Raw genomic sequence first — 275868 nt, forward strand, 5'->3', positions numbered from 1 at the left:
CTCTCCATGGCACACAGCAAAGTTCTTACCTGAGCCACTGTGGGTGAGGACTCATCTTCAAGGGCAACAAAGCAAATGGTTTCTGCTCACACACGCCTCATTCTTCAGGAGAGCGTGTAGCCGTGCCCTTGAAAAGATTGTGACAGTCAGATAGGATTAAAGCACGAGCCCAGATAGATTATAGCCAGTCTAAGACCTGTTTGGGCAGGTGGGTGCAGACACCAGAGGTCTGCTGGCCACGCTCTGGGCTGCGGTGGCAGGAGCCTGCTCTGAGCTGGAGGCAGCCTAGCAGTGCATTTTATGCAGCCCAGCATCATGTTCTGCCTGGCACTGGGTAAAGCAGGGCAGCTCCTGAGGGAAGAAGTGAGTGTTTTCAGGGTGGGCAGCGCTGACTAAATGTGCTCTCATGGGTGCTGGGCAGGGCAGCTCAGGTCTGTCTGTACTTGCTCCCAACAAATGCAGGAAAAGAGCTGGAGAGACTCATCCTTCACAGCTCCTGGTCTCCAGTCCTTTCCTCCCAAGCTCACAGTAGCTGTTGTGAGCAGCAGAGCTCAGCAGGGTGGCTGTGTGGTCCATGAAAGCACAGGGTGCTGCAGTCCTCTTGACTCCAGCAGCACGGGAGTTCCCACTTTCTGGCTGGCCAGGAGGGACTGGTTTGGCACCACTTGACACAAGCCAGAGATGCCATCAAACAACACCCTGTGCCAAATAGGCACTTTGTGCTGGAGTACCCCAGCACCCATCAGAAGTAAAACCTGTCCCGGCTTCATTAGAGTTGGAATTTGTCTACTTCCAGCATCTGCATCTCATTTATGTCTCTTGCAGCAGCATAAGGCTGTGAATTGGCAAAGCAAACACACATCTTCAAGCACAGGTTTAAACAAACTGAACCAAAACGCTTGGAACATGGCCTTACACTCACAGCAGACTAGGCAGGCATTTAGTGATACAGCCCTAAACTATGTCCTAGGTGAGAACATGCTTTGAGCCCATCTGGTTTGTCTTTCAGGTGGCCCTGAGAACTCCAGACTCCCCTGGAAATTTGGACAGGCAAAATAGGAGTGAAAGTCAAGAGAGTGATAAGATTTTTTTAGGAAATAATCCTTTTTCGGAGGGGAAGAAGTTGGAAAGGTTGGGGCCCATGCCAGTGCACTAAGCTCGTTTCCCAGAGGCACTCAGAGTGGCAGAGGAGCAGCTCTCAGCTGTACAGCTCTGTCCTTGCCAGTGTCAGAGCAGGGCAGAGGGTCTCAGCAAATTGACACTGCCATTACAGATCAATTAAGGGAACATCTATCAGACACATTTTTTAGAAATAGATACCTTTTAATAGCTTTAAAACTGACCTTGCCACTGTTTTGTAGGGGAGTTTTTTGGTGGGGATTTTTTTGGTGTTTTGTTTGTTGGTTTGGTTTGGGTTTTTTTGGTGGAATTTTCTGGGGGTTTTGTTTGGTTGGTTGGGTTGGGGGTTTTTTTGGTGTTTTTTGGAGGTTTGTTTTGTTTGGTTTTTTTTTGTTTTTTGTTTTCTTGGGTTTGTTTTTTCCCTGATTGTTAATGAAATCCTCGCCAGACAGAAGTAGTTTTCAGCCCATGACTTGAAAGAGGCATTGAACCTCCCTTCAGAAGTCCCTGGAAAGAAGTCCTTACAAAGGAAGTGCAGTTTATATTCCCAGGCCGGATTACTTTGCCTCCACTTTCATCTTGACATGAAATACATTAATCACTCTTTTTGCACCCGTAACAATTTAAGCAAGAATCTAATAAACAGAGTCTTCATCCTCTGATGCTCAGCAATGACCCACATGGCACATACATAAGGGAACATCAGTGATTAGACAGGAGTTGAATTGTCTAAAACATGATCACAGTATAAAAATAGACTGCAACAGCAGCTCCCTGTATGCTCGTCTTGCACTAGCAAGGATATGGGGATTTTCAGAATTTTGCTTCTGTGGCTGCCATTTCACACTGCTTATAAAGGGATTTTGGTTGAACAGCAGAGCTCAGACAAGCTGTTATTTAAGAACAGATAATAAATTTGGGTTACCTAGGAATACTCCAAAGGACACTGCAGAAGGCAATTGTGTGTTTCTGATGAAAATTGTGGTCTAGGATTAAAAGAGTATTCTTTGTTTTTCACAAGTATGAGCTGCGTAAGTTTTAAATCAACCTGGCTTGGCAGGAATAAAGTGATGCTGGGAGGTGTTTGCTCAGTGCAGGAGCGTCCTGTTACTGTGGGTGTGCGTCTAGCAGGACCCAGCTTCACCACCACCAGTTGCTGCACCTGAGTACCTTGCATTAGCACCTTGCCAGCTGCTGTGTTTTAGTTGTGCAGACATTAGTCCTTGAGACCTTTCCTCAAAGTGTGCGGATCTATAAAAAAAGCAGATGTATTAGACAGAACCCACCACCTCACTCCCTCTCTTCCAGCACCATCCACCAAAGGCACCAGCCCCGGATGTCTCAGTGCTGCATTCATCCCAGTGGGGACACAAACTGGGACAAAAGGGTGGGAAGGAAGACTCAGTGCAACTCAAATAATAAAGATAGAGATCTCCAAACACACCAGAACAGCAAACACCAACTGATAAAGAAGTATCTCATAAACTTGATGTATTTATAGCACATTGCAGCTACAATTGAAGAAGAACATTTCAATTGAGAACAAGAATATTGGATTACTGAATGCAATTTTTTTTTGGTTGCTTTAAATATTAAATACATTTGCTTCAATATCATATCATTGAAGGTAAAAAATAATTTCTATTTCCCAAAGACTCCAGTCCTTATGAAAAGTATTATGAATCTGATCTATTTGAAATGAAACTCTCTTTCAAAGACATTTTAATCTAAATAACTTCTATGACATTTTTTTTTCATGCTAGAGTTGATCAATAAATAAGTGGGTTTGGGTTTTTGTTCGTGTTATCTTAGAAATGCTGTGTCAGACAGCTTGTCTTTGTATGTTTGATGACAAGAGAAGAAAACTAATGTACTATTGCACAATTACTTTAGTTCCAAGACAGGTTTCATTATTCTCTTTTTCTAACATCTGGCTCCTCCCATGGGCTCTCCTGAACTGTTTTATCCCAGAGTTTCTCCCAGTCTGGTCTCTCAGCCTGGTGTCTCACTGGGAGCCCAGCCCCAGGACCCAGCTGGCTCCTCAGCCCTGCATCAACCACCATCACAATCTCTTTCCCCTTTTTTAATTACCTGTTTAAAACCAGATTGTTCAGACACATCAGACTTGCATTGAGTCAGTACAGCATTTTTGAAAAGTCAGTTACCCTCTCAGAGATGGTATCACATTAGGTTAAAGACACTAATTTAAAAAATACAAAGCAAGTGCAGCAGAATGAGCTATAATCAGAAATAAGCCATACAGAGACAGTGTTAAGATGTTCTTCATATTCCTCACCTAATAGGGAATAACTTCCACTGTGGGAAGTTTTTGAACACCTTTGCTCTGAGTATTTCCTGAGTCCTTTCAGCTCCCATGATGCAAGTCCTGCTGTCCCCTCTCTTCTGGGAATACCTAATCCTTGGGCAGAGGCTCAGGACTTTGGCACTTCACATCCAACACATAGCACCAGTCCTCCTGATCAGAAAGCAGGAATGATCTCCAAGGAGTGGACACCAAAGCATTTCTTGTAAAAAACCGTGAAATTGAAGTGCAACCTTTCAGCTCACTTTCTCCACTACCTTGACACCTGGTTTGATGTGTGAGCCCCAGCCTGGTCCTACAGCCCACCCAGAGACCCCCAGAAATTAATTTCTCATTGCTCTTGTCCTGGACTTCACTCTATGCCAGTGCTCTCCCACTGAGTGGCTGCAGTGGCTGCAAGGGAGGCACAGGGGACCAGACTCATCATCCATAAGAATCTAGTTCTCAAGTGACCACCATCTCCACTGGCTCTCCAACTGAATAACCCAGGTCCTGTACCACACAGTACCTCACCATCCCCTGCCACACAGCTGGAAAGGGGCTGGACACAAGCCAGCTCTGTGTCAAGGTTGCCAAGGAGCCAACCACTGCCCTCACACTCCCTAAGAAAAAGCTCTCTCCTCTGCTTGGCCATCATGAGCTCTGGCTTGTTGATTATTTGTGACCCTGATGCTCTGTGCATAACCGTATCTTACAAAAACCCTAACAAGAACCTTTGGGAGTGATGCTGCTGAGGCATCCCATGTGGTACTGCTGACACAGGCCTCTGGCTCACTGCTTGGTGTAACTCCCTGGCAGAAAGCCCCAGCAAAGGGTGGCAGCTTTTGTCACCTTCCTGTCATCAATCAGGCAGACACTGAAGTGGATGGCACGGAAGATGAGAAACCTCAGAGCAGCCTTTGACCTAGGAATGAAATACTTGTTTTGACTTGAAAAAACACAGCATCCATCCCGAGCTTTCCTGCTCCATCACAGAAACAAGGGTTGGGAAAGGACTCCCAGGGCACAAGCAGGCAGGTCCTGACTGCTTTGTGAATGACTCATAAGGAATACTGAAGGTAAATGCGACATGTTTTATTTACGGTTGGAATAAATTACAACTGTAAAGCATATTTTATTGCTTTATAAATTGTCTGCTCTTAAAAGGCATTAATATCAAACATAAACAAAACAAAGACACATTTGATTAACAGTTCAGTTCTCCCAAGCTTCATGAACAGCTCAGTAGGGGGATTTCTTTATGTGATTGGCTCAGAAATTTGACGTTGACATGCATTATCACCATCTATAAATTTGAGTGGACTGCAGATGTGTTCATTTGCATTAAGATATAATTTTCTCTAAAATATCCCACTTAATACCCAATCCTTCTTTCCCTACTCAGATACAAACCTCACTGCTTTTGAAAAATTCCTTTGAAACATACGTGAGGTTTTCTGTCCCTGCAGAAGGAGGACTTCCAAGTCCAAACGAGGAATGAGTCTGACCCCAAAACTAAGAGAAAAACAAACTCCTCCCAGGTTAAAATAGTGAATAAAACAGTGAAATCAGATGCACAAAAACCGTGTCCTTTCATTCTGAAGATTCCTGCGAAAACACTTTGCATTATCTGAACGCACTGATGTGGAGAATTCATATTTCTGTTATACAGATACCACCAGCCTGAGGCAGGTATGAATTTTGCTCATCACCTGTATTACTCGAGGTGCAAACAGACCCAGGCAATCCAGTTTGCCCTGAGCCCGGGGGCGAGAGGGTGCTCACAGGGCTGGGTGTGCTCAGCACTGGGCAGTACCCAGCCCTGAATGCACAGACACTGTGTCGGGGTCTGGGTAGCTCCAGACAGGTATGACAGGCAGAAAGGAGGCCAAAAAGTCACTTCCTCAGCCTCCTGGGGAGTCACAGCTCCTGAACACCAAAAAGTGAATGAACATTCTTAAGCAGCTCTCATTGCACCACAAAAAAGCTTCTGCCAAGGTAATCCTGTCCCACTTTGACCCTCTTGCACTGCCAGGGCCATGTGCTCCCCATGCCCTGGCTCCAGAACAGTGTCTCCCTGAGCTATTCCTGAGCAGGAGCATGCACCTCTGCTAGGCTGGGCACAAAGCAACACAAAATCAGCTGGACTATGCCCTGTAAAACTCTCCAGAAACAGAAACAGAGACTCCAGTCTCAACTAGTCCTTGGAGCAACACAGAAAGTTTGCAGAAAATACCTCTGGGGCACCCTCCCTTCCTGCCACAAAACTAACTTGAAAAATGACGAGCCACTAGTACAGAAACTCCTTCTAAAATCAGCTCACTATCACTCAGAAAGTTCCTGTTTAGAGAAGTGTTCCTTCTCATAGCAGCCTCTGAGGTTCTTGCCACGCCTACAGGAGCACAAATAGCTGTGAGATGCTGGAGTATTTTACACTATACAGCTGAATGGGAATGGTTGTCTATTACTGGATGAAAGAAATGTATGTCAAACTTCAAAGAAAATACTATTAGATTGATCCCAGTATGATTTCAGTTTTCATCAAAATTTCATCAGTAACATATATAAACTTTGTATTTTTTATGCATAATCTCATTAAAAAGAAACAGCAAACAAACTTCCTTCTACTAAACACGGTTTCCTCAGAAGAGATTTGTTTCGTGCCATGAGGGAATAGCCAGCTTTGATCTCTGTAAGGCATCCAGCAGATTTCAGGTGCTGCACTTGCCCATAATGGCTCCCAGCAAGTCAAAGGACAGGTGCAGAGCTTCGGTGGGATAACTGGAGCTGTGCCAAACTGGGCCAATTCTTCAGCACTTTTCAGTATCCCACTCATTCAGGGAGTGGATAACCCTGGTTTAGTTCCCAGCCACATGTTAAAGTGCTTAATGGAGAGGTGGGGAACAGCAATAGCCCTTCCTCCACCTCAGGTCCTGGCTCAGGAAAGGCTTGTGGAAAGGAGGCTTTGTGGCTTCCTTGTGCTAGCAGGATGCACTGCAGCTGGGACAGGGGTATGTGCCTGGTGTGCCCTGATTCATCTCATCTCAGAGAAACATCAATCAGGAACCTGCAAGCTTTTACACTCATCAGTCATCTCAGTTATGCTCACCGAGAACAGATTCTTGGCTGACTTCTTTTTTTCCTTCGCAGTTATGAATTTTGCTTTGAAGATGAGAAAGGGGAAAGCTCACCTTCAGGGAGAGGGACAAGCACAGACATTTGCAAATTAAAATGCATACACATCAGCCACCCCAGCAGTGACCTCCATCTGTGCTTTACAACACAACATCTTATTATCTTGAACCTTAATTTTTCAGCCCGTTCTAAGGTTCTTAGGAGCATTCCTTTCTATATCAGTGAGATGTCTCAAGGGGCTCTACAAAAAAAAAAAACCTAATGAAAGGAACCAACTGTTGTCACCGGGGTAAGTTACAGGGTTACATTCAAGCCACAGACTCTGAAGGGAGCAGACTTGCTCCATTTTCTGGTGCAAATGCCATACCAAGCAGCAAGCTGAGCACACTGACAAGGAATAATGGTTAGTGCACTGGACTGGGATTTGGTGGATGGAGTTAATTCACCTTCCTCTTGTTCTTGAAGCAATGAGAAAAAAGGAAGAGCTTATATTAACTTCAGGGTGCTCAAACATTTCCAGCTCAGCAAATGCCCCTAAAATATTTCTCCTCTCCAAACAGCTCTTAGCAGTTTATGCACTGCCTCTCAAAGACTAAGAACAACAGAAAGAAATCTTCTAAGGAATCACACTTCTGGGGGAAAAAAAAGAACAAACTTCAGGATTGCTACATCTGGCTAAGGCTCATTTACCTATCTGCAAAGCCTCTTACTCCCTCCTGATCCTCACTCCTGAGCTGCCCATGTGCAGTGCACTTGCAGTCAGAGAGAACAGGAGCTCTTAAATACATTCACATCTTTATTTCTAATTCTCCAGCTTTTGCATTCAGCAAGGCACTCAGGCCAGCACTGTCTCAGGCAGTTCTGTTAAAGCACCTTCTGACTGATTGGAGACCTGAACTGAAAAGCTGATGAGACAATGAGTGAGTGCATCAGAAAGCAAGGCTGTTAACCAGTGCATTTGCTCACAGGGAGGACAATATTTAGCCATGCCACCAAAATATGGCAGGTTTATTCATTAGTGGTTACCAAATGCTCTAACTTTTCACAGACCTTTATAAGTGCTGAGCATTTCATCTGGCAGAAGAGCCATGCCTGAGAATTCAGTGTATTGATAGAAACTGCCATTCCCTTCTCCTACAGTCCTTCCCATCACAAAGTGTCTCATGGAACAAACAAGTGTCTATATTGTAATTATGCCAATGGAGGAACTAGGTCAGATAGGGATGCCAGCTGGATCAGACTCATAGAGCAGACGAATGATTTAGTCAAACGAAAACTGAGTCACTTGATGCCAGGCCCAGTGCTCCATCCACACCACCAGAGGTTACAGACTAAGGGACATAAATAATCCCCTGAGGGAACTGATGTATCATGAAGGGCAAAGAGCCTCTGAAGCTATGTGAAATGGCATAAAGCACAAGTATATTACATGTTTACCTCTGTCCCTGCTTCTCTGTCATGAGGGCAGTGGGTTGCTCAGACAATTGTCTTCTGGTCAGCCTATTACATTATTCTCTATGGAAATGCAGGTAAAGGCATGTATAGCATTCAGTAGCAGAGGAGAAGTCTTGTTTTACACGGGCTGAGAGAATGTCTCTTATACCCAAGTGAGATTTTTGCATGCATCTGCATACTCACCCAGATTCTGGCCCTGCTGTGCTCCATGCCTGAGTGTCATGCCCGGCCGCTCGGCGTAGCAGGCATGTCATACGCACACAGTGACCCGGGACAAGAGCACATTCTGCAGGCCAAGCCTCAGGCAAAAATTCACCTAGAAAACCTAAGACTGTTGGTCGTTTCTTGCAGTGAATTGGGCTTTCACTAGGAATTAACATAAGCTGTAATGACTAATCTTATACTCTGTGTACTTGCTTATTTTCTTTTCACAGTTCAACCACTTTCCTCCTTAATACTAAAACACTAAAGTCTTACATAGCGTTCAGAGCATTCTTTTCTGCTGGCTGTGTTTTGCTATGCTCTAAGCCTCTGTCCCAATGCATGCAAAGGATAATGGCTGATTTTGTAATGCTTTTAACTAAAAAAATACTTTTAAAAACATAAACCATAAATTATTTATTCCTCTTCGTCCATTGTTTTAAGCACTGAATCTTCTCCCAGGATTTTACACAGTTCATTCAGTCTCTGCTGCATTTTAGGAATTCCTGCGAGCTGGGATTCCAGTCTCTGTTTTTCCTCACTCAATGATAAACGGATAGCGGTGTCCAACTGCTCGAAACGCCAGCCACCTTGTCCATCAAACTGCAGCAAGTGAGTGTGGTACTTCCTGCAGCAGAAATTGAAACATTAGTAATGGCTCAGGGAACAGATGGCTCGTTTTTGCATGCAAATGTGGATGTATGTGTTCCTTTTCAAAGGTGCCTCTCAGGAATTTGAGCTGTCCAGTCCTGGATCACTGGTAAGACTTTTTTTTTTTTTCAATGACTCATTGTCATCCCAAAACACTCTTTCAGAAGGGATTTGGGTATTTCAAAGCCTGTCACCAGGACTGCCCCAGGCCAATAGTGAAATTCGGTGAGTGCTAGCTGGAAGCAACAGCCCTGGTGTGGGCTCCCAGCCGGGGCAGTCTTGGCCCCTGCAGCCCAAGTGGCCAGGCTCTGAGCCTCTCACCTGCAGGGATGCTGCCAGGAGTGGGCAGCAGGGCCACTCATCACCCTCTGTCCCTGGCCAAGGTGGTGGCCCCTCTTACTGCCTCCTTCTTAGAAACATTGTGGCTCCTGATGGCTTCACTACAACTCCATCAGATGCCTTTTTCCCCAGGAGCTAGAACAGCAGCATCAGACAAGGTTCATTTATCCCTCAGGAATTCTACTCCCAGTTTATTTTATTTACTTCCCTTTCTGATAGATGTCTTACCTCCTTGGCAGCAAGTACAGTGAGGCAGGCATGATGCACCTGATCCTACTGATAAAACTCAAGTTTGTTCAAATTATACCTCAGTTTGTTCTCCTGTGTCTTACAAGGTTGGCTAAAGGTTCCTAAAACATGGTTCAGTTTGCAAGGGGCCAAAATAAAAAAGTCTGTGTAGGTGTCACAGATCTTTCAGTGAGTATCAGGGTGTGTGCATCGAAAATATTCAAAGGTGTACATGCAGAGTTTGTCAAGACCTGACAAAACACTTTTCAGGAGGTGCCAGAGGAAGAGGAGAGTCCTCTCAGAGCTGCTGGTATGACTGCATAATTTATCACTATAAATTATAGAAGGTGAAATGCATCATAAAACACTGATTATAAATCCCAGCCAGGGAATGTGACAGTTTTAATAAACTCAATTACATAGGACTTAAAATAGATTCATCTCCAGACTTATATTCACTGCTTCTTGCATATTATCCTTTGTGATAGCAAATGCTTAACCCATCCTTCTATTTTTCCCCCACCAAACTCCCAAAAAATCAAGAAGCTAAATGCTGCAGATAAAGGACACAACTGTTAAAAATCCAGACATGGTATTCCTATGGAGGAACAAAGCACAGTTGAACCACTTGCCATCTTCTCCCTGCACTAGTAAACTTCCCCAGGGCACCTCACATGTCACCTTTACAAAGTAACCTGGTGACACCTGTTGTGGCATGGCATAGACTAATTAATTACCTCTTAGGCATCTGAATATTAATAACTGAAACACATAAAAAAAAAAGAGGGAGGAATAAATGAAAAATGAAATTAAATGGAATGAAAAAAATCCATGCTGAATTAGTTTACATCAGCACTGTTGACAAGCAGACCCTGTACACAACTTATCTTAGAAACCACAGTGGATACTGATTAAACAACTGCCCCAGCACAAAGAATAAAGGCTTGTCAGAGCACAAGCTTGTCAGACAAAACCCTGAATATACTTACCAAAGAGAAGGTCTGTGTGTTATGGAAAGCAGGGATATCCCAGCAGCTTTTGCAGCCTGGAATATCTTTCCTTCAACATCAATGCTTACAGCACTCGTACATTCATCCAGCAATGCATATTTTGGCCTTTTAAAAGCAGATAAAGAACATTACTCTTCTAGGTTTTGGCCAGCATTCCCATGTGCAAGATTTAATTGAAAGAACAACAGGAAGCAGAGAGCTATTTTTGCCAGACAGCTGTCTCTTATTTACAGCTGGAAGTTGGCTGGAAACAACATGAAGTTTCCATGCATTATTCAGGTGAAAAAGCAACTTCGAGGAAAAATGGGATTTATTTCCTGGCCCCTTTGAGTACACAGTGATCTAACTTGTATGTCCTAGTCTGACCTAGTATTATTTTGTACTCTCATCAAGTTACGCAGTAGCTAAAGCCAACTCAAAGCTTCCTATCCACTGCTATGTAAGGACTGGGCTGTCTTTGTGTGCTTGCAGTCTCCAAAATCAAAAGGTTAAGGAGCTTGGCTTTCAAATCCAAGAGTTTCTTGTAACAGTCCATCACACTTTGGCAACATAGGAGGGAAGATGTTTGTGCCTGAGATGTTACAGGAAGAAATATCTGAAAAAGATAATTCTATGTTGCCAAAAGCAAAGCTTAAGAATCATTATTTAAACCAAAGGCAGAGCTTGTATGAATAAAAAACAAGATTTATGCAGGTCCTATGCTAGACAGTGTGGCATTTGGCATGCAGATTACAGTCTACTACTGCTCAAACTGTAACAGGAAATCTGCAAAGCTCTTTCTCATTTTCAAATGCTTCCTAAGAAAAGACCCATAACACTTACTTGTGGTAAAACATCCTGGCCATGCCCATCCTTTGTTTTTCTCCTCCTGATAAGACATCTTTCCAATCCATGATGGCATCCCAGCCTTTTTAAAAAAATGCAAACAAAAAGGGTCAGGACAATAGAACTTTATGAAGGAAATGCAGCTTCACTTGCAACACCTCTGCAATCTGTAACCAAAATCATAAAGAACATTTCAACAACTCAATAAAGAGCAGAAGAGACAGCTCAGGTTACTGCATCACATCTTCTGGAATACCTCAATGCCTATCCACTGTCAATCAACTGGAAAAATATCCCTTATATCCTGGCAATTTTGAAAGTGAAAATTGGACTTTTTGGTCATACAGATATTGTCAAAAAACTTTACTTACCATCTCTTTGAAAAAAAAATTCTTTGGCCTGTAAATAACTAGTAATTTTATTCTGTCATATTTGTTTTATGGAACAATTCTCTATTTTTTCTTGAAAGGTATGAGTGGAAATTTAAAAGCAAAGTAAAATAAATAAACCATAAGAAATAATGAGCAGTGTCAGAATGTACTCACTACTGTAGGCAAAGAAAACTGTCAGCAAACCCAACAGAAACACAAGAGCAGACACAGGGATGTGTCCATGTGCACACACAGGCAGCAAAACTGGAATCAGACAGGAGAATCTTCTCTAAAAATTTCCTACTACTTTGTATTTAAAAATAATTCACAATTGCTCTAACATGGAGTATCCTTATTCAATATTCTGCATGGTCTCTAACTGATTTTTTTCTTTTATCACTTTCAGGTACATGCAACAGGAATGTGAGGCATTTTATCTGTGATCTTACAGCTGATTGGTGTTCTGTAAGTACTTGGGCATCAATAATTCCTCCTACAGAAAAAAATAAAGTAACAAATTACCTTACTGAAAGTAAGTTTTCAGCCAAACAATCCAGATGGATAGAGTAGCAAAATAGACAAGTTTTTAAAAAGAAAAGTGTGGACGTAGCAAAAAATCTGATAAGACATTTTTCTCGACAGATCATCTACTCATGAGACAAGCAGCTGAAGCAGGGCTGAGAGGAAGAGAGTATTTTTTCAGATCAGCCCCAGAAATACTGAAACTAAAAAGTCAATAACACAGCCAAAACCCCTCTTCTGCCACTGCCAAACTTAAAATAAGTATTTGCCAGAAAAGACTATAAATAAGATAAAGCAAAGAGGGTGGGCTGTGTTATTTCTGATACCTGAACTAATGTGAGACAATGGGGCTTGTGAAGGTGCAGGAAGAGCCTGTGCTTTTGTGCTATACCAGGCCTTGGCGGGATTAAACAAAACATCACTGAAACATCTGAGGGGCTGTGTGACCAAAAACAGTAATTAATAATATCAGAGACTAAATTTCAAGATTTTGCTGTACAAAAAAATCAGAAAATATAATGTAATGATTTTTTAATAAATATTTATGGAGTTAGATTTAAAAACCAGGCATATGCAAGAAAGACATCACCTTTAGTTATCCTATAGCTTTTCCCTGTTTTCCTTCCATTCTTGTTTAAGGATGCCAGAGGGTGCCCTCCCAGGAGCACATACTGTGCTGTCCATCAGCAGGCTCCCAAAAAAGATGGAGTTGTGTAGTGATTAACTGGATGCCCATTTGGATATACTCTGGTAAAGGGAACAGATACACACAGGCTGCTACTGCTGAGCAGTTCCAGTGCTGGGACCTCACAAAAAGCTGGATGCTGCTCTGCCAACACCTTGAGCTTCCCAAAAGCACTGTAAAACACCTGGAGTACTCCCTTTTGGCAAAGGGTTCAAGCAAGGGATGAGAACAGTTCTTCACTAAAGCCATAGAAACAACTATGTTTCTGAAGACAACATTCAAGGTGCTGCTTAAGTTCTGTTATTTTTAAGCTGAGAATACAGACAAGCTTCAGGACCTGGATCTGGGCTAGGGTGTGGGTGGGTGTGCATGTGTGCACATGTGCCTGGGGAAGCAGTGCTTGTCTTTCATACAGTTTCTTCTTGATCAGCTGGTTTATAAAGGCTTATTAAAAGACAAAAAGGGAATGAAGTTCAAAAAGCAGCATTCTCTTGTCAGAGAAATAATTCTACTGTTTTCTCTAAAGCTGTAAGACTTAACCTCCATTTACCAGGATACAATGGTCATCTCTGTGGTTACTTTAACTTACATTCTAACAGAATATGACGTGTGCATCTTGTCTCTTCCTGCCTAGCACCCTCCCTGAACTCTCCCGTTTTCCACTTGGAACGCCTCAAACAACAGATAAGAAGTGTGCAGTTTTGTACTATTCCTTTAAAAAACTCTTTTCTAATGTCTAAATAATTTCATCTGAACACTTAGGCATTGTAGCTCACCCTAAACTGACCTCCCTGTCTGTGAACAATAGTGCACCCACTTGTCTGCTGTCTCTTCCTGCTGAGATGGCACAGGTCAGTGAAGGAACTTAAGTGTTCTGGAAGTATCAGCCAAGTCAGTGGCTTAGGTCACCCATAACTACATCCACTTCAGAAATTAAGACATTAAATGGCTCGCCCATGAATGCAGCATAAATCTCTTAGTAAGTATAAGCACAATTCTGGCTTTCAGAGTCTAAATTCCTTGCCCACCTTCTTGTTATGGCTCTTGCAGCCAGCAAGAGGAAGAGCATGTTTAATGTGCACAGTAACAGCAGCAGAAATACATACAGCTGTGAGCAGAAACTAGTGACAGCCTCAGGATAGGAGCATTTCTTTTTCTTGCACGGCTTGTTTTATAGTTCCTTTAATCTCAATTTTCTGAAAGAAAATGCAAACTGTATTAGGCAAACCCCAAATGGGTTACTCCTGGGATCTGTAGCCCTCTGTATCCTTCATCCTTGTGAATCCTTGCATTTTCATGCAAGACTGAGCATCCAGCTGCCATGAAAAGATAAGCTTAAAAGTTCCTTTTTCAGATCTACATTCCAATGTACCTTATCAGACATGGACTTAAGGACAGAAGAAAGGCTAACACAGCAGACCAGGCTAACACAGAGAGTCCTGGCTGCCGAGTTTTTGGGCGTGGAAGCCACTTTCACAGCGTGTGTAAAGAGAGCCCAGTGCTGTGCAGAATGAATATGCAAGGACAACCCGGTGCTGAGCAAAGAACAAAGAGACCATCGATCTATGAGCCCCAGCTCAGCATGACACTGCAGGGATTTGTGCCTCTGGATTTCAGAGCCACTGGAAAAGCTGGCAGAGCTCTCCAGAGTTCCTGCTGGTACCAATAACAAAAGCAAATCCAGGGCTAAAGCGATCAGATGAAATAATCTCAGAGAGAGGAAATGGGCTTGTCCGTCTGTTTATACGGGCCTAGCACAAAGGCTCCCTGGACAACACCCAAAGACATGACAAATGTGCGAAATAATGAGGAATAATTACAATCTGGGGTGCTGAGAAACCATAAACAGGTTGAACTTGCTCAGTAATGTCATCAGCCCCAACCGGACAGGCCCAGTCACGCGTGCACCTCTCGGCTGCTCTCGTGTGACAGGCTGCTGCATCCCCACTGACACTCACTGAACAGACACAGATGTGCAGAGCAGCTCAGAAGGAACCACTTTATGTGTATGTACTGCACACCTCCATGCTTTCAGCCCCCATTTCTGGGCACTCTTTCCACCACACATGCTGAATACAACCTTCCTTTTGGATGAAATTATGGCTCTGGCAGAGCTAACAACTTTGCAGATCTTGATGGGGGCACTTTACAGATAATAAAAAGTTAAGCAAGAAAACAGCATTTGTCTAATATCCTGGTGGTGAGAAAAACATTAGTGTGGGCCTCAATGGAAAGGGAGCTCTGTCCCCAGCAGCAAGGGGGGCTACTGCCAGCAGCCACTGGGCTCTTCAAGGGCTTGTGCTCAGGAACACCCAGAACAGCAGTGCTGGGGACAGAGACTGTTGTTTTGGTGGATTTGATGTGTTCTGTTAATACTGACTGAAAAATGTATTGTGAGGGGTAACACGGAAGCTAAATGCCAAATTGGGCTATTTATTTTACTTCTAACTGGGTCAAACCTTAATGCTAGAAAGAGGGGAATTTCTGTCATTGGCAACAGAAACAACATAATACTTGGAATGCAGTGATCTTGTACTGTTGCAATGTGGAAGCAATTCAGCTAAAAACAATAACGTCATGCTGGAACAAGTAATTTGAATCAAAGTTGTGCACCTCTGGTTTCATCAGGCTTTTTCATAACTGCCCACAAGGAGCAGAACACAAAACTGCAAAGCATCAGATTATACACACACGACATTTGTGATCAATTAAAGCACAAGAGGTTTATATGAGATTTTTCATTCTTTCAGAAAGAAAAATATTCCATTTTTAATGAAAATATTTTTAGTTTAAAAATATTATTTTAAGCAAAAGAATAAAATAAAAATTGGAATTAAAAATATTAGTCTATGTATAAACAAAAAATTTCAACTGTTCACTTTCAGCAAGTATTTCTCTATCTTGCTGGTTCAAAGAACCCCTGAACACGAGCCTTTGTCCCAGACCAGGGCAGCTTTAAAAAATACCTAAGCACATGAAATCCATGTAACGTGTCAAATCATATGTCACAGATTTCCTCTCTGCTCCTACCCTGGCACCTGTCTCCTGTAAATGCCCAAGAAGAAAAGAGAACAAGTAAGTATATTATGATGTTAAAAACTTCCTGGTATGTGGTAATCTCTCTCCCTGTTTTCCGGCTTTGGCCACTTCTGTCGCTTTAGATCACAAAGAACCTAAGACACATTTCCCCTCAATATCTGTTTGTGCAAATTTTTGCACAGTTTGTCCTTATCCTGAGCTTCCATACAGCACCAATGAACATTAACAGTGTCCTCTAGACTTCGTAATAGATTGTGTGTGTTGTGCATGTGTAGTAACACAAGCAGAGGAGCAAGAACAGCAATAAATACTTTCTTCGGCATGGAAAGCAGCATGAGACTGATCCAAACCTGGGGTTTCAGTGACTGTAGCCAAGGCATCTGGAACATGGGAAACACTGACTGCCTCCTCACCAGTTACAGGCTCCAGCTGCAGGGTCAGAAACCACAACCATGTGCACTCAGAGACTGCTGGGGGCTGGCTTTGGCCACCAAGGGTCACATGTCGTGCAGTCCAACCACAAGTATCAGCATACAGCGAATGCACACACTCCACAGTGACTTCTTGCTGCTGACAATTTAACTGCTTTTCCTTTTCCAGCTGCCCATTCCAACATTCCTGCTTTTTCTGCTGCAATCTGGGCACCTCAGTGAAGTAAGTGTCTCAGGAATACTAACAGGAATAGTTGTAGTGTCAGTGAAGGAAGGAGAGGCCTTCTTTGCAATTGTTCCAGTCACTGTGCTTAGCTTTGCCTACTTTTTCTTGTGTTATAGGATCAGATTGGAATAATAACATCTATCAGAATGACGGCAGATTCTTATTTTCTATTGCAACAGTCATTATTACATTCTTAACAAAGAAACATTAGCCCATGGTGGAATAGTATGTTTAGGTATACAATTGCTGTTTTAAATGAGTACTACTTCCCACCCTAAAATGTGCAGAAAAGACTCTGAAGTATGCATACATACTTTTTAAAAAAAGACAGCTTCTGCCTCTTTAACAGAACAGGCTGCCATCCAGGAATGGGAATTTAGACATTGTCTTGGGATTCCCAGTGGCTGAAGCACTACTCTGTGTTGTCAGAACAATCCAGAGACTCACCCAGCAGACACAAGGCAAAGCACCTGACCAAAACCAGCATTGACAGCTGGCAGAGAAAGGCAGGGTACATTCAGCACATGCCTTAAAGGGGTCAGAAGATCCTTTTTCTTCTTTCTAAATGTAACCAACTTAGTCTTATGTCTGTTTTAAAAGCATAATAATGGGGAGGAAATTGAAACTAGAGATTAGTGTCTGATAGGAACAAAAGGATAAGAATTATTGCTGTGCTTGGGAAAAAAAAAAAACCCATGAAATTCTCCAGTCCCTTAGGTACAAAAGAAGCCTTTAGCATCTTGACATTTATAGTGCTAGTGTATATATACACACACACTGTCCTGAACTCTGAGAACAAACAACACTGAGAACACATGGCAACTTGAACAGCAAGCAGTAGATGGCAACATTCTACTGCCAGCCAGTGTTGCTTGGTTATTTTTAACTTGCTCACTCTGGTGGGGTGGTCTCAGACACTCCTTCTCACAGCACAATAGTCCTGCTGATCCCACAAGCTAGGGAGGTGAAGGCAGATCTGACTCTCTCTGCATTCACATACTTTCAAGTTGATGCAGTCAGTGACACTACAATGTTTTATAGCACGTTACAGTTTTTATGAAAATCAAGGAAGGTAAGTGATCCTGCAATTTCAAAAAAAGACTGGCCATCACAAGATAGTCAGGATATTCAGACTGGGCATGGATTTACTGGGGAGGGGAGGAGCACTCATCTCCTCTCCCTCTGTTAACATCAGGAGCAACAACCATGTGTCTGTGCAGCTCCCACAGCCACAAAGGTCTGAATCCAGTTTTGCCAGTTCAGTTCGTAAAGGTCAGTCACACAAAGACATATATCCAAGGAATGGATTTTGTCAAGTTTTTAACAAAATATGCCATTTACCTCCTTCTCTTTGAACTATGTGGAACAGGTGAACCACATGCAGAATAGACTCCAGATCTTGATCTTGGTAGCCTTTCTCATGCATATCTTCCACTGAATCTGGATAGATGACTTGATCTCGTAGCGTTCCAATGGACATGTAGGGCCTGAGGAACAATGCAGGGAAACTGGTAATCTGAGCATGGCTTCAAGAGACCACATCTTGCTGATGCTCTATGAACAGAGTATGTGGCTTTGAACACTACATTGCTAAACCTGGATTTATTCAGCGGGTGCATTGTGGGTGAACATTTTTCTAAACTTATCTTAGGGACAAATGTATTGTTCCCATAACAGTTGATTACACAGTAACAACAAGGGTAGTGTTAGCATGGAAACACAATGACAGATCAGGCAGAATAAATATCCACTTCATAGCCCATTTTGAATGCTTTCACTTGGAATCAGCAGAGCTATCCTGTATTCAAGGTTTGGTACTCAGAAGAGATTTAGAAACTGATTCAAACACACACATATTAAAATCAAGTTTTAACAAAAACATTGCAGCTCAAACTGGTAAAGAATTCCATGGTGCAGCAGAACACACACAAGTCTGACAGGAAAGCACTGAAAACTTTCTTTGCACTGAAAACCTTCTTTCTCTGCTATTCTGGAGTGCGGAATTCAGACTGGCATAACTTAACTGGCTCTGGAAGCCAGTGTACCACCTCTGAATTGCAAAGTAGCACACATTAAAGGGGCTGGTCACCTTAAACCTCTGAGCACCAGCCTCCCTTTGCCAAGTACAAGGTTGTGCTGTATGTGAAGCAGCTTCTTAGTCACCGTATTTCCAGACCAGGTGATACCATCTGTCCTACACCAGGTTACACTCTCTGCCAGAGTCCCCAGTCATGGCTGGGGAATGGCTGTGGCCAGTTGCCACAATGTCATGAGCTGTGCCCAGCCTTTGGTACAGCCCAGGACCCAAAAATCCTCCTAGTCTCAAAACAAAGAAAACTGAAAGAATAGTTTCACAGCTCTCTAAAAGATCTCAGGCCATTCAGGTTAAGATTCAGGTTAAGATAGCAAAGGCAACATAAGACACATTTGCTTGACCATTTCCTTTGCTGGTCAAAGGATTTCTTGTGAAGGACAAATATCCATCCTGTCTCACAGACACTGCTGATAGCTCTTGGAACCTGGAAACACCACAGGAACAGTCTGTGGGATTTTGAGTTTGGAAGGGAAAGTCAGAGCCAAAGAACAGTCAGGCTCCAGAGTCTGTCCTGCTTTCTGTGCCAAGTGTTCCTCAACTCCCTCTGGGTTCATCTGCTAAAACAATACTAGTCCTATTAAAGCTGCAGTGACAGGGGATGATGAGAGAGAGGAGCAGACAAAACTGGGCTAGCAATGAGGAGGCTTCCAGGCAGCTTGTCTTGCCACCAAGGACTGCTTCCAACAACTTCATAGTGTGTTAAAAAGCAGTCACTTTTCTTCCCTAAAAAGCTCTGGACCTGCATAGTGGGAAGGTCTCAGCCATGCAGAGGCACCTGGAAGAGGTGTGTAATACCTCAGCAGATTTCTTCCCTTGCCTTGGAGGTGTCTGCAGAAGGGTGGATCTATCCATCTTTATTCTCAGAGTTCCTAAAATACACCATAGAGGAACGTGAAGGAACTCACAGTGCAACAAATGAAGAATTACAGAACCAAAGCTGCCATATAAACTAAAATTCACATGCAAGCTGGCATCAGCTGCATTGGTTTTAGTGCTGCAAACATCCATGGTGAACTGTCTGCACCCACCTGTGGTTTAACTACTTTCTCCACCTGGGTGAAGATGGGAAGGGCAGGGGATTTGAACTATTTGCTAATATTTGGTCATCTTTGTGTTGTGGCAAGCACCCAGATGGAGCAAAACCAGAACCACAAGTCAAACACAAGCATTGCTTGCTCCTCTTTGCTCATTGTTCTGCTCTCTGCTTATTGTAACAATAGCACTGCTCTGGGCTGCTGCATGAACACTAGCAGCAAGTGCAGTAAACCACTTACATTAATTGTGATATTGCAAAATCTCAACCCTAAACATTAAGTAACTTCATGAAGTAATGAGCTATTACATATCCACAATGCTCTCCATCTAAAATCCCAAAGGGCTTGACTTCTTGCATGTGTAGAAATCACTTCACTTGCTCCAGACTGCTGCCACCTCTGGGACAGAAGAGCAACTCCACCTGGGCTCAGAAAGATTTAAATCAGTGGCTAAGACTGTGTAATTTAAGGGAAGCTGCAGGTAAGGGCAAGGAGGACAGAGTTACCTATCATTTAATTTGTCTGGGGTTTAATACCTTACTCTTGTGAAGTATGATCCTGTAATGACTAGGAGCTCTGAGATTTAACCTATGGCAAAACAGGGAAAGCAGTGCTCAAACTCACCGTGCCAGGACACTTGGTGCCATGTTTACTGAGTCACCAGCACTGCTTCCTGGCACAGCTGGATTTTTCTTCTGGCCTCCCAGCTAAACACACTGGTATTACCAAGTGTGCCTCGCCCCACCCACTTTGTAAAAATTACAGAAAATCCCAGCTTGCAGTGGAGTAACAAACCCCATCAATTACTAACTTGCAGAAAATAAGAATGGCTTACAAGGAAACTACTGTTAAGAGGCAGGAGCCATGTGTCCAAAGAGAGAGTTACTGGAAAGAGCCTAATTATATACTATACCAGTCAAACTGGAAGGAAGGAGACTTTAGTACTAGTCTTTTTTCTCCCAATGCTCTCTCAGATAAAATCCAGTAACTATCCTCACCCTTCAGTAGCATTGTAAAAACACTTAAAGGAGGTTCTAATCTTATTTAGGTGCCTGCTCTCAGGAGAGATAAATGGGTTTAACATTTAGCTCTCAGTTTGGCACCTAAGCTGCAGTAAGTGGCAGAAGATCAGACATACATTATGTAGAGAGATTTCTATAGGTTAACTCTAGGTGGCTCCCTTTACCTACTACATAGGTATTTTGGACCATTTTCCACAAGCCCAAAATCTCTGCCTGACCATCTAGGAGATCCCCTCATATTTGAATTTTCTATCACCTTGCTTGCCAAGATCATAATTTTACAAGCTGCTATACTTTGTCTGGAATCACCTCAGCAAAACTCCAGCTATTGCAATGCTCCTGGTTTAGATGATTAGTAAAATTTCCAGTTTTTACCAATAACAAATCTTGATCAAGAGTGATCAACAAGAAGCAACAGCCTCCACTAATTAAAGTAACTGAATTCTTAATAATTCTTTGATGACATTAATAAAATAAATAGGAAAAAAAAAAAAAAGGTGCCACCACTACAAATTTGAGAAAATAAAGTGTCTTGAACAAATGTGAATTTAAGTTCTTCTTACGTGGTGTTGTATCCACTGCTCTCAAACAGAAGGTGCTATCACCAAAGAGTTAAAAAATAATAAATAATATTTATCAAAATTTATAAAAGCCCAACAGGCTGTTTGTTAATCACACTGTGTCTAGTTCAAGGGATTTTAGAGCCAGCTAAAGTTTCAGTAACTGTTCTAAATACATAAATAATTGATCTGTCTTTAAACTGCCCTACACTGAACTTTGCTCTCCACACATACAGAACTGGCCACAAACATCCTCTAAATATTTCAGATAGATCAGTTACTGAGTGGAAAATCCTACCAGAGTGCTAAAGACCATAATGCCAAGGAATATAGTTAACAGGAAATTAAATGCACAGTATGAAAGGCTGAATTCTCAATGCATATAATTAGAATCTGTTATCAAAGGCTGAAAAAAGCCCACCTCATCTCATGATTTTTCACTATTACCAAGATCATAGACTAGAATATTACTAGAACTGGTCAGATGGCAAAAATGTTTAAGGTGAGCAATTCACATAATTACTCAGTTCAGTCTGTTGTATCTTATAATAGGCAGAGAACACACAAAAAGACACATATAATTAAAATCAAACCCCAAACAATTTCTACAAAATTTTAGCAGCTAATGCATTCTGAAATAATTATACCACCTACAACGAATTGATCAAATGAAGAGAAAATACTCTGCTTTTCTTAAGCTACCTCTGGCAGTACTGATAATAAAAGGATTATGTGGATGGATGATCATGAAGATCAGTGAACTGAAGAAAGAGCAGTGAGTTGTTCTGGACAAGGTTCCAGCCTTTCAGTCCCACCAGGCATACTCCAGCCTAAGAGGTGTTCCTGAGTTTTATCACAGCAGTGTAATACAATGAGCAAGGCAGTTTCCCTCTTCTAGAATGATCTCAAATTATTTACAGTTTTGTAGATGAGAAGTGACACCTTATTTCACAGGGAACAGAAAATGTAGACAGCAAAGCCTCAAGAGCAAGGGCTGGTTTTGCTCTGGGTTTCTACAGTGCTTAGCTGTCCATGGCGTAACTTTTTCCATGCTCTGTGATATGAATACACAAGTGTTCATAGAGCAATAGTGTATCTGCAGTGAAACACCTGCCAACAAGTGAGAAGGCACACACTGCACTGACTTCCTTCTCTGACCTGTGGTAAAATACTGCATTACACAGGACAGAACATGACAGACAGAACAGAGACACACCATGTCTATGGATGCATGGAACATCATTATAGACATTTTACAAGCATTATTGGCATGTGATGTGGCTCTTCAAGGGTGCTGTAGTAATAAGCAGAAACTAAGATTGATAAGGCATAATTAATGGAAGATGTTAGGCAAATAAACCAAGCCTGGAAAAGTCTTCCCTCTTGGGAAAGCCACATTCCCATCTAAGCTAGGTAGGTGCACACATGATGAGCTGAAGAAAAAATCCCACCTGCTACATTCTCCCACAAGACCATGACATAATTAATGGCTAAAGAACAATGAAGTAAAATCCCAGTGTTGTGGGGACTACTCTGCATTGTCAGCAGAAGAGACTCATCTCACCTAGAAGTTACTCAGGTTAAGTCTGAGTTAGTTACCCCTGGCTCTCTTTGTATTCAGTGGTGTCCTCCAGTGACTGGTCCTAGGACATAGGCCAAGCAGCTGCAGTGACCCCAGCTGGAAGACTTGTGCATGATGGAAAATTGGTGATCTGTGGAACAGTTGCCTTGAGTGGCCATGGGCCTGTGCTGTACTTTGCTGCACTGTGTTGGGTTGTGCTGCACTGCACTTTTCTCCTGAGTGCAGGATAAACTTTGTCAGCTAATTCTCTGCAAGCAGCTCCCACTTGGCACCAGCAATTACACCACCAGCTTGTCCTTGTCTTTATCTTCAAGTGAAGCAGCATGTTCTCATGGTAACATCCTTTGGTCTGACAGCAGAAGTGACAAATGCCATTGTTTACTCCTAAGAAAATCCTACCAGAGTGCTCAAGACCATAGTGCCAAGGAACCTCAGCACAGCATATGCTGTGCTATGACTAGAGGTCTGTCTGATGCTGCACAATGCTGGGCTCCTGGGATCTGATGGGATTCGAGTACCACAGAACTGGGGAAGGGACTGGAGCATCTCTCCTATGAGGAAAGAGACATGGGGGTGTTTAGCCTGGAAAAGTCTCAAGGAGATCTTATCAACTTATATAAATACCTGAAGGGAGGGTGCAAGGAAGGAGGACAAGGCTGGGCTCTTCTCGCTGGTGTCAAGTGACAGGATCAGAGCTAATGGGCACAAACTGTAACAGGAGATGCCATATGAGCATCTGGAAGCAATTTTTCACTGTGAGGGTGATCAAGCACTGAAGGAAGTTTAGTTTCCCAGAGAAGCTGGGGAGTCTCCACCCTTGGTGATATTCAAAAGCCATCTGGACATGGTCTTGGGCAAACAGGTTTAGCCTGCAGGTAGCCAAACACCAAACTAGAACCTAAGAACTGTGTCAGAGTGAGAAGACCATGGAGAAGCTGGGAGAAGGCTGAATGCCCTTGGAGTTGGACACAGTTCTGGAGTTCCAGAGCCCAGGACACAGGGGCAGGTAAATGGCAAAGCCTAAAGGGCATGGGAAGAACTACTATCTTCTCTTCAAGAAGGAGATGTTGGCTATGTCTACAACCTGGATTTTTAAAAACATAGGGCACCATAGTGGAGTTTCTGACTGAAAACTGTAGTAGGAAGGAGGAGAAAGGATTTATTCCCAGGAAAGTTGATACCAGTTGTTACTGGAGCTTTCAGCTGTCCTTCCCTGACAAAAGCCAGGATCCCTCTTTCATATCAAGCTTTTTATGTCAGGCAGATTTCCTAGTTTATGTTTCCCAGTGCTTCCCGTTGTTATGTAACCAAATTTTTTCTCATTACTTGATATGCATAAGGCATTTGAAGCGTGCTTTATGATGCTCCTAGGTAAAATATTATTGAAATAGTAAACAGTTGCCATTCTGTTCATCTGTCAAAGATCCTTTGTTGCACAATTGCAGGGCAGGTGCATTAAGCTGGATGTAACTGCTGAAGCTGGACGGAGTAATGGGAGCTTAGTGCAGAAACTAGGTCATGTAAATGCAACCACAAGATTACTCCCTGACATGCAACTTTGTCTGTACCACTGCTAAGTTCTAAGTTCTCAGTTAACCTCTAGGTGAATTTGTTCCCCTGGCACTGCTGTCAAAACTAAATTTTAAAGGCAAAGGAAGTTGTGGATATCCCATTCCTCTAAATGTTCAAGGCCAGGATGGACAGGTCTGGTCTAGTGGAAAGCATCCCTCCCATGGCAGGGGGTTGGAAATTGGATGGTCTTAAAGGCCTCTTTTAACCCAAGGCATGCTATGCTTCTGTGAGCTGCTTGTGTCAGCAAAATCAACCTAACACAGATCAAATAGACTGTCATTGTTTTGCAGGATAAGCCCTATAAACACCAGCCACGTCTTCAGTTCTTACAATCTATTAATGGCTTTGTAATCATAAAATGTGTGTCAAACTTAACCTGACTATGTACCTTAAAAAAGTTCAAAGCTTATTTTTCCTAGCTTTTAAATGGAGTTTCATAAACAGTCTGGCACATACATAGATAACTGAAGTAGAAGTTGAGTACTCATCAACATATCTCAATTCCTCACCCACATTTGGTCCTCTTGGTACCTCTCATAGCCACAGTTTGCTCCAGACATGCCCCAGTCTGAAGGCACTGAGGGACCAAAACCCCAGAGAACACTGAAGTCTTTCACAAGTATCAGTTTATCAGTAGCCCTTAAATGTTGGTTTTATGTAAATACATTTCAAACCTAAGGTAAACCCCAATGCAAGAAGTTGACTACATACTTTGATTCTGGAATTCATGCAACACGTTTCTTAAATATCCAGAAAATACCTGTAAACTGTGCTTTAATCACCTGAGTCTTGTGTCTGGGCAGTAGAGAAGAGTCCTAGCATGGCCTGAGGGGGAGTAGCATTAATTAATTAATCTGTAAAACCATTTTCCAACTCTGACTATCAGTGTTGGTGACTTTTGTACAGTGTCCTACCAAGAGGTACTGCCATTACTTGTGAGCAGTCAGCACACAGACCTAATAATAACTATTCAAACTTTACATCTCTGAGTGAGCCTTCAGTGCAAATGGAGAGGTTTCACAGAGATCTTGGTAGGCAAAGCTTCAGCCAACATACAGGGCAGCAAGGCAAGAACTTTTCTCTTCTGGATGAGGCAAGATGGAACTTCCATCAATCAGGAAGGATAAGTGCAAGCATTTCCACAGGAAGGCCAAAAAGTTGAAATGGAAGAATCTGTGCCCTGGCCAAAGGGAGAGCCTGACAGCCCTCTCAGATGCCAGGCCACAGTTTCTAACAAACAGCAGAACTGAGGTAAGCTATCTGAAACTGATTAATCTCAAAAGAGGAAAAATAAGATAAAAAGTAGCAGGCAATCTTTAAGCCATATCTATATCAGAACAGTATGTAAACTATTGCATACAGTATGAAGTGTGCTGTGTTATGTTTTTTGTTAATGCTTGTCTACTAAAGACCTTTTTCTCATCTGTCAGATAAGTGGTGAACTTTGGAAAAAAACACATTGAAAAGGAGCATCGTGAACTTGATAACAGCAAGTTCAAAAGACAGATCCAGTGTGCCAGGGAGCAGGTATCTGCACAGCATGACATGAACTGATGGCAAAGCACTGAAGGAAGAAGTCAATGTGGTGATGCACTATCAGCAAAATGCTGAAGGGCAATGACAATCTCTGGTGCAGGGTTAGCATGTGCAGAGTACAGCTTAACTTCACCTGACTCAACTAAAAAGATCATAGTTAAAAACAGAGCAGTGTGAGCTGACAACAAATTAGGATGTGCAAAATACAACATAGGACAGAGACATCTGGGCTAATCTAAATGAGATGAGGCAACAGAAATCATATGGGCATATTTGCACAGTGCTTCAGTCAGGCTACTTCTCCAGCAGACCACACCCTAACAAGAAAGTAGTCTGATACAGATGAACGATACAGATACATACTCCATTTGCACAAACTTCCATGTGTCATATAGGGTATCTGAAAGGGAAACACAGCAATTTTGCAAGATTAAATTGTTTACATAATAAAGAACTATTTCAGTTTTCAGGAGAGTGGGCACTACTAACTGCTTTGTGCTTACAACATTTGAATTGCACTGTAATCTTCAAATTTTCATGTGTTTATAATGTAAAATTTACTTCTATTTTATCACTTTATTATTTGTATCACTTAGAACTGAAACATGCTTGCTTCATTCATCCCCATGATGAGCATCCTTGGACTACCTGAGGCAAATCACATCAAACATTTGGATTAGCCAATAGACCTAAGGAGAGGAAAAATATCTCTGTGGCTGATGTAATTTTGTTTTGTATCCAAGGATATTTTTAGAATACAGAAGGGAAAATGCCAGACAGGAAACGACTTGTAAATGAACCCCAAATAAAATACCAGTAATAGAGCAGATATATGCAAAACCAAGCAACTTAGGAGGGTCAGATAAACCTTTAAACTAACTTCTATTCCATAATGTCCTAGCATTATTAAGAAGGCAGTAAGATATAGGTATATAAATTTTAAATGACAAAGAACAAACAACACTTGATGCTAATTTATCTTCAGTTGCCTCCCTTTTAGCATTTGATAACCCTGGTGTTGAAAGAAAGGTTAGAGATCTATTTGAACAAACAACAGCAAGAGAGAGAAGGTGGATAGGTCTTCTACTAGAACGGCACACAGAGTGAAATTATGCATGCTATTGGAGAAACACACCTCTCACAAAAATGCCCAAATTACAGTAAAAGCAAGCTGGAGAGAAAGAACAGTGATAAGGGATGAGGAGAAAGAAGTACAGTGTATTACTCCAGACTCTATGGGAATCAGTCCTAAAGAAAGACAGAAAAAATGCTGATGGGCATTTTAGATATATGCTGTGCTAGGAAGACTCGAGAGCCATGATCAAAGGTTATGGAACTAACAGAGACTGCACGAGACATTCCTCCAGGCAAATAAGACAATATGACACAGCAGGCAGAAAATGATTAACAATTTATATCAATAACCCAGTGGTAATTAGAGCTTTACTGCAACTTATGGAGCAGAGATATTGAGGAATACTCCTGTGCTGTTGTCAAGGTAACCTGCAAGGATGTAGGTGTGCAATTTTGCTGGAGTTTATATCAGACTGAGGAAATGAGAGCCAACATGTGCAGAATCTGTTTCCTTAAAACTGAAAAAGCTAAGACTTTTAGTTGGAGAGCAAGAAAAGCTGGAGTAAATGCTAGGAGGAATTGTGTGCTAGAGCTCTCTAATTCCATGGAGTCTCCTCCCATGTATAAGATCAACAGAGTAGAAGCAGGGCACAGTCTGGAGAAATAGGCTACTTTCAGACAGGTTGTGAAAGGCTAACTCCTGAAGTGCTTCAGACACATCTTGTGTCATTCTCTATAATCTCTTGAGAGGTGGTTGTAGTCAGGTGGGGATTGGTCTCTTTCTCCAGGCAGCAAGTGACAGAACGAGAGGACACAGTCTTGAGCTGCACCAAGGGAAATACAGGTTGGATATTAGAAAAAAGTTTTTTACAGAAAGAGTGATTAAATACTGGAATGGTCTGTCTGGGGAGTGGTGGAGTCACCACCCCTGGATGTTTAAAAAAAAGACTGCATGTGGCACTTGGGCCATGGATTAGTTGATGTCTTATGTCATGGGTTGGACTTGATCATCTTAAAGGTCTCTTCCAACCCAGAGATTCTGTGTGATTCTCTGTATGGTGTATCTTCAGCATCAGTACTCGTGTTACTCACCACATACCTTTTAAAATTATTTATTATTTAAAATTATGTTTCTGGATTCGGATTTGAACCATGATTCCTTACCAACCGGAGTGCCACACGTGTTTTTCATTCATGGTCACTTGATTCAAAGAATGCAAAGATGTGGTTAACACAAATGAGTTTTACTTTGCAAAAGAGGGACAGAGGGAAGTAGAAGAAAAGGTAAGAATATCCATTGTGCTAGTTACTGAGTCTCCAGTGAGATGTGACAACTTGTTGAGGTGTGACCAGTTCCTAGCACGAAAACAAGTTGTTTCAGGCCCCAAATGATGCTGGACTGCTTAAAGGCTCTACAAGCCTTTGTCTCTCCTGTCCACCCTCTCTTCTGCCCACTCTCCTCTTGGGCAGGTCTGTCAGGGACAGTGGCAGAGCCCCTGAAATTCCTGGGCTTTTCTCACTCTGCTCCCAAAAGGGCAGTTTGTCCCATCAGCATCCACCAGAACTGTGACTGATTAGAGATAAATTCTGCAAGGCCTAGTCCTTTATAAGGGGAGAAAAAAAGCCCTCACAATGATTCACAGCAAAATATAAAAAAAGCAGTATAATTACGCTAAGTAATCTAAAAACTAAAAAAGACAGGGATTCTTAAGGCTGTTTCAAAGCCCACGAACCACTAAATAATGCTAACTACAAAGTGCCTGCAGTGTGGATGAAATCTGGAGTATACAATGAGCTAATTCACTGTTTAATAAATCATAGTTTTGTATGTAGATTTTGAACTTGAAAAGGACACATGACTTCCCACACATTTCTGGAATACTATGCTGGAACATTAAAAAACATAAATGAAAAAATAATCTTTTCAGTGAGCTCCTATTCACTGATGAGTATTCTGGTACTCAGTAGTCACTATATTCTCCACCATTCATGTCTGCAGACAAGATTTCCCACACTTGACTCAAAATGGGCTGGTGCAGAATTAAACTCAGCCACAGGAATGCAGATACTTCAATGGTAACTGTGTCCACTAATGGAAAGCCATCTGCTGTCTTAGACCAGAGATGTAATGTATATACACAAACACAAGGAAGTCATCCTAAACTTGCTGCTCTGATGGACATCCACCAATGCAAGAGCTTTCTGCTGTACCACAGAAACAAAACAAACAAAAAACCCCCCCCCAAAAAAAAAAAAAAACCAAAAAAAACCACCCACCAACTCCCCCAGACACCAAACAAAATAGTGAGGAAGGTTGATCCCATCCTGCCACCTCCCAGATCCTGTCAGTCTGAAATATTTTCAGGAACAATTTCCAAACTGACAGGAACAATTTTCCCTGAAGTTGTGATGAAATACAAACATGATGAAATGTAGACAGGGCATTCTACTCTTCAGTCTAGAATTCACGGAACTATGCCTAACAAAACTAAACAAACAGAAGGTAATCCTGATAAAGCAGAAATTTGCACAGGGTTAATAAGCAAAATGGTTGCACCAACAGGACCTTATAAAACAAACCTCTTTAATTTGAGGATTTCAGGACAGTTTACAAACCAATACAAAAATTCTAAATGTATACTAGAGCCAGGGACAAACAAAAAAACCGAAGTGTAATTTAGGCCACAAGTAAAAGAACTATTAAAACACTCACAGGTAGATTACAGGCAAGAAAAAAAACAAAGCCTGGACCATGTAAGGCAATCCACACAAAAGCCCTGAAATTCCAGCAGATCTGTTGCAAATCTTGTCCTAAAATGTACAGACTTCAATGTAAAACTGGATACCCTTCAAGTAATCCTTACTATCTCAGATATTCAATGAAGACTCTGTATGCCCAAAGAACAAATACATCGGGCAAAAATGCATTTTGAGGTTCAAGGACAGCCAAACAAACTGTTGTCTTTTATCAACCCCTTCAGCCATATTCACCCAGAAATCTCTACAAGACTCAGTCCCTGTCCAAATACAAGACACTTATGAGCAACAGGCCACATTTCTGAGTGTACAAAACACACTCTGACACAACTGAATTGTCCTCCAGAGTAGACCTCAGAATCTTCAGCCACACTCAACGGGCAGCACTTTTGCAGAAGAGCCCTGTCACTCACTGTTGCATTTACCCAGGCACAGCTCTGTCCTTTGGGAAGAGGAGCACAGAGCTCACCAAAAGCCACAGAGCTGAGCTGAGGCAGTGTCCCTTGGATGCTGCAAGGACACTGAAGCAGGATCCTTCCTGTTGGGGATCCTACTAGGATGGACTGCATATACCAATCTCTACGTGGCTTTGGTCACAGAGGGCTGCAGAGGTTGGGTGAACTCTGAATAAAACTTTCTGAAATGTTTCGTAGAAGAGGTCTGCTGGACAAACTCTTCCAGCACTGCAAAGTTAGGGGAAGCAGCTAACAAAGAACCACGTTTATGGAAATGAAAACCCAGCAGATGTGATGCAACTCTCTCAACCAGCACCTTGGCAAATCCACCTGAATGCAAGGTCAGTCTGTTTGCTTTCACAGAATAAAGGGAATGTAAGTAAAGGGAAAGGGCTGTAAGCAAGCCAGCCATAGATGTTCATATGAGATGGGGCTGGGATCACACAGAGGAAGGAAGTGTCTGAAACTCAAGATTTTCTTCAAGAAAAAAAATTCAGATTAGCTTTTGTTCTGAGTAAAGCAGTTCTGCACAATGGGCATTCTGAAATAATGTTTTGAAAAACATTTAATAAAGCATTTTGCTCCAAACTCCTGAATAAAAGTCTTGAGTGAATCAGAAAATGACAATGGCTAGCAATAAATTATAGATATTTGAAAAAATTATAGAGCAGTATTCTTTGCTACCATCACCTGCAGCAAGGAAAATCTACTGATCAGTCCAGTAGATTCCATTCATCTTAATATCCTGTACTTTTTAAACAAGGCTAAAAACTGTTATGAATACTCCTTTTGCCCATGGGAAGAAATGAACTACAAGAAGCAAAGATTCAGTGTTTGACTTTGCTTTTGCAAAACAACATAGTTAGAGGTCTCTAAGGAGATATTCTAGAACCAATTGCATAAGAGTACATAGTGAGAGTCCAACAGCATGTCAGAGTACAAAGGAAGCAAAACAAAGCCAAGCTTCCATTAGTGAAATGAGCACACATTATTAAAAAGGCAATCAGCAGTTACTGTTGGATTAGATTGTGGCCTTGCATTGTGAAAGTTAAGTTTTGGTTACTTTGACACTTAAAAACCGAACCACTCTCACTTGTTTTGATCTTTGGTTTTAAAAAAAATCAGATTTGCGATATACTAGGTCTATTTCAAATTTCTTTGGTCCCATGGACCCAATTATCCAGGACTTTAGCCATCTGAGGAACAGAGGCTCCAACACAAGTGTATGTGAGCCCTTTCCAATGACTAAGGATGTTGCATCACCAATGAGAAAAGATTTCTTTTCATTAACACACTTCACGCACCTCAGGTTGTGCTTACCACCTTTTAACGCGGGTGTACACATCACAGATTAGAAATATGAAAAAGGAGGGTCAAAATTCATGTAATCAGATGAGAGCCATCACATTCAGCAAGACACATACCTTTGTGGTATATAAAACATGTGTTGTGGAGGAGGCTTGTAGAGAACTCCTTCATACACAGGCCACAGACCACTTAAAATTCTGAAGAGTGAACTCTTTCCACAGCCATTGGGTCCAGTGATTAAAAGATTCATCCCCTCCTCGACCTGCAAAGGGGATGAAAATGCCGAGATGTTACTACACAGTGTATGTGGCACAAGAGAGTCTAAGACCCCTAAGAGGGGTTACATAAGCATTTATACAAAATTATCAACCAATTTAATTGATTATTTGCATGTATTCATGCAACTATAATGCAACAGTGGCATTAGATAAAATATGCGGGCTGCGATAATGAAAATAATTTCTATTATATCTGAGAATCTCCATATACTAATGTTTACAGTAGTATATAGTAGTAATATCCATTGTAATACATTATATTATCATATACACATATTGTAATATGTTATATTATTATATTACAGCAATCAATATATCACAGTCAGAATCAATTGTTCTAATGCAGATTAGGTCCAAAGGTGTTAACAGTGTTTCAAGCAGTATTGTGCCTATCTGTGATATTAATTGCAGGTATGGGAGGCCAATCAAGTGATTTGGAAAATTAATTTCACATTGCCATTTCCCACTTAATTAGCTATGCTAACTTGGCTGTTATGCCAAGTGATATTTTTTCTCATTTGACTATTACCCTCAGCACATATGAGTGTATATTTATGCATAATCACAATGTCATTATCTATGTTTTAAAAAAATATACTGACTTCTGTATCTTCTTTGTTTCTGTCTCTTGAGACACATGAATAAATAGAAATGTCTGCTTGATCATAAGGTTGTAATTTTACAATTCTGAAATCCCTACATTGAAGTTGTTGCAAATTTTGCCATAGCTAGGACCCTTTCCTCCTAGTTCCGAGTTCAGAGGAAAAGAAAAATCCTACTTTAGCTAAACTTAAAGATCTACTGGAATTGTTAAATTTATTTCTGATAACTTCAACTCTTTTTAAAAAGAACAACATCAGCACTGGAACATCAGATCAGAATATATACGGGAGTAATTCAGTAAAGGCCACTCATGAAAATTGTGAGCAGGTGTCTGGAATAGGTTTTTTTTAAAAAATACAAGTTTCTACTGAGTAAATGCTGCCCAGCTGGACTTGTGAACTCTGCTGTCAACTATCAGTCAGCACTGTTCTTTGTGGTGACCAAGAAAAACTACAGATTTAATTTTTTCACTGTTGCTGTGACCTCAGGAGTTTAAAGGAGCCTTTGTGAGTAAAGCATCCCAATATGATTGAAATTAACTTAGGATGGATGCATACTCCCATATACATCTTTGAAAATCTCAGGTCAGTTTTCCACCTGGCAACAGCAACAGAAATCCTCCCTTTTCTTTCTCTGAGCAGGATAAACTACATAGGTCTGCCTCTATTGAGCTACTATGCCTACCTTTCTGGACTTCCCCTTTTATCCATATGCTCCTCCAAGTACTTAACATAAGGTATATGAATTCTGTGCTGTTTATGTTAATGTGATGGCAACAATCAGAAGATTCTTGCATATCATCTTACTTTGAAGTTTAGTCTGGAAACCACCACATCGCCATTCGGAGTAATTATAGGAACATTTTCACAAATAATTCCTTGATCAACATCAATTACTTTCCCTAGAAAGAAAAAAAAAAAAAAAACAACAAAAATTAAAGTCTGTGATACCCTCCACTAGGCAATCACTTGTGACAGCCTCTGTGCACAACTGAGCATATTTTCAAGTAAGGACTGGTGTTTGAAAAGGCTCTTTTATGTGCTTCAGGTTCCCCTAGTGGAAAATTTGGATAATAAATCTTAATCCAAAAGACACTGCCAACAGTAGCCAAGAATGTGCAACAAAACCTAAATTTAAGCCTAAACACAATGCACAGTATGCATCATAAATGTGTGATGCACTATAAAGATGTGTTCATTCAAATTCTACTTGCATTTTCTATATTATGTTTTAAGTAGCTGTTTAATACCAAAGCAGTAAAAAGTTCAAGAACACCCTTAGCCACAGGCAAACCAGTTAGCCTTCTTTTGAGGATTTAATTAGGAATCACTACCAGCTCTGAAAGTCAGAGCACCTTTCAGTCTCCTCCAGCAACGAGAGCAAAGGAGAAAACATTTAATGGCTTGCTTCCATCTCTTTTTGATGCCAGAGACTGTAAACATGTCTTGTAAGTATTTGCAGAAACTCATGTAACATTTCAGTCAGGTAGATACACTTGGCATTTGGATTTCTGGCAAATTAAATATACAATCTCTACTGGACATCTGCATTCTCTGTAATACAAGGACTTTGACATGAACTGTTCTGGAAACAGTAGAAGAATGAAACTAACTTCTCAGTCACCTGTTAATGGTCTTGTCTAACAGAACTCAACCAGATGGATTGCTAGAAAAATACTAGAAATTACCTTTTTAGACAAGATGCAAAAGAAAGACATTTCTCTTTGTATTAGAAAGCTGTTCATTTATAACTCAAACTAATCTGAATGAAGAAAAACGTAACAAAGTCAGTTGGTTAATTATAGAAGGCTCCCTTCACTTAAGTTTAGTCTTACATTTTTTATTTAGAGGCTCTTTGTTCAACTGCATTAAACTCTGCCAAACTATAAAAATCTGGGCAGAAATTCTTATGCAATTATCAGTCCAAGCATGCTTTTTTCATAAAATAAATTTTACTTAAAAAAGCAAGAGATTATGGGGAAGTGAGTGTTTTTCTGTTAAAAAGAAATTGCTTTGACACAGTGGAGACATTGTAGTTAAAATAAAACAATGATAACACATAGTCAGCTAGTAAGAATTAAGTGAACTTAATTCTCATTTCTTAATCCTAACATCACAGCATTTGATTGTAACTTTAGCACGCTTTTTAAAGTATATTTATGTGTAATCAGAAATACAATTTGACAGTATTTGTAGGAGATGTACAACATTCTATTCGATTTTTAAAATTCTGAATGATTCAATATGTTATAAGGCAATATTATTATCTGTAAAATATTATTATCATTTTCATATTTTCACACTCCTCCTGCCAACAGCAAATGCAAGGCACAAAACAGACAGCACTTATTAAAAAGACTTATACTGGATGATTCAAAAGGAAATAAGTATTATGTGTTTAAAGAGCCATTCAGGAAGTTGAATACTAAGATTTTTCTTCTCTAACAATGCAGACACATACAGGTATATGAGCATGTGTATTTTATCCACACACAATCCACTCTTCAGGGATTTCTGAAGTATTGCAACCAAAAGAAAGGAGGAAAACCAGTATTACAATAGCACTTGTCATAAAAAATGTGGAGCCTGTGGCCTAGATTCATCTGGCCTAAATTCTCCTTAAATCTTTGTGCACAATGCTTGGTCTTGGCTAGCTGCCTCTGAGAACTACAACTACACAAGAGCAAGTGCTAGTCACAATGGCTTAGGAGGAATTCAGACTGGATGAAAAGTGACTGCAGTGGAATGAAATCTTGGGAAAAGGCTGCAGAGAAAAGGGCAGTGGAGTTTGGATATAAAGGGAACATGAAGAACACACTTGCATATCTGAACTGTATTTGGGTTTGGTTTTAAACACAATTATCTAAAAAGAGCCCCCAAATTTCTTCATTGCTTCGGGAACTACAAACCTTTTCTCATGTACATAACAAAGTGCAACAGTTAAAAATGTCATTTCCTTTAACATCAGCCAAGTATTACCAAGATCTACAAGAATAAGACATCAGCTATTTCCATACCTATCCACCACGCTGCATCACACTTTGTTATGATGAACCTTGCCAGAGTACCTTTGAGAAATACGAGCTGAAGGGCAGCACTGTTGAAATTGCTGCAAGGAGTTATTTCACAAAGAGCCCTTTGGGGCCTATAAATCTACTGAGGCTTAACTTTTCAAAAGCTAAAGGAAGAGAATGAGGCTTTTCAACACCACAGAGGGCAGCAGCAGAAATGGAATGCTGGGAAAATGAGGAAAAACCCATTGCAAAAGCTGCCTTTGAATACCTCAGAGAGAAGCTGGATGCAAGAGGCAGAAGAGTTGGCACATAATGGAGCACAATAAGGAATAGAGATACACAGAAAATGCTCCAGGGAAGGTGGAGACAGAAGGACAGTGGCACCAGAAAGACACAGGATGGGGTCAGGAGGAAAAAAGTATATATTGATCAGATCATTTGGGAGGTCGGGAGAAGGGTAAAATTGTCATTTTCAGTTAAAGATTCCCACTATATTTGAAAAAATGAGCACAGGCTGATCTTTAATCATGGAAAACATAGTATTTTTGAGAAAAACTACTGAACTAATCAGGTTTTTTCCTCCTACCTCAAACAAAATAATGTGATGGTTGAAGATGAAAATGTTACAGTCTCAGCTTTCTGAAAAAAATGAACAGACTGAAGAAAACAGGCACTGTTGGTGTAAGAATACTAATACTGCCATCATATTTAACAGTAGAGTTTAAATGCCTTTTCACTGGAAGTTTTTACAGCAAATATTTGAGCCATTTTGTGTATTAGAAAAGCACACCATAAGGACAGTCAGAAGGTAGTAGGGAGTTAAAATGAAAGACAACATGGTCTCTGGGGCATTAAGGCTGAGAGGCTGATTAGTTACAGAAAAAAATCCTCTGTTCACCTCCTGTCCCACTGCTCCATGCCTCCCCAACCACTCCTGGGAAATTCATACAAATATGAATTAATTACCTTTGATTTCTAAGGGCCCATCAATGTGTAACTCTGCTTTATCTTCAATCCTGCTGTTGTTGACAGACCCTTGAATAACAGTAGTTCTTTTGTAGATGCCTCTCTTCACCTCATCAAAGACTGAAAACATGTTGTAGACACGGGCAGTGTAGCCTGCTAGCTCAGTCACCTGAGAAACAACAAACACCTCATTTCAGTTATACTTCACAAACTCTACAAATTAAATGTTTGGCCAAATATCAACATGAGCAACAATGTTGATCAACACCTATGGATTTTCATTCCTTGAAATTCTGTGCTAACCCATATGTCACTTGTAGCTCCTACCAATCAGCAGAAAGGACACTGAGTTAAGTCCACATAAGCTATGATAACTCCAATAAATGAAGAAGTTGGAGAGACTGCTCATTTCTGTAGTCTTTAATGAAAAGAGAACAGCTACTAATGTATCTGAAAAGGAAGAGGCTGATACACAAGAAAAAAACAAAATCTCTGCATTTTCCAGCAAAAACAAAAGTCCACAGAAGTGAGAAAAAAATGGCATCTATAATTACTTATGTTTACTTCCTTGTATTCCTGAAACCTCCTGTGGGAGAAGTGTGCTTTTCTGTGTAAAAGGGGCAGCACTAGGACATCCTAACCTAAAATACAGTACAAACCAGAAATGAGTCTTCTATCAACTACATGCTAAATCTGACACCTTGGAATAGAACTGTGCAATTGTAAGATGGTAAAGTTTCTTAAAAAGCTTTCTGCTTTTTGGTTTTGTTTTGTGGGTGTTTGTTTTGGTTTGGTTTGGTTTTTTGTCTATTTGTCACAATTTTCACCTGGTGAAGGCAGAAACAACAGATTTCTGGACCTTGTAATTTCATTTTCATGGGCTGTTTAAGAGTTTCCAAAGAACTGCCTCCATCTGCTGGTAGTAAAGAATTAAGCCAAGGCCTTTTATTTTAAATGTATTATTAGATGGTTATAAAAGGTTATATTTTATAAAACAATGCAGAGAACAAGAAAAGCAACAAAACTAGATCAGGATTATAAAATCCTTGGCTTGCTGTGGTTAAATACGCACACCTCATGACTGAGCTCACCCACTGTGTATGCTATGGCATACATAATTCCAAGATTATATGAAATAATTGGAAAAAAAATCCATAATTCTTCTGTAGTTTCACTATTTGTGCCAGACTCAGAAGTGAGGGCTAGTTGTGGCGCATGGCCACCATTTCACTGGAGGATGATGGAGAGAATCCTGCATGTGATAAATGAAACTCATACCAGCTGTGCCCCAGGAGAACCATAACATGCAGTAAGCTTCTATTATCTGTAGAAACTCACTTTGTTCAAACACTAAATACTACCACCTAAACTACTGACTGCAAAGAAAAGTTGAGCCCATCTCATCTACACAGTGAATTACACTGACTTGAAGGAGGCTGCCTTGTTGGAAAAGGTGGACAAGAACTGGAACTACACTACCACTTGAGATAAGCTGAAGTAAACTGTCCTTTGGAAACTGCCTGAATAACAAAATCAGAGTGACAATGTGGTTGAAGTTCTGCAGTGTCTCTTGAAGAGAAGCATAAACGTAAAATTAAGATGGAAATTCATAGAACTGCTCCTTGGTCTCACGTTGTCTGGGTAAGTATGTTATAGACATGTTATAGACAAACTAAGTTTGTCCAGTTCTTCCTCTACTGTTTTGTGGCTACTTTTTTTGCCAAAAAATAAAACCATTGTCTTTCTAAGTACTCATGTAGATTATATAAATTACCTAAATGCTGAAAACAAAACAGATACTACATCAGTGTATAACAGGTTATCTGGCAGTATCTCAAGAGCAGAGATAAGCAGGGGAACAGCTAAAAGAGAATAGGTCAAAAATCACAGCCCATTAAAAGGACTTCTGAAAGCAGCACAGACTCTGGCTTTATCAAAGTCTGCATCTGAAGGTACCAAACTACCCCTTCTCTGACAATTTACAGAGCTGTAGCTGTTATGGCTGCATTCCAAACAACAGAATCCATAGTCTTGGATTAGCTGCCTAGCTGATGTGTCCTTCCTCACACTGCACTGCAAAAAGGGGCTCCCACCAAAGGGATGAGCAAACCAATTAAAATATGAAGAACAAACATTCAGAAGGAAATGCTGATATTAACAGCACTGCCTCACTTTTCTCTGGCTTAACAGCTGGCATTTAAAGAAATCCACAAGAGAGACAACAGATCAGTACTCAGCTCTACTGGAATTTGGGTAAGGACCTGAAACATCCTCGACCTTCTAGATGAACATTTTGCACTTGTAGACTACTTCCACTGCCAAGGTGAACTTTTTCCTGCTAAAATGTCTCTATTTTGAAAAATTACTTAAAATTTAACAGATTCACAAGATACTGAAAACAGCCTTACAGTTTAAGTGGCCCAGAAATAAGTACTCAATTCTCCTTGTTTTTCACAGAGAAAAGGATTGCCCCGTGAGGTGGAGATACCCCATCTCTGGAAACATTCAAGTTGAGGTTGGATGGGACTCTGAGCAATCCTATAATAGTTGAAGATGTTCCTGCTCATGGTGAAGGGGTTGGACTAGAAGACCTTCAAAGACTCTTACAATTAAACTATTATGTGCTTTTATGACATTTCCAACAGAAGAGTCATAGTACGCTGAAGACAGACAGCCCAAATTCAGCTCTGTGCTCCAAACACAGAAGAGGAAATGGAACCTTTATCACTGACATTCCAGAACTTCTATAGCTCCCTGATGACACCTGGACACCAGTATTAAAAATGACATCTACACTCTGCACCATACAGGCAACTGTGCACTTCTAAACTCTTTGTCAACTTAACCCTAGAGATCAAACTACCATTTCAAACATCTCCATGGATTTAGCTGCAATAGAATTTGCCTTTAAAAGTTGCACTACTCTTTTTTATATTTTATATTACATATAAATTGTTTTTCCTTTATTCCTCTTCTGTTTCATGCATGCAGGATATACAGTACCTCTTTGTATGAAGACATGATTCTTTCAATAGCATCTGCTCCAGAGATCAGCAAGTTTCGTGATGTAGTAAAAGCTTCTGTTCTTTCACTAACCATTGCCTGTTTCTGGCCATCTTCCATCTCTGAATGTAAAAAAAAAAAAAAAGTTTTGTTAAAATATTCTCCTGAAAATTATCTCTGTAGACTTAAATTATTATTGCAATGTGAACTATTACAGAGCAGTTTTTTTCTTAAGAAAAAGTTAACTCTGTAAAGACAACTGTTCAAAAAGAACTTCTGAATGCAATATAGTTTGATTAAAAAGAGTAAGTGGGAGCATATGGAATTCACCTGGTTAGGCAAAACATCCTATTACTTTATCTATTTATTTACATGAATCATTTTCCTTTTAATATATCATCATACAACATAAATTCTTCAAAATATGAAAAAAGTAAAACCTAAGCAATGATCTGAAACAGATTTTTAACTTATTTTTTAAACATTTTTACAACTATTAATTTTCAGCCCTACTTATTTATTGACTTCATGTAGAAGGAACCATTCACATTTGTGCCAATCTGGCAACAGGATTATATTTCTGTAAGAAAGCAATAAACTCTTTTGGTAGCAAAGGCATGGTTTCAGTGGGATAACTCTCCCTCACAATAAAGTTTCTCTGGTCATCTGACTTCAGAACAAAGTTGTGAGGCTTTATTTACAACACTACATCCTTGTTAACAAGAATACTCTTGCTCCAAAGCAAGGACTTGTCTCATAAGAATGTCAGCAGCATCAGGCAAGGAGAAAACAGCAGCAGAGCTTCTAGAAGATATGTGAGAAGTAAGTACATGTAATATGTCTACATATACCATCTTGCGACCATGGATCCCACAGATTCAACTTGCAAGGTCTGTTTCCTGAAGGAAACAAGATTTAAAAAGAAGTGGCTGACTATTTTGAGGCTAAAGTTGTTTCAGTGTTTATAACTGCAACTACAAAACACTGGCGTAGTAAAGCAGTGGTGTAGCAAACCACTCTTAAAGATTTTCTTTATAAAAGATTTACAATGAATGATCTAAAGGGTTTTCTGCATCACATAATTTTTATGTATCTCCATATACTGCTTAAAACTTTTGCAGAATGGGATCTGGTTATTTTTTTTTCCCAAAATCTTGTAAAGATTTTTTAAAGTTTCTTTTTTTAAACTATGCTAATGCTAGGAATCATGCTAGGCAGGGTAAAAGGTGGATCCACTGTGGCAACTCCTGTACTAGCAATGGTTAATTACATCCATGCTTCCCTAGTGCTCATGGTCAAGAAAATCTAGGAGGAATTCCTTGCAGGTGTAATGCGACCATAAATTTCATGGGCTAAGTCAAGTGATGCAAGAGCAGAGCAAACAGCATTTCCTTACTCTCACCTCCCTGACAGACCAGATTATGGAAATCTGTGTCTGAGAATCTACAGGCAGTACCAAAGCCAGATGTATCTTTCTCTCTTTATTAATTAAATGTTATTCTGGTTTTATTTACACATCCATAAAGTTCCTACATAACTAAATCACTGAAATACAGTGTATTACGGTGAAATGCACTGGAATAATTATTTATTATAAAATTGTTTAATTATATAGTAATATAATAATTAGTTATATACTAATTATTTAGTTATAGTTTAATTATTATTACAGTGGAATACACTGGAATAATTATTTAGCATAATAATAATTACACTGAATTAATGATTTCATTGAAATACAGTCAAATAATTAATGAAAAACTTCTAGAAAACGCTACATCATAATTCTTCATGTCTGTGTATATACACACAGAACATCTATCTTACTTTTCCTGCTTTTAATTATGTTTTTCCACTTCAGTTCTACAACAGCACACTGTCAACTAGCTGTATGCAATCTTGCTGAGACACAAGGAGAGACATGCTTTTAAAAAAACTACAGAAAAGCTCTTGCAAAGGAGAGATTACAAAATTCTTACTGATGTGGCTCTCACTTAAAAAAGTTATTTCCACTCCAAGAAGAATACATTTAGTGAAGAATACATGTAGTGTTTACTTCTGACATAACTAATTTTTGCTGATCTTCTTGGGATTATAGCACATGCAGCCTATGCTACGTAGGAATCAGGTATGGTTTACCTACATTGATGCAGCATTCCTCCTTAATGTAAATGTAATGTAATGTAAATGCAGTATTTTACTGATGGCTGCTTCCAGCACCCAGGCCAGCTCATCTAGCAAGAGTCTGAGGATCTCTACAAGCCACTGCATCAGTCAATTTAGGAGTATTTACAAAGCTGAAATTATATAGACTTTAAGAGCATTTCACAGCCCCAAAAGAAAAGCTCTTCTATTATATAACCCACCAATACAATTTTTCTTGAACTTTTTGTCCAAAACATTTTTCATATGGCTGGACTCCTGTGTTTGAAAATGTCCCATTTTAACAGAAAGACAGTCACTGCTCCATACAGAAACTAACATTTCCATTTTCCTCTTCATTTATTTAATTGATAGTCAAACTTATTTTATAAACAAAATAAATGTTCACTGTGTCTAGAGAAATCAAAGTCTTGCTTCAAAAAATTCTTACTCTCTATTACTAATAATAGTTACTAATATTATTATTATTTTCTAATAGTTACTCTACAGACTGAGACACAACATTTGGAATGTGAATGGTTTAATACCAAAAGAATGAGAAATGTCATCAAATAGAAATCTTGTCTTTGCCACCTAAATTCTTCTTTGAAATAGATATCAAAATCTTGAAATTTCAGTCAGAAATATCACTGTCAAAGAAGGGGTTTTCCTTATTACTGAAGAATTTTTTTTTTACTTTTTCTTACTCCTCCCTGAAGACATGTACAAAATTCATAGCTTTACACCTGCAGTCTCAAGTCTGGCCATGGTACCAGTCTTGTACATATCCCTGACTCTTTTGATCCATCCTAAAGCAATAAATTGACCTCTTCCTTCCGATGTGAACAAACTTGTGTCTGATCTGCTGTGGCAAAATGCACTGTTTTCTCAAGGAGGTCAATGCTAATTTCAGGTGTGCTTGATTCTTTGAATATCTGTAATACCTCAAACTGATCTTGATAGTGCTGCCAGTATTATGTTTGTGAACCACCATTATGGTAAGCCTCAGGACTCAATAATAAACCCCATGTTTTCATAGTTTATGTTGCTGGTAGCAAATATATTTCTGCTTTACAACATGAGCCACCGCTGCATCTTTGTTTTATCCCACATTTGAAATGTATTTAACAAAGAACAAATATGAGTAATAGGAATGTTATTTTGTTTAGCATAAATATGAGTCCTTTTTTATTCATGCTCTAATACCAAGCAGATATTTACAACATGTGGTTAAATGCTCCTTTTCTTGATTGTACCCATTCCCATCTTAGCAGAAAGACTCTTATCACTTGTTCTTGCAGTGCTGATAACCTTCGCTGTGAGGTGAAATGCCTTTGTACAGCCTCTTCAGCTTGGAACAAGACATCCTGATATTTCAGGATGCCAGCCAGGGTGCTGGTGTAGTGCCCTCCTACGGCACGTGATGGGCAGCAGCTCAGGGAGCTGAACACTCAGCTATCCACCAGCACAACTTTCCAGCGAGACAGCTAAACCACGTGGGCACTGCATGAAGCCATCCTACAGCTCACACCAAGCTTGTCCACTTGGACAGTCCTGATTTGGAATGTAACTTCCAAGAAACAGAACTACTGCATAGAAAAGAATTCATTCATTCCTAATTCAAAGTACACAATTTAGAACTGATCCTTCTAAAGACTTTGTAGGATTCATGTTATAGGAATCCTAAGAAATTTGTAATATATTAAGTTCTAATTGTGCATAAGGAAGCCTGTTAAACCAAATTAATCAACTGTTCTCCTTAATACCTTTCTTTTTGCTCTCTCTTTTTCATTTTTTTTTAAATAGCATCTAGAGTAACAACACTATTTGAGTCTCGTATCACTTCCAAGAAAGCTGTGATAAGGTGTCAAAAATGATACCATCCTAGCCTGGAATCTGAATTTTACCTTCTCTTCTCTCATGCCGCTGGGAGTTAGAGAAAACCAGCGGTTTCCAACAGGTCAATAATAAGAGAAAAATTACCTATAATTACCTGCAATCACACTATGGTTTATGGAAGGAGAAGATAAGCACTCTAGGAAAGTTCATAGTATCATTTTGCAAAGGGAGATACTGTAAAAATCAGCCTGCCATTCCAACAGTGAAAAAGAAGACTAATAATCATTACAATCTCGTGCGACACAAGGATCCTCTGACTTCATACTATCTATCACACACTCCAAGTTGGATCGTTTGCTCAGCTGACTTGCTATGACTGCAAGTTATACACAAGACACAGATCTTGTAAGAAAGTCTGTGCAAAATAAACCAGTGTGAAGAGCACTCAAGGCAACTACAGTCTTTTGAGGACATAACTTTAAAGAAACACTTGGAAATTAGGTAAAAGATGGTATTACCGCCATCTGCAAATCCCGTTGCAGTGATGATGGGCACAGCAACCATGATCATACCACAGCTACTCCAGACATACTTCATCAGGAACTGCTCTATCATGATGTACCACAAACGTTTGGACAAAATGAGATTCATCTGATCTGTCAAATCCTTGTAGCTTTTTTGCAGTTGTTTCAATTCTACCTACGGTGAAAATAATAAATCAATTTATACAATGAAACAAAGATGCACATGTAGTACAAGATACGTTCACATGTGTAGATGAAATAATTGGGTAGCCAGAGTTGTTGGCACTTCTCAAAGATCACATATGCTCACTGTGCTGCAGTCTCACAGCAAAAGTGCACAGCTTTATGGAAGTCAGTGGACCTGGTTCTTATTTACACCACTGTCCCTCGACAGAACATTGGCAGGTTTTCAACTCTTTTAAGATCTCTAATACATACAAGAGCAACATAGCAGTCACAACAGTTGATTCTAACAATCAAAATAAGTTTGATTTCACATCCCTTTAATAAAGCTGCAGCTGTAGAGTTTCACAGCAACTGAAAACTGTATTGGAAAGCATCTGGGGATCAATTATCTTCAGTGGCCTAAAGTTGCAGAGCTGATTCCTGAAATGTTGCTTGTTTTTGCAAGCAGTCTGGGGAAAGAGAGAATTATCCCAGGGGGTTTAACAAGTCAAAGACAGTTGCAAGTCAATACAGTATGTACTCCGTACAAGCCCATGTATGTGGGAATAGAGAAAATGTTTAATTTAGCTGCACTTAAAACATTATTACAGACAGCTTCTGAGAATGACTGTGTCTACAAAAATAAACCATTAATGTTATATAATCATTGCTTGAACTGAAAGAGTAATACTTCAGGCTGGTTTCCAGCTTTCATTTTCACCTTGCATGAAAAAACTTTTTTTCTCAATTGTGCTTGAAAGGTACTTCAGCCAAAATTCACTTCTAATAAAAACATGAGGAGTCCCTTAATAAGGTGCCTTTAAAACAAGCTACTAGTTTATGTAACTGTGATTGCAGAAGTACTGTACTTAAATGCTATTTTAAGACTGGTGACTACATCTTTGCTTGGCTATGTGAAAGAGTGTCAAAGGTTGTAGCGTGCTCTGAGCCATCACAGTTTCCCCCTAAACTTTCTGGTGTGCCGTGGTTGCTATTTCTGCTGAATTAAATATGAGATGGTTCATACACATGGTTGGAAAAAAACTCTAGAAAAGTTAATAAAAACAGACTGGGTGGGGGGGAAATAGTAATGTACATCAGGTTTTTAGATAAGCATAAGATCCATCTGCAAAACCAGAACATTTCCAGAGTTCAAGGGAACTCTGATCTGCTCCCCCCAGACACTCCGTCCAGAGACTGCATTTCCTAAGAAATGGGAAGTGCCAAGCTGTAGACAAGTTTAAATGTCAGAGGGACCCAAAGTCCCTCAAGAAAGGCGTAAGGGGAAGTATGGGTCCCCTCTGGCACTGCAGGAGCGACCCCAGTGCTTCTGATTTCCTTCCTCCTTACCTTGTGCCCTCGGTAAAAGGCAATCTCTTCCACATTGGCAATGATGCGTGAATGTATGAAGCGCAGATAGCCCTTCTTGTGAGCCTCCTCGGCCACCAGTTTGCCAAACTTGGGCGAGCAGGCTTTGAGCACACGGGCCGTGGCATAGACGACAAGCCCAGCCAGGACTGTGGGCCCGATGGGGTTGGCCCCCCGGGACCGCGCTGTGCGGATGAGGGTGTAGGAGGTGAGCACCACATCCAGGATGGGCTTGGTGAGGTTGGAGTAGAGATGCGCCACGGACTGCGAGAACATCATGATGTCCTCGGTGAGCGACTGGTCAGGGTTGGCCAGCCGCCCGTCCATGCTGATCACTTTGTAGTAAGTTTGGTTGGCAAAGTAGGTCTCGTAGGCGTGATCCACCAGGCGAGTGCGGAAGGCGAGGGCCAGCTTGCACTCCAGGTACCGTATGGTGCTGTTCACGAAAGTGGCTGGGATGGCAATCATCAGCCACTTGATTAACTTGAAGACAAAGCTCCTGGGCTTTTTCTCCACTATGCTCTTCACAATTTTTCCATCGAGGGCGGCCACATAGATTGAGAGGAAGGTCCTGGATACCAGAGCAAACGAGTGGAGGCAGAGCAAGCCCAGCTCGGCACTCACCAGCTTCGGGAAGAACAGTTTGCGGAGTTCCAGCAGCTGCTTGAAGAATTCCGCGTCCACGGCGGGGGAGGCTCTGCCCCGGCCGCCGGCGCGGTGCGGGACCGCCCGGCCCCTGTCATCCTGCGCGCCGCCTCTGCCGCTCGCCCGCTTCACACGCCCGCGGATGATGGGGTAGAGGATTTTGAGCCCGTACGCCGCGGCCAGCAGGCACGCAGCCCTCTTCGCGGCGCCCGCCCTGCTCCACTGCACCCGCCGGGCCGCCGCATGCAGCATGTGGGCCATCCTGCCCGCCGGGGCACCGCTACCCGCCGCTCCTAGCGCCAGTGGCTCATGCCCGCGGGGAAGGCCGGTCCCGCCGGGTCTCCATCGGGGCGCCGGGCCCGACCGGCCGCGCCGCCGTGACAGATGCCGAGTGAGCGCTGCCTCCCGGGGGTGACGGTGCCTTCAAAGCGCGGCGCGTTGCACAACGCGGCCCCGCGCGGCGCAGCCCGCCCCGCCGACCACCATTGGCTGCGCCGCGCGGGGCGGCACCGGCAGCGGCACCGGCAGCGGCCCGGCTCAGCGCCGCCGCCCCGGCCACGACCGCTATAGCTCGGGGCGCGGCCGCGGCGGCAACACTGCGTCCCCGGCGCTCGGCTCCGGGTTCACGGCGAGTCCCCCGGCGGTCGGCTGCGGCCGCGCCGTTGATCCCCCGGCGCTCGGCGGGTCCGCGGAGCTCGGCCCTGCAGCTCGCCCCGGGCTGCGGCCGGCCCTTTCCTTCCGCCTGCCCTGCGGAGCAGGCTCCGCCTCCGGCCCCGGCCCCGCCGGCGGCGCGGGGGGAGCGGGGCGAGGGGCGGCGGTGCCGGAGGGAGCTCGGGCGCTGCGGCAGCCCCGGCAGGATGGGCAGCGCGTCACCCCGGCGCTCCCCGGGCCGGGGGCTGTAAGGCCGGCGCGGGGGTCGCCCGGGGCGGGAGCGGCGCGGCGGAGGGGGGCCTTGGGCAGCCCGGGGTCGGAAATCCCGGCGGCCGCGGGAGGGAGCCGGGCGGCTCGGCGTCTCCGGGGCAGCGCCTGCACACTGCGCCTAATTTATTTCCTGTCCTCTCGCCGAAAGGAAACCGGTATTGTGCGCTGGCAGGGTTATTAGCCCAAAATAACCCCGACACCGAGTCGCACGGCCCCGGCAGTAAAATCCGGCTAATTTCACACAAAGGAATCTACAGTAAAGGCAGTTGTCTTGCTGCTTTATTTTTTTGTTTTCTTGGTTACTTATTTTTACTGCTTCACTTGTTTGGAAAAGGAACTGAAATTGCAGGGGAAGGATCAGAGTGTACTTACATACTCTGGTCCTTTTACACTTTGAAAATATAGTACTACGGTAACTGCGTAAGATAGTGTGTGACAAAGCGTTCGTTTAGAATGTGCGTATAAAAGTATGTTTTTAAAATGTGATACTGGGCGTTTATGACAGTGGTGAAGAGCCCGGTTTTTCCCTGAAAATGGAGAGTGAGGCCACCTGCCTCACAGTAATTCAGCAAATACTGTGTTGAATACGTCACATAAAAAAACAACCCCCATTGAACGTAGTGCAGTGATGATGTTTAGATACCAGCACAAGCGTCAGGATGAATGAATGATGTAACTGATTTGAGAGTAAGTGAGGTTTGCTTTTAAAACTCAGACACCATTTACCAAAATATCCAGGTGCCTTTAAAAATGTCCAGTAAGCCAAGACCAGCAGGACAAGAAAGAAGCAAGGGACATCTATTTCTCATTTCTTGCTAGCAGGCTGCAAAAATTCAGCGCACAGTGGTCTGCACAGTTGGGTGGAGAGGATATGGGGTAATCTTTAAGTGTATTATGTTTTTGCCAGAGATCTGGACAGAGGCCCTTCTAGCTATTTTTTTTTTTTCCTAAATGCACAACTCAAGATAAAGCTAGGGAAATGTAAAAATCTGACCTAGTGCAGTGCAGAAGACATTCAGTTAGTAGATAAGCCTGATTTCACTGCAAATTATTTTGTCAGTAAAATAGATTTTCCAGTGCACAAAGATACAAGATACACTGGCTAAGACAGTGCTTTGGTTATGGCTTGGTATTTTTTTAATCATGCTCTCCACTGGATACTTCCCTTACTGGCTTGTGTGTAGCACAGCATACTCTTAGATTTTGCCAAACCACAGCTATTTGCAGTATTCCATTACTCTAGCATTTTCTTACCAAGGGGAAAGTTCACAGATCTCTTTTGGTTCTGCGTGTCTGCTGACCTTTCACTTCACAGGATCCTGGATGACTGAAACTTCTGGTGATTTGGTGGTTAGTGCAGACATACACCCCACAGTCAGATCTGGTGGGAACATTTAAGGGAGGCAAATCTAACCACACAGTGTTTCAGTCAATGAAAGGAATGTATTTCCTTTTTTTGAAAGGATGAAGAAAAGACTGGACTGTTGTTTTAAATACCCCCTTTCTTCTGTTCTTGCTGTCTCTAGAGTTTTGCTCTGCCCCAGTCCTGCTCAGTAATCCATGCACAAACTCCTCTTTGTGGAGCATGGCCTTAGGTGTTAGATTTTTTTTTTTTTTTAACTGCTGAAGGCAGCAACTTTACTACATTTAGTCATAATAACATTTCTCAATATTACTGGAAAAAGAACTGCCAAAACTGCAGTAATATTGGTGCAGTGTTCAGTGTTCTGTTGTCTCCACATTTTCTACTGACTTTATAATAAACTTCTGAAGATGTGTGTAAGTTTGAGTAACTGAAGCTGTGGAATTAGAAGGATGTTGATACTAGATCCAGACTATTTGTGGGTTTATCCTTTCTTAAGGAGAAACTCGATTTTTAGTGTCAAGTGATTGATTTTTAGTCACACAGAGTTTTTTTATCAAATGCATTAAAAGAACTTGTGTGCACTTTTTAAATACAGGAACCAATTACTGAGGAGGAAGAATATATGGCAGCAGTGAGTATCAGGGTGGCTAAAGTCCATGAATGTTTGTATATGCAGGAACTAGAGTGTAATCATGACAACTGATGCCTCTTTTTTGTCCTCTGTATTGTGCCCACTGTCTCCCATACTTGCACTTCATCCTTGCACAACTTTGTGGTTGTGATGAAGGTAGTGGAACGGGAACATGCAGGCTGTTACCCAAGAGATATCAGTCAGGCTTAATCAATGATCATTTTTTCTACCATTTATTTAGTGTTTGAAAAAATAATGTTCAAATTTTTAAGCAAAAGATCATTTATCTTACGTCTTCTATGATCGTAACAGAGGGTCCAATAGCTGTAACATCAGTCTGCAGTAAACTGAAATTTCCTTGCAGCTTATGGAGTTATCCACTGTGCCATAAGGACATAAAAAATAAAATCACTGAAAAATAGTTATAAATTCTGTGTTTTGAATCATTGCTATTTAAGACCTTTAAGATTTAGATGTGTGTAGATCATGCATGCAGTACATAGCAGTTTCTGTGTGGATGAGTGTATGTGAAACACGTAACATGAGTGCATGCAGTTTTCAATTACTAATACCGAACTGTAAACAATGTCCAAAATATGATGTACTGTAATATGGTAAGCTAGGAACATCTGCTTTTTCCTTTAATTTTGAGCTGTATGTTTGCACAATGGTGTGGGAATAGTAGGATTTAATTTGGGTCACATTCAACAGAGTGTGAACATAGAAGCCATTATTCAAGTAAATACCTTTCTCTGAAGTACTTCCAAACTTTCTATTTACTTTAATGTCATCACGTACATAAGTACAGAAATACACCCACAGAATTAGTTTGCAACATCAAGGCACACCAATGGCAAAATCGATGATTTATCAGAAAAGGGTGATAAGATACCCTGACCTTTGATTTCAAATTTGTGTCAGCAGAAATTATCTGTTTATTTAGTCTGGTTTAGGGAAGCTATTGGCTATATTCATATACCTCAGCAGAATATTCAGATGCTATAATTTCCTTAGGACCTGGAGATTTAAGACAAGCAGGAGCTTCAGTTTTAATGGCACAGATGTGGAAGCTTGTTGAAGAAGTGTCAGTGTAGTGAGACTGGCCTGATCCTATAGAGCAGTTGATTCCAACTCCTTTGGTTCTAATGAGACTGTAGGGGTGCCCATACTAGACAGAGCTATGTTATCTCAAGAGAAAAGAGAAGAAACAGGAACATCCTATTCTATTGCTTGGCTCCTGAGTGTAAGCATCACAGAGATGGTGTAAATGAGGTGCATTCCTGCACCAAAAGTCCTATTTCCCTTATTCTGTCTTTAGGGAGACACACCCTTGCTGCTCTAAATTCGAAGCCTGCAGGAAGTAGGTTCTAATGATTTATCCACAACAGCAGACTGATCACTAACAGTTCTGACTTCTGAGAACAGTGATATTCTAGAGAGAATACAGCTCTAGAAATATAAACAAGTTGTTTTCCCTCTACAAAGTGAGAGCGAGAGTGAAATAGGCAAGGGTAGAGGTCAATGTCAGCTGTTCCAGCCATTGTAAACTGTCGAGTGATGTTCTCAGACAAGGAATTTCACTATTAATATTTAGGCTTTAATACCTAAACCTTTAATATCTAGATTTCTCTTTCTTGTTAAACTTATTCCATACAGATAATTCAGCTGAACCAGGACGTGTCTCTTTTATGCCTTCAGAAGTCTCAAATATATTTTGTATGTTTTTCAGGTTTTGCTTTAAATCTGCAAAGGTTTCTATTTTCAGATCATCTGAAGAAAATTCTAATGCTATTATTAAATTTATTAAACCTTTTCTCAAGTGCATTGTAAACTCTTTAAACAAGCTACATGCCAAGAGCAAGAGTGCAGGTGTAAGTGGTAAAATCATGTAATTGGTGTCAGTTAAGAAAGGTGATACTTGTTGCACTGCCCACAGCAGGGTCAGTGTTCTACTCTGTAAAAGTGAAAGCAGGAATAAATCCAGAAAAAACATCTCTCTTACTCCTGCACCCCAAACACGGGATCTGCTGACATCCTTTTGTCATGCCTCAAGAATTTATTTGACGGTTTGCAGCTGGCAAGTATGACAACAAAAAGGTCATCTATTGCAACTTACTTATTAACTCTCACTTGGGAGACTTCTAAATATTGAAAATAAGCAAACAGGCCAGTGCTTTACCAGGCACAGTATTCTGTCTCTTACAATACCCCTAAGCAAATACCCAAGAAAGAAAAAAATTGCAATTTAATGTGATGCTGCAGCTTCATACTTTCCCAACCTCTAGCCATTTTAAGCTGTGAGAATTTTGTGAGACTAGGAGGTTTTTCTATTAAACATTCCTTACAATTACTCTTACAATTACTTGTTCAGTCTCTCTTTAAACCCTATAAACTGTTATATAAATAGAAACAACTTTTTTGTTTTTTGCCATTCCTCAGATTTACCATTTCATATGTGAAGAAACACTCCTTTCTGCTTAATTTCACCCTGGCTCCCCCAAGCTCCACTTTATGTCCACCTATGCTCTTCTGGAAGAGGCATTCAGCAACAAAGCTCACTCTCTTCTCTCCCCTCTCTCTCCAACTTTCCCATACCACTCAGGGTTTGTCAGTCTCTATTCCATATCAGTCTCCAGTGCCTGAGTTCATGAAAATGAATAGTCTCTTCCCTCCCTTTTGCATTTTATTCAATGGCAGGACTTTCCTTATTATTTAACAACTTCTTTTTTTTTTTTTTTTTCTTAAAACCTTCAGTAACAGACATTGTCAACAGCCTTAATTAAATCCATCGAGACAGCAGCAATCATTCTTTTTTACATGTGTTCTACAGCAATTTCCATCTGTAGAAGCTCCACTGGCTTTTCACATGCTGGCCTATGTTATAATTCCTGCTAAATTTTTTTTTTTTTTTTTTTTTTTTTTTTTTTTTTTTTTTTTTTTTTTTTTTTGTGCAGAAGTGAGCTTTCTGTATTGCCACAAAATTCTTATTTTTTAAATTGTGTCACATTTGCTACCCTCTATTCTCCAAGATTACTCAAAATTCAAGTGGTCCTTTCCACAGTGCTGCATTATAGAATTCTTCATTGAGTACCATTTAGTCCTGCTGCTTTTCTAGTCTTCATTCTGCCTAGGTTAAGACCATTTTCACCTCATCTGCTGTTATTTTCCTATTGACAGATCCTCACTGAGTTCCCCAGGAAGGATTCCTGCATAAAGTTCTCCCCAGTTTCCTCATCAATTAATAGTGATGCAAAAAGCCTAACTTTTCTGTAGCATTCGTGTCTCTTCTGAGTGCTCATGTTGTTCCTTAGCTATCAGTTGTCCCTTGAGACTTTCTAGCAAGCTTTTGCTCCTAGTTGATGTGAAGAAAAATTATTTAGTAGTTTGGTTACTTTGCCTAGTTGTTTCCCAATATTTTTTCTGACCTGTTGTAATTGTATTTGTATTTCTGTCTGAGTTCATGTTCCCCTCTGTTATCTTCTTTTTTTCTGTGGTTCAGACTGTAGTTCCCCACTTCAAGTCTGGTATCCTTCAGCTTTTTCCTAACCTTGTAAGGATTTAATTCTCTTATCTCCCTCTCCTGATTTGCTTTTGACACTGTTCCCTAACTGGAGTTTGGCACATCTACAGAGGATTCTTTGGTCTTTGTTAATCTTTATAGAAACACTGCTTTTATAAACTGTTTTATAAAGTGAGGTATTCAGCGTGAGACTCTATCAGATCTTGTGCACTGTTCTCCACCAAGCCAAGGATGGCACTTTGTCTTGTGAGTTCATTCTGTAAAAAATTATTCCATCTAAATAATACCACCTAAAAATGGCATCTGCTTCATCTAGCAATGTGTCAGCCTACTGCCATCAGTGGTTCTGTCCTGGCTGGTACTTGGCTGGTGGATCCAATTCCATGCTCTTCCCAGCTGGGCTCTGAATTTTGACCCAGGCAGATGAGGTGCTTCTCTCTGAGCTGGCCAGTTTGCTCTGGTTGGAAACTATTTAGCCTCTCTACAGTCTTCTATCTCTCCACCCTTTAAAGGTTAATAGGGGAAGGTCTTTTCATTAAATTAATTGAAAGAGAGATCTGTCTTTCAAGAGGAACTACTTTTAAAGGGGGAAATTTTGTTTTTAAATCAAGCTTTGCCTTCTGATTTGAACTTCCTCAGACTCTGTCATGATTTTGCAATATCACAGCCACCTTTCAAAGAGTACTCTTCATGGCAAAGCCGTCAACCAGGTTACTATAAACCACCACTAGGTCAGTTTTGCTTTATTTCTCCATAAGCTGATCTCTCAAGGACGGGAATGGCATAGAGTATTGACTGGAAGAAGGCCATGCAACTCTGTAAACAAAGTTTAAACACTGCATTTGCCAAAGAAAAGCTTCCACTTGGAACAGAGTCAGGGTTTTTTTAGTCATGCATTCCTAGCATTCGATAATTAGGTCAACATTTAGGGATCTAAATAAATGTATCCTGGTATTTAAAAGTGCTAGAAATTCTCACCCTGGATAGAGACGGGAAAGCATTTTAGTTTCTCTGAATCTTTTATGCAGTTTTCTACAGATGGATTTAGTTACTTCATGCTAGATATCAAGATCAAACAAAAAATCAAAGTTAATGTTAAATTAACATTTTAAGAATCAGTAATGTTGTAAAATATTTAAACCTAACTGTGAGATTCAGCACTTTGGGTTTGTTTTGGGTTTTTTACTTAACATTCATCTCTTTGGTAATTCCTTCCTTTATAATGAGCACTAGAGTAGGACACTTGCTGGAAAGGGGAAGATTCATTAAGAAACATGAGAACTATTTGCAGTTAGTTCTAAGAAACTGCTTGGAAACGCTGCTTCTCTCTGTTTCTCTCTCACTGTCTCTGGTGGGTATGATTTTACATAAGCAGTGTCTGTTCACTCAAGGGAACATGTTTAGAGAAAGAAGCATCTTCAAACCTTCAGGGGACAATAATGCTGCAGAGTTGGCACACACTTTGAATTCACAATTTCATTGCCTAAATTAGCTGCTTCCTCTCTGGGTGTGTTGAGACATAGACTAGGAGCCTAATTTAAGTGCTCGAGTCACCCGTCAGAAGACCTCCCTCTCTTTTATTTGATTATACAGGAGTTCTGTCAGGACCCACTCAGAGCTGGGTTGCACAGTTCACAGCCAACATTTCAACACCAGCCTCTCTGGAGAAATGCTTTCTTAGACTGCTTTGGGCTGCTTTCATATGTCCCTTCTATCTAGAACTGATCTGATAATGAAGAAGCATGTCAGAGAGGAAAATTCAGGTGCTGAAGGCTGTTCTGAAGAAGATCCTGTATAATACTTTCTTAACAAAGGAGCATTAAATACAGTTATTCTGAAAAGTGGCTATAAAAGTTAGAAAAAAGAGAAATCTTTATACTTCAGTCTCTGACAAATAGAGGAAGCCTCTTTGTTCTGTACTTACTTCATTTCCCAAAGAATCAGCTAAGCTCCGTGAAACTCATTCTCATGACATTTTAAAAATTAATAATTATGTCATACAACTCTTTGAAATTATGCCATCATTCAGAAAGCCACACCAATTATTTCAAACTTTTAAAATGTTGACAATCAAGGCAAAATATGCAAACATTGGAAATAGAATCATATTCATCTCAGGTCTTATTTAATTTTTTACTTTGCCCTCCTCAAAAAAAGAATTGATTTTTTTATTTTATGACTGTTTGAAAGTCATAAAAAAGTCCCATTAGTTTTATTTTTAAGAAATAATTTGAGGAGAAGATTTATTATGTTGAAAAATAATTAATTGAAGCTCCCATGTAACTTTTCCTGGATTCTACAAATAACTGTTAACTACCAGATAAATAAGTCAAACATAAAGAAAATCCCACTTTTTTTCCTTTAAATCTAGACAAAACTGTGAAAAGGTAGGATAAGGGTGATATGGAAAATATCATATCCTAAAAAAAAAAAGTAAAAGGGATTTGATTATATCATACATGAAACTACATCTTAGACATAGTATTAGTAAGTTCAACATTTACACGAGATGGAATTGAAAATAAAAGTTAATATTTGAAGTGATGAAGTTAAATTTTGAGTCTGTCATCTGTCTTATTAGCTGTAGAGACACATAGACTTCAAATATAGATATAATTTATCACGAAGATTTTTAATCGTGTTATTACAAGAAACAATTTTCCATCCTTATCAGATTCTATAAACACCCTAGCCAAATTAGAAGCATTAGAAAGAAAAACATCTTGGCTAATTTATCATTTTAGACTCCTAATATCTACTCTGAACATTCTTCACGTTGTTGTACTAATGCTAATCGAACTTGAAAAATGTTAGGCTAAAGAAAACTGAGGAAACACCACAGGAAAAGATTCATATCGAATTTTGATGACTGTTTTGTAAATAAATGGGAGCCCTCACTTGCAGAGACAATGGCCGTGAGTTATAGGGAAGGGAGCGAGTGGAGCTGTGCTGCTGCCAGGATTCTCCGAGCAGATCTGCATCCCTCCTCGAGGGTTATTCCCATTTACACACAGCAGCTCAGCCGGCAGGACAAGGGCAACAACCAGCAGAAAATGGTCATTACTTCATTACTTCCCCTGCTGCCCCTAAAATACCTGAGGAAGAAGAGCGGGATGGAGAGGAAAGTGCTCTCTCGTCCTAAAAATCACAGTGGTTGTAGCAGAGACAAGCTGGACCTGAAAGACAAATCAATTCACTTGGGACAGCAAGACGCTCATGAATCCCTTAGGAAAGAGCGATGGCTTTGGCCATGTAAGTATTTGGCCGTGTATGTATTTGGCCATGTACAGCAGCCTGTATGGGAACACCAGGGGTTAGAAGAAGGGCAGCAGCATCCAGAGCATTGCCTCTAGCCCATCAGCTGCCTCAGTCGGCTTTCTGCATCTTTCCGCTTTGTCCATCCCTGTAGCAGAATTCCCCGCCGGGCTGGGGCTGTCCTGCGGCTGCCCCGGTGCCCTCAGGGAGGAGGAGGCCCTGCAGAAGCCCTGGGGCAGCCATTGTCCCTACCCGCGCTGCCGGCAGCGCCCGGGGCAGCCCTGCCGCCCTCCTGCTCCTCAGCAGCCGAAAATGAACTGGGTCGGCGGCAGTCGGTGAGTGAAGCTCTCCAAAGCTGACAGAAGCAGCTCCATGCTGTGGCAGTGTCCCTCCCGGGCTGCGCACCGCCGTGGTGTGTTTAACAACCCTGATGCCCCCTCACAAAGCGGGCACTGCTGCGCTGTGTGTGTGGCAGCCATGGTGTCCCCTCACAGGCTGAGCACGGCCGTGGTGTGTGTTTCAGGCCTCGTTTCCCCTCACAAACTGGGCATAGCCATGTTTCAGGCTTTGTTTCCCCTCACAAACTGAGTACAGCCATCTTTCAGGCTTCGTTTCCCCTCACAAACTGAGCACAAGCCGTGGTGTGTGTTTGAGGCCTTGTTTCCCCTCACAAACTGAGCACAAGCCGTGGTGTGTGTTTGAGGCCTTGTTTCCCCTCACAAACTGAGCACAAGCCGTGGTGTGTGTTTGAGGCCTTGTTTCCCCTCACAAACTGAGCACAGCCATCTTTCAGGGCTCGTTTCCCCTCACAAACTGAGCACAGCCGTGGTGTTTGTGACCAAAGCCGTGTCTCTCCACGGAACAGCAGTGCCACCGTGTGTGTGTCCCAGCCTGGTGTCCCCTCCCGGGCCAGCAGGGAACATGTGTGTGACAGCCCCGAGTCCTCCCTGAGCCGGGCTCTGTGAGAAGGTGCAGGCAGGGGTCACGTTTGGGCTCAGTGTCTCTCCACACACAGGAGCTGGCTGGGGCCTTTCTCATGGCCTCACAAAAAGCAGAGTTACTATTTGGAGAAAAGGATGTACAGGTATTGAGATTCACTGAAATAGTAAAACATCACAAACTGAGTTGTAATGATAAAGAAAAAAAAAAAGATAATGTTGTGTTTCTTTGGGTGCTGTGCCCTCTGCCAATCTACTAAAAATCTAAACCCCACAGATGTTGTCAGACATTGGGAAGCGGCATTGCTGAACACAGCTTTGTAATCGTCCAGACTCTATGCAGAATCAAACTAAAAGAACACCCTACCATCTATCTGCCAGTCTTCCCAGCAAATTGGGTTTTCTAAATGTTGCCTCTGTGAAGCAGGAGGAAGGGAAAGTTTTAGTTGAAAAAAAAATCCAAAACAGCAACCCAAACTTTGTCCTAAAAGCCTATCTGCCATACCCTCTGTAAGTAAACCCAGTGTGTAGGAGTATTACACATGTATAGCAAATACAAACCAACCTGCTTCTTGCTGCTGCTGGTAGAATCTGTCAGGGCTCCTGGGTGAATCAGGGATTTACATTTTAGGTGTCAGAAATACAAGGGTGAGTGTTATACCCATATGTTTGAAAAGTTTGCTCTAACTTTAAGGAAAACGTAATTCGAAGGGGATACTCCGTATTTCTAACCCTCACAAAAAGTTTTATCTTACCTAAGGACTGCAGCCATGCTCACTCTGCTCATGGAACAGTGACCCCAACTTCCAACTTTCTGCACCAAGTCCTATCTCACATAAGACTATGTTTGACAGGTGACACAAGTACTTAGAGGCATAACTGTCTCCTATAGTCACAAACAACAGCAACTTGTGGTGTCAATCTATTTTGCTTTCCTGTTTTACAAAAGGTCCCCAGTATTCTGGAAAGTCCCAAACGGTAAAAGCTCATACAGTGCTCCTTTGCTGTTTGCTAATACAGTTTTGTAGCTATGTTGCAGCATGACTGAGAAAATTAGGAGAAAACAATATATTGACAAAGATTTTTTTAAGTTTTAAGAAATTACAGATTGATTAAACGTGTATTACAAATCACATGACTAAAAGCTTTTTCTGTTTTCTTTTTTCATGTTAAATGTGTTTGGTAGCCTGATATCGAATGTGATGCTATTCTTACTGGAGTAAACTGGGATCAGTCAAAATTACTTCAACAGGGTTATGTTGACTTTACTACCTGAAGGTTTGATCCATTATAACATATAACATAACATAACATATGACATGTATTTGTGTCCTAAAACCTCAGAACTATTGATGAGAAATTCAAGCCATGACTCAAGATTATGCTTTTGCACTTACAATAATAATTACTTGCATTTTTCAGAAGCAGAATCATATTAAAGCAAGAAAGAAGAAAGCAAAAGGTAAATAGTTTCAGCCATATTGGATTTTATATTGTTATATAAAAGCTTTAATAGGTTCATTTAGATAAAACTTTCAAAGCGTTTGGAGTGAGATGCAAAACAGTAGCTAAACAGTTACAATGTGTTTTCCTGACTTTCAGGGGAAGAGTCTTGTTCTAGATTTACTAAACCGAATTACAACAAGAAGAGGAGGGAGACAGAGAAGGGGTGAATGAGTGAATGAATGAATGAATGAATGAATGAATGAATGAATGAATGAATGCCCGTGCCCAATTTTGGTTTTCCTGCATTTTTCTGTTACCATGTTGTGTTGGTCTGTGGAGACACAAGGGATTGCTTGAGGCCTCAGGTGGTCAGCTAACACACACACTCAGCCATTCTGTTAGGATGTTAGGCTCAATAAAGTCCTTTTTCTGGCATCTGCAAAAGGAGGACGGCTTATTTGCGTTTTGAATCTGAAAGTGAAATAAGGGAATCAAACTTACCTGTGGCATAGCAGATGACATTTCAAAAGAAAAAGAAAACAGCAAGAGAAAATGGCTATGAGCACAGAAAGTGGAGTCAGCTTCCTCCTCAGCAGCAGGAAAGCAAGAGGCAGTGTTGGGAAGCTCCACCACTGAAGCTGATACCCCCCAAACCCAGAGCAGGTGCACAGGCATAGAGAGGTAGAGGAATAACACTGTATAGAGGCAATGACTCAAATTAAAACATTTACATATGGGAATGTGGGACCAATCAGCAGCTTGTCCTCATCGCCTTCCCAGTTTCCTGGAGCTCTTTGTTTTCTCAGGAATTACTAGTCTAAGCCACATAATTTATATTGCAACTATGTAATTTGCTTCAGTGGAGAGGGAAAACAAGAAAAGACAGGATTGTTTTTAGTAATGTAGTGCTGAATTACTAAACACACTGGTAATTTTCTAATTGCTATTATACAATTATTAGTAATTCAGTAATTTAGACATGATGGGGAAAACAATATCTGGGGCACTGAAGGGAAGTGGTTACATTTTGGGCATGTGGACCCTAAAGTAACATGAATTTTGAAGGGTTGATTTGTACACAGGATGATTTTACCTTACTGAAGAAATTAACTAGAACTGAAGAACTGATATTTTCCATAGATAATGTCATCCTGGAAAGCTAAAGATAATAATAAATTATACTAAAAAATTAGTTACCAACACACATATTAGATATATTAGTTACATGTCACCTGCAATCATGAGAGGAATTACATTTCAGAAGAAAAGCCAATGCTGTTTTTTGTTTTGGCATAACCTTCAGTTTTAAATATCCTTCTTCTGTTTAGGAAAAAAAAATTGTTTGTTTGTTCAATATGTTATTGTCTTGATATATTTAGGGTATTAGTCATATCTCTTTTCATTTGTTGTAACAAAAATTCTCTCTGAATTCCTCATCGTAGAGACTTTTTTTACTTTTTCCTCTGTCTTTTTTTTTTTTTTTTCATCAGAAGACTATTTTCTTCATTGAGAGAGACAAATTTGGAGAACAATAAACTCTATGTGTCATTATAGATGGCACATCTGGTGTATGGAACCTTGTTGACTTATTTGCTTCTCTTATATGCTTCCTTAATTTTTTTTTTTTTAAGGAAGCCGAAAAGCCCCTTTAAATTTTTCTAGGACCTTGTCCTTGCCACATTTGGTATCTTTTATTTTAAGAAATATTTTTAGTGGTTGTACACAAAGTTTGAGAAATGAGCATTTAAGGACTAAATTTTTGGCATCAAGATAACAATGATTTATTTTGAATGTGACCGAATTATATTTGCATTCTTTTTCAAGGCAGTAAAAATAAAGTAAGAGCAAACAGGGCATGAGAATTCCAAGATACTTAACCGTGTACTTTTATATTAGGAATAGTTTGCTAAGGGCTGCTTACTAATTTCAAAAGAATTACCTATACTGGTAATGTGTTGTTGAAGCTTCTGTCAAAATCTTATTCTCTCCTTTAAAAAACAAGGAATACTTTGAAAAAAAGAAACTTAAGTCAAAAATGAAGCTCCTGGAAGTATCATCTCCTAAAAGTTCAGCAGTCAGTTTGGACCTTGTTAATCTATATGTGGTTAATCAGATATCAACGAAAAAAGACAACACTGGTGAGTTTTGGGTGTTCTGACTTCTCAGAATTAGTTATTCTTAACTATTACTGCTGTTATTTTAGTTATTTTTCTTCCATTTACAACTTAACTCTCAAGTAAATGTTGTTTTATTTTAAAAATAAAAAAAACTGTACATAAATACAAAAACTATGACTGAATAAAAAGTCAGGGCATAAGAGGAATCAAATAACTTTGGCTCCTGCCTGCTTCACCTTTAAAGCCTTGTGCAGCGTCCCGGTTCCAGGCCAGGGATGATGTTTGCAGTAGCCAGGACAGGCATGGCCAGGACCCTGGGGTGGTTCTACACCTCCTCACATGGTGCACGGGGCGCTGCAGGGGAAGGACTCCCAGCAGGAGGGGTAGCAGCACTGGGAGGGGAGTGCCCAGGAAAAGTTTTGCTCCCTGTGGTGAGCACCTGTCTGGGAATCAGAACTCTGTTATTAATATAATTGCTTATTTCATTGCTGATTTCAGTAAATTGTTCTTATCTCAAGCCATGATTTTTACCTTTTGTGCCTCCAATTCTCTTTTTCATCCTTCTGCAGAGTGACAGGGAGAGGGAGAAGGAAAGGGAGAGGGAGATGGAAAGGAGGGAGAAGGGAGAGGGAGCAAGCAGCACATGGTTTCAGTGGGAACACTGAATTGGAGAATACCATTTATAAACCACTACACACACTTACTACCTTCCCCATTCTATTCATTCATTTTACTCCACATCCATTTCTTTTCCTCTTTGCTGTTGAATGGGTCTGTTTCCCATCCACTTCCTTCTTCATTACTTTGGGGGCATTTGGAATAGTCTTGTCAGTTCTACCCAGATCATCTTTCTTAAAATCCATTGTTAAACTTCTTGAAAAACATCACTAAAACTTGAGTCCTAGCTCTTTAAATGTAGATGTGGTACTTAAGGATATGGTTTAATGGTGGACTTGGCAGTGCTGGTTTAAAAGGAATTCAATGATCCTAAAGGTCTTCTTCAACCTAATATGACTTTAAATGAATCAAGAAATCTAAACCAACAGCTTTTGTTCTCTAATGAAAATTCAGGAACCTCAAAACTTTCTCCAAGCGCAGCACTGACATACCAAATACATTCATTGCAGAGGACATGAGGAAGCCAGTCCACGTTGATATCACTGAAGATGCAAAAAATCCTATCAGGAGACATAACTTAGAGCTTCCCACGTCACCCCTACGTACACAACAGAAGGAAAACTTACATGATCTCCAGAGCAGGTACTTGTATAAAATAGGCAATAGTCATGCAATAGTGAAGTTCTGGGAGAGGTAGTTCATGACAGTCTTAACACTTGGGGTATTAAGAAAATATAGACATACCATTGTAAACAGGGAAATTTCACAACCACTACTGTCCTTTCAGTGATGCTCTTACTGTGAGAGAGTAATCTCTCACAGAATTCTGAATTCTGAATAAAAATCTGCACATGAAGCTGAGAGATCCTTTTAAAAAAGGTTATGTGTCTGTACTCATGTCAGGTACCTACGCTAAGTTTATCTCAAGGAGCAGGTTATTCAAACAGCGTTACCCACTTACACTGTTTTTCCATCTAGTTTTGGACACCCTAAAGTGACAAACTCAGACAGAGTTCTCATAACTGCCTAAGAATCAGGCTGTTTTAAGATGTGTGGAAAAATATTCCTAAGTTATTTTGAAATTAATACTCATAATATTTTAATCTTTTGGATCTTGTATTTCATAGGCTGTTTTTATTCATTTTACAAGGTTACAAAAACAAGTTTTGGACACCAGAAGACAGCATCTATTAGAAAAAGCAAAATACCAGCATAATGTAAGGTTTTTATTTTTATGATGTAAGACTAAAAATGTGCAGTAATTACTGTGGTTTTAAGTGATTTTTCAAAGAGTGGGCAAATCTCATGGATACTGAAACACATTCTTTCTCTTTAAGAGTATACCGATAAATTATTTCCATGCTGCTGCTTACATATTTCTTGAAAAAAAGCTAAAAAGATAAAAATGTATTTATATCCATCTCTCCTCAGGATAGCATTTGTGCGCATGCTTCAGCTTAAGTAGGTACTTATATGTTTCCCTGAAATAAGCCCTTATTGCCTCTAAGTTTTTCATAAGAAGTCATATCAGAATGTAGAAGTTTTTCTCTTCTATGTGCTTTATATGGCAGAGATGTAAAAGATATGGAATGGCTTGATTTCTTTGAACTTTATGCTTAAATCAGAACATTTTTAGGTAAATAAATACCTCTGTTATGTTTTGTCTAGCTGTCACAAGTAACAGCATTAGACAATGTTGATTCTAGTCTGGAAAATGAAGGCAACATGGCAAGAGTTTTTAGTGCTTGTCCATTGTCCTATTCTGGTTTTCACTTCTCTAACCATACACAGCTTTCAGAAGAAAATTTAAACACAAATCTCCTGGGCAACAATTGGGAACAGACCTATGAAAAGAAGCTGCAAAACCAGGTTTGGTTAATATTTTATTTCCATGGAATTATTTTAAACTAACTTTCATTTATTTGATGTGTAAAACTAGTGTAATGGTGATGGTAATTATGATTGATCAACATTTTTAGTAGGCTGGTGGCAATGAATATTCTGTGTATACAGATATATTTATTTTACTGTTCTGAAATAAGCTCAACTTGAGCTTTTGAGCTCTCAGCATTGCTGATATCTGCAGAGAGACTTAGTCACATACTGGTGGCTTTCTTTTGTTTCTGGCTTGTAAATTCGGTTAAAGAAAACTGAAATCTATTATAGTTTATAAATACAGCTTTCTTAAACATACAGTTAGTGTAACTGGGTATTGCATGATCCCAGGCGATCCCATGACTTAATTTTTTATCTTTTAATGTTTCAGTGAGTAACACAGTTCTTCGAGTATTCTCAGTGCTCTGCTGTTTAACTCTTTATTTTTAAAAGACAATTGAAAGTTATTTGTTCTGATGCATGTTACTACTTTTTTTTTCTTTTTGTTAACTTTGTGATTCTTAAAAGAATCATCCTTAGAAAGATGATAGCAAGTATAATATGCTTTATGTTTAACAAATATATTATTCATTGGAAATAATAAAACAAATTCTATGTGTTCCACCAATGATATTCTGAAATCTTGAGGTAAGGGAAGAAGAAATGCTCCAGGAGTTTCAGAAGGGGAGATGATGGGTTGTTCAGGGAACAAGTAGGCCAAAACCTACAGTAAGCTGACCTGAAGAACAAAGAAGCAAAAAAAAAAAAAAAATTTTCAAAACACAAGGACACCTCTTGGTGTCCTTGGAAGAGAATGGTGGAAGAGAATGATTAGATTCTGGAGGCCAGTTTGGCTGAATCAGGGAACTCCTGACTGGGGTCAAATGCAATGAGGAAGTGTGCAAGGAGGAATGGGCAATCCAGGAAGCAGACAGCAGCATCCACTCAGTTTGGAGGGGTGGCATTAAGGTGCTGAGAGGATGATTAGAGCTGAAAGTCACAATGAAGAAGAACAGCAAAGAGGACTTCTGTAGGTGTGTCATCAAAGGAAGGAAACCTAGGAAAATGCTGTCCACTGCTAAATGGGCGTTGACACCTAGTGACAAAGGACATAGAAAAGGCTGAGGTACTCAAAAACTACTTTGCTTCAAGTTTTTTCAGACAAGATCTGCTCTCTGGCTCATCTTAAAATGCAGTGAGGAGTTGTGGGGAGTTGTATGAAACATTAGGGAAGGAACAAGGTAGAGAATCCACTGTAACCTGGACATAGAGAAATATATGAGACTGGACAGAGTCCAACCAAGTATATTCCAAGGGTGTTGGGTGACACCACAGATATTTATCACCCTTGTAAGGCTGTGGTGATCAGAGAAGCTTCCTAGTGAGAAGAAATCTCATCTCTGTCCCTGGAAGGTTTAAGGAGCTAAGCTCTCAGAGGCAATTCCAAGGTACATGAGGAACAAGAATATGTCTGCAAACAGCCATCAGATTTTCAAGGTCATGCTGCCTGGTGGACCTAATTGCTTTCTGTGATGGAATTAACTCTGAATTAGAGACAGCAGCAGGCCTTACTTACCTTGACTTTAGGAAGGCTTTGACAAAGCTTCCCATGGGATTCTAGTGCCCAAAAGGGGCAGCTATGAAGCAGATGAATGGGCAATAGGATGAGAAAAAACTGTCTGTCATTGTCATGCTCAAAGTAGCTATCAGTTGGCTTAAGTTTGTTTGGCAACAAGGATGTTTGGGCTGTAAGGAGCTTTGGGGTTCTGCTGTAAAGATATAAAGAAATAAAAATAATGGGAAAATATGTATATTGTTTGGAAACCCAAACTGAAAGTTTTAAAGACTGTAACAATTATGCGTATTCACAGTCTGACAGCTTCTGTTTTCTCAGCCAGAAAACAGCTTTGATCAAGACCCTTGGAATACAAAACCTCCAAGCCAGTTTATTTTCAGAAAGTCTGATACAGTGCCTCAGGAACTGTTCAAGCCATTTGATAGGTAGGCAATGATTTTATATTAATGAGGGAAATAACAGTCATGTTTAATTAAGAAAAATACTAAAATACTATGAACCTTATTGCTACTTGGTTTTTTTCACTGACTGTTATTCAAATAGAAGTTGAAATCAAATGGAAATACTAAACATACAAAGTTCCTTAAATTTGCTGAAAGGCAGGAAAATCTCAATTTTGGGTAGGCACTTGGACCCATGGTCTATTTTTTGCAGTATCACAGACATAATGTTGCTTGAATGTATCACCTTGAATGAGAGCACGGATTTACTAAGAGGCCAGGAGGAGGGGGAAGCTGCCCCAGAGGGAAGCTGCCCTAGGTGTTAATAGTGTTGGGCACTGTTGCAAGTGCTTTTCTGATGATCATGCAATAGCAATTGAGCATCTGCACCTACATTATTTTTACTAGGGATAAAGCATTTTCTTCCCTTTCCTTTCAAATGTGATCCTACCATAGCTTTCTTTTTTCTCTATTATTGATTCAATAATACTTCTATGAGAATATACACTTTGTTTTTAAAAGAATGGATGGAAATCAAGAATATATTTCTTTTTGTATGTGCTGATAAAAAAAATCTTAAATCACTGATGGCTTAGGGCCAGACTCATTTGTACTGAATATTTTATTTCATTTTCTTTCCAGAGGCTCTCCCTTGGACCTAGAGGTCTTACATAGCTAATCTTATTTTACTCCTTCTATTCCATAAGTCTGCTGTTTGGTTGAAAGTTCCTGTCCATCTCTAGCTTAGGCTAGATAGAGACATAAAAAGACCATACAGTATTTTGCTGTTCCTGAAGTGCCTGCAGCCTGTTTGCTCAGGGAGTCAAATGACCCATAAACTCACTGGCCAAATAATAACTGAACACATCAGCCACCCTAACTTCCCCTCTTCTTGTAGCTTCTCCTGGCTTTCTCCAGCAAAACCTAAAATGAAAATAGCATTCACCTTGCTGTATATTTGAATGAATTCCCAACTGATGTATTTACACTGTGCCTTATATGACCTTATCTCACATCTCTCAGTTCTCCACTAGTGATCAGGCCTGCACCCATCTGTTTATGTCACATCCTCTCATCTTCTACCTATTCATGGGTCACTAGCAACACCTCCTTTCCAAGTGCTCTTCAAGTCCATTTCTTTGTATTGTCCTTGTTTTGTTTTCATCCACTGTAGCCATAAATTCTTATACCTCAAGAGATCGCAATTCTTCTGTGAGGGGAGTTTCTTTCACTGTATGTGAAAAGTAGAGTGTAAACTTATACAATTGTTTAATGTCACATACTGATGATGTAATCAATGTGCATAGTTCTGGGAGCTGTGGCACCTCAAGGTTTTTAAATATGAATTAACAGTTTTCCTGTCATATTTCCTCATCTACTCTTAAATGTTACTTCTCATTACAAAATATTCAGCTGGTGCTGAGAAAGACTCTCTGAATTGCTTCACAAAATGGTTTTACTTTCCTCATGTAGATACATCCAAGTACCTTCAGGAATAGACTCTAGTGTGTTTAGCCTTCTAAAACTGTCCTGCTGAGGTTTCTGTAACTAGAGGAAACTAGTTTCTCATTTAAGTTCCATAGAATCTTTATTCAGTTCCAAGTACCTGCTGATCAAAACACCACAGGCATTTTCTCCAGTAGGAGTTTTCTGTACTACAGTTCTGTTTTCAAGTTTTATTGATAGCCTTGCTCAGGACGTTTTAAAGAGGGCTTTTTTTGAATGGCCTTTTTTTGCCAGATCTCTGTCCTTCAGAAGAATCTCAACTTTTTGCTCAGGGTTTCTGAAAGGTCAGTCAGCAGATCTAGCCTGGAAACAAAACAGTGAAAATGTTAGATTAAGAGGCAAGTAAGTGAGAGCATGATAGCTTTCATGTCCCTGATGCTCACACGATAAAAACTTCAAAACCACTACTCTCAGAAGTGGGGCATAACAAAATGTCTGACAGGCCTACTGACACTGGAACAGAAAAATTCTGTGCTGAGTCAGGATTACTGATTTTAAGTACAAATGAAAATCACTTGTTATGGGCTTTCAGTATGGAGGAGAAATAGAGTCTTAAGCAAACTACTTTTATGAATGGAAGAAATTATCTTGCTCTTTATTTATTTTCCCTCCTTTTTTTTTTTTCTCCCCGAAGTGGCTGCCTTTGGTCAGCTGGTGGAGCAGCAGTGACATACTGTGGCTGGTTTTATAAATCACAGTTCCCTGTCCAGGAGGATGGGCTCCGTGTCTTTGTATATTTGGACATATTAAGAAATAGAACTTCTTTTAAATCAATCTTACTATAAAGTAGATATAGAACATAATAAAGTACACACTTTTTTCAGTTGAAATACTGTATATTTAGGACAAAATCAAATGTAATGAGAAGTGAAGTTTTGGGGGTTTTTATGATCACATTATCATAAATTGTTGTGTTGACAGTCAGTATTTTGCTTATTTGTGTACTCAACAAAACGTGTTGTTTTTTTTTTCTTTTCTACCCATTACACCTCATTGCCTACCCTCAGGCCTGACCACATGAATTCTGCCAGGAAAAATCCAGTGATAATAGCCAGTAATGAATCAGAAAACTGTGAAGGAATAAAAGAACCAATATTTGATGTGAAAGAAACTGCAGAACTGAGAAGTCCCCAAGATGGAAGTGGTTGTTCCTTTCTGGCACCGTTTGACGATGAGCGTCAACCCATCCACAATAATCCTTCCACAAAGCATTTTAATCCTTATAACCAAAGCAATACTGACACTTTTTTCACTGTTCGTGATATTAGCAATCAAACTACCAACAGCAGTTATTCTTGTGACACTAGAAGGGTTTATCCTGCAACCAATGCAAAAGAAAATTCTGTAGACAGACGTCTTGAAGGCATTTTCACAGCTCCAGAACATGTTTTCCTTAAAAGTAACAATGTATCGAGTACAAGCTACAAGGAAACCGGTGGACTTCATAAAATCCACCTGCAGAGCGGCCATGAGGGACAGCACTACTTCATATCCTGTGAAAAGAGAGAAAAAACAGCAAACCTTGAAAAAATTGGTGCGTGTCTTATTTTAAGGACATATATTCTGTGTTTTATTCTCCTTTCTAAGACATATGTTCTTATTACCAGAGATGTATCTGCCCTGAGTGAAAACTTCATGAATCTTCAGAATGCAGTCACATAATTTTAAATCCAACAATTTAAATTATTTAAAAGACTTGGCAGAAACTTTTATATTCAAATTGCATTTATTCCATTGCATTTCAAAATCAAGTTTTACTTTCTTTTAAATTTTAGAGACATTTGCTTATCACCATGATCAGCAGAATAGCTTAAAGAAGAATGTACAGAGTTATTCAAGAAAAAAAAGGTGAGTGTCATGGAAATTACCAATCTATTAACCAGCCATAACTGCAGAGACCTTGCTGAATTGGAGAAATCCTGCTAAGAGCACAAGAAGACAAAATTCTAAAGAGTATTACGGAGGACTCAAGTTTTCTCAGTGAATTCACATACAATGTGAATGAATTTATGCACAGGTAAGCCCATTATGCCTCTGTGTATCTCCCCATAATAAGTGCACAAAAATACTGTTCCATGGGACTATTTGGAGTTCCTGAAGTTAAGCTGTTGATCTGGCTTGTCCTCTAAAATACTGTCTCATTCCAGTGGCTCCAGAGCAAGTAATTGTCTTCCCTGGGCTATGTGAATACTCTGTGTTTTACCAAAGACTTGTTTTCCAAAGACTGATACATAGCACCCCCCATTTTCCAGCACAGCACTATCTGCTGTCGTTGCTTCAATTCCATTTTGCATTTCAACACAAATGAAGCTTATGAAAAACATTCTTGGTGTTATATCTCAGGCTCAGAGATAAGTCCAGTGATCTCAGTAGTGGGAAGCATTTAATAAATTTAATGAAAATTTAGAAGTCACCAATAAGGACTTAAACTCAAAAAGAAAATAAAAATACTGGAGGAAAATCACTTACCAGAGAACTTTGTGTTTGCATTCCTCAGTGATGAAAAGTCTGTGAAAGGAACAGCCTGGAATCAGAACCATCTCTTTGTATTTAAAGAGGTAACTTATAAAAAGATATATTTTTTGTCAAACCCACTGTTTGCATGATTCATTTGATTCATGAGTTGGAGAAGGATTGTCCACAAGAGTTAGAAACTGAATATAGCTTCACTGAATTAACTACCATGGAAGCTTCTTTTCCATCATGGTTTGTTTATACCAGGAATTCAGAAAGAACTGCTGCTAGTGACATGGTTCAGATAGACAGCCCTTTCAGGTCCACAGTTCACATGGTTTCATTCCCACCTCTGCTGATGCCTGAAAGACATTGTGTAAGTTACCCATCAACACTTAGGATCAGGTTCTGCAGGCAATGACCAGACATTATATGCAGGATACTTCAGTATTATAAAGGAGCTTTGTGCCTGTATACATATTAGAAGTATTTCAGATGTCTTGCCTGTAGAAGCCACATATGGTCCTACTCAGGGATAAAAATACCTCTTAAAATAATTTGTGGTACAGTGCAGTGACTCCTTTATGTAATACAGAAACTGAATGTTCCTCTCTTAACCTGAGATGCTGATCCAGCTGAACCCTCACTATTAATATCTTATTATTTTTAACAGTTCACAACAACACAGGAGAAAGGGTATAAGTTTGGACTGAGTTCATATCTTCATGAGATGGAGATGGGTTAGTACTGTTTATACATTTTCACTTAAATTTTTTTTCTCTACATGTGAAACTGAAACTGTTACTTTTAAAGCTAGAGAGAATGATCTTCTTAGGATGTTAACTTTGATGAGGGCTTGTATTTCTGATTCACACAGCACTGTAAAAAGACAATTAGCATTACCAGGTAACTAAGAACTAGCTGTGTTTGCTTGTCCTTGAACAGATATTCTCTTCAAGTGGAGTATATGCTGTCATGCCACATGTGGAGAGAGGGAGGGGAGTAAACTAGGCAATCCTACATCCTTCCTACTCCCTCAGTAGCTATAGGGTCAGCTGTGCTTGGCTGCATTTCAGAGCAGAAGATCTCTCAGGGGCCTCCAAGAGAGAAATATGTAACTTGTATGGCAGCCAGCATGCACATGGAGTCTGCTGTGTTCTCTGGCAGGCTGTGCTCTGCAGTCCCTCCTCCTTTTGGGTAGCACAGTTGTGCTGCTGATTAACAGCACAGCTGAAGCTTTTGGGGTCCCATCTCTGTTAAGATGTGTTGACCTGAGAAGAGAAGAACTGGCTAATGCTAAGAACTAGATTAACTAACATTTTGTTCTTTAAACAGTTAAAACCACATCAGAAATAGTAATGTTTAATTCTACTTGCTGTACTTGAGAGTTGGATCTTTGGGGAGTGTTTGGTGAGTAAGCTTTCTTTCTTTTTCATCCAATTTTTCAAGATGTGGAGTCACCACTCAGCATCCAGTCTCACAGTTACTCTCCAAGGCAGACTGAGAGCTTCTTGAGCTCTAGTCCTTACACAGTGAGTAAACCCTTATGGGCTGGCAGGGCTTTAATTGAATTATATCCCTATGCCTGAGTGCACCTGAGGGTGGATGTAGCTGGACCCTCGTTTTGTATGAGATAACTTCATGTGTGATGAGGATAAGGAAGAGCTGTAAATTTTCCTAAGCAGTTTGACAGACATGTGGTCTGTTCTCTTGATAGTGACTGGCCTTGTGGAGTTATAGTAGCATGACTCTGGGAAATTCCTAAGCAACATTCTCTGCTCTTCCTGTATGTATAGCTGCCTTACATTACATGTCTGTAAAGCAGAATGATTTGACACACTGTGTTTCCAGTCATTCTTGAACACAAAAATGCCATGCTGTAAGAGTATAGATTGCATGTGAGAGTGAAGTTCTGCCTTGGCCACCTTTCTCTTCACCAAGGGCCAGAAGTGCATTCTTGGAGAAGGAAGGAAAAAACCTGCAAACAACCAAAAGCAGACAGTTCTGGCCTTTCTGTTTATTTCACTTAGTTATTAGCAAGTCATTTCTTTAGTCCTTAGTTATTGAACTATTGGAATGGTTACAACTAAAAAAAAAAAAAAAAAAAAAAAAGCCAACAAAATTTTGCTTTTTTTTCCAAAAAACAAAATTGAAATTCTGTTCAAACAGTCTGAAGAAGAATACACAGCCAAAAAGAAGGAATATCTGCATGAACAGTCCTTGAAGGCATATGATGCCAATCTATTCTCAGCCTCAGCAAGGAGAGACGCCCCTAGGAGCTCTCACACTTGGTGTGCGTGTATGCAGCCCAGCAGTACTTTGGCTAGAGAAGAAGCAAACAGTATTCGGGAGAAAGACTGTAATTTTTATGCCACAGAGCAGGACAATAAAACCCACCCAGTCCTGTCTCAGGGCCCGTCACACCGCACCCTTCAGAGGGAGCATGTCACCAGGTGCGATGTTTGGTCGCAGACCGAGGGCTCGGTGACAGGAGTGGAGAAGGTGGACGTGGGCACCCAGTGTGGCACCTTGCGGGTGTGCAGCTGTGGGGGATCCCTCCCCGCTGCCCGCAGCCCAGGCGGGCTCTCTCCTCGCAGCGCTGCCGGCGGCGCAGGAGAGCACGAACGGCCCGCAGAGGTGCCGCAGCCCGCGGGCGCCGGCAGCGCGGCCGGGACAGACGCCTTCTCTCCTGAGGCAGAGTACCTGAGTTTGGCCGGCAGCAGGACCCTAGAGGTGCTGAACTACATTGATAAAATGAAGGAGAGAGCTAAGCAGTGATCGACTATGGAATGTAACAAACACAATAGTTTTGTCCTGTTCTCAGCGTATTTCATTCAGTTGGCATATTCTGATTCTTCTAGCGTGGTTAGGCAAAAGATAATGTTACTGTTTGTTTGCTTTAACTATCAATAATTACGAATTTCTGTCTACCCAGTGCTATCTCAAAGTATGGGTTTCTACAGATATCCAACTATTAACAAAGGATTTTACAATAGCCTAGTAAATACAAATGTTAGGAATTGTATTAGTTTCTTCACCAATCCATACAATTCTGTAGTTTGGAACTGATGACTATGTTTTTTTAAGAAGAAACTATGACTGATTGACTATGTTTCTCTTAAGAAGATGTTGTTCTGCTTCAAAACATATTTAGTGTGGCTCTAAGTTCAGAGCCATTGTCTGATTCTCACCCATTTTAACAGAAAAACTTGCCTTTGTCACGTGTTCAAACTAAACACAAAAAGGGGAAACAACAGAAAATGTACATCTGCACACATAGAATAGAATGTAATTTTAAAAGAGCTATTTTTTTAAATGCTCAATTTTTCTTCCACAGCAGATCCATTCATTAATTTTCTAGCTGTTAAACTAGAAAATCTTTCATGTGTTTCTGTATTCTGTCTGCAAATTGAAAATTTGAACTACTTGCCTCTTCATTTCGGTATTTGTGTGAAGTTACAAGTCACAACAAATAAAAGTTTCTGATAATATTGTTTCTAGGTTATATTCTTGCCTTCTAAAAAGTTCTTGGGGAAGGTGTCAAATAACTCACTGTTGCTGACATCTACTTACAGATCCATACACCCTCACTTCCATATAGGTGTATCTCTATGTTAACTATGTGTGAATATGTCCAGGTATATATATAAATGCCTGTGCTGGCATTAGCCAGCTGGCTGCATGCAGAGTTCCTCTTCTTCACAATCTGGGCTTGGGCAAAACCTATGCTGGAGACTTCCTTAAACAGAACAGAAGATTTGCCTCTATAAAATTAATATGTTGTGCTTTTCCCTTGGAGTCTGCTGTTAAAGATTCACTGCCCTTATTCCCACCAGGTCACAGTTTTTTCATTTTGTGGAATGGGTGAGTGTCACCCAGCCTGGATGAGACTCGTCACCATTCTTTGTCTCTGTTCTCATCATCAAACTAGTGGCTATTTTTGCTGCTGCACTTTACTTTTGAAGCTAAAAGCCATTTTTAAAATAAGGTCTACATTGCTCAACAGTTTGCAGGTTTATGGCTGTGCTATTTTTAAAAATAGCAGCTCAGAAATTTCAGTGGACTTTACTGCACCTGGAAGAAAATAGCATTGTCTTTTATATGTATAAATTGCATACATAGGAAGTGGTTCACACAGCCAGACTTCTGAACTGTGTAACTGTCACGTGGCCAATTCACTACCCACTTGCTAAGGCTTGACATGAGCGGATTTTCTTTTTTAGGTTGCCTGAATTTATTGTCAAAGCAAACTCTCTAGTATTTTTCATTAAGCTGCAATATTCATCTTCTTCACAGGAGATATAATTTATTGGAATAACAGCTATGATCTTCTGAAAGCTCAGCTGTTGCCAGTGGTTTCCAAAGCATAGTTTTTCACTCAGTATGACAAAGTCAATTCAGATTGTGCCACAGCAGCAGTGGCCCATGCAGGCTTGAATGTTGCTTTTCCAATAGTCCCTCACACCTGGTACATACCTGCCAGTCCTTCCAATGGTGTGTGTCCAGCTTCCCAGCCTCCTCCACAGCTGATTGTCCCCAAGGACTTGGCCTGCCAGCCCACAACACACTGTGGCAGAGGCCAGAGAGTGGCATATTATAGCTAAAAGCTCAGCACTGTATGCTTTAGACTGGAGGGGTTTTATTACCCCAGCAGATGTAAAATTGCCTCATGGCCAAAGAGTTCTTTGGTGTCTGGGTTAGAGAGATGCTGGTGACCGAAAGAGATGAACTGGCATTAACTTGCAGTGGAAGTTCTGCTCCTGATTTCTCTGATGGTGGTATTCTTGCTGGGGCTTTTAAACCGTGGCTAGTTTTACACTGAAGTGAGCTACCCACTTTCAGACAGATATTCCAGATCTGCAGAGCTGGCCTCTGAGCAGGCATATTCCCAGTCTGTGCCTATGAACCTATGGGACAAAGAACGCAGGTTGGAATGCAGGTGGGCAAAGAGGGACAGTTGCACCATATGTATGTGTGTGGGGGTGTTCAAATGCTCTTTATTAGGTTATTGCCCATATTTATCATCATTTTTAAGCCTCTCAGTGAGTATCACTTATTTCATTCAGCCATTGATATAGAAGCTCTCACAATCTGTCCAGTTCCAGCCAGGTTTCAGCCTGGAGTGCACTGAAATCCCACTGCTCAGTGCCAGACACTCACCCTCTGACTGGCTGTACATAAGAGCTGCATACATATCTCTAATGCAATAATTCACCACTTGGGATATCAAGCACTGTAGATAATCATGTTTCAAAGCCTTTAGATGAGAGTATATAAATTCAAATTACATTCCCATTTTTACCTGTAATTGCGAAGCAATCAGAAGAAAGAAAGCTATCTTTGTAGTGGTTTGTGTGCTGGCAATGATGACAAATAAGGCTGCTCTTTTTAGCCACTAGGGAAGAATTTAAAAGTATTTACATTACTATTATTACATTAAAAGAGACTCATGCTTTCTCCACGGTGCAGCACCAGTCTGCCCCTCTGCTCAGATGCTTTGTTTCCCCTGATTTTTTTGTGACTTCAGGGAAGAGCTGTGTTTGGTTTAATAGGAGGTAGTAACCTCAAACTGTGCTTTCTTCAGATGATAATTCATCAGGCGATGCCATGAATCCATCAATATTTGTAGGCTGCAGTAATGATGGTCATCTCACTAAATGCATTCAGGCAGCACCAGCTTTCTCTGAGGCAACAGCTTAGGCAGATGCACCCCTTTTTCATCCGTGTTATTCTTCCTAGCAGCATGCCAAGCCTCCAGGGAGGCCATGGAAATACAGATTTTTAACTGTTTGGTAAGCATCAATTATAAGTAGAGTTTGGCTGGGGAAAGGGTCAGAAGGGTACCTGTAATTAACCAAAAAACAGGAGCATTTGTTTATCAGTGGCAGTCAAAAGCTTCTAAACACAGATTGAAAGACTCTCATTGAAAATATTATGGTACGCTTCAGTCAGAATCAGTTTTAATATGCAGCTGGTAACTTTATTTTCCTCTAAAATCAGCTCTAATTACAGTAACCTGCAAGGTAAGGTTTTCTGGGAAGGCAACAAAAGAATTTCTGTCATTAATAGGTAGTTTGTTGCTGGATGTTCTGCCAAGAGCCTCCACAAACTTCGTAGAAATTCTTATTTCATTTTCATGAAGGATTATCATTATAGGAAATGAGAGGCTTAAGCCTTCATACAAGTAATTATTTCTCTGGTAGAAACTGTGAATTGGCTTTTTAAAGGTTTTAGCAGATAGAGGGAGGATGAGGTTTCCTGGAAAAAATATTTAACTCTGCACCCAGTGCCTAATCTGTCCTCATGAAAATCAATGACCTTTCTGCAACACTGCTTCAACCTCTTCTCCCTAACAGCGTCTGTTAGAGGCGACAATCCCAGTCACCCAAGTCAGAGCTTGCTTCCCCAGGGCTGCTGATGTGGAACTCCAGCCAGGTCTCCTGACCCTGAGCTGAATGCTGAACCTTTGGCCCCTCTCGCACCATACTGCAGTGACCCTGATGGTGCCACAGCCCCCAGGATGTGCAAGCCAGCAGGACCAGCTCACGGTGAGCTCTCACACAGCACACGGCTGCAGAGGGTGCTGGTACACCAGCTCTGTGTGAGGTGATGGGGAATCTTGGGGCCAAACACGGAGGGGTGGAGAGTGAGCCAAGATAAGGCAGAGCCTATTAAATTTAATATTTAATAGAGCTGAGAGAAAATATGTCCAAATCAACTATTAGTGCCTGTTTGCAGAGAGAGTGCTGTGATTTACTGCCATTGTGTCACACTCAGCACATGGTGCTGGCCTCGCCCAGGGACCCAGAGCTGTGGCTGATCATAGGACAAACCAATACATCTTACTGCAGAAGATTTATTTCGTTTCCTGGGCTGGAGTCATTATTGGCAAACAGGAGGTCTGCAAGGAGCTTTGCTCTCCAGAGAAGCTGCACTCCATGCAAGCAAATGAATTTTTGGAGAACCCCAAACCAGCTGAAGCTGGCAGGGATCTCCAAGCTTGCCCAGTGCAAGCCCCACTCTTAGCAAAGCCAGCTGGAGCAGGGTGCTTTGGGCCAGGGCATCTGCATTCACCAGACAGCCAGCCTGGGGCTGGGGGAATAAGCCGTGCCAGGTAGGAGACTCCAGGGAAGCTGTGCCTGCTCACAGCAGCTGCTGCAGACAGAGGCAGCCACTGCTGAGCCATTTCCTCCCTGTGCTGAGAGCAGGGCAGGGGCCTGGGGCTGCAGGAAGGGGAGCTGTAGGTGTATGGGGAGGGAGGCCGGGTGCTGCTGCTGCCCCGCCCTGCTCCACTCTTCAGAGCACAGCTCCTGCCTCTCTTGCCTCCCCTCACCCACGCTTCTGTGCAGCAATGAAGAGCAGCCACGTTTCACCCCAGCGCAGCTCGTCCCTGAGTGCACAGCCACAGAGCCTCCTCCAGCAGCCCTGCACTAATCACGGGCACTCATCACACTCCCACCAGGGACTGTGGGGGTCCCAATGCCCCCAGTGTATCCCTGTGAATCCCACCAGCCACAAGGAAACTTGACATACAGAGAGAATGCAAAAACTACCTCATCTGGTACCAGGCTGGGGGTGGAAGTTAGCCTTCACCCAGCTTACAAAAACTTTGCTTGCTCTTGACTTTTCCCCCATCATTTTTAGCAGCCCATGAGAGTAGAGCAGTGGGGACAGCAGCCCCAGCTTAGTTCCAAAGCTGCATGGGGCATCTGCCTCTCCCTCAGCCGACCAGCAGGTTATGGGTACCTCAAACACCAGGGAGAGCACAGAGAAGCCACACGAGACTGACTGACTGAGTCACATCTTGTGACAATCCAGTCACAGGGCACACTGACCAGACATCCTGCACAATGAAGGAGCCAACTGGGAGCAGTCAGACAGTTTTGATGCCATCCCATGAATATATTAAAACAAGTACCAATTTCATGGCAATGCTTATTCCAAGGCACCGCTTCCCAGTGGGGACGTGGCCACCTGTTGCAGGCCACAAGTGCCACTTTAGGGATGGAGAAGTCATCTGGCACTTGTAGGACAGCTCCTTATGTGACTGCCAACAGCCTCCCCTTTGCAACTACAGCTATGCTGAGGGACCCTGAGTGAAGGCTTCAGGCAGAAAATCTGTATGAGGGATTTGGTGACAGCTGGATGGGGACACAGGGTCTCACCAGCCTCAGCTGTGGAAATGGTTTGAAGAAGGAAAAGCTGAAGGGCTGGGAAGGCTGAAAATGCCACATGTTAAGGAGAAGGGCAGGATGTACCAGCAGAGCAGGGCTTGGCTCACCCTGTTCCTGTGCCTTGTCACCATGCATGAACTGGTGGATGCAGCTGGGAACAGAGAGCTGGCCATGAAAATCAGGACTAATTCTCTCTATATACGTGGTTTTGATAGATTGCCCAATTAACAAGGTGCACTGCAGCACTCAAGAAGTGTAAAAAAAATTAAAAATTAAAACCTATGAATCTAAGTCCTGGAAAAAACTCCCTATTTTTTAGAGAGAGATTTAGATCTTGAATCAGCTGCATCCTCAGCCCAGTGCTTTGCTCATCCCCTCAGCAAAATGCATCCTTCTGACCATCCCCCTCTACCCAGGACAGCTGGACACTGTCCCCTGACACCATGCAGTGGTGTGGCAGAGACACTCTGCCCCTACACTCACACTTCACTAACCATCCCCCATACCTTATGCCCTACTTCTTTCCCCCAGCCTCTGCTCACGATTTGTGTTTTTTCTGCTCATGTTGCCAAGGCAACCTGATCCAGCCTCAGTTCCACACATCACCTTGATTATGAAGTTTAGCTAATCCAGCCCCCTCTGCCCTCAAACTACTCACATATCTCAATCTGCCTCCCTGACAGGCCCCCAAACTCTCCCTGTTCCTTGAGGCATGGACCTTCCCCACCTCTCCAGCCCCCTTTCTCCACCTTTAATGATATAGAAGTTACAGTGAGGATGGACACATGATTCACTGCTTTTGTGAAAGTGGGGGGCCTTTGTTTTCCCTTCTCCCACCTGAGACCCCTCAAGGGATGTGCTCCCTTGGCACTGCAGCTTCTACACTTCTTGCACTGTGCATAACTCCTGCATCTCTGTAAGGATCTGTGTATTCTGAGCTTCTGCAGAATGATCCACAGAACAGGGCTGGTTTGGAAGCCTTTCATTTCCCTGCCCCTTTCTGCCTGCAGTAAAGGGCACCTAAGTCCCCCATGTGGTGCCAGCGTTAATGTGTTAAAAGACTGTAGGCAGGTCAATTTGGATGTGTTCTCCTCTTTTTTCCTTCATACAATATATCTTACTGCTCCATGTATGAGCCCCTGCTTTTCTGTTTGGCATTATGATTTTATCTAAGCTTTTATGGGATATCACAGCACCCAAAATCAGAGTGTGCTAGCTAAGGCAAAGGTTTCACATATCAGAAAAACAGATGGATTTTTGTATCCTCTGGAAACCCAGATCGCAGCATCTATAAAAGTATCCAACCAAATTAAACTCCAACAGCCCTCCAGATCTTCCTGTCAAAATCAAGATGCAGAAAATATTCCTGGTAGCTCTGCAGTTAACTCTCAAAAGGCAAAAGCTTCCCAAACTTTAGGTCTATGCAGAGCTTCTTGATCACCCACACATGCAGGTACTGGGTAGGTAACATGTTAAACAAGAGAGTGAAAACCTGCCCTGGAGACCAGCTAACAAACAGCCCCAGGATGAGAGTGTGGAACTGCTGATGGCAAGGGTGTGTGACTGGCTCCCACAAAGTTCAGCTGGCTGCTTGATGTGCTGTTAGACTGTCCATCAGGAGGAGCTGAGATGCCATTCATTTTGGGTCAAGTGGAAATGAAACTGCAGCAGCTGAAGCACCTGAGTATGTTTGTGCAGGGAACTCAGTGGAGGTGAGGGGTGACTGGAGGGACACCAGCTGAGGGGACAGTTGGCAACAGGTCTGTTTAACCAGCCCAGAGCAACTCAGCAGATGACCACTGAGATTAGAGAAAAAGGACTTTTTATTTCAGCTTACCTTTAAGTTTCCCATTTACTTTGCACAGACTGTAGGAGCCTTGAAAGAAGCACTTTGTGCCCTGCACAAAGCAAAGGCCACACAGCACTGTACGAGTGACTTTAGTTCAGATGGAGCATCACCCAGCCCTGATCCTGAAAACTGTCACTAAGATTTGCAGCAACTACTGCAAATGTAACTGCCTGCAGTTAAATCCTACAGAAGGGAGAATGCATTTGGCAAAAATCAATCCATCAGTAGTTGCTCTGTAATAGTAGCTGGAGCAGAGAGAAATGGCAGAAGGCAAAAAAATTGAGTGTTTAACAGCCGAGCCACCAGATTTTCATTATCCCACAAAGGTGCCAAGTAGTTTTGGTGACAAGTAATATGAAGTGCAGTCACTCATCACCTTTATAAGCACTATCAGGCAGAAACCCAGAAACAGAAGCTGTCAGTGCACAACGATGAGCTGCCTCGTTCCCCTCTTGGAGATACAGAATTGCCAAGCAGTCTCCCACTGCCAGCTTCTCCCCATGGGCTGTGATCTCTCTGCATCCTGGACCAGAAGGCTACAGCTCTGGATCTCACCAGGATTCAGTTGTGGTACCTTTGGTGAGTGGACGTAACAGAACCATTTTCCATTTGTTCTCGTGGTGCGATTCCTCTGTCACACTGGGGAGTACAGCCAGGACAGCCCCAGCACAGCACAGTCATGTTCATGCTGCTTTTTTTAGCCATCAAACTGATTCCAGCAATTTTCTTAATAAAACAGACAAAATTAGGACAGTTCCTCATTAGAAAACAGCAACTCTTGCTCTTCTCCCAGTCTATAATCAAGTCTGACTGTGTAAATTGCTGTAAGGAAACCAGTCTGTTTGGGCAGAGGACATTGCAAACCCATGGTGGGACACTGGGAAAGTTGGCAGCTCTGCACAGCTGCATTCAGGTCTTCAAACAAATCCTCCAGAAAGGAAGGGACACTTACCTGGTGTCACAGAACCATTCTCTGATTTGAAAAACATCATATTAAGATCATATTCAAAGCTATTCTCACCCTTCAGGCAAGCCCACAGCCTATCTGAGCTCAGTGCAAAGCTGCCACTCAAAAAGATGACCCAAATGCTCACAGAAATGAAGCCTTGAGAAAAATTCTGTAATTAAGTATCTCACCTTTTATTTTGTTCATTTACACTTCTGGCACTGACAATTCTTTGAAGATATTTATTTTTATGTAAAGACCAAACTTCATTAAAGCAATCATAAGTCAATTATATAATTTTACATCACTTAAGTTTCAGAAAATATACAACACTTTCATACATTATAGGCTTGACCGGTTGGAAATGGAAATGGCACATATTTGACATGGTTAAGAAATGACTTGGACAATCCAGCAAATTGTTTTGCCAAAACCTGTTTTGTACTGAATACAATAACCAGTGCCCAGGGATTACAGTGTGCCTGATGGCACCATGTGCCCATTATTCAGCATGGAATTATTTCTATCAACTTGGTCCCTGATGACATCTCAAATATTCTACATGGCATTTGTCACACAAAGGTCCAGTTAACCATTTCGTAGAGGAGTGAGACTCACAATGGAAAGCAGAGACATGACTCGTGCCACTTCCCAGTGACGTCCTGGACCAGCAGGACACTGAGCACATGGAGAATATCAAGCACATGAATAATCCTCTCAGTTTCAGGGGGACTGGTGGAACACCTGAAATCAAACAGCTGGCAGGCGTGCGCGAGGCAGGGCCTGCAGTGTAACACCCCAGCACCATGAAACCACCTCGTTTCACACCTGCTGAGCATCCATGAAGTTTCTCCTGCAGAAGTCACGATGATGGTCATACATTCAGTCCTCTACAAAGTCTGTGTAATGTTTAAGGCAGCAAGAGAAATTTGCCTTTATTTTAACACTTCAGAAACAGATGATTCCTTTAGAAATAGGTGGACAATAGTCATAATTCATCAATATACTCCTTATTTATATAAATATGATGAAAGCAATTTCTGACAGAATTTTTCTCAACAAAATCAAGGAATGTATCTGAACTGGAGTTGAAGCTTTAAAATTACATGTGCCAGATCATTCACATGTAACATACTGTCTAGGGACAATGTGAAAAAGCAGGGATTTAGATGAAGTCTGTACTCTTGAGGCCTGACTCTTGTCAAACTTCCCCTGGCATGAGTGAGCTCTACTGAAGCCAACGAGTGAGCACCTCTGATGAGAGGTGTGAGTAAGGTTAAAAACATGCCGCTGGTTCACACTAACAGGTCATTGTGGCTAAAGTATATTCTCATATACAGAACTCTGCAACACTATTAACACCCATTTACAAAACACTACAGTGATGGTTATTGGCACATAAAAAACTCCTTCTCTATATGAAAACATACACAAAATAGATAAGAACTGCCTTTTTTTTTTCAGACTTTTAAAATCTATATATAGTCGCCTTTGAGGAATTTTAACTCCCAGTATCACAAACAACAATATTTCTTTAACAATGTTCACCTAGAATTTTACTGTGCTGACATTTGTAACACTGCCACAATCTAGACCACTTGTGGATTATGCTTAACTGTACTGTACACAAGGTGATGAAGATTGATAGAAAACCACTAAGATTTCTGCACAAAAGTATGACTTGTTAAAATCCAGAGAACAATTGAGTCACTTTATAGGCAGCAGCTACATGTAAGCTGTAAATGTTACCCGCAATAAAAACACATTTTGCCATAAAGCACATATTGTGGCATTATCTGCTTCTGGCCTGGTACACAAAGCTTGATTTTCTTCCCAATGCAGAGGAATGGGTTTGGTTAGCTCGATTCTTTCAGAAAAAAAGTGCACACATATCTTACTCTTTAAAGTGCTTTGCAAAACTGTCTCTTCTGCCTTGATTTCTACCCCAAGATCATTCTCTGCCTCTTTTGCAGCAGTGATGTTCAGCCAACAAAGGCCCTTATGCAAGTAAAATTTCACAACAACCATGTCAGAAGAGCATCAACGAGAAGAAGAAAGCTGGGTAAAAGTGGAGAAGTACAGTGTCTGTCTTTCCCTTGCCCACTGAAAGCCTGTGGGACTGCACTCAAAACTCCCATGACCTAAGGCAAGATCCCTGCTCAGGGCCTGCAGCAGTCCCTGAAGGTCAAAACTTCTCCCCAGTGCTCAGCCCAAGTGACTACGAACGGCAAAAGAGATTTCACCAAGGAAAAGTGTACTAGCTTTGCCAAGTCCACTCCACTTTCTCACCTCCACACAGGCAAGGGAGAGGTGAAGTGCTTCTTCCCCTGACAGCCCCTCCATTCCTATCCACAGGACCAAACACAGTCCCTTGCCCCACCATGCTCACCCCACAAGGGAGACAAGTCAGAGACTGCTCCTGCTGGCTACAACACCCATCTCTACTGAAATTTGACTCTGTGGGGCTTTCTATGCATCATTTCCTTCTTCTCCCCTCTCAACCCTAACTCCTACACGAGTGAAATGCAGCATTTTCAACCCATGCAAAAGTAAGTCAGTGCTGGAACAATGGTCTTTGTGATTTCCCCTTTCTTGCTCCAAATTTCTGCCAGCGTTGTCACTGCACCTCCCAAGGACACGTCTCCAAGAGTGACCGATCCAAAGTGTCCACACAGCAATGCAACTCCAGCCCCCCAAATGACTCCTGCGCCTTGCTTTGACTCTATCTCTTTTCAAAACAGGTTTGGTTCTCTTGTTAAAAGATTTTGACCAACAAAGCAACAAGGGGAAGAAAAAAGTGCCAAATTATCTCAAATTATTCAGCACGGTGAACAAACTACTATAAGCAAATTAACATGAATTAAATTTTAAAAATATTAAAAATGCATCAGGACTTGTTTCTTTTATAGTTGGTGTTACCTCACAAGATGTAGAGCTGGAAGTTAATTCAGAATTAAAATATCTCAAATTGTTGCGTATAATCAATATGCCCAACTCAGCCAGCAATATTACTCTAGCACTCCTGATGCACAGAATACCTGAATTAAGTGTGCAGTCCTTGTGAAGAAACAATTTCACCTCTTCTGCAAAAAGCTTTCAATAAAAGAATATTGTGCTTAGACATTATTTACGCTACTTCATAAATTAAAACCTTGCAATAAGAAATTACTCAGTTACACTGTATTTTTGTTCTTTTACCTGGAATGTTATTAAGTCTACCTTTAGCAAAATTCGCTTAAAACTTAAAATACTCATAAATATAAAAAATATTTGCAAAATAGAAACATATTTCTAATTTTCTTCATAAACTCTAAATATTCACAGATTCTAAAAATAAAACCCTAACAGGATAAGGTTAATTTGAAATATCTGATCTCATTTTTAATACATATGATGCTTGGGACTAATGCTCAGTAAGGTATGGAACGCTGTCTCGGTGTGAAGAAACCTAAAAGGAAGACTTAAATCCTGCTCTCCACGGGCACAGAACAGGGAGGGACAATACAGAAGCCAATGTATTTTGTACCCTCATGGCCAGTAGCAGTGAGGAATAAAATCCATGTTTCAATCGCTGTGTCTTGTGAGAAAGGACAGGGGATACCAACCTTCTGAAAACCGTTTTCAGTAAGACTGAACGTGTGTGAGAAAACGAGCCCAGTGCTGCACGCGACTGAGCGCCCCTTTGGGCAGGTCCATGAGACAAGGCTGGCAGAGAGATGGTCTTCTGCTGCTAAAAAGCCCCAGCACTGCCTGCAAAACAGAAGAGGCTGCTGACCCCGTGACAGTGACCTTTCCAGCGACTTGGCTTCAGCTGTGCCCAGCACCTGCAGCGTTCCCTCTCCCTGGGGACACAAGTGTGAGGTCAGCGCTGACACGGGGCCGGCGCTGGGACACCAGGTGCCACTGCAGCAAAACACACCAAGCAAGGGAGTGTTCACAGGTGTGAGCTCGTGCTCTTGGGGCCATCAGAACCCTAAGTCCCCACCCCCAGAAGGCAGCAAATACCCACTTAAACCTATCAACTGCGTAAGCACAAGCTGGCTGTTACACACCTACTCACACACTGCTCTAGGTAACAAAACTGCTTCCAATACAGGTCTTCAAACACTATTTTTTTGGTTTCACAAAGAAGTTAATTTCTCCTTGAAACGATTTTGTTCTTCTCTGTGCCAAGTATCTCTTTTTCTCATTTCAGGTACCGCGCCTTCAGTGAAGGCTTCGGCCAAATGGAGACATCCTGCAGCAGGGGCATTTGCAGAGAGGTCTGAGGACCTCAGCATTTTCAACAGATAGGTCTGGAGATCTCAGCATTTTCTACAGCTGGTGTTTTCAAGCATAAAAATATTGTGCGCTTAAAAGGGAGGCAAGATGGAAGGCATGAGAATCCAGCCCTCTCACCACAGAGGAGATGTTAAAGGTTGAGCTGCTCTTTGCAAAGATTCATTTGAAATTCCCTCTGTCTACGATATTTTTCCCTACTAACCCCGTCAAGTCACAGAGGGATTCCTTACAACGTTTTCTTTCCAAAATTATTTCTCTGATTAACATAAAAAAACCCAAACCAAAACAAACAAAACAAAACAAAACCAAACCAAAAAACCCCACCCAAATCCCTGAAGTTCAATAAATGGAGAATAAGAACTCCCCTCATAGAAGATTAGATAACATAATGTCAGACTTCTTTACAACAACAAAACCCCATGTTATCCAATAAAAATAATTTAGTAACAAATATCCAGGCTTGGTTTTGATAGCAATCCAACATTAAAAATATTTTTTAACCCAAGAAAAACCCACAAAACAAATCTACAAAAGCTAATGGACCTAATGAAGCTAATGAACCTAATGACTTCTTTAATCTTTACATAATGAAAAATAAATGTATTTTTTACCAAATAAATGGGCATCAGCCCACAGGCAGAGGAATTTTTCCACATTCTTTCATGAAGCAAATGTTTCAAAGATAAGAATTTGAATTGTTGATGCTTTCAAACTCATATCTTTGAAGACTTAAAGCAGTGAGGACAGGAGAAAGAAAAAAAAAACATAAGATTTTTATGTAGCTGCATAAAATTCAATTTGCCAAGGCAAGCAATCATGGCAGGCAAATAAAATACCATTCATATTTTCATTATCATGCTAAAGGTGCCAAGTTAGTTTTGTGCCTGACATTTTCTTGACAGGTTTGCAATGCTTCAGTAAGGCAATTAATATGAGATGCAGGCTTCTGCCCATGGCTAATATTTCTCTTTAGATCCAGCAAGACACCAACTGACTAAGGAAATTTGAAGAAAAATGTGCTGGGAGTCATTTACTCTGCACATATGGAGATAAACTGAAGGCAATAATTATTCACAAGCAAAAGGGGCAGGAGGGATGACCACTGTGCATTTAGCAGCACAAACCCTCTCCCCTCCTTCTCTTTTGGCTAATGGTATTTTTGTGTCCAGAACTAAGCACAAACAAATACGTTCAAATGCTGAAAAATAAAACAAATATATATATATTTTTTTTTAACTGAAGCCTCTGTGTTGTACCTAGCAATACACACCAAGTACGTTTGTACGTGAGGCCACGTGCTGAGCTCTGTTTTACTGCTGTCAGTAATTAATTTTGCCAGTTTTTCTCACAAACATAAACTCCCAACTGCAGCGTGTACTCAGGAGCAGCAGTGGATGGATAACAGACACACACCACCCGAGTGAACCCCCATCCAGGTGAGTATGGCTCTCTATTTGCTGTCTCAAATAAATAATGAAAATTCTCTCTGGGTAAATTTGGGAAACATCCCTCTGATGGATACAGTAGATATTTGTATTTTCCCAATCACTTAAACCTTTTAAATAGTTACTTTTACAGCAGCTTATGCATTCATCCTTTGTTATGCTGCACAGCAGAGCTTCTTCCTTGGCTCCTGTGGGATGGGGATTCGACAGCTGTCAGCTGCTTTCTCATCAGCCACTTGATTATTTTAGATTTTGCCAGTATTGGAGATAAGGACAGCCCCTGACCATCTAGGATAGCCTTCTGTGTTCATCTGGTACAGTGCACCCTACTAAACATCTGGGGATGGAGCAGTGTCACACACACTTGGTCAAGTCACTTAATTGTGGAATTCAATATCTTTTGGAAGCCATTGCTTTTAGTTATCAAGAAAATGCTAGCATACTGAATTTCCTCCCAAATGGAGCATTTCTGAACATGAAGGCATTTTTAAATACACAGTAGAAAGGAGAACCAGACCAGAAGCAGGGCAGTGAGGTCATCAGAGAGCTGCTTTTCCCCCAGAAGGCTTTTAAATGATTAAATACATCAGCAGCTGAAAATTATTCCACATCAGAAGCATCATTGTCAGAAAGATGGTAATTACTTCCCTTCACCCGAATATACTCGATATACCTCCCTTCATCAGAATCTGACATACCACATGTACATAGCCTGTTTTCAAACAAAGATTCAATTTCCTCCAGTTTTTTCCCTTTAGTCTCAGGAAGGCAGCCATAGATGAAAACCAGTCCCAAGGCAGCAAACCCTGCGTAGAGGAAGAAGGCTCCTGCAATGTAAAACCATTGTCACAGTCAGTTATAGAGGTTCCCATCCCTCCTCTGTGCCAGAGCAGAGGGAGTGACAGAAGCAGCAGGCTGTGGCTTCAAAAGGGACTGCAAAAGCAAAGGCTGGAGTGGCAGGGTTACAACAATGAGCTGTGGGGCTCTGGGTTTAAGAAAAGGACTCTTTATTGCCCCATTCCTCAGCAAAGTAAATTAACAAAGGCAATTCCAATTTACATGGGAGATAATACACATCCTTTCTGGGCAAGTTGCCCTGCTCTTAAAATAAACAGCAATTAGACAATCACATGCCCAAAAAAAAAAAAAAAAAAAAAAAAAAAAAAAGCAGATGTGAAAGGGAAGAGCTTTCTTGGTTTGTCTTGACAGTGAAGGACACATTAAGACAAGTCCTCAAAATTAAAAGTTCCAGCAAAAGAAATGAGTCAAGATTAAAATAATGTTTGTGACTTTTACATCTAATTATTATTTAAAAGTGCTTTGTGGTGACAATTAATACTGAGAAAGCGTGTTCCTGCCCACAGTCCACCATACCTAGAGGGGCAGAGCAGGTACCAAAGGACCAAGAAACATTTACCTATTGTTGTTACACTGATGGCTCAAAGGAATAACAAGTAGAGCTGAAAGGTTCTGCACTAGTAAGGATGTGAAGGCCACATCAACTCCCTGGCAGATTAATGTGATTTAAATGACTTGTGCTGGAGTGGCTGAGCAGTAACCTGACAAACACTCCACAGGGTTCCCACAGACAGCACCTTATCAACAGCTGTATTTCTGCAAGTACCATCCAGAAAACTGGCCTCGGATGTCACCATAAACTGGAAAACTGCAGATGCTGTCACCTTAAGTGGGAGTCAGCATTATTTCATTAAATCAAAAGCAGGTCGTTTTTTTTCCAGCTTCCCTGTTTTAATCAACTGTCTAGGTTCTCAGTTAAGGACAAAAATAAATGTTTCTTATGAAATCCAGACCAAACTCTATGATCCAAGCAGGTAATATCAGATCTCTACTCTTATGAAACCACAGTGGGTTTAGAACACTGCTTTGACACTTCATAGCAAAACCAGTGGAGGGACCCAGAATCCAGAGAAAATCTCTGTGCCAATGGGAGCACTGCACATTTGGACACATACTGTTACTTACCATAGTATGTCAGATATTCAGCTGTATGCAGAAATGTCAGTGACACGAGCACATTGAAAACCCAGTTGACTCCAGAAGAACAAGCGTTTCCTGTACTTCTAGCCCAAAGTGGATAAATTTCAGAATTGACAGTCCAGGGCATAGGACCCATCCCTAAGAATCAGGAATAAAAGGATCAATCTGACTTTAATGGCTGGACTCAGAAATATAATTAACATGTAGTTTCACTATTTGACATTTTAAACTTATATGTGAAAACAAGTATTTTCTTACCAGGTGCAAAGAAAACCAAATACAAAATAAGGCCCAGAAGTGCTGTCCAAGAGTAGGGAGTGGGGCAGAAATTGTATGCCCAAAATAAATCTTCCTTTTTGAATACAGTTTCATTTGAACACCTGAAAATCAACAAAACTCCTTTTTATTAAAGAATTTTCAAGGCAATAGTTGACATTGCAATAGAAACATGGCAAGTAATGTCTCAGTAAAAGCTGGCTAATGTACATGTAAGATAAAAAAACTTAATCCCTGTAAATTTATCAACATCTTTGAGCAAAGTTCTGCACTCAGAAATGTGGTTTGTTTTTTTTTTCCTCAAGCCTGGTCTTCAGGGGAGTAATCAGCAGAACATTCCTGAATTTAAACACCTGCCTTGTATTTACAGATCTCCTTCAAACAACCAGTTGTTACTACAAAAATGGTGATACCAAAGCCATTAAGACCAATTCACAGGAATATCACACAGTATACAAAACCAGCTGCAGCAGCAGGGCTTTGAGCTAAAGATGCTGCACACAAGGATTTAAGGTGAGATGGAAGTTAGTCCTTATGTCACTGCAGAACCAAACACATGTGCCACACTTCAGGTGTAATCAGCAACGTCTATGGAGTGTGCCAAGGTCACGTGAAGTTACAGAGAAAAGAGGTGTGCATTTCCCTTCCTACACAATGAAATAGTTTAGGAGAAGGTAGTGCTTGTAATTAGCTACTGAAAGAAAACGTGTCTATTACAAGGACCATGTGGGAATTCCTTATTTCAAGGAATAGGTATAAGATCAGGTATTTCCCTCTGACTGCCAGTGATATGACATTTTTAAAGACATACTGGCAACTTTATTTTTTGTTATAGTTTTTTTTTTAATTAACATTTGTTTAAAGGAACAAGTTATAAATGTAACTAATGAAACTCTTCAGCTGCCACCACATCAATTGCTAGAGATGAAAAACCCTATACTTTTGGGAGAGAAGACTTAAGCAGACACGACTCTTTCATATGCAAACAACGTTATTTACTTGCAAAGAAGAAATCACAGAGAGCTGAACATCTGCCCGGGTTATGATTTCCAGATCAGTTCAGCACTTCTGTGAAGGATATGACCCTCCTGACAGTAGGGAAACCAGAATGAAGATGCCTGCAATGGGCAGTAGGTGGGCAACAAGCTGTGGATGGTGGAGTAACATCCACCCCTCAGTGCTTCAGAGCTGAACAGCAATGTGCTGATGGCCAACCCACCAGCACTCCTGGGGCAGACATCTTCCCTATGTTATCACTGATGAAAGGACAACATTTAAAGCAGGATATCATGGTGAAGTCCCAGACTCAAGTTCAGGACAGCTGGAAATCCAAAGCTCAAAAATATTTAAAAGAGAGACTTTACCCTACAAATACTGGAAAAATGCATGTCTGAACCTTGGTAAAGCCTTAATGCTTCCTTAATGGCAGTAACCTGTAAGATTTGCAGTTCACTTTGCACTTGAGGAGCACCTGATGAAATGGAGAAATGTTAACCCTTAATTTGGGGTCAGCAATGCAGACAGTGCCAGTGTGCACCTTTGCACCCTGCCTTGCTGATTTCCCCTAGAAAGGCCATCTCATCCAAGGCATTGATTAATTTTCACTCTTGAAGTGGAAAACACATAGAAAACAGATCAGCTGAACATCCCTCTCAAAGACACATCCTTTGTGCCTGGATACAGACTGGCCCACTGCAAGAACACAGGAGTGCCACTGCTTTAACATCATCACTTTTGCTTCTTTTGCTGTTATGCGAGTTTCATTTGCAGGTGTTTGTAATGAATACAAGCTGATGAGCACTTTTAAACGTCTTGCTGCTGAGATGAGTTTCTCCATTCTGCCCAGCCAGATTGGCAGCTCTGCAGAGAGGGCCTCACGCTTTCTCTCAAACAAAAGCATAAACAAAGACATACTTGGTTTATTATCCTGCAGCCATCTCCATGGGCACAAACCAACATGCTGATTCATGCAGACACAATTGCAGGCAGGTCAGCGTGTTTCCTTCCCCTGCCATCTTTCCCCAGTTGTGTCCTACTTTTGACAGAGTGGAATACAAAATGATACAAGGGAGAATCAGACATCTCCAAAACCTCCTGTGACTGAGGCCATTCATCTATTCTCCACTGTCTTCCCCTTACAGAGAGAAAATTTTGTTGCAAAAAAAGAAGATTTAGTGCAATGAAAAGGAAAAAAACAGTACTTGAGACTAGATTAAATAGAAACCTGGCAGTAATAAACTGTGCTTTGCTTATCCTTCAGTTGTCAACCTGCATGGTACACATAGTAAAAGTGAAGACATCTGCATTTGCTGGCATCTTGCAGTGCTGGGAATTTTAAAAAAATAACACTCTGTGGATATTTGTTCAAGCTCTATTACTGTGCTGAATCTACTTCTCTACCACTGTTCCTATAAGACCTATTATTTTGCTGAAGAACGTATTTATAATTAGCATATTGTTTATTACCAGAAAAAATTCTGAATTTTGTCCTGCATGAAAGGGAGCATATATGATGGAAGCAGAGGAGCAGCTACCCATAGCTTCATAAGCTGAAACACAGAACAAAATCAAAGAATCATAGAATAGTGTGATCTGAAAGAGACCTTAAAGATCATCAAGTTCCAGTCCCTGCCTTCCATGGGCAGGGACACCTTTCACTAGACCAGGTTACTCAGAGCCCTATCTAAACTGTCCCCGAACACTTCCAGGGATGGGGCATCCACAGTTTCTTTGGGCAGCCTGTTCCCCAGCCTGTTAACATCCCTGTGGATGATCTGGATGTGGGAATTGTGTGCAGCCTCAGGAAATTTGCAGACAACACCAAGCTGGTGGGAGTGTTGATCTGCTTGAGGGTAGGAAAGCTCTGCAGAGAGACCTGGACAGACTTGATCAATGGGATGAGGACAAAACTGCAGGAGGTTCAGTAAGGCCAAATGCTGGGTCCTGCACTTATTCCCAGCAACCCCGTGCAGTGCTCCAAGCTGGGGCAGGAGTGGCTCAAGAGCTGTTTGGCAGGAAGAGACTTGGGTGTGCTGGTTGACAGCAGGCTCAATGTGAGCCAGAGTGTGCCCAGGTGGCCACGAAGGCAAATGGCATCTTGGCCTGTAATCAAGAGTGTGGTGGCCAGCAGGAGCAGGGCAGTGATCATCCCACTGTACTGCACCTCAAATCCTGTGTACAGTTCTGAGATCATCAATTCAAAGAGGACATTGAGATGCTGGAGCATGTCCAGCAATAAGGCTCATGAATGGTTTAGCAAACAGATCTTAGGAGAAATGGCTGAGGGAGATGGGTTTTTTAGTCTTGAGGAGACTTAGGGGGCATCTCATCACTGTCTGCAACTACCCAAAAGGAGATTGCAGTTAGACGAGGGCTGGTCTCTTCTACAGTGACTGAAGTAAGAGGACAACAAGAAATGGCCTTAAGCTGAGACAGGGGGCATTCAGGTTAGATACTAGAAGTTTTTTGCCCTGTTAGGGTGGTCAGGCATTGCAATAGGTTGCCCAGAGAGTGTTGGAGTCAGCATCCCTGGAGGTGTTTAAGAGGCTGCTGCTGGGCGACATGCTTTAGTGTTTACAGTGGCAGTACTGGGCTGATGTCAGACTTGATTTTAAAGGGCTCTTGCAACCTGCTGATTCTATGGTTCCACGAGGTTCACATGGGCCCAGCTCTCAAGCTTGTCCAGGCCCCTCTGGATAGTTTCCCTTCAACATGTTAAATGTTAACAGCACCACAGAGCTCGGTGCTGTCTGCAAACCTGCTGAGGGCACACTCGATCCCACTGTCCATGTCATCAACAAAGATCTCAAACAGCACCAGCTCCAGTACTGACCCCTGAGGAATGCCACTTGTCACTGCTGTTCACTTGGTCATTAAGTTGTTGACTGCAACACTTTGAGTGACCATCCAGGCAATCCCCTGTAAATGGTACAAGGGAAATGGTGCAATCAGGTACTGGTGCAAAGAGCTGGTATCTACCAATACACTGAGCAATAGTCATATTGGTACAACCAGTGAAGACACACCACATCACAGCCTCTGACATTACTGCCAAACCAAAACCATGAAAATGCTACTCTAGAAACCTTTCCTACTCTGGAAACCTTTACTGCGAGTTTCTTTGGCTATGTATTTTCTACAGGCTACTGAAGACACACATCAGTTCTAATTAGTGAAAGTCTGGCCTACCAACAATTGAGGCAAAAAATTCAACTGACTAGAAATAAATGAGAAGATGATTGGTAGATTTTCAAATTAAAAGCACTATATGGTCAGTTTCAAAATCACAGAATCCATCCTCTATCAGATATGGCCTCAAGCTCAAAAGAACTAAAGCTCTGCTCCTCATCTCCTAAAGTTAACTTCATATGGCACATAAAAGAAGTAAGAAAAGAGCCAGTGTAGGGAGTCTAAAATATTATTGTGAATAATAGGAGGATGAAACAGGATAAAACTATTTCCTTGATAATCAATGTAAATTTTCCTAATATTTGAGGCATTTTGGCTGTACAAGAATTCTGAATCACAACACTGAAAAACCCAGTGTGAGAAATGGTTGGGCAAGACATAGCACAGACACAAGACAGAGACCAATTTGATCTTCTTCTCAAATATCTATTAATTTTCACTTTGCTGTACTGTGAGGACTGCCTAGCCCTAAAGATACAGCTTTTGCACGAATTGTTTCATTGTGAACAGTTAATATATTTTTAATATGAAAGCTGCTGACTTATCGTTGTCTTTTAATCCCTTCAGAAGTATCTTAAATGGATTTAGATCAAAAATCTTAAAAGGTCAAAATTCAAATCAAGTCAGGCAAAGGAAATTACTTCTGAAGAAAAACACTAACGTGATGGTCCATCTCTGTAAAATGCTTGTTAGAACAAGCACATTTCAAAATTACACGTTCTGCTCTGAGATAAACTTTGACATCAAGTGCTGATGGCACAGAAAGATTTTATAGTTAATTCACAGTTTCACTAATCCCCCATTTCTTTGTTCTAACACAAGTAAAACTACTTAAGGGCTGCTCTTAAGCCAGCCTTTTGTCCCTGGGTTATCAGGATCATGATAATCTACGATTTGCCAACTTAAGTCTCGAGTGTAACACAAATATATTTGATTTACTAAAAATCTTGTTCAAGGGGATTTTTTAAGTCTCCTGTGTAGAGTGCTGACTTTTTTAACATGGCAACCCACTCAAAAACAGAAATTTATGCCGAGTTTATTGACTCATGTTTTCGTCTGAAGTCTGTCATGGAAATGACACAGGACAAAAGAGACATAATTTGGAGTAGTTGCTGTTTGGATGGAGGAAGGTTTTTGTGGGTGATGCTTGGGAACAACTAAGATTATTTATCCACAAGCAATTACTCATGCTGCAGAAGAATCTGAATCTCAACATTTGGATTAATTCTCATAAGTTCAAGCCCTTCTTCTTCTGCTAAACTTATTTAGTCGTCTGAACAACTCCCCAGCTACCTCAGAGGGCAGAATTTAGCAAGGTGCCAGATGAACTGTATAACAACTTAGAGGTAGTCAGACAGTAACTAAGGAAAACTTTCTGTAAACTGCCTCTACCCTGTCCATCAAATGGCCTCTCAAATCCACCCATGTACATCCAAAATTACATTAGCACAACCCACAGAAACCAGTTAAACCATGAGGCATAGTTTCACTATAAAACAGCATATTCTGTTTTAAAGAAAAATCCTTGCTCCTTTTTTATACATGCAGCAAGATGCTGTCTAAAGCATCAAGTGAACTGCAACTCCACCTGAAGGCAACAGATTACTTTAAACCTGACTAATGTCTGAATCAATAATTTCTAAGCTTTCTCACAGTTCCTCAGCTACTGTCATCCACGCCTCAGAAGCTCCACACCTCTCTGGAGAAGTTTGCATTTATCACTTTGACTTTATAGTTTACACAGAGAAAGAATTCTTGCATTAAACCAGATGTTACCTAAAAACATGCAGATAAAGCTTCTTGCACCAGATGACAGCAACTGAAAAACAAAAAACATCCCCAAAACCCCCAAACCAAAACAAACCACCCCAAAACCCTAGACAACCAGAAAAGAACAAACAGATGCAGCCTTGAAAAACTATTGCCACAAAACTTAATGGGATTTCTTACACATTGCTTAACCTTCATTGCATAAAAAACAAACAGAGTTTTGAGACACTTATTGAAGCCTTTTGCTGTAACTGGCAAGGAGTTTAAAAAATACTAGCATATGTTTCAAAAACCTGGAAAAACAGTTTAGTTCACATCAAAGAAAGCAAATTGCACCTCAGCAGACGACAGGTGCATCTGCACGTGATGGAAAATGCCTTTATTACACTGACCCCCCTGCTACAGGATCTATCCATTATAACTACACAGCTGATGATTTAAGAACCATTCCCAGTCTAAATGATTCCATGATTCTCAGTCATGTCAGAACACACACCTGCAAGAGACTTGGGACACTGTTCTGATTTACCTCTTCCTGGCTACAGGATCACATAATTTTTAAATATGAACATAATTTTTAAATATTGATGAACATAATTTTTAAATATTATTATTTATTTACCTAAGAAGCTTTAGGTTTGAATTCAAACACTTTCACAAGCTGAGAAATTTCAGCTTTGCAACTGCATTTGAATTTGCCTGACAAACAGATTGCTGGAGCTGTTATTCAGTCTGAATAGACTGAGCAAGAGCCTGGAAACAGGAGCAATTTTTCCCCATGACAAATAGTTACCCAAAGTTAATCACATCAAAGGGGTTCTTAACTGTTTGCTGATCTGGACATTTCAGTACTTTTGCAACCACCTATTAGTGGATTCTGAAGTGTGGAGAACACAGTTGTGTCTGTTGCCAAAGGAAGGAACTCAACTGTCTGACACTGCCAGATGGACACTCCTGAGCTGTGGGGCTAGGCAAGCACCTTTGGTGGGATTAGGTAACTCTAATCTCCCATGAAAAATGGTCAGTTTGGGATTTGCCTCAGACTTCTTTTATCCTACACAAGCACCTTGCAAGTCCTCGTGGCTACCTCCAAGCTGTCAGCTACAATCCCCCATTCTGCTGTCATACCCCAAGGGTTTCAAGCTTCATTCCTCATCATATCTACCCAGAGGGGAGAGACAGAGTTCTCTGCTACTGCCAGAACTCTGCCCAACAGGCTTCTCCATCATCTTTGGTGCACTCCTTACCTGGAGAAATGGACTCAAACCAGAAAAATGCAGAATAGTGTTTCCACAGTGTTAAAACTCAATCATTTCAGACCTCACAGCAGCTGACAGTACACTCAAAAACCGGGAGCAGAAATAAGTATATACCAGGTTTTTGTTACAGGACACACAATTACCTTGATCACACTACACAGAGATTGACTTATTTTTCTTTCCAAGCTTTCTCCTACCCAAAGTATTAGATGATCACAAAAAGTGTCAGGAAACATCTGGTGCCTCTGTGCTCTGCAGTGTCCTATCCTAGTCCTAATTCTGATTCTGACTGGACACACTTGGTTTATCTCAGTACAAATTTGAATTAACTAGTAATAATTAAATTTTATTATTTCATAATCATAAATAATTCAGATATTATATTAATAGCACAAGAACTTGTGAGAGGTCATACAACTATGAAACATAATCAACTTTTCACTTAACAAACACATAGTAGTCCTAAGTACAGAATTTTAATGCACAGAATTCAAATTAAAAGCTGATCAAAATGCAAAAACTTAATTAGTTTTGAGCATAAGCATGACATTAGCTGAATGTCACTGTCCTTCATGCATTTCTGCTTGTGATCATTTCAACTCCTTCAAGCACTAGGTAATAGGTCACAGTTTCAAAATATAGTATTTTGTGTTTCTTTTCAATGTTGGACATTTTCAGGTACAAAATTAGCTGTCCAACTGAGAGAAAATAAAAAAAGGAATGTGGCTTCTTTCTTTCATTTTTTGGTGAAATGCTTAAAAATTGCTCCAATTTTCAAAGGAGACATGAAGCAAACAACAACAAAAAAGGAACAGAAAGATCATAAATATTGTGTCTTGATTTTGCAAAAAAGATATTTTTGCACTCTTTTCTGGAAAAGAATTTTAAAATATTTATATTTTATATCTCTATATTTTTATATAGAATATTTATACATAAAATACATTTATTTAAAATTAGCATTTAATAAAATATTTTAAATAAAATCCTCAACTATTTAAATATATTAATGCACAAACTGAGTGCACAGAGGTGCCATATACATCCACTTATATCCAAGTGTAAGAGTACACCAAACAAACAGCTAGCAGAAAACAACTTGGTTAACACCTGCTAATGCCTGGCAGGTTGAAATTGTAGCTGCAAATAAAAGGTATTCTCCAGTTAATAAGGCATGAAAAAAATGGGTTTATTATGTATAGCCAGAAGACTACTTTATGGCTTTTAACTGACAAATTCAGTGATACCAACAGCAGTAAATGAGAATTACAAGATGGAGAAAAAAATAACTGTGTATACAACAAGTAAACAAGAGTGCAATCTGATAATTATTTCTGGAGACATTCTTCATAAAGCTGAGTAAATAGTTTGAAGATATAATTTTAATTTTTTTTGTAAATAAAATGATTAAAAAATATTATTCTGAGGATTTTTTCTCAAATTGAAGTATGACTCAGTAGCTTGATATGCTGATATTTAGTGGCAGAAAATATTACTCAAAAACATCAGAGCAAGTTTCACTGGAATTTGACATCATACAAGGGTAAAGTTACAGCAAGGCAAGGGTAAAGGAGAAGCGAAGCCCACAGCTGCGAAGTGCTTTCATAACAAGACACAAAAATATATTTTTGCAATTTGAAACATAATTCTGTATGTTTACAAGCTAAAAAAGCCTACGAAAAAGCAACATTAAAAGAGTGAACCATTTCACATAAGGCTCTGAAGGCAACAGCAGGCAACTGTTGTGTTTGAAACTGTGACCTATTACCTAGTGCTTGAAGGAGTCGAAATGATCACAAGCAGATTTCTGCCCTTTTTCCACCGTCAAGGACACACTCCAATGGCTTACAGAAAATTTATATCTGTGTGCTTTAAAGATTGAGACCTTCAATAACTTTTCCTGCTTTTTCATATGTAGAATACACTTATTCAAAAAAATTAAAAATAGCCACAGAGTGTTTCGCAACCACTAAACTCTCTGACAGTTCATACTGAAATATTCTTAGCATGCATATAAACCTTAGGTTTATCCCTTCAGCATATCCTGTTCCTAAGGTTTGTGGCTCAATAAGCAATTGTGCCCAGTGGTCCACCTCTCATCACAACACTTTTATTTGTTCATGCCCTTGGACAACTCTACTAACCCTGAATTTTTTATTCTCTTTCAAGACAAGTTCTACTGTTTCTTGTAGCTTCCAAACTAAGGACGTTTTGAGAACCCCAAAATCTTTATAAATGCTTTATAAAAGGTGAGCTCCAGCAGAGTGTCCTCAGTAAGTCATGAAGCCTCCCAGATTAATGTGCTGTTCTTAAAACGTCTCTCAGCCAATCCTCAAAAGAAGAAAGATCCAGTAAGAAATAAAGGAACAGTTTAGTTCAGTTCTAATTCTCATACTGAGAGACTTCAGTTAACTGCTGCAGTTCTCACTATTTCTTTCTTTGAGGTATTATCAACTCTTGAAGAACTTCCTGGAGATGCAGAACAGCAAAGAATGTTTAGAAATTTGAGTAAATATGATGGAAGTGATACTACCCAACATTTTTGAAGCCTTTGCCATGATTGATACGTATTCTAGTATGACAGCAATATAAAAAAATATCATCAACCCACTGCATTCTACCAGATGGAGTGGAAAAGACTTCATTATGTGGTAGAGGGAAAGACTCACAATTTGGGTGCTACACTTTAATATTCATGTATTCATGTACAAGTCTGGATGGAGATGTGATGTGTGTGATGGGGCCGTGGCTCAGTGATGTGATTTGCACACAGAGTGACCAGTGGGACATAAGAATTCCTGCTCCCACCACCTTGGTGGCTTCCACAAAACATCCATTTAATTGTGTTCACTGCAATCAAGTACAAACTGAAAAGAAACATCTCATGGCACAGTAAGGGCACAGCCACGTGGCAAACCCTTGCAAGAAATGACATCTGGGAAAATGTAACTGCTCGTGAAGTAGATGCCATTTCACAAATCTAAACTATAAGCACAAAGCTGTCTCTGCATGACAACCAGCAAAAAGGTATCACAGAGACATTCTGGAAACAGAATGAGCTATTATTTCCCTCCTGGTAGCCATCATGGTTGAGAAAGGCTTGTGGACTCCCTGTGACCCCAGAATGTGCTTTAAAGGCTGTTTAGTGGCTTTCCTGTGGTTATACCGAAATAGTTCACTTTTGGAACAATCAGTTTCAGCAGTGAGCACGCACATCAGTCTGGCTTCATCCAGTCATTGCCAGCTTCCCCATCTTCTCTGAAAGGAGGGAGTGTTCATTAATGATTTGGCCATTTCTTCTGAAAGACAAACCTTTTGGGAATTTCAGAGGAGAACAGTAACTGGGAAGTGTCTGTCAGCCACCTTGGGGGCTGCCAGAGCTAACTTGTGCTGCCTGAGGCTTTCTAGCAAAAACCAGACAGATTTAGCCACTGTATTCCTGCCTACAGGCAGGCAGGCTGCATTCTGTTGGGGCACTTTCAGGACAAAAATGCTTATAAATGTTGGAGATTCCAGTATTTTTTGTTCAAGACAGACTGGCATTGAACATAGATAGGCTAGCTCAGTAAGAATTCTGTGCACAGACCCCTCGCTGTACCTCAGTGCTCCTGGTCTTTCCTGAACTGCAGCTGTTCTGCTGCTCCTGGTGGTTTGGTGGAAGTTCTGGGTCATCCCTGCTCTGCCATGCTTGAGAGCTTATGGATGGAGCACCAGACTGCAATCAAACTGCTGACAGAACTGGGGCAATAGGATAGGAGAACTTCTAGCTTTTCTTTCCAGATCTAAATCATTTAGTCTCCCCGACTGCAGCATTGACACTCAATAGTAAAGTTACTGAAACAAACTGTTCTGAAGATCATGATGTCAAATGCAGCACTTCGGAATTTCATGCAGGTTTCCATAAAATAAATATCCATATCCAAATGTTCAATCTCATTTATTTTTTCACCTGAATTTACATTTCATTTTCTTAATAATTGTAATATCCAAAGTTCTTTTGGTTATAACAGAAATATCAACCAGCTGCCTAATCACTGCAGAAATATCAGTTCTCCCAGCCTCTTTTGTATGCTATATAAAGACAGATGACTCCAATGAATGCTGGTGGGAAGGGCTGAGCATAGGGCTCAATAAAAGTAAGTATCACTATTTTAATATTAACTGAAGAATTTTAATTTTAATATTAACAGAACAGCATGCAAGAACTGCTGGCATGGCATAAGAAAGTCTGTTCTCTAAAACACAGGCAAAGACCAGCTCCAAAGGAACAAGAAGGAACCTTTTCTACTCCATTAGTCAAGGAACTACACGACAGCTCAAGGTAACAATTTTAGGCATCTGAAGTTGGTTTAAACAAATTCCATCCAGACTTGCTATTTTTACTTAAACTTACAAGTAACTTTTATTGATGCTTGTGCTGTCCACCATGTGCCCAGTGGTAGTGTCAAAGGAATGTCATCATGACAAAAGCATCCCTTGAGTTACAATTGTCAAAAGCATTTCCAAGACTGGAAATTAAAGACCAAAGAAATCAAGGTTGTTGCTGTGACTTAATATCAAGGTAACTCAGCACAAATATTCACTGGAAGTTTACCCTCCAAATGAAATAAGTTCTATATTACAATCCTTTTTTTTTTTTCCTCTGAATGCTTCCAAATGCTTTAAAAAATGATAAGGAGAAAAAAAAATGTATTGCTTTTAACTACCCCGAAGTTTTAGACCTACAGAGGTATGGTAAAAACTGCACTTTCATGTTGAAACCTGGTATGTGAAATTAGCAAGGAATGGCAAGATTTGATAGTTCAATTGAGAAAAGCAAAGCAAATCCCACCCAAACCCCAAACTCAAACCACAGATGGGATGTGGTGACACAATTCCAACACAACCTGGGTCTGCTCTGTGGCTGCAGACACACTGCTGAGGCTTTACAGACAGTTTATTGTTTATTCCAGGCAGCAGACCCTGTGCCTCCCAGCCAAACCAGGACTGATCAGGAACGATTTTCCATAGAGCTAATGGAATAGTTAATAGTTAATACCTTAAAAGTAATAGTTATATATATATTAGTAATAGTTAATACCTTAAAACCTCAGTTAACGACCAATTTCAGGGAATTGAAGAGGGAATAAAGTATCAATCCTTTGGAAATTTTTACTGAAACAAAAAGAAAACAGAGGGGAACTTTCTAGATTTCCCTTTCTTGTTGAATCTGAGACCAAAAACCACAAGGACAAGGAGTTTAAAATAGAAATCAATTTTATATGCATTAGCATGCCTTTTTAGCACTTCCCTGCTCTATTTAATTTCTAGCTACTGGCATACATATAAAGTTTACATTTCAATAGTTCTAACAATAACATTTTGACCACCATAACCTCCCATCTAAGTACTGAACTGTGACATTCGTTTCCTGTAACAGCAATTTAGACACAAATATTACATTTTAACTACTGCCAGCAACTGTTTGCTATCACAACTGAAATCTAATCAGACAATACTTGAGATCTTGCATTCGTTGTTTCAAATAGATGATGGAAGAATATTTTTAAAACAGAGCTTTTCCCTGATTCCAGTAGGTGGCAATAGATCTGCCCTAAAAAGCTCAGGGAAACCTGTTTCAGAAGGGGAATGAGGCACTGCATCCCCACCCATGCCTGCTGTACCGGGGAGGATCTGAATTAAATCACCCAACAGAGCTCTCCAAAGAAGATTCCTCTGCTGCCATCCCTAAAACTCACTGCAAATCATTAATGTTGTAACTGAAAATGGAGCCCTAAGGCTCTAAGAACACTCAAAACACGATAATTATTTCATGCCTGATTTGTGAGAGCGAGCACTTAACAGAGAGTGTTGCTCTGCTTTGGTTTGTGCAGGCAGGTGCAATACCCATGCCTACTCTAACGAATTTTATAAATGGTAAGTGGTTACATTATCTCTAGTTTATGAAATTTATGAACTTTGGGTACCAAAGTCTTCATTGTTATATGCAACTCAATAGTCTGGGATGTGACAGTCGAAGAACTCAGCAGAAATCAAAGTAATCATCTTTCATGGCCTCTGACATCTAAAAAGAGTTTTACATAAATAAGTGCTTTTGAACAATAGTTACTTTTCCAAGAAAATATGCTAAACAGGAACATAAGCCATCTGAATCACAGGTCTGAAGAACTAAATCATTGTGCAGAACCTCAAACTCATCCCTTATATTACCCATGCAAAGCTTAATGTGACAGCTGTGGAAAGCTACAGGACAAAAGGAAGACTCCTGCAAGGAGGAAGAAATGCCCAAAGTGCTGCTGATGAGAAGAATGACCTGTCACCTCACAGACTGCCCCCTTCCTAGCCTACACTAAGCAATGAGCTGAGTTAAAGTAAGGGCATGACTTCAAATCAAAGGAATCAATAATTCCAGTTCATCTTGTGCCAGTGAGGGATTGATGTTACTGCCTCCATTCTCAAGGAAATGAACCACACATGCAAACAGCACATACAGTTATTTCTATGACTTAAACTTATCAAACATATTGAGTTATTCAACAGTCCTACTGCAGAAATGTACTGATTAATTTTCCCTCAGTAGTAAAAAATATACTCTAAAATTTTCAGTTTTTTAATAAGGGAAGATACAAAAATTTTACTGTATCCAAAGTTGTGATTATTGAAGAATTACTTATGGAATAAAGGTATGTAAGATGTGGATTAGGGATGCTGTTAAAGGTACAAGCTGCTGTATGGAGGTCTGAGTTCAGCCCTGTTGAACGGTCATTTTCAGTAAAAATCCTCTACCCCATGGGTCTTTCCAAAATATTTTCTACCCTCCAAACAGAAAAAACTTAATTTTAGTAAATTCATTTCACAGTAAAAGCCTAAATGAATCTGCTGAGACAGCCTTCACTAATTATTTTTTATTTAAATTCAAACTTCAGAGCCAATAACCAAATAAATATGAAGAAACAACTATTGGAAATTCTCCCATCAGAAAAAAAAAAAAATCCACATGGGCCCAAATACGAGTCAGTCCTCCTTGGTTCCAAAGCAGAAGGGGAAATCCCCATGTCCCTCCCAGCAGCAGCTCCCTGCAGACTCCCACTCTGCCCCTCTCAGCCCCCTGGATGAGCAGAGCAGGGCACAGACCTCTCACAATCTGTCCCCCAGAAGATGAGCAGCTGGAGCAGCTAATTAGCAGCAGGCTCCTACGGGCAATAAAAGACTCTCTAAGGTACATTTCATAAGGGAGAGAGAGAAAAGCTGCAGGAATAATCCTCATACTCCAAGCACACTGATGAGAGACTGACAATTCTCTCGTGCACATTGGCATTTTTTTTCTCCTTCGCTTTCCTATCTTCTTTGTCAGCTAGGAGCAAACAAGCTTTTTAAACACGGAACAAGAGTATTTTCCTTTTAGCTCCCCTTCAGAGAATGATCAAATAAACCTGAAAGCTTGCTTCTTCAGCAGATGCGTATTTAAATTTTGAACGCCATACCATCTTCTTCTTTGGAGCACTTTTAAAACGAAAAGCATTGACTCAAACATTTTTCCATTTAAGTAACACAATTTTTCCAGACAGCACCATTTGATAGATAATGTTTTAGCTCAAAGGCCACTTTGGTTTTTATATTCCAATTACCATAATGCTACGAGCATCTGAAGTAGTTGTACCAAGTAACCTGAAGGGCAGTTGGCATTTCCCACCAGAATGCCTTTTCACTAGTAACCTGGAGTAAGATCCAGAAGCATGTTTAGCAGCAGAGTGCAATCAAAAGGAATGGGTAGAGAACAAATGTACAGATGATGTTTCAAACTAACCAGTAGTGCCTTAAAACCCTATTTTGCGCTGGCTGCCTCCAACAAATAAATTCTGTCTTCAGAACTAAAACTAAACATTTCCCAGTCAGAACACACTCACTTCATAACAAGGCTTTTCAAATATCCAGAATTTGCCACAGGTTGAGTAGAAATATTATGTTAGAGCTATTAATAGTAATTCCTAAGTACTTCTCTGAAAGGAATGCAAATAGTTTCAGTTTAGATTATCATGTTGCTCTGCTCACTATTTTAGACCTAAAATGCAGCTATAATATACAAAGTACCTTATTTCTACAGGCATTAAATTAAAATATAATTACGTTATAACAATAACTAAAAAAAGTCTTCCTTCTTTAGCAAGTTAAACAGTAAAAAAAAAAGACAAGACCATCTTCTCTTAAAGTTATAATAAAATTCCACCCTCAATTACTTAATTACACCCTTACGATATTTCAGTACATATATAGATTTCACCATCTTTATATATGCTTAAAAGGAGCTTATTATGGTTCTCACCTCCACCATGAAATAATTTCCTTCTAAAATAATTTTAAAATGTCATGTCTTAAAGATTTGAGCAGGAGGAGTGGCTGAAAGGATCTGAACATTAAAATTCCACTTATTTTACTACCTACTCCTGCACCACCAATAAGACAGGCTCATTAAGGATTAAGGACACAGTATTCTATATTACTTTATCCTTCCATTCTTCCTCTTTGCTCTTACCAGTTAGCAGAAATGGCTTTAAAATATGCACATGAGATTTCTTAAGTTCCTTTTCTACATCCCTTTTACAAATCACACTGGTATATGCAACCTTTGGACTGTGATTCCATGTCTGATAACCTCCTCCCAGGAAAGACCTCGTGCCTCAGAGTTCTGGCTGACAAAGGCTGTAATCAGTTTCAGATCTTCTTTTCATTTCTGTTTTGACACACCTCATTTATACATATTAGATATTACTGTGCAGAAGTACATACCCCTAATCAAACAGGACAAGTAAGATTGCACCTTGCCACCCAGCTGCTCCAGGTTTTCATACTTACTAGCACTGGGGAAGATACTCAGAATATAATTCTGCATACATCTTGATTTTGTTTTCTAAACAATATCTTTTCTTTTCTCGAGGCAGAGAGGAGGCATTTTATGTTCTGGTTCCTACTGAAGTTATGCATATTTCAATGTAGCCAACATTTACCATATTGTTCATCAAGAGATTTCTGTTTATAACTACTGGTTATAATCACAACTCTTCTGAGTGCTGCCAGCATACATGCAGATGTGAATATTCTCTTGATTCTGCTACTTCCTTGAATCATTTACTCCCTCTACTATTGTTTTTTACATGGTAAATATGAGAACCATAATCCTATGTATAACCTTCATCTATTGATCTGACAACTTGGTAAAGAGAAATACTAGTTTCTCTTCTAATTACTGCTGAGTTAACCATGAATTTTCAATGCAGACCCTTGTAGAAAGGTTTCAAATAATCATTTCAGCAATAAAATCTTCTACCAATACTTTCTGCATGACAAAACGAGCCACGTCTACCCATGGACAGCAGAGTGTTCAATTCCTGAAAGACTGCTCTGGGGCTAATCTTTCCATGGTAACAGCAAAGGTCTGTAATACTGCTTTCCATGATGTACTGAAAACAGATTCTAAGTCTTCAAATATGTAAATAAACACATACATTCTTTTTCCATTAGTGAAGCAGTCACAGGAACTTTTACAAATGTATCTGTCACAATGCAAAACAAGTGTAATGAACTTACACGCCTGTCTTTATCTACAAGGGGGAAGAGTAACATGGTATTGTTAGAAAAATCTAATGTTCTTACAAAGAAAAAATATTCTAATAATTTTAAGAGTCTCATCTGCTATGCATTAGACAACAGGCAGCGCTGCATGAATGTAAAGCTCCCCAGAATGCTCTCGAGGCTGTGACAGACACTGGCATGTCCCCTGTTGGACATAAACCAATCTGTTGTCTGAGAATCCAGCTAATGAACTCCCATGAATTCATTGTTTTCTAACCAGTGGAATTTTTTTCTAACCACGCTAACTAGCTAGCGCCCAGGCTGGAATGCCAAGGTCATTAGGCACACTCCCAAAGCTGGGAAGGAGGGTTTGACTGCCTGCCTGACTCACTTCACCTCACTGCACAGGTGATTTAAACCCACTTCTCCCCCAAACATGTTTCCAAGACACATTTAAACCCCTCAGCAAACTAGCAGATGTGAGCAACAGGCACACAGTGAAACACAACAGCATTGCTGAGCATCTGTAAACATGCCATTAATTTTACATGGAAGGAAGATATGCAGGAGATCCCTGGCTTGAGGAAAACAGAGCTTCCCAAAGACAGAGCTCTTCTGCACTCTCGCCTTTGCACTGAGTGCCCGTAGAGAGGGGAGTGCTTTTTTAGACTGAGAAAGGCAGGATTCTCCATGAAACATTCAACTCCCTCGGCAGGGAGATGTTCCTTTAACAAAGTTAATAAAAATGGCTGAAAAAAGCAAATCACTCAGCTCTTCTCTCTTTATAGATTTCTGTTCCCAATCGTTCTCCTTCGGGGACTGTGGAGACCTGCCAGCTAATTTTGTGGACAGGATGGCTTCTAGGCTTGTCTCTGATCTGATGATGATGTTATTATTTCTTCATAATTGTTTACTGTATAAAATCAACATCATTCTCTCCAGAGGAAGATTGCTCAGAGTTGCTCATGAGAGCGTTTTAGCTCAGTTGTGGGCCTGCTGTCGTCTTGACAACATACTCATGTCAAGGTTAATGTCACATCAAGGCACTGTAAGTACCTCCTTCCCTTGCAGTTATTCTTTCAACTGTAAGGGTAGTAATGCAATTTAAAGTTGCTTAATTCTTGGCTGACCTTTAGGAGTATTCCAATTACATAGAGAAATTTAAAGAGGGAAATTTCTCTCAGTATTGTGGGAGTAATTGTAATTTTAGGGGAAAACCCTAAGTTTTGCTTTGTGTTCAGAAAGCACAGCACTGAAAGCAATCACCTCTACATTTTGTCCTAGCTGAGAGAAGGACTCTGCCCATGACCTCTGCTGTGCCACCTGAGCTTCATATTGGAACCTTCCCATTGTATCCCCATTTGTACATGTGAGATAATGCTTTTTATTAAGTCCACGGGGATTTCATAATTCAATGTTCATGAAGAACAGAACTGCAAGGCTTTCTGTGCTACTGCTAAGTGCAAAACTTCCCTAAATCTTGGAAAACAGAGTCTCAATGCAGAACCATGAGACCACACTGAAAGAAAAGATACAGCTCTTCTTCTTTTACTATGAAGTAAATAATTGAAGAATATTCTTGCTCACTGTCTTTTGAACCATCCTTTCCGTATCCCTGGGTAGAGCTGGAGGCAGCAAGATTTTCATGTCAACAGCTATTTTGTAAACTGGTTCAGAAATACCAAGGGGAGCAAAGCACCTGCCTGTGCTGGTGCCCTGGGCAAGACACTCCTCTCTGTTATTCTAATACCAGTTGCGCTTATGTAACTGATTAAATAATGAAAAATACATCTCTCCTGCTTGTGGTACATGCATGATGTTACAGGCACACCCACTGCACAGTACCCATGCTGCTTAAGCTCAGACTTGGATTCAGTCAGATTTGTTCTTGCACAGTCCCTCTCTCCCCCAGGGCCACTGCCAGTCATCAAATTCCCAACATTCAACAGAACCCAAACGCCATATTCTTCTTGAAAAATATGTGGATGCTTTAATTGTCTCCCTGGGTTTCTATGACAACCACAGCAACACAAACAGCCTTGCTGGCAGCCACAGGAGACTGAAATCTCTGCTCTCTTCCCTCCCCTCCCCAGAAGTTCTCAATGTAGAACATACTGTAACCAAATAAATGGAATTAACAACAGAGGTGGTATCTAGTACACCTGGCTGGCACTGGGGAAATGTCCTGGAAATAAAATGCATTACAGTATTTTATGGTAACAGTCGAAGCATTGCCATCTACATCAGTGTTATCAAAGTACCTTGGGACCAACGGTGAAAAGCAGTGCAAAGCTATAAATACATAAACAGGACTTTTCTATATCAGCCTGCACGGCTGCAGAGAGCTTTAAAAAATATATAATAAGGCCTTCTCTGTTAGTGCTTCTGAGCACCTCTCACCTTGGTGGTAGTTACACATCAGGAACATATAAGCCCCTGAGTAAATGTCAAAGACAGTTTGGGTTCTGATGGCTGCAGCTCCCAACTTTGCAGCAGGAAAATCATAAACAAGATGTGATCACAGCAGCAGTAAAATGCTCTGCAGGGCACTGTCAGCCTGAGCCCAGGAGAAGCTGTTCCTCTAACTCCTGCATCAGCATCGTAAGAGCTGCTGCTTCTGCTAATGCTCAGGCATCTGAGGTCCAACAAGTCCCAAACACATAGATCAGGTATTTCTTCTCTCCTGAGCAAAATTAATGACAAAATAGGTTTTCCATGAGCCAAGTGTAACCCTGGAGGTTTTAAGCCATTCAAACTCATTCATCTAATACTGGGTGGCATGAAGCCACCAGAACACACAAGAGTTACAAAAGAGGCCACGGATAATTAGGGCTATCAGCTGTCCAGAGCTCACAAAACCATCTTTCAAATTAATACACTACTTTCTGATCACCATAATGCTGTGTATTTTTAAAGTAATTTCCCTTGTATGTCTAGTTTGTGACAAAGTAACTTTGTGAAAGGATGGGCTGCAATTTCCCTCACCAGTGCTGTTAGTTTTTCTCAGGCACTTGTTCTCCCAGTGCTGCCAGGGAGATACAGATGCCTCTGGCTGCTCTGAGACACAACCAGGGATGTAAGCACACTGTTTTCCCTGCAGCAATCCTCCCCTGGCAGGGAAATCCTATGGCTTTGTGGGACTGAATTTGGCTGTAAAGCCAACTCAGGATTCAAGCAAACGGAGCTGGGGAGTGGCATGTGAATGTGAACCCTTGGAAACAAAAATCTATTGGAATTCCCCTAGGTCAGCAGGCAGAAATACACGGATCTGTGAGGAGGATGAGCAGAAGGAAAAGGAGAAGGCAAAATGCTTCCCTCTTGCACAGGGCTTAGAAGGCACAGAAGACGCCGCTTGACATTTCACAGCTTGAAGGATCAGCTTTTTGAAAACTGCCTAATTACACAGAGCAGGTGGAGGCAAGAGAGAAATTAACGAAATAAACACTAGAAATGGTGATGAATATTTAGAAAAAGAAATGTGGGTATTTTATTGGCTTTCCTTCTTAGGGCAGGTGACTACCGATATAACATATGTAAAATACTTTCATTTCCTCGTGAAGGTTTTTAAGCAGGTCCTCATGCTGTGGAATTCGTGCACATGGAAAGACTGCATTTTGCAACACGAAAAGGAAATATTTCTTCTACCCTATCTAATTTGCTCCAATAGTTTGTACAGCAAAGAGTCTATGTGAGACTGAATCATGAATATGAAAAAATTGCTTATGCCCACATTTACTGTGCTAAACAATCGCACTGGCTAATGAAATAAAGTTTAATTTTATCTATCAACTATTTATAACAAGTTTTTGTTTGCATGTATGCCTTTGTTTATTCTAGTGTGATTCTGCTAATTACAAACAAGTTACTTGAAACCACAGCATATAGGAAATGAATGTTGACTTGGAATATAAAAAGGCATCTGTTAACCTTACAAATCTGAGCCCACATGATGCAGATCACATCAGGGTAACAGGCAATATGCAAAGTATGTTCCAAAATGTAACATTGAAGTTATTCAGAGAACAAGCAGGTCAGATGAGATTTTGTAGTTTTCACAGTTATTTATTAACTGTAATAGCCCCAAAATTATCACATTACTTTTAAATTAGGATTACAAAAAAATATAAGCTTCTCTCTTCTGTACCTGGAATTAATTACTAGGCCTAATGGTACTGAAATCAAAATGAGGGCAATTTTAGAGTAATTTTAAATTAATGATGCTACAATTAGGAGATATTTTCATACTTTTCAACCTCTGTCCAATATGACTCAGTGCCACTAAGACAGTTTGGTTTAATTCTAAGAAATATGCATGAAAGAAAAAAAAAACAACACAAAAAGAGGCCCAAACCACCACACAAACCTTTGCCTATTCCCTAAGAATGTTCATGGTGTGTGGGTGGCTGAGATGAATTATGTTGAGGTGGTTTTATCAGAAGTAATTACATAATTCCCCTGTGCCTCTGAACCATTCTAAACCCTAATCCAAGCCCTAATCATTACTAAAGTATTCATAAAGCCTCTACAAGACAATGTTCCAACTCACAAAGCTATTCCTTAGGAATAGTCAGTACTTCAGAAAACTTCAAAGTTGCTGTGACTTCACAGGAAATTTTTGTGTTGCTTTAGAAAGAGGTGTGATATATTTTGCAGTGACACCTATGAATGCACACGTTTTTACACTCAAGTGCAACATATGGCATGATATCCCTTTCAGGCACAGAACCACAGAAATCTGTGGCCAAACCCCATGCTTTTGACAATTTGAACTTTTCAGATTTTGCTGATTTTAGTTTATTCAGCTGAGCTAATTGTTTCCTTGGTAGGCCAACATTAAAAGTGTGGTTTAATTAACACATTTTAAAAGAAAATTAATTTAGAGGGTTTTAAGTACGTAACTGGGGAATATGCCACTTCGAATGAATGAAAAACATTAAGGAAAGGTAATTTTCCTCATTTCTAGTGTGCTTTTGCCATGCTTCCTAAGTGACAGTCTACACCAAAAGGGCTGCACACATCAGGGTCAAGGTTTTAATTTATTTTTAGGAAGTAATCACCCATTTTTGACAATGCCAAGTTATTTTCTTCTTCCTGAACATATTAAGAATTGAACACTTTTCATAAAAGAAAAATTGTTCTCAATAGCACAAAATTCACTCTCTGTAGAGCACAAGGCTATAAAAATCTTGACAAGTGACATACCTGCCCCAAGCTGCTTTCATTGTAGAATCTTTATCAACAGGAATGCATGAAGACTCAACCACACTTGATTTATTCAATTTGTAGCAGAGACCACAGTCTGGATCTAACATACATCCATTGCAATAACTGAAAGAGAAAAAAAAATAAATACTTAAGCAACACTTCAGTCATTTGTGGATGTCAAAACCAACAGCATCTTCTGATAAGTCTTGGAATGCACATAGTTAAGTTGTCAAGTGTTGGAAACAAGACAAATAGATTCTCCAAAAAGTATCACATATTGCTTTCACCCTTTCCTGTAACATATTTTGGTAGCCCATCTGCATCCACCCTGTGACACCTGATCAGGTTATAGGAGAATTCATTCGTAGAATAAATTTTAATTGAAAAAAGACAGACTGCAGTTGGAGAAAAAGAATCATCATAGAATCACAGAATGGTTAGAGGTGAAAGAAACCTTAAAGACCATCTAGTTCCAACACCCCCTGCCATGGGCTGGGGCACCTTCCACTAGATCAGGTTGCTCAGAGCCTGATCCAACCTGGCCTGAGTTCCAGAGATGGGTCATCCAAAAGTTCCTTGGGCAACTGCAGCAGTACCTTACCACCTTCACCATTAAAGGCTTTCTTCCTAAGATCTAAATGCTCTATTTCAGTTTGAAGTCATTGCCCCATGTCCTATCATACATCATCCCTAATAACCTAGAGTTGGGCATCTATAGCTGGGAGTCAGCCAGAGATCATAATACCACACAAGCAAACTCAGCACCTAAATTTCCAGTACATTTGATGGAAGGAGCCATTATGTCAATGGAGGCAATTCACATACAGGCATCTAGTGCCCAAAAATATCCCATCTGCCCCTTACCTGTCACTGCAGAGTGAGCAGTACTCTTGGAGATTATCCCCATGCATCACACTTGCCAGCTCCTGGGGGTCTCAGTAAGCATGAAATGCTAACATTCAGGCAAAGTTTCCTCAATGCCATTCTGTTAGTTGCTCAAGTGACTAGACAGCAAAACTGTTCTCTAGATATCCCTGGCTGCACTGACCACATCTCCATTGTCTCCACTGGCAGCCTAGACACCAAGGGCCCCAGAGGCACTTCCTTCACTGAGGAGTCAGTCTAAAATGTGTCTCTAAAATCTGACAGATGGGGATACAGGTATGTGAGCTACAGTGGCATTCCAAAGCTGCCCACACAGTGTAACCCACCTGAAAGCTGCTGGCACAAAGCCTTGCAAACACTCACTAATTGCTCCTGTGATTAAATGATACAGGTATTTATCTTCCCGGGAAGCCATTTCAGATTCAGACACACATTTTCACCTGGAAAGCCCATGATATATCTAAGGGATAACTTTAGGCAGTAAAAATAGAAAAATTAGGAACTGGAAAACATCAAGTCTGGAAATTTGAAAATAAAATTCAACTTTGAAATGCAACATCTGGAAACATACAAATAGGGTGACCAAAGTAGGTTTAACATCCACTCCTGTAACAACAAAATCAAGGTGGTAATTTTTCCTGAGTGTGTATCTGTATCACAACAAGGACTTCGTAAATTAAGGAATATACTGCTTAAACTACTTTATCATTATGAGAAAAAGTAAAAGTAACTGTAAAACAAAGCCTCAAGAAACTAAAACAGTAAAGCAGATTATATGGATATAAAAAGTCTGAAAGTTTATGCTTAAAATCCAGTTATTCAAACTCTTGTATTATAATGTTTCTAAAAGAATTGTAAGGTCAACTCACATAGCAGACAGCAAAAAAAGGGCCTTGCACTGTGTTAAGACAATGTACCTATTTGGATTTTCCTACTTCTCCAAAGTTTCAGAAAAGTGTGCTCTTTGCCATTGTGTTTTTCCTAAATTATTAAATTACTACAGAATTTCTATGTTGTCTACATTTAGAATATAAATCTATTTGAAACACACATTCCTCTGCTTAACTGATTGGTCAAATTCCAGTCTAAACAGTGTGGGGTTTTTTAATTAGGAAAGCTGCATTAAATCTGATCTTGATTGAGATATAAATTGCAGAAAATATTTTTACATTGGAGATGAATCAAAACTTTCAGATAAAATTCAATCATTTTATCTAACTATAGTAAACATTTCTTCTCTTGCCAAGATAAATGAGAAAATTGAAATTCTGCAATTAGCAATTTTCAAAGGAAAGGACAACAGCACTATTACAGTAGTGAGACTTTGTTGCATTTTGTTACATTGATATTAGTACGTCAATGGGTGGTAACCAAAAGAGTCAGAAGACTGTAACTGAATAAAAACATTTTTATAAATCAGAAATGTATTCAAGTATGCAAAAATAATTCAAAAATATATATATACAAGAGCTTCTTTACATTGAAAAAAATCTCATTATATCAAATAGGATTTCTGATATATGATTTTCAAACTCTAGAACATTTTCCACTGAAATGATGTTATCAAACATGAATTTCTAAAAAGACACAGCGATTAGTGTCATCTTTATGGTGTTGCCAGCAGAGGACAGGACAGGGACTGATGTCTTGGGAAGGCTGACCTGGAACAGAGACTAGACAGTGCTAAGAGAATAAAGCAGGTACTTATCAAAAGACCCTAAAGGAAACACCTTGGTCAGTACAAGAGCCTGGCCAGGGCTACGTCCAAGACAGACCCAAAATGGTCACAAAAGTGGACAACAGCTCACAGGGTCTTACACTTTTGTAAGTTTTGGTCCATTTGCATATTGGGGTTTAATTGTTCAATTACAGCTTCAGATTATGAAGTCCCAACCTTCTTGTTTCTCTCTTCAGTCCACCGTTGTTTGTGCTTTTGGGCCTGAAAACTTGTAACAGTTGTTCTTGGTCTTCATCGGGAAAAGGATTTGTTTTGTCTGCCTATTCTGTGAAGAGAGCTTACTAACCCTCAATATGAGGCTCAGAACTGCACCCCTAGGCAGCACAGAATCTAAAAAACATGAAAGCTGAAACTTAAGGCATCAGGACACCTCCTGGTTTCCCTCAGTGTCCTCACAAGAATCAATGCAGAGATGAACAGCGGAGCTGAATGTGCACTGTCTGTTCCACCCTGCTGGGTAACTCCATGTAACCTCATGGAGTGCTGGGTATCAGTAACCAGCCAAGTGGGAAGCACAAGATATCTTATTTATTCCTCCCTCCCATCCAGAAAAAAAATTGAGAGATTTGCAGTGTCTGTCTGCTTGGCTGCTAGTTCAGCTGATCCTCTGGCTTTCTTGGATATTGTAGAATAATTTAGTTTGGGAAGGACCTTAAACACCATCAAATCCAACTGGTCTTCCTGTTGACATTCAGCATAATAAAGGCTGCTGGATTTCATGTCTTGCCAAATGTCAGAGGTTATACAGAGTTACCCATAACAATTTAAATAACTTAAAATTATTATTTTCCATGTCTTTTCTGAAGTTTGTCTTTCAGATTGAACAGTTAAATAACAGCTCTTTATAAATCCTTTAGGTCTGGGCTAGGATTTCCTGTCATTACCTTACAGTGAGTTCATACAATCAGACTCTGACTTCAGATTTTAGAGATAAGACTGATTTATGCCAGAGGAAACACAGAAATCCAACACACAAGACCCAAAGCCATTTCAAATCTAACTCCCAGCAGACTAAGAGTAGGCAGTTGCTATTCAGAACATTTAACATTCTTCTGTGCCCTGTTTTATCACTGATATAAAATTTTATGTTGCCTTTGATGAGGTACATGGTCACTGCTTTTTCCAAAATGAAGACCAGTGTCTTTTTCTCCAAAATCCAGCATATACATATTACAATTGCTTCATAACACAATAAAGAAATCTCTACTAGTTACTAAGTCTAATGATAACAGAAGATGAAGCATAAAATAAGCGAGGAAGATTTTTTTTCAAAGAAGCAGTTAAAAAACCAAAGATACCATGTGCTGAGGCTGCTTACTCTAGAAATAAAATATATAGTAGTTTCAGGTTTATGCTCTTCTTCCTCTAGCCACATTATTATTTGCTAAAATATTTAAGCAGTTCGAAATTGAGCACAGATTCTGACATACATGCTCATAGCAATATAAATAATCCAGGATATAGAATATACTAGGAAAAGAAATGCACAATTTAATACTTACTGACATGAAACTATCTCCTACAGAGCTTATTCCTGTCCTCAGAAGTACCTTGTCAGTCTTATCAATATATATGTATTGAAATATATGTCAGAAGATGAATCTTTAAAAATATTGGCAAATTTTCAAATCCACATCAGTTATGGCCTTGAGAGTTCTATATAAGAATACTTACTCCCAGATGTCTTGGTATGAAAGGAAATTTGCTTCCAATTATAAACAGGAGATATGCTTCCTCTAGTTATCATGAAACATTTGTATTTGTGCTAAGTTTATGAGCTTGTGTCTTGAAAACAAGTTCATCTGTGAAAAGCCAGTTCAAAACTCCCAGGCAGGGTGGTTGTCTGTAAGACTGACAATTGAAGATTGAAATACCTGAGAGAGATTATTTGATTTTGATGAAACCAGGCAGCAGAAAGGTTTTAGAATGAGCCTGTTTCACTCCCTGCCTGCCAGCTGGGCTCCTAGGCAACCCAAGGAGAAGGCAAGTGTCTAGACTTCAGATGCTTCAGCCTATGAGGCAGAATAACAACAACCAGGACTCTCAGGCTCCAGAAGTCCAAAAATGCCCAGCTTCTCTGCAGATCAGTGGCATGAAGTCAACAGAACAAAGCAGCCTGGCCTCTCAGTTTATGGGGAACTGCCATGGAATGGGATTTCTGGGTTCCTGCTTAAACAACCCAGCATATTTACTGAGGAGATGACAGACTGTTAGCAGAGTAGATATCCCCAGACCTGTGATTCCTCACTGATTCTGGCAACACACGTCCTCTTCATCCAACCACACAGGAGTAACTGATATCTAGAAAGACTGACAGCACCAATTTTGAGAGCCTTTCACAGCAATTTCTTGCCAGCCTGAGCAGCAGCAACTTTCAGAACGCTCTGCTCTGGATCAGCCTGCCTGATTAACTGTTCCTGAGGTTAGAGGTTGATCACAAAGCCACGATGCCATCGGGTCTCACAGAGATCTTACAGTACATGCCTGAATTACTAATTGACTAGCTGTGTACATTTTCCTTGATACCAAAATTACTGGTATTTTTCTTTCTAACAGTGCAGTTTACTAGGCTCTAATGCAGTCTCTAAAAATATTGAATAAAATCTCTGACCTGCCAAAGCGACTCTCCAGCTGCTGCTGAAAGGTTCATAAATGCTTTTCCCTCCTACTTAGAATACTCCATAGTTATGTTTGTTTCATCATTTCATTTTGTAGTTTAAATTTGCAAAATGACCTTGTAAGTAATGTCTCTCCTACAATACTCAGCAGTCTTGTAACTTGAGCTGCAAGCTTTATCTTGACCCTTTTTGTTGTGATTTAGCACTAAAAGATCTTTGCCCAGTGCCTTTGCTCTGCAAGTACCATTTCTCTTTTTCTCACGCTACTTGGATCTTTTCAAGCTGAACCTCAATTCAAAACATTTCATCAATTTTCATTTTTGCCACACTTCAAAGAACTTTCACCTTTGCTTTCCATATTCTGTTATCCAATTACAAAATGTATCAGTATGTTCTATTGTCCAGCTACAGGAATGCAAACTGAACCTGATAAAGTATTCTGGACTGTGTAACTGTACAGAATGTAGCACCTGTTTTCGTAATAGTCTACTGCATGAGTAGCAGAACAGCCACTCACTATCAAAACATCCTCAAATACAGATGTTTTTTGTGGACAGACTCTTTCCACTTCTTTCAGATTCATCATTCACACTGAGTACATGCTGCAGAATCAGCCTGAGTATGTGAAGAAGGCTTTTTATGGGAAAATCTGACAGATCTGCCACATGCAAGTTGGACCTGATGATCCTTATGGGTCCCTTCCAACCTGAGATATATACAAGACATTTTGCTCATGTCCTGTCTTGTCTACAGAGTAAATTTGACTGTTGTGAGTTTTTTTAACCCACTGCTCCTGCTCTTAAACCAGCACAATGATGCAAATACTCATATTCCTGAAGTCGGTTTTCCTCACAGAACTGCAGGAACAATAAAAACTGTGTCAGGCAGGAAAGGCTCAATGTAGGTACAGGAGGGTCTTGCAGTACCTACTGTGGATTAGCACATTCCACTCAGAGAGAATATAAGCTACAAATCATTGCAGGCTGGAAGGAATGTCACTTTGTGCTGCTTTCTCCTATTTCCAGCTTGCTGTTTGTGACACTGGAAGCATGATCCTAAACCAAGTGGATCTTTTATCCAACCCTCAGGTTACTCTTTGCCCTCAAGGTTGGCTGTGTACACAGTCTCTGCCTGGTTTAGCATGCAGTGTAGTTCCTTTCCATCTCCTTACAGAACAGGCTGGGATCAAGCTTTCCTTGCTTGTACTCTCTCTACAAGAGAGTTCTTGTACTCTCTCTACAAGACAATGTCTCTTCTCCAGCCTCGACCAAAAGGAAATGGCCAAGTCAGCTGAGCCGAGTATCACTGGTCAGGCTGAGCCAGACTCACCAAGGACATGGGCAACTGAAGAATCCAAACAGCAAAGGTGTTGGGTTCAACAACAACAAAAAATCACACCAAGAACTTATGGACAAATACTGCAGTAGACTTATTAGCTCTGTTGACATGTTAGGATATTGATACTTTCAGCCAGATACATAACTAAGAATCTTAGGGGGTTTTTGACAAATGGTTTACTTCATTTTTATACACAAACTCATCTCAGTTAGGTACTGTTGGAGTCCAGGGCATTCCTTTGGACATCCTGGAAGGTCACAGACCTCAGCAAGAGAGGGTTGGGACCCGAGCAAGAGGGTTTGAGATCTGTACAAGAGGGTTTGAATCCTTTGAATCCAGGGGGTTGCCTGGGACAAAGCCCAGGAGGACACAGTCTTTGACTTCAGCCCATGGATAAAAACTTCCAGCACTGAGAGAAGAATTACAAGTCACTAAGGTGTGACAGACAGTAGCGTAGTGTGTCACAGGGTGGAAAATTTTGGAGTTTTGGGGTTCTTAATATGGAGGTGAATGAGGAACAAGATGAGGGATTAGGGTGGTGTCCCGGGTTCTTCTCCTCTGGCCTCCATCTTCTGCTGTGACAGTGGCACAAACTAGTTTAAGGGGATTGGGTCAGAGTAGAGATGACCCTGTTAGTACAGGTGACAGGCATTGGCACATCACTGTAAATAAGACACACATAAATTATCTGTATAAAGAGGCAGCAACCTCCCATAGTGGGAGTCGTCCTGCGTCCAAGCAGCAGAACACCTCGGCCAGGCACAGAGAACATTGTAAGATAAGACAATAACAATAAACAACGTGAAAAACCAAGAAAAACAAGACCTTGAAGACTCCGTTTCATTCTCACCTTTGGTTCAGGGCCTTCAGAGGGCAAAAGACTCTAAACCACCTGAATCTCGGGTGAGAAAAGAAAACCAAACCTGAGAAGGCACCAGGACCATGTTTAAAACTGCCTGATGCTGGTGTCTGAGGGCTTGTGCTGTTTGCACAGGCTTCACTGCACCTCGGGCATGAAATCAAGCCTTTCTTTATACTTCTGATGGTACCTGTTGCTTCCAGAAGTGAAGCACTACATTCTGATTACATATAAATGGACAAGAATACAAGGGATGCTTTAAGCAGGTAAAATGTGTGCTAACTGCAGATACCATTTCCAGCTATTGTATCTGGGACACAGGAAATACAGTAATTAACAAAGAATGAAAAAAATCCACCTGAACTTCAAGAGCACTTTCCTGCTATCATAAGAGACCAAGTGCCAGAAGCATACTTACTAAGTTCTACCAACACTCTGTTAGGTAACAAATGTATCTATTTAGTGGTGTCCAAAAGGAAAAACTATCATTTATATTCACAGTCCTTGGATGCTAATTGCAGGTCTAAATTGCAATTTACCACACAGATGCTCAAACAGATCTAAATCACAGATATGTTTAAGTATGATCAACCCTTTGTTATCTTTGAATCAGGCTCCTGCTCCATCTATTCCACTGAGATGATTCTTTGGTGTTCTCTCTAAAGTTCCAGACCAGCCCTGAATCTTGACCCTTCCTGATATGCCAGCTACATATATACAGATTAGGTTTCTTCAAACATTCCTTAAAAATTCTTCACAAATTCCTCCCCTATGCAACATAATTTATACAACCTAACAGAGATTGTTTTCAGCCTTTTGGTGTTTGCTACTTCTGCTTTAGATGTGGTGAGGATGTGAAGGTTCAACTATTCTTCTCACCTATCATATGAGGATGACTCTACAAACCCCATCCAGTCCTTAGATCATCAGAGCTATCCCACTACTGCCACAAGTACCTTGGCAGCAGACTGTGCTGAAATGCTGACAGCACATGAGAAGCGTCCTGATCTACTTGCTTAGAGGTATCAATTGCTTCTTGTCTTTGATGATTCTTTTTTTTTTTTTTTTTCTGAATTTATAGAGCCTCCAAATACAGAGCTTCTTGATTTATTCCTGGAACTGATCAACAAAGACAATAAGGAACAGAAACAATTGACTTACACATACCTTTATTTTGGACAGAATGACTGTCTCTGTAGCATAACTTGTTTTCAAAACTAATTTTCCAAAGAGACCCTCCATGTAGATACTATATTCCCAGCTTCCAGACAGATCAGATAGAAACCCTGTTGAAACCTGATTAAAATCATTCTTTGGTGACTAAAACCTGCAGACCATGTAAAGTATAACATCATCACTTTGGAAGATTTAAAAAATATAATTCCCTAAGCATTGTTTTAGGTTTTGTTAAACAGCAAAGTCTTCAAAGTACTAGCAGAGATGTGAAGTGTTAATAGGTCACTGTATGAATAACCTTGTTTCCTCACTAATGCAGAGTTTGAGTCCAAAGTATGTGGAAAACAGCAATGGTTAGAGGAAATCCATTGCACTTGACCTTATAGTTCTGGTAAGTTACTTTTCAGATCTTTGTGTTTACTGATGAGAAGAGTTTTTTCTCATTCACTTTCAAGATGCTTACTACATGGAGTGACATATTCCTTCTTATCCTTTATAATTTCAAATTAAATTACAAGTTTTGATCGATAGGACAAACATGCCAGCACAGGGAAAATCATTACCAAGCAATATATCACTATAATATTTACTTAATAAATTTCATGACTACGTTGAGGTAATTTCACAATTCTGCTATATAAACTATTAGAATTTTAAATATACTTCATAAGAGCTGGCAAAAGCATCCCCAGACATGTTTATCTTTTTTATATATTCATAATTTTCTGACCTCAGTGGACCAAACACATTACTCTATTTATTATTGCAATTCTCAGTTATCAGAAAGACCAGTAGCTCAGGCACTTTGACATTAGACAGAGAAAATGAGAATCATATTTTAACAAATACTGGTTCCATGACACAGCGACATTATAAAAAATAGCAATGCTTAGTTTACTGATAAATCAGATTGTCAATGAGTTCTTAATAAAATGAAGTACAATACCTAATACATCTACTTGTATTTAATACACCTTCTCATATTCAATAGCCTTAGCATCCTAAGGCTATTAAATACAATAAAACCAGCTTCAGTTACTAGGTTAGCTAAGTTTTTCAGGACTGATCACAACTACACACTTCTGCTACATTCATAAAGAAAATACATATTTCTGTCCATTATCTATCTTACTGAATGGCTACGTGGGAGTGCTAAATATTGTTGCCTTCATCTTGGTGGTGTGTATGTGTACAATGAGCTAAGGATCATGAACCACGTGAGGGTGACTAATTCTAAAATGAACAACAGAGTCCTTGTGTGCCCAGCACAGCTGGCACTGCCTGTACTGTTTTAATCAGTCTGAAGACAATCTGTTCAGGAAGGATTCTGAGAAACTTTGTGTGCACAGGTATCATTTCCCTAAGATATGAGGGTTCACCTAAGCTTAACACAATATTTACCGTTTTCCTATTGTAACTCACTTGAAAAATACAGGCACAACAGGTTTGCATTATGTCTTCTAAAGCAGACCAAGTTTCAAAGAGTGCAGAGACAGACACGAAGACAAAATGAGCAAGAATACAGGGCAGCAGGACCACAGTCATTTTACAGAAATGGCTCAATGTCCCAAACAGTCTCATCATTGAGTCTTTAAAGATTGGGAAAAGGTGGGAGGGTAGCAAATACACATGCCCCAACCTAAACATTCTTCCAGAATCAGGCAAGTTCCCAGTAAAACGGGAACGTTTATAGAGTTTTGGTAGTTGGAATAATAATAAGGACGGATAGTTCATCTTTTCACTGCTAAAGTCACCAATTTTGGAATGGTGTTGCTTTGTATTCTTAAATTTACCTTTGATATTTCTGTGGCCTTGATGATAAGTACAATCACAGCTGCTGAGGAGATTAAGATCAAATAAAGCAGGTGGTCACACTGCAAATATCAACACAACCTTATACAGCTGAGTGTGAAAATGAAATCTGATTAATGGATGGTACAGAGAGGAGCATTCACTCTGCCTTTGCTCAGTGAGATACACACCCACTTTCAGCTGTAAGGAGGCAAAAAAAAGGTGTTTGGAGTGCCCTGCTGAATCTGCAGCATTTCCATGAATAATTTTTTTTTCACAGATTAATGAATTATTTGTTGGCTACTCAACTATAACATTGTACATCTCTACACCAAATAAAAATAATTTATTTGATTTATTTTATGCACAGTGTATCTTACTGGTTTGTTTTCTGCAACCATGTACAGGTACCTTGTAACTCCATTTGCATGGCACAGCTCTTTGAGAACAGAGTACTCAAGCCCTATGTGCTTTTTTAAACTGGGATAATGACTGTGCTCTTTATTTATAAGATAGTGCTAGTCTTTTTATCTTCACTGTTATTCTAGCAGCAGGAATTAGTCTGTGCAGAGGAATATGGATCTGAAGGAACAACAAGCAATCAGACTGTTTGTAGTAGCTCTAAGGGTTCCTTGATGGACACCCACACTTACTTTAACCCAACGGATTTACTAACATAAATAGCATTTTTTTACTCTACAAAGTATCCGTGAAACTTCTGTCAGCAAAATAAATTCTACTGACATTTTCATAACTTATAAACACATTTTGACACAGACAAACACAAATTACATTTAGGAAACACCCCCACACTCTGAAATGCCCAAGCTGCAAACAGGTTTAGACTTTAAGTTTACCCCACCTCAGAGAAGCACTGTGTCCCCATAAGAGGAAGAGAACCACGAGCTGCATTTGTGCAGGCACATATTTAAAAGGAGAGAGATGGCATTATGTGTTCATTTTCTGAAGTCCTGCTGCCTTTTGCCTTTCCCAAACGTTGTGAGACCTCTTGAAGACTTGCAAGATATAATGCTAGGCAATCTGAGACACCAGCAGTTTTACTAGAACAAGCTAAATAAAGAGCAAAGGACCACTGCCATTAATTTACTTCCTTTTACTTTGATTGATATTCTGTTTGTAAGTGTCTCTACAGCACCACTTGCTGCCCTACACAGTGGCTATCTGTACAGTAAAGCCATTTTTCTTAGAGTGGCAAAGAAAATATACAAGACTAATGTTACACAGAGTAGACTTTTACTTCCAAACCCTAAGGTTTGGGAATCTTTTTGATTCAACTTTATTACTGCCATAGGGAATACCTCCAAGGCCAAAAAGGAGAGAGAGGTGAGTCACAATGCAAAGCTCAGCCTTCAGCTTTTCTCTGGTTTGCAATTCCCATCTCCTCTTCCTTCCAAGACCATGCATTTTATGTTGAAGTTCTTTTAACCCAAATGGAATGCCAAAAACCATCTACTTTCTTGTGACAAAACCGATATTTTATATTTCATTCAGCTTATTGACAATGTACATAGAAAGTAGGCACACTCGGATATTAAACAGCCACTTTTCCAAGTCAAACATAATATGTACTTGTATGTCATACCCTTCAGAAATAATTAATACTGATATTCATGATGCTGAAGGAATTCTTCCTTTGGCTCCATCTGGATCACAGTTTGGTGATGTTCTGAGGCATGAAAATTTATACAGTTTTAGGCATACAAGTATGAAAGTTATTATGAGGCCCATCAATCCCTACTTTTTTGTACGCATCTTTTAAATACCGGGTGCTGTAGCCTAATTCTGTGCTTTGTGGGCAAATGCATCCATTTATTATTTTCAGCTCTCCTTGCTTTTGTGTGTCTCTCTACTAAAGTATAGCATAAGATTAAAATAGAAGCACCTAAAGCTTTCTCATACGTTGCTCATTATTTCCCCCTCCACTCACTTCCATTTTAAACAAAGAGAGCTCCTTCTATTTCGAAATACTCTCAAATGAAAATATTTAAATTATATTATTGCTCTATTTCCAGAACCTTTGAATTTTTATCTTACCTGCTTTTGAACACCTCATATCAGAAACAGGAATCACAACAGATTACAAGTATCCCAACAATTCATGAAACAACACGCGTTTATGAGAACTGCCTGCTGTAATTTTTCATGCTTTTGTCCAGAACTGCACACCACGAAAGCCATGAAAATTTCCTTCCTGACTGGCTGAGGTTAACTTGAACATGAAACTTCTGTTGAGTATTTTTCATTGGTTTTTAAGTTGGACTAGCCATATTTCTTGTACGTGAATTTTATACAGTTTCAGGTTACATCAACCATCTAGCTTTATTAACTAACAAATTATGAGTTCTGCAAAAGGTGCATCTCCTCTCTCCAGTCATCCTTTCCAAACACTTAACTGAAGTACTAGGCAAATCTTTCTCACATTTTTCTTTTAATGTAATCTGATCTCAAAAGGAGAGCATCTTCCTCCTTTACCTCTTTTAACCAGACTACTTGCCATTGTGTAGACAGGCCCATCTCAAAAATTGCAAATTATAGCTGACGCAGCAGTAGAACACAAACAAACACACACATTTTCAATACAGAAATTATTGTATCTGACAGTATCCTGTGTTGTGGTTATTTGTAACTATTTACACTCAGTGAAGACTTTCATCCCCTCCCCAGTTTTCTATAAATCTTCAGATCCTCAGAATCTTTCACCTGAAACATTGCTCTGACATAAGAAAAGCCATGAACCATATTTCTAGCCAATATCACTAGAAAACTAGAAGTCTACCTCTAGTCTCTTGGAATTTATTTCTACTACAAAAAGACAGATTTTTAACATCACTAAGAATTTCTTCAACCATTGAACTAGTCTTCTCTAGTCCTCTGAATAAGGAATTTTCTAGTCTGTCAGCTAAACTGACATAAGAGCACTCACAGGTGAATAAACCCCACCAAATATAGAAAACTACACATTCTTAAACCCCCAGAAGTAATGGTATTTGAAACAATGACTGCATATGGAAAATAGGTCAAAACCTGCACATTTATTATAACTGTTTATTGGTATGCAATTATCTGAACATTACTTCTTCCCACTCAGGAAAACAAGAGGCAATGAACACATCTTCTTGAACGGTTTACAGCTGCTATACATGACAAGCAGATGAATAACAGCAAGCATTTTTATAAATTCCTTATAAAATATTCCTGATTTTGTGTACCTTGTAACTTGTAGCAGGTGCAATATATTAGAAGAGGTATATGTGAAATTTGCCACTTAACCACTTATTTAGTCCACAAACTTCCAAAGGAATACTCAGATAATTTAATCAAAAACTCTAATTTTCTCTACAGAGGGAAGTTAGGATTTTAAATTTAGATTTCTAGTTTAGTTCCTTGTACTAGGCTTAGTGAATAATTGTCTATTACTCATACTAAGTTGTAAAACTCAAATTAATTGGAAACAATCTTTAAGAAAATTGGATGAATGACCATGAAATCTCACCTGTATTTTGTGCAGGTAGAGTTTTGATGTGAAGGATCTGGTGGATTAAGTGTGATTCTTGGAGAGACCTGAGCTGATAGCAAAAATCCCGAGGCTAGGATAATGAGTGCTACAGCAGTACCTAAAAATACAGATAAAGAACAATGTGACACTTTTCTCCAGAGCACATGAAATAGTTCTCTATTGAACTGAACTCTGTTTGGGAAAGCAAAGCATCCCATCACTATGCATAAGCATTCCCTAAGGAGTTGTGATGAGAACCTATGCAAAACACTCATCGCCACATCCACATTCTAAATTGTGTTAGATATTAAAGTCAAGGGCACACTAAATTAGTAGGTTGAGACTCTCTTAATCTGTGCAATTGATGACCGCTTGAACGAACAGGTATTATTTTTTTGATGTTGAAAATAATGTTGTAAAGGGAAAATTTATGAGTGGCTTTGAAATCACCACACTTCTCTCCACTCCCACACTCAGGCTTGCAGGCTTTTCTGTAAAACAGAAAGCAGCATCAGCTTTTTCATTGACTCGACTTCCCTTTGTGAAACTAGAGAAATTCAACTTTTCATAAGAGCACCATCAAAAAGTGCAACATATCTTATTTCAAAGAGCACATATAACATCTTGCTGGGAAAAAGTCCCCTTCTATCTTTCTGCTTCCGTTTCCCCCAGTAAATTCCTTGTGCAAAAGTTAGACAAAATTATGAGAGGAACATAACAAAAAAAGGTTCACACTTTGTGCAACAAGCCATTACTGCAACATAACTCAGTTTTCCCACTTTATTTGCCACACGCACAATATATTGTATTATTTTAATGAAAATTTATAAACCTCACTACTCATGATACTACTGCAACTGCCTCAAACTCAGACTTACAAAACTTAACCTCTTCCTACTTGATGACACATTGAGATCTGTGTTGTATAAATGTTTCCAAGCTGGCAAACACCAAGTATGTGAAAACCTTTCTCAGAGACAAAAAAAAAATAATTGAAGTACCAAGATTTTTGTAATGCTATCCATGTATAAACCTGTGCAGCAGCCACGGCCAACAGGTGGGAACAGTCAGACCACACATTGACCTGAACTAGATGCCCTGTGCATTCAAAATGCCATAAACCAGACAGTAAATATATTTAGACAGAGTCTATAACCTTACTTATATTCATTCTAAATATGCTCTTTTAAGTTAACCAAATACACTAACGCTCAGTTCCAGTATCTCCATTAATATCTTGTTTCTTTGGAAAAGTGCCAAATATGTAAACTTGGCAAATGAAGTTTAATATGTTTTCATTCTGTGGATGTTTTGCTATGATGAACAAAACTAAAAATTCCAGTACATCATTAGCTCAAGTGGGAAAAAGGAAATATCCTGAAGATATTTTAGATCCTCTCTGTTCCAAAAAGAGATACAAATTGTACAATGCCCAAGTACCTTTTAAGCTGACAATTTCTGAAGGGAAAGAAAAAAACACAGATAAAATAAATAATATACTTGTCATAATTCCTGCATGTTTTCCAACAAACAGCTTTGAAGAGAGAAATTACCTGAAGAAAATAGCAGAAGAAAGATAAAGAAATGACACAGAGAAGATAAAGGAAGATATAAAATGGACAGGAAACTAAGACAAATCCCTAATTGTAGTAAAGAGAACTAAAATAGTGGGATTTTTTTTTCAGGAATTTACTACAATTTTTCATAATGCTATCTGGAGGGTTCAATTTTTCAAAAGTTTCTAATATTTTGAGAATTATAAAGATATAATTAATGAAATCTAAAGCATCTCTGCCAAATGTTTTCAGAAAGCAAGAAAAGTTGCACAAGATTACAAAACTACAATATATTGGCTTTTAATCAAAATATTCACATTACTCTCTACTTGTATTCTTGTTCCTCTGTTCTTGTATTCTCTATTCTTGTTGGTTTTTATCTAATAAGCATCTAATCAATTAGCTTTATTAAAAAAATAAAGCCCCACATCCTTGCAGCAGCAGGCAAAAGCAGTAGTTTTGTCTTCATTTTATGCACTGGGAGACTGGGGCATACCTGGCTTCCCCAAAGACTAGAGATGCTGCCAGTAATAACTCAGTGTAAATTGTAATGTCTTAGAAATGCAAACCAAAACTGAGCAGTAACATATGTTTACCCCGTGAAAAAACTCAACATGGAAAACAAATCCACCAGTAGATTTAGTAATTATCATTCTAGTACACAGCCCTCTTGCTAAGGAAAACACATCGTGTCCACCACTGCCTAAATCAAATGTGGCACAAAAAAGTTCTAACTAACACAGAGGGATGAGTATGATTTCATGGCTATCATTATTTGTATTATCCTTAAGGAGGGACAATAGGATAAAACCACAGCAAGCATTAGAGCTTGGCTCACGTGACACTGCAGACAGACGGCCAGCAACAAGCCACAGAAAAAGACCATTTTTACTAAACAATCACTTTGTATCCAAACATCATTAACAAATAACCCTTTAATGCATTACGCTCCATTGTTAATTCTGTGTCTTTGTGCTATATCCTCCTCTGATCCATGACTAACATGCTTTGTAAGATACATTTATATCTACATTTCAGATGTACAACCTTCATATATGTTAAGCAGAGGCAAAAAGCAAACAGGTCTGATAACACGAGAAGTCTATGTTGGTTTTCACAGCTACACAGATAAGCAATAAACTCTTCAAGGGGGCTGACCAGACATATGAGATTACTGGGGCTAAATAAGAAACAAACAAATAAATAAATCCTCTGTTTCAACAGGCATTAAAAGAGAGGCAACACCCAAGATCCAGAAGTGTCAGTGCAAGGCCTGGAGAGACCCACAGCACAGAAAAACAAGACAAGACTGTCTGGAGGCACAGAGGGACATATAGGGGAGATGTATTATAACTAATGTGGAACAGATGAAAAGTAGAAATCTGAGACTTTTTTCGTATCTTTAAAATTTGAGAAACGTGCCTTGAGTAATTGTGTGCCAAACAACTCATGTCACTGTGCTGTTGCTGCTCTGCCTATATAAACACATTCAAATACTCGAGCACAGATTAACTCAGCTGTGAGAGCTGGGAATTGCACATCCAGTGACATGGCAGCTGGTGTCCCTCTCTGCCGTGTTGCACTAACTAGAAATTTGGATCCTTGACAGCAACAGCAGAACAAAATACAAAGACATTAAACCTTCACAGCTAAACATTTGTGAGAACTAGTTCAAGAGGAGCAGGAACAGTTTCTCTTCAAAACCCTGTTCTTGGAAACATCTGAACCCTCCAGACATTCAGCCAGAGGCAAGTTTTGTTCACAGATCACTTCAACAAAAATGAGCACGTAAGGAAGGAACAAGCAGGGAATTACCATCCTAATAACAGGACACACTGAACACAGGAAGGCTGCGTGCTCTGCTTTTCCCTGCTTTCAAGAAAAGACTATGTGATGAGTTATGGTGTTTGAGTATTTGCACAAAATGCACAAAACTAGAATTCTATCTTTGCATATCTCATACAGGAGGTGAATTAAAATCACATTAATGTATGTAAGGTATTTACTGTACTGTATCTGAGGTAACTATGCAGAGAACTGCATTACTTTTTACAATGTACTGCAATGGCTACACAATATGCTTTTCTCTGCTTTCATCAGATAGTTCTGAATTCCAGTTAATAAGCTCAAAATTACATATGAGATTTAAAAACTAACCACCTGTGAAGTTCCAGGCATTTGATTCCTTAAACTGAATAAAAAGGCTAAATGAAAACATTGTCAAACATGGCCTCAAGGAGAAAGTCACCTGATAAAAACCCAGGCTTTCACTTTTAAATTAGCCTCTAGCTGTGGTAATTTACCAATAGTCTTGAAAATCTGTATGATTTCAGAAAGAAAATAGCATCAACACTAATTTTAAAGAGGAATTTTTTACTTTGAAAAAAAACTGCACTTGAAATTTTATTTTCCTTTCATTAACAATGATGAGGAAACTATAATACACTAATGAAACACTCACCTGTTAAGCTACCAAGTGTAAGTTTCCGGCGACCCATTCTCTCAACAAGCCAGACTCCCACAAGAGTAAAAATAAAGTTTATAAATGCTGTCAGTGCAGCCAGCCAGATTGCAAGCCTGTCGTCTTCCACTCCTGACATCTGCAAAATGGTGGCACTGTAGTACCTGTGAGGAGAGGGAGAGACAAATAAGAATATCATTTATTTCAATTTGGCTCATATTAGAGTTTCTAATTTAATTTGAAAAAGATCATAACAAATATCAGGTGTGACCTCCTGCATAATGCAGTTGAAGACTGACACATAATCACCCTGGGAAATCAGGCATAACCAAGGCATAACTTGCATCTGACTGAAGTCCTGACTGGAGGACATCAAGAGACGAACTGCCATTCTCTTGGCTGTTTATATTTTCAACAATCAATTATATTCTGCTAGAAATAGGGTTTGCAGTTTTAATTTAAATTAATCTGCTTTTCATATCCATCCATTGCTTTATGCTCTTTTTGGGATTTTAACAGTCTGTATATTGTCTAGGGAAAGATGGCTCAAAATCAAATAGATTTTCAGTCCTCTTAAAGGTCATACAGAACTAATCTATGGTATCCAACATGTTGCAAGTGACACTTGCATCCTCTTGGTTTTATTTTGCAGTCTTATTTCAGTGCCACTGAAGTGCACAAACCCCTCTTTTATGGCATTACTTTTGTCTTAACCAGAAAATGATGGTTTTGAAATGCCTTAGCACCACAGGGATGTGAATCTGCACCCAACCAGGAGCATTTGACAGAATGTTCTACTTCCTTCTAAATGGAATCCATTGTTCCACACAAACAATAACTCATAAAAAACTGAACTGACCAAAATGAAAAGGCAGGAGAAAGGAAGCCTTCCACCATTTTTCACAGCAATCAAAGACTTTGTGCCCATGTCCTCAGGGAGAGCTAAATAAATGCCCAAGGAAACACAAGTACTTTTGCTGATGCTGTGGAAGCACTTCTTGCTTCTATTAATTTATGCTGACTGAAATACTGAATATTCAAGCCCTCAAACACCTTGCAGTCAATAGGCTATCACACAGGAATAGCCATCAAGAATGTCAAAGCTTGGGGTTTTGTCCCTGGTTAATATGTAGCTTACTTTAATGTCCCCTTGTTGTCTTAATGCCCAGATGTGCTAGCCTCAGGAGTGTTAGTGGTTCCCATTCCTCTATTCCAAGCACATTCCACTTTTTACTTCAAATCAATAACCCATGATGGGCAAATGCTGAGATGCCATTTAAGACATTACCACCCATAACTGACCACGACAATGCTGGATGCTACCCCCTCACCCACAAGGTATTTAGATTCTCCCAGCCCTCTTCCTCAGCACCTCTTCCCCTGGGCAGCCACTTGAGGAAACAGATACACATCCAACTGGTGATGCAGCAGGAGAAAGCCTCCAGAGTGAACCTGCTGGGACTGAGCACCCAGTACTTACACACTACCTACAGTGGTTTTGAGCCAGGCTCTGTCTCTGCCCACCCCCTGGCAACTGCAGTGACCCATCCAGGCTCAGCTCCTGGCAAAGAGCTGCACACTCTGAGATCCCAGCGAGGCTGTGATTCATAGGGAGGGGAGATTCATGAAGGATAGACATCAAAATGCCAACATGTCCTTACTTCTAAAGGCACTCTAAATTAAACTGCTAACTGCCTGTCAAAACTTACATAGTACTGCACTGTCTCAGCCACCAAAATGATCCAGTCTCTGATTTCCCAATACACGTTTCTTCTTCTGCATAAGGATAGGAAAATAACAAATGTCAAGTGTTGGCCTGCTGACACTTGCTATGAAACCCCTATTTACTTCCATCAGACAGGAAGCCACATTTAACTCCACACATCTAAATCTTCTTAAAATCCAATTCTACTGGGAAGTCAGAAATTGCCAGCTGTCAGCAGCAATTTTTAACATACTGTCTATACAGTCAAAAAAGGCAAAGAATAAGGAATCACAAAATCATGTAGATGTCTACTGCCTAATCCATACAAATACGCAATTTTTGCCCCCATCATTCTTTTTGCTTGCTTATTGTATTCACAGCTTATATATTTTCAAATATCCATATTATTTATCCATAAATAAACAACATATTTCAGTTCTGTGGAAAGCAAACTGGGGAACTTTAGAATCTGCAAATCCAAATGCTAAGCTACCAGAGCCTGGGTGTTGAGCAGTGATGTTGACTTATTATGGCATAGCAACCTAAATTCAAAAATTTAAAAGGGCACCTACATAGATTATGATAACTAGTAAATATATTTGCTAATGTTCACCTGTTTTAGTATGCCCATTTTTTATACTAGTCTGTGCAGCCCTGCCTTTATACTAATGCAACAAAACATCAGTCTTTTCAAGTTCTTCCAGACAAGGGAAAAAAACCAATGTGGTGGGAAAAGGTTAAACTGTGATATTTTACGAAAACATCTAATACTGCAAGTCCTGAAAGGGAATACAGCTTCAGAGACAAAGTTGTGCAATCCTAGCTTATTTTCTAAAATGTAAAGAAAATTTAAAACACATATATCCTTGGATTTTTAAGTTAATACTCTATCTTAGAAAGCAAATAAATACATGCAATTACAAAGCCACACAAAGTAACAGAAAGATTTTTAATATTGTTGATTTCTGCAGATGTCAAAATTATCAAGAGATTCAACATTATGAATTGTTCTATCAAAAGTTGCTGCACATTGAAGAAACATAAACCCAGAAACACTTCCACATTCAAGCCTCCTGAGACTAATCCTTTGATGGTATACTAAAAATGCACAGTTTTGAGGGAAATGAAACATCTGAAAACACTATTCCCCCCTGTTTTCTCATCTAATGAGTCTGGGTTTTTTAAAAGCAACGGTGTTGAATGTTTAAAGAAAAGGATAATTTCCTCCCTTCAAGCAGGTCTTACAGACAGCTCTGGATGCATCAGGGTTCCCAGCTCAGCATCTTCAGCAGCAGAGAAGATGCCTACCATGGTAGGCTTTGTACTCCCAGAGAAAATAAATGTTTGTCAACAATAAATGGTGTCAAAAGGTGTCATCACTGCTCTGAGTGGCCCCATCTTTGAACAGATGCTGCTCCAGCCCACCTGTCATACTAAGTCCACTCCAACAAAGTTTCTGCCTAAGGATTTCAGCCTTCTCGGACAGAATTTGTAATTCTTGTAGAAGTAATGAATAAACCCAGTGCTCTCTTTATAGAAACCTGGAGAGTCCTTCAAAGAAAAGGCTGCCATATCATCTCAATGTCTATAATGGATTTCTCAAAATCAGTATCTGGGAGGCAACCTGGAGAGCTGCCACTATACACTTTAACGAAATTAAACCTTCAAATTCCCTGTTTGGCAGTAACTGTGTATTGTGTTATAAATGCTTTCAGTGCTTATTGAAATGACATAGTGAATGGCACTTATTACAATCAATATATTATGGTAATAAAAACACTCAGAATTTAGTGCACCTTGACAGATAATTATATACATCCAATAGGTTATCTGATTCAGCATGTGCTATCCATGTACAAGGTACATGAAAAGGACTTAAAAATTACCATATAATTATGGTAATTAAGAAAATACAGGATTTTTTCTAGTGTCCAAACAGACTAAACTCTACAGCTATTAAACCAAGTAAGTGTACCAGTGCTTGACAGAGATTAAAAATACCTTTAGAGGATTAGGATCACCAAGATACACAAAGAAATTCACTTCCTTAAGTTACCACAGTACTGTCACATACCTATTGGGTCATGTGAAAACACTGTTGCAGTATTTGCTGTAAGACTGAAAAAACATTCATTCTTTTCTTCTTTTTTAACTTATTTGCTCTGCACCAGATGCCTCTTTGCCAACAGTCAGTGTGCTTTCCACATTCAGTTATTTCACCTATTATGTGGGTCATTCACAGGTCTCACCTGAAACTGTGGGGGACAGAAATTGTTTTGTCCTTCATATCAGAAAATGGTAATATATAAAGAAAAGTTGGATCTATTTATGAAAAGAAAAAAATATTAGGCAAGAAAATAGTACTAAACTATATATCAGTCTGCAAAAACGTGTCCTGTGATTTTTCTGTAGTTAAAATCCATTGAAGAGGTAGGCTGAATTTACTGAAGAGGTGAAGTGAAAAGTAATAGGCAGAGCTGAAAATTAAATGAAAGCACTGGAAGGAACAAATTCTTTATCATCCTCCTTGTCCTCCCAAAACAGAGATCAGTTCCCAGCACAGCAAAAATAAGTTGGAGACCATAGCACCTCTATGTTTTGCACTGCAACAAAAAGCAAAGTAATGTCAGCTTCTTCACCTCGTCTTTAGTGCCTCTACTCAATATATGACTGCCTAACTCTTCATCAGAACCTTTATGAAAGAAAATCACCACTGCCATCCCTATTTTATACATGGAGACCACTGGGGCTTTTGGGAAAGAGGAGAAGAAGAATGACTATTCACAGTTATCCACCAGTACTACCTGCAGCAGAATAATGACACTGCAGAGTCTCGATGCAGATTAGTGCTGTCTGCAAATTAGTGTCATAAAAGCAGGGAAAGAAAATCCCCCAGGTGTTTCACAAAATATACCTTGTTCAATTATTCATTTATTCTGACAATTTTGGTTAAATTTAAATTAGGTTTAATAACCCAGGGTATTCTAATGCCTGCTGTAAGTTCTCTGGCATTCCAAAAAATGAAATCAGTCCTCATTAAAATCAATAGACCTGCAGAATGTACACAGCACTAAAAAAAAACCAAATTAAAAATCAATCTAGCCCCCATGTTTAAAGCCAGGGCCAGCAGCAAACAATGGGACTGTAGACACAGTAATCTCATAAGAGCCAGGAACAACATGCTTAGAGTAATGGGATCTTGAAAGGTAGGTTTAGGTTAGAGATTAGGATCAAATTCCTTCCTGTGAGGATGGTGTGGCACTGGAACAGTTGCCCAGAGAAGCTGTGGACATTCCATCCCTGGAAGTGTTCAAGGCCAGGTTGGGTGGGGCTTTGAGCAACCTGGTCTAGTGGAAGGTGTCACTGCCCATGGCAGAGGGCTGGAACTGGATGGTCTTTACAGTCCCTTCCAACCCAAACCATTCTGTGCTTTTCTATTTTAATTAGAAGACATTGCATTAAAAATGTTGTTCTTGCACGGCTTAACAGGACAGAGAATGGGGCTGCTTTTCTGGAAAGGCAGGAAGATGCAAAACAGACAAAATTATTTTAACCACAAGTAAAGCCACCGGGACGACAAACAGGTTTGGACAAAGGGCAGGAGAGATGAGAAAGCCAACAGTTAAAGACTCAGGGAGAAAAAACTCTTCTGGAAGGTGAACCTGGGAAAGGCCCTGGCACACAGGGTAGGGTGGAAGTGCCCAAACAGCAAAGTAGCCACAGCAACCTTGAGCACTGCTCCACTGTTAGGGAGGAGCATTAAAGCCCCTGTGATGACCCCAACACAGACACTCAATATTAGAATAAATGGTGGAAGCCTTCTTTAACAACAACACATTAACTACACACTTTCTTCTCATTCTTAACTAGCCTGTTACTGCACCAGAAACACACACACACAAAAAAAACCCCTTAAAAACCTATTGGCACTAATCCCACATTCATTCAGGGAAAACTCCAGGATGAGCAATGAGGAAAAGCAGCATGCATATGTGCACATGAGTACACTGTAGCTGCAGTCACTACTGGGCACAATGCCCTTACTAGTAACAATTTTAAGCATATGTCCTGTGGGGGGAAAAGAAAAAGTTTCTGAGAAAAAACTGGCACAAAAATCTTCCCTGGACTTAAATGCACAGATGTACTCATATAACGAAAAGTCATTTCAGGACTGTTTACAAAGCAAACCCAAAAGGGTAGTTCTGGAGTGACTCCATCTGAGCTTGCATTTGTGGTGGCAGATGAGAGCTTTTTCAGGAATACAGGTTTTGGCATGAAATATCCTAATTTGACAACCTCAACTGACCTCACTGTAAATCTGCATTCAGGAATTCGTATTTTTCGATTTTTCTGGAACCAAATTCTAAGAAATGGCAGGAGTTCAGTGTCTTTCAAATCCATGCCACTCACTTGTGGTGCTTTAATTGAAATTTCTAAATCCAATCTCTGGTTTCAATATTCATATAATCAAATATTACCCGTGTGATACATTTCAGACATACACTGCACATAGTCTAGATCTCAACAGACTTGTATATTCTCCTTGCTTAGAAAACAAAAGTAATTTCATAGCAAACTTAAACATATGCAGCATGGATATTAATTCAGCAGTATTACACTTTTTTTTTTTTTTTTTTTTTTTTTTTTTTTTTTTTTTTTTTCCCTTTGTCCCATCTATTCTAGCAGAGAAAGGAAAAATCACAGCAGACCCAAAATATTTCCTATGGTGGAATCACTAATGTCACTAATGTAGGCAGACTTTTCATTCCATGTTCAGGATGGGTAGAACCATAGGATTTATGTTAACATAGCATATAAATGACAATCAAAAAACCCAAAGGATTTAATTTCTGATGTCTAATGATTAATCTCCCTGAATGCAGCACTTGGATGATGCTTTTGAAATTCCCTCTTCAGTTTCAAGAGTAGAAGTTGTCAGAATAGCCTCATTCTTTCCTGTTCACTTACTAAAAATGAATCTGCAAGCATCCCAACTATGCATTTCTGCTTTTCTGACAATAAACAAAGCATCAGTCCCAATTGTTGATGCTCTAACCTGAGAATTCCATTAGACCTCTTCATGCTGCTTCACTCTGTGCCCTGACTGTGCTTTGTAGAGATGCTCTGCTTACAGCAGAGGTGAGAACTGGAATATAATTCCCAGTCCAAAAAGTTTAATAGAAAAATATATCAGCTGTGAAGACCCAGAACAAGCTTTTAGTGCCAAATCTAGAGAACCACTTGCAGAAGCTGAGCTTCTTGCAGCAATTTTACCTGAGGAAACTGAATTTACTCACTCCTCCAAGGATTTAGCTTTTAGCTTGTACTTTCTTATTTGTTATGTGAGTGCAAAAACATTTCACCAGTGCTGTGAAGTTGGGGACTTCTGCACCAGTTACTGTTCATAAATGGTGAGAACAATTATCATTAAAGCAGCTATGAAACAAACTTCAGGCAGAGGGCTACAAGACATTTCTCATGTACTGTGAGCAATATATGTTTCAACACAGCCTGCACAATGGAAGTAAAGCAGTGTGCTGTCAATGTGCTACCTGGTGAAAGGGACAAACAGATTGCTCTTCTCTTTAATACAAAATGTAGCAATTGAGCACCCCATCAAAATTGTTACAGCTATATAAAGCACTGGGACGACTAATGTAATACAGAGCTAAAGGTAATGTAATAGAGTTAGATTCTCTACAGTGCAGAATAGTAACCTTTTAATCTATGAACCATATGCTGGACAACAGATTTGTTTGATAATCCCTGGAGTGTATTACACTCTGCATACTTCCATTCAGCAGGGAAATTCCATTCTAAATTTACACAGACCATCTTACAGTATTCTTTAAAAGTTATAGGACTTAACCACATAGGAGAGAAGTTGCTGTCAACAGTTACTGCTATGTCTTATGTATAGTATTTACAAATACAAATTACTTTGCATTTAAAATTCAGTGGGGCTGCTAGAAAATACATATAGAACAAAATCTAAGATAAAGTTGAATGAAAATTTCAACACAAAGTCAATAAACAGCTGAAAAGATTCTGTGCTAGATATTTTAAGAGTTCTTTTTGAAAATGTATTTTACCTTCTCTCTGAAATAAATCATTGTTACTTGGAAACACCTAACAAAGGATGAATACAGAACAGTCTTTGTGTTTAACTGCTTTGAGCAAATACTTTCCACATCCACAATCTTGCTTTGTTACCGCCAGGTAAAGATCGCTTTCATGTTTATCATTTCCTTATTGCAACTAATTAAGCTGCCAAGTTTTAAATCCCTGGCAGCTTATCCAATTCAGACCAATTAATCTATGTGCAAGGACAGCCTGACTACTTGACTACATTAAATTTATATTCTCTGTCCTTCAGAACTCATCATGAGAGCTCAATGCCAAAAATCTAAATGTTAATCTCAGTTCTTTGAATTTGTGACCTTGGAGACGTAATTTAATTTCTTCATATTTGTTTCTTCTCTGCAAAGTTTTTAATACCTTTCCACACTTCTCATGAAAAGATTCATATGTGGATAACACCTGAAAACAACCAGAAAATAAAAAGCAGACAAAGCAGGTGTTGAACAAGTCTCCTTATGCCCACCACAAGGACACTGCAGAGGTCTGTGTTACAGTTCTGAAATATGCTGGGCGGGGGAAACGTCCAAAAGGGGGAGATGAAGAGCCAGGTTATTCTTCATGGCAATGAAAATGAAATCCAGATCTTTCTTTTCAAGTGCTGAGAAGCTAAGATTGTCTTTTGTTACCTTTCAGACTCTGAATTAAGAAAGTGCTATCAAGGTCATCTTCCTTTCCAAAGGAGGAGCCTCTTCTTGACTGGATGGACTGGCTCTGCTTTGAACATAACATGCAACAATTCTCACCACAACTTCAGCATTTATGTGCTCAAGTCATAAGTACTTGAAAAATGCTTCAAAAGGCAACAGCAATAGCATCAGCACTAAGCCCTGCACTTGGCAAACACTAATCACAAGAGCAAAGGGAAGAAAAAGGAAGGTGTTCTTTCTTAATGAAAGAAATGGACACAAAGAATAAGGAAGAATAATTACATTTCTTTAGTTGTGTTTTAATACTACGGCGGAGTGAAAAATTAATCTAATCATAACCACACTACACAACCCATTTTATACCCATCAACGTATATATTTCCTTATTGGAAATCAATTTAATGTACCAACAGCAACACCCAGGGTGCTACATTCTCAGCCAGGTACAGAACAAAGGGCTTCACTGGGAGTGAAGCAGAATATGCTGCTGAAATAAAGACTTATTACACACACCTTAGTAAAATGAGAATGCCCTGGGATTTCCCATGTTAATACTACTTCAATATATCAATGTATATATTCAATATATACACTTACAACAAAACCAAGATTTAACAGTGCTGAAGATAAAAACCTTAATACGCAGGTAGTCTGCTGCTTATTATGTAGGAAGTTTCTCTCTTTGAGCTCTAACATAATTTTAAAGGATGAAAAATCAGATTTCTGATAATATCAAACTCAGTGAGAATATGCACAGGACCATAGTGAAAGGAATAAAGTTTTTAGTCTTTCCAGGAGCTTTTTCTCACAACCTTCTCTAACAACATTTTTGCTTATACCTTTGCTCATCTTAATTGTTTTTGAGCAATGCCACCTATCCTTGAACTAAAGCTGAACGAAAAAAATCAAAACTTTCCAGATAAAAGAATTTTCAACATTTTCTTGTTCTACAGCTTGATTTTGCTTTATAAAATCAATGCACTGTATCCTATTTATCCCATTTTACTTTATTGAATTATTCTTCACACTTCAATTAATTTTCTCTTTTCTGCTTGCACTCCTGTATTCAATAATTTCTAACTGTAGTACTGTAGTCTCTTGAACCAAGAACTGTTCCACTCTACATTTCTACATCACTTTGTGCAGCACTATCCTGCTTCTTAAATAAGCCTTTAAAATGCAATAATTACACAAATACATTTTATTAGCCTTGAGGACAGCTACCACAAAATTGTTCATTTAATGAAACAGCTTTATGTTTTCCTGTATTCTTATGCCAATAGTAATGATTGCTGTCAATAGATATAATGGTCTCTCTTTCTGAAACTTCCTATGATTCAGCTATTTCTGGACTGGGGAAGGCAAAAAAAGGACACTTTCAAGACTTCTCTAACACACTAGTTTATTGTATTTTTCTTCTTTTTTTGTAACAATAGCAAGTATATAAAATACAGCATAATGTATTTTATATATCTTATATATACTTTATATATATATACTTTATTTTATATACTTTATATATTTTAAAGCCAGAGATGTGAAACATTCAAATTCATGGAATCAGAAAAGAGGAAAAAAGTCCTATTGCCACACTGATTGTGCCATTACCTTATCTGTGAGATGAATTGTGTTTTACACAGTCATTGTTTTTATACACGTTTTTCAACACTCTCAGCAGGTAAGAACAAATGGCAACCTATGCAAAGTTTGTTTAGAATCATCTTATGGGTTTTATGTTAATAATGTAGTAAGTAGCAAACAGCACAATGTTGCCTGAGGCAAAGGTAATTCAGCCCCAGTGCATTCAAAAGAGTAAACTACTGTACCTGGTTTTGAGTATAATCTGAAGAAAAACCCAGCAAAAATGTATTACCAAAAATGCATGAAATAACTTTGATTTTTCCTTCTGGACTTTGTTTCTTTTTTTGATGATGATAGTGAGGATGTGTTCAGTGCTTGAAAACTGCAGTGTTTATTAATTCTTTTCAGTTTACACTCACAGTTCATCCAGTAGGTTCTACTGAAATGCTTACCTGGTAAATACTTTTCACTTTTGATTAGAGAGGTTACTTGGAAATCAGAATGAAATTTTTATTGAGATAAAAGCATAGAACTGTATAGAAATTCAAGTGAGAATATAGATGTGTTGGTTTAAGTCTCTAGAGGAAGCCAGTCTTCTTGACAGCTTTAACTCAAATCCCACAACTGGGATTTTGCTCTAAAATGTCACACAGAACAAGAATTTACTGTACAGTTCAGAATTTCCACGTTAGGTATCTAGAGATCTTAGGGGCACACAAGAATGGTAACTGAAATATTTTAATGAAGTAGCAATTACAGGGCAACAGGCATCAGCTTTCAGTCAATTCCTCCCGGAGGTCCTTTAGAAACAGCAACTTTAGCTAAAATCAGCATCTTGACCTGACAGCTCAGTGACAGAAGACAGCTGCCATCATGGCATGCAAGACAGATGATACACTGCTCCACAAAGCTCTGCATCAGGCAGTTGAGCACTGTGACTGTGTGTCCTCACTGTGTGTCTCCTAAGGAGGACTCCAGAAATAACACTGGAATAAAAGTCCTTTTCTTCTCAAAGTGGCCAAGATAAATTAATCCCAGAAGGGCAGGAACAGTGAAGCCAAGAGAAGAAAACCCATCACATAAATGAAATTCACTGGCACAAGGTCTTCTTGCCTGAAGAAATTTCAATGAGCAGTCCTGAGCAAGAGGACTACTCATCTACAAGAGGAGAACCAAAAGGCAAATGGAAGATGGAGATCTACAAAAATATGAAGCAGCAGCAGCTCACTGAGCAGACACACTTGACTTATGAGGCAAGGGAAGAGTAAAAAACTCTCCTCAAGCAAAGCTGTCCATGAATAGACTTTCCCCCTTTTTGAGAGAAAAGTCCTGACCAAAGGTAATTGACCTAAATGCTGGGAGAATGCTTCCACATCTTGCACTACTTCTTCTGGCCCTATTAACTTCCTCAGATATGGCCTAAAACGTTTGGAGCAAATTACTTATGAAACTATTTATTTTATATACAAATATATAAATATATAAGCATATATTTATTATTTTATTTCTTTAAGAACTAACAGGCCTATTTTATGGACTAGGACTTAGTAATTTAGCTTCTCATCTATTTTTTCCTTTCTCTTTTTTTAAGGTTGGACAGGGCTACATTTGTCAGCAGGTGCTGAGGTGAATAACAAGCAGGATGACACTGCCTTTGTTCTGCTCATTCCCACTCAGAGTAAAGCACCTCTGCACATAGGAAATCTGGGTCTTTTTTGTTATCTCTGAATTACCAGTCATTAAATCTGAATGCTGTTGTTTTGCCATAACCCACCTTTTGTGATTTGGAAGGGTTCACAAGACTTTAAAATGTACCATCAGATGGATGGCATTGGATTAGTCATACACAAGGTCAGCCAAACAGTGACTGGCTCATGATAAAAAAGCAAGAGTCTAAAAATGTAGGATACAAAATAATCCCACAAAATTTCAATGGTGTATTACTATCTGATACAAAGAAACATTTAACAAAATAAACTTTTATTTGTTAAATATTTCCTAGGCCAAGATAAGAGGAGTTAACAGACACACCAGCACACTAAAACCCCACTATTCATCCAGCTTCTTCCTTGTGTTTCAGTCTGGTTTTCCCTCCTGACTGCTGCCTTTGTCTTCACTCTTCTTGGCTTTTTATTTGGGCTTAATTCCTTCCCAGGATCTACTTACTGCAGCAAGAATCAACCCAAGTAAGCTGTGTCTAAGAGGGAAACAATTTCTCAAATTGAAGCTTTTTTGGGGATCCTTGTCAAGACAAGAGCAGTATGTGCATATGCAGTAGCAAGACTCTCCACACACGCAGATTCACTGTTCCTCCTAACTTGTTTCTAATAACATCACATACCTGCAACAATGTATTTTTTCCGTATTTTAATGTGCTGAGAAGTTAACACAGTCCTTGAAACAAAATTTCTGCAAAAGTACTCCATTTAAGCTAAGTTGCTATTTTATTTTCTAGTTCTAAAACACACATACTAAATGTGCATTCTTTTCCTTAAGATTTTACCTTTTCCTCTCAGTCTGACCTCAAGCCTCAGCCTTGGACTCTCCACACATCTCTAGAGCATGCAAAACTCCGTGACCACTGGGGCTTGAGCGGGCCCATGGCTCCTGACCAGTGGAGAGCCTGGCACTCTTTGCAGAAGACAAATATTTCACTGTATACAGCGTGCTGCAATATAAAATACAAATATTCTGGCATTAGAAAGTAAGGTTCTAGTAAGTATTGTAACCTTAAACACCAACACTGACATTGCAAATGACAGACTTTACTTGCACCGGCAAAAAAAAAAAGGGTGACATCTAGTCATTTCTCACAAAGAATTTAAAAGCTCAGCTTCATTTATTAAAAATGCTGTCATATACCATCAGCAAAGCTCCTTTCTCTCATTGCAATAAATACAAAGGTATTTAAATACAAAGGCTCCTTTAAATGGAAAGACTACCTTTGTTAGAGAAATGAGACTCTTGTGGCCAGTGAAGAAGCTGTTGTCTGTGACATTTAGCAGCACAAGGCTATGACCTTCCATCTGGAAGGAAAGCCTGGATAAGGACAGAGCAAGTTTTTCATTGGTGGGCATTACAGGGAAAGACGAGGGGAGAAATCAGATCATTATATTCTACACTAGGATAAAAAACAATTACTTAGAAGAGAATTGTCTGCAAAATTACACTGTTGGAAGCAAAACATCACAGAGCTTCATTCCTAAAGGTTGACTGCGTTACTGAAATATCTGTCTCTGGCACCAGGAAGGACTCAGTGTGCTAAGCGCTGTTCAGAAACAGAACAATTAAATCACCTCTCCCAAAAAGCCTGCAATAAAAACACAAGGAAAAAAAACCAAACGGATGCTGACAGATGGGGAGGGATGAGATAATGAGGAAGCACCACTAATCCCTGACTTGAGAGCATGTCAGCACGTTGATACCATGAACCTCTATTGCTCACAAAGATTCTGCTTTGAGAAAGGTGCCTTTTTTAAAGAAACACATTCAGGAAGAAAACTTGCATTTCAAGGAAAAAGAAAATTAAAGGTTGAGAGCTTACAGTAGATATGACAGGTGAGAGGCCTGGATTAGGGAAATACCAATCGGTATTGAGAAGATTGCTACTACAGAGAAAGGAAACATCAGTTTCCCTGAGTGGTCAATTATACAACTGCACAGCATATCTACCTGTCAGCTCTGTCCTTTAGAGAAAACAAGCACAGTACAGAAAACCCTAAAGCTGTTAAGCTGTTTATACCTAGCCCAGTGGCTACAGGAAGCTGTGCTGTCCACAGGGACACCTCTGGCTGGCAGAAATCTGTGTGGTGAATAAGCCCAAACTCAACATATTGATCCTAATCAAAATAAACTGGAGCAGCCTAGTTCAGGGTGCTGAAAGCTTGGATCATCATGGCATCTTCATGTTGGAAAGAAGCAAGCATCATCTCTCACCTACTCACAATTTTTATTAGGAATACTGAGAGAAGCCAAAAGGATATGTGCTTTGTCCTTGAATGCTGGAGACTTGGGCACGCCTTGAAGGTCAAGGCTGCTCTTGCTTTAGATGCTGCTGCTGCCTTATCAGACACAGTAACATTTTCTTCAGACACAAACCTTATGCCAGCTGCCTTTTCATTCCAGTCCTTATCTCAGACTGGCACTCAGAAATCTGAGTGACGTAACAGTCTGCAGTTGATGGAAATAACTGTTGAGCTGGGAGTTGTCAGCATTTATTATAGGCATAAAGAATGCCACATAACAGGAGACCAGAGAAAAACAGAACTTACACAGTTTTGAGAAGAGGCAAAAGTGTATGATACAAAGGTGGTTTCTGAAGAAGGAATACTGACAGAATGCTAACTTTTGCTAGTCATGCTCTCACATGGGGAGGGCATGGAAAAAAACCCAAGACAACATATATGAAAAATACATTGAAAAAAATCTTAAATAATACTTATCTGGCAGACCTGTCTACATGAATTGCAAAATTCAAAAAATTCACAGTTAAGATGTATCAAGTATGCACACAGCAAACAACAGTGCCTTGTAACCTCTCTTCATTGTTTTTCATGGATACCTGCAGATCCAGCATGGAAGAAGTCTTCCTCAAGAGCTGTGTCACAAGAACATCAAATAAATTGCTGCATAATTCACAAAAAACTTAGCTGACTTTATTGGGCAAGTAACCTTTATGGCTACTATTATTTAACACATTGCCCTTTGGTGGCTGATACCTTGGCAGAGGATCAGAAACCAGAAGAAACTTTTCTTAACACTGCTGGGGAAATCTAATCCCACAGGTAAAGTGACATCTCCTGAAGCATTGGTCACGCTCTCCCAGCCAAGTCAGACTTCAAGCATGATGGACAGAAAATACAGGTTTAGAAAACTGCAGGGTCAAAACCTGATGGATAAATAAATATATGCTCTGTGCCTTCTCACCACTGGGTCACACACTGTTCCATCTTCTCCAAAAGGTAGCAAATCTATGCCCTTGATACTGGTCATCACAGTGATCACCCTGATTTCTTCAATGAAGACAGTGCCATTCTACCAACAATGGGTCCCATTTGACAGAGATACAGTGGTCTCTAAGTGTCTAATCCTCATGATGTCCAGCCTGAACCTCTTCAGAGCCCTCCTACTCTCCATATCCCCACCCAACTTGATGTTGTCTGTGAAGTTACTGAGGGTACATTCAATCCCTTCATCCACAAGAGTTACCAGTTATTAGATTAATAATACATATAAACAATAATTACTTATGGACACAATATAATTAAGTATTTTTATCCTGAAAAGAATTACAAAGCAGCTTTTCTTAAAAACCTGGGAAAACAGTATAGGCACCTAAACAGAGGTGGGTAATCTGTTCTAAGGGAAAACCACAGGGCCACAATGCAGCAACAGATTCAGTGCTATGTGTTGTTCTGCTTTACTGAGGAAAGCAACTAAATTTTGGCATTACATTTTGCTCCCATTCTCCCACTCTTGCTCCTCTCTCCTCGTAATACCTCCAATTTCATATAGGTAAAGATCTCCCTTACAAGAGGTTTCTGCCTGTCCATTTCCCTCTACAAATACAGGTTTTGCTGGATTTAGACACTTCTGTGCAGCTCAAGCAAGATTATACCAGACAGCAGTGCACTTTTTCTGACTTAAGTGCCAACATGAGAAAGCTGCTTATTTAAATCTTGCACAAAACCAAACATTCAGAAAACAGCTGATACTTTGAATTTCTGAGAAAGCTGACAGACATGACAAAAGAGCCAAGCCATGTCACGTTGCTGTACTTAATCATTAATTAGTCTAATGAACACTAAAACCCCACCAGATAGGATGGAGTTGTGACTCAAAGCAGCAGATGTGACTCTGGTCTGAAACCTCTGGGGAGTATCTGTGACAGTGACTGCAGCAGTCAGTCTGAAGAGCAGTGCCACAGAGAATGAAATTTCTGCCATGGAGGAAGAGATTAGTCCTTGAATGGCAGTTAATTTGTTCCAGACAGAGAATTTTGCTGTTAGGGAAGGAAAATGTCTTTTATGAAACCAGAATAAATCCCCAAATGGGTTCTCTACAGAGAACATCTAGTTTAGAGAGGTGTCATAAACACTGGTTGCTTATAAGTTTTTCATAACTTTATTTAGACAGAACAAGAAGCAATAATCCAATGCACAAAACCTAAGGCACACTTAAAAAATAAATTTTATAGAAGGTGTATGGCAATTATACCTCAATGCTCCTGTACACATTGGTTTACAGTGCAGCAAGCATGGAATCACTTTAAGATTATGTTGTTAGCAAAACCCAAAAGCTGATTTATTGAAAAGATCAGCTTTGATACTGGAAGAGAAGATGAAAGACCATGGAGCTGCCCAGACAATGACAGTCATACAGCTCCAGCCCCTCTGCATGACCCTGCACATAACACTCAGAACACTAAGAGACTCGGAGACAGCAAGAGCTGTGTAGGAGCTGAATTACAATTTATTTTTCCAAGGCAATAGTCCAGATGAGTGTCTTGTCTGAGTTAGAAAAACTCAAAAGTATGAAATCATATCTCTGTGTGAATACTATTGTAATATACACACTACAGGAAGCTAAAACATGTCACTTAAGGGCATTAAATTGGAAGTCTGAATTAGAAAACGTGCTTAAAGTTTCTTGCAAGCATATAATGCAGTTTTGAGGTCATTGTAATAAGGAGTGGTGGCAAGGTAACATGATTTTTTAAGGAATCTACTGATTTCATTTGTCCCTTGGCTGAGTAAATTTCAGGAATAACAGTCCCTCAGGAAAAAAAAAGAGAATTATTTTGTTATAAAAAATATAACAAGCACAGCTTTTAATGCAATCTGCAAAAGAAAAAAGTTATACAATATCATCTTTTTCTTTACACAACCATTTGCTTCAGCATATCCTAACAAGACACAGCAGAAATTAGGGCTCAAGTCTTGTCACAGATGACCAAGAGCTACTTGTTCAGTTTTCAAAAGACAAAAAAATCTGGACAGGGCTTTTAGATTCTGATGAGAGGATGGGCAATTGAGCCAAGCTTCTAACCATGGAATTAATTTTTTTTCCAACAGTGGCTTTACATTTTAAAGAACTGTCCATCCCAGCTGATGTGTTTTTCTTCCTCTTTCTGTACTTACTTTTTAAAATTTCCTTTCTTAGCACTGCCTAGTGCTCCAACACCAGTTGTCTGCAGTAGCATATTACACTATTAAGGGAATTAAGATTCCCAAAACTGGACAGAAGTCCACAATCTCAAACTGCTTCTCCATATTTATTGCCTGGTTAATGTGCATTTCTGCACTGCAGAGTTTGCAGAGATGGTGGTATCTCTTACATCAGTGCAAGGAAAAATCACTGGAGATGCTCAAACATAACTGAAGACACAGAAGGGGAGCAGAATCCTCTTCAGAGATGCTTAAGGAGGAGGTGACCAGACCAGAGTTTGCAGGGGAGAAGAAATTCAGCAACATGGGCATGTGTTTAAATGATTTTCTTGCTGTTTCAAGTTAACAAATATCATAAATTAATAAATAGTGAGATACAAATACCTGGGGAGATCTGATCAGTATCTTGCACAGCCCATGTTCCAGGTCTCAGTGCAGTCAATTGTGATATCCATGCACATACTGAGGGGGTTGGGGGGTTGGTTTGGATTTTGCTTTTTTTTTCTCTTAGTACAATACATCCTGATTCTGCATCTGTTCAGAATCACAGCAGTGCTTGTGTTAGTTTACCACAATGTGACAAGAATCATAAAAAACTAGGGTTTGCAGTAAGATAAAAGCATTTAAAGCAGGACTATGCCCTGAAAAATACAATAAGCTAAGCCTCACTAATTTTACTTACTCAAAACCCTAATAAAACATGTAACATACACAGGACTACTGTAATATATTTGATAATATTCAAACTATAAATGTGTTAACACACATAATTTTTCTACTATTATATGAAAGAAAAAAAGAAAGATAGATTACTTGGAATGAGTACATTTTCCCCTTGAGAGCTGTTCCATTTCACTAATAACTCATCTTCCATTCCTACACAAACCAGAAAATAATATGAGCTGTATCCTGTCTTTTATTTCCACTGTAAATTAGTGACATTAGAGGCATATGTTACAATCTGAAACAAAATTTAAACTTGGTTCTCAAATATTAAGATGGTTGAAAAACCTAAAATTCCTGGAATGTGTATGTAACAAGCATAATTTATACTTCTCATTCTGATAAGCTTCCATTTCTTCCCTCATTCCTGTGCAAATGGGACAGAGCTGCTGGCTCAGTGTAGTGCTGAGATTTCTTTTCAGTTTGTACCTCATCTGTACCAAATTCATCTGTCATCTGTATTAAATTGGTTACACAGTTTCAGTTCTCACATTTCGCTAAGGGCTCAAATGTAGGACAGAGGAGGTTTTAAAAGGTAACATCTGAAACTTGGTTTAAAAATAGTCGAATTGGTCCAAGTTTTAGTGAGATCTTCCCTGATTCCTTACCTGCCAACATACCTGCATGCTCCTTACAGCACCAACACATCCTTCAGTACTTTTTTCAGTACTTTCACCTGCTGCCCTCTCTCACCAACATGCAGGGGCAGCATTTCTTTAGTGAGAGAAGGTTTTAGCTTTTTGTCAACTCTAGTTTTCAAGAACCAATTTCAATACTTTCATTTAAATCTATTGAAGACCTGAAGTTGAAAACGTTGAAGTTCAACTGCTCTTTTTCTCTTCTCCTTCCCCAGGCTATAAACATTCAACAGAAATTATATAACTGAGGAAGTAAGAAGAGAAAGTAGAGTAAGAAAGCCCAATTGTCTTAACTGTTTGTTTTTGTTGTGCTTTTGTTTCCTCCCCTGGCTTATAACAGGGCTCTCCCTGTTCCTTCCAAAAAAAAAGCCTCTTCCATTCATAATTGAATTAAAAGATTGAAGTTTATGTGAGAAAGGGACCTCCAGCAAGCATAAGTTTTAATCAGCAGTCAAGTATATCCCTCTTCCAATTTTCCCTTGTGAAGTATATGAAATTTTGCTGATAATAATCTGGTCTCACATTCTTTTTCTATTTTCAAGATGTCTGTAAAACACGCTTTGGGCGAGTGAAGTATCCAAGTGACTATTAAAAAGAAATAAACTATCACAAAAGGACTTTATTCCATCATGAAAATGTTTCAAGACCATTCTCCCACAGACTTGTTAGAACTCCGGAGAAAAAAATCCTAAAACATTTTAAGTAGTCATAGGTGAGACCCCTCTCACCTGCAGAGGCTTAGTCTCAGCTTGCACCCCTCCAGCTCTGACACCAGCCAATCTCTGGAAACTCTCCAGGAAAGAACCAGTCCCTCCAAAAGATGAGAACCCAAGTGTTGTTTAGTTCCCCTCTCCTGATATCCCCCTCCCTCTCTGGGCTCTCCTCTTCACTGGCCTTACAGACATGATTCTTTCTCACCACCCTGAGGAATTAAGGGTCTCATCAGTGGTTTTTTATTTTCTTTCGATTTGGTGACTGTGCTCGATATCACACCTTTTGCATGGCCCATTTTCACCACAGACATCTCCTTGTTTTGCAGACTGCTCCCAGTAACAAGGTCAGGATTAGCTTTTAGATGGTACCATGTTTTATTTACGGTTCATTTCTGGACTATTTTCATTTATAGCAAATCTTTGCAATGCACATAACCTTTCAACCTCTTTTTTTTTGGTATGTCTCCAGTCTGTGGCACAAGGCATATTGACTAGCCTGTGGCAGCTTAACTCTTATTGACAGACTCCAAAGAATCCAATTTACAGAACCAGTTCCTGTGCCCTTAAAGTAAAGGTGAATAAACAGATCTAAAGGGCATCATATCTCTTACTCTGTGTTTGAATGGCATCAGTAATATATTTCTCTGAGGTGGTTCATGTTGCTGTATGGGGCAGCACCTAACCAGGTGGCCTTTTACACTTTAATTTTGTATCTTTTCAAGACTGATTACATTGTGAGCTTTGAATTGTTTCACATTTCTATATTCCCTGACTTTCACCTGAGAAGACACTTCCTTATTGCTATGAATGCAGTCTGAATATCTGAGTAAGATGTGCCCTCTAAGTTTAGCCAAGCAAGAAAACCTACAACACAAACCAACCTCTTCCCTCCCCTTACTATTCTACTGTGCTTTATAGGAAAAAAAAAAATTGGTCATTGATTGGTATCTGATTTCCTGATAGCTCTCAAAATAAATGCTAGAGACAACAAAAATGTACAGTTCAACAGAACAATGCATATTAAACATTAACAGCTGCATTAAAAAGGAATTTTTACAAGATGATTAGAAATGTTTAACAGAAGAGAAGTGGTTGAGACCTAACTGTGCTTCAGGAGCTGTTTTGGCAAATAATATATTAAAACAAACAAAGCAGTAGTGCTATTTAGGGCACTTCCTCCAGCAATCATTCATGAATGATTTAAAAACAGCATCAGTGCTCTGACTTAATTTCATTACTTGGCTTTACATATGGACAAACTGAATGAGAGGCATTTATCTGACTAAACAGCTACTCTGTGTATGTACTACATGGAGGGCAAAGACATTTTCTCACAGCTTCTCCTGCATGGCTCTGCAGTGGAATTAACACTGGATTGGTGACCTGAAAGTTATTACTAAGGCAACAGATAGAAATCAGTGTTATGGCCACTACAGGCAAAAGGGAGAGTACAAATCAAAATAAGAAAAATGTAGAAAAAATTTCTATTAAATAAACAAACCCTTCAATAACATCAAAAGAAATGCTAGAAACAAGGGTTTGAATGTATTTCTTCTTGAAATAAATAGCTTATTTTTAAAGTTACCTCCAAAGTGATAGTCTTTCTTTAAATATGCTTTCACAGCCTGGAGTACTACAGGAACAGATATTATCACTTATCATTAAGAAAACCACAGTAAGATAAGATAAAACAAAACAAAGGGTACAATCAGCAGGGCTGTGAGCTGATTTTCAATGTTTTAATACAAATGTCCAACCTTCTGACTGGTTTTCCACAGAAAACTTCATTCATGAAAAACTGGGGGTAAAATTGTGCACTTGGGCATATAGTCCCTGCTGATCAGGTTACATCAAAAATAAAACACGTGCCATATGAGAAGATGGCAGATTTCTTTTAAAGTAATTTGGTATGTTAACTCCTACATAGTTCTTTGAATATAGGTTTTTTGAACATGTTATAGAAATAAACATTGATTTCCAAGGGAAGCTATTACAAGCTTTTGCATGAGTAACGGTCAACACAAAATTTAAAAGGAATTTACTTCTGTGACAGCATTACACTGAAAAATGCCAATTTATTAAAATCATTTAACTTAATGTTTTGTTGAAGATTTTTAATTTTTTTAATTGAAGCATCAATTAATACTCAGATTCTTTCTAGCACACCTGCAACATTTTAAAATAATTAACAAAACCATCAGTAAATGGATCCAGACTGTGGCAAATCATTTGCAGCTGTCACACCATGAGGTTTACTTTTATTCACATTATTCCATTCTTTAGTATATATTCTTCTAACCAGTAACCCAGGATAGAACTCGAAAGAGACATTCAATTAGAAAAATATTTCATGCGGTCATTCTTCACTCAACTCATTGATTTAAAGGTCCAGATTTTGGGGGGAAAAACCCCCAAAAAAACCAAACACCACAAAACTCCCATGACTAAGCAGGAAAAGGCTAATAGAAAAAACACTAATACTTAGAGATTTATGAAATGAAAAAAAAATCCAGTGCTTCAAAACAGAATGAGAGCCTATAGCTAAGAGCCCCTTACAACACCTCACATCAGCAGCCTGGAGCTGCCTCCTGTGCAATTTCACAAGGTTTTCCATTGTTTATTTTTTAACCTAATGAAAATTTATAACGCAAATAAATCCATCACAATGTCATTTAATGTTTTTGGCAGTCTATAATTTTTGAAGTTTGCCTAGGCTTTAGGTGGGGGCTGTGTTTGGTTTTCTACTTTTTTAACAATAAATGGATAGATTATGAGAATTATCCATACATGTGGGATATAAAAGTTTAAATTAAAGGAAATTAGCCTTTACTTATAAACTTACATTAACTTGTTATTGTATGACTACTAAGGTCAACACCAAACCCCCCAAGTATGCTGTTTCTAATACTTTCTCTATTTTGTAACAGTTAAAGCAATTAGAAACTATGATTGTTTCCTTCTTCTCTCCTGACACTCAATATAGTACTTCTAAGCACTGAACTATGGTCCAATAATCATTCTAGATTTTACTTTATTTCATCCCATTAGTCCCATTATATTGCATCTTGGAATACTTCCACAATGTTCTGATACTCAAGCCTTCAAAACTTTTACATCTGAATTACCTATCCTTTGATCTCCAACAGTTAGAATGAGGACACACCCGCAAAAACCCTCTTCCAAAAAACTCTGGTTAGCCTGATCAACATGGCAAGCAGCTTAAACAGGAAATGTATTTTATAGCTTTAATCTAGTTAACTACTACATCGTGCTTCATTGCTCTGTTTTGCATCTTTCTTCTTTTAAGTGGCATAAAGCTGTGATTTTCCTTTTGTATTTCAAAAAGAAAAAGAACACAAAATGCACAGAGAAATGCCATTAGCAGTGAGAAGCTTCAGCCTCAGATGGAATCTTGAAGACTGACGTATGGCATTGGCCAAATAACCCAAATTTCAAGTTTTAACTCCTTTGTTTTGCAGCAAATTACAAATCTATATTTTAAACTGACTCAGATAAATTTACTTTTAAACTACCAGGGCAGCACAACAAGAGAAAACAGCTTTGATTTTTTATTTTTTGTGGAAATTTGGCATAGTGTGGATTTATTGCTAGCAACACTGACACACAGGTGACTTGTTTTTAATACAGATACAGTTTCTTACTTGTATCCTGATTACCCTCTCAGAATTATTTCAACTGGTAAGATACAGCCTTTGGAATTAAATCATTAAACCCCTAAGCTTTTCAGGGTTTTGCCAGCCACCCAAAATGCACACACAAGAATATTTAAAAAAAAACCCCAAATTTTTTACAAAAAAACTCTAAAACACAAGAGTTATCTTTCAAACACAGTAAACGATACATAAACTTTAGCAATATAAAATATTCAAGCTTACTGAACTGCTTTCTGGGGCCTACATCCATCTAGGTCACTTGGTCTTGCAGTCTGTGGTAAGTACAAACCCAAAATGAAGGCTAAGGTCTAAGTACTGCTCCTAATTCTTGCCCAGTGTAGAGCCACATGGGATGCCCAGCAGCATGACCCAGCTGTTTTCCCATCCCTCTCTGGGACTCTGAACACAAGTTCATTGCACTGCATGCTGCCTGTAGAACAAAGTGCTATGGCTTTTTTCTCAAGCCTGCTGCAGTGTCCCTTAACCAGCTACCTTGTGTTGGCTTGGTTGGTTTTAGTTAATGGATAAAGCTATATCCTTTAATTAATGGATAAAGCTATAAAGCTATAGCTATAAAGCTATCTGTCATGAACAGATTTATGTTTCAGCCACTTCCTAGCAGATTTACTAAGGCACACACCTCACACTAGGTGGTATTCCCTTCCCACACCAGCATTTACTAGTGACTGAGCAGAAGGAAGAACATCAGAGCAAGGTCCAGAAAAGCTGTTTGGGCTCCTCCCTGGCCTGCACCGATGGGCAGCTGAAGGCAGCAAAGGGGGAATAGAAAGGATTGGCTCTGCCAAGTCACAGCTGCTGTAAATACTGCCCAGGGTTCTTGCTGAGAGCATGTGATGAAAGGGAATTTCACATTTGTTACCCACACAGCATCTCTGTTGACAAGAACTGCTTCTGCCCAACCTAAGGCTCTGTACTTCAAGCCGCTTTCAGCTCCAAATCTGAGTTTGTCCTTGGCCACAGTTCCAAAGTGGCTGCTTCTCTCTATAGGCTGTGTGATAACTTTTCAAACTTAATCAAGAGATTTTCACAAACAAACTAATTGTTCAGATCTGCCATTTTACTGTGGGGAAAAATAATTAAAATTTAATAATAAGATAATCATCATCATGGATGTTACAGGGCTTTGAAGAAGTACTGTATAAGCCTGTTTGTACACAATAAATTTGTGCCCAATACGTACAACTTGGTGACCATTGGATGTTTGAAGTTGGGTTTTATAAATATATTTTATTTTTCAATGCACTCTTTACTTTAAAAGAAACAAGCCTAGCTGTGATAACAGTACATTGCCTATGGAAAACTTTCAAAAAGCCTCAGAGTTTCATTTTCCTTTCTAAGTACTATGAAACTGATAAAGGCAGTTTCCATAAACTCTCACTTCGAATGTTTTACAGTGCATAATATGAAATTATTTTGCTTATTAACTACAATTTCCTCCTCTCAGGAGTTGTTATAAGTTAATCACATTATTTCTGTATATGAGAAACTCACCTCACCTAGAGTGTTTGACTAGACTAGACTTCTGTTTAGTTCTTCCAAAAATATCTGCAGTCTATATACAAAGCATCTATATGCCACTGACATATTTTATACAATGAGTTTGCACACAATACTATCTAATATCTTGCAATGTGAAGGAAGGTAAAAATGGGAAAAAGAAGGATCATTTCTCAAAAAAAAATGTTATTGGAAGAATTTATGAAAACCTAATAAAAAATCTCCAATGGATTATTATCTGAAAACCAAGTGGATGTGCAACATAGAGTTTCTTCTTGTTTTATTAACACCTAAGAGGAAAATAAAAAATTAAAAAGAAAGATATAAACTGGATGGTTTACCCACAATGAAATATTTGAAGGATGAAAACCTAACCAGGCAGCAGCACTAATGTCAAGGAGTCATCAGAGAAAATTAGACTTGTGAATTACCAAATCTTCTCAATTTTCCTGACAATACTACAAAGCTGGCATCTGGAAAGAACATCAGTGCAATAGTCCCTCCTTTAGTCAGACTTAAAGCCCAGTTGGGTCTGAGAGTACTCAAGAAAAGCTGAGGCAACAAGTTACTGGCCATCCAAAAATAAATGCCACATGGCAGTCTGACTGTGAGTTACTGTGCCCAGTTTGAATTTCAGCCAAGAGTACAAGAAAAGGTACCCTCCCTCAGTAACTGCTGTGCAACTTGGATGACATTTACCATTGTGTCAGCTTGAGGTTTTGCTTTGTTTGTTGGGTTTTCTTTTTTTAAATACAGTATGTTATTCTCTGGATTTTGTTTTAAAATGCATAGACAGAGAACACAATAGAAACCTATACAACGTTAAAAAAGTCAATGCCTGAATACAAATCACAAGAAAAATGTGAATCACCATTACTTTTTGCTAGTAGAACTTCTGTTTACAGGTGTCAGCAACTATTTTCCAGTATTCAAAACAACAACTAATGCTCTAGCAAAACCTCATTTCAACAAGCAGCTTATTCATTATAAACCTGTCATAAACTGCAAATACATTCAGTCATTAATTATATATCTCTATATGGCTGCTGATGCTGAAAGAGTGGAGAAGGTTGCTATTATTTTTATGGTAATTCACAAAAAAGGGTATTTATTCAATTATCTTTAGAAAAAATGAAAAGTTTATCTGCAGTCAGATATGTCAGATATTGTCCAATGTTTTCCATTCAGTATTTCATTTCAAAGAAGTCTTTAAATTCCAGGTTTTTAACAAGTTTCTGAGTCCTGATTTTCAGCACCCCTCTGGGGATTCAGCTGCACACTCATGTTAACCAGAAGTACCAAGTTGGTTCTGAGGCTACAGCGAGATGCTCGCAGGTTTCAGCTCTGAAACTGCTGCACAACACACCTGGTGATTAAACCTGCCAGGAAATGTGCTTCCCCTTGAATTTTGCTATCTATTAAACTCCAGAAGTATCCTGACTTCTTTCCCAGTCCCATTCCTATTTTCTTTCATTCCTTCATTCACATTCAGTACTATATTTTTTCACCTTTCGTATTAATTGTTCTAATATTTTTATCTTCAAACTCCAAATTTCCACTTGTTACATAACCTCTTATTGTCCTCTTTTGTATTTGTCTTCTTTTATCCACCTTCTTTTTCCTCTCTCATTATTCTGAGCTTTTTTTCCTTCTCCATACAGTGTTTTACTCCCCTCCCTATTTCTTTCCAGCTGAAAAAAAGATGCCTCTTTTTACCATCCTTCTTTCCGGTTCTTTTGTTTGCTTGCAGAAATTTAAAAAGCAACACTGTTAGAACTCAAAAGCATCCAAGGACCAAATCCAAACACCAATACATCTTATATGAGGATTCACTTCACTTTTAAGAGATGCAAAGATCTCTCAAAAAATAAAAAGAATTCAATAAATAGGAATAAAAGATCATGTACACCTGCAAATAGCTTAGCAAAAATGCTGAAGGCCATATGCTCTCCCTGTTGACACATTATACCACTTTCCTGCTGCAGAAAGCTTTTCTAACACAATGTGAAAAGATAATGGCAAATTACAAAATTAGCACCACATCAAACTTAGTGTTTCAACTGCAGAACAAAGTATTTTGTCTGGCTTTCATCAAGTCCACTGAAAGTATTGTGAGAGGAAGAATACTCAAGATGATACAGCTGTCTCTTCAATCTTATCTCAGATTTACAGTCTTGAGGGCAGAGGCAGTCTTTGGAAACAGACACCAAACCTCTCAAAGAGCAGCAGAATCTCCAGCATAGGTCATACCACCTGCAAGCAATTCTGACAAGACAATACTGAACTCCCTCCAATTATGGCTCAATTACTGCCTAGTATTCAAGATAACTTGGGATTTTTTTCCAAAACCTTTCTTTCCCATGGTTTGGAGGTTTTTTACTGCCACAAGGCTGCACATTACCAGAAATGTTTTCAGAAGTCCTACTTCTGCAGGAACATGAGCACAGAGATAAAACAAACATGCATTGATGGTTTTCACTACACAATGCGAAACTTCAAATCCTTCAAGTCCCCTCTTCCTCCCACCCCCAAAAATGGAGCTTCTTCCTTTTTTTAAAAAAGGAACTGATAGGAAAAATTAATTTCAAGTTTTACTTCAAAATGGTCCTCTTCCCCCAAGTTTTAACTGCGGGCATCTTTGGGATTGAAAATGTCTTAACATCACTGATTTAACCAAATTCTGAGATATATTACTACTAAAAAGCTAATTTGTAGCAACTATGTAACTTCCCTCACAAGGCCTTCCCCAGTCTCCTGCCAACCAGGTCTGAGCTCCAGGCTTGAAACAGTGAGCTTCTGTTTTTGAGATGAGAAAACACTAGGATGATAAGAAACTGAGAAGTTAAACCATTTCAGACCTGCTCACACCAGTGTGAGAGATCCTTGTCTAAAACTGTATGACTTCAATGGGTCAGTTAAGCTGGAAAAAGCCATAAAAAAAGAAACATTTGTTCTGCGTCAGACACTCCATCGGAGCAGTGATACACTTGTTCTTAGGGGGAAAAAAAAAGGAATCAAAGCAATAGGTCACTGAGCTTTATTCTTTTCCTGACTAAATTTATCATGCTAGAGTTTGTTCCTGTGACAGTCACAATCTCCTTAGCCTATTTTTACATTCTGCTTCTCTTTTAGATCCACCTCCTCAATGCAGAGGTTGCTCCACATACTGTTCTCACCAATTCAGTAACATCCTGTTCCTGATGAGTTTCTGGTTCCTCACGGCTGGATGTGATACACATACATGTGTATAACAAATGTGATTCAAATATGATATGAAACTATTTCTGTGCAAAAAACAGATCAGCTTATTGCACAATGAAAAGGACTGAGCACAGCCTGCAACAATTGTTACAGCAATTCTTCTGGTTTTCCTCTCCCCATCCTAAAAAGAACTCCAACTACACATGGACTTCATTGCTCTCACTGGCTTCACTACTGATACCCAGTTTTTAACCAGGAAATTTATACCAGATTACTAAACTATTATGCATGGAAGCTCTAGATTTTTATTGTTATCTCTGTGTGTTTCTTGTAGGTTAATTTTGCTTTTTAGCATCTCTTCTTCTACTGGGTAAACTCAGTGACTATTTTTAGACGTCTGCAAATTTCCTCTGACACCCATAATTTTTGATTCAAGTTTTTCTTTTCTGAAATTGATGAGTTACTCAGTAAAGCATATACAAATTGGGGAAGGATTAAATCATTCTACAATTGTGTTATTTTTTATATTTTCCTGTCCTTTTGTAATTTGATTATGGGGGGTTAAATGAGCTTTTCAGACACACACAAATTCACTCTGATGGCCTCACTTTTCTTACAGTAAAATACAAGGGTCAACAAATTATTTTACAGCAGAAAGAGGAGAAAATCTCAAACCAGAAGATTAGAACAAGTCAGGGCCCATCATGGTTGCTCTGTGTTGAGTTTACTGGTCAGAGGGCAACCAGAGGCTCAATTCTCTGCCATAGAAAGCCAGGCAATTGCAAGTTGGGGTCATCAGCCTCTTCACCTCTGGCCTAAAAAGTGCCAATAAACAAGGATTTACAGTAGCAGCAAAGGTACAGTCAATATCCACTGTCAAAATACTTCTCATGTCTGTTTTTGAGAAATTAGGAAGGCTTCTTCCTTGAAGGAAAGTCCACAAAATACTAAACCTCCAACCATAACCAATGCCTGCTTTCATGCTGCAAGAGAACAGCAACCCCAGAATGACACAACTAATCATTATGAAAACCAGTGCTCAGAGAGTTAATACAATCTGGCAGATCCTTAAGGTATCACCTAATTACAGCATTAAAAGGCAATAACCAATTTCTATATAAGCAAACCATCAACAGACAAGCTGCTTACTTGTATTAGAAAAGTGTGCTTTCACAGGAGAATGTTTGTCTTGCATGCCTGATAACTAAAACTTCAGTTATACTGGAATATTAAAAGAGACTGGATATTGCAAATAGTTGACAATCCAGTCCTTTAACAACAGTGCCTTCATGTGTTTATTACAGGCATTTTATTATTTTAAAGCTAAGATTCAACCACATTTTATAGTTGTAATTCTGTCCTCCTACACATCCACAAGCAAATTAGGTCAATTCCAAACTATTTGTGAAACCTCCTACACAGAAAGGAGTTTGAGATTTTAAAACATAGTAAGTTAAAATAAACAAAGTCAACCTACCAGTGACATAACTGAACTGTCAATTTTTTGTTCTAGCCTAATAAAGGCATCCCAAAGCAGCAAGAATCAAATTGTGAGAACGACTGTCCTTGGCCAGAGATTGCATGCACATCACATTTCATAACATTTTAATAATGTTTATTATGTAAGTTTCCCTAATTAACTTCTAAATGTATTTCTACATTTGGCATCAGTAACATCCTGTGGCAATGAGTTCCAATGTGTAATTATGCGTTGCATGAAAAAATGCTTATTTTAAACCTACTGCTGGGTAAGAGCTAGGAGTCATCAAAAATGTGTTAGAAGAAATGATGAATTGCCATGCCCTCCATAAGATTAGTAGCTTTATATGCCTCTTGTATTTCTTCTGACCTGATTTTTTTCCAAGCTGCAGAGTTCTGATCCTGTTCAAACACAGGTATCTCTTTCCTCTCACATAACCTGGTTTGCTCTTATTAAAAGAAAAGACATCTGCAACTGTTTGTACTATTCCAGATTGGCCATGGATGTCATCGCAATGTTTGTATAGAACGATAATGCAGTTGCAAGCCCTCTTTTTGAGCAGTAACAATTTAGACTGCCATGCATGTTATTTACCCAGTTCCCTCCTGCAGGCATTATTGAATATCACTGAATAGTTAATGCACTTGCCATTCCACTAATTTGTTATCTTGCATTATCTTCCCACAACTGTTCGTGTTCACAGATTTGGGGGACTTTTATATTGTGAATGCTGTATGAATACAAGCTGCTATTTTATTGTTTAGCCCCTTTCACAGATTTATTAAAGCTGCAGATCTTCATATAGATCATTGTAGGAGTCTATTCTTGGTTTGTGATAACTGATCTTCTATTCTCACCCTTTTTTTTTCCATCTTAAATAGTTATTTACCTGACAGGACTTCTAACTTACTTTTGTGACTATGATTTCTCCAAGAAACTTTGGCTGTAGCTGTCATGGTTGCTTAGGATAGTTAATTCATGTGGGATTTACAGTTCTAACACAACCATGGATGCACATCCAGGCAAGCTATAGTCTGTCTACAACAATCATGTTGGCTCTTTTTTGTTGTTTTATATTGTACATGTGGATGTTCATTTTTCATATTTATAAACACACTTCTCATTTGATGCTATGAAGTTTTAATTCTTTTTTATAAAGACAGATATAAAACTTTCTGGGCTGTAGCTTCATGTAAATTATGCTACCTTCCAAATTCAGTGATTATGGATGCAAATTACTCCAGACCTGTTGAGTGCACCCTGATTTATTTGTTATTTTTTAATCAGCTTGCTCTAGAAGATTTCCACTAATACTTGAGTCTCCAGCAGACTACCTGAGACACCTTAAGTAGGCTCTAGTGCAAAAAGCTTCTTTATAACCTCTATAATTAACACAACCGCAAAAAGTGTCTTTGTGAGATCTGGTGCTGAACACTCTTCCTAGTGTACTCCCAATGCCTTGATCCTTACTGGGCCTGGAGACCGTTAGGTTTCTTGTTTCTGATGTGTCTGAAAAATCTTTCAAAGCTCTTTCTGTGCCTGTCTTCTGGCTTTCACACATAAGTTACTGGTTTTGTGTCCAAGTGTTTCCCACATTGGCTTACAATTCCTACTTTATGAAGTCTTTATTTACCTGTTTCAGATTTCCTTCCTTTGCAGTTTAATAATACTGAGTCTGGGGCATTTTTTCTTCCAGTATGACAGATGGCAGTGTTTACTCTAATATTTAATATGGTAGCTCTTGATACCACTAAAAGCCTTATCCTTTTAGCTGTTCCTTTTAACAATTTCCTAAGATGCATGCTCCCTTAGGCATAGTTTTCTCAGTAAAATGTTATGGCAACGTATTTTATACTTGCTCTTAAAACAGCATGTCAACCATATTCATTATGATTAGTCCTGTAGGGCAGCCCAACAATAATTTCATCTTAAACAAGGTCCTGCACATTGCACATTTGTCAAGAGCTACTCCTGTTATGAGCTGACAGCTTGTCAGAAAACCCAATACATCATCCTTCACTTCCACGTTTACTGAGTCTTCATACACATAACAAAACCATGAAAAAACAGGAAATGTTTCTTCCCTCAGCATCCTTTAGCACTTCACAGAAATGTTCTACCTCATTAACATGGTTAGTCTAATCCCCACCTTACTGTGATCTCTTAGCACACAAATTCAAATTCAAACCATAAGTGTCCCTTCTTGTCCAGACATGCATAGCCTTGACCAGAAACCCTAAAACCATAATGCATCTCTCAGAATACAGTTTGTATTCTCATCCCTATAAAAATGTTTATCCCTACACCAACATCCTCTTGTACCAATTTACTGTTATGCCAAATATGTCAAGATCTGGATTTCAAACCAGCATTCCAGTTCTCACACTCCATTTTTCATCTTTCAGACTTTGTCCAGAAGACAATCCATAACTGTTAATGGTCTAATTGATTTTTTTCTAGTACTTTATATAAAAAGAAGCAATTGGGAAATACATACATGACGGTGTTAATCCCTGACAGTTGTTGAAACATCTGCAGACCACAACCCACAATTAAGGCTCTTCGAGTTGGAGGGTATGTTAGCATTCTGCAGATCACAGGTCCAGCTTAAAAAAAACACAAGACAACAACAAAAGAATACATAATAGTTCTTAAGTGATTGCTATCAAGACAATGCTGCCAGGCATAGCTGACTTTGCACCTTAGTTTCAAGCAAATTTGTATTATTTCAATTATTTTTGAACAATTTGGTCATTTCAGTTCTGCTTTTCTGCACTGTACTACAAAGAGGATTATGAGGAAGCCCAAGCAAAAAAATGAAACCATTTTTGTACAGTGTCTACTAGTGGTGTGAAATGTACAGCACTCCTTATATCACACTTACAGATTACACATCAGCTGCAACTGAATGTACTCAAAATGATCACAAAATATCACTGTTGTTTCCTTTCTAAAAACTTCCATTGTTGCTGAGAGGTCATTTCAGAAATGCCATTACTCACTGCTCAGGTCTGGATATTGGAGAAAAAGTGTTCTCCTTAGCCCCCAAAAGACCCAATTTCCACAAACCAGTGGCAGGTGTGGGTACTTTGAAGGTACTAGACAGATCTATTCTGCATAGCTCAAAGGCCAGCAGAGGGAGCAGAAATAATTACATTTGTTCTGTAGCTTTGATAGCAATGGCATGAGGCTGAATTTAAGATTTCCCCAATGAAGAAAAAAAACCCCACAAAATTTTCTGGCTAACAGAAAACTCTAAGATTTTAAAAGGATGCTATTAAAAAAAAAAAAATACAGAAAGCTAAAGGATAATGGGCAAAAATTTAAAATCCCTGACTTCAGTATTTACTTGAACTTCTCTCTGCCTAGAGTAGTGCTTTTAGTGCTTTTTCACTAGTATAGTCTTGGTGAAAAATTCTGTTTTATACATCTTGTCACATCTAGTATACTCACTCAGAATATCTAATCACAATATGAATAAGTCAAAATATTTGACATCAAAGAAAAAAAAAAAAAAGAGAGGTGAAGAGGATCTACATTTTTATATTTTCAGTGTTTCCTGAACATACAGAAAATATTCTAAGTATTGATTCAGTAAAAAACCCTATACAAGTTGATTAGTGAAGAACAATTTACATGCAGAATTTCAGCTTCAGAAAGCCAGCAAGCTATGAAGAGTTTCAAGAGCTGGAGTCAAGAAGACAGTCTAAATAACATTTTCTTCATTGAAAGATAATCAGACTGCCTAAGAAAAACTTATTTTCATTTAAAATTATGGTATTTCTAATTCATATCTCAATTGCATCATCATTTAACTTTGCTTCTTCAAAAGCAGAATACAGCCTGACAAATTTTCTAGCTGGTTTCCAAGTAACACTAACATTTGGACAGTACACAGTCCCACACGTCCTGCCATTTAGCCACAGCCTCCAAGTAAATTCAAGGGACAGATATAGTCAATCCATAAATCTCGTATGATATTCTCAGGAAAGACACTGGGCTGACAGGAGTTCCATACTCAGAGTTGCATTTCCTCAGAGGAAAAGCAAAGCCAGCAGTTGCTGCTGCCAGAGCTCAACTTTCACAAAGAAAAAAGATTTACTAAGAGATCTACCCACGAAGTTTAACTCACAAACAACAGCCCTAAGGTTCTCATACCCTGCATCACACCTGAGCATGGAGTCTTTGGACTTAAAAATCTTATCTGGCAACTGATTCTGCAGCATCTGTTGTAAATCCAGGCTGTTGAATGCCCACGAGAGATCTTTCATTCTTCATAAACATTGTATAAGGTCCTGAGTTCAAAATCTTTTTTTTATTTTCAAGGGACATTTTAGACAACCTACATCTTCAAGTGCACCACAAATGATCCTGCTCATTGAATAAGCTGAACTCTACAGCAGAAACTGTTAGGAAAGGAGGCAGAAATGTCCTAAGGAACTGACGTGAGGTTTTTAATAATTCCTGAACCACTCAGCTATTTGATAGGAGTTTATAAAACTTTATTCACAATACACCATTGTACAAAACAATTGGGAAGAAAGTGCTAAAATGCACAGTGAGAAATTAAAGCAGCTGTTCTAAGACAATGGTTTGCAACTCAGAGGGAGCAGTGAACTCTCAACAGAGCTCCATCACACAAATCAGTTTGTGCATCTCGAGTGCAGCCCTCCAAAAATGTTAAGACTATGTAGTGAAGTTCAGACCTTTAATTCAGAACTTTACACTTCAGACCTTTGGAACATCCTGTCAAGCTCAATTCTGTAAGCACTTGGAATTTTTCAGATTTCTGATTAATTGTATCAGGAAAAAGATGCTAAAAATTATCATACTCAAGTCAGTGTTTAAAAAGTTTCACTCCAAATATGTACCATGGCAACCACCACATATCAATAGGCATACACAAAATTAAAGGATTTTCTTTCATAAAATTCACAGCCTTCAGGTATACAAACCAATAAATGGAATGAAGGAAATAAAGAAACTGCTAATCTCTGTATTAAAGGAGCTTTATCAACTCAACTAAAAAGCCCAAAGGACTTTGCCTGTGAGGTAACTGGTTTTAAAACAGCAAATGAGTGTGAAACTTTTTATTAAAACTATCTAGCTCTGAAACTAGCTGTACTATATTTGCATATTCTTATCAGCAATCCTTTCATCCATATTGTTGAGTTCAAATGTTACCGTGTTCTTCAAAATAAACTCTAGGCATAATATAGATTTTAAGAACAGAAAATGGGTTTAAACTAAAAAATGAAAACCAAAACAAGTTTTCGGAATTAAATACCTTTTTCTTCTGAAAATTTAAATGGTACTTCAGTTTCTGATAACTCTTAAATATGCTGTTAGTTATGACAACAGATTAAAACAGCACTAAAAAATAGAACTATTACACTTTTAAAAAATGGAACAACTTAACTGTCCACAGAACTAGAGGGAAACAGATAATTTAAACACACACCACAGAAAAAAAATTGGCTATTTTTACAACAGACAAAATAGCTATGTGTCTCCAAAAAGTCAATTTTTTTGTCAGTGATACTTCAGCCTTGATTGTTGTTGTTTTGTTTTCATCTGAAAGATTTAGACATATTCCTGTGTCAGAATCACTTCATTTGAACTTGACAAAACACCAAGATGCTTGTTTTCCTTCTTCTAATCTATGAATAAAAATGAAGTCAGAATGATGAGGACTGCTAATGCCTTGATGAATTTAATGAGAATAGATTTGCTTGGACTTTTTGTGTTGTCGTTTCTGATAATTACTTTAACTGAAGTAAACTTCTTTAACACATAATATTTACAAAGGTTCAAAATATGCTACAGTAAAGGGCAGCTGGAGCTTCCTCTCTGCAGAATGACAACACAAGATAAAGAGCAATGGAAAAACAAGGATACTGCTGAAGGTCACACTACTTGAAGTGGTGATACACAAAGTGGATTGCTGGGATCCAAGTAGATATTTCATAGCATGATCTAAACTGTCTACCAAAATAGACATTCATCCTTATAAGCAAAAAGCAAAAATAGATTTTGGAAGTTTAGCTTCACATCCAGAAAAAAAACCTAATTAGTTTATGCTGAGCTAAACAAGGAGGGAGAAGCTGCTCTTGTCAAAACATTACTTCTAAAGTGAGTGATATTCTCCAAACACTATATTTTATGACTGGTTATCTGAAACTTTTAATGGCAGCTTCCTATGTTTTAGCACTTCTCCTTGTTACTAGGCATAACCCACAAATTAGGCTTGGAAATTATGAATCACCTGGTAAGTCATTTTGATTTTCATCACTATGAGCAAAATGGATTGTATGGCAATCACAGGAGCTTGGGTATGATCCACAGCCAACTGAAAGATGAGATGATTTTCAAAGGCAACACAACAAAAACCCTAGTTCTAAAAGGAACTTACATAATGAAAGCTAAAAAGTAGAAAAATGTGTATTAATGAAGTCTTAATATCTCCTTCTGAAAATCAACTATGTTCACTTCCAGGAAAAAAGAAATTGTATTACAGACATAAAGCCAACCTAAAAATCTCACAGCAAAAGCAGGCAGACATCTGGTGCCTGGAAACCTTGTGATTCCCCATCCCTCAAATTATTAGTAGAATAACTGGACAGATTTCACAGCCAGGAATCTATGGTTAGAGACTGGGCCTTGCCAAAGTCATTTGCAGGTTCAAACATTCTTCTGCCAGCTAATCTAGGTAACAGCTTGTAGCAACAGCTTAAAACCTTATAAGGCTCCTGCCAGCATTTTGTACTCTTTGCATTTCCAAAAAGGCAGGTTTAGCCAAGCAACAACACAGTCACTCATCAGTTTAGCATGAATTAAGCTAAAGATTCAGATTAGTTTTCTGCATATTTCTTGCTCAAATGCCCTCTCTTCCACTCAGATAAATCTTCAAGGAACTGGTCTACAGCAGGGACCAAAAAAGAAAGTTTGGTCTGGTGATCTCAGTAACAGAGAACAAATACGGGAATCATTTCAGGGTTTCTCTTCTTTACAAAATGACAGCTTCCAGTCTGGCCTCTGCATCATCTGCAGAACCTTCCTGCAGGATCTTCCTTCACCTCTAACTCCTACTCTAAAGCACTTACAGCTAGTTTTTATTTTCTGTGTATGAATAATATTACTAAAACAAGCACCCTTTTCCTCCCCTTGCCTATTACATGATAATCTCCTATAAGTATCAACTTCGTTAATTTTTCCTTTTTGTAAAATTTAACAAATCAAAAGAAAATTGAATTAGCTTTAAGATCAAAACTGAATTAATTATCCTGTGAAGATACAAACCAATTTTACTTAAGTACTATGCTTTTCCTCACTATCTTATGTTTCCAGTAACATTGGAAGAACAATTCCCAGCACTAGAAGAAATTTCCTATCTCATATAGTTTGATAACCCTTTGAGAAAGCTTCAGATTTTTTTCCTTTTTTTTTTACAGCACAGTTCCCCATCAGCCAAGAAGGAAAAAAGGCTGTCAGCTTGCCTAACACCTGAGTCTTAGCATTCTTCAGCTTTCCACAGCAAAATGATCCAATGGTATGCATACAGACTGGAATTAAATCCTCATTGGGATCAGCCCTGTCGAGAAGGACATTGGGATTCTCCTGGATGAAAAGCTGGATGTGTCTTGGCAATATGAGCACACAGCCCAGAAAGGCAAAGGTGTCCTGGGCTGCATCCAGAGCAGCAGGGTGAGGGAGGGGATTCTGCCCTTCTACTCTTCCCTCATGAGAGCCACCTGAAGTGCTGTGTCCAGCTCTGGGGCCGCCAGAACAAGACAAACACTGAAGAGCAGCAGGTCCAAACAAGCAGGAGGAGGAGGACACAAAGATGACCAGAGAGGCTGGAGCACCTCTCCTACAAAGACAGGCAAAGAGAGATGGGGGTGTTCAGCCTAGACAAGAGACAGCTCTGGGGAGATGGTATTGAAACCTTTTAGTACCTAAAAGCTTATAAAAAATAGGGAGAGTGATTTTTTTTTTTTTTGCATGAGCAGATAGTGATAGGACTAAGATGGATGGTTTTAAACTAAAAGGGGAGATATTAGGAAGAAATATTTTTACTGTGAGGGTGGTGAGACACTGGAATGGGGTTGCCCAGAGAAGCTGAGGATGCCCCATTCCTGGAAATGTACAAGGCCAGGTTGGGTGGGACTTTGAGCAACTTGGTCTTATGGAAGATTCCCTGCCCATGCCAGAGGGGTTTGGACCAAATGATCTTCAAAGTCCTTCCAACTCAAACCATGCTGTGATTCTATTCTAACCAGACCACCTGGTCAAAAAGCAAATAAAAGCTAATTAGATATAACCCCCTAGATTCTACAGAACTATGTTGTGCAAGGAGGTTTTCCAAGCCTAGATGAACTGGAAGGGGTTTTTTTGTTTACTCAGGAAACCTGGATTTCAAATAAATAGTCTCTCTTTTTAATCCACACATTGTGAAAAGAAACTCTAATATAGATTTTTTTTTTTTTTTTTAACAGCAAGTTGACTTGATCTTTGGGAGTTCTGAAAATAAAGATTTTTTTTCTATCTACAAAAGGAAAAAAATCTTTTCTTTGATACCACATTCTTTGATATAAAGCTTTGGTGATGGAAAATCTATATGCTTGACTACTTGCACAAAGGCAGCAGCAATTAATAACAGCTCTGAATAGAACAAGAAGCAGTGGCAAGTAGGGAAGCAAAAAAAAAAAATAAGGAGGACTGCATTTTAGCTCTGTATGACTTGCTCTCTATAGAAAATAGAAAAATAGAATCTGCTGTAATGAAGTCCTCTGGAACTACAGAAACCACAACAAAACAGACAACAAAGAGTGGCCATTTACATGATGCCAGAGACAGCTGAGAGAAGTGGCCACAACGACCAACAAGGATCTGCACTGGGGAAAAGAGACCCCACTGTGATCCTGTCAGACCTGTTGAGTGGGGGAAGGAGCAAGGGGGAGATTTTCCTGCTTCACTGATAAGAAAACTGGGCTGGGAACAGAGAAAAGCAAGGATCACATTGTGATTTGTTTCTAGCTGCACAAAGTACCTTAGAAATAAGGCAACAGATACTAAGGCAGACTTGTGCATACGTGCAGCCTGCAAATCCGCAGTTCTTTTCAGGGTCTGTTCCAGAACTCCTCCCTTACAGAGGAAACAGTTATGTGACCCTCACTTCAAGCTGAGAAAGCAGAGGAGGAAAGATCAGATGATGTAGGAGCATTACGCAGGCACCAGCCAAAATAAGCCAAGTGTTGTAACAGCCTGAAGAGATTCCCACCCCACTCTCTCATCAAGTAGTGAAGTGTAGGGCAGAGCATTTAGCAATCTGGAATTAGAAGGCTTCTTTCTTTCATCTTAAGTTGAGGAAAGAGACTTTACAAAAAACTGCAGTTAGGGCAGTTTCAAGAGTGCTGTTTTTTAGGGGTGTGTGTTGCTGTTGCTGTTCTTTTTCAATTAAAAGAACACTAAAAAAGCTGATTACCCAAGAGTTCCCTCCTAGTCAGTAGTCTACTCTCAAGATGATCTTCCCAGATGTTACTCTATTAACACCTATAAAGATATTGTATTTTATTTTCTGGACAACACACTTCAAGCCTTACATTTTTTGCAATTTGTGTCTGCCAAAAAATCTTGGGTTAGTAATATTATTTTGCCCCCTCTATCCCTTGTTTCTAAATGAAATATCTTTATTTCTGCCTGAAGCCAGTAGTTTAACAATAAAAACATATTTCTACTTCTTGCCCTTCAAAAGAATAAGACACAGGAACCCATTCCCAAGAGGGAATGGGGAAAAAGGAGAGTTTAACAGAACTCAAAAAGGAGCCTGGAGGTCAATGAAAGTCTCCATGGGAATTTATGAATATAATCAGTTGTCCACTCTTATTTTTTGCTTTATTAATAGCATATTTAGCTTAGACCACCTCCTTAAAAATATTTAAAACCCCAATTTATCTAGGGGCCTAAAAAATTCCTCTCACTTTTTAAAAATCAGATGCAGTTAGCATAAGAGCTTCATTAAAAATAAATGGAAAGTTAAACTAGTGATGAGATCCACATTTAAATAGACTATAAAAACCTGCTTTGAAATCAATATAATTATATCCCAGTTCAGCTAAATTCCAAAACCTTGAGAGAAGAAAAATAAAAAAGTCACTGTAGGTTAAAGTTAAGGTGCTTTAGCTTTGGCTTCCTAAGAAAAGGACAGCACCATCAAATGGATACATAATGGACACAGCTCAGCAAAACAGCATGTAGCTGAAAATAGTAAGTCTTAAGAAACTCCCTCAACTTTTTTATTTTAAGGAAAGCATTTGAATTTGAGCACAAAGTTAAGCTTCACTGAAGACAGAGTGAGAGATACATACTTAAATATTACTAGTTAATTTATATTAGCTGCTTTCTATACTATTTAATTCATTACATTTTAGTAATAACCACCTTCTATCAGAAACACAAGGGCTCTAAGGCAACCATTACCACTCAACAACACCACGTTTTTCATCACAGAGGGCAAATCACATCCTGGGAGCAAGAGCAGGAGCTCTGTCAGCAGGTCAAGGAAACATTTCTCCCTCTCTACCCTGAGCTGCAAGCCCCAGAGCAGGAGCAGCAGATCACAGAGCTGCCTGAGCCTGGAGCAGAACCACCAAGGTGGATGGGCTGGAGCACACGACACACAAGCAGATGCTGAAAGAGTTGAGACTGTTCCACTTTGAAAGAGAAGGTAAAGGGGAAACATTCTGCTAAGGATATCCAGCAGAGGTTGCAAGGAGAAAACAAACCCAAGTTCCTCAAAGGTGTGCAAAAGGCAACACCTTTGGGATGCAGAAAACTTGGACAGATGTGAAGTCTGTCTATTTTGTAACATGGAAATGAAAAAAAACACAGAAAGATTGATGCAGACAAGTCATGGTCAAAAACTTCACTAATAAAGCTCCTGCACAACCTGCTCTAATTTATTCTGTTTTGATTTGAGATTGGATTAGAGAAGCTTCAGAGGTCATCCACAAGATTCTTACATGAAACATACAGCATTCCTAAGAATGCTGTAAAAATAAATATTAGCATAAATCTTAGCATTCCTAAGATTTATGATGATACTAGGTATTACAACCAGTACTAATGAAAAAGTAAATTTGGCACTTTTCATTGTTATCTCAAACAACTGTGACTGAGAGGCATCCTTACATACAAATCCTGTAAAACTCAGTCATCTCCACACTGCCAACAGCTGATGTTTTGCAATTTCAGTACTAGGCTTCATTAATCAAGAACCTGTCAGTCACACATGATGACAGCTTTTACCAACAATTTATACCCTCTGCAGAAGAGACAGATCACTACTGAAAACAGCCAGGGTAGAATACTAAACTGATGACTCCCATAACTGGTATGAAATATGACCAAGAAATAAAGGAGAGCTTATTTCATCTTTTCAATACATGAAAGGGGCTTATGAGATAGATGGGGAGAGACACTGTACCAGGGTCTGCAGTGAAATGACAAGAGGTGATAGTTCTAAACTAAAAGAGGGTAAATTGTATTGGACATAACAAATAAATGGTTTACTATTAGGGTGGTGAAGCAGTGGAACACATTGCCAAGAAAAGCTGAGGATAACTCATCCCTGGAAGCGTTCAAGGACAGGTTGGATGTGGGATTGAACAACCTGGTCTAGTGGAAAGTGTCCTTGCAGGAGTTTGGAACTCGACCATCTCCAAAGGTTCCTTCCCACCCAAACCATTCTATGATTGCTAAGTGCTGTACTGAGGGAGTTCCCTTTTGCTTTCTCACCCTCATCTCAAAACAAGGAATACGGTAGAAACAGAGAAAGATCATTAATAAATATTCAAAATGGACAGTTCAAGGTCTCTCACATATTATGGAATAAATCTGCAAGCAATCTTCATGTAAGGCAAATAGTCTAACATGACGCAGAAAGCTTTTTCGCCCTTTTCAGCATAATGAAGACAGAATGGCATTGCATAAATTCCATCTTTATTAGCAGTTTCCTTACACATTTAAAATATTTTAAAATGCAATTTTTTAAAAAGCTGCTGGAAGTCCAGCAAAGTGTAAGATAATAATACATTTCCCCAGTTAAATATGCACTACCAGATAGACACATGCAGAGCCAAGGCCTTTTCATGGCCTCTCTGCAGCCCCACAGATCTAGTAGATAGAAAGGAAGATCAGAAAGGTTGTATTAAATTATTTAGAGACCTGAAACCCATTTTTCAAGAAGACACAGGAATTCTGAGGTATTTCCTTGTAATTTCAGTGAAGTAGATTTTTGTGCTGCTTTTAAACCCTTTCCAAGTTAAGCATTATCTAAAAGAAATGACACAACCTGAAGTCAAACATGGTGCAGACAAACTTCAAACAACACTTTGCAACATCTGAGTGAAAGTATGTGGTCAGCAACTAGTGGTTACCAACGAGCATTTCAGTGTCCTAAGAAGCACGTGTTTTTTCTAAATTTGAAGGAAAAATAACCACTAGCATAGCTGAAATTTGAGATAACCTTTTTGGTTTCAGAGCAAATTGTAGATCTCCCACCCATGATCAGCCATAAAGACTACCTGTGCTGCAGAGAAGGGACAGAATTTTACCCATATCCTCTACAACACACAGGAGCTACTTGTCCAGGATGTTTAACTACTTTCCAGAGGCAAAACAACTTGTTTCAAAAAACAGATATTTCAAGATAAGCACTAAAATAAACAGAAAAAACATCCCTTAGATTTTGTTAGGCTGCAGAGATGCAAGGTGGACCCAAGGTGGATGTGAAGGCAAAACTGCTTCATATCAGCAGTGAGTTACAACAGTCTGGTTGGCACTGGATTCAGTCAGGAAATAATGAAAGTTAATTTTCAGTGTCTGATATAAGAAGCATACACATCTTTCTATGGATACAGAAAATATTTTCATGCTTCTCAGCAAAAACATCATTACCTAACTGTGCCTTCTGCCAGCTGCCACCAACCTTTTGAGTAGGCTGAAAGGAAAAATTCTTGTAACTTGTAAACAAAAACTTGTAAATAAAACAGAGGGAAAGCAAAGCTGGAAAAAAGCTGTGGAATTCAGGCCACCTATGTTTTAGACTGGACTCCCCAACAACTCCCACTCACTGACTTTGTATTTGCTGGCTCTCTCTGTGCTGTTACTTGGTCACTGAGAGAAATCACCATTGCTGATCATGCAGGTTCTGCAGCTTTGTGCCTACACAGCCAGGTTGAAGACACCAGCAGACAACCACTGAAGAATGAAAAAGCAAATTATGTCTGCAGTCATACATGGATTTCCACAAGTGTTTTGTCAGAGATAACTACCAGCCAACAAATGCATATAATCACTGCTGAAGTGTCTTAGCAGTTATCTAAAGGGAATGGTGGATATCTAAAATCAAAATACAGTGAAACTTGTAGAGTTCCTAAGACGCAATTTGATCTCTGCATCTGACACACAAAACTCCAAGCATGCTACAGGAAAAGTTTTGCCATTGCATGGTAACTTGGAGATGAATTCCACCACAAAGGAAAGTAATTCCCTTTAGGGAGAGAAAATACTAAGAAATCCTCCCATCCTTGGAGGAGTGCTAAACTGGACTGGGGTGAGAGGAGGATACAGATAACCCCTGCACTCAACTACCTTTCAGGTAACAACATGCCTGTGCACTAAACAACACAATATATTTTAACACAGAAGATCACTCATCTGTAAAGAGAATTAATTCCTCTGGGCATTACACAGTTCAGGAAGCAGTACAACCGTGTGCATCCCAGCAAGTGAGGCAGTGCAGTAGCAGGGATCACCAGGTGAAAGGTGGTCGAAGCTGAGGTCCAGAGACATCCATGACACCTCATTTTTAGGTTTTATGTCTAATTAGATTTAGGCCAGGCCGCTAAGCAGAACATTGCCACGAATGGACTGTTAGAAGCTGCCCTGAGACTATATCACTGATTTAAACCTTGGCATCTTCAAAAGAGTCCAGCACATCGAATGAATCCCCGGAGCAGACCTGTGGTTTAATGTCCCCCAGAGGAAGCTACTCCATGGGAACTGACACCACTTTTTGATCTGATCAAAAAGTATGTTGGGATGACAATGGGAGATGCAAAGAGACTCACTGCAGAGCTGTGCTGCTGCTCAGAGCCAAAATGCTAATGCAGAAGCAGTCAATGCATCTTCCAGTGATAGCAGCTGGAATGATTCTGTACAAACCACACTAGGAAAAAAGCAATTATAAACTGCTCATATGAACTATTACATTTTAATTAAAATTAATTAAGAAGAAATATAGGACAAAATTAATTCAGTATTTTGTAACATTAGCACGATGTATTCAATTGCGCAGCAGCTCCCTGGAGATCTGAGTTTTGGGGTATTTTTCCTGTCTTTTTTTAAGTTTCCTTCTCATTACTAGTTTTGCATGTTCAGGGTAAAACCTGAAAGCCATGTCATGTCTTTCATCATTACTATTGATAGTTTTTGACAAGAAATAGAAGAATATTTTTCTCTGCAGAACAATTATTATTTTTTTTTTTTTGCAAAAGAATTTTAAGGGCCTATCCTCCTTATCAGGGCTGTACATCTTTTGAAACAAGCCTAGTGAATAGTGACAGAAAATATGGAGGTTGGGGGAGCAACAGCAGAAAAATAAAAGACAAGTTCTGAGAGCTGGTTATGTTCTATGCCATCTATGCCAACCAACATCCACCCAACTAGGGAAAAAAATTTATAATTTTAGGATTTAGGATAGATTTCTCAGAAGAGATTGAATAAATTGGCTTTTATTTTTAAAAATCGGTTTAAAGAAGTGTTTACCATGCTGCTACTAAAAGCTTTTGGAAACCAAAAGTACGGCTGTAATTGAAAGAAAAATTCTTTTCCAACAGAAACACTTTTTTTAGGTACACATTATTGTTACAAAGCCAACAGCAATGTGAACGCTGAAGAGATTAGCATATCAATGTTACTGCAATGTGTCTTGCTAGTCCCAGCTCCAGGGAACACCACTATTTTAGTACATTTTAAATTTGATCGTTTCAGATACAAGCCTTCACATCAAATACAAGTTATTCTACTTTCTCCTTCTCAGTGACAACACCAGATTTTCTTCTGTCAGACCTGCATACACCTTCTAACCATTTAAATGCAAGTCTCAAGGCAGGCATCCCAACCTCCTGTCCCCTGCAGCCTCCCAGTTTCATTCCAGCTCACCTCCCCCTTCCCAGCTGCACCCTGCAGACCACTGGCCAGTTCACAGCAGCTCATGAGGCCTCAGTTCCTGTGTGTCTCCTGCTTCCCTCACCAGTCAGTGCTTAGAAGCACCACAGGAAAGGGGACTCTCTATTGGCTTTAGATAATGACTTCAATTAACAACAACTGAAGACGACACTTTTAAGTTTTCCCATACTGCAAGCTATCCTTTGCGTTATTAAGAAAATCCCACAAAACTTCTTTAGAAGCTGAGCAAGAGCCAGCACTGAACTGGGACAAAACAAATCAAGAATTTGTGCTTTCGAGCAATAGTTTTGAAGAAAAATATTTGCTGCTGTCACATGAGATGGCTTACGAGAAAGTGTTTACTTGTGCCACAAAAATACAACTGATTCTCCTACACTGACTCGAAGTATAGCAGTACACAGCTGCTGCTCCCTTGCAGACCTTTGAAGATGACATGCTGGCTCTTTCACTTCTAGACCAGATGTGGCAGCATCCAGCAGTAGCTCAGGTCACTCTGTGAATTGGGGCAGCAGCTGGCAGACAAGGTGATGCAGGTGACAGTGAAACCCATGTGACTGAATGGAGCATTCTGCAGAAACACAACACACTACATTCTACATGTTTAAAGTAACACATGAAAATGGAATAACTTATGATTAAAATAAAGCACAGAATTTTTCCATGAAAAGTACTGAGCCTAGGCTCTAAGTCAAAATCCGTAATAGACGCTGGAAAGATGTGGGATCCAGCAACACTTCTATCAGCAAAAAACACCTAAAATTCATAAAAAGAACAAATCCTCTTCAAAAAACCAGATCCCCTACAAAAGGATCTGGGGAGGCAGCAGCTTGTGGGAGAGGAATGATCCAGAGACATAATCCCACACACATACCAACAAAGGATATCAACACATGTTGCCCTTACTGGAAAAGGACACGGAAGGGTAGATCTGGCTCTGGCACTGGAAGCTTTGCAGCTGAGTCAGGCAACTGCTCTTTCCTCTGTGCTTTCTACAGATGGCCTGCAGTGACAGTGCCATCCTATGCCACTGCCAAGCCAAGTGTTTACCTCAAAACCACCCAACAATCCTCTGCTACACGCCTCGCTCGTGTGCTCACATCTTCCACCAATATCCACCACATATAGCACAGTATTTTATGGATGAAGCTTCCAAAGATGTGATACATGACACTATTTATTGTAAGAAGAGAGTCACAGTATGTTTTTACACTGATTCTTCACTCTAAACCAACCTGTGAGCATAACTAGAAGAAACTGAAGTAATGTCACCCCCCTGTGCTACAGTAAAATTCAAATTCAGATTTTAATTTAACATGTGACCTCCCCCAGTGAAGGACAGCAACTCGATTCTGTGATTGAAAGAGCAGCATTTCCCTTTAGCATTCATGTCTGGTAGATGGTATTGCAATGACATCGACTTAAAATGGGAGGCTTTTCTATTCTCAGTGGACAATCCTCACAAATGTCACCTACATGACATGCTTCTTCCCAGGCCTCAGGAAGAGAGAAGCTCTCGAAAGCAGCTGATATGACCTAACAATAGCAAAAACATAGAGCTGGGTCTAGAAAAGAGACATCAACACTTGAGTAACCATTTCAGACTGCCAGCGTGCCCTTACATTTGTACAAGGTGACACTGAACCATCCTGACTGTTCAGCCAGTGAAGCTCTCCTATCACATACTGCTGTAGAGCAATCCCCAGCTCAGGATCTGTTACCCAATTTCAGCATGTAAACCAGGTCTCTTAACACTACACTCCACTTACACTAAACTCCTCCAAAAGTCCAGGTATTTGCTTTATAATCTCAGAGTTCATCAATGACACTAACTCCTTGTGACATGAACCTACAAGGACCAATTGCAAAGATTGTATAGATTACAAATTGTCTACAAATGCACTGCACACCTTTAAACGAGAAAAGTTTTTACATTAAAAACCAAGTAAGTTATTCCAGTCTCAAGCACTGTGATATAGATCTAACATCTGCATCTCCAACATCTTCCCTTATTTTAAAAGGATGGAAAGAAATATTTAAGAAGGTAATAAAAACATTAATCTGTCACTGAAAGAGTGAATTTCGACTGTTCACATTTGGTGTATACTGGAAGGCAAGTCTCAAAGACACACAGATACTAAAGAGCTGAAAACCAAAACAAATTACATAATGATAATAACTTCTCAGTTAATAAAAGGAGCATAAATAAAAGCATTAGTTTATTTTTTTTGCCCTTCCTTTTTCAAAGGGCATCACTGTGATCAGTGGTTTGGCATCAAAGAAAAAAAGTAAACTGAATAAATGCAAGACTTTTCAGAATTAATTACAGAAATAATTCAGTTACTTCTTGAAATGCACTTCATATTTATATACAAAAGACAAAAAAATCCATACACTGTATTTTAAAAGCATTTTCCTTGCATTCAGTGCACATATTAAATTTTAAGAATTTAAGAAAGATAAATTTTAGCTGTAAATGTACACAGATATGTATATATAGTTCATGTACATTTCATCCATCCCTCGCAGGTATACCAAAGAAGAGCATCTGATGGTCTTGCTTGCCCCAGAAGTAGTAAATCTTTCTGGACATGGATAGCCCAAAAAAGGTTTGAACAGAAAGAATCATTAAATAACTTAACCTTGTGAGGAGCAAAGAAGAACAGTGTCATTAAAACCATACTTTTAATATGTGAGAAAGCACTTCCCTTCTCCCTGCTCTTTTTCAGAGTCTGGTTGTCCGTACTTAGTGATTACTGAGACAGAGTTATTGAGGAAACTTCAGCTGTGGCTCCTACAAGCCCAAGTTTTTCCTTCCATTGTGGCAACACTGTCATAGCATGTGCCAAGTGCCCAGACTGATCCTTTGGGATGTTAACTCAGGGTAGGATATTGTCGAGATGCACCACCACATCACTCATGCACAAATGGTGCACTCCACTAAATGGAAACAGTTTCACCAAAAATGTTACCTGATGGAATAATGGTATCACTGAAAGCATCAAACAACCAGCCCAAAAGCAGTGATCACTACCTCCTGCTAACATGAGGGCAAAGTTTAGGACATTGTTCTCAATGACTAATGCATAAAACTCTGTATCCTTCTGGATTTGATATTCAGAAGCTAGAAGCTTCAAAACAAGCTACAAAAGAAAAGAAAATTCATTTAAGGTAGGCTGACATGACAGATACAGACCAAAAGTAAGCGTGGGCAAGATTTGGAGTTCTGATTTCCCCAAGGTACAGGCAAACTTGCAAACCTACAGTTGTGAGTAGAAAGTCTCAGTTCAATTTTTCCTAACCAAGCCTTGCAGATAGCAATTCATTAGTCATTGTTACTGAAGCAGTAGAAGAAATAAGCAACACTCATCCTGACAAAGTATCACAAGAATTAAAGAAATGAAAAGCCAATGCAAATCTCAAAAAGTAATAAAAACAGGTTAAAGAAATGAAGAAAATATGAACAAACTAAAAGTGACAGGGCAAACAGCATTCCCTAGAGGAATTCCCTCATTCACTCATCATTCCAGAGGTCTGTACTTCAAACACACATCAGGTATTAATTTGTGACTCCTGTTTTGACTAGAAAGCCTTTTATACAAATCACATTTCACCTCGGAACCAGTCAAAATGTAACACAAGTGATTTTCTGCATCTGTCTTTGGGGATGCATTGACCTAGTTAGCTACCTAATGCAATTTCTGGCAATTGCTTCTTAAGTATTTTTCTTTGTTGTTTAGTATGAATTTTTAAAGAGACTGTAAGAATGTTCCTGTGTCTTGGCATGGCAGCTCAGCTGACACACAGAGAGCACAGGAACAGACTCCACTGATGGTGCTGGGTTTCTAAAACGCTCAGGAACAGCATTACAGCACCCTAAGCTTGTGAAAGAATACACATCAAAGCACCAGATTGAAATGCAACAGTAAAGCCAGCTGAGGCAGATGTCTGAGACAGCCCCTGTCCCACACCATCTGGTTGTTTCAGACTTGTGTGAAACCTACAGACCACACAGAAATACTCCCCACAGGAGCCAACCACAACATAGAGACAATTTGTTGTAGTTTCACCTGCACAGAGATGACCCAAACCAGCCTCCAAACAAGGAGGTACAAGAGAATGCCACCATGAATAAAGTGGGACTCTGCTCAAGAACCATGGAATAACAGCCTGAACACTGCTTAGTTTAGCAGTACAGACTTGGGTACCTTTGACAGAAGTGTCAGTATGAAGCCAGCTTTGTCAACATCCACGTGTGGAGCTTCTGAAAAGCTTCCACCCACGGCTGCCACACACCCACTGCCCTCCCCTCCAAGTGCCCACAGCATGCTCATGTACTTCAGCTTCCAAGTTTGAGAATGGTCAGAGTTTGAGTATTGCCAGGGGTATTTGTGGGAATCCCATCACAAGCTTCAGGCAATCCTTAGAAACTTCCTTGGGTGCCAGGTCCTTGTCTGTTCCTTCACTGTAAAGTGGGATTAGTAGAACTTCACTGCATGAAGGATTTTGAAAATACAGTCGTTCAGAAATCAAGAGCTGCATAATTTTTATGTAGAGGCATTTCCTAATCATATTGCAAAAGAGCAAATGCTTTTTCTGAAAGAGACTGAAGAACTTCGTTAACGGGAAACGAATCCTACAAAAAAAAAATCTGTTCAAAAAACCCAAACTAGCTGCTGTAAACATTTGGAAAACTTAAGTTATTACCCTAAAAAAACTAACCAGGCTAAATGCATAAGAACACCTGAAAAGATGAAAAAACTTCAGATAAAAAAAACCTCAAAACTTATAGAATTAAACACTTCTGTTCCATACTGGAGTTAATCTATGGCTAGCACTTAAATACACATAAAGTACTGAAAGTTTACATGTGATCAGAGAGTTTCATGGATAATAAATCCAAAATCACCAGAAACTAGGAGGTATCTATCTATCTATCTATCTCTGTGATGTTTACTTAGGTAAAATATCATAAATGGTTCAAGTTCTACTCTCTCCTAGACACTTGCTGTTGACTCCTGCTGAATCAAGACACAGCTAATGGGACTACAGAAGCAAACACAGGCAGAATTACAGACAATTAAATGCTTTCATTTCCATTAAAATGTGAACACTTCTGCATGTCCTTCTAACATTGCTGCTGAATGCTCTTTTGATGCTACCAACACATGCATTTTGTTAATTATAAAAACCACAAATGTGAAATTACCTTCCTGCAGTCACTTGAGTCCCTTTATCACCTGTAGTAAATGAGACAAGAACAGTCCTCTAGCGGCACATTTATTGCCACTAGAAGATGCCATGTGACAGTAATAGTAAATGGTGCAGGCACATTCCATAGGTGACACCTACAGTATGTGAACTATACTGTGTCTCAGAAATGTGCTGAAGTCAGAGGACCCGATACCTTGAGTCTATTCTCAGTTCTACCAGAAATCAAATCACACTGCCTCAACTATTCATCCTGTAAAATAGCAAGCCAATCTTGAGCTTTTATGAATGAAGCTGAGTAAGAATCACTACCTATAGGCTATCCAGGACCCAGGGGAAGAATTTTAAGAGGAACTGAAGCCTTTATTTCCAGTCCATCTTATATACCCCCTGTCCAAAACACTCCAAATGGAAGAAAATAGGAGAAAGTGGTTTGCTTGAGATATTAAGGTTGGTTCCATGCTGTGCTTCTCAACAGTTCACCATCACAGTGCAATTTTTAGAGTTCAACAAGAAAGGCTTTTTTAAAGAAAAAAAGAAAGGGCAAAATCTTCTTGTTTTAAGGCTCACCAGTAGCTCACAATTACAGGCTACTTTACCAAACACAAAAACTTTGCTGATGTATTATCACAGTGGTGGTACAGTTACTGTTGTAATAGACGTTCTTACACATTGTTACCAAGAAATACAACATAGGAAAATATACACAGCCAGGCTACACCAAACATTCTCTCCTCTCACTACACAGAAAAATGAATCACTGAAAAAATCCCACACAGACACTCCCTAAAGAAAAACAAAAGTCTGTACCTCATGAAATTAAATCCTTTAAGTAAACCACTAGAATTTTTTTTTCCTCCCAATTGAACAAATACACTTAAAACATTCCTGAATTAATTTAAATGTCAAAGCCAAGTTTATTCTAGAGGTAAAGTTTAGCCATAATGCATTTGTACAATTCAGGTTCTAAAGGCACCTTCTGTTATAAAAGGAGTTTCTATGTCATTCACGGCTTATATTCTCAATGGAACTCAAGTTGCAGATAACACTTTTCCCTTTGCAGTTACTTCAACTATTATAAGCTGTTAAAAAAAAAATCCCAAAAAAACTTGGAAAGAACTATTGTGCTTATCACCATGGTAACGAAATATTACACTTTTTCATTTGATATCATACAGGATTTAAACAAAATTGATGAATTGTTATCTATTGTTATGCCTTACAATTAGAACTCACAAATTTTATCTAATGTAACACTAATATCTCAATATCATTATTACAAAATATAAGCAAAAATTGGTTCTAAGACTGATTTCAGCATGAAACTATATTCAAATTTGCAAACACATTTAAAACTTAGAGGGAAAGTCTTATCACCAAATAAAATTAATACATTCAGGAAGAACCAGAAGAGGAAAGAAGACTTTTAAATTATCCAAGTCATAATAAAAGAAATCTGCTTTGAAACTGCTGAAGTAAAATTGAACACTTCTCCTCAAATTCATTTGGTTCCAAAATACATGTAGGGAAAAGGCATATACAGGTTTTGCCGGTTAATTTTTCTGTACTGAAGTTAGGGAAGAAAAGAACCTAAGTTTATCATCAGGGCAGAAGAGTGCAAGGTTATTAAATCTACATTAAAAAAAAAACCCTCTCAGTTGAATTTGAAAACCACTTTCAGCTGATAAGAAAAAAAATATTAAAAAGCATATTAGAAGACCTTAATTAAAAATATTTTTGTGATGTCATGTCTCTTAACAAATTCTTATAAATTGCAGTCCAGTAAAACGCATCTACAGCTATGAAAGACCCATGAAGGTTTTTCAGAATTCATGTTTTTAATGTATCTGCCTGCAACTGAACAGAGAATATCTTGGCCTCCATCAGCCACATTTGGGAGGACTTGTCAAAGACAGAGCTATACAGACCAGATGATATTTTTTGTTTTGAGCCAGGCTCTCACAGCACAACAGACCTGACTGCAGATAGTGGGGAATGTTTCCTGGATCAGAATAGAACACTAAACTCTGCATAACATCTCAAATTTGTACAATACAGACAATCTGCCTTGAAATAACTAAATAACCAAAGAATAAATTCCATCTCCTCTGTAATGCTGCTGGGTTACACTACAGCTCCATTCAAATATAGAATAAATGAAGCTATATTTAAAAATGTGTCTTTCTGTTTATTTCCAGGATTTACATCTGATACTGCATGTCAACATATTATCATGACGCAGCCTTGAGTACATACATTATTTCTAGGCTTACAAAATCATTCATCAACCATAATCTGGTGCCTTTATTCACAGATTTATATAATATAAAACTGGCTGGTTTTCCGTGATAAAGCATTAAACACCAACAGCTTCTTGGGCTCCCAGCAGCTCAGATATCTAAAGCCCTTTCCTTATGTCTTGATTGTTCCTGCTGGACAGGAACTGGAGCACAAATCCATTATCCCAGTACCACAGGCAGCAATCAGGTGGCACATACCCTAGGTGTTTTCAAGATATTTCATCTGTTGTATTTGAATAGTTAACACTAATTATTTGAATGATCAAGGACAGCCATGTGAGCACCCACTGTGATGAGGAAAATCAGTGTGTACCTCGTAGATAATACCACAATCTCTGCAAATTTAGGTTGATATTTTTTGCACAAAATATTCTCAGGCTATAATTTTAAGAAAATCTTCACTGTTGTTGCAAAAGAAGACATTATGAAATCTGACATAATAGCAACTGAAATATCCAGTTTCAACTTTGGACTAATACCACATGTTCCCATCCTGCTAAATGAATTTGAGTTCCTATGAAGATCTGTCAGGGTATGGCATAGAAAATCAAAACGTATGAGTGACCAAAAAGATACCACTTATTTTTTTCTGTATGCACACTATGCTTTAATAAGGATAAATTTTGGCTGCAAAATAGAATCATTAATATATTAATTAGGCTGCCCATACTCCTTCTTGAAAAGACAAAATTCCACAGATATTGAATCTTGAGTCTTCTGTAGTGTAGCCTGTGGATTTGAGGAAGATTTGGAGCACAGAAAAAGCAAACAGCTCGAATGATTATGTAGGACAGATAGGGCAGGATGATTAATTTGAGGCGACTCACTCATGAATAGGTAGTATTTGGGTATTCTATAATGGATTGTTCCAACAATGTGCTTCAATGGATGTGAAGCTCTGAACTGTCTAATCTAGAATGAAATGGTGTCTCCATTGTTTTCCTCAACTCTAATTAGAGTAGGATAAACACTCCTCATTGTGTTCTACCCTATTTCTTTGCAACCTGCTATCACCTACTCACCCCATCAATCTGGTGTTCTTTGGTAAATACTGCTTTAATTCATCTTCTGATAAAAAAACTCTCATGTCTCTTGTCTCGTGAGTACTACTAAAAATAATCATCATTTCATAAGCATTAAAATCTAAAGTCTGGACAAATTATGGAAGATGCAAAGGTAGTAAGTATCACCATTTAAATATATTTAATAAAATCTCCTTGATAAAAGACTTGCATATATGCAGATTTTATATACATCTTTGCCATGCACCATGAGAAGAAAAAGGAAATTTTAAAGGAGGGGAAAAAATATACATCAGAAAGAGCTTATAATTGAAAAATTTTAAAAATTAAGCATGGGGAAAATAGATGTATTTTTCTTTAATAAAAACCTTGGAAATTTTTTTTGGCTATGAAATGTACTATTCTGCAACTGCCACCTTTATTTTAGACCAGCAACAGTCAGAACCACCTACATTTTAAATTTGCTTTTATTGCCATAGAAACGTATATTTGCTTTAACTAAAAAGGAAGTCTTCTGGCTCAATCACCTACTGTCTATATCATACACCACAGAAGATATAATTTATTCATTTACACATCCATACTTGCATACTTTTAGCATAAGTTACATCCACCTCAGCTACTACGAAAAATAACATGTGGTTTGTGTTAGATAAGATAGCTATAGAACATTTATATTAAAATTATTTACTTCAATCTACTCTACATAAACTCAAAAGGACAGAATTACTTAAAAATATTTATGTTCTTAAATCAATCCAACTTCAAGTATACTTTTGCTGACTTCAATAGCAATCTAATGTTCAGAGCAATCATGCACCATTTCATTAAATAATTGTAATCAAACCTTTCCATCTTCAACAAGAGATGGGAAACAGCCCAAAACACATAGAAGAAAATGGAGTTTTTTGTTTTCTTTAAAGCCACTGACACCAAGAAGAATGCACACCGAAAAGGAAAGACATTCGGTGCTAATAAAACCCCAAATATTTTCATGCAGTTTTAGTACCAAAAGAAGGATCTAAACTATTTCTGAAAAGTCCTAAAGTGCTGTTCTACAAGGCAAAGATTCCTGAAGTCCTGACAGCCCTCAGCTCACATGGGTTTGGGGCACACACACACACCAGTACCAGCACTGGGTTCCCACCAGCCCCTGCCCACCTCTGCAAAACTGCCAAGAGAACAAGGCAAATGTGTGTTACAGTAAGATTCTTGGTTTGTAACCCACTACAATAAAATTGAAATGGGAAAAGCAGTCATTTCACCAGGAAAGGCAAACATGCAGCATGTCCAACTGAACATATTTCAGCTGTTACATGCAACACAACAACTTGAGCTCTCAGCAATTCTTAGCAATTCTACAATCTCCTTGCAACAAAAGTAGGGGAAAGTAACAGTATGTATGTAAGGTTTACCAATGCTGAATTTTGGCCTGAAGTCCCCTCTTTAAGGAAGGAATTGAATTCTCACAAGGTGTGGCTGGGAAAACAATTTTCAAGTTCCCTCAACATTATGTCACAGAACAATTCTAAATATAATTCACAATATTGGAAAAAAAAATCATTCATAAATCATCAGGGCTGCTTACTTTGACTAGATGACATTTTCCATATGACTTTTGGTAAATATTTTAATATATCCATAGATATTAAATTGTACGGGCTTAGAAAACATTATTTCTTCTTAAACAAAAATACTCAACAAAATGTTCAAAACCACCACTATCCATAAATGCAGTATTAACCTCTGACTATTCTAACTATTCAAAGGAAAAAACCATGCACAAACTGACCACTACAGGAACAGTGGAGTGATCCTCTCCTCATAGGAAAAAGACATTTAACAGAATTGTGGTTTCCTGAGAGGGCAAAAAAAAGTGCTAAGAAATGATCAGTGGTTTTTGACGAAGGAATTGTTGATGGTAGGGGTAGGATTTTTGTTGCAGAGAAGCTGGTTTGGTTTTATTCAAGAAAACGGAAGCCTGAAAGGGACCCATCATACCATTTTTTTTTAAATTTTCTGTAATTGTTTTCTCAATTGTTAACTGAGCTAATCAGAGCTTTGTTTGTGCAGGTATTTCTAGAACACAACTGAAATATTATTAAATGTTTGTGAAAGCCACAATTTCTAAAGGATCCACAGAAAAAGTGGCAGGGAAGAAGTCTAAATTAATTAGAAAAATTATTCATTGTGAATTATTCATGCAGCATTAGATATCTTGTGCACACACACATGCTTCAACCATATAAACCTTCTCAAATCTAGAGGGATATTTTCCAGGAGACTTCCCCCAAAAAAGGAGTAAGCCCCAAGACACATTCAGTCAGATTAGAAAGGAAGAGGCTGTGCTCACCCTTTCTGTTGTGGAGTGAAATAACACAAAGTAAAAGCTCTTTGCTAGCAATTTGGCTCAATAGCAAGGCTGGCACCCTACAGTTGCTGACCATCACAACGGCTTGGTGGATACTACTAAAAAAACCCCAAACAAACGACACACGACCAAAAATGAAAGCAGAATTCTAACTTTTTCTTGTCCAAAAAATTATGGATAAAACAGAAGTCTGAACCAGTTCACTATTTGTAAAAACTACAGTCAAACTGAATTACTGTAAAGAAACAAGCTGTTTCTTATCTCCTTGATGAAAGCACTACGCCTAAATACATTTTCTAGTTAAATATCCAACATGGAAGTACCACATGATTTTTCATTTTTTTTCCAATGGAAGAATCCCAAAAATTTGCTTTCTTAACTTAGGGAAAGCTCAAAATTATTTGTGTAAAGGAGTATATACAGTTTGGAAATCCCAGCAGCAACATACACAGCAACAAACATTAAAGCTTTTGTTTGGGGTTTTTTTTCCCAAATCCATCTTCAGTCAATCAAAACACAATCCACATATGGCAGCATGCCAATTATGGTAGATATCACACTGGTTGACCAAATATTTAGATTTAATATAAGATTTACCAAATATTCAGTGTTATAAAAAGTATGTAGTTGTTAGCTTTCACTATTACATATTAGCTTTTGCAAATTACAATTAATCACAACAATTTTGATGTAGTACAGTTTGTAATCACTTTTAACTGTTTTTGATATAGTATAATTTATCAGCTTTTGTGGCCAATGTCCTGGCCATATGTAGCTTATATATATATTAGTGTGATAAACATATATTATAGTTTTATATATTATTTTACATATTAAGCTTTTGCAAAGTATTAAAATAGAGATTGTGTGTTGTGCATTGTAATGTTAACTTTTGCAGAATGTTTTTATTTTTGTAACTGACAATAATGGGGGTAACTCAGGTAAGTTTGTGGAAATAGCTAAAACCATCTGTATGATTAGATAACGGTGAAGGAACCACACAGCTAATATCAAAGGAAAGAGGACACATTAAATATCAAATGTGAAGAGAACTCCTGCCACTGAGCCTCTGATTATCAATAACTCCCTGTTTGTCATTGTGAGAAAATGGCATCTACATTGTGAGGAAATGACATAGATGACTCCCCAAAATCAAATCTACACTACTGCACGACAGGTCAGGGGCTGAACCAAGCTAAAGAATTCCTGGAACACATTAAAGAACTCTACGGATTTTTTGCATACCTATCAACTTCATGAATATGCATTTGATCAATGCAATGAAAAATTATATAAGAGTTGTTATAGTAAAATAACAACAGGGATTGGGGTGCATCTAGCTATGACTTTGTACCCAGCCTTGTAAAAGATCCTTTTTATCATTTATTAAGCTTTTAAAAGAGTGAATCTTGTTTCTCACAAGTGCATGAATACTTTAGATTAACTATCAGGCCATGTGCAAGGACAGCTGTTTATTTTGAACCAAATTCTTCAGGTTCACTAGAAGAACAAAGTGTCTGGAAAGCAGGAGAGAGAGAAAAAACCCCAAACACCCAATGCTGTCATTTAAAAGAAAAGTGAAAAGATGAAAATGGAGAAAAAACAGGCAGATAATACCTTGGTGAAGGTCTCCAGAAAGAACAAAGCTTTATTATATTGGAGGAGCAGACCATGGCCTTATGTAAGTGCAAACACTGTTTATTACGCTTTTTCCTCTCTAATGGTTTCTTCCTATTAACAAAATACTTCAGTTTAAGCAGTCTGTATAAACACTGTGTTCACCTGACCACTGAATTGAAGAAGAATTACTGCTGTTACAGAATTATTAACATCTGCTAGATGGACCAAGCCCCACCCTTGTGTGAAGCCTGTCACACAAAAGGCTGCAGAAGAAGAGTAAGCCCTGCACTTACATGGGTCACATAAAACTGCAGAACAACATTATTTTTAAAAATATATGTTTTTTTTAATTTTAATGATTATACTGAAAAAGCTAAAGTGGGACCAAATAGATAAAGACTGTCCAGCTACCTGTCTGCAGCATTAACATATAAATATTGTTATTAAAAATCCTTAAATCTATTTTAGAGTTTCTTCACAAAGTCTGAAAGCAAAGAAGCAGCAAGATTATCTCCAAATTTTGCCACAGAACCTGCTCTAAGAGCTATGGCTCAAAGAACATAGTACAAAGCTTAGCAAAGTGTTAAAAACATTCCTCAGCAGTCTATAAAAAATTTCCTCCTATACCCACGAACATTTTCACACAACACTGTACATTTTGTCTGAATCCCTGTTTCATGTAAACAGGAGGCTCAAGCAGGAGCATTCGACTTAGAATTGTGTATTCAGTGCAGATGCTAGATTCAGCAGAGAAATTATGAAGAACCAGGCCTTTTTTCCCCCCTCCTTTTCTAATTAACTGAGCTCTTGAATACCATTAGCAGCTCTAGAGGCACCGTGATTTTATTACTCCTTAAGTAAGATACACATAAATAGAAAAAAGTAGATCTACAATTTCAGATGAGAAACAAGTACATTAGCGTAAGTATGGCAGAAAAAAATCAAGCCCAAAACACAAATGTGTTGTGAAGGCAGTGTGTGCCCACCTCTCCTACAGGAGTACACAGGGAATTCAAACCAGTTTCCCATTTCTAACACAACCAATCTACCACAATGCTGCCATCCCAGTTCACACCCAAGATGCCCTCCAGCACACTGGCAGACTCTTTTTACTTCTTTTCTGTTTCTTTTACTATTACTCATGTTATACACATCCACTTCTCCTTCTGTTGAACAAGAGTACTCCCCCTTAAGCCAAAGTTCAATTTTGCAGAAGTATTTTGTCTAGCTTTCCCAAAATCTCATCATATACCACCACACTATTTTGGGGGTTTTTCCCTGACTGAGAAGGCACTATGTAAATGTAACGAATGTTGTTTAAAGTTTATGCTATTATACAGAGGACTTTTGATAACAGGCCAAGTTATACAACTAAGCACTACCTATAGAAAATCCAAGAAATGTGTCTAGCTTACCACTTTCCACCACTGAACTGAGCTCTGAGAAGATACGGAAATTGAGGACAGAAGCCATTAGTTTCTAGCAACTGATCTAGGTCAAGTCAGTTGGAATAACTTGTTCAAGTCCAAAAACCAAAGAAGAAAAGATATATAGATATTTTCTATAAATTTAAATTTCTCTAGCTATCCCTAACAGACACAAACATGAAACAGAGATAATTATAACACTTGAGTGCCAGCCAAAAATTTCTAATTTTGGCTGCTCATATTAGGAAAGAAAAATAAACTATTCCATTTTAAATTGTCAAAGGGGCAGGGGGAGGAAGCATAGGGATTTGTTTGTTTTTGTAGCACAAGTTACAAATTCCTATTCCCTTGGACTTGACTGAAACACACTATCCTTATTCACAGCCTCTTTTTTAGACAGTTTTTGATTTAGAAGAACCACGTTCTCTGATAAAAGGATGTTAATCAGTAGTCTTGTTCTTCCAACATTTTTTTCACTCTGAAATCTATTTTTGCACTGCACAGATGTTACACCTGTTTAATAATATGTGTTTAGTAACAGGTATTACTAAACAAAGCATGGGGAGCAGATGAATGTTCAGTGATGCATCCCAATACTGTTTCCAGACATCCAGTCCCACAATCAAGCTTAGAAGAAGAGCAGCAGTTCTAAACTATTCAAACATCAGCAAATTCAGGTTCAATCTGTGAATAACATCATTTGGCTTAAAGCAAATTCATTATGCTCAAATCTATTGTTGATCTGATAAGAGATGAAGTATTTTTATTTTCCAGACTTCTAGCTTGAGTTTTCTGCAGACTTTAGAAGCTGTGACCTAACAAAATGCTTATTACCATTGTAAATAAAAAACTAAGTGTACTTCCAGAAATTTTACAGTGGACCTAAAGTAGGGCAAAGAAACAAAACAAAACCTGAAAATGTTTCACTGCCTTTCAGTGCTTCCCTATACCTAGGGGAAGTTTCACCAAGTTTTAATTTTCCTGCCCTTTAGGACTCCCACACATGAAATCTCTCTGGAATTCAGGTAAAGTAGAGCTTGTTTCAAAACACACAACTGATCTGTGATTTTCAGACTGGCCATTAACCACTATTAACCACCATAAATGCTCACTTTATGCCAGTACATCAAATACCAAGGTGAAAGATTAAGGGATTGGTTTCGGTTATAAGCCACGGAAGCAAGGTTAACTTGAAGCACCCTGCCAGGTAAACACCCTAACAGCAGGATTCTTCAAGTATAATCAGAGCTCGAAGATACCAGAATCAACCTATTATTTTTAAAATATAGCAGTCACAAAGTCTTTTGTACAAGACAAAAAGCAACTATGTTTTTTATAAATTACATGTCTGAAATTTGTATTTGCAAGAATAACTTAGTTGTTTAAAAGACTTTAAGGCTGAAAGGGAACCAAAAATCTTATCTCTATTAATTATTTCATACAGTAATTCATACTTTCAATATTCCTTGCCAAGCTGTGTAGAAGGTTTTTTTCCTTGTTATCTGATTGTAAACTAAATATAGTTAGCATACTTTCTCAAGATCAAATGTCTCCATGTTCTATTTGCCTGCATTGTATGAATTTTAATCATCCAGGAGTGCTTTTTTTAATTGGCTCAACTCCAAACAAATTCCAATGGAGCCATATACAGAAAGAATTTTTGTTCTTAAGGAAAAATAGTAATACTTCTATTTATAAAATGGTTAAAGTAAAAGAATGATACCAAGCCATTCTGTTCAGGTACCTCTTACATCAGCCAAGTGTCCCACAAAAACTAAAGACAAAATCCATTTGGAACTGACCCAGGCATTTGGTTTGCCCAGAAGCAAAAATTTCAGGCTGACATGACTACCACCCATATTGTATGGGGGATTTCTTCAAATCCTTAACCCAGACCCTTTGTTTCCTCTTGTCCCCAAGTCTTTCATCTGATTTCATGGTTACAGGTAATAAAAAAGTCACTGATTATCATAAAGGAACAATTAGCTTCAAACAAAGATTTCAGTGCCTGGAAGTGGAATTATTCAGAGTTCTGCACAGTCCTACCAGAGCATCACAGTATTACCACATTTTATAAGTAAGATTTCAGCTGATGCCCAATAACAAGCATGACTATCTCTTTTTGAACATCAAGCATGCTGGGCAATGGCCTTGGGATAAAAAGGCCCAGAAGCAAGAGGAGAATTATGAATAAGAATGAAAACACTGCAAGCTTCTAAGTATGTCCCTAGAAAGATCAAATGGTTCCAGCCAAATATCAAATGGTTCCAGCCAAAGCCACAGCCAGGAATATTAACGAGTTAAAATATTACTTAAGAAGAAAAGGTGCAAGAAATAGAAATACTGGAATCAGGAAAGACTAAGGGTCCAGATCTCCTGCCTCATAATGTCATATTTCAACTCTCAGTTATATGGATAAAATTACAAGCTGAAACCTAACAGCAATGGAGTGGTTTTACCTTTCTGTCATAACACATTCACCTCCAACAGGGAAATACAAAACGTTAAAAAGGAGACTGACTCACTGCTGAAATAGGAAATACAGAAGAAAAACCGTTGAGTCAAGCCTACAAGACTGAAAGAGTGGCATAGTTTTTGGTGTCACAAAAAAAGCTCGGCTATTACAAAAGTGCATTAAAATAATGAAAACACAAGGAAATGTCTAATGTAGAAGCAGTGCCTATTATGTAACATTCTGGTACAGACACAGAATGGAAGGCTGAACAATATTACAATGTCACGATCATCCTAAATGTCTCACTGGATTTCACAGAAGCAGCATGGTTCCATGTACCTCTGAGCCCCAGTAGTTTGACGTGGCAAAATCAGTAAGTGTAACATGTGCAAAGAAGACATCTGCATGACCAGAGGCTGACACATGTACATGGATAACAACAGATAACAAAAGGCAAAGGTCCACATGCACAGCAGATAAGATCAAGGATCTCAACTGTAATTCACAGGTTAGAAAAATGTGGGAGAAATAAGGCTGGGGGAGATTACACAGCTCTCCTAATTACAATTCACAGTTACACGTCCTTCGTCTACACAAAAATAAATGTCTAGTCTTAATGCAAATGACATTCATTTTATCAAGATACTAAGTTAGTACTAAACGCATCACTTCTGATTTTGCGTGAAATACCATCCATCCTGGCACATTACAGCTGAGCACAGCTACATGCAGGGGTGTGAGGAAAAGCCATGCAGTTGGCAGACACCTTCCCCTCAGAAATACAGTACAAACTGATACTTTTCTACAATCTGCATTGAAAATTGTACTACTGTCCAGCACATGGAAAATTAACAATCTATTTAAAATGTCTCAACTGGATGCTATAATGATTTCTTCCCAGTCAGAAGTGACTACTATACTGGTAGCCAGTAAAACTTTTACAAAAGGTCAGCTAGACAGCTTTATTTTTATGCACAAACCACCACATTAAGTTCACTTCCAAGTGTTTGCTCTAAAATTGACATTAAAAAACCCACACTTCACTTTGCTAAGGAGAACAAGCTACTTCATCTATACCCACAGCCTGACAAATCTGCTGCCTTCTACGATGGGGTTCCAGCTGTGGTGGATATGGGAAGGGTAACAACACCCAAACTTGTGTTAAGCATTTGAAGCTATCCTGCATGATACCCTTATCTAAACCTAGAGAGACTTGGATTTGATGGCTAGACCACTCAGTGGATAAAAAATTGGCAGGATGGTCACACTCAAACACTTGTGGTCAATAGCTCAATGTCCAAGTGGAGAAGTGACAAGTGATAATTCTCAGGGGTGAGTATGGTGACAGCCTTGACAGTGACACGGACAGTGGCATCAAGTAAACCCTCAGCAAGCCTGCCAACAACAGCAAGCTGTGTGGTGCAGCTGACATGCTGGAGGAAGGGGATATTATCCAGAGGGATCCTAACAGGCTTGACAGGTGGGTGTGTGAGAACCTCATGAAGTTCAACAAGGCCAAGTGAAAGGTGCTGCAGCAGGGTCACAGCAATCTCAAGCACAAAGACAGGGTGGAGAATGGACTGAAAGCAGCCCTTGGGGAGAAGGACCTGAGGGTGCTGGTGGACAAAAAGCTGGACATGAACCAACAGTGTGTGCCAGCATCTCAGAACGCCAACCACATCTTGGGCTGCATCAAAGAGATGTGACAAGCAGGTCAAAGGAGGTGATTCTTCCCATCTACTCTGCTCTCATGAGACCCCACCTGGAGCACTGCAGCCAGCCCTGGGGCTCCCAGCACAAAATAGATGTGGGTATGGAATGAATCCACAGAGTAAGTTTACCATACTGCTGGCTCTCCTCTCCTACAAACACAGACTGAGAGAACTGGACCTGTGCAGCCTGGAGAAGAGAAAGCTCTGGAAAACTCTTAGAGCAGCCTTTCAATATTTTGGGGGGATTGAGAAGAAGGCTGGAGAGAGACATTTTAGAAGGATATGTGAGTACAAGATAAGGGGAATGGCCCTGAGGTGAAGGATCAGGTATTAACGGGAAATTCTTTACTGTGGGGGTGTTCAGGCACTGGATCAGGCTGCACAGAGAGGTTTTGGATTTCCCATCCCTGAAGGTGTTCAAGATCAGGCTGGATGAGGCTTTGAGTAGAAGGTTTCCTGCTCTTGGCAGGGGTATTGGAATTAGATGATCTTTATGGGCCTTTCCAGCCCTAACCATTCCAAGATTCTTTGATTCTGCAATTAAGCCCCAGTGTTTACCTGCACTGACATAATTTGATTGTCTATTTTTAACTAAGGTGCACTACAGAACCTCTGCCTTAACAGTACTAAAAACACTCATTCAACAGCAGTTTGAGTCCAACTTGTTTTGCTAGGAAGAGCTGTGCCAGAAGGCTCTCCCAGCAATGTCTCTGATCTTTCTCTCAACTGCAAACCCCTTCTGATCATCCTCTCCCTTTTCTCTCCATGAGGCTTCAGAACCTAAGCCAAGCACTGGGGAATCTGTGAGATCCACAGCACATTTGAGGGGGAAGGCCCCTCTGCACCTACAGACAACTCTTTGCTCAACTCTGGAGGAACATTCTTTTTTCTAAAATCTTCCTCATTCCAATTTTCCTATCAACATCCTGTTTTTGCATTACAGTATCTGAAAGCTGATGTTAACAGATGATGATTAGATGATGACCAAGATTTGACTTGTCTTGCAATATTACTGCAGAATGCAATGCCCTCCCCTCCACTTCTCAAAATGCAAGGTCACCAAATTGCGTGACCAGAAGTCATGCTGCAAGTACATAACAGCACGCAAAAGCAGTATCCATGACTGCCAGAAAAAAAAATGTCATTTGCATAACCAGTCATGAGGAAAGTATTTGTCAAAAAGATACATTATTTTCCTGATGCCAATCTCAAAATGCTAAAATATAAGCTGCTTAGCAGTATCAGCAGCACTGATTTGATTGAATGTATTGGAAAGGATACAGAAATGTGACTCATTCACTGAACAGGTATCCCATAACTGCATAAGCAGAAGTTTGCTGCTGAAGGCATTTTGGTCATTTTGAAGACAGAAGCTGCTTGATGACCATGTGAAAAATGCAATTAAGTTCTCTAGTTTTACAACACACATTTAAACCAAACTTTAAAGTAGCCTAAACAATACAGACGGAATTTCCCTATGATTCACTCCTCCATTATGGGAACAGTTGATGAAACAGTTACAAAAGGCATTACAGTTCTTTAGTGTGCAATAGGAAAATGTGTTATGGCTACATTGTGTTACTCCCTTGCCCAGAAGGAGTCAAACACAGCCTTAGTTTCACTTTGAAAGTGATGCCTTAAGGAACTGGCAAAGATGTTTGTCTATCAGTCAGTGAAAAAGAACACCTGTCCTTTGTCAAAAGAGAAAAAGACAGGAAAGGAAAAGGCATTTGTACCTAAAAGTAAGCCAGATGATTTTCAATCTACAAAGTCATCTTTCCTTGAATGGCACATACACACACTGTCAGTTCAGGTTTAATAAAGTTTTTTTGTGAAACAGCCATGAGGTTCAAAATGTCTGATAGGAATCACAGTCATCTGTCATTGCTATTAACTAGCGTTTTAAAACACTGTCTGCCACATATGGAAATTATTAAAAAAGTTTTACATTATTATTGATTTAAAAAACCCGAACAAAAAATACCTCCACAACTAATATAACCATAGCAAAATAAAATGAAAGTTTTTGCAGATGCACATGTTTAATTGTCAATACTTGAAAACCTGCCAATGAAACCATGAACAGAAAGTTGCTTTTGAACTTTTGCACAGGCAAAATTCAATACCGAGGATCCAGACAACTCCTCAAGAAATGAAAGCAATTAGAATTTACCATCACCTGTAAATACCACCTGTAAGTCACAGAAAGGTAACAAAAGCAATGTATGCCTTAAGGCTGACACACAATGTACCTCTTTATAACAATGAAGATCTTGAGTTAAATGAGATGAACTACAAATATAATCAAAATCAAAATTGACCACAGCTGTCCAATGCCTGTCTGCTAAGCATTTATAACAAATGGGAAAGCATGAACTTGTAAATACTCTCATTTTTATAATACCCTCGGGTAACAACTCTGAAGCTGTAGATTACCTGAGGGCAAAACACTGATTGCCTGTTAGCAAGCTTTCTCCTAGGAATGAGATTGATTTAACTAAACTCCAGGAACATATTAAGTTTTCTGGGAAGTGTGTGGGGGAAACCAAGAGACCTGCATATCCTTGACAACAATGTCCTTGACTGTCAACACAATTAGTGTCCCAGTCCAAGTTACAAATATATAAAGGTCTGATTTAACAATAGAGTCAGTCCTACTGCACCTACAACACCCCATTGGATGCATAATTGTCAAAAAGCATCATGAAAAAAGATTTAAGAGCAACAAGCAAGGTCATACCCTATCACCCGGTGATGGAAAACAAGGGACTCAGCAGACCAAAGGCCTGCTCCTTTCAATTCCACAAAGTGTTAAACTCTAGTACTAGAGATTAAGTGGTTTTCCACAGAAGTGAATACCTGAATCCTGAATTAGAATGAGGACCCTAAGCACAGGACTCTTAAGCCCAAGCTGTTCTATGAATACCCACTTCATCTCTTTAACAAATTAGCTTTAATGAACTTGGTTTCCCAACCGCAAAGAACTGGGAATAAAAGGTATCCAAAGCCTCAAAAACATAATGTGAGGACAAAAAACTCCAGCCCTGCTTCACACTAGTGATGAATATTTTGAAAATCCTGCCACTATATGCAAAGTAACTTTTTCCAGACACATAATTATTTATTTTAAGGTTCAAGATCAAACTCAATAAGGCAGTGAGAATAAGTATTATCAGATGCTGAATCTCAATTTACACAGATGCAAAGTAACTTTTTCTTTCCATCAGCTCTGGGAAGTTACAGTATTTTCCTATCAATGACAACTCTTACTTAAGAGCCTTATTTGACATTCCCAGGTCAACACTTCTAGCAGGAAGCAAAGAAAAAAGTATGCAGAGTACAGAGAGTCAATCAAATGGTAATCTTGTTTTTTAAGTACACACATGAACACAAAGTTTTGAGCAAATATGGCATGAAGATTCAAAAAAGTGAAGAAAGGATTTTATTTAGGTGCCTTATTCTCTTGAGGACAGATCAAGAAGGACTTTCAGTTGCTTTTACAGAAAGTTGCTTTTACAGAAAAAGAATATCTGTAATACAGGCCTCATTTTTGTACATCTTTCCAAAGGCTTCTTGTCTAGAATGCAGTTTGCTGGAAGTGGCCTCTGGATAATTGAGGCATGTACAATGCCTTCTGACCTCTCTCGTGTCTGTTTGGCCTTTTCTACTAATGAAAGAAACCAAACTTTATTTTATTTATTTCAACTCTTGGAGATGGGTGTTCTTAAACTGATCAATTTTCTCAAATCAGTTTTCATGTAAGCATAGGTGTTATAAACAGAATCCTACACAGCTTTTTACTCTTCCCTCACTTAAGAAATCAGAACCTAATTTGAAAGTGCAGGATTGTAGAAATACCTTCATTTTTGAAGCTACCAGTACATTAAATACTTCAAAGGGCAAAACAGACAAGATAAAGCAAAGCATCAAGCTCCCACAGGCTACAACTTCCAACATGATTTTTATCTCCTCATTGATAGACAGAGTGGCCAACAAGTATTCCACATACCTGCTCCAACTTCTTTTTCCTCTTCTTCAATGTTGTTTTTGATACTGTCATACTCCTCATCAATTGCCTGGTTGCCACGCATTTGGGACAGGATTCTCCGTGCTCTCTGAGTCTGGCCTTTCTGGATGAGCCAGCGGGGACTTTCAGGAAGGAACAGGAATCCAAGAAACTGTATAACTGCTGGTACAGCTGACAGGCCCAGCATGTACCTGGAAATAAACAAGAAAATAGATATCTACTATCTGCCTATAAAAACACATTATGAGAAGATTTAGTTACAGCTGCTCAAACTGTATTTACAGATGAAATCTCCCACTCCTTGTATTCTTTCTCACTGTAAGTTAAGGGGGCAAGAATTATATTCTGCAGGTATTTTAGAAAACATGACCCTTTCCTTCATTTCCAGGAAATCTCAAGGACATGTTGACTATTCTGCCACCACTGATTCTAGTGCCACTGGTCCTGAGGACACTAAGTTAGATAAAATAAAAAATCTGAAATACTCCACTAGTTTGGAATATCAGTGACAATAATAAACAGAAAGTAAATGCATGGAGAAAACCAGGTACTGTTGGTAACAAAAATGACATTGAAATCCTGCTAATTGTTTCACTGACATATTACAAACAAACAAAACAAAAACCAAAATCAAACAAACAAAAACCAACCAACCAAAACAGCCAGAGAAAAATGCATAATTTCATCAGTAGTATATACACACAGACACATTTGCCAATTTTAAATTTGAAAATTTCTGACTATAAACACAAACACTGAAAAAAGTTAATTTCACAGCACAGCAATTTACACCAGACCCTTCAGAGTGGGCTTTTAAATCTTCAGTCAGATGCACTGTTAGGTTTTAAATCAAAACTGCATTTTAGATACCCAAGGGTTACTATTTACAGCATTAAGGCTAGTTCTCTACTCAGCAGAGAATTGCCACTGGTAAAAGTAGAGTTATGCTCCCAAGTATCAGCAGTGACACCTGTGACAACACCCAGGCAGGGTTATTTGCTCCATCCAAAGTGGGGAAAAAGGCTGTGGAAGACAAGTACACCACCAATTTTCATGGGTGACTCTGGTCTATACACATCACATTTTATATTTCATCAATAAAACAACAAAAGGATAAAAAAGAATTGCAGAACAATGTATAATTTTGTTCTGCTTTTTAAATCTGACCTTTTTCCATTTACACTTCACCCAGATCCTTTTCACTTTCATTAAAGACTTTTAACAGTGCTGGTGTCACCTGTACATTACTGCAATTATCACAGGTTTCACATCAGTGGGTATAACCATTAAAACACCCTCAGAAACTAGTCTCTCCTCATAAACAAATTCACACATTGACATCAGTCAGGAGATTAAGATTTGCTAATCTCTCCTCTAGCTCCTCTCTCCTTACCCCAGGATGCATGCTTTCACAGGTGATTCTGCAGCCTCTCACCTGGATCTTTTTATAAAGCATGCAGGAGATTGTTAAATGAGTAGGAAGGAGAGAAAAAACATTATTGAAAACCTTACGTCAGGGCAATGAACCAAATGTAGTTGTCAAGTCCCAAATGCATTTTGAGTGAAAACTTAAAAATACTTTTTTAGAGGCATTTGTGGATTTGAGAAAGAACAACATGGGCAGTACAACTGGCAGAAAACTGGAGAATGGTAAAAAGAATACCCAAAAGGCAATGCAAAGAGGATGGCGATCCCAGGACAATGTGCATGCAGACCAGTCTCCCACACTCAGCTGAGCTCTCAAGTTCTTCTTACAACCAGCCAAAATTTTCAAAGGTCATACAAGCAAAAGTTGTTGCAAAAAGAGCTCAGTGAGCAGGTCTCTTGTTTTTTGATAACACTTTAAAAACTCTATAGCTCACCATTAGTTAAAAAAGATAAGTATTAGTCAAAGAAAGAAAATAAATTCAAACCACAAAGTTTATGGAAGGCTTATTAGCTGAATAGTCTTCAGTCAATGTATCTAACAGTGTCACTAATACACTAATGTTCTCATTCCTCATTCACTAAGGCAGTCCTTCATTAATGGCCTCATTTATTCCTGTGCTTTTCCTGCTCCACAAGCATTTTGGTAGCTGTATACAAAATACACAGACCACTGAAGCTCACCAAATTGTAGATTTGGTATCTTTATTGTAGAGATATTTAGAAAGCCTTTTCTATTTCAAATAAAAAGCAAACTCACAGAGATTAAAAACAACTGCTTTTTTTATCCTGTCAAAGTGCATGCAAAAGTATGTTCCAATGCATATAAGTAAGCAGATTTAGTCCTTCAGACTCCTATTACTTAAATTTCTGCTCCTCCACTTAAATGTCACTTAAATGCAGCAGAGCCTCCAGAACTAAGCAGCTGGGTGCCTGCAATCATCTTAGGAGGCAAAATCAATCAAAGCTCCTGAAAGCTTGATTCATACCAGTTGGACTCTATTGGATTGTTTATCACAGGCAAGACAAGAAAGAAATGTACAGACAGTGCTTCCTCACTAAAGTTAGTTTCCAATCTGCAAACTTCTGGTCAAAGTTGAGTAAAAGGAGCAGGTCAGAAAGAAAATGTTTAGTTGAGAGAGAACTTCCATTACAAGTTCTAGAGTTGGTGTCATTTTCAGAGCAAGCCATTTTGATATAATCAATTTAGAGTAAAAGCAGGCAATTTTAGACATTTCATGCAGTGAGCCAGCTTTCAGAAATCCAATATAGTTCTTTCCTATACAGATTACAAGACTTTGTGTTTGAAGCCAGATGTCTAGCAGACCTGAAAAAATCCAGCATGAAATTTAATAAGTCTGCTGTAGCATTTCTCCTTCTCTGACATACTGCTGCAATACTATTAAGATGGCCTTAGCAGGGTTTATAAAGCTGGCCTGACATAAGGGTCATGTTAAATATTTGTTTTCTTTGGTTTATTTTAATTTAATATCCAGCATTTCCAAGAACAAACAGAGACAAGAAAAATTAAAGTTCCTTATTGTTTGTTGCAGCACTCCAGTGCTTAGCCATTCAGTTAGTAAGAGATACAATAATTGTCATAATGTTCCTTTTTATATGTAATGACTCAGGAGGAAACATTTGTGATTTCTCTCCATGCATTTGTTGGCCACTCCTTTCAGGTGACAGACCATCTGTACTCTTCCCTGCTCAGCCTTAGGCTGCAATAAACTAGCTGAGGACAGTACACTATCCTCAGTTAACAGCTCCAGCATTGCAGCTGAAGGTCCTGGACAACTCATCACTGAGGCAGTAGCCTGTTTCTTCACATAAAGTTTGACTTCACTCCATTCAATCCAGCAGAGCAGTATTTGGCACATACATAAAACAGCATTACTGCAAAAGTCACCCAGCAGGCACCAGCAGGCTGCAGAAACAATTGCTCTTCATTACTCAAAACACCATGCTGCACTTGGAAGACCAAGACTACAAATATAAGAGAAAGCCACAGACCAGGAATAACAATGGATCCCTAAGATGGGTCACACAACTGGAGCATGTGACATAGAAGAAGTTAAGAGAACTGAGTTTGTGCTGCCCAGAAAATAGATTTTTATTATTTTATAACCGAAGCTTTTAACTATAAATTTATGCTACAATATCCTTCAATTCTGGTAGATTACCACTGCTCAGTTTAAGAATACTCCAACTTCACCTCTATCTTGCACATACAGAATATTCCTTACTGGATATTTGCCTTTTGAAAAATCAGCATGTAATTATTCTAAATGCAAAAGGCAAACTACCTTCATAAACATCACAGCAATCATTCACACTTGTGATGCATATTTATTACTCTCCCACTTTAAAGTTTAGTAAAGCCAAAAAACCTGTGCTTACTGTGAAAATTAAGCTTAAGCAAAAGCAGTATGGATCTATTTCGGCAAGATTTATTTATTGGAGTTCCATTTTAGTATACAGGTTTACCACTTTCTGGGTAAATTCTGTTTTACCAACAAGAATAGTAATAGCTGTTAACCAAATCAGGACTACAGCAGCTTGCTTTTAGCAAGGAAGGCTCACAAACCTCCATCCATCCTTGGCGAGGTAGCTGAAGATTCCATCGACAACACTTGCGAAAAACTGCCCTCCGGTGATGAAGAGAGTGTTAATGGTGACTAATCTGCCTCGTAAGTGTGGTGGAGCCACTTCTGCGATGTACACTGGCACAGTCATGGATGCTACACCTACAAGAATGAATTCAGTTACAGTTATAAAATCAAAAGAGATACTACATAAAATAAATCATAAAATACTATTTTGGGTTTGGCCGAGACAGAGCGCGTTCTCTTCATAGTAGCTAGTATAGGGCTATGTTTTATATTTGTACTGGAAACAGTGTTGATTATTCAGGGGTATTTTCTTTACTCCTTACAGAGTCAAGGCCTGTTCTGCCTCTCACCCCACCCCACCCGTGAGGCTGGGGGCACACAAGTTGTGAGGGGACACAGCCACAACAGCTGATCCCAGCTGATCCAAGGGATATTCCAGACTACACGGCATCATGCTCAACATACAGAGCTAGGGGAAAAGGAGGAAAGGGGGGACATGCAAGTTGTGAGTCTGTCTTCCCCAACAGCTGTAACACACAATGAAGCTCTGCTCTCCTGTTCGCCCTTGGGAAGCGGTCAATGAATTCCTTGTTTTGCTTTGCTTGCGTGTATGGCTTTTGCCACACCTACCAAACTTTGTTCCAACCCACGAGTTTTCTCACTTTCACCCTTCCAATTCTCTCCTTCACCGCACCTGCAGGGAGTGAAACAGCAGCTACACAGGGCTGAGTTGCTGACCAAGGCTGGCCATGACAAGCGGTGACCCGAACTGAGCTGGCTTTGGTGACCAGTTACTCCCCAGAAAACATCATCTCTCCTGCCCTGAGTGACCACCCTAACAGATGGAGCCCAAAGTCACGGACTAAAGGAACTCAGCGGACATTTATGGACACCTCACAGACATTTCACAGGGGCAGTCCATAGACTGTGAGAATGATATTTGTGTATTATATCAAAGAATGGCAAGGGGGTTCACGGGTAACAAGAATGCAACGCATCTAGATGGAGTAAGAGGTGGAGAATGTGCTGGTTTCAGCTGCAACAGAGTTCTTACTCTTCATAGCAGCCAGTACAGGCTATATTTTGGATTCAAATTTAGGACTTGGTGTTCACAAAATTAACTCTATTCAAGGCAAAATCTGCACACACTTAAATGGAATAAGCTGGACAAATTTGATTTCTGGCTTTGAAAGGATGAAAACAATGAAAATGCAACTAATGAACTCTAGAAGCATGCCCAAAGCAAATGGTTGCTAGCAGCTGTATTGGAATTTCAAGGTTTGATGTAATGATACAAAGAATAACTTTCTTCAATTCACATTGCATGTACACTGAAATTAAATAAAAGGACAGATATAACTAGAGTTTTGAAAGAAAGAGATGCTGTGATCCAAGTAAGCACACATATGTCAAAGTGACTAACTGAAGACATCCAGTGTTCACAAAATTCTCTTTAAAAAGAACTTAAGCATGGCTTCCATAGCCAAAACCAAAAACAAGGTCATGAATTACTATCATCATCATCATCATTATTATTGTGTAATTTCATTACTTTTATAGAACAAATTGTTACTTAATTTGATTTAAAATATTCCTTTTTCTGTTTCAAGTACAGGTTGGCTGGGCCCTGAGCAGTCTGATCCAGCCAGTGGCCTACCTGCCCATGCAGCGGGATTGGAACTGGATGATCTTTAAGGTTCCTTCCAATCTAAACCATTCTATGATTCAATGCAAAAAACCCCTATCACCATAAGGACTAAACCCCTATCACAAGGACTAATGCTAAACCACAGCTGCTTTTTATTCTGTCTCAACAATGGTAGCATTTCCTACTATGTGACAAGTCATCTGTGCAAAAGACAGAAACATCCACAAGGAACCCAAAAAAACTGTAAAAACAGAGTTCAACAGTGTATGACGAGCACACCTGGGTGCAGCACACGCTTGGGTAGTCCAAATCCCTATTTCCTCACAAGAATCAAAACTGATAATAAACAGTTATTCCTTCTGTAGTTAAAACTGGAAATACATTGGCAGCAGCCACCCAAAAACATTTAGACTGAAGCCAGCTAAGATACAACTTGAGCACAGCCAAGCACCAGCAGACACAATATATCTTCCAGCCTGCGGCAGCTCCACCAGCTCCATACAGACAGCCCCACATCGGCACGGGCCAGTGCCACAGCCCCAGCAAGAAATGGGTCACCTAAAAGCATGCACAAGCTCCTGACACACAGCTGTGGTTCCTGGCTTGTGTCACTCCAGAAGGGCTTCATCATGGGATGGCAGAGCCCTCGGCTAACGCCCCACTGCCTGGCTGACTCACCAAACTAAGAGCACAAAAGCATCTTTAGCAACAAGATTAGCCTGACAGGACTGCTGGGAGCCTCCAAAAGCTCGAGCAAGGAATACAGATTGTTTAATAATAAAATGGCATGAGAAGTTGCTTTGTTGCAATAGGTAAACACTCACAGCAGCCTCTCAGCATGATAACCCAGCTCCCAGCAGAGCCTCCCAGGACATGCCAATGCCTCCTCCTCTTATCGACTGAGCAACTGGCACAGAATAAAAAACCCAAATACAAATGTCAGGGGGGAAAAAAGGAGCATTAAAAATTTATTCAACCAATTTTCAAAGCCAACCAGAATGCACCGTGGAAAGAAGCATTCAAAGAGTACTTTGTGTATTTGACAGAGAAGTGAATTTTCAAACCCAGCCCATCATTAAGGGTGTTTGTGTCCCATATTTCACATCCGTATTTGAAATAATGACTATTAAAGTGACAGAGACTGCACATATATAACAGAAAATCCTTTTTGGGAAAGTACAGGTGTGTCCACTTGCTGCAAACAAAAGCCACTGAGGACCCATGTGAGACAGCAGCTGCCACTGGAGCAGAGGGGCAGATCCCTACAGCAGTGGGAGCCCTGGCCTAATGAGGCTGGGTCTTCCTGCTCCCCCAGCCACCCCTCTGCCTCGGGCATGTCACCTCTAATGCCCGTGGCTTGTTCCCCCACTGCACTGTGGCATCTTCCCATAGGCTCCTTGGGACTATATTTCAAGATGCACCTTTGTCATACATAATCATGTAGTGAAGCTAATTTGAGAAGTAAAGATGGCAACATGTGTGGTTTTTACAAGAAAGCAGTCAGAAAGATGTGCACAACCAAAACCAATACATGCTCTGTAAAAAAGCTACCTTTTACCCCCTTTCAATTCTTAATGAAGACTGATTCCACACAGAACCTGCAGAGGAATCTTGTTCAAAGCATTCCAGCCAAAATGCTTCTCAGGCATCCAGAAAGCAGAACCACACCATTGTCCAGACCAGACACTCTCTGGTTCAGATGTTCAGAGCACACCATCAGCCCTGAGACACTGCCAGAACCACTGGTAGCCACAGCTATCACACTTGCCTCTTACAGGTGAACCCAAAACCTGTCGCATAACATAGGGCTGGTATGAAAGCTAACATGTGTTGGTAGAAAGTCTTAAACAAGAGGAGTCATGACAACAGATTGTTTCTGCTGCATTCTTCTCACAACTTGATGATTACAGGAATTAACAGAGGAAAGGAAGCTTGCATACCCCAACAATCCTATCACAAGCTAGTCAGTGATACCAGCTATTCAAGCATTAATACAGTAGTTGAAATTATTTATTATGAAACCTACAATAAATAGCACAATTTTTTAGGGAAATCTAAGGATTTAGAGTATTAGTTCAAAATCACACAGAATTGCTTAGATTGCAAGAAAGATTTGAAGATGATCTAGTCTAACCTGTTGTTCAATCAGGGGCCAGAGGCTGCCCAGAACCATGCTCAGTTAGGCCTTGACCATCTCAACATGTGGATCTCCAAACAAAATCACTCTGTCATTCTGCAGCTTCCATGGCAGCTTTCTTGCCCTGAGAAAGATGTTCACAATGTTGCTGTCTAAAATAGCCTTTCTGGATTTCTATTCAGACCTTACTCCCTCTACCGTGTGTCCCAAAACCTACAGGTTTCAAAATATTCAAGTAAAAATCTCAATTCAGAAGGCACACTTGTTACATATTTTCAACTAACATTTCAATATCAAAATTCAATATGCTTTGCTACTCTGAGTCTGAAAGAGTGCAGCAGGAGGTATCAGGGAACAGGAGGAGGCAATTAAGAAAGCCTTGCTAGTTTATCTGACTGCCATGCAGCAAGCCTTCATACACAAAAGCAAAGTTCTTCTTGAAAAAAAAAACCCCAAGAGTGAAAAAACAGCTATTCTGAAACCGATCAAAAGAAGAGAAAAAAATCATAGGACTTTAAAGAAATAATGTTTCAGATTCTCAAGTGTTATTTATATTACTCATTTGCTTTTAGTTGCCTTAGAATGCATGGATGTTCTCAATACTTACCTCCTCTGATTTCCATATAAGACACACTAGCACAGAGGAGAGTAAGTTCTCCTAAAAAGACATAGTCAGAAGCAAGGCATTAAGTACAACTCAAGTATAAAAAACTCTAAAATACATAACCAGTATCTGTTATGCAATTATTTTAATAGCCAGATATTAGAGAAATTTGAAAACAAAGAACAGCTTTCCTGCAAAATAAATATAGCTGCAATGGAACCTTGCCTCAATCCTTCATAAGACATGCTTTCATTCACACGACATTTTCTAATATGCTCTCACTGTTAAATTGCTCACACCAAATAAAAGATTCTTGCTGCAGGCAAGTATATTACTACCTAACTAACAGAGCTGATAAGTGACAAGACATGAGAAAAAGAAAATGAAAACAATTAACTGGAAATCTGTCAGAGAAGGCTGGAGCTCTACATTGTGCACCACAGCTATGAAATACGAGAAAAGAGAGCAGGGAAGTCCAGTCTTTATCCACTTGAGTAACCAAGGCATGAACTTTCTGTCCTCATTAAAGGATAAAGCTTAGAAAAAACATAACAGAAGGTTCATTAAATTTCAACCAGAAGATCATCTAATTATTATACGGGATGCATCAGATGACACAGTGGGCTGAAATCATCATATTAAATATTTTTTCACTCCTAAAATCACTTAGGAGACTAATTACTAGGGCTCCTACTATAATGTGCAGACTTACCAGTAGAAAGCAGAGACAAGTCTGTACACAGCTCAATTTTAAGACAATCAATAGACCAGAGGTGTGAAAAGACATCTTAAAATCACTTTATCCTCCAGAAAAGTATTTCCAGTATGAACATGTAACCATCATAAAGAATTCATTTAAAAGTTCAGAAATTAAGTCAATAAAGTTACTGACAATGGAAATAAAAAGGTCAGTGAAGGAGAGCATCTATGATAATTAGAATTTTAAGTATATTTTAAAAGATGAGGTTACGATAGAAAACGTAAGGACCAGAAAAGGAATCCAGGTTATTGTTCATAAAATGCACTTGAGCATTAATGCTAAGGAGATGGAATCATTTTAAAGACTTATTTTTGCAAGATTTGACAAATGTAAATGTACCCTGTCCAGATCAGGACTTCCACCACAGCTCCTGTGTCCTGCCAATAGGAGGGAAGGTGCATCACAGAAACAACAGATGAGCAACAAAAGCTGGAGACAGGATATTGAATGAGATGCACTTTTACTCCTAGCACAATAAAAGAGCTCCAGCTAGAAGGAATGTGTCAGTCTTTTCACTGGCATCAGCCAATAACCAGTGTCAGAAGCAGCAAAAACACAGGGAAGGGCTCTGACAAACTTTTGTTGTTACTGCAACTCAGCCTTTTATGCTTAGTAATAATATAGAGGACTGATGGTTAACTAGAAGTGCTAAGGAGGCACATCCAGGAACTGACATCTCTTTGTATCATGGTTCTGTCCCTCCTGTCCAGCTTCTGCTGACCCTTGGCATGAAAACCAAGCAAACCAGGAACTCAATCAGCTAGGAAGATATTCATCTGCCTCTTAAGGGAGTTGTAGCACTTCTCTCCTTTAAACAGTTCACAGAAGGCTGTACCAGCCCCCAGGCAGGACTAGTTATGACAATGGAGTAACCCAAACCACCATGAGACCTCCAGAGTGTCTAGGTGGAAACTAAAATTAAAATGTGAAATAATCATTAAAAAAGCACAAAGAAATCTCTGATCTTTCAGAGTACAGCAACTCGGCAATTAATCTCTACTAAAAACAAAGAACATTACATAGCTTATTACAAAATTTTTTGTTGTTAGGAGCTCCAAATGAACAGGTAGAAATTAAAAAGTTTCCTTTCAGAACATCCTTCACTAACATATAAAGCTACAATGAGGTACTTAACCAAGGTAAAATATTTCACATATCTTGCAAGAGCAAATTTTCATTAAAATGTTAAACTGTAATGCTACCAACTTTAAGATTCACTTAATTAAGAAGCATCCTGTAATGGTTTGTATTAATGGTAAGGACTCCAAACAGTAAGTGATTCCATAGACAGAGGATTTATGGAGGCAACCCGATGAAGAAGCAAGTTTACGGCAAAAAGAATTAGGAATTAAATATTAGCAGAGGTTGCTATGCTACAAGAAAATTTGAATACATAGTCAAGGTGAGCTTTTTGTGGGGGTATGAGGGGAATATAAGTAAACAACAAATTCCTAAAGTCACAAGGGGAAACTTGCCAACCTACAGCTGAGCTAATGTTTACTCACAGCAAATTTGAAGGAAATCTGGTAAACTTCCTACATCTTGGATATTAGACATGCAATCTAAGTTTAATGGCTTGGAAATATGATTGTCCCCAGAAGTATGTCACATTATATAGACAAGGAGACCTCCATCAAGTATTCTCTTTCAGTTGTGTTCCCAGAAAATTATACTTTATGGTTTTCGCTTTACTCTGACAAAACCAGCTTTTTGCCAACTGATAATTTTAGAACACTGCTCACATCTGAGCAGCAAAACTCAGGAGGACAGGGGGAACTCCTGAGTTTAACCATGTTGGTTAACTCCCTGAAAGAACTGAAAAGTTCTACAATAACTCTATAATCTTTACCACCAAAAAAGAATCAATTTAAACAGTTTCTGAAGAAATCCATCCCTGACCAAAGGGATACATTTTAACTGCAAAATTTTTAACCTATTTTTAAAGATCATTAGCTTTCACAAACACACATACAGGAGCCGTCAACAACCAGCCACGTCCTATTCTACAGACAGCTCCACAACATATTACAATTATATTGCTCAACCTAATCAGAAATTAAGCCTTTTTATAGTCTCATAGAGTCCTTTTGTGCTGTTACAGTTAACACTTCAGCTTTCAGTAATGACAGTGAACCTAGAGGGGAGAACAGAGTGCCTTATTAAACATGCTAATAGGAAATACTTAAGAAAGCAGTGCATTAGAATGCTGTTCTAGTACACTAACCATTTCCCTAGCAGATAAAGCTAAAATATTCATTGCACAGCTTGTATTTGAGTGTGAATATCGGTGAAAGCTCAAGTCCCCTCTAATATCTAGGCTTCCCACCCACTGCACATATCTAGTAAAGGCACTATCAGCAGTTTATAGCTGGTTACTGAAAATTATTTCAAGGATGATTGGCAGCACACTTCCCCATCTAGTATCTCCCCTAAGTCAGATTAGTAAAAGTCAATGTCTTAGCTGTGGCACAACTGTGCTTGGCTACAGAAATGCACAAGGGCAGTGAGACAAACCAGAAGCACTAAGACCACACAAGAATGTAGATCACAGTAATGGACAGACTTAGATGCATCTCTTCTAGAATGGGAGTCCAATACCAGCAGGCTTCATTTAAGTCTGCTGTTTTAACACTAATTTACTTAATTGTAGAGAGCTGGTTCATCATAATTAAACTGTACTGTTGAACATCTAATAGACCAAGTAATTCTAGAGCTTTGTGTCCCCAACCAGCCACCAGCCCAAACCCATGTGACCAACATTGTAATTAGAACCAAAACCCTAGGCTGTTACTATGTGGCATCCAACTGTGAAGGAGTCAAGGACCAGAGGAATCTGAAGAAATGCAAATGAAGCTGCTGGCTAGTTGATATAGCCTCAGATTTATAAAACAATCACATCTTAATGAGCCTGGAAAAAAAATTCTTTCTGGTGATCACAAGAAGCCTTTTTCACTGTTGTGTGTTATCAGCGTGGGTCAAAACCACAAAATCCTTCTTCACTTAAGAAAATGTCAAATTGCATCCAGCAGAAACAACCACAACTGTCATATAGTAAATGCAATGCCCCAAGAAGATAGCATTAGGCTTTCACAAGAGTAATTTCAAGTTTCAAGCTCTCCCTTATTTAAAAGATACAAAAGTAAATCTAGCTCAGAACAAAATCAACACGCCAACACAGAATACAATTCCTCCATAATCAAAGTGTTAAGGCCTTTCTTTGGCATCTTTAGGACAGTATCTCAGAAGAACAGCCTAGGGTAATCACATGTAGTAAAGAGACATGAATATTCAACAAAGCATAACCAAGGAGGGACTATTTATCACAGTACTTATTCTCCTACACTGAAATTCTTTAGGTCAATGAGTATTTTTAATCTGGAAACTGGAGGTTATGAAATGGAAAAAAGTGAGCCAACACTTTTTCAAGTAACACTTGAGGAAAGCCAGACAAGAACCACCTACAGGCTATAGTATGAAAGTTTATTACAATAAAGCTTAGTTTATTCAGTTTATTAAAAGATAACAGTTTAGGATTTACAAAAAGAATGTAGTTAATCCTTAATAACAAACAGGCAGCCATTTTAAAAATAGTGAGGATATTCTATGATTCTAAAGTGTTAAAACCACTTCATCTGTGGGGTCCTATTCAACACATGAGCACTATCCGTGGAACAGCTCATTTTGGGAAGAAACTATTCTTGAATAAATAACTTTTTCTATTCAAAATTATTTTGAGATTATTCAAAAATAATTGTTAAGAGGAAATTGATCCTGAGAGAGAAAAATCAGAAAGAGCATGGGCTTTAATAAACCAGAGGCAAAATAATGAAGATAATTCTCCAAAAAATGTAAAGCAAAGTTCTTTGCAACTGTCCAAGCCTATGACCACACCTGGCACTACAGATGTCAGTTTACACTTCCCAGCAACCCGGAATTGGTTACCCATGCTCAGTCATTCTTTATGGCTAGCATCTGTTCCTATTAATCCAGGCTGTGAAACTCCCAGCCAGACCTCACCCAGCTGCCTGAGTTCCTGAGTATCCCACTAAGAATGCAATAATGGGAATTTGTGCCTGGAGCTCTTATTTGAAAGATCTCATTTCAGAAAGTCGCAAGAAATCACGAAGAAACGCATTTTTGAATCATTATAGCAATACTATAATGATATATAGAATAACCATATAGAATAACAATCAACCCTAGAAGTGAGTAAAAGCTGCCAAAAGCAACTAGGAAAAAGTTCTAATTTGTTCTGTTTCTGAATTATTTTGATCAAGAACTACTTGCAAAAATCTGAAGCAACATTGCAAGATGCAGACCTTTCACTGCGAAAGAGTAAAGCAGCCTAGATGTTCATACCACTCAACACATTTATTTTTACCACATTGCAAAAACTTCTCCCTTCACAAAATAAGAGGATTTTTTTATTTTCACTTGAAAATTATGAATACAACATAGCAGGTTTTTTTATGACAGCTTGTATAAACATGTAAGTCAAGCACTACTTGATCTGCTTCAAGAGTGGTTTCAGTTTAAATAAATACTAATTGAGATAAGCAATGCTTTTCTGTAGACATTCTTTAGCACCAGCAGATTGCACTCTGTGTCCTGCCCTCACCTAGGAGGAACTGGCAGCTGAAGGTGGTCAGGCCCTGAGGCAGCCACAGACAAAGAGCTGCTTCCCCATCCAGTGGCTACTCCCCATCCAGAAATACAGGGGATCTGGCTGAGTATCCACATCTCAGCTACCCACTGGCCATTTGAAGCTTGTCATCTGGTGGCTGGCATGGAACTGTGCTGAGGCACAGGTCACCCCAGGCACTGAGAAAAGCTGGGGGTGCCAATCTTTCTGCTGACTTAGCCACACAAACTGCAATTTCCAGCAGGGAAGTACGATTTTATAACGACCCAGAAAGATTTGTCAGGGCTCATATGCGTGGCCATTCATGTATGCCAGAACGCCAGCATTACAAACACAATCTTCACATGGCTGAAAAAAAACCAATCCCACATCAAAACCCCCAGAACAATGGTTGAATGCTTCAAGGATTAGCACATTTTCTGTGCAGAGAAATTTTATTTTCAGAGGACAAGGGTAATGGTTTGAAAGCTATACAGAAAATGAATGTTCCTTCCTAACTTTAAACTTTTGCTTATGTACCATTTTTCCCCTAATTCTACTACAGCGATGCTTTACCTAACTTACAAGAATTTTAAGGGAAATGGCATCCATACAAACATGAACAAGCTTTAGAAGCTGAACTACAACTCATCCAAAAGCATGTGTTCAGGTTATACCTGAAAGCTAAAGTTACACTCTTCAAGTAAGACCTAAATTGTTTTTAATGGTGACTTTTTCTACAAGTGCAGCTACCAAAACAGTGAAACTGGTTAACTTCTCTGTAAATTGCTTTATGTTTCACTGGGTTAAAAGTCTAGCAACTGTCTCCAAACATGAAGCTTCTGATGAAGATGAGCAGAACACCTTTTCTTACCTACCACCTGCAATTAATTAAAAGAAAAATAAAAATTATAAAGGCAAATCTCACTGCAAACTAAACTATTTCAGAGAAATAAACTTATATTCTAGAGAAAAAGTAACATTGAATGATATCATTCACTATTCAGGAAAGCCATTCAAAAAATACTGTCTGTCTAATGTATATTCCCAGTAATTTTGTGCTTGCCATGGGTAAATACATTGCAAACATCAACATACAGAACTGTATTTTTATAGGAATTGCTACATTTATCCACTTGTTATAAAAACAGCATGACTGGTAGGAAGACAGGTACCAGTTATATGGTTTTATAACTATTACTCTAAAAAATAAACAAAAGCCTTGTAAGCTTTTTACAGCCCAAGGCTTGATTTTAAAAACTAAGTTTCAATTATGCCTTTATAATGGAAGCAGCACTTATGACAGTAATGTAAGCATAACTACAGTTATAATGAAAATACAAGAATCACAGCAATTGCTCGTTTCTTTCTACACTAGTAGATTTGTATACAACCAAGCTTGTGTCTACAAACACAAGTGATCCATACAGAGATAATAAAACATCTTTTTGACCATATGGCAAAATATTTGCACTATTGGAGGGTAGGGGGTGGTAGAAATCAGTACAGTACTTGTTCCTCAAGGAACATTCATGCACATTTTGCATGCTAGGGAGAGTAAGGCCTTTCCCAGTGCACATGGGTTAAGTCAACCTGTGCTGCACACTTCTTTAAGAGAAGCAGCTCAGCTTAAATATCTAGCTGTCATGTGTCCTTCTCATGAGCTGGAGTTTCTCTGCCACCAATTCAATAACAGCTGCTCAGTCCCAGTGCAGTGCAACCGTAATACAAGAATATCCTATGGAGGAATCCCAAGTAAAGCTCTCTCAAGAAAGGTAGTAGTCTCAGATAGGATTTTAACTATTAGGACAAGGATCTCGCATTAGATTGCCCTTAGCAGAGGGATAAGCCAAATTCTGAATTTCTTCATGTCACACAGGTTTACACCTAGAAATGACTCGTGACTGCTCTCCTAGAGTACCACAACTGCAGCACTCATGGTGTAATATTCAAGCTGTCAAGGGATAAAAGGTTACTTTAAACACTTTTGAGGTGTATTTACTTCCACCAATGGCTAATACTGACAAAAAAAAAAAAAAAAAAAAAAGCTGCAAGTGAAGAATGAGGCTGCTGCACTTGAGGGAGGGGAATAGCAAGACAGTAGCATTAAGTGATAAAAGGAAAAAAGGAACAGATCAACTACAAAGCTGAGGAACCCTCAGCCAACCAGGAGTAGGTGAATGCTGCTGGTGGAAAGAAATTACTGCTAGATTTTGTCAGGAAAATGGACTGCCAAAGAGCTCTCTGGGAAATGTTGCTCTCATGACTTCCAATTTTTGACAACTTGTAGTTCTCTGGACGCATTGTGATGGACATTCATTTTCCAAACAACAGATGAAATTCTGGTAACAGTTGCTTCTCTTCAGCATTCAGTTTGTGCTTTGTCAGGTCCTTTCTCAGAGCAGCCAGCACAACTCCTGAGGTCCCCCCCCAGAGCAGCTCTTTCCTGCCCTGTTTTCATTCTGCAGGCACAGTAGCAGGGGAGGATTCAGGCAGAGCTCCAGGTGAGCCTACAGAGAAAGCTGGGCAAAGACTGCATTGTTCTTGGTAAATCTCATTGAGAGATACAAGGCTTTGGTAACTCTAGATAACCTAAAGATTAAGAGGAAATAAAGATGGGTATCCGAAGTGTCATTCTGCAACCCAGGGCACTGCACTGATTCTCCTACCTGTCAGTCTGCTGTGCTGCCCCTATACAATGAAAGAACAGTGGAAATGAGAAATTAAAAAAAAAAAAAATAGGAGTTGCAATTTAAAAAAGTATATCTGACAGCCCCATGCCAATTAACACTGATACAGGAAGTGTCTCTAAGATAAAATCTGCTTTTGCTGTGACTTGCACTACCTAAGTTGCAATACATCAGTGTAAGCTGTCAGATAAGCTGGGCAATGAAATACTCCACTGCTTCACTTTGCTGTCTGCCAGCCTCTAAGTGACCCAGCTTTTTCCTACTTGAGGCACAGCTGCTACAGAGGAGTAACTTTTAACTCCTTCATACCTGTTACCACTTAGAAGTGGAATCCAGCCCTAAAACTGAAAAGTTTATAGCTAAAAATGAAGCCACATTCTCCTTCAAAGTGACAAAGACATTCTCATTCAAGGTTCAAGCTTTAAATGAAAAGATACGTGCACAAGCTACCACTGAGAAAAATAACTAAATCCAGAATCTCTCTGAAAAATAAACTTTGCAAGCGTTGTGGTAACAGCATTACTCCACTTTCAGTGAGAAAAAAATTATGAAGACATTTCCATACTTGAGGAAAACTGAAAAGTCTTAGACCAGAGTCAGGAAAGATTTCTGAATCCTCACAGGACTCTTACAAAAGAAACTCTATGAAGTAATTACTATCTCCCATCTTGATTTTCCCTATATCACATTTCACCTGATCTTTTAATTAAGTTTTCATAAAGCAAGATTTAATTGAAATATCAATTATGGTATAACTTACCTACATCTAATTGAATTTTCACTCAGAAGTAAAAATTATGTTATTTACGTTTTAAAACATTTTTGGCCTACTTCCTCTAATTTCCCAAAACAAAAGGTAGAGACTGTTGACAATACTGCAGGAGAGCAACATCAGAAAGCAGAATTCATTATCCACTGGGGAAGAATCATTAAACTGAGCATTAATAAAGTAACTGTGAGTAGGAACAGAACCAGTTGTGGTAGCTTCTAATAAAGCACTAGGGAACCTACAATGAAGCACAAAACAGCTCACAGGTACTAGATCTCTGAATTAGTCACTCCTACCTGCCCAGTTAGTATTATTTATATTGCATACAGTATGAAAATAATAAAACCACAGTATTTTACCCATAAAATTTTACCATCCATTGCAAATCACACATGTTGATGACAGGCTTGGTCAACGAGGTTGGGAAGAAGACACTACTCCAGCAGAATGCTGTTATTCCTGTCACCAAAGATAACTGCCTTAATAACACGATCCTCCTCCCTAATACTAGTAACCTACTGCAATAACATAACAGCTAGAAAAGCTCCTCATGGATTATGCTTCCAATGCAGTGTGTGCTTTAAGCACTTTAAATGTCTTCTGCTTGTCATCTTGAGATTTCCCTTTCAAATACTGTCAAATTCACACTCACCTGCTCATTCAGAGTTTACACTGTTGTCCTTTCTTAGTTTAAAAGACTTTTTAATTGCTAATATGTACAGACCCTTTGAGCAGGGTTTCATTATACTATATTAGAAAACTCAAGCTTAGCAATGATTTACCAAAAGCATTTAGTGGTAGTCCTTTAACAACTCTCGTGCCACTTGCTTGTAAGGCAGAGAATAGGCTTGTGGGAGAAACAAGAATAACCATGGTCAGTGATACAGCACGTTAGAGTACATTCTGAAGTGAAGGCTACATTATTCCACTAACATACATTTTAGAATGCTTTTTAGAGGTGGTGTGACTTTTGGCAATCTTTTTCTTTTCAGTGACAAGTATGCCCCAATTTGTATGTACATATCTATGAATGAAGAGTCTGCATTTCCAGTTAAGTAGAATTACATACTGTTACAAAATCAAGTCATAATTAAATAATAAAATTTAAAAATCATTAAATAGCAATTAATTAATTTCTTACAGATAATTCACCTGCATTTCAGTAAGACTGAATGAGAAGGTTGTAATAAGACCAGACTTCTCTGAGAAGTACTATCAACAGCACTGTCTACAGGTCAAACACACACCAAGGAGGGACAGAGAAGAGATCTGACTACAGAGGAAATTATCTGAGAAACTGAAAGTCACACTATAATGTCCATTAACAGAAATTGCAGTGTTGAACATGTTATGACTCATAGAAAAAAATATCACTGTTTGTTTTTAAATAAATCCAAGAATAGTTTTGAAAAGGCAAGCATCAGTTCCACCTTACAGAAAGAAAAATGAAGGCATAAGGCACCATAGTCACTGATGATTCAAACACCAGAAAGTGACAAATCCAAGAACTACTGATTGATCTTACGTTTACTCAGCAAAAGACTGCATCATAAACTTGAGGACTCATCGTGCAAGCCACATCTTTCAACAGCACAACAGACACTTTCTTATTCATAGGTTCACAGAATGGTTTGGCTAGGAGAAGACTTTAGAGATTATCTAGTTCCTCTGCCCTGCCACAGGATGGGGAGGGACACATTCCACTAGACCAAGTTACTCAAAGCCCCTTCCAGGGTGGATCCACAATTTCTCTGGGCAGTCTGTTCCAATGTCTCAGCACCATCATTTCAAGTGAGTGACCAAGTAAAAGAACCACATGCATATATTTAACTTATTTTAACATAAGACGGTAATTCAGGCTTGTGCATTACACAAAAAACTTCACGTTACAGCAAGGTAAGTTTGAGGCTTTGTGTCTGTAGCTCTTGGTATCAGCATGAAATCTTTTTATTTTTTCTTGCAATGATGTTCAAGGTATGATTGCTTCTACAGCATGCAAGCAAACAGAATGGGCTCCAGGTTGTAGACAGAAAATCCTATCTGGAACATGCTCTGGCAAAGTTTACTGTGACTTAGAAAACCAATGGCTACAGGCCCTGTAACAAGACAAATTTCCAGAGCACAGAACACACAGAGCCAGGGTGAAAGTGAAATGCAGCAGACTAGACAGCTGGCATATTACTGCTTCAGGGATGTACGTATTTTAGTGACTGATAATGCTGACAAATAGGAATACAAACCAAAGAACACTCAGAACTGTGAAAAGGAGACAGAGTAAAGCAAACACTTCTCAACCTGTTATTGCTTTAGGGATACACCTCTTTTAGTGCTGATAATGCAGGGCAAATAGAATTCCAAAGAAAGAGCCAAACATTGCTTCTGGATGATTCAGCTACACTGGGAACATATTTGTGTGAGACTGAAAAGCATGCACACAGCCATTTTTATGTTTGACTACAACTAGCTGAATCATTTGCTTCAAGCAGGAAACAGCATTGCTGTAAGCAAAAATACCATAGAAGATGAATAGCACTTATAAATACTGTGCTACCTTCAAATATCAGTTTAGAAGTCTTACAAACTTCCCTAGAAAATCTGCCTACAGCTATACTTTTCAGTTGTAGCTCAGTATGACATCCACATCTATCTTACAGACCTGATTCCATATGAACCTACAGTTACTTGATGAACAGATTAGCATCTCCTGTAAAGTGCTGTAATAATTTGTAGTTTATCAAGATCATGAGGTAAAGAAATCAATTCTGCTGGGAACATGCCAAATCAGGCCTCTTGAAGTTCTTCCTCTTGCTCACTACCACAGCACAGACCAGAACTAGTTATTCTGTGCAGGTGTTAAACAAATCCATATTATCTAAGTGAAGAAACACATCTCTATTTCATAAAAAAAAAGGACTAAGACAAGAAGTATATATCCATATTTGATTAAAAAAAAACCTTAAATAAGCAAAAAGAATGGCCCTATAACCTAAAGCTATTCTTCACATCTTTTCCTGTCCTCCAGAATATAGCTGTGGAATCTGTTTCAAACACACTATTCCTGAAAATCTATACACTTGGTTCACAGTATCCCCTCTTGCATAACCATCTTCAATCTCCTTTTTTCTCACAATAATACAATCAACTCCTAATTAAAATATTCAGCAATGTAATTTTATTTCATTACTCAATTCTTTCTGTGCAAACACACACGTGGAACACTCCAGATGTCTACATTCCTTCCTACTTCCCAATGTGGCTGTCTAGAAGTCCAAGATCAGACATTGTTTTTCATCAACAGAGACAAGGAAAGACAAGTATGGCATATGAATTACTGAAGTTCAAATAGTGCTACTTTAGCACTCACACTTCCAGTTCCTCCTTCTACGCACCAGTGCAAGGATTGATTTCCCTACATCCCAGTCCAAATGAAATTCTCTGGAGAAACTTGGGGGTTAGAAGCTATTGCAGCCAGCAAAACTGAAAAACTGACTAGTTTGACTGCAGCAAAGTAGTTCATAGGAAGTCCCCATCACACTTAATACACAAGCACAATTCCATTCCGTGTATTCCATGAAGAGTCTCCAGGAAGAAAAGCAGAATGAATACCAAAGCTTGAGACAGCAGACTATCAGGCAGTCCATCCTCATCCAACCAGCACACTGCCATAGAGACTGATGCCTCAATGACCCATCTGAAACAGCCATACACACAATTCCACACTCAGGGATCAAAGATACAAGGGCATTATAAGCATATAACCACAAGCAGAGGCTCTACTAAGTCAGCCAGAAACATGTAAGATTCTAGACAAGGAACACCAGAAAATGTGCACAGAGCGCCTTAGAAGTTTCACCACTACAGGGTGAATTACTGAGAATTAGCTTATTAACAGATTAAACACAATTGTTCTAAACAGGTGCCTAAAGATCCAGCTGTCTCCAGAGGAGACAGGACTGCTGGTCTTGAGTTAGGAGAAGCCTTCTCTGCTCTCCTGCATAACAAACTCAGCGTACTGTTTCCTCTGGTGCAAGGAAACACTCCACATGTAAGAGGATAATGATTAATAGCCCAGATAGTTCATGGGTGTCAGGCAAAGCAATTAACTTTGAATCAGGGAGAGACCTGCAGACTGATACAACAGACAGCTTTTGAATGAAAGGAAGGAGTAGGTGGGGACAGAGTAGGCAGAATCAACGCCAAAACACAAACAGTATTTCTTCTTATTCTTATTATAAAGTCACCATCAGAGACATAACAGAAGGTAAAACAACAAAGCATGACCTAAAAAATACACCATGAAACTCCAACTTTTTCAGAAGCACACAGGCTGTTGAACATGATAATATTTTGTGCACCCCAGCTAGAAAACTAGCAGACTGGGGTCAGGAGCAAAATGAAACCCTAAGCCTGAAGAATGGCAAGATTCACAGAGGAAATCACACAGACCACACAGGTGCAAACAAATATTGTGCCCTACACAATGTTAGATTTCATGATAAATCGTATCTTCTCATCCAAATTGTCAAAGAACTTAGTAAAGTACATTCCCACTCATTAGAAGGGAAGTTAACATTATTTGTGTAATGCACTACTCAATGTGTGCCCACGTTTCTGCTACACGCACCAATGATTTTTTCCAAGAACACACCAGTCAATCATTACAAGAGGAAGGATCTGTGCTTTATTTCTCCTCCTACCCAAGAACAACACATGGCACAACACCAGACAAGTACTAGCTCAAAATATTCTCATAGTGATTGAATTTCTGGGCTAAAACATCACGAATGCCTATATGCAACATTTAGCCTTTTCCACCTCTATTTTCAGGATCCTAAAATTGCCCCGGTGGCTTTGGATTTCATTGGTACCAAGCTGTTCCAATGTGAATTGGACTGGTGAGGTCAGCAGCACCTATGATTAATGCAGGAGCAGGGAGTCTACCAGGCAAAAGACTTAGCTGAACTCCGTAGTGAATAAAACCAGACTTACCTTTTCCCCTCAGGCAGATTCTCAATTCCTGTGCTGACATAGCTACTACTGACCTCAACAGTCCAATAATCAAGGACCTGTGAACAAACAAAAAAGGTCACTTGTATGCAAACATCTGCTGAAGTACATGCTTAAAGTACACACAGCTTCCTAAGATGTTAGACTCTTCACACTCTCCATCTGAGCTCCAACCAACAATCCTAAAAAAAATTAACTAACCAAATCAGAGAGCAAGCACTTAGGTGAGTCCCTATGATCTTTATCTCCTTAACCTCATAAACAAAACTTCCTAGGTTGGCAGCTACAAGCAGAAAAGGAAGTTCAAAATAACAGGCAGAATAGGTCCTCATACACCCAGGAACAGCAAATAAGGCACAGTGACCTGAACTTTGAACACAGAAAAAATGCCATAAGAATTCCTACTACCATCTGTTGAACAAGTAGATTCCAAAGGAGTACTAACTCCGACTCGAATCCTCTGACTTTGGGATTCTGGTATACCATCCTCCACCAGCTATACAAGAATTTAGGCTCCCAGCTCTCCCTGTTCCCACCTGCACTCCAGTTAGATGTTCAAACAGGCAGTAAAAACAGTCCCTGTCTCCAACACCTCATGTAGGCTCTGCACCTCTGGTATCTTTCTAGATTGCTGAAGTTGCTCCAGCCTTCTTGTCATGCCTTTCAACATAATTTATTTAGTTACCACCACCTTTCCTATAAAAACCTCATAAGTACTTTATTAAGTATTTTTATTAGCATCAATAAAGAGGTTTTTCTTCCAAATTTCTTTAGGCACCTTTAAGATAGTAGGGTTTTTTTTTTTTCCTTTCATAACTCCTGATCATTTTTACAATTGGAATGTTGACAATTTTTACAGCTAGAAGGTGAAAGCTATGCTAAAACAGCATGAGAAGAAATTGCAACATGCTCAGAAGTTTGTTGTTTTCAGTATCAAGATCATCTAACTCTTCCTTAAGGAAATTATTGAATCCTGACTGCCCATCCATTTCTGTAAGCTAATGATCGATTAAATCAAGAACTCAATTTTTTCCAGGTTAAGTACTGCAAGTTCTTCCAAGACTAGAGCTGTAAAACCTAATGGGTCACACTGTTTGAATTTTCATAATATTAGTTAAAAACCCCACAGAATCACAGGTAACTGCCAAGTATTGCAGTACTATTACAGGCTTTGAACAACAATCAGTGGTAATTTCAGGGAGGAAATCCAAGGGATGCAAACAGGAGCTGCCCATTTCTACCAACGGGTCTGGTCTTGTTTTGGAGGCTAAACTGCACCACAGGGCATGGGAACAGGATGGCACCAGTGCTCCTCCTCTGGGCACAGCAGTTCTGCTCTGGTACTGCAGAGGGAAAAGGAGGAATACTTCTAGATCTGCTCATCTCTTGCCCTTGGTAATGAGAGATTCAGAAGCAAGACGTGATGAACTGCAGAAGACAGGTCAGAGAAGGGCATGAATCAAGGCAATTGCTACAGTTTTCAAATACTAGCAATATTTAACTTTTCTATTAGAATAAATGCAATTGATGGCTTATGAACAATGGCCCTGCTCTGACAGCAACATATCAGTCCTAACAACATGAAGTTATTTAATGACACTAAGGTCACCTTCCTGTTTTTATGACTCAACTTGAAGGAAAGAAGACAGTCAGACAAGAACAAACAACCCAATCCAAAACTTTGACAGGCATCCATTTATTAGGAGTGTGGCCAATTCAAGATGGATTTAAAGTTCAAAGTATTGGTGCCTTCAAGTAGGCCTAAGTTCAAAGTTCTTATCTGGTGAAACAAGTAGAAGTGCTAAAACTACGAAAACATACGTAGGGAACTACCCAGTGTTACTAGGAAAGGGAGATTGGTCAAGTCTTTGTAGGGGTCTTGCACAGAACCAGCATTTAGGAGAAGGAACAGGAGAGAATTTCTTACGAACAAACAGAAATTAAAAAGCTTTTTCCACTGGCACATGCCAGCAATCAATTCAGTAGACGTTTCTCTCAGAGTAGCACTCACCAGAACACATTCCCTATTTACAAGGCCACACATCCCACAGCATGGGCAATACAATCAGTGTAACCCAAGGCAGGTTCTTCTGCTCTTTCCAACTTAGAATGCATTCCCTTGTATTTTCAGAGAAAGGCAGCAAAGCAGAAGAGCTGTGGCTAAACACAAACACATACCAAATACTTCCAACTGCTGGAAAATAATCTTTTTCCAAAGTGATTGCATGCAGAGACACATTAAAACCACAATTACTGGCTTTGCTTCCCTTGCAAGGGAAGCAACAGTGGAGAAAACCATGAACATGAGGCTCCTAAACAAATGAAAAGGGAAACAAAAGGGCTGTTACTTCTTGTTTCTTGCAGAAACTCCCACTTCTGGGAAAAGGCCTGCAAAGTCTTGCCATAGGGCTCCCACTTATGGTACAAGTTTCTAGAACTATTTAATTTTGTCTAGACTGTGAAAATATGGGTGATGTCAAGATGACTCTACTTTTAGCTATACATTTTTGTTCACACAGCAGGTTTTCTATAATTTCTGGCATCTCCTGGTTTTGTGTCTATCATGTGGAGATTGACAATCACTTCACTCCTGCACAGAGACAACTGACCATGCAGCTGTATTTGCTTGGCTGGCTGTTCATTAGATTAGAGAGCTCCTCAAAGCTATCACTTCAGATGAGACTTGTGGAACTCAGACACTCCCAAGTACACAGTTTTAAAAAGAGACCAGAAAGTTCTAGAATTGAGGCCTGAATCAATTCCCTCAGGCTTTCAGGAAGAAGAAAGAGAATCCTTCCTTCTCCCTGATGACTGTTCAGCCTTTTAGTGTCTGACAGTCCACGTGCTAAAAGCATCAGGTATTACTGGAATTCTTCACTGCCTGTAAAATATTTTTGCCTGGGAGTTGTCTTGTCACTCAGGAGTAGAAGTAGAATATGCTTGTTGCTGTAGAACACTCACAAAGGATGAGCCCCAAGGTCAGTGCCAGATGGTCCTGGAAAACATCAGCTCTAATGAGAACCAAGAGGCCTTTCAGATTAGCCACAGAGGACAAATGTCCTCCAGAGAGCTGCTCCCTTGCTGAATTACACCGGAAAAAACGAGGGACATGGAAGAAAAGTTTAGGCAGAAAAGCTGGATGGACAGCTCCTGAATACGCACAGCTAAAAAACCCATCTCCAGAGGACGGGGGGGGGAAAAAAAAAACCTGAGTGACAACTAAACTACAAGCCCAAGGCAAGGCAAAAAATTGCAACAAACATACACCCCTTTTTTTTCTTTTTTTCTTTTTTTTTTTTTTTTTTTTTTAATTTACACAACTGCTTCAGTGTCTGAGCTTACCAGCACATAGCCACACGAAATGATGGCAGAACTCCAAAGAAAGTCAACCCAGGTGCAATCCCTAGGGGACTTCAAACAAGAATCTGCAGTTTGAAAGAGAGGAACACAAAAGGAAGTCTATCCCCAACTGCAGAAGGGAAGTCTATCCCCTTACTGGTCAGCTGAGTAAGAGACCAGACCTAAGGGTAAGTGAGAACATGTTGGCCAACCCCATGGCTGAATTGGTGCTGTGGCCCATACAAGCAGCTAGACTGGAGGAGGGGAGTGCCTCTGGGGTCCCAGTGTGGCATTTCATCCATGCCAGCAGCACGTCTGGAAGACTTGTGAAGGGAGGAGGGACAGACTGTCTGAGCTAAGAAACCTAAGTTCAGTGACTAGGTATCTAAACAGCCAAAATAAGAAACCACCTATGAAAAAACCTCCTTCAGAACATGTATTTGCTTTGCATAAATCCTTTAAGAAACCAGTCTAAATATGACAACAAATCAGAGGAAGATCATAAATGGAAAGATCATAAATGGAAAGAAATGAAGCCTTTTTAAAGCTTCATTTATACAACTATCATGTGCAAAATGTATTTCAGAAGAGTTTGCACCCAAGTTGCATCAGAAGACTTGGAAAGAGTTATGCTGAAATAATCAGATGGCTCCAGACTCATCCAGAGCCGTGTTACACAAGATTCCTACAACAGAATTAACAACTGCTTCTCTTGATACTTGTTCACAGACGTAATCACTGCAAAAAACAAGACCAAAAGTGGAACTCTGCTCTCCTGATTTTCATCAGTCACTGGTTTCAGGCTTCCAGCAGCCCAGTGCAGACTCAGGCTCTTCACAAGCTTCACACCAGAAACACTGATTGTACAGGTCACATGTGAAAGCCCACTAATCAAGATCTATAAAACAATTTTGCAAACAAAACTATCCATCAGGCCCATTACACCTCTGTGGTGCCAGCATCCCACACAGCCACAGTTGGGCACTTTGAGTCCAACCACCGTAAGTAGAAATCATCAATTTTCAGGACTTCTGTAGGACTTGCAACTCAAAAGCTTACCATACTTGAATGCAATAATCCCTAGGATTCCTAAAAAATATTACTTTTAAAAGAAATTAATGTGTTTTTAAAATAGGATAGATTTTATAAACCCCCCCCCTTAAGAGCATTACATCTGCTATAATTAATCTTGAAGTCTACTGATAGTGAGATAAAAAAATATAGAATTTAAAAGACCTCTTCTTGTCAGCACCTCCTTTCACTGATTCACTTTTTTTCATTGCTTCTCAGGATACAACTGGCAAAGTACAGACCAGTATGCTCAAAACAATAGTTAAGTGCAAGTTCTGACAGTGCACACCATGAGACAGCAGCCAGCACCTTGAATCTGCTGCTTGCACTGTCCTCAGTTATCCTGCTTTGTGCCTCTGCTGACAGACTCCTGCAAACTTCAGCCAAACAAGTCACTCAGACCTGTCACCCTGAATTTTCTTGCCTTGTGAGTGTTTGCAATTTGGTGGTGGAGATTTTCACTCAGCTCCATGTAAATATTTAGAATTAACTACTTTGTCTACATATTTCTACTCTGGGAGGAGAAATGTTCACCTAGGAGGTCAAAGAGGTGGCAATCTGTGTAGCCAATCTTTTGCCTTTTGACAGTGTGTAGATATATATATATATCTATAAAGTCAGAGAAATTAAAATAGAGCTTTCCTGCTTGACCTCCTGCTGCCTGCCTCATTCCTTCGTGTCCCTAACAGTGACACAGACCCAAGAGTTCCAGCTGAATGATTTGCTGGCTCTAACATCACAGTAAGTGGATGCCACTGGTCTCCTCTTCTGTAGCAAACAAAGCACTCTGAAATAAGCCCACCTACGGTGCCCACATAAATTTTTCAAGGTAAGGAAACTCTTCTGCTTAACACTGCAGGCTTCCTTCAAGTTGCCTTTTTATCAGGAGTAAGAAGACCATAATTTCAATTTTATGTTATCTATGAAACAGATGTTTTCTAATTTTTTCCAAAATAAACAAAGATACTTATAATCCAACTAATAGAAGTTTGGCCAAGTACAGGAAAAATTAATTTAGAAAAATTCCCATGTTTCAAAGACAGAAAACACATTTCAAGGTTTATGAACTATGGGAATTCACATCTTTCTTAAGTTAAATAAACCAATAGCAAAAAGGCCAAAACACCTCCCTTTACAACTAAAGGAGTGTCCAGAAGAATCAAAACTCCAAAAATTCTCTTAGATATAACTGTGCACTTAATACATTATCATCAAATGGTCACTAAATATAAGGTAGCAACATTCATATGCAAATTGATGATTTTTGTACTACACCATCAGACAAAATAATAAGGAATTCACTGCTTGTTGACATGACAGTGAACTGAGCAAAGCACTGTGTATCCTGTCCCAGGCACACACAAAATTAGAGGACTTCAAAAGATATAGTTTTTCATCTTAAATTAATCCTGGTACCCTGAAAGATTTCAGCTCCAGTCAGAAGCTAATGCATCCTTCCAGATGCTTTTGCACAAGAATAGATTCAGCTCTTGAGATACAGGGATTCAATCCTGAGCACACACAGTAATGTCAGTAGCCTCAGATCCTGGAATCTTGGGTGACCATCTCTGGGCAGTGGCAGCACAAGAGTCAATTGCAACAACCCAGGAATTTGTCTCTCCATCCCCCTCCATCCCTGCTGCCAGCCTGTACTGAGAAACCACTGTCTCCAGAGGTAAAAATAGCCTAAGAACCTCTGGACTGAAAATTACAAGCATCGGTCAGAAGCAGTACAGCATATTTGGGGGTTGAAGGTGACTCCAAAATGTACCAAAATGTAAACTCCTTTAAAAAAAGCTGGTGGATACTCAGTTATAAAAACAGAGTGAAGCTTCAGAGCTTTCCATATTGGGTTGCCAAGGGAGGATGAGATTAATCTGGTTTTCCAAGATAAAAATACACTGAAAAAATGCCTGAAAAAGCTCAGTCATATTTAAAAAAAATAAAACAATAATTATAAAAAACAGCACAATTATCCTCATCTTTCACAGGCAACATGTCATACCAGTTATTTTCTAGTATTTCCACAGCATATCTAGTAGTCCAGATTATATGGCAGACCCTTATTTAACCACTTCAAATATCATACAGAGTTTGAACTACATTATTTTTTTCAATTGGTACTGAACCTTACTGTCAATAGAAGCCAACCCCACCAGGGGAGTCACAACCATATGCCAGAGCTTTTCACTCCTGCCTAATTCTGTGTACAATCTTGTTTCCTCTGCTCAGAAAATGACCTACATATGTAGTCAAAAGATGCTACCAGGAGCCCTACATATGTCAGATTCAAATATAGGCTTAAAAAAAAAATACTACAGACATTTTGAGCACAAAGCAAGCACTGAGCAGTAGGCTCACACTGTGAAGATATCTCATGTACAAAAAACAAGAGTCAAGGAGAAAATAAGACACCTAACCAGGCAGATTTGCAGTGCAGACTCAGTAACGTGCACATACTGTAATCCTAAGTAACTCTGCTTTCATGAGAGCTTTGGGTAACGTGTACATTAAGTAATGCCTAAGCCACACATTCAGCAAGAAAACAAAACCCTGAAAAGCTGATCATTAATTGAGCACCATTTCTTCTGCATGCCAAACAAGACAGGAGTATCTAATTATCCAACTAACAACTAACTGCACATCACGACAGAGAAGGGCTATGAAGGAGCAAGCTTAATGCTGTCACTGAACTCTGCTCAAACTGCTTTCCTTCCACAGCTAGTATGTAAGTGTTCTTGAAAAAGTAACCTGAGCAGCTCACTACCTGAAGCACCAGGACAACACCCACCTACACCAGCTGTAAGCTTAAAACCTTCAGCATCTCCAGATGACAGGATAAACCACTCCCATGGCAGACAGGTGAGCTGCTGGCAAACCATGGCCAATGGGTTCAGGCAAATTCGGACAGTGGACTGATTTCAGCCGAAGGAATAAGTGATTTTGCAAACATGGCTGATTATTATTATCCTTTCTAGTCTCTACTGTGTTTAGTCCCAGTGATTACTCTTCTCACTCTCCACCTTCCTTCTCAAGACACCAAGTTTTCAGTAGAAATAACTCTCATCTCCAGTCACACCTAGTTCTTGCTTTCAGTGTTTCAGTTCTGGCCTGACCTCAGGCTTTGGGACAGACCAAACACTAGCCAAGTGAAGCACCCAGCTTTCCTGTCGAGCACACAACGACTGTAGCCAACACAAGGCAACAGGAGGAAGCCTTCACCATTATCAGATGCCAAAGGTCCAAACGTGCTTTGTACCAGTGACTTTTTTTACCTGTAAGCTCATACTAAGTGTTACCAAGCACATGCAATCCAAATTTCCTAAATGTTTGGATCCTGCCCCCATTTGCTGTAATGAATATCTGTCCAAGTGTTGCATTCCTGACATCTGGCTTAGAGAAATTCCTAAAGACTCCAGGACACCAGAACTGCTTGGAAACAGGCAAGTGGGAGGAAAGCATGGCCAAAACCTTGCTCTTAAGCCATTTAGCCTGGAAGTGTCATGAACTATGTATCTAGAAATTTAGCTCTGAAAATATCTAAGGATATTCTAAGCTCATGCTGAACATGTTTCCCCTTTTTATGCATTCTCAGTATTTCATATTAATACTGATGAGAAGAGAGACAGAAAGGGAACATAATTGTTTCCACCATAAAAACCTATTCAACCTTTACAATGAAAGAGGATTTAGGCTTGTCCTTGAGAGAAAGTCTTTATTTCCAGAAACATCTCATTCTGTAATGGCTATAGAAAAAAGGGGAGCTTTTCCATTTCAAAACAGCTCTAAGGAAAATGGCAAAAAATGGACAAGACAGACAAATGAGAGATGTTCCTTGTTTTTCATCCTTGAAAGTTTAACTGTACTCTTTTATAAATCACAGTCACAAGAAAAAGCCATTTTCTCACACAGACAAAATTAACACTGATCCACCCTGCACCAGCAAGGGCAGAAGGAACATCACTACATCTGCTATTACAGCACCACAGCACTAATCATAACACAGTAATTCACTTAGTAAATGCAAAAAACCCCACATGTGTCTGGAGTAGATCTCTTGATGGGCAATTTGCAGAGAGCTACAAGAAAGAAACCTAAGAAATTAACTGTGTATAATTTTATACATAAGTTTTTACTGGTTTTCAAGTAGGAAAGCATTCGTAAAACTACACTACTGCACCCTCGCATTTTAGCAGTTTGTACTATCACTGAAGTTGTCACATTACTTAACAGACTTCTTACACCAACACTAGGAAGTTCTGGCTCACTTCGGGCAGTAAAATGATAGTCAGAAGTCTCCAAGAGATGAAAGACAAGAAAAAACTTCCACCAATGCCTCCATGAAATTATCCAGGCTCCCTCTGGTGGGGGATTTAATGTAGAGACTGTTCCAGTTTGCTACATGAGAACAGCTTTGAAACACATCGGGTTCTTTCGTAAGACAAAACCATGTTAGGATTGCACTCTGCAATTCCTGGAGTCTCTTGTCATGCTTCAGTCATAGCAATCTGAGGTAAAGCTTTGTTTCTGGCCCTAAGCTACATCACATAAAGAAGAGCAGTCTGTGATTTAAAAAAAAAAATATCACATTTTTAAAACATAAATTAGTGTCTTTGTGCTCCAAAATCCTCAGGATATTTCTCATTTCTTACTTCAGCTCTCCAGAGTCCCAGTAGAACCACTGCCTCTGCCCCTGATGTGGACAGAGGCCAAAACAAGATCACTCTCTCTAGGGCACACAAGAGACCCAGGGCTCCTGGTTTTCATTTCTGTGGTTTATATATTGATTATATTAAGTCCCAAGTCTCGCATCTCTCCAACAATTCGAATATCATTTCTTTGCACCACTGTAAGACAATTCCAACACGCCTATGCATCTGTCTACAAAACACACTCACACAGGAGTCAAGCAAACCACTCATCCATTTTATTTCTCTACAGCCCCCGAAGTTGTCATTGTAACCAGTTATGGTAAATGAACATGACAAGCTTTACAAATGCAGAAAGACATCACTTTTGGTATTTTTAGTATCTACCACTAAATATATGTACTACATATCGCTATCAAAATTCCTGTTATCTGTGCGATCTCATAGCCAAATTCAGTTTTGCCTCCTGAACTTCATGACCTGTATCATCAATATTCTGATTAAACAAAAATCACACAGAGAGGTAGCATTTAAAATAAAATTAAAAAAAGAACACCCAACTTGGGGTAGGAAAACTGCAACCCAAAGATGTTGCTGTATGGGAAACCAGCATGAGCCCTTTCACGGATGGAGTCAATTTTATTTCTGACAGCCCTTATTATGACTCACTAACTTTTCTTCCTTAATAAAGCCATGATTTGCATCAGAGAAAGTGTGTCTATAACAAGCCCGAGGACTTAAAAATTATCCAGTGGCTAAGAAACATAACTTTGCTAAACACAGGGAAACAATTTTAGTTCTCAATTTGTCCTTGTGCTTTCAGATAGAAAGGGATGCAAGATTATAGCTATTACAGTCCAAGGATTCTGACTAATTTCATACAGCCCATCATAGATATGAGTATAGTTTAATTACTGCCAGATATGATGGCAGTAAATTTGAATTTAAACCCGAATTTGAGGGACATTTAGGATACAGTCGGCACAGAAACCAGTCTCATAGGTCAGAGGAAACAGTCCTCATCACTGCAAGTTCTTTGGGACAACTATAAAGTTTTACAAGAACCCTCTGCTTGCAACCCATAAAGGAAGGCAAGTAAAGAGCAGCAATGCACGTTCAGGATGTCATTAATGAAAACCAAAGCCTTCCAAAGCAAGCGTTAACTTACTCAGACCAGAGAGATTACTACATTTTGTCCCAGAGGCATTCCTTTAGTGCTCAAGTAAAGCTATGCGGGCAACCAGTGTCGAGGTATTTACAGTCCAGAAAGACAGGCGTGATCTCCTCGCCCCTGACTTCCCAAAATCCCCTCAAATGCAAACCCTGCGGCGTGCGCTTGACACTGACAGACCACCCTCTAGATGAAACTGCAAAAGGGATACGAGAGCTTTCTCCTCGTACAAAAACCAGCCAACTCTCCCAGCAACGGGGCAGGACCACACCACCTGTAATCAAATGGAAGAGGGCAAGCACACACACCGTCGCCTTGCACACCGCGCTGCGATGGCCACGGGACGCCGCCCCTGACCTCGCTCAGCGAAGCGTCCCCTCGCCAGCTCCCCTGGGGCACTCCGGGGACACTTCGCCTTCTGCTGCGCCGCGAGGGGTTTGCGGCGTGCAGGCACGGGCAGCTCCCGGCGCGGATAAACCTGCCCCCGCAGGGCAAGAGCCGGGACCCGCGGGGGAGGCAGCGCGGCGGGGCGGCGCGGCACTCACCGATGCCCAGCCCCACCACCACGCGTCCCGCCAGCAGCGTCTCCTTGTCGCGGGCAGCGGCCAGCACGCCGGAGCCCGCCGTGAAGAGGCCGCTGGCCAGCAGGATGCAGGGCCGCCGGCCGCACAGCCCGTTCAGCACGCCGCCGGCCAGGGCGGACAGGGCGGCGGCGCCCACCGTGCTGGAGACGAGCAGCTCCTGCCACAGCGCGTCCAGGTTGAGCTCCCTCTTGAGGAGGAGCAGCGCCCCCGACACCACGCCGGTGTCGTAGCCGAAGAGGAAGCCCCCCAGGGCGGAGAAGACGGACACCACGTAGACGAAGCCGGGGGTCTCGTCCTGCTGGAACTGGCGCCGCGCCGCCCGCTCCAGCTCTCCGCCCGACGCCGCGCTGTTGAGGCTGGAACAGGACTCGGCGGCGATGAGGCTCCGCTCGCCCGCCGCCGCGCCCGAGCCGGCGGACCCGTCCGCCTGCCGCCGCCTCTTCTCGCCCATCAGGTTGCTTAGGCTCCGTAGCGTGTACTCCACATTATCGCTGGCCTTGCGGGACATGGGACGGCCGCGGCGGCTCCCACCCCGTCCGGGGGAGGGCAGGGGGCTGAGGCGGGCGGCTGCCGGGCTACTCAGACCAGGGCGGCGGGGCTGCCGCCGCTGCCGACGCTGCCCGTCCTCGGCGCGCCCGCCCCTCTCGGGCCGCGCTCAGCTGGGTCGCATCGTCCCCCCGCCGCCGGGCGGACTTGAGGGGAAGTTGCCGCCGCTCCCAGAGCCCGGGCGGAGCCGGAGGCGGAGGCAGGCGGGGACAGCGGCGAGCGCGGCCCGGCGGGCGCAGGGGGCGGGCTCGGCCGGCCCCCGCCACGGCCGTGCGCGGCACGGGGCAGGCGCGGCCCGGAGCGCCTGCGCACGGAGCGGCCGCGCCGCGCTGCCTCGGGCGGGCCGCGGGCCGGCGGCGTGCGGGGGACCGGGGGGAAGCCGGGAAGCCAGGAAGGAAGCCCTGGGCGGATGGGCGCCACGCAAACCCGGGGGCTGGTCCCCGAGCTGGCGGAGCTGTTCCTTCTGGCGGCTCCCATCCGCATGAGGTGGAAAGGGCCGGCGGTAGGGGCTGCCCGCCCGCCGCCCGCGCGGTTTCCGCACGGCCTGGGCAGCGCTGTCCAGGTGCCGGGCGTGTGTAAGGATCGCAGTTGACTTAACAGCTGGATCGTTTGAACGGAGACAGCGTTCAGCGTCCGCGTTTGTCATTTTCTGAAGCGCTGGGTGGCGCCGGCTGTGCTGCCGAGCATGGGAGTCCCAGGTTTTCACTGCTGGGATCTCCCGGCTCTCCTCGTCCCAGCTCCTTCGCGGGGACCATTTCAGATGGATTGTCCCGAGCTCCCCTGCTCTCCCTCTTTTCAGAGAGTAGAACAGGAGGGGCGCTGGGGCTGCACAGCCCCGAAAAGCCCCTCGGCACTCGTGCCTGTGCCGTGGCTGGCTGTCCCTGCAGGGCTCTGGGCGATCCCCCGTCCCCGCCGGCTGTGGGGAGCTGAAGGCAGCGCTGCGCTGCTACCACGGAGCGTGGCTGAACAGGCTGCCCAGGGATGTCCCCTTCCCTGGAGACACTGAAAACCCACCCGGACCTGTTCCTATGTATCCTGCCCTAGGTAACCCTGTCTTAGCAGGGGCGGTGAGTGATCTCCAGAGGTCCCTTCCAAACCTAACAATTCTGTGGCTCTGTTACAAAAAAGAAAAAGGGGGGGATTTCCAGCAGTTGTTCAGAAAGGGACAGGTTTCTTACCATGCAGGAGCGGAGTTTGGAGCTTGTTCTCGTGTTTGTGCTTGAAGCAGAGCATCACGTTTTGCTAATTCCACTTTAAACAGTCTTTCTGGGGATTTTTCACTGGGGTGCAGAGCCTGGCAAGATCTGTCAGCAAGGAGAGGAATCCAGCTCCATGAGGACCCAGGCAAGCTTTGCTTCCAGTGCACATGGAATGGCCTTCCAGATGCAATGCAGACCTTGGGGGAAAACGATATGTCATCACAATATCATAATTTCTACTTCTTGTGTACATATATATTGGCATAAATAGGGATAAACCAAAATTTTCCTTCTGACTTAACTGTCTTCTGTAGAGATTCTCATAATGAGGCCAGCCAGTAGCCTGAGAATTTTTTTAATTAACTGGATCAGTTATCAGCCCACACCTTGTGAGCAGTACTAGTCATAGCCATGTGAAGTTAAAAATTAGAAGAGGGAGCAAAGTCCAACATGGCACACAGCCTCTTTGGTGGTCTGCCTCTGCCTCAAAGCAAGCTGTGACATACTAATACTGGTGCAGATAATGCCAACTAAATAAAATTGTGAGCTGTAGTTATTAAAATGAATTATAATAACAGGATAATAATGTCAATATAGTTAATCCAGTTAGAGACAGATGCGGTAGTGGATTTCTAAATACAAAGGTTAGCTTGCATGTTTGAGCATGGGAAAAGAGATAGATAGAACTAGATAATAGTGAAATGCATGTTAACATTCAGTTATTTCTAAGGTTTGGGTAACATCGTATGATTGGCACAAGGCATTCCTTATTTTGGTAGAGACCAATAGGGGCCAACCCAGTACTAGAGCAAGAAACTGTTCCAGATTCTAACATCAGAAGTCAAGTTATCACAGAATATGCTTATTTGGAAGGGACCCACCAAGATCATGAAGCCCAACTCCCAGCCCTGCACAGCACCATTCCCAAGAGTCACACCCTGTGCCTGAGAGCACTGTCCCAACGCTTCCTGAACTCTGTCAGGCTGGTGCTGTGACCACTGTCCTGGGAGCCTGTTCCAGTGCCCAACCACCCTCTGGGTGAAGAACCTTTTTTTCTAATATCCAGCTATCCAACCTAAACCTTCCCTAACACAGCTTTAGGCCACTCCCTCAGGTCCTGTCGCTGGTCACCACAGAGAAGAGATCAATGTCTGTCCCTCCTCTTCATGAGGGAGTATTAACTGCAGTGAGGTCTCCCCTCAGTCTCCTCCAGGCTGAACAGACCAAGTGACCTCAGCCCCTCCTCACACAGGTTCTTCTCAAGGCCCTTCACCATCTTTGTTGCCCTCCTTTGGACACTCTCTCACAGTTCAGTGCCCGTTTTATACTGTAGTGCCCAAAGCTGCCCCCAGCACTCGAGATGAGGCTGTCCCAGCGCAGAGCAGAGCGGGACAATCCCCTCCCTTGCCCGGCTGGCCATGCTGTGCCTGATGGCCTCAGGACATGGGGCTGTCAGGGCACTGCTGACTGACCTTCAACCTGCCATTGACCAGGAGCCCCAGGTCCCTTTCCATGGCTCTGCTTTCCAGCCTCTCATTGCCCAGTCTGTCCATACATTCAGGGTTGCCCCATGCCAAGTGCAGAATTTGGCACTTTCCCTGGTTGAACTGCTGAATGCTGCACATTTTGTCCAGAAATCTTATGAATGACAGTATCAAAAGGTTTACTGAAATCCAAAAAGATTACATCTACTTCCTTTGATCAAATAGGTGGGTTACCAGGAACTGCCCCTTCAGGTCCAGCAGTTCTCCATGAGCAGACTGGCTTACATTTCTGCAGCACAAGCAGGAGAGAAGCTGTAATCTTCCAGAAGTCTCCAAACTTGCCTGACAAGCACAACACTCACTAGTTTTTTTAATGTTAGCCCCAAATAAAAATGTGGGACACAGTCCATGAAACAGAAAGCATTCACACCAAATCCCTAGCCAGCTAGAAGGAATGCTTTTACAGAATATTGTCACAACAGCTGGCTGTCACAAAAACAACCTGTCTTCTTAACAGCCACCTCAGATGCTGGAGGCATTCTGTGTGTTGCAGTTAATAGAGACTCAAGAGACTTAACAAAAAGCTTTTATTTTTTCCACTGATGGCCCAACACAAGCACAAACAGACATAATTTCTCATCAGATCATGCTGTCAAGCTTCTCTCTTAAAAGGATTCCCCAAAGAAACACAACAAAAAGTTCAGCTGTGAGATGCACTACACTGAAGCTTGACTTCATGAGAAAGATGGAGGATTTGTTTGGTTTGTAGATTTTCATTATTGTGATCATCTCTCCATAATACTGCATTTCATGATAAAAACTGACTTACAAATTATTTCACATTAGTTCAAAATGCAGTAGGTATGATTAGTAATCTGAGACAGGGCATCAGACTCTAAGAAGGGTTTGAGTGGATTTTAGGTATGATGCTATGTTTTCAAGAGATTGAATATTTAATTGAAGCACTGTTAGATTCACAGCACTCATTCTCTCCTTTAAGGTGTGTTTGCACAATTGTTTGCTGGGATGCTGTGAACTAGATCAAAGAACTGGTCCAGCTTTCAAAAACAGATTTTTGTGTTTCACAGCAGGAATAATCACAGGATGTTACTGCTCTTATATTGTTGACACATGGCATGTATCAGAAAATGTCTTCCAGAAAATTAGTGATGACTTTTTACATGTGCCCAGAACTCTGCCAAACCAGAACAGGGAAGTAAGCTCCTGTCTTTGCAGACACTCAGAAGTGGGTGGATGAGTGCTGAAATCTCTTGGGAACTTCAGATCAGCCAAGATTCGCAAAGAGATGCTGTAAGTCTGTTGTGTGATAGTCTGATGGTCGGTAACTCACCCAGCAAGTGAGAGGCCAGATTCGTGGATTTTCTTCAGCCCAGGACTCAGGACCCAGGAAATCTCTTTTCTCACCTCTCAAGAAGATTATAGGTTCAATGGGGAAAACGTGGATTCTTAAAGGAAATGTGTTGATGTGCAGACAAGAATGTAAGAGCTGTGGGCTAGACAGACAACGAGGCAGAAAAGAATGTGATTCTGTGGCAAAAGAAGGTCAGCTTTATCAATGATGGTTATATTATTTACATAAAACTAGTTGCACTAAAAAAGGAGTAATACAAGGAGCAAATCCTCAAACCAAGAATTCTTCCCATCTCAGTGCTGTGTGGGGGTAGGCATGAGGTCTTTAGCCTCATGTGGGTTTCAGCAATACGGTGTCCAATCTCTTTTGGTTTTAGGTTCATAAACTTAATTTCTCGTTTGTTACTGTTGTGATGCCTGAAATTCTGATACAGCTTTGATTGTCAATTCTTTTGCCACAATATTTTGGCAAACAGAGTTGCTGTATGAGTTGAGAAATTCTACTGTGCTGGGCTGAGGGAAATCACCCAGCTGAATATGCAAAAAAATATCAGCAAATACAGTTTGTAACAGCAGCTTATATAATGTCTGAAACCTTGGAAAAGCAATGATAGTAATGACAGAACCTTTTCTTTTGAGGTACGTTTGCTTGCAGTCTCAATGTTAGGAAACCTTTTCCGTGCACAGAATTTTACATTATCAGTGTGTTTTAGTAAAAACCCAACTTTTTACAAAAAATATTTCTTCAAGCTGAGAAGACACAAACCCTGACCCATGATCACAACAGTTTGTTGAGTTTGCAGATATGTGTGGGTAATATAAAGTTGAGACTGTAAGGAATTGTCTAAAAGAGAAAAACAGGATCTGAAAATAGGAATTTAGAAACTATTTGAAATAAGCAATGTACTGCCATAAAACTTCCTTTCATTCCAAAGTTCATCCTTCTACAATGTTGTTTGGTGTCTTTGGAAAGAAGACACTCTCAGATACATTCTATAATTTTCTGGTCCCTATATAACATTCCTTCTCCAGCCATATTGCCTATCTTGACAGTCACTGATTTATCTGAATGTGCCTATCTCTGAGCTCTCAATACAATTTTAGTTGTTTGTAATCCTTCCAGTGTTTGATTTGGGTTCTCATTCATATTTACAGATCCTGATTAGAGCCTTCTCCAATATGTCAACAAAAGTAGCCTCTCTCCTTGATTGGATGATGCTACATAGTAAGTACTCTTATTCCAGAGTGTCCTGGTCTGCAATGAGACTTTAGCCTTTTATTTACCTTCTACTGCACTTATCTGAAGCCGTAAACTGGGACGTCACTATTGACCTCCTTTTGTAAAATCCTTTCAAAATGAAAGTATCATCCAAATTTATTATTAAGGAATGTACTGGCACCATGCATTTAATCCTACTGGTCAAGTGTGAAGAGATAAATTGCTTAAAAAGTAGGAAGTATTACATCCTTAGCAGTGGAGAAGGGTGTGGATGATGGGGATGGCAGAAAGAAGCTGACAAACTGTGAGATGAAGCATTTCTTGCCTAACAGACTAAGCTAAGTACAGCTTAGTACAGCTAAGGTCACTAACACATCACATCACAGGCTATTTCAATCCCAGGTAACTTTACCAAAATAACCATCTGAGTTCACATTTTCACTCTCTTTCTTTCTATAAATATGAATTCCAGCAAACCCACTTCAGTCCTATTGAAAATGCAATTGTAAGAAGCACACTTTTTTGAAGTTAAATTTTTCTCTTTGTTTTTAAAATCTGTAACTTTTTTTATGCTTTAGAGCAGGGATTCAGGTTTTGGCAGGAGAAAGTTCCTTTCTGGCTTTCCTTTGACTGTCAAAAGGAAGATCAAATGAGGTTTGACTGAAGCAGAGTCTCTGGTAGAGTCAGCAGCAATATGTGTGAAAAAACATGCTGCAAAATCCAGTGTGCCCCAATGGCTGCATCTGCAGCCACAAAATGGAGAGTTGTGCTCTGATCTCTGTGCAGGTCTCTGGGGTGAGGGTCAGGCTACACATTTAAATGAATTGCTCTAAAATTCAGAGCCCAGCACATGCTAAAAGCCATTGGCATTGCAAAATGGGGAGAAGGGGTGGAGGGGCATGCAGACTTTTATTGCACATTTCAGAATCTTTTCATTTGTGTATTTGCAAAGATGCTTTGCCAGGTTACAATCCTAATGAAGTAATTATTACCCTGTAAAAGTTATAGTTACTTAGTTCCAACACCTGGCAGCATGAAAATCAAGGACTTGGCACACTACCCCTGAGATTGCAGGGATACCAGGGATGCTCTTCATACACTGTACCTTCAAACAGATGTACGCCAACACAGAGCTGTTTGTCTGCCAAACAGAAACCTCCTCAAGTGCTGCAGGTAAGCCCAGAATGACAGCAGACCATCTCTCAGTCATTCAGATTTCTAGAATCACAGTAATGCTCTATTCCTGCTCCCACCCAGCACCTAGCATGAACATGGAAGACGGATGCAGGAAGAAAAGAACTACATGCAGACCCAATTATTTTGGTCCAAACCTCCTTCATTTTATTGTTTACTAAACAAATTCTATTTATGAGAGTCTATTTCTGTAAAAGGTGGAATACACTTCTAAACCAAATCCTTCTACAGATTATATAAGACCAGAACATCAGTTGTCTATCATTTAATGAAAAATAAATCAAAAAGGCTTTCAGGCTTATTTATGGCTAAACACTATTCTCCGTCCCTGGAAAAGTACCATCTGCCCTGGCATGAATTCACTACTTTATAAACTCTCACCTCATCAATGCAAAATATTTCCACCAAATTAAAGTTCCAAGAAGTGGAAGCTGTATCCTGTAAGCTGCAGGTTAAAAGCTGGCTTTGCTGTCAGGTCTGACACTGCATTGCATCAGAGCAGAACACTGTACAGAAGTGCTTTTTCCGAGTTTGTGAACAAAACTGGAATCACACCACAAAGAATCCAGTTACTGACTCATTAAGTTGGTCGATCCTTTGGATCTGACAGACTATAAATCCATCAAAATTTGTTTAGTGGGATTTTTTCTGAGAGGACTGTACCATGAGGGTTGGGCAACTTTGAGGAAGAAATTGTGCCATGCAAATTCCCTGTACAAAGGCAACATACACTCAGAGAGTGCCTAAAGTTGACTGACACATGCCAGGCATCATACTGGGATGTGGAAGTTGAAAACCAGCTGGGAAAGAGGAGGTAGCTGAAGCACACTGTCATTTGTATTTCCTTCCTTGCTTATTTCTCTTCCATCTGTACTTCAAAAGTCCTATTTCCACCAATGTAAATGGATGGGGATTTTTTTTATGTATTTTGTTCTGCTTTAAGTATTAAAATCTGCTGCATTTTAGAATAGATTCTCTGTGAAATGTTTTCTGGAACTCCCTTTAGAAATTTTAACAATTCCCTGACAAGCATCATAGCAGCCAAGGTGATAATATTAAATATAACATTAAAGACTCTTGAAAATTGCATTAATATTTTTTGCCCCTTCAAAGCATTTGATATGTGCTAATCCCCTGGGAAGGTTAAGGCTGCCAGTAGGAAGTGTTGAACAGTCGCTAATACCCATCACAAAGCAATGCCACTGACTTTTAATAAGCATCTCTAAGTTCAGTGAGGACTCTGCTTTCAATATGATACTAACACATGGCCCTGGATATACGTAGGAGGCACTTCTAATGGTGCTCTGGGTGAAAGAATGGGAGTTAAACCCGCAGGACCTCTTCCTAGCAGCTTTCCAAGGTACCAGGCTGTTCTCACTAATGATGCAAAATGTCTGCACCTGCTTCTCTCTACAGCTACGAATTATATACCTAAACAAGGCAGACTTGAACCCATCCCATTTTTGCTTGCATCAAAAAGCAGGCACTCAGAGCTTCCCTCAGGTGCCCTCAGTGATGCACCGTGCCTGGCAATCAGGAGGAGCAGCTGCACTGCCAGGCTGTGGTGTTCTGCACAGGGCTGGAATGTGGCCATGGATGGATATGCAGTATTTAGGAGGGACAAGTGGAGAAGAGCTGGGGGTGTCATGCTTTACATTATGGAGCTCCTTGACAAATGCTCAGTGTCAAACTGGAGACAGACCTGCTGTGAGTTTCTGGGTCAAGATCACAGCAAGGAGCAAGCTGGGGGATGTTGTGGTAGATGAGTACTACAGACTGGAGACTATGAGGAGGCAGGGGCTGAAGCCTTCGACTTGGAGCTCTTGTCCTCACTGGGTTGTCTGCTGGAAGGGCAGCACAGCACTGGGCAGGCAATCCAGGATGTTCTTAAAGTGCAATTGTAACATTTTTCCAAACAGAAGAGCAGGGCAGTCACGACTGACTTGTTCACGCCGGCTTGGCTTTCTGCTGAGGAGCGGGGAAGAAGCGGCAGTGAGAGGGGTCACAGAGCACTGCTCAGGCTGTGGGTGGTTTGTCACAGGCCAGAGCAGTCATGAGGTGACAGATGTAGCAGAGCCAGGAAAGAAGCAGAGCCACAAGACGCTGGGTGAGCAGATTGACTTAGTCAGGAAATAGCCTGTGGGAAGCAGCTGTGAAGGGAAAAGTCCTTAGAAGAGCTAATTGGTTTTTAAAGAGAACTTACTGAGAGCTCATGCATGAGCTATACCATTGTGCAGGGGCACAGGAAGCTTCAGCTAACACCTGGCAACAGCCGGGGGCTAGGCAAGGACCGGGTGAACTACAGTGCAGACAGGGAATATCCAGGAAGCAGAAACAAAAAGCACGGCTTAGGCACTGAAGAGTAAAATCAGGGAAGGTAAAGCCCAGCTGGAACTAAAATTAATGAGGGACATAAAGGTAAGGTAAAAAGAGATAGTGTGGGTATAACATGGGTCCACAGGTGGATGGGAGAGACACACAATGAAGGTTGAAGTAATCAGCAGCTTCTTTGCGTTAGTTGGCACACGTGAATCGTGCTGTCTGGCCTTTGCATATATGAGCACAGGGGGAACAGAAGGGCAGTGGGGAAGCAGCAGTTAGGGAGCACTGAGACATATCATGGGCATTCCAATCCATGGAGTCAGGTGGTGGTCCCTCAAGAGCATCGATATTGCTGGCTAGCAAGGTCACTGTCATCTACAGAAAATCATGGCAAGCAGGAGAGGACCCTGCTGACTGCAAGATGGTTAATGTTACATTTATTTTTAAAGGCAAGATAAGATACAGGGAACTGTATGTCAGCCTGAGTGATTCCTGGACAGGTCATTCTTCGTTACCCCTGAACATTTACCTGAGGCAGTGCAGGGGTGTACTGGATAAGAAGACAGCTTTGCCCTCTGTACAAAAGGTGTCTGTTCATTACTAAGAGCACGTTTGGCACAAGTAGTGCTGGGACTGCACTGCAGGGCTGTGCAAGACAGAAAGCCACAACTGCTGCAGCTATGTTCATTCTGCCTGCTGGGAATAGGTCCCCAGAGCAACCTATTCCCAGCCACTCCCAGGATTTGTCTCAGGTCCTGTTGGTTGCTCCAAAACAGACTGAAGTGATCTACAGTTTTGCACTTACACCTTTTGTGGATCAGCACTGGACTTCTCTCACTAGTGCTACTTGGTTTAACAGAGCAGAAAAGCCTCTCTGCTGACCATGTAGGCAGCTGTAGCTCCTGCCTCAACACTTCTGCCTACATACTTAAAGAAGATGATGTGAATACCTACTTTGATGTAGACAACTGGGCAGGCTGTCTCTACTAAAGCATTTACTACAGAAAACAATGTCCCTGAGAGGTGCAGTCCAACATGTAATACAGACATAAATGTGAGATCTTGGCTGACAGAAAGCAACATATGCTGTTGCCAACAGAGACTAAAGCAATGTGCACTTTATGTATAATGTGTTAATATGAAATATATGAGGTAAGAAAGGATGGTGTAGCATTCAGTCTCCTCTGAGACATTAACTATGCAGTTTAGGATATGTGGAGCTTCTGGCTCAGACAGTAACACATGCAGGTGACATTAAGTGATCAGGTAACACAGAAATGGCAGATACCTACTGTTAATCAATAGTAGAAGTATCCTCAATGTGTCCTAGGAGAGCACAGTCAAACAGCCCATTGGGAGGCAGGTAAGTGTACAGGTTTGGGGAGGTAACAGAATACATTAAGAGTTGTGCAACAACACTGGTATTCTTCACAAGACCATGAGAATTTGAACACATTAAGAAAATGTGAAAGGTTTGGCTACACTGAAATGTGTGTGCTCACTCTCAGCACTGAAGACTATTAAACTTACATTTTTGTGGAAATCTGCATCTGTGTGCTAATCTTTGTGATAATTTGATTTCAGAGGAAAATACCTAATAAGTGGGAAATTAAGTGGTCTATATTTTTCTCATGGTAAACAGATGAACCTTCTCTAAATGAACAGGAACTATTCAAGGAACACAGTTTGGAGAATATATTTACCACTGTTATCAAAAATACAGTTCTTTAAATAATGGAGTGGTTATTTCTTAGGACCAATGGCAAGTGAGAAAGAATCATCCTTGTATCATCATCTGTCTTACACTCATCTCTCCAAAACTGGCAGTTAGAGAAGTTTGCATTGATTGCACTGTTGTAGATAACATAATGTAATATTGAGAGCAGAAAAATTAAAAAAGAAACAGAAGAGGTTCAAAATGGCAGATGAAGAAAAAAATCTTGAAGTACAGTAGGAAGAATAAAAAAAAAAAAAAAAAAAAAAAAAAACCCAAAAAAAAACCAAGAAACAAATAGGCCTGTGGGCTTCTGGAAACTTCAAAGTAGTGAAGATGGAAAAAAAGAGAGACAGGAGAAAAAAGATGTGGTGAGTAAACAGGTGGAAATCTAAGTTTTAGACTCTGATTCCAGCTGAGCTGGGCTAGATCAAGAGAATCAAGCAACAAGAAGCAGCTTTTGAGGCAAAAAAATCTGAACATCAATGGAATTTGAAGAAAAAGGAATAAATATGCAATTGTTTGTGGCACAATCCCTCCCTCTACTCCCTCTTGCTGTTGGTATTGACATTGCTTTAAAAGCCCAACACTGTGTGTTTGTGATACCATGAAGCTGTGTATCAAAGAGCTTCCAGGCTGGTATTGGTCAAGAAAATCTTCTGCTGAAGCACAGGACAGACTTCTTCAAGGTTTCTCTGCAGACAGATTCCAGATGGGTATTTTTTACATCTACCTCCAAGTGTCAACGCCACATGAGACCTAAAGGGGATTTTCCAGTAGGATCTCTCCCAAGCCTTTATGTGGGTTGGGCCCTTTGCAAGACACAATACAGCAGGTTTTTACTCTCCAGGGTTGTGCCCCTGGCCCCATCTTTCTATGAAGCAGGGACAAGGGAATGGAAACTTCTACTTGGAACCTTCTTTCTCTAAACATCACCTTCAGCAACTCAGATAACAGCTCTCCTCAGGAACAGCATTTATTAGTGCCCTCATCCCATGCCGGAAGGCTGAAATTGCTGGAGAATACAGGCTGAAGGAGATAGACTGGCCCAGCACCTATGTGCCTTCTTTTTGGAGCCAATGCAGAGCACATGGGAGCAAATCAACTATTCCAGTGGCCATTTGTAGTTAAAGACTTACCTGCTGTTGCACCACTCCTTAATGTGGGTGCAAGGTTCAGAGCCCATTGGAAAGGGGCAGCCCACCTGGCCTGTTCACATGTTGCAAATCCCTCCATCCTGGGCCTCCTACCTGCCATTTCCAGCTCTCTCTTGCTGCTGGAAAAGGGCTTGGGTCTCTGCAACCATTATCATCGGACACAGAGATGAAGCCAGGATGGGCTTGTTTCTCATGAAGACTGCTGTGAGCTGGGCTCTGACTTCTCTACAGCGATCAACCTCCTCATGAGAAATGGCTTTCCTCAGCTGCAGCTTCCTTCCAGCCAGATGCTCTTTGATCCCTGATGTCTGCTGCTCTCCACACAGAAATGACCTCTCCAACAATGCCATTCTTCCTGTTCCTCCAGGCAGCACGTTTTGCACAAACCAGTGTGCTGACATATTCTGTTTGAACAGGAAATATTACTTCAGCATCACAATGATCTTTCAATTTTCCTTAATAAACTTGCTGTGTGTATTACATTGTGTTTTGGAGCCAGCTGAGCCTCAAAACACTGTTAGGTTTTTGAGCATATAGCAATATTAAAAACCAGATCCCGGTCTGAAAGTTTATCATTTAAACAAAAACGGAGATAGGGAAAATGGAGTTTGCAGTTATGTTACCTAAACTGTCCTCCTTGTTCCCCACCAGGGAAAAAGATGGGAAAGTAGCTAGGCTGTGAGATGGATTATATTTTACAGGCATGCTGATTCCTCAAATTCATTCATGAAAAAGGATCAGGAAGAGAGGCACAGCATTGAAACACTGCAAATTACACTGGAATTTCTGTAGTACTAATGCATCATTGCCTGTCATTTGAAATTTATGCATCAGTTATTTGGTAGTTACATGAATAGACAAAAAAGTCATGTTTAGTCATCAAATTCTCATAACTGATTTGGGTAATAGGGTTGATCAATAAACATGAAATAAAGTATCTGACACCTAGGATAAGAGAGGAGATGAGAGGATCCCCATGGGTGTGGGAAATCTTGATGGAAAAGAATTACTAATGAAAGAAAATAAACATTTTAAAGAAGATCACTGATTTGTTGTATGGGGGAGGACTTCAAACGAGCAATATTCCTTCCTCACAGGTATTACATTGTCTGTGGCCATCAAAGCTGCCACTGTCAGCCTCTTCCTGACAATGATCACACAACCCATTAGACACAGAGGAAAGATGTTCAGGACCCTGGGACGGGACCTGAGTCCATCCCCTATTATGTTGGGTGGAAAGCTGGAGCTCTTCTGGAGGATGATTGTAGGTGCTGAGATGTCTGTGTGGGTACACTGCTCTCCAGGAACCTCTGTTCCCTCTCCCTTTCCCATGCAACATTAAGAACCAATACCCTGTTCTAGCTTTATTTTCTAATTGGTCCCCTTGGTGTGTTGGACCATTGATTTAAGGTCTCTTCACAGATGACAGAGATGAACTCTCCATTTAGAGAGACTTTGACCCACCCCTTGAGAAATCAAATTAATTTATGAAAAACACCAAAGCAGACCAGTTTCCCAGGAGCAATACAAATGCTTGCTCGAAGCCACACTTTCTGGACTAGGGCATACTCACACCAGGTACATCTTCTGAGCAGCTGAGAATTCCTCACCAATCTTTGTTAAAATCTTTATTCTCAACCATTTTTCCCTCCTGAAAAATTGTCTCTCTTTAAAACTCTCAAAACAGACAGCTGGTTGACCTGAAGTTATGTCAGGGAAGGCTTAGGTTGGATATCAGGAGAAGGTTCTTCACCCAGAGGGTGGTCAGGCACTGGAACAGGCTTCCCAGGGAAGTGGTTACAGCACCAAGGCTGGCAAAGTTCAAGAAATGTTTGGACGACACTCTCAGGCATGGGGTGTGACTTTTGGGATGTCCTCTGCAGGGCTGGGAGTTGAACTCAATGATCCTTGAGGGTCTGGTCCTCTCCATCCTAAGATTTTTGGGATTGGGTATGTGCTTACTGACATGGTCAAATCAACATATTTTTCTATCATTTTCTCTTTGGAAAAAATTTCCAACATTTTCAGGGAAAATCCAGACTGAAACAAATGACAAACTGAAGTCTAACAGTTACAGCCATGTTTTATTTCCAATGGGCAGCACTGAACAGCTTTAACTGTGGTTGGCATCTGAAGAAGTGAGAGTTAATCTGCAGCTTCAAGCACATATACCTGAACTAGAGCAGGGCACACTCTGCCACCTGAGCTCAGAGCCCTACTCCAGCTAATTTGTCCTTCAGACAGAGTTTTTGGCAATGTAGTGCTGAACACCACATTAATGAAGGCAGGTTGAAGAGACAGCTCAGGTACCACTAAATGTCTAGGTATTTAGCAGCATACCTGCACTGGTTCTTATCTTGTGTCCTTCCATTTATGGCACTTCATGTAAGCCACTCAACACACCCCAACTTCAGATAAGCAACATGAGATATCTTCTATTAATAAGCTTTGCCTGAAAATACTAACAGTTGGTCCTCAAATTTTGCTGTGCCAGGAGAGTGACCTATTAATTCTTTTTATTCAGTCATGAGGAATGTTGTGGCCCCAAACTGTCTATATTTGATGAACCAGAGTAAAACAATTGCACAGGGGATTACATCTGTTGTATGCAGTGGTGTTACAACAGTGAACTGCCACACCAGATGTGTTCTGCAACAGGAATTCATCCTGAGGACTGATCCTTTAAAAAATTCAACTAAGAAATCACAATTGCTTCAAGGGATTCTGCTTATATATATGAATATTTAAAGGTTCAAATTTGCTCATACCTGCAATCCTGCAGGAGAAAAAAGCTTTTCAACAAGGCTTGTTAAATGTTCAGTAATACACTTGGATACAATAACAGGCCAAAGAAGATACTGCATTGAAGGAAAATATTAAGTTATTTCATCAGATAGGCATTCACCAAAGAAAATTAGAAATGAAGGCATTACACTTATGCTGTGAGAAAAGTTCTAGCAACAGATCCTTGGGGAAGGGGAGACCAGACTGGAGGGAGAGAGCAAGGTAAACACAGTCAGGAGCATCAGAGCCAAGGGTGCTGTCCCTCAGTACTTGAGCAAGATGAATAAAGCAGCTTGAATGACAGTAACCAAAGTCAGCCACAGCACAGTCAGTCCACAGTGTCAATTCACCTGTTTAAGTAGGACAGCCAAGTCAGAAAACCAGGGTCAGGATCAGTTCCACTGATCCAGTAACCAAGATAGCCAAGAGTCACTGACAGCTAGACAAGTTCATGATAATGATGCTGATCCAAGGCCATGCCAAGAAGTCAAGTGCACAGTGACAGGGAACATGGCTGTGACATAGGTCAGGCACAACAAGGGCGAGGGCCTGAGCTGAAATGCAGCTCCAGGCTGCAGGAGCTGCTGCTCACAGCTTTCTCACACAACTCAGCTAAATACAATTAACCTGGACTGAGGATACACAGAGGCACCAAACTTGAGCACGGGCAGGCAACCCACCAGTGCTGAGGGTGCTCAAGGCCTGACCACAGAAAGAACAAGATGAATAAAAAACTTAAAGTGGTGTGTTTTATGCCCCACTTATTATATATTCTCAAATATAACTGAAAAAATACTACTCAAACATCCTTCAGATGGTACTCAAAGCACCATGGCTGAGAGAGAAGGAAGGGACAAGTGGAAAGAGTTTTTTGTAATTCAAATGCACATTTCTTTAGTCGTAGCATGTGGCAGGACCCTTTCAGCTTTCCCTAACAGAAGTCAGCTGATTAAGGAATCAAATAGATTTTCTAGGGTGACCTGAATGCGTTCTTGCTATCATGGTCTGGTGTGTGAACCTGCCTGTTGCACTAAAATCTTTTGCTGAAGTTCATGTGACAAGTGGTATTAAATTTACCACTAGTTTTGATAAAAAAGAAAACTATGTCTCAATGAAAGTCAATCTCTTTTGGGACTGTCTTTACCTGAACAAAATGATACAGGCCAAATATAAACTTAACTATGGTCCAGTATCCTAGGGTGGTAAAAAAAACACAAATTGTGCCAGCAGTTTTATTAACTAAGTTCTAGAAACTGTTTTATAAGCGGTTTTGAATGTGTAAACTGCTATAGAGTGTGTGCTGTGTGCTGCCATCCATTACTTTCAAGGCTTGAAAAACAGTAACACCAATTTGAAGAAAAGTGTCTAGGAGGTTTTGACTGTAAGAGGTAACATACTTTCTGACTAATAATGTTGACACTTAACTATTACTAATCCTTAACAGCATTTTACTTCTTGATTCAATATAAGAATATGGCATTACAGCTGCTATTTTGATATCAACATCTGCCATATGGAGATTCTGACTTTAAAAAGAAAACTAACTGGTGTATGCCAGATACCAGGATGAATGAAAAAGCAATAAAAGCTGAATTTAAATTGCAATATATGAAGAAAAGGTGTCAGGTGATGTAATTAGCCAAAAAAAATGCCATGAAATTCTGAAATTTTATTTACGCATAATGATTTTGTAATGCAAAGCCCCATAACTTTCAAGTCAAGTTCAACTTATGGAAACCCTCTGCAGGTGTGGTGGGTCAACTGAGCATTTTAAGTTTCAGAATACACAGACAAATGCCAGAGGGGGCAATTCTGCTCTTTTAGACTTCCTTACACTGAGCAGTCAAAGGAATTTTAAAATGGATAGAATACAATAATTTTTTTGAAAGCTGTCTAATCTCATTTAAGGCCCTAGACAGTGCACACGTGTCAGAAAATTCACCTCACATGTGGAAATCTTCATCTACTAGATTACAGCTTCCAGCTGGAAACTTCACCTGCAACCTATTGTGCTTTTTTCTAAAACACTGAGAAGTTTGTCATTTCTCATTCCCACATTTAAGCATTTATACACCATTATCAATCACCTTCAAAGCTGAAGAGATCACTTTTGTTACATTTTATATTGAAAGATTTATTTTAAATTTCTTATTGTTTCTGGTTTTAATTGTTTCTGGCAATGACACAATTTTCAGTCCATACACATGGATGTATTTCTCATGCATAAATATTTTTCCTCTACTTACATTTCTGTCTGAAGATGACACTTGAAAACATGTTGGGAGGCAGCATAGCCAAGAAATTGTGAATAGGTGTTTATCTTTAGCAGCATTTTAAGATAATATTTAGCTGTGAAGTAGTGAAACATGAAGATCAAGCAGCCCTAAACAGATATTCTTGAGCATCTATCCAGTAATTTGAGTGTCTTATTGAAAAAACAGAGTATGCTCATGGCACTCAATATCTCACTGTCATACCCAGTAAGAGGCACCCGACACCTTTCTCCTGTGCTTCACTTCACCATTTCAAAGAGCTGTTTTGAATAGGCTAAAAAAGAAACAACTGAGTTTAGGGCAACATTTTTGTTGCTGGGAATCAGCACTAAGACTTGAACCTCTACTTTCATGACTGACAGCCTTCAAAAATAGCTGTGCTGGCTGGTTGTTAACACAGGGACTTGGTATGGAGCCCTGGCTACTCCCAGGGGCTGGAGTGAGACTCAAGATAGTGCCCAAGGGCAGTCAGACAGCAGCCTTAGGGCCTACTTCTAAGTTTGGTTTGGCTTTAGGAGTACAAAGGAGGTGCTACACTTGTAATCTATACACTTTTCCTTAAAGAAGACCTCTACCACACTATCATTTTCCTTGACCTCATTCAGCACAGCTGTTGTGGCTGGCAGGTTTGGAACCAGGGATGCAAGCTCTTGTGTGAAATGCACCATTCCTTTGCAGTTGCTAAAATTATCATAAGGACTTAAAGGAAGAGAATGGAAATAGCAATTAACAGCTTACAGTTTCGCAAATGCTGATCAGAATTCTGTGCAATGCAGAAGAGACACTCCTGGAGCACAACACATTTACCCTGCTGGACATCAAAACCCTTTTACAAACTGAAGAATTATGAAGGTTTTTGAAAGAAAAGGCATCCGCAGCCCTTAGAACTTAAGTCTATTGCTGGTACTCATCTTCCCATCTTCATTCCTCTTCCTCCACCTTCTTTAATAAATGCTTTAAAGCATTCAATGTTTAAACATACAAAGCATTACATTTACACTGAAGTCACTGGGATTATCTTCTTTACAGCCAGAACAGCAGCAAAGGCTCCCTGGAAGCAAGCTTTCAGACACCTGAGAAAATTACCCACAGGATACAAACAAAAGCACCTTCATGGTACATAAACCCGCCTCCTAACCTCCTAAAGGAGACTTTGCAGTGTGTTCATAAGGCAGAGATCTGAATCTTGCAGACAAGCTGAGAGATCTATTTCAAATCATAGGACCTCTGTAAGACAACCTGCTGTTTCAATCTCTTTTATAGCAGGTTATTTCTAACTCACTACTTTGAAGAATGGTTTATCATGCAACTCAAACAAGGTGATTTCACAGAGTAACACCCTGTGTCTCATTTGCATTCTCTTCAGCTATTCAGAGTATGGAGTTCACTTTGCTGAACTTACAGTTTACATGCTTTGTAACCTTGCTCAGCTTCCTTCAGGGCAGCTATTAGTGACAATTAGTCCATGTCAGCCTCAGGCATAAACCCAACAACTGCCATGCATCTAGATGTTTCCTTTTGCCTTCATAGGCATTTCTACCTTTTGCATGGCTCTGACAGACACAAATACTGTTCACATCACATAGCTAAAAAATATCTCAGGGAAAAAAACCCCTCTTAAATAACAGGTTTGCAGTGTGTGAATAGTAAACTACACAAAGAGAAAAACCAAGTGTAAAAGAAAACTCATTCTTCTTTCTTCTCCCATTTTCAAGTTAATATTTTTCCACAAGGGAGAAAAGCATTGATAGGAAAAGTTCATGAATATTTCTTTCTCTTTAGTATACTTGCCAAGATATGGATTGTCTATCTCACCCCAAAATCATACATGAGGCACCTTCTAAGTGCCTCATCTTCTGAACATTGGGAGCACAGAGAAGTAGAAGCAATAAAGTACAAGTGCCTTATGTTCCAGCCTCCTGGAAACTCAGGAAGACTGCTGGGGAGAGGAGGGGATGGCCTGAAGGTTTTACAGGACAAGTAGCTCATCCCCTACTGGAAAATGTCTTGTGGAGGCCTTGCTGGTGACACATGGAGTACATCAACCAGGTATCTTCATCCCAGGGTTTCAGGGCCTGGGTCTCCCACTGGATTCTCTTATATGCTTCTCCTTTGCAATACACTTTCCAAGACCAGATACTGCCTGTCTTTTTCCATTTGCTGTATTAATAGGACCATTTCTGTGGAAGGGACCCTATGAAAGCAAAGAGTGGTTTGATGTGGAGTTGGAAATGTCTGTGCAAAGAAGTGTATATTCTAGCTTTGCAGTAATATGGCTCTAGGGATAAGATGTTTTCCAGAATAAAATATCTGTAATTATTTGTGGATAAATGTTAATGAAAATCTTGCAGCAGGGACTGAGTATCTTTAGGTTTCAATTTCTGGTCATGTAAACTATTTCAGCCTTACTGATTGCTTCTCAAAATCTGGAATTTTCAAAAGGTATTGATATTAAAGTGAATTTCTAATTTAGAAGAAACCTATGATGCAAAGGAATTAAACATTTCATGGAAGAAAAATATGGAAATCAAAAGAAATTGTGGGATTTGATGTACAGTCAAATACTGATTGCCAGAAATAAGAAATTCCCTCCCTACCCAGCAGTGTAAACAACCACCAGGCAAAAGTCACCACAAACAGCATTCTGGGGAGTCTTTCCTTGTACCCCTGTGACTGTGCCAACATAATCCATGGGGAATCAATATGGTCACCAACCTGTGTTTGTTTGGAAAGATAGGTGTCTGCTAAGGAAGACAGGAGCCTCCCTTGAAGATGTAAATCCCCTCCAAATTTTTATAATTTTGAAACTAAGGGGCTCTCTGGCAAAGATATGGGAATAGGAGTAACAGGTATTTACTAGGAAAATTAAAATAAAAATGCAGTAGTACAAGAAACCAACCAAGCAAAAAGAAAACACTGACGGAGTCAGAATACAACCTGACACTCTGTTGATCAGGGTGTTGGTAGCAGTCCCATTAAATTGTGGCTGCAGTCCTCCTGGAGTGACAGATGTGGTTCTGTTGAAGCAATGATTCTGTAGAAGGGTGTAGTTTTCTTCTCAAGGTTTAGTGCTGGTAAGGTGGGTGTAGTCTTCCTCTGGGAATCCAGTGGAAATAGGCTGCCCTAGTGTTTTGACACTCAGATTTTTATACAGGTGGGAATGCTTGGCTCCTCCCCCTGGGTGGAGCATGTCGTAATGGGATGATGTAATTTTATCGGTCATACAGTGAGACTCAATGGCCCATTAACAGAAGATATCCCCCGGAGGGAGGATGGGTCATGGAAGAAGTAAAGAACACTGCCCCACCTGGTTACAGCTTGCATTGCAACTTAAGACAAACCCCCTCTTGGGAAAGGGTGGTTAGCCTCTGGTTGGCAGGAGTAAAGTCTATTTGCAACTTTCAAAAAGGATCATTATTTCGTATGCTGGAGTCAGGGAATTCCAGGGGTCTTTGCTCTTTCTGGGGAGCCATAAAGACACGACCTCTAGATCAGGAAGATGCCAAAGGAAAATGTCTGGGACAGGGCTTTGCACATTGCAGCACTGAACAGCTGATGGTGCAGTTTGTCTTCTGAACCCAGAAGGGCAGAAGAGCAAGACAGAGGGCACTGTTCTGCCTCTGTGCAAAACCTTGCTGAGCTCTCATCTCAAGCACAATTTACCGCTCCACTCTCCACACATCAGGAAGGAAATAGCAGAGAGAGGGAAGAAGCACAGAAGGGCAATTGGAATGATGACAGAGAGAGATCAGCTGCTTTGCAAGGAGAATTAAAAATCCTGAGAGGGCATACAAGTAAACCTTTCAAAATCATAAAGCAGATGAAAAGGTTCATGCACAAATTTTTCACCGAATCTTTCCAAATATCAGAATTATAGATCACTCACTGAAAACAGAAGGGGATCAATTAAAAATATATAAACTGCTTTGTTGGGGTGGGTTTTTTTTGTTTTTTGTTTTTTTGTTTTTTTGTTTGTTTGTTTGTTTGTTTTTCCCATGGACTGTAGTGAACTTGTAGAATCTACTGCCATAGAAAGCTGTAGAGGCAAAAGTTTCAAGTGGGTATTGTACTGATGCTGAAGGAACAGACCAGGACTTTCCCCTACAGCGTCCCTCACACAATGAACGTGGATAGTAGAGGAGTACAAGTCAAATGGATGGCAGAAAGCAGTTAGATTTGTGTTTTCTCCCTAAACATAATTTTCAATTTTTATCATCAGAGATTGGTCTGGCACCACAGGGCATTTCTTGAACTCTGGGAAACCCACTGAAATTTGCAACAGGTTTCAACTGATTCCTACACAGCACCCAAAACCAGCACTTGTTCTACAAAACTTTACATTTTGGGTTTTTAGTAGCTGAGAAAATACTGTATTAGGGCAGAGGGCAAGTCCTCAAAGAGCTGTTTGTGGCTTTCTTAAACTCAACAGGTTTTGGAGCTATTACACCAAGAAAGTTCATCTATAAAACAAGAAAAACAGACTCAGATGACATTCAGGGTTGTCTACTCTGCTCAAGACAACTCAGTGGTGAAAGGTATGAAGGTATGCTAATCCCATTGTGAAATACACAGTAGCAACATCACCCCTACTATACTATCTGGCATTGCCCCTCTCCTCATCTCAGTTTGCTGCATCAGTTTCTCTTTCATCTCTTTTGTTTAAGAAAGTAGCTGACATGGTCTTTCAACCAAGTCTTCTCCTTCGGAGCTGTAAGTAAAGACTTACACACAATGTGAACCTTATGTTCTCAGTCCTATGCCATGCAATTGTTCTTCTGTGAGTTCTTTCATCAATCAGTAGGGTTTAGTTTGGTTTTAATTTTTGTTATTTTAGAATTCTTTCTCTTACTCTGCTTTTTAGTAGTTGTTTTTCCTTTTCCAGCCTTTGTAGACACAGGTCCCAGGCTTGTCAATCTGAAATAACTAGACTGCCTGTACCACTACAGAAACTCCTTCACTTTTTCCTTTCCAGCTGATCCTGCCATGATGCTTTTTCATAGCCCTCTCCCAGCTATGTCTCCCTGGATGAGCCACAGGCTGTGGACAGAAGCATCTATTAATATTCCAGGTCTGATGCTCAGCAGTGATTAGTTTAGCCTAAGGCAACCATATTTGCAACTTTATAAGGACAGCTCATACTCTGATGCCTCTCTTCTATGCCCAGAGAGCTGCCTGGCTTTTTGACTGAATGTAGAGTCAGTGAAATATGTTTATAAACAATGTAGAATATTATAAATATATTTTGTATTGAACTGAATTTATATTTTACTCGCTTCCTGTAATGTTTATCTAACACTACCTTTTATAAATACCATAAAACACACATGAAATAAAAGGTAATAGAAAGAGAGACAAAGCAAAATTAATCTCTCAAATAAAATTTAAAGACACAATGCAGATCCTTAATTCAATCTTATTATTTATTTCAAACTGCCCAGGAGGTCCACCCAACTTACCTATATTATTTGTCATCACTGAAAAAAATTTTTTTTATTGGTACTATGGTATCCCCATCTGCAAACCCAGCTTTGGAGTGAACATTAATAATTATTATGAAAGCAAGTGATTATTCTCAAAGCTACCTGGAATTGTGGCAATTAAATATAGTATTTACTAAAGAAGTATTTCTTTCTTTCCTTTAAGCTGAGTGTCAGAAGGAAAATTTAATTTTACACTTGACTTGTTTCATTAGAACATTATTAAAATTTAAAATCAGTACATGAACCAAGAGATGGACCCAAGTCCTGACAGAGCAATGCTTGGTGTTACAAGCAGTCTTGTCCTCAATATTTGGAGCCCCATGTGCTTTCCATACTATGAAACCTACCCAGTAAGTGACACAACTTTGCCAGGGTTTTTTTGGTAATAACATTCTATTAATCCAATACTTTTATATTTACACAGGGCAATACTATTTGTCAGATATTAGGAATTGGCCATTTATTTTTTGCTTTATTTTAATCACATGACATTTAAGAATAACAGACATGAACGAGTAACTTAAAGCAGGAGAAATTACCATGCAGGAGAGCAAACTCTTTTTAAAAAGCTAGTTGCCTGGTATAAGGGTGATCAGTATTTCAGAAGTTTAAGTTAAAATGAAAAACCTAAGAAACCCAAAACCCAGAATCTCTCATTACCTACTTAAATGCACAGTCATAGCCTGAGCTAGTTTAAGTGCTCAGGAATTATGTTTCCATCTCATTCCAGATCAATAAATGGGGAAAAAGTCATTTTCTAATCAAGACTGCAAGATGATTCAAAATCAGGTTTCTGGCATACCAGCTGATGTGGGTAACATTTAGCCTAAAATAGCTCTTAGATTTTCACTTGCTATTGTTTAATGGTTTTCTTCTGCTACTGACAGATATTTTAGATTACTTTAATTTTAAGCCTTTGAAGTATGCTATTAAGAAATAAGTCTGACAGCAGCAGTAGCAAAGAAAAGATATGACAAAGTTATGCTACACGTTAATGGAAGGTGTGTCTAAGGTCACAGCTTATCTTTGTGCTCTTGTCCTTCTTAATGCAATGGTTTAGGAACACTGAAAGTAGCAAAACTGAAAGGAAAGAAAAGAATAAGGAATATAAAATGCACATCATGACACGATAATTAATCTGGGTTTTTTTCTCACCTTCATAACTACTCCAGCCATTTTTCTGCCAGCTCTCCATCTATTACAGAACAGATGCAATTCACCAAGAGCAAAAGGGCTGTATGCTGCCTGTTAGGATGGAACAAAAGACTACAAGAGCCATGCTTGCATGGCTGTAAATCACAGGGCTTTGATAGGAACTGTACAAGTCCTATCAAAACCTATGCTAGAAATCATCAGCATAGAAAAGGAAACAGGAGGAAGAAATGACAGGAAAAACTAGAACCTAAATTTCAGTGGTCTCAATTACATTTTTGTTTTAATATTTTCTCTTGTATGCCCAGTCAGACATATTTTGTAATACAAGAATAGAATTCTAAAAATGGGTAGCTTTCTGTCTACAATAAGTGGGTGACAATATGAATATTGAATATCCAATTGGATTGTTCAAGATAACCTCTACATGAGCAAAAGTAATTTTGTGTGATTAATCTGAGGAATAACAACAGCTGCACTCCATGTTCTAGCAATATAATTCATTTAGCATATTTACAATCTATTGATAACACCTGAACCTAACAGCAACAACTAGAAATCAATGTGACTGTTAATGACTTGAATTTGGCCTGGCAAAGATAGTACTTACATAGCATACAGGAGGCTATTAGTTAAATCATGCAAAATACTGACAGAAATGGTGTATTTGTGTTGTGCTAATGCATGGTAAATATCTTGTTCTTTGTCTAACAAGCCCTGTGCAAGAGTACATGCTTCAATATCTGGGGTCTTTTATCAAATGCAACTAAAGCTCCATTAGTTTTTGTGCTTTGGATACCCCTGAACTTGACCTTAAATTGAGCAAAACCCCTCAAATGAAAAAGTGTAGCTTTCCTTTTGGTACTCAATGCATCATTCTCTGCATGAAAAACACAACATGTTCACAAGTACCAGAGCCTTTCACACTAAAAGGTTGATCCTTCACTTTATTCCCATTCACTTAGCTGAAAGTCACACATGGGAACAGATTCACCAGAAGCATTTCAAGTGGCAATAGGAGCCAGAAAAATCCTGAACAAATGCGAACAGGGGTGACTGCAGTGAAGCAGATACCCAAATTTAGGAATTTTGTCATTATATCTGCTTGGGAGTTATTGCTTTTATAATGTCAGCAATTAACCACAATTCAAACAGGAAGACTAGAAAGATATTTGGAGTGGTGACAGCTTCAGATTCAACAGATACAGGAATTAAATGTCTACTTGAGATATATAGTTCCATTTTCAGCTGTGATTGTTGATGCAGATAAGACTATGGCAAGCCAAATGGCATCTTTAAAAAACTGCCCAAGCAGGTTCAGAAATATCTAAGTTCACTCACCCAAACTGAACAATATCCTCTATGCAAATAGTGCAATTAATAATGATGATGCTTTCATCAGCTCACTGCTCAGGCAGTATACTTCTGTGCTCTAGACAACATTACAATCTGCCTTTTAACCCAACATTAAGAAGAATTTTTTCTAAGTTTTCTTCATGTCCTGGTGTAGTCATATTAACAAACAAAACCACTTGCCTTTTAGACAGTCGACTCTTCTATGCATGATAAATATGTTGTTTCATATTACAGATTATTTTGGCAAGTGAAGGAATCCTCCTTTGACATACATGGCCCTAAACACTAACATCAGACAGAAACATCTCGAGACACAAAGGCTCTTAAGGTGCCAACCCTGAAAAGCAGATGCTTCCTCTTCTAGCCGAGTTTCCAGGATTGGGTAATTCTGCTCAGTTTTGGGCTCCTTTCAAAGACTAGGAGGGACTCAGTGCCTCACAAAGGTAGAAAAAGAGATACCATTCAAAGGCTAAGGCTTAAATTCCCATTCTTTATCTCCCTACATAAGTAACGTTTTACCATAGCAGCCTAGCAGTGATGCCTTCTAGGTAGGCACAATGGTTCCTAAGCAGCAAGGAAAATGACAGGCTCTGAAAACAGGCTGCCTGCTTTAGTGTCACCAGCACAGTTCTTGCACTGCACAAACTGTCCAAGTGGTTTGTGAGAGCAGTTTAATACTGAGCTGAAATATGATGAAAGTCAATCTTCATCCCGTGCATACTTGCAGCACCACGTGCCACATTGCTTCAAAACTGGTACCCCACTCATTAGTGTGATCTGCTATTGTCCTAATTAGTTCACTGGCTTTTCAAGAGCCCTGGATCCTGTGTTATCTCAGGCATGACATAAGTGTATGCTTTTTAAAACTGCTCTCTCAAGAGTACAGGACAGTAGAAAAGCACGGTTCAAGATGATTAATTCACAATTAAAACATTTGAGCAGCACATTTAATTACCTAGACATTCTTAATTTATACCTACAAAGAGATAAAACCATAGTCAACACTTCCAGGAAGCAAAAAAATTCCCAGGTTTTATCTCCTTTTAGTGGATTTCAATAGGCAAAATATCCCAGTTTCCCAAAGCTGGATAGTTCTTTCACACTGTTGGCCAAAGTTCCCAAAGCAATGCCAGGTTTTTTGATCAAGTTCAAGAATAGTCCAGCTGACACATTTAGATACTTTCACCAACTTTAAACCCACGATGTTACTTCATTAAAACAGGATTTTGCATCAGTCTAAAAGTAATCACTGCTGCCTTTTGGCATCAGTGTGATTTTAACACGAGCAAACTCAGTAACTACCTGTCCCCTAGTTTGACACAGAACACGTAGAACTGCTCCAACTAAATTTGCCATTATGCTTCAACTGTGTAATAGAAATTTTTAGTATACTTCATAGAATCAAATAATGGCTTGGATTGGAAATTACCTTAAAGATCATCTAGTTCCAACCCCTCTGCTGTGGATAGGAACATTTTTCCATTAGACCACGTTGCTCAGAGCTCCATTGAGCCTGGCCTTGAATAGTTCCAGGGATGAAATATCCACAACTTCTCTGGGCAACTTGCTCCAGTGCCTCACCACCCTCACAGTAAAAATTTTCTTCCTAATATCTAATCTAAACCTACTTTTAGTTTGAACCATTCCCTCTTGTCCTGTCATTACATGCCCTTGCAAAAAGTCCCTCTCCATCTTTCTTGTAGGCTCCTTTCAGGGACCAGAAGGCCACAATTAAGTCATCCCTAAACTTTCTCTTCTCTTTTCTAGGCTGAACAAACCCTTATATTTATAAAAATTGTCATAAATATTAATGCTATTCTATTACTAAAGTACTATTTAGCATTTACATGTCTTTGCTATAGTAAAATTTTGCTTTACAAAGGAATTCAGAGTTCAGGAAGAATAGTATAAAATAGACTAGAAGAATTCTCTCTCAGTTTGATTTATTGGCATACAAAGCTTAGGCTCTAACCACAACTAGCTACCTAATATCCTCTAGAGTATACATTTGTTTTGAAAATATAAGATAAACAGAAAATTATTACACATACTGATGGGTAATTTCAAACAGCCTTATCATGAAAATGCACAGATTTATCCTAGTTGTCTTGTCTGGCTCTAATAAACCAAAGATGTACTCTTTTCCCCAGCAGCAGTATCACAAACAAGTACTCTAAAATCTGTTTATGTAAGACAGAGAGATAAAAAGGAAAAGAGAATAGTTCTTAAGGGACAGCTTTCCAATAATTTTCCATTTAAAATCCTAGCCTTGAAACAGTTCAGAACTTAGATAATGAGACTTACTAAGGCAAGCTGTTAATTACTTTTATTTCTGTGAAAATTGCAAGATATTTTGAGTGTAATTGGTACAGCTCCTCTACAATATTACTCCAAAAGCACTAGGAGGAGCTCTAATTGTTCCCCAAAAGACACTAATTTCCACCTAATAGCTATTAAAGTAGGCCCAGTTTATTGGTTTTTTTTAACACAGATTTTGTATAACAAGTTCAAAATACCCCCATAGCACAGAAATGCAACTTTATTACTAGAGCTAAAAAAGACCTCATTCAGGACAAATGTTTCTTGTTACTGTGGTCTTTCTCTGTATATATTTATCTCCGTCTGCTAACAGGATTCATCCTGTACAAAAACATTATGTGTTCCTTTCAGGAATTGAATGGTGATGGCTACAAATGACTTGGCCTACCAGGCCAAGTGGACACTGCCTGAGTGGATATAGAATAATGTACATATATTATATACAAACTTTTTCTGGTTTGGAAGAACACTTTGATGACCAGAGGTAAAAGGCAACTCTCTGTAGAAACCTGGTTTTAAATAGACATTTAAATAATGCCTTTAGCTCATTAGACACACAAATTTAAGCTGGATGTGGTTAGGTACCAAGAACTGCATTATAGCTACCTTAGGTTACGTCTACACGAACACAAACATCTCCACAGGCAGCAATTTCCTATTTGGAGCCCAAAGAGCACCATACAGACGACATCTATTCTGTTATGTCCACTCTGCACTTGCAGTGCTCACTATCTATTCTATGTTCTTAGATGTCTTCTCACCTGCACACCTCTTCAATGCAGCATGTGCACTGTGTGCACTATTGCCTGCTCAGGGCACAGAAACAGGCACCTAAAGGAAGGCTCCTACCTTGGTACAATGACATCTGCTCTCACTGATCTTACTTCTACATCCACTGCATTTGCTCCTTGTACTTCATCCAGAGGGTCTCTGATGTCTTCTCTTTCCAGTTTGTGGGCCTGGCTTTTTCCTGCAGATGGGATCACAAGAATTGCTCCACACATCGTAGGTTTTACTCCAGGTCAAGGGCCTGAGCTGCCCATTCAGATATATGGTACTGCTGTGGTAGTACTGCCAGCTCACCTGAGCCATCACCATTCTGTTTCTGATTGGAATGACTAATGTATACACACAGGATGAACAACAGTGAGACCACAATTTTCTGGATATCAAGGAGCCTAACATTTGCTTTTTCACACGAACACCCCATTTTCCAGGACACTCTACTGACCTCCAGAGCTATGCCATCACTAATAAAAGAGAGAAAAACCCATGCACGTCCACAGTGAACAAGTTTGGTGGGGAAGACTGAGTAATTTGAATGTTAAAGACCATTGAGAAAGGTGAATACAGCAGCTGCACTTGAGACATCAAGGTCAGAAAGGCAAAGCCAAGATCCTTTTCCCAGGCACAGACACACCAGCTTACCACCTAAGGCTCAAATACCACACTAAGGTTTGGTAGACACTGTGTCTCCTGCTAATATAAACACACAAGCACTCACTGATGCACTCCCACTAGCCTTGACCACCTCAGTACCTTGACCAGTGTGTGCATTTGTCAACTGACTACACAATGGCAAACCTTAAGGCCCAATCCCAGGAATGTCTGCTTCCCCAAATATGCAAAAGTTCTGCAGTCCTAAATGTTTCCTACTATGACTTCAAATTAGTTTTGAAATAGATAGTTCTCTACTATGACTTCAAATTGAAAGGTCAGTGCTATGAAGAGAAGAGCCATTTGCACACAATTCTAATGCTGAAAGAAGCAGTTGTCACAAGGAGAAAAAACCAGTTTCAGATGCCTAGCTCCAGATATAATTTGTACCTTGAAGATTAAAAACTCTGCAGCTGGCATTAGTAACAGTCTGGCAGCCATGGAAGCCGCAGAGAATCCTGGCAGTCCTGAGATGATATTTCTGCCTACATTCAGAGGCAGAAGATATTGCTATACAGATCTGTGCTTAAGAAAACTGAATTTTAAAAAGATGGCCTTGGCAGGCTGAAAGATCAGTGATACCAGAATCTGCCCATGCAGTTTGAACAGGTCATCTTAGACAAGAGCTCTAATTCTGAAAAAGAATCTCCTCTCCAGTTGTTGCAGCATCGATTACTGGAATTTACAGCACAGATCCAATCACCTCTGCCTCAAAAGATGGGCTCTAAGACACTCCATCCTGCATTGAAGAGAAGCTTACAGGTGCAATAAAATGCCAGCATCAGTGCCCACCATGGCACTATTATTCTCAGTGTATCCATTCAAAAGCCCAAGACAAATACATTTTCTCTCTTGGGTCCAGCTGATGATCACTAAATGCTACTCACATAAAAGTGCAGTTTTTCTGCATCCTACCTAAATCTTGGTATCATGTAACTCACCTCTGCATCTGCCTTCAGTATTCAGAGGGGATCTTCTCAGGCATGAGTGACTTGGATATTTTGTCCAAGTCTATATTATCTCTGTATTTTTCTAATCTGCTTTTACTTTGGCTACATAAGGCTTCAGAGAGACCATGGCTTCTGCTTCCACTAGCTTGAGCATCTTTGTCAAGCTCAGCATTCCCCCAAAAAAGCTGCTAATGTGCCACCTTGTCATGCATCAAGGCAGCATTCTCCTCCTCCTCTGCTACAAGTCCTTAAAGTAGTTAATCTGGTGAATATCTACAAATTCAAGTTTGACTGTATTCAATAGACACTCTCCCAAGCTACACTCCTCCAATAATCCTGAAAATATATGCACAGGAGAAGTTAGTTTTTTAAGGCAAGTAAGTCTTTACTTACATACCTTGGAGTCAGTGGATATACTCTAATTCTTGCAGCCTACTGCTTTCACACTTGTAGATCTGTTTTTGCAGCATCTGGAAGAACATAGCCATTACCAGAAGTCAGGAGTTAGCACAGTCAGTGGGTGATGCAAATTTTTGTCAGCTGAACTGTCATCTGTGATAGCACAAGGTAAAGCTGAGAAAGCAGAGAAGCAGTACTTCTCTTAGAAAATAGTGCAGATGTATTGGATGCTTGTAACAGTGAGCAAGAGCTGGAGGAAGGGAATTAGAATAACTTTGTGGTGTCAGAGCTGTCACACAAAACTGAATTTCAGGTAAGGGAATTTAGGAATGGGAAAGATAAAATGAGCTGTTTGTGGGCAGGTCAAACTGAATAACATTCAGAATATCAACAGTATGAAACTGTATAAAATGACAGCCTTTGCCTCCATCTGTCCAAACAGATTACACTATTGAGTTTGGTTTTGGCAGAGAATAAAGATTAAAGAGCTTAGACAGGACTCTAGTATGAAAACCTTTTCTCTTAAGTCTAGAGCTGCACTTGAAGTCTGTTGATGAGCAGAAGAGGGTAGCTATTCCCTCTAGAGTGTCATTGTGCTGTCTTATGAAGCCAAAACTTGCTGCAGCTGGCAGTAACACAATTCATGCATACAAATCAAGCTAAAAAGGCCAATTGAACAAGTTTTCTGTATTGACTACCCACATCTTCAGTAATATCCAGGTTCTCTACCTGCTGAACTGCTGATGGTTTTGATGCTATTTATTAACTTCATTAGTGATTTTAGCATAAGCATCACAGTTACCAACTCCAGCTTGAACTCATTTGTTATCTGTCAGTAATTTTCAACCTCTAGCAATAATCTTCCACTTCTTAGACTTTCCTCAGTGTTGCTTGTTTCCTGCTTCAATTTACAAGACAGAGCTGCTGATAGACTTCACTTTTAGCTATTGGGTGGCCCAAATATCATGGAGCTCTTCCTAAGGATGGATGATGAACCCAAGGGAACTAGCTGATGCCATTGCAATGCTATCAATGATAATCCTTGATTCCCCATAAAAATTGGGAAGAGAGCCTGAAGACTAGAAAAAAGCAAATGTCATCCTATCTTCAAGAAGGAGGACCCAGGGGATTACAGACCAGTCAGACTCAACTTGATTCCTTGGAAGGTGATGAAGCAACTAGTCCTGGAAATCATTTCTAAGCACATGAAAGACAAGAACTATATGGAAGAGTCAGCATGGATTCACCAAATGCAGGTCGTGCTTGACAAACTTGACAACATTCTATGATGAAATTACTACCCTGGTAGAAAAGGGTGGAGCAGTGGATATTTAATAAGGCTTTCCAACACTGTCAGCCAGAAGATTCTCACAGGGAAGCTGCTGAAGTATGGGCTGGATGAGCAGACAGGGAGGTGGACCAAAACCTGACTGAATGGCCAGGCCCAGAGAGTGATCAGTGGCAAGAAGTCAAGCTGGAAGCCAGTAACTGGCAATGTACCCCAGGGGTCAATACTAGGTTTAATCCTGTTTACTGCCTTCATTAGGAGGTGGTGCAGAGTGTACACTCAGCCAGTTTGCAAATGACACAAAACTGAGTGCAGCAGCCAGAGAGCCAAGCTGCCATCCCAAGGGAGATGGAAAACAACTGGCTGGAGAAACAGGACAACAGGAACCCCAGGAAGTTGAGTAAGAGGTGCAAAGTCCTTCAGCTGGAGAACAACCCCATGCACTAGGACATCAGAGGACACCCAACTAAGAAAGCAGCTTTCAGAAAATGACCTGAAAGGAGTGTGAAAAGGGGACAAAGTCAAACTCTTTCAAGATACGCCCACTGACAGGACCAGAGGCAAAGGTCACAAACTGAAACACAGGTGACATTGTTTGAATATCAGGAAACACTTTTGCACTATGGAGATGACTGAGCACTGGTACAGGTTGCCTGGAGAGATGCTGGAATCTCCCTCCTTGGATACAGGGTCATGGTGCTGGGCAACCAGCTCTAAGTGGCTTGAATAGGGTGGATGGATCAGAAGACTTCCAGAGGTTCCTCCCAATCTCAACCATTTTGTGATATTTATTGCTTTCCCCTTAACTTCATTGAGTCATTGGGACTTTTTCTCATTATGATGATACCTTTCATTTCTTCAGCTGCACTGACATTTGGGGACAAATTTCTCCCCAGCATTTGCACAGTAGATCCCTGGGTGTTAGATTACAAAACTATATAAATGAGTAAGAACAGACCTGCCAGGTTTGATCTGAGCAATGCAAACTTCAGCACTGCTTCCAGGAATCATCATCTCAGGGACTTCCTGAGTACTTAATAGTAATTGAGATATTTTTCTTCTATTAATTAATCCAATCATTTTTGGAACACATGTAAACCTTTAGCTTTCACAATGTCCTGTGATGACCAGTTCCACAGCTGAATAGCATGTTATGATGAACTATAATTTGCACCCTACCCTGGGCTGTGTGGCTTTGACACCCACTAACTCCTGCACACAATGAAAATGGAAGAGATTCCCCATGCAGTTTGTGCCAGGCACAGCTTTACACATACATAATAACCCAGTTCTCTCTTTGAGACCAAAAAGCCTGGATGAGGATTCAGCAAACTGTCCACCATACAGAAATCATTCAATTCCTTGATCACAAAATCAGCCACATATTAGACAGAATGTTTCCAGTTCCACTATATTCTTCTTGAGATAACAGGACAAATGATAAAGTGTTCAAGATGTCAGTACACCATAGATTTATACAGCAATATATCCATTCAGTGATGAACAGTTCAGGACAAAAAAAAAAAAAAAAAAAAAAAAAAAAAAAAAAAAAAAAAAAAAAAAAAAAAAAAAAAAAAAATGAGCAGAGCATATTGCTGAGAGAGGATGATGTTAATTGCATCTAAGCTTTGCAATGGAGCATGATAGCTTTAGAGCTGTGAATAAGCCTGGGAAATGCAGGATTTCTACACAAGGCAGTGAAAAGGACTCCTAGGACAGAAACAGCAGCTGCAAAGAGAGGAACAAGTAGCATACACAGAATTTAACTGTTTATGAGGTAAGTCATAGCCACAGTGTTGATGTTCAAGACCACAGAAACAAAAGCTAAAGCTGAAATACGCAATGACTTTTCAACTGTGTGTATAATAAAATAAGAACATACAAAGACCAAGTGAATTTATTGTCCTCTGTGTAGAAAAAAAATGTACAGTCCCTTTTCATCAGCAAATATACCAAACAAGAGACCAATTACTTGCTTTTATAAACAAGAAGGAAGAAAGGCTTCAGATTTTTGTGAGGACGTTCATAAAGCCTCTGTGACTCTACCACAGCACACAGGGATGTCCCATTCACAAAAATGCTGGCTACTTTGGTCTGTAGCAAGGCAGGTTGCTTAAAACTTGGCAACCACTCAAATTTTGCTTATTCTGACTCCAGAAGAACAGCTCTTCTCACAAAATTTACACATTTCTTTTATTTTTCAGACTACTACCTTCCTCAGTTTCATGCTTCCACTGTTTGCCAGAGCAACTGAAGCCTGTAAAGTATCATGTTAGCATGGAATGGCAGCACTCACTAGATTTTCATGGTAACTATCTCCAAAACAAGCTCATATTATTCAAAGATGTATTCATCAGCAGGAAATGCAGACCTGTCAGCAAATATATAGTCCTTGGAAGCTCTTGCAAATAAACAATGATTTTAATTTGCTAAAGATAGTTCATCATATTTATGTAGCAATCTCACAAAGCAATACTCTGAATGTTTTCAGCAACTCCTGCAAGCAATGCGCACAGTGAGCATTTTTGACCTAATAAACACTTTCAGGTCTAATATAAGAAGTAGAATAGAAAATTAAGATCTCAAAACAGAACCATGCTTAAAATAAAACTTCAGCTTTAGCTCTGATGTTTAGAGGGGAAGTGAAAAAAACAATGTAAGATTAAACAATAAATACAAGGCTAAATACAGAAATTATTGCAGCAAGTGCAGTGAGGCTGATGAATGAGGATGAATGGCACAAAATTTTGTTAACCCTCTCTGCACTAAGAGGATAATATGGATATGCTAACATGGCATATTCAAGTCTCACCTGAATTTTTCAATCAGGAAAAAAAAAAAAAAAAAAAAAAAAGAAGGAAAAGTAATAATTTTGGCATCAAACCTAGACTTTATATGTTTGGTTTTTTAAATTTAAAGAAAAGCAATCTGACAGAAACAATGCTAATGTCAAACCACTGCTAATGACAAACAATGCTAATGTAATATCTATATCATAGACATTCCATTAAACACTTCTTGCAGCCCTAACTTTGAAAAACCTTATACTTGAATATTGACTGTAATCCTTGTTTTTCAGACTTGTGATAATAACTAGATCTAGTATTTATAAGATTGTTACAGAGATTTGTTAGTCCACAGCCCACCAGTCATACATACAACTGGTGCTCTGCTAACTAAGTTTCATTTGCAGCAAAGAGATCTCTTGTATATTGATTTAATCCTAGCAAGTTAGAGCCGATTTATTTTCTGGGATTTCTGACTTCATAAAGGGCAAACAGTGCCTGACTAACCTAGTGGCATTCTACAATGGAATGACTGGATCAATGGATAAGGGAAAAGCAATTTATGTATCTACCTTGACTTCTGAAAGGCCCTTGACAGAGGAAAATGATCAATATTTACATGTGCCATGATCCAGATTTGGATATCTCTATAGTCTGTGTTCCACTACAAAAATTTCGTCTCATACACTTCTTTTCAAAAAATCCCATTTGTGGTGGAATGATGAAAAAGATAGCTAATTATAGTTGCTTAAATTAAACTAGCTCTGTAACAGATATTTTGGAGGAGTTGACTGGATACAAAGTGCTTCACAATCTCTCTTTATGACTCTCTCCCAAGTCAAAATCTGATTAATTGTACAGTAAAACCCTTGAACAATCTCCAGACAGGCAGAAAATAGAATATGCCAAAAATGGTTAAATCCAAAATCTTCCAGTGCACATACTTCAAAATAGCTCAAAGCACAAATTTTAACCTATAAAAAGACTAAATCAAAGCACAATTGATCAAATAATAATAATATATCTACAGCCATTTGTAACCAGTGTGATCAAAGGCAGAAAAGTAAAGCTATTGTAGCAGTACAAGGAATTTTAACATTATTTCAGTGCAGCAAGCAATACAGACTCATGAAGAAATATATTTGTAATAAGAGTGAAATAATTTCAGCTCATCATGAGTATTAAAATGAACTCTCAGCCTCAAAGACTTCTTAATGATTGCAAATCCATTGACACAGTACATTCTATCCACTGTTTTGTGGGAAAAGGTTAGCAAAATACAACTGAAAGGATTTAATTTAATACATGACAAAAAATGAGCAAAACAATTTTCCAACTAAAACGTAATAACTTAAAGACAATGCAATATATTTGGAAACCTCTGATAGACTGAAAAGCAATGCCAATCAGCAAGACTGGACCAGGATGCTGCATATGGTTTCCTGGATGGTGACCCTGCAATTTGGGTGACTGGCACAAAACTGCACAGAATTAAGAAGCAATACTAAATTTTTGAGTGTAACATAAGTGAAGATTAAGACTTACTGAAACTTTTCAGCCACTAATACACATGAAGTCAGCATAAAGAGGATTTTTTTCTGTTCAGTGCTTTTAATAAACATTTTAATAGCTTACAAAACTTGAACTGTTTTTGCTTCACTGATACTTTAAAAATAGTCTTAACAATAATAATTCACACTGATCATCTAGGTTCAAAATTTTGCTCATGTCCATTTTGTCCTAGTTTTTCATGAAACGAGACTATTTTGCACATGGACGGGACATGAGCCCTACTGTGCATGAATCCTGAGAAATCAGAAATGAAATGCAAATAATTAATGGAAGATCAAGAATTTTGAATCTACAACTAAGGGATGAGATTATCCAGCTGGAGTTTGGGACTGACCTCTTTTAATAGAATGGATATATTTGAGATTTGGGCTTTCCAAATGAGCCGTAACTGAGAAAAGAGAACTTTTGCAGTGAGAGAAGAGGATTATGGCGAGGTGGCTGCTGTCAATGAGATTCTCTCCAGCACCAGATAAATTTTGTTGGGACTAAATTATTCTGTGCAGAAAAAATAAGTTATTATCTGAGAGTATTTATGAAGGTTTACTTATGGAAAATACAACTACTGGCCAGTATATTGACAGCCCAGGCATTCACTCCTGTCACCATACTCTAAACTCATGCATCTAAATATGGCCTAATTTTAGCTTTGCTATAGACATGTCATCATGTCTATATTCATCAATATGATTCTTTAATATTCATTAAAACTTTGAGGCCATACATCAACAGTAAGTCCCACTTCACTGATTACAAAAAGTTATAAAAGAAATTGAAAGTCTTATTGCAGAGTATGAATTTGCATGAACCAAATCTCACTTTTTACCATAGAAGGAGGAGGATGCCAGACCTCCTGAAGCTGTTAAACACCAAGGTCAAATACCCACCTAGAAACTCTTCAGGGAAATCACCATGCTCCAAATGGTAACAGAACTCAGTGAGTCTTTAGTATTAGTCTACTGCACACAGCAGACAAAATCAGCTCAAATAATACTGTTAAACACTACTTGTGACTGAGAAATCACCTGCTGGTTTGTGTTGTGTGGTACTATTGGCTGACTATCCAAGAGAAAGCAATGTTGCATTTGTCTATACCAACACACACCTTCTAAAACCTGTGGTGTTTTAAGACACTGACTACATCAATACTGTGGCTGATTCTTCAGTCAAGTCCAAAGAAATTTGCCAAGTAGTCTACAGATGGATTTCATGACCTAGTTTTGTGCATTAGGGAAAGAAAGAAAGAAAGAAAGAAAGAAGAAAATAGATCAAAAGCAGACTTGCTCTTTTAGGGGGATAAGGAGAGCAGAAAGGAATAGCTCTGCTTTCCTCCTAGTCTTTAGGGGAAGAAAAGAAAACTGCAAGGTACTTTGTCACTCACAACCTCATTCACCTTAAATAAGACATACGAGATTCTCACACGAACAGCTGCAAACTTTCTGAACCAGCAGCAGCTGAATGTCACTTTGCATCCCATTGCAAGAACCTCAAACTAATTAAACCATTCTCCCAGAGGTAATAGAAAAAAGTCCTCACAAGCTGTGTTCATGTTACAAAATAATCCTAAGAAACAAGCCTGGGAGTAGCCAGACACCTCATCTACATTTTAAATACCCCAGAAATTCAAGTGTCTCAGTCTAGAATGAAACCCCAGAGTGATCGGGGTAAGATAATAGCAGGAATTGCTTTTCAGAGGTTGCATGGACAAGATCTTGCCAATATCACATCACCATGTCTGTGCCAGTAGATTTGTGGCTTCCCAAGCTCTGCCACATCTCAACATCATACTCTAAGGCATCCTATATTCATACTTTCCTTCTTGAGTCACCAACTTAGAAAACTGCAAAGGGCCTCACCCATTACTTTGCAGCAGAGTCTGTCTCTGCAACCAGAGCAGGGGAACACTAGAGCCCAGTGCTGCATCACTGGGCTAAACCAGCAGTCTAGATCACAGTCTAAACCAGCATCACAGAAGAAAATGAATAGTGAGCTACTAACACACCAGGAAGGATGGTCAGATTCTTTCCCTGCTGTTTAACTAGCTGATGCAGTGGCATTTGATTGTGCATGGCCACTGGTCTAAGGCTGTCTGCTACTACTGAAGCTCAGGACTGGAAAGGTGACATGGCCTCTACATCAGGCCCTCAACTTGACCATGCTCTGAAAGGAATCACATCCTCCAGCCAGGCCTGCCTCCCTCTCCTCAAAGCCAAGGCTCTGAGTTTCCATGGTGCCAAATATCTTTGGTCCTCACACCGCTTTGTTGGCCATCCACTCACATCATGTGGGCCAGGACTTGAGCAGTGGCTTGGGAACAGTCATTCCTGAGTGTCTTGGTTTACAGTAAATTTAGGACATTTTAATTTAATTTAATTTAAAAATGAAATTTGAGAAACCCCTGGGAAGCAGACCCAAACAGCCCCTCTCTCAACTGGTTCAGGAAAGAACTTTCTCAGAGAAAAGTGGAAAAAAACCTATTTAACAAAGTGCCCGAAAGCATAAAGAATGAATAATATGAAACAATAAAACTTTTTGTTGTTTTGATGTGAGATGATTAATTCAGAAGGTTTTTGCTGTAAGTAGCTCAGCTTGCTCAGCCTCTTATTCTGTTTTTACCGGCAGAAGGAGGCAAAATAGAAAATAAAAATTAAGCCATGTGAATACTGTCATGTAGGGTTCTAAATTATCAATAATGTTATCTAATATAATTTTGACTTGTTCTTATTAATCTCTCTGGAGGCCTAGGCCCCAGTAGGCCACAGGTGCAAGCTCCTGGTGCTCTTCTGGGTTTTTTCAGTCTGGAGTAGGTTTAAACAGTCTTAGGAAGAAGGAGAAAAAAACCAGTCTAGGAAGCTTTTTTGTCTCAGCTAGTGAAAACTAACTAAAAGTAAAGAGATCTCTGTCCTGCTGTTGTTTGTGCCGTAGACGAACACTGTCTGGGGAAGGAATGTGTGGGAGTTTTTTCTCAAAATGAACTCCACGCTGCTTCTTTCCTCCCCTAGCTCTCAGAACTAGTTTTAAAGGTACAAAACTCAATATACAGCACAAACAGAACAGATGATTGGGGATACAAGTATGACAAGGTCACCTAGGACACTGAGGCATCACTGCTTAGGTGGACAGGGCAATGACCAACACATGTGAAGGCCTCATTTTCCTTTCTATTTAAGAACTCATCTGGGACAAAGCTTATTTAATTTATTATTTTTAATATTTTAATAGTGAACATCTGGCCAATTTTTTTTTCTCCTTTAACAATATGACTGAAAAAGGACCTCTCATTTATTACAAATAAATGTTTTGTTCCTGTGATCTTGCAGACTCTATTGCACAATTATTCTTCTAGCAGGTCCTGTTGGAAGCTGGTGGACAGGCCCACTACTGCAGTAAGTAACCAGTCCCTGATATAACTTAGAGGGCTGTTCCGTGGCTGAAGTGAATGCCAAATCAATTCTGAGAGAGGCTTAACTACACTGGCAATACTGAGCAAAATAATAAGGACTTTGTGCTCAGTACTCTTGTTAACAGACTGCAAGGGAAAGAAATGAAATTGTGCCCTTTCATTTCCAGAGCTGGAACATCACCCACGGATGTGGTAGGAAGCCTGCCAGAAAGCCAACCACAGCCAATATTACCAAGAGACCAAGAAAAATGCACACTACAGCAAGCAGCTGTGCCACAGGGTGTTGTACCCTTGGTGCCAAAGGCCCAGTCGTCTTTTTCATGAGCACTTTGATACACAAACCTTCTTTGGAAAGAGGCAAAAGCACGGAGGACTTGGCACACCTGCAATAACCATTAACTGAGATATTCGACTGACTTTGTTGTGGCTCGTGGTTTTTATCTTAGTGCTAAGATAAGAACAGCCAGAGTAAACAGACTTTGTAGTCTATCACCACAAGTATGGGAACTACATAATTGTGCTGTGTTTACATGCTCAGTGTCAGTGACAGCATGCTGAGTATTACAATGTACTGTTCACACAGCAATGCATTTACTGAAGCGATTGAAGTCGTTTTCTAGCAACTGCAATGTAATTTCAATACTGCAATCACTTACACACAGTAGATGGAATTGTACCATTAGGAAGTTTATACACCTTAGTGCTTTTCAAATCATTTTAATAGTGCTATATCACAGTATTTGACAGTGCCACAATAATTTTTTGTATCAGCATTGTGCAAGATCCAAGACAATCACTATTAGGAGTAGCAAAAGAGGTGACAAGCACCTGGCCATTAGGAAGAGGGAGGGGACTGACACTGCAGCCAGATGTGGCAGTAGGACTTCAACTTCTTGCCACATGGATGCCTGGCACAAGTCTTGGCACTGGGGCAGGCACCGCTTGTGCCTGCAGGAGTCTGGTGAAGGACCACAGGAAACAAACATACCAAAGTCAGGAAATGTCTTAGGGAAAAAGAAGAGTCCTCTGAGGGACAAGAATAAGAGTAGAGAACAAAGACAGGAGAATCTGCTGGAAGTTGGACTGAGAATATGCAGAGCCTTTCTTCGAAGACAAGAGAGATGCTAACATATCCTTGGAAAATTATTAACTGGGATTAAACCAGGGGACTATTCCCTGCCAATCCTGTTATTTGCTTCACCCTTGATTTGCTACTGGTGATAGAAATCAAGAATTACTGTGAAATTAGAATAATGATATTGCTTAATCTAAGCATCATGCTGGTACACAAAACCTTGCAAAAATAATTACTGTGTTTGATACAGCAGGTAATTTGTCAAAAGATTCATGCAGTAGGACTTTTTGGTACCAAAGTTCCAATCATGAAGAGAGAAAATATTGATTAGAAGCCTCTTGCAGTGACAAGAAGCAAGTTTAAAGCACTTAAATTCTCAGTTCCTCAAGAAAATTAATGAAGTTAACACTAGTCCTGCTACTTTAACTGAGGAAATAATGAGGACAGGACTTACCACTGTCACTGCTGACAAAGGCTAAAACCAATTTTAGTATTTTAAGAAAAGTACTTGGCTAATTAAGAACATTACCAACTACTATTCCTCTATGTTACTTTGAGAATGTTAGTAGACTGCAATTTTTTTCTAGTTTGAAGAAGGCAATATATAGATAAGCAATAAGTTATTCAGAAAGATATCTGCTTGGTAAAGGAAATAGGAAGTTTTATGCTATTTAAGTGATAAGCTAGGACCTGCTATGGGATAGCTCATGATCATGTATTGGTTGCTTGATACAGCACCAGAATGATTGGACAGACATAGGAACACTGACTGTCTGATCGTCAATCATTTTAGCTACTTGCAAATCCAGTGAGTGCTGCTTAGAACATTTTTTACATTTAAACTAATGAAATAGGCTGTTGTAAAGAATCATAGAATCAAAGAATGTCTTGGGTTGGAAAGGGACCTTAAAGACCATCTAATCCCAACCTCCCTGCTGTGGGTAGGGACATTTTCCACTAGATCAGGTTGTGCAGAGCCCCATCCAACCTGGCCTTGAACACTTCCAGGGATGGGGCAGCCACAGCTTCTCTGGGTAACCTGTTTCTGTGCCTCACCACACTCACAGTAAAAATTTTCCTCCTAACATCTATTTTAAATACATGCACTCTTTCAGTTTTAAGCCATTCCCCCTTGCCCTGTCACCAAATACTTTTAAAAAATCTCTCTGCAACTTTTTTTGTAGGCTCCCCTCAGGTACTGGAAGGCAGCAATTAGGTCATCCTGAAGTCTTCTCTTTATTCTTATAAAGAAGATTACTCTTATTTATAACCAGTGCAAAAACATGTAGTGGACAACAATGCATTCTCTGGAAGAACTAAAAACATCTAGTGAATCTAAAAAGGTTTGTAGAAATTAGAAAGTTTATATTTTATCCCTGGGAAACCCAGTTTTCTATAAATTGACAAAGTAAATAATTAAGCCATATGAATAACTGTCCATATAAGAGCCAAGAACCTTCTTCCTTACTAAAACCAGTGTGTTCAATCCACTAAAAACTGAACAGAGAGGGGGAAAATTATATTGCTGGATTATGATTTACCACGGTGCCACATTCTTGAATTCTTCTTCAGAGATTTACACTCATTTGCATTACCATCTTTATTTGTACACTTTATAAAAGCTGATGACAGATAGACATTATGGTACAATGAAAGAGACCCATAAAAATTAAATTAGAAAAGATATGCAAAACCCTAGACACCAGCAAAATGCATCATACATGGCCCCATAAACCCACTGGTGCTGTATAGTAATAGCTACAGTTATTAAGAAAATAATTTAAAATTAAATAAGCAAGAAGTAAAGTAATCCCAAGATGAGCAGTGCTACCCAGGTCAGACACAGTGCTGGCCTCTATCTGGTAAGAAAATTCATTTCTGTAAGCACTGTAGTATCTATGCTATAAGGAAGCAGCATGAGTAGAGGCATTACCTTCTAGAGCTAACATTATGAAGTTCACCATATTGCATAAACCAATGGCCTTATTATATTCTGTTATATCCAAAGTCCATATATTTTGGCCACTCTGAAAGTGATGACTGTTTCATGCTCTTTTTTTTCAAGCAGTCAGTGCTGTTTTATCCTCAGGTGTGGGAGCCTCCTTTTTAAACCTACATCCCTTTGTTAGTTGGCAAGGCCAAGTGATACTCCGGATCAGGTGGCCCCTAACCCTCCTCCTGGCAGCTCTCTTTAACATAACCTTGAAGCCAGTGATCCAGAACTGCAGGCTTTTTATTACACCTCCTTAGAGACCAGCCACAAATCCACTTCATGATTTTTCAGTTGAGGTTTTTTTTTTCCCCCTTAAAGGCTTGATCATCTACAGGAAATTAAACACCAGTTCCTCAAGGAACTCATTAATGCAAACCCTAGGGAAACTTTCTTCAGGGACAAGGAAGAGAACAGAGCTGGCAAATTTTTAAGGACATCTTCATGGAGCACACAAATGAGTGATCCCCAGGCATAAGAAATCTGGCAAGGAAGGCAGGAGATGGGAATCACTGAGTCTGGACCTGCTGGTCAAACTAAAGGGCAGGAAGTATGTGTGCAGGTAAAGGAAGCAAGAGCAGGTAACCTGGGAAGAGTATAGGGCTGCAGTCCAGTTGTACAGGGATGGGGACAGAAGGCCAAGGGGAAGTTGGAGCTTGACTTGGCAAGAGATGCAAAGAATAACTGGAAGGGAGTCTACAGGTGTGTAGGGACTTTTTACAAGAGCATGTAGTGACAGAACAAGGGGGAATAGCTTCAAACTATAAATTAGACATTAGGAAGAAATTCTTTACTGTGAGGGTGGTAAGGCACTGGAGCAGGTTGCCCAGAGAAGCTGTGGATGCCCCATCCCTAGAAGCATGCAAGTTGGATGGGGCCCTGAGCAACCTGGTCTAGTAGAAGGTGTCCTTGCCCATGGCCAGGGGGGTCAGAACTCGATGGTGTTTAATGAAGTGAAAGCTTTGTCCCTTTAACAGAAGCTGTTTAATCAGCTGGATACTGGCAGAAAACATCCTGAACATCTCCTTCAGTTTCTAATTTAGAACCACGAAGTGCATCATCAGCTATTCAGCAGGAAACAGCAGGAAAGCTTACTTGGGCTTTGAAATACTCATCTGCTCTGTTAATGTATAGGCCATATAGAGCATATAGCAATGCAGTGTACCCCAAAGGGTGACGAGAGGGAAAAAGCAGGCAGGGGGAAGATTATTTTCAGGAAAGATAAAAGGCAGGAATTCCAGGGACAGCCCTTCTCTTACGGAAACCAGGTCTTCTCTGGCCTTCTCTAAGAAAAGCACAGTTTCAAGCCACCTTTTTAAACTTAAAATGTCCACAGAACCAAAGGATCCACAGACCATTTACTACTGTAGTAGAAGTATTCCCACCACTAGGTGTCAGCCCAATTTAACATATGCACATGTTTCGTCAAACAAAAATTCACTTTTGTTATACTTTAATCTTTTAACTACATAATGGAAATATTCATACATATTTATATAATGCATACGTACACTTATAGCACTCCAGCTGACTTTAGGGAACATACCTAATGACAGTTTCAAAAAAGCATGTTGAATACCTAAAATCTTTTTGAAACTCAAGTAGAGCACCTGCTTTCAGAAAGGTACATTTCATAGAACCATTTAGTGTGAAAAAGTCCTTTGAAACTACCGAGTTCAATCATTTACCCAGCCCTGCCAAGTCCACCATTAACCATGCCCCTAAGGGCTACATCAATAAGCCTTTTAAATATCCCCGGGGATGGTGAATTAAGCACTTCCCTGGACTGCCCATTCCAGGGCTTGGCAACCCTTTCAGGGAAGAAATTTTTCTCAATTTCCCATTTAAACCTCCCCTTACACAACTTGAGGATATTTCCTCTTGTTCTAGCACTTGCTACTGGGGAGAAGACATTGACCCCCATCTGGCTACAGCCTGCTTTCAGGCAGTTGTCAAGACTGATAAGGTCTCCCCTGAGCCTTCTCCAGGCTAAATTCTCCCAGCTCCTTCAGCTACTTCTCATAAGACTTGTGCTCCAGACCCTCCACCAGCTTCACTGCCCTTCTCTGGACTTGCTCCAGCACCTCAGTGTCTTTCTTGCAGTGAGAGGCCCAAAACTGAACACAGGGTTTGAGGTGTGGCCTCAGCACTGCCCTGGTCCTTCTGGTCACAACATTTCTGATCCTTTGGCCTTCTTGGCCACTCGGGCACGCACTGGCTCATGTTCAGCTGCTGTTGACCAGCACCCCCAGATCCTTTTCCACTGGGTAGATATCCAGCCACTCTGCCCCAGCCTTCAGCATTTCATTATTGAGGGGTTGTCAAAACCAAGGTGCAGGACTCAGCACCTGACCTTAAGGAACCTCACACAATTTTTTGTGGCCCATCAGTCCTGTCCAGCCTGTCCAGTGTCCTCAACACTTCCACTTGGGTCCCAGCTTGTTGCAAACTGACAGGAAGCATTTGATCCCCTCATCTAGATCATTGTTAAAGGTATTAGACAGGGCTGGTCCAAATACTGACCCCTGGGGAGCATCACCTGTGACCAGCCACCACCTGGATGTATCACCATTCACCACCACTCTCTGGGCCCAGCCATCAGCCAGTTTCCTGCCCAGCAAAGACAGTGCCTGTCTGAGCCCATCCATTTGGAAGCTGTGAAGAGGATGCACCTTCACATACAGAGAGCAGTGAACAAGCATGGGCCTGGGGACAGTACTTCATCTTTTCAAAATTTAAATCCCCAATAGCTAAAATGAGAGCTGAAAAGGCCGAGGTAGAATACCTGCTCTGCCACTGTTTTCTGAAGCAATAAATTCATTAACAGCACAGAGCCCCTGCTGGTTATGACATAAAAGCAGATGGACCATTTATCAGCATTTTGTCCAGGGGTGAATCAAATAACTGTCATATCACATCTGAACAGGCTCTGTCTGAGCACTTTCTGTCATTCAAATTAACACCACCCCCTCTCCAGCTGCAGGGTTAAAACACATAGAATGGGGATGTAACACTGAAAAGAATATTTATTCAGAGTATTATGCCTTCACTGATAAATATGCATGGGCTCTTCAAGGCAAATTTCAAAACCGAGAAAAAGGTGGTTATAAAATCTCATGTAATTAAATTTTCATTCTCCTCTCCAGGGGAAGAATGATGAGACAAAACTGAATGTGAAAAAATGGACCTGACTGACACTGCTCTCTGTCAGAAATAGCTTGCAAAGGAGAGTCCCCAGGCAATACCTAACACAGCTTCTGCAGGCTCACCAGGTGGTGTAAAGCACTGCAAATAAAATAATGGGAGAGCAGGAAGAGGGGGAAAAAAACAACAAAAGACAAACAAAACAAAACCTCAGAAAACAAAACCAAACAAAAAAACATTCAGAACCTCCCCCACAAAAACTCAAACTCATTCTCACATACATTCCCCACAAAAAACCAACGAGAAAGAAAATCCAAAGAGAGTTCCACCCCCAAAAAGCCCAACTGAACTAGCAATGATCCAGGGAAAAGAACGGTTCCAGAAAAACATCTTCCTTCCCAGCAATGCAGAAACAACAGCCTACAGTCTTTCCTTGCACACAGCCTCCCTCTCCTGTCAAAAAGATGTAGTTTCACTTCTGAAATATGCTTTTATCACACTGCAACATACCGTCCTTTCGTAGCTGACCCAGAATCTCTCTCTGCATCTCAATATCTCACCCTAAAGCACCACAGAACATTTAAATCAGTGTCAACACCAAAGCTAGGAAAGGTGAAGAAATGAGGGATCTGGTACACAGCTGATAGCAAAAGCCAATCAGAGATGGCTAATATCAAGGACAGATTGAATTAAAACATGAAGCAGAAAATTTTATTCCAAACATGAACATGTATGTAGCCAAGAGAGGGAAATGGGCCCAGGACATGAAAATTATATTTAGAAGAAACATTAGAGATGATTGAGAACAAAAGGCAAAAATGGCCCCTTTACAACCCAAATCAACCTGGATTTCATTTCTAAAACAAATCCTAGCAATGGGATGAGCCTTAGGGCCATAACTCAGACAAAAAAAGTTCTTGTGGGTCTTCTGGTGTTTCACTGCAGCTTGCCCCTTCCTTTAGAGCCCACTTTGCAGCCTTACTCCAATAGAAGCTCCAATCAACTTATACATGGAGCTAAAACAAAATAACAGTTACAGTAGACTCAAATCTAACATTGTGTTCACTTGGAAAGTTTCTGTAAGGATCAATGCATCCTCCATTCATTCATAACATTACACTGATTTCAAGAAAATATAGCAATGTGCATTATGCACTGGATGATGAGGCCAAGGAAATTGCTACATTAAACCAGAAGACTGTATGACATGGAATAATAGCCTGCAGCCAAAAAGAAATGGAGTCCCTGTCCCTGGAGGTGTTTAAAAGAAAAGACTTAATGTGACACTTGATGTGCCATGGTCTAGTTGACAAAGTGGTGTTAGTCATAGGTTTGACTTGATCTCAAAGGTCTTCTCCAACCCAGTTAATTCTGTGACTCTGTACAGTCTTTTCAAACTATGTGTATAAAACACGCTACAGCTGATAGAGAACAGAAGACATAGAATAAACACACTGAGACTCAACAGAAAAAGAACAAATTGTTTAAATTAGTCAAAGATCTGGGGCCCTTTTTTGTGGTATTCATGGTAAGCCATCCGCTTACCACCACTCAATGGCAGAACGTTAGAAAGAGGCCAGAAACACATGAAACTTCCAGAGCAGAAGAATGTTTTAGAGGTGCTCCAGAGGTGAGGTCCTTTGCCCTTTTCTCGTGCTCTGGTAAGAACGACATTCAGACAACTAGACTTTACTATCAGAGCTCAATTTTCCTGCCAGACATCAACACAAGGCAGCTCAGTCACAACCTCTAATCACTCCCAGAGATCACAAATTATTTGGGTTGGAAGGGGACCTTGAAGACCATCTTGTTCCAACCTTCCTTCTGTGGGCCAGGATACTCTCCACTAGACCAGGTTGCTCAGAATCCCATCCAACCTGGCCTTGAGCACCCCCAGAGATGGGACATCCATAACTTCCCCAGGCAGCCTGTTGGAGTGCCTCACCACCCCCACAGTAAAGATTTTTTCCCTAGTATTCAATCTAAAATTACTGTCTTTGAATTTGAACCCATTCTCCCCATTCATTCTGGCGAAGATATATTAATATCTTCACTGGATTTTCCTAGAAAAATCCAGGAAAACGACAATATAGATGCTTACCAAGGCTACCTCATTCTTTCCGTTCTCCTCTTGTCTAGCTAATTAATACACTTCTGAAGGCTTTGGTCAAACTCCACCAGACTTCCAGAGACTTAGCAGAAGCTGGCATCCTCTTCTACCAGCACTCCAGGGAACTGCCACTGGCAGAAGAATGAACCTTGGGAGATATGTTGCAAGATCAGTGTTTGAGACACCTGATCTCTAGGGGCTAGTTCCTGTATTTATTCAGGAACCTCAGAAACACCAGCAGTTTTTTATTCTTTGCCAACATAAGTGCAAAGAAGAGGAAGTATTAACTCAAGCTCGAGCCGTCTAGCTCAGGAATCTACAATTGCAACAAATTATTTACTGAGTGAACTACAAGTGATCCAGGACTTCGAGCCAGCTGGGAGCTGGAACAAGCAAAGAGACTTCAACTACACGATATTTACTATCAAGGTGGGCAGAAGATACACACTGAAGATTTCAGACATCTGTAGTTTCAGCAAGAGTAATGTGTCAGGGGCCAAAAGGGACTGTGGTGGGTTCAGCCCATCTGCACACCAGCTTCTCAGCAAAGCCACTCTCTAAGTCACCTCCTTATCTACGGGAAGGGGAGATAAAACATAGCAAAAGGCTCACGGGTCAAGATAAGGACAGGGAGAGATCCAATCACCACTACAGGCAAAACAGCATCAGCTGGGGGAAATCAGCTATTGCCAAACAAATTAGAGTAGGGCAATTAGAGATGGAAACGAAGTCTTAAAACACCTTCACCTCACCCCTCCCTTCTTCCGAAGCTCAACTCCGCACCCTTCCTCAGGGCGCAGCCTTTCAGGAACAGACTGCCTCAGTGTGGGTCTCCC

General features: G+C 39.8%; 3 protein-coding genes across 4 annotated transcripts; 1 reads left to right on the top strand and 2 right to left on the bottom strand.

Moving 5' to 3' along the window:
• Positions 1-4501: 4501 nt before the first annotated feature.
• Positions 4502-46560, bottom strand: ABCD2 (ATP binding cassette subfamily D member 2). Its single transcript, XM_066318639.1, has 10 exons — positions 45418-46560; positions 43897-44077; positions 39398-39519; positions 36395-36563; positions 33222-33316; positions 31651-31796; positions 17881-18026; positions 11263-11347; positions 10420-10545; positions 4502-8840 (listed from the first exon to the last, which is right to left on the bottom strand). The coding sequence occupies exons 1-10, from the start codon at positions 46339-46341 to the stop codon at positions 8630-8632; spliced, it is 2205 nt and encodes a 734-aa protein (XP_066174736.1). The 5' UTR covers positions 46342-46560; the 3' UTR covers positions 4502-8629.
• Positions 46561-60192: 13632 nt separating this feature from the next.
• Positions 60193-71807, top strand: REDIC1 (regulator of DNA class I crossover intermediates 1). Its single transcript, XM_066318643.1, has 11 exons — positions 60193-60295; positions 61402-61534; positions 62043-62109; positions 62561-62761; positions 64662-64768; positions 67297-67823; positions 68065-68137; positions 68787-68847; positions 69417-69483; positions 70193-70275; positions 70913-71807. The coding sequence occupies exons 1-11, from the start codon at positions 60193-60195 to the stop codon at positions 71519-71521; spliced, it is 2031 nt and encodes a 676-aa protein (XP_066174740.1). The 3' UTR covers positions 71522-71807.
• Positions 71808-79886: 8079 nt separating this feature from the next.
• On the bottom strand, positions 79887-228014 carry SLC2A13 (solute carrier family 2 member 13). 2 transcript variants are annotated; one of them, XM_066318642.1, is made up of 11 exons: positions 227273-228014; positions 198237-198396; positions 194207-194415; positions 159328-159436; positions 127644-127807; positions 123624-123744; positions 109702-109827; positions 87695-87816; positions 87422-87574; positions 86137-86265; positions 79887-83462 (listed from the first exon to the last, which is right to left on the bottom strand). In XM_066318642.1, the coding sequence occupies exons 1-11, from the start codon at positions 227817-227819 to the stop codon at positions 83443-83445; spliced, it is 1860 nt and encodes a 619-aa protein (XP_066174739.1). In that variant the 5' UTR covers positions 227820-228014; the 3' UTR covers positions 79887-83442. The 2 variants fall into 2 exon arrangements, with proteins under 2 accessions (XP_066174739.1, XP_066174738.1); XM_066318641.1 differs by lacking the exon at positions 79887-83462 and having other exon boundaries at positions 85272-86265.
• Between the last annotated feature and the right edge of the window lie 47854 nt (positions 228015-275868).

Source organism: Sylvia atricapilla, chromosome 5 (genome assembly GCF_009819655.1).
Source record: "Sylvia atricapilla isolate bSylAtr1 chromosome 5, bSylAtr1.pri, whole genome shotgun sequence".
NCBI lineage: Eukaryota > Metazoa > Chordata > Aves > Passeriformes > Sylviidae > Sylvia > Sylvia atricapilla.

Bases quoted from the DNA above. Each gene is read 5' to 3' on its own strand.
- ABCD2 (XM_066318639.1), bottom strand. From the start codon at position 46,341: ATGGCCCACATGCTGCATGCGGCGGCCCGGCGGGTGCAGTGGAGCAGG. The intron at 11,348-17,880 runs GTAAATGGCATA...TTTTTTAAAAAG, and splicing joins CATAGTTCAAAGAGAAGGAG to GCTGGGATGCCATCATGGAT. The intron at 10,546-11,262 runs GTAAGTGTTATG...TGCTTTTAAAAG, and splicing joins GCCAGGATGTTTTACCACAA to GCCAAAATATGCATTGCTGG.
- REDIC1 (XM_066318643.1), top strand. From the start codon at position 60,193: ATGAAGCTCCTGGAAGTATCATCTCCTAAAAGTTCAGCAGTCAGTTTG. The intron at 69,484-70,192 runs GTTAGTACTGTT...CAATTTTTCAAG, and splicing joins TCTTCATGAGATGGAGATGG to ATGTGGAGTCACCACTCAGC. The intron at 70,276-70,912 runs GTGAGTAAACCC...CTGTTCAAACAG, and splicing joins TGAGCTCTAGTCCTTACACA to TCTGAAGAAGAATACACAGC.
- SLC2A13 (XM_066318641.1), bottom strand. From the start codon at position 227,819: ATGTCCCGCAAGGCCAGCGATAATGTGGAGTACACGCTACGGAGCCTA. The intron at 159,437-194,206 runs GTATGTGGAATA...GTTTTTTTTAAG, and splicing joins GGAAAAAGAAGTTGGAGCAG to CTGGACCTGTGATCTGCAGA. The intron at 86,266-87,421 runs GTAAGTAACAGT...TTTACATTGCAG, and splicing joins TGAATATCTGACATACTATG to GAGCCTTCTTCCTCTACGCA.